The sequence below is a fragment of the Dryobates pubescens genome, chromosome 19 (genome assembly GCF_014839835.1).
Source record: "Dryobates pubescens isolate bDryPub1 chromosome 19, bDryPub1.pri, whole genome shotgun sequence".
Classification (NCBI taxonomy): domain Eukaryota; kingdom Metazoa; phylum Chordata; class Aves; order Piciformes; family Picidae; genus Dryobates; species Dryobates pubescens.
In genome coordinates this window covers 12,045,895-12,325,364 of record NC_071630.1, presented here as the reverse complement: position 1 = coordinate 12,325,364, position 279,470 = coordinate 12,045,895, and the positions used below count along the sequence as shown (strand labels likewise).

The 279,470-nt window shown below is 53.8% G+C and overlaps 6 protein-coding genes and 1 long non-coding RNA gene across 16 annotated transcripts; 4 read left to right on the top strand and 3 right to left on the bottom strand.

Moving 5' to 3' along the window:
• Window positions 1–63,161: 63,161 nt before the first annotated feature.
• Window positions 63,162–136,003, top strand: GSE1 (Gse1 coiled-coil protein). Of its 5 annotated transcripts, none has more exons than XM_054169854.1 (16): window positions 63,162–63,261; window positions 115,712–115,930; window positions 122,168–122,367; window positions 124,012–124,190; window positions 124,937–125,134; window positions 126,029–126,220; window positions 126,339–126,661; window positions 127,082–127,406; window positions 129,124–129,704; window positions 130,313–130,425; window positions 130,844–131,114; window positions 131,249–131,356; window positions 131,499–131,870; window positions 132,710–132,991; window positions 133,371–133,474; window positions 135,781–136,003. In XM_054169854.1, the coding sequence occupies exons 1-16, from the start codon at window positions 63,222–63,224 to the stop codon at window positions 135,913–135,915; spliced, it is 3,642 nt and encodes a 1,213-aa protein (XP_054025829.1). In that variant the 5' UTR covers window positions 63,162–63,221; the 3' UTR covers window positions 135,916–136,003. The 5 variants fall into 5 exon arrangements, with proteins under 5 accessions (XP_054025829.1, XP_054025827.1, XP_054025831.1 ...); XM_054169852.1 differs by having other exon boundaries at window positions 131,234–131,356; XM_054169856.1 differs by lacking the exon at window positions 63,162–63,261 and adding an exon at window positions 97,964–98,118 and having other exon boundaries at window positions 131,234–131,356.
• Window positions 136,004–140,308: 4,305 nt separating this feature from the next.
• On the bottom strand, window positions 140,309–147,110 carry GINS2 (GINS complex subunit 2). 4 transcript variants are annotated; one of them, XM_054170057.1, is made up of 6 exons: window positions 146,741–147,110; window positions 144,359–144,473; window positions 143,101–143,200; window positions 141,829–141,955; window positions 140,816–140,912; window positions 140,309–140,690 (listed from the first exon to the last, which is right to left on the bottom strand). In XM_054170057.1, the coding sequence occupies exons 1-6, from the start codon at window positions 146,891–146,893 to the stop codon at window positions 140,557–140,559; spliced, it is 726 nt and encodes a 241-aa protein (XP_054026032.1). In that variant the 5' UTR covers window positions 146,894–147,110; the 3' UTR covers window positions 140,309–140,556. The 4 variants fall into 4 exon arrangements, with proteins under 4 accessions (XP_054026032.1, XP_054026033.1, XP_054026034.1 ...); XM_054170058.1 differs by lacking the exon at window positions 146,741–147,110 and adding an exon at window positions 145,489–145,597; XM_054170059.1 differs by having other exon boundaries at window positions 140,576–140,912.
• Window positions 147,111–147,431: 321 nt separating this feature from the next.
• On the bottom strand, window positions 147,432–153,906 carry LOC128898146 (uncharacterized). Its single transcript, XR_008462725.1, has 3 exons — window positions 153,495–153,906; window positions 148,789–148,877; window positions 147,432–147,616 (listed from the first exon to the last, which is right to left on the bottom strand). It is a non-coding gene; the product is annotated as an uncharacterized LOC128898146 (long non-coding RNA).
• A 4,531-nt stretch (window positions 153,907–158,437) lies between these two features.
• Window positions 158,438–172,247, bottom strand: EMC8 (ER membrane protein complex subunit 8). Its single transcript, XM_009904530.2, has 5 exons — window positions 171,944–172,247; window positions 165,099–165,175; window positions 161,151–161,220; window positions 160,554–160,648; window positions 158,438–158,913 (listed from the first exon to the last, which is right to left on the bottom strand). The coding sequence occupies exons 1-5, from the start codon at window positions 172,151–172,153 to the stop codon at window positions 158,754–158,756; spliced, it is 612 nt and encodes a 203-aa protein (XP_009902832.2). The 5' UTR covers window positions 172,154–172,247; the 3' UTR covers window positions 158,438–158,753.
• Window positions 172,248–172,329: 82 nt separating this feature from the next.
• Window positions 172,330–177,434, top strand: LOC104303790 (cytochrome c oxidase subunit 4 isoform 1, mitochondrial). Its single transcript, XM_054170210.1, has 5 exons — window positions 172,330–172,442; window positions 173,297–173,376; window positions 173,901–174,068; window positions 176,276–176,407; window positions 177,156–177,434. Exons 2-5 carry the CDS (start codon window positions 173,298–173,300, stop codon window positions 177,290–177,292), a joined length of 516 nt encoding a protein of 171 aa, XP_054026185.1. The 5' UTR covers window positions 172,330–172,442; window position 173,297; the 3' UTR covers window positions 177,293–177,434.
• Window positions 177,435–179,512: 2,078 nt separating this feature from the next.
• LOC104303791 (dual specificity protein phosphatase 22-A) lies at window positions 179,513–194,467 on the top strand. The gene is given in 8 exon segments (XM_054170306.1): window positions 179,513–179,533; window positions 181,011–181,044; window positions 181,854–181,876; window positions 181,878–181,982; window positions 186,153–186,202; window positions 190,385–190,459; window positions 191,228–191,399; window positions 194,051–194,467. Coding segments are annotated over 8 exon segments (687 nt in total). The 3' UTR covers window positions 194,258–194,467.
• A 4,218-nt stretch (window positions 194,468–198,685) lies between these two features.
• On the top strand, window positions 198,686–207,459 carry IRF8 (interferon regulatory factor 8). 3 transcript variants are annotated; one of them, XM_054170115.1, is made up of 9 exons: window positions 198,686–198,861; window positions 200,214–200,388; window positions 201,438–201,621; window positions 203,085–203,173; window positions 203,590–203,701; window positions 204,555–204,602; window positions 205,113–205,499; window positions 205,810–205,925; window positions 206,786–207,459. In XM_054170115.1, exons 2-9 carry the CDS (start codon window positions 200,215–200,217, stop codon window positions 206,957–206,959), a joined length of 1,284 nt encoding a protein of 427 aa, XP_054026090.1. In that variant the 5' UTR covers window positions 198,686–198,861; window position 200,214; the 3' UTR covers window positions 206,960–207,459. The 3 variants fall into 3 exon arrangements, with proteins under 3 accessions (XP_054026090.1, XP_054026091.1, XP_009902775.2); XM_009904473.2 differs by lacking the exon at window positions 198,686–198,861 and having other exon boundaries at window positions 199,820–200,388; XM_054170116.1 differs by lacking the exons at window positions 198,686–198,861; window positions 204,555–204,602 and having other exon boundaries at window positions 199,819–200,388.
• The last annotated feature ends 72,011 nt before the right edge of the window (window positions 207,460–279,470 follow it).

Here is a 279,470-nt window from a genome sequence, read left to right as displayed (position 1 = left end):
GCCTTTGTCTGGTTGGGAGCACGGAACAGACCATTTAGAAGGAATTAGTGGTTACATTGAAAGAGGAAAATAAGGGCTCCTGGGTTAAATGCACTTTAAATGTCTTAATAATTGCAATTGGCCAACTCGTTCCTCCCCGGAGCCAAAAGCCTGTAATATGGGAAGCTTTTCTCCTAATCAAGAGCAGCACTGATACCTTATGTAGGAAGCCACATAGGATGGAGAGAATTATTTCTGGGAGCTCAGCAAGCAGAGCTGCCTGTCTGTCATCCCCTAGCCACCGGCCAGCCCCTCTGAACCTGCTGGTCACCAGTGCAACCTAGATGTGGCTCGGGATGGCTGCATGCCACCTTCATCCCAGGTTATGTGTCCCCGTGAGACCTCAATCGAGCTCTGTGCTCTGAGCAAGGGTGGCTCTTTGCCTCCTGCTGCGAACCCCCGCAAAGACCCCAGGTTGTCCCCCTGCCCGGGAAGCACCGCGGAGCCCCAGCAGCCACCGTGTTGCTGGCTGGGAGCCCGTTGGTGCCATCCAGGTGGCTGGCTGAGCCCTGGCGCAGACACATGCCGGCTCCCTGGCTCCAGCCGCCGCACAGCCACGTCATCCATCAGCGATGACAAGCTCCTTTTGCAAGAAGCCTTTGTTGGCACCCTGTGCTGAGCTAGGGAAGGGGGGGGGGGGGGGGGGGGGGGGCGGGAATGAGTTCTCGCTGGCTTGCAGCAGACCTCCAAGGCGAGAGCATCAGCCCAGCAGCCGGGGGAGGGAGGTTAAAAGGTGCAGCTTGGAGGAGGTTAAAAGCAAAGCAGCTTTTAATTTATAACGTGGCCGAAACAGAAATTGTAGCCAGAAAAGATAAAGATGCTGGAATAGCTGGAATTCTCCAGCCGCTGTGACTCCGAGGGGTAAAGCTGTTGGAATGTGTGTGTGTGTGTGTCTGCGGGTGAGGGGTTTTGCTCTGGGCCCCGCCCCCCGGCCAGGGTCTTCCCCGTGTCCCTTCTGCAAGAGGCAGTCGGGATGGAGGTTGGTGATGTCCCAGGGTGTTTATGTAATCGTGTAGCTGCATTGGAGATGGGACTGGTGGGATGCAAGCCTGCCCTTGACCTAACCCCCACTGCTGCTTTTGGTCCTGTCTGGGACCTGCTGTCACACTGCCCTGAACAAGGGCAGGTTTGGAGGTGCTCACAGGCGAGGGATGGGGGCCAAAGTGCCTCCATATTTGGGCTTGAAGCTTGGTCCAGGGTTTCTGCAGCCAAACTTGAATGAGTGCCCAAGAAGGATGGTCCAGGCTGCTCCTGACCTGGAAAGCAGACAGAACAGGGGCTGCTGGGCACCCACACCAGCAAACTGGGTGGCAAAGAAGGGGTACAGGCCAGAGGGGAGGTCTGCTTCTTGGACAAGGAGTTGTGTAAGGCTGGGGCTGCCCTTTTGCAAAGGCTTTTGCATCTTGGATTTCTCTGATCTGGGTAACCTTCAAGCAAGGCTGGCCTTTAGCACCTGGCCACATCGCTCAGGGCGCAGGTCACCGACCCACAACAAAGATGAGCCTGGTCCCCATCTGCTCCCTTCCCTCTCCCCAGTCCGGTTACAATAGTCCATTCACAAAACCAGCTTCCAGGTTGTGGCAGAAGGGAGGTGGGAAAGAACCATTCAACCCCTGATAAATGGGGGAAAAGCCCTAAAAAGGGGGGGAGGAGGGAGAAGTGGGGTAGGGGGCTTGCATTGCTCTGTCTCTTCCCTGTCACACTTGCAGTGGTGGGGCAAAATGCATCCCAGTTCCATAGATGAAGTGCTTCAGGTGAGGAGGTTTGAGCTGGTGCTGCCTGTACCACCTCCCCATTCTGTGCCATCTGCTCTGGGCTGGGAAAACCAGCTAGAGCCTTTGCAGGGGTTTGGGGACCAAAAAGGGACAGATGCCACCAGCACACAGTGTGTGGATGCTTGGTTGGAGCTGTTCATGTCTCTGCTCTGTGCTGGAGTATCTGTAGGACCTGGTAGCATCAGCAGATATAGGTCAGGAGGAGAAGAGAGGTGTGTTGGAGCTGTGCTAAGTGCAGGACCTGGATGGGTACTTATCTCCCAGCTGCTGGCAGAAGAGGCCCCTGTCTGCTGGAGGCACTCTTATCTGCTCTCCTGGGTGTAAGCTGGGGAGGATGTGCATGCCTGGGCTGGTGGTCCAGGGCTTGAACAGGTCTGAGTCTCCTGCTCCAGCCTCACCAGCTCTGCCTGCACGGATGGATGCTCTGACCCAGTTCTTGGCTCTTTGCTATCGCAGACTCCAGCCAGGCATGAAAACCAGAGCTGAGGCTGCCTTGACAGACACATGGGAGCTTTTGGGGTTTGTTTTCCATGCAGGGCTGAAGCGAGGTCAACCCCACAGCCAGAGGCAGTGCCAGTCCCTCCCCAGCTTGTTCCCTTCCCAGTATGGTACAAAATCATCCAGGGCATCCTGGGTGGTGCTGACCTACCCAGGTTCAATCTGGGTTGTTGCTATTTCAGCTCCCTGATTTCTGCTTTTCATGGTTCATTTCCCTTGCCTTCATCTGGGAGACAGGGCAAGAAGCTTCCTTGATGTTTAGATATTTTTTTTCCCCTTCCATGGTGCTTGTAACAGTGGATTTTACACCTGTGGCTTCTGGATGGGTGTTAAAACAACAGGGTTTATTTGTTGCTGCACCTTCAGACTGCCCAGCATCCCCTCTCTGGGGATGTTGGAGGCAAACCCCACGGTCAGCAGCCTTAATTATTCATGCTGTGGTTTGGGGTTGTTTCTGTGTGTGTGTATGATAATGGGCAGCAGTCCCTGGGATGGCACAACCCTGCTGTTGGGGCAGAGAAGCTGGGATGTGTCCCTTTGTGATGCAGGGTTTGCAGGGGAAAAAAATTACTTTATACTCCAGTGTTTTGCTCCCAGTCTGGCTATGGCAAGCAGCACTGGTGAAATAAGACAGCCCTTTGCTACTGGGAGTACTTGAGGAGCAAAGGTGCTGCTTGGAGCTTTTGGGTCTGGATGATAGCTCCCCAAAAAAAGTACTTTTCTTCCCTAGCTGCTTTGATAGTTCTGGGAGAGACCGCAGTAGGCATTTGGCATCATGGTCAGATCTGAGTGCAGCTCTGCACAGCTTGACCGAGCTTCTGGGCTGGAAAAGACCTTGCTATTACCCAGGGAGAAGGGAGGGAGACAATATCATCCACCAGGGAGAAAAGCTCATATTTTCCAGTGCCCACAGGGAAAAAGAAAAGAAGCTGTATGTATTTCTCCCCCTCCCCATCACACTTAGAGCTTCCAGCATACTCCTGGCTGACGACAAACCTCTTCCCCTGCCTCCCGCTAGATCGAACCCGAGCTCTGCCCAGGCTGTGTTCATCCCAGGCCAGGCTTTAATACAAATAAGAACATTACCAGGAGCAAATGTGTGCCACAACTTCCCTGGTCTGTTCCTGCACCTTTCTTATTTGAGTTGGGGGGGGGGGAAGAAGAAGTAAAACCAGGGCTGAGCCCTCCCTCCTTGCCACTGCCACGTAATTAGTGTTACAGCAAAACCACTAATGTCCTTGCTGGAACAGGAACTCCTCCAGCTGCTGGCCTGGGAAACAAAAGGGATGGCTTTTTTTTTTTCCCTTCCCCCATGGTTTTATTGTTGTGGGAATACCCAGTGTCCCAGCTCACAGCCCTGTCAGACAGATGTTTTTGGCCTGCCTAGGACCCTGCTCCTGAAATCCCATCCCTTTTGCTCCCAGGATTTCCTTAGCCTTCCTTTATTCCCCCAACACCACCACCCAGCCCCCCTCCACCCCCCTTGTGATGGAGGTTTGCCCTTGGCTGGGATGAAGATGCAGATCTTTTCTCTACACCCATCCTCAGTGGCTGCTAGCCTTCCATAGCCTGAATTGGAGCAAACACCAGAGGAAATCTCCACGGATAAACCTGGGAAGCAGTGATGAGGAGGGCTGCTTTCCCTGCTAGAGGCTTGTTTTGCTGCTAAAGGAAAAAAAAGCAGCTGCCTTATTTTTCACCCAGGCTAAGTAACACCTGAGATCTTTGCTGCAGCAAAACCTCTGGCTGCACCAAATCCAGCAGGTCCAAACCTTGGGAGGGTGCCCGTGGCCCAGTGTGTGGGGATTTGTTTCATGCTAAAATTAAAGCCACTCATCTCTGCTCTGTTTTCACCCTGCAGTGGCTTGCAGGCACCGCTGAGCTTTTCCTGGCTTGCCTCATTTTTTTTTTAAGCTCAAGCCTAAGCTTTGAAACAGCAGCTCTGTCCCTCTGCTGGGACAGTGGGTAAAGATAATGCTGGGGAGATGAAAGGGGATTTGCCATTTTTAGTTTTAACTGCTGGAAGTTCTGCTTTCTGGCATGTGGTCAGGGCACTGCAGGGGGAGGGGGCAGTTCCCGTTCTCCCCCTCCTCTCCTCCCCAGGCTCGGCTGTTGGCTTTGGCGTGGCGTAGACATCCTGTGTGCAGAGCTGCCTGAGCAGCAGAGCGGCTTTGCCAGATGGGAAATGTGTTGTTCTGCAGCCTGTGGTAAATAATTTCTAATCTATAATCCGTTCCCCAGCAGGGCTCTGTGGTGCAGGGCGAGGTGATGCTCCGGGCATTCCATCAGGAGCCGCCCGGGGGCTGCTCTGCTGAGCATCGCTCCTGAGTTGCAGCATGCCCTCAGGTTGCAAAAAAACCTGCTCTGGGCTTCCTTTTCCCCCTCATCAAATCCAGTAAGCTCACTGGTTTTCCAGTGGCTGGGCATCAGGATGGCAGCAGGGGGAAAAAAAAATATCTACCTCCAGCTCTGACTGGGTTATGGTTCTGCAGCCTGAGATTTCCTTCTGTCCCTGCTTTTTGTCACAGTACTTGTACCCACAGATGCTTTTGCTGTCCATGTAACTGCCCAAGAGATATTTATTTGTTGGAATTAGTCCTTGACTTTAATCCTGTTGAGCTTCCAGCTTTGCTGCTGTACAGCATTGGGGAGTTCCCCAGGCTCAACTCTCCTGCTGAGCTCTGTTAGGGGCACAAAAGGGAAATAATTTTCTTTCCATGGGCTGGATCCTCCTGCTTGATATTTCCTCCACAGCTCTTCTGGTCTCTCTTCATCCCATAGCCCAAGGGTTTTTCTTCCTTTCCCTCACTGCTCTTGCATTTCTGAGCTTGGCTTCACTGCAGGAAGGAGCACTGGGTAGCAAGGCTGCCTGCTGCAACCCCTCCTCCTCTTCCCCCATCACCTTTGCATCCTTTCTGCTTGTGCCTCTCCCCGCTGGCGTGCAGCGAGCCGAGAGGTTTGCATTGATCTGTCTGCTACCATGCTTGGATCTCCTTCCCAAGGGTTTTCAGCTCGTTTCAGAGCCCAGCAGCATGCAGGAATTGCTTGCTCTATCTTTCATGTGCCTTCCTCTGTGCTGAAACTCATCTGCTGCTAGCTTGCCCGAGGCCCTTCCCCAAAGCCCCCTGAATGTGCTCAGCAGCCCCTTCCAGCCTGCTCTTGAGTGCTTGGCTGGATCAAGCCTCAGTTCCTTCCCTCTGGAGCCATTTGCATCCCTCTCAACATCACTGACCTCCTGAGAGGCTGTGGCACCATCTGCAGCCTCCCACCCCCTGTGTCCCCTTCTATGCCCTGCACTGGCTGCAGCAATCCCTTCGTGCACACATCCTGCCAAGCTCCTGTGCCAGGAGCCGTTAGTGGGAATATCTTGGCTTGGCCAACCTCCCCTAATTTCAAGGTTTGCATCCAACACACCCGTGCTGGCGCCCAGTGCTGTGTCTGGGCTGCTGTGTGGGTGGTGGGGAGCAGGTTCAGAGAGTTTCCCTTTATGAGGCAGGAGGTAAAACGGCTTTCCTGGGGATTTTTTTTCAGCTATAAAGCTGCTATTTCTTTTCCACAGACTCTCCAGTTCTGGCAGAGCCTGGGATATCCTGCTCTGGTGCAGCAGCGAGTGGTGAGGCAGAATGGAGTTCCTCCCACCCAAATACCCTCTTCCAGTCAGTGCTGGTGGCTTGAAGTGCCTAAACTGGGGAGGGGAAGCTTGGACAGCATTTATCCAAGCATTTCCAAGATATGAAGGGCTTGCCTTTGCATCCCAGCCTCTCTCCCTGGATATTCTGTCTCCTCCTCCCTCAACAGGAGTCCTGGTGGGATTCTGGTCATTGCCAGAGTGGTGGCCTGGGGGTCCCCTCTGCCCCATTCGAGGTGAAAGTGGCTGGTGTCCTGGGTTGATATTTATAGGAACTGGCTGTCTCAGCTCTGGTTTGAAAAACCTCACGTAGCACCAGGCTGGATCTGTGTTCTCTGGGACTTTCCCTCCTGCATTTGTCAGTGTCAGCAGGAGTAATTCCATAACTATGCTGGGAGCATGGATGGGGACTTCACCCAGACTTTACGTCAATGTAAACAGCCCTAATTGGTGCTGGAGCCTCATAATTCCAGGATTTCCCCCCCCTGCCTGCATGCATCGAGGAAATCTGCAGTGCCAAGGCAAAGGCTCTTCTCATTCATAAATCCTGGGGCAGGGGGCTGGGGGAGCAGGGGCTGTTTCTTGCTTGGGGATGCTTTTTATTCACACCCCCAACCTCCCCCCCAAATCTGACATCACTTTCTTAAAGCAGCAGTGGAAATGTGAGCGTTTAGTGGTGAGTGCTGGGAAGAGAACACAGCCATTTACTGCTCAAAGACCATGCTGGGCATTGCCCAGTGGCCCCTGGGATGTTTCCTGCCTCCACAGGGAAATCATTTGACGGTGGGTGACTGCATCCCCATCTGGTCCTTGCTGGGAGGCAGAGCAGGCTGCCTGCACCCACCGTGGGGGCTAAGGGGAGAGGTTGGTCCCTAGGAGAGGGCAATGAGCTCTGCTTACTGGTGAGCACTACCCAGGAGCTGCTTGTTTTCGCAGGGGGAGCTTGATCTGTCCTCTACTAGGAGAAAGCTGGGATGGGGGACAGGTTGGTGGTTGTGTCAAGCAGGGTATCACAGAAGTGGGAGCATCTGGCTCCCTTCCATGGCCAAATCTCTCTGCCCTGGTGTGAAGGAGGAAGCCACACAGGTGACCTTCACCAAATCTCTCCGTGCTCTGGTGTGAAGGTGAAGCCACCAATACCATGGTGGTCATCGTATCTCTGTGCTCCAGTGTGAAGGTGAAATCACCCAGGTCAGCACATCTCTCTGATCTGGTGTGAAGCAGAAGGTACCCATGTCATTTTCACCCATGCATGGGCTACAAAGTCAAGTGGAGGCCGTGCCTGAGTGTTTGCCTTGCAGGGTACTTGTTGGCTACAGCTGACGCTGCGTGGGAAGGTGCAGAACTGAGGGTGATGCTGCCAAGCATCTTGCTGAGCATCTTCCAGCATCTTCAAGCCTCCTGAGCACCAAACCAGACAGGCTGGACAGGTCCTGGCATGAGCTCAGGCAGACATCAACTGCCCACTCCTCCTCTGCATCTGGGAGGGCGCAGGGATGCAATTTGCCCGTTATTCCTGTGGGATCCAGCTTTTTTCCATGTGTGGTTTGGTTGGGGTTTTTTGTTTCCAAAGGGCTTGGAGGAGGAACTGTTTGGCTGGGCAGCCTCCCCACTTGTCTTTCCTGGCCTCCACTGTGCAGGATTTGCAGGATTTGCAACCTGGCTGAGCTGGCAGCAGCTGAACAAGGAGCTGAAGCAAGGAGAGGGGCTGGGGGCTGCCAAGCTATGCTTGGTCGGGGTGCTCCCCAGCCCAGGGGTCCCAGGAGCTGGCTGTCAATCACCCACTTGCACTGAGGGTTCTTTCCTTCTGATGAAATTAGGCTCATAAAGGCAGAAAGACCCAAACTTGGCAGCAGCCAGGGCAGGGTTACGCTTGGCTGCAATCGCACCCGGTGGCTGCCACATCCCCCTGACCCACAGCGAAGGTCGGCAGCCTTGGGATGTGGCTTTGGTGTGATGCTGTCTGGCCGCTCTGCTGACCTAGGGGTGGGGGTGAGTGTGGTTGCTGGGGGTCCCATGGATGGCAGCGTGGCTCCTACTTCTCCTTTTGAGGCTGTGAGGCTGGCTTGGTGGGTGGGAGGGGTTGTGGTCCCTTTTCTATGCTGCTGTTTCACTTCTGGTGCCCAGAAATAGATTTGGATCCTTCCCCCTGAAAGAGCTGAAGTGAAATCCAGAGGAAATTGGCCATCATGGCCACATCTGTGTCCCAGTGCTGGGGGCTGCTGGCAAGATTCTCCATCTGCTACAGGACAAGGGGTGAGGGATTTAAGCTGAAAGAGAGAGATTTACACTGAATAGAAGGAAGAAATTTTTTATGCTGAGGGTGGTGAGACACTGGCCCAGGCTGCCCAGAGAGCTGGGAAATGCCCATCCAGGAACCATTCCAGGTCAGGTCATTTAGGGCTCTGAGCAACCCACTCTAGTTGCAGATGTCCCTGCTGACTGCAGTGGGGTTGGACTAGATGAGCTTTAAAGGTCTCTCCCAACCTAAACCATTACCTGATTCTACTATCCCAGGGTCCTGATGCCACAACAGCTGCCCTGCTAGCAGCAGGGGTAGAGGGAGGGATGCTGGAGCAGGGGAACCTCCATGGGGATTTTGGTTTGGATGCATATGCAGCTTTCAGTATCTATCTATTCCCCATCCTTCCTTCACCCTGGGGTGAAGAACTTGCCTGCTCATGCAGCCACTCTGAGTGGGAGCAGATTGCCCCCTCTGGGGTATATCTTTTTGCTTTTGCAGCCTGATCATCCCTGTGCTCACATGCACCAGAGGAACTCTGGGTATTGTGTAGGACTCCAAAGAGTCACCTTTCCCCTTGGGTGCCAGCAGGAGTAATGTTGGCTCTGCCAAGGAGTTCCCAGATGGGACAAGGTGTTAATGCCACAGCAGAAGCTGAAGATATCATCTCACAGAGCAGAAATGGCCCTGGCAGGGCTGCTCTGATAGGGAGAGACCTCACAGCCTGGCAGGCTGCTGCTAAGGGTCCAGGTTGTTTTGTTGAGGATATGCAGGAAGGATGAAGCTTGTGGTCCTTCTGGGATTGAATGGGTGTGATGGGAGATGACTCCAGATGCAGACAGGAGATTCCCTGTTCCCCAGGAGCCAGCCTTGTCTTGATGTGATGGGGCCTGGCTGGGTGCAGTCATGCCTCATGTGAGATGCACTGCTGGCAATGGAGATGTCTTTGCACAGCTGCTGGGCAGCCCTAAATCACTGTCCACGGTCTGGAACACCAGCAACTTGGTCCTGGTGCAGTACTTCTAGGTAAGACCTGCTTGAATGGCAAGTGGGATTTGCTGTGTGCTCCCCAGGGTGGTGACTTCCCAGGAGCCAAGGGTCTGTCTGGCCCACAGCTCCATCAACAGGGTGAAGTGATCCCACTTGCCTCCCAGTGCCTGGGCACCACCATGGATGGCAAAACCATCTCACCAAAGTGGAGGACTTTAGCACCTGCCTGGGCTTTGTGTGGTGGGTGTGGGTGCAGCTGAGATGTTTCTGACCTGCTTTCAGCATCTGGGCTGCTGCTGGGTGGGGTGGAGGGTTGGATTTGGCTGGATCTGGGAGGGTTTGGCCAAGCAGGGGGCTGACGGGTGCGCTCCCGCCCACGCCCTGGGGCTTGCCAGGGTAAATCCAGCATTAAACAGAGCCGGGCTGTTTATTTAAAGCGTGTTTTGGTGCCTCTCAGCTCCGCTGCTGGAGGGGAAAACCCTGGAAAAGGCAACAAGCAGAATCTAGGTGTCCTTGAGCAGGAGCAGAGGGTCCTGCCCCAGCTTGAGCGGCGCCAGGACAGGCTGGGGCTGGTGTCACCCTGCCCTGCAGCCCGTGTGCGCCTCCGTCCCCCCGGCTGACTTTGACACGTTGCAGATGTTGTCTTCCCAGGCTGGTCAGTGGAAGAGGAATGGCTTCGTATACATCGGAAGCGCTGTAAATCACTGCGATGGCTTTCTCAGAAGGGCTTCCAGCCAGGGCTATAAACATATTGCCTTGGGCCAACGTGACATCCGTGGAGCTCCCAGGCCGTCCACCCTGCCGGCGTGCAGCTCAACGGCTCCCTTCCATCCAACTAGCACTCAACAGCTGATAACTTTTTTTACCACCCCCCCCTCCCCCACTTCTCTTCCAAGAGTTGAGCTGTTTCTTCCAACTGAAAAGCTCAGAAGGGCCTCCAGCCATCAGCTTTCAATCCAAGACATGGGGCTTGAGAGCTGGGTAGTTTAGTGGTTACAAAACCCGTGTGTTGGGGTTCAGGTTGCTCCAGGACCCCCATCACGGGCCAGGCTCCTCCAAGCAGGAGCGTGGTCCCTCCCCAGTGAGCAGAGGGTCTGGTAATTGTGGAAAAGGCAATTTATTTCTCTTTGTCAGGATAATTCCTACTTCTTTGTGGGGAAAAAGTGAAAAAACCCCACTTTCTTTCTTTTTTCTTTTAAAGCCATAGTCATCCCCTTCCACTCTTCACTGCGTTTTCCCACCAGCAGGGGTAGGAAATCATGGTTTACATCACCCTTGTGAGAGATGATGGATTTCAAACAGAAGAGCTGGAAGAAGGGGCCTTCTGAGCTCACCTCAGCCCGGGCAAGGAGTCACCTCGTAAAGAGGTTTAGTAAGTAGCTTGGTCCAAAGAATATGGTATAGAGATAATTCCAAGGTGATGAATGCCTTGCTTGTATTGTGCAATACGAAGTCTTCTGCTGGGGAGAAGGTTTTTCCTGCGAGTGCTCCATATTTCAGGGCCACTGCCTCCTTCAGAACCTTTGTGAAAGGGTTGTCGCTCCAGAAAGTTTGCAGAGGATGTGGAAAAGAGCAGATGAGGGATTTTAATTTAAGCTTGTCAATGTTTGGTCACTTACAAACCTGCTGTATTCATCCACAGATTGCAGCAGGGTGGTTGAGGGCCTGGGGGACATAATGGGGCTGAGACCACCATGGGTGCAGGAGGATTTTCCAGTTCCCTTTTCCAAGCATCTCTGAGCCCTGCTGGTGTTTGCTGCAGGGTCTAGCTAGGATCATTTTCTGGTCCCAGTGGATCTTTCTGTATGTGTGGCTGCTTGGCATATGTCCCTGTGAGCAGTGGAGCCACATGCCCTTGGGACACCAGTAAGAGCCATGGCTTTGACCCTAGACAAGTATTTGCTGCCTTTCAAGGACTTTGATGCTCTGTTCCCTGCCTTGCCTTCAGCTTCTCTGTGTGTGGTGACCCTGAGAGGTTTGGGAACCCACCTGTGCTGAACAGTCCAGCTGGTGGGTGTTGCATGCAGCCTGGAATTGTTTTGGTTGGAAGAGACATTTCACTTCATCAAGTCCAACTGTTAACCCAGCACTGCCAGGTCGCTACAAACCATGGTCCCTCAGCACCATTTCTACACAGCGTTGAAACCCATCCATGGGTGGGAACTTCTGCAGTGCCTGTTGCAGGGCTTGACAACCCTCAAGGGGAAGGAATTTCTCTTAATATCCAACCTAAGCCTCCCCTGGCACAACTTAAAGCCTTTTTTTCTTATCCTGTCTCTTGATCCTTGGGGCAAGAGACTGATCCTCACTGACCCCCACCTGGCTCCAGCATCCTTTCTGGGAGTTGTAGAGAGCCAGAAGGTCTCCCCTCAGCCTTCTTTTCTCTGGGCTGAACAGCCCCAGTTGTCTCATCTGCTCCTCACGAGACTTGTTCTCTAGACCCTTCACCAGCTTTGTTGCCTTTCTCTGGACCTGCTCCAGCACCTCAACATCCTTCTTGGAGTGAAAGGCCCAAAGAACCCAGTATTTTAAGCACAACCTCACCAAGCAGCCCCAGCATGCTGCCAGCAGCCTGGACCACCACTGGTGCAGGTGAGCTGCTGGCAGCAGAATCAGCCAGGAGCTGCTTTCCACTCCCCCCCCCCCCCCCCGCCCCCGCCCCTCCTGCTCTCCCTCCCTCTCTCCCTGCAGAGCATTTGGACAAATAAAGTTCGGAAAAAATCCGGGCTGGAGCTGCTGACTCCTTGTGCAAGCGGTTTAAAATAGGCCACGCTGTTCTCGGCCGGCGGCAGCCAGCTGGCCCCGCGGCCTCCCCGCTGGAAAACAACCGGGAACAATAACACGGGAGCCCCGCGCTGCGGCGTGACCCGCGGCCGCCCTGCCTCCCCGCGCCGCCCGAGCGCTGCGCGGCGGCTCCCGCGGGACCGCCACGGAGCTGCTTGATGTGCTGGGGGGATGACCTGGGGACCTTTAATGCTGACCTGGCGGTGCTGGGTTAGCAGTTGGGCTCGATGATCTTAAAGGACTCTCCTAACCAAAGTGATTGCGCGGTCAGTAAGTTTCTCTTTGCTGTGCAGGTGGGATGGCAATGGGAGGGGGAGCAGAGGCACCAGCACTTAGGCGGGGCTGGGACAGGTAAATGAGCATCCCCCACAGTAGCATCACCCCTGCTGGCATCTCCCTCATCTCAGAATCATTTCAGTTGGAAAATACCTTTAAGATCATAATGTCCAACCATTCTCTAACTGTACCAAGTCTGGTGCTAAACCTTGTCCCTCAGCACCACACTTTTGTGGCTTTTTAGCACCTTCTGGGGTGGAGGTTGAATCACCTCCCTGAGCAGCCTGTTCCGGTGTTTGAAAACCTTTTTAATGAAGAACTTTCTTCTAATATCCAAGCTAAACTTTCCCCAGTGCAACTTGAGGCTGTTTCCTCTCATCCTATCACTTGTTCCTTGGAAGAGACCCACCCTCACCTGGCTCCCAGCCTCCTTTCAGGAAGCTGTAAAGAGCCTCCCTTCAGCTTCCTTTTCTCCAGGCTGAACAACCCCAGTTTCCTCAGCTGCTCTTCACAAGACTTGTTCTCCAGACTCTTCACCACCTTCATTGCCCTTTTCTGGACCCACTCCAGCACCAAAATGTCCTTCTTGGGGTGAGGGTCCCAAAGCTGAACGGGAGTATGACCTTACCAGTACTGAGTACAAGGGGATAATCACTTCCCTGGTCCTACTGTCACACTATTGATCCAAGCCAGGATGCCCTTGGCCTTCTTGGCCACCTGAGCATGCACTGGCTCATGTTCAGCTGGCTGCTGACCAACACCTCCAGGTCTTTCTCTGCCAAGCAGCTTTCCAGACACTCTGTCCCAAGCCTGGAGCATTGCAGGGGGGCTGCTGTGACCCAAATGCAAGACCCAGGACTTGATCTTGAACTGTCTGTGCCCGTGTCTCTGTCTCTGATGGAGTCCTGGGCAGCCATCCCACTGTTCCTATTGCATTCCTGTATTTTTAATCCGAAGCAGGGCTGCTGGCCAGGAGCCCAGGGGGAAGCGGGCCCCAGGTGGGCTGGACAGCGAGGTGCCGCGGGGCAGGACCGCATCCCCCCGGGGCTGGCCGGTGCCGTCAGCCCGCGGTGGCTTTTCCGTGCTCGGCGGTCCTTCGGGGACAGGAAGGGCTGCATTGTAAGAAGGGCCTTCCAGGATTTCCTGCGGCAGCCCTCGGAGCAGGATGCGGCCCTGCATCGGCTTGCAGAGGAACCTGCAGCCTGCATGGATGCTGGGGTGGCCTGGGGACCTTTCCAAGCCAGCTCCAGCGCGAGCTGGAGGGTTTGTGGTAATCCCAAGGAGATTCTGCAAAGCATGGGCCAGTTCCCATGGCACAAGAGCTGGTGAAGAGGTTGGGTGCCCCATCCACAGCCCTGTGAGGAGAGGCTGAGGGAGCTGGGGTTGCTTAGCCTGGAGAAGAGGAGGCTCAGGGGACACCTTATTGCTCTCTACAACTACCTGAAGGGAGGCTGTAGCCAGGTGGGGGCTGGTCTCTTTTCTCCCAGGCACCCAGCACCAGAACAAGAGGACACAGCCTCAAGCTGCACCAGGGGAAGTTTAGGCTGGAGGTGAGGAGAAAGTTCTTCACAGAAAGAGTTGTTGGCCGTTGGAATGTGCTGCCCAGGGAGGTGGTGGAGTCACCATCCCCTGGGGGCATTCAAAAGGGGATTGGATGTGGCACTTGGTGCCATGGTTTAGTTAGTCATGAGGTGTTAGGTGACAGGTTGGACTTGATGATCTCTGAGGTGTTTTCCAACCTTGTTGATTTTATGATTCTATGATCTACCCTCACCTGATCTGGCACAACCAACAGGCTTGAGCCAGAAGTTTTGTGCAAACAGGGTCTCCATGCAGGTGGTTTAGCTTGTGTCTGCTCCTCAAGATGATCATCAAGCATCCTTGGCAGTCTTACAGAGCAGTGTGCCAGCAAGAGCTTGGCTGGACACGGAGAATGAAGAGCATGGTCCCTTTGGGGCAGATCCTGAACCACAGGCACTGTGATGCAGTTTGTGAAGATGTGAGTGATGCACAAGGGACCATTGGCATGACCTCAGCCCAAGCCTGTGTGCAAACATGGGGAGCATCCCATCACCATTCCTGGCTTGTTTCCTCATCCCTGGACACCCCTGCTGGCATCTGCTTTGCTTCCCCTTGTTGCTGTGCTTGGATCCTTCCTGATCTTCCTTCCAATGTTGAAAGCAGGAGAGTAAACTCATCGTCCTTGGGGACCCAAAGGCCAGAGCTGTCTGCTGCAGGAGCACCACATCAGCCTAGGGCTGAGGCATCAACCAAAACCCATCTGAGGGGTGCAGCATCCTCCTCTGCTACCAGCCATGCATGATATTGGCACTGCCACTTTTCCTCTTTGCCTGCTCCCTGCTTCCCAGCTGCACCAAGCAGGGCAATTCCTTCTTGCAAGGATTAAACAGTTGTGTGCAACTTGCCTTGAAGAGCTCAGCACCTTGGCTGGGGGGAGAAGGAGGAGGATTTGGCAGCCAGGAGCAGGAGGATTAGCAGAGATTTGTTGGATCTCAAGGAGAGAGGTGCCAAGTTTTATGCTGGAGTTGAAGTCCTGCTGCAGAGGATCCTGAGGGATGCTGCAGGTCCCTATCAGCTCACTGCAGTGCCTGGCACCTGGGGCTTTTTGCATGGAGAAACCACAAGGAGATGCCACAGAAGCAGCTTTTGTCTTGCATGGGTTTGAATAAGCATCATGGGCTCCCTCCTGCTTGTCCATGTTCCTGTATCCCTTATCCCAGGAGATGATGCTCTGTGGGGCAGAGTGAGATAGAGCAAAGTGATGTGCAGGAGACTGAAACCAGCTTGGCTTTGTGCCATGCTGGTGCTGAAATGCCCTTCACCAGCAGGGCAGGGGGTGAGCTGGTACCCCCAGCAGAAGGAGCCTGCAACATCTTGTGTAACAAGGAGTGAGCATCAAAGGGAAATGCCTGAGCCAAGCAATAACCCTCTCTAGCAACAACAAAAAAAAACCCTCTCCCCTTTCATTTCCCTCCCTCCCCTCTTGACCTTGAAGAATGCTGGAAGGTGTCATGTCATCAGCATTTCCCAGCCGCTGGGAGCTGGAAGCGGAGGGCGGCGGGGGGGGGGGGGGGGGGGGGGGGGGGGGGGGAAGGGGGGGCGGGGAGGAGGGGATTATTTTTATTTTTTTTTTTTTTCTTCCTTCAGGGCACCCTGCCAAGAATAACAGCCGACTCCAGCAGGTCGGCACAGGAAGGGAACGGCTGGAACCTGATTTGCAGTCAGACGCTTGGAAAGCCAGAATGCGTTTTATTGAAGAGGTCTCCAAGGAGGCATAAACCTTTTCCCCCCCCCCCCCCCCCCCCGCCCCACCCCCCCCCCCCAAAAAAAAAAAGGGAGGGGAAAAAAAATAGCAAAAGCCAAAAAAAAAAAAGAAAAGCCTTTTTGATGAAGCTGTAAATTTTTTTATATGTACTTAGGGGGGGGAAGCAAAAGAAAAAGCCTTCCAGATAAACTTGCTTTTTAGTTCATGGTATTGATTTATAGCAGGGATGGGATTAGGCAGGAATGGGGAGGGGTTGGGAATGGAGACCCCATCCCTGGTGCCTGCTGATTTGAGGGTGGCAGTGAGCACAGTCCCCTTGGATGAAGGCGCTTTGCCCAGCTGGGATAAGGCTCCGTGTCCTCTGCTGCATCCTTCAGGATGGATGCACTTAGCAGAAGTCATTGCAGATGTGATGCTGAGGGATGTGGTTTAGTGGTGACCTGGCAGTTCTGGGTTAATGGTTGGACTCTATGAACTTAAAGGTCTCTTTGAACCAAAATGATTCCTTGATTCTGTCAGAGAGATGCAGGGGCAGTTCCTCCTGGGAAGGGGATGTGTTTTTCCAGGAGACAACCCTAGCACAGGTCAAGAGGTTCAGTGTCTGTATCATAACCAGTGCTGCTGAGTCCAGCCTTGGCTGGAGGCATGGGAAAGTCTCCAGAGCAGGGAACACTGGGCACTGAGAGTGTCTGCATAGCTGGGGAGGGGAGGGGGGTGAATCCCTGCTGGAAACTCACATTTGGTTGGGATAGTGATTAGCAGGACACAGGGATGCACTTTAACCAGACAGGAGCTGGAGAAGGAGGTCATGCTTTGCCCATGGGGAAACTGCAGGAGGAGGGAGGACTTCATTGAACCGGAGGTACCTGCCAATCTGAAGAGGGGGCTCTGGGGGGTGGTGATGCATCTTGACAGGCATGTGGGGAGAAGGACTTGGTACAAGGAAGGGATGAGCTGGTGGATGTGGGAATTTGGGAATTCTGGGTGCGTGTTCCTGCAGATTAGCCCCTTTGCCTCAGTTTCCCCAGGTGAGATGGCTACATCCTGTGTCCAAAGAGGTGTGTCTGGGATGGTTAATGGGATCCAGTGTCATGCAGGGAAGGTGAGCCCACAGCAGCAGGGATGAGTGCCTGCTTCACTTGCATGGCCAGAACCTTTCCCATGCATCCATGCTTGCCACAGCGCATCCAGACCCTGCATGGGCTGTGCTTGTCACTGCCTGGCCGTGGGTTTCTGCCCCATCATTGCCAACCAAAATCTTCCTAGTGCTGAAGATTCTCTTCTCATCCTTGGGCTGCAGAAGGGACAATTGATTGCTCATCTACTCCAGCTTGTGTTTACCAACCTGCCTTCAAAACAGAAGCAAAACAACTCCTTGTCCATCGCCTGGCCACCCGACGGCACAGGAGAACCTCCCAAACAAGCAACTTCCACCAATTCTTAGAGCGAAGACACCGGCGGCAGCCCTTGATCTCCAGTCCTGGTGGTGAACCTGCTGAGCTCCCAGCCCTTGGTCTCCTAATCTCCCCCTGCAGCTTTGCTAAATCCTGCAAGATGTTCCCAATAATGAGGGCGGGATGGGCTTGGTTTGTTTGCAGAGCTTCATCCTTGGGGACATCTGGTTCCCTTGGCTCGCCTGAGCTTCAGATAAGCAGCAGTTGGCTTTGGGGAAGCAGAGCCCACGAATGTTTGCACCCCGTGAGGCACCGCGGGGTGCCGGCAAGGTTGGGGCGATGATGGGGCTGGGGCGCTGCGGGCTGGGTGCTGTGCTGACAGCTCAGCTCCTCCCAGCTGATCCACGTCCCACCGCCTGGAAGCCCCAGGGAGAAGGGGATGTCCTTGCTGCTGGGATGCGGTGAAGCCGTGCAGCTCTCCAGCTCCCTTTTAATTCCTTTCCCAGCTGCGTTGCCTCATCGCCATGACCAGGCTGTAACCGGAGCGGGTCAGCGTTTTGCTGATGGAGTGTTTTTCCATCGGGAAATACCAATTTCTGTGGGAACATCCCCATTTTGACCAAATTTTTCTTTTCTTTTCTCTTTTCTCTTTGCTTTCTTTCTTCCCCCCCCCCTTTCCCCCCCTTTTTTTTCTCCAGGCCTTTCCAGGAGTTTTGGCTTTCTCCTGACCTCGCCTTTGAGAGGAGCACAAAAAAGGGTGGGTTGTGGAGCACGCAGGGTGCTGGTGTGGGAGTGAAATCAGGGCTAGGGAAAGCTTCCCAAAGAGTCAGACAGAGCATTTTTGAACATTTTGAGGTTTTGATAAGTCAAAAATGGAGCAAACTGTGATATTAACTTCAGGAAGCCTTTCAACCTGGAGTTTGGATAAAACGTGGCCTTTGTTTATCTCTCCCTCTGTATTCCTCCAGCTTACTTTGCCTCTTCCCATGCTGTGCTACTTGGGCACCAAGCAGCGCCGCATCCCCATGGGCTTGACATTCCAGGTACCAGAGGCAATGCCGAGGGTGAATTCTAGCTGGGTAGAAGCTGTAATCTCTGCCCAAATCCCTTAGGCTGTTTTGGAGCTCCATCAGCCACAACAACCAGCCACAGAGCCATCCCCAGCCCCCCGTGGCTGCCCAGCAGGGCAGATGGCATCTTCAACTGGTGAATAATGGGCTGGGAATAGAAAACTGAAATCAGAGACTGCGTCTTCCCATTGCATCTTCAGTGTCATGTGAGAGGCTCCTTCCCTCCCATCCCACTCAGCATCGGTCAGGGCTTGCCTTGAAATAGCTCCTGTCACTCATGGGGCAGGACCTCGACCTGCTGTGCCATGTGCTGGGGAGCTGATGCCACACGTAGGTCCCTGCACAGGAGCTACTGGCCAAGAAGGAGCTGAGTAGGCTCAGAAAACTCTTGGAAAACACTTTGTGCTGCTCACAGAGGAGCTGCCAAGTTGCTGGGATAGGGAGGACACAGGGTGCAGAGTCCCTGCTTGGCACCCAAGGGCACTGTGGTGGCCCAACTGCTGTTCCCAAATTCTTACTGCTGTGCAAACTGTTGCTGTTTGCACTGACAAACCTTTTCTTCCCCCTCCCCCTATTTTTTTTACCACTCCCCCCCCCCCCCCCCCCCCCCCCCCCCCCCTCCTCTCCACCCTTTTTTAATAGCAGCCTCTAACAGCCACACTCATTCTTCTTTGTTGACATGGCCCTTTGGCATCAGCACTTGGCATTTGCAGAGCAGTTCGTTCTGGAAAGGAAAAGAAAGGGGGGGAAAAAAAAAAAAAGGCAAGCAACACTTAAAAAAAAAAAAAAAAAGGGAAAAAAAAGAGAAAAAAAGGCAACCCAGCCCTTGTGCCTTGCAGGGGATGTGGCTCCATGGCTCCCTCCTGCCTTGCAGGGCACGATGCCACAGGGTGAATCAGTGCCTGGCCCTGGTGGGTTGAGCTGGGATGTGTGGGATAAAGTTAACTCTGATGGATGCCCACCAAAGGATTTGAGGCAGGGCGTGAGGGTGCCAGGTCTTCACTGCCATGTTATGTCCATGCCCTCACACAGTCTTGTGGACACTGCTGGGCACCTCCAGGCTGGCCCTAGGGTTCCTAGTTTAGACCAAGCCAGGCACTGAACATGTATCCATGATGGTTTTGTCCTCTGGTTGTTGCAGCAGCAGCAATTTCTCTGCAGCAGCTTCTCTGAAAGTGCTTGGTAGAGCAGAGCAGCTCCAGCTCAGCCTCAGCACATCCATGCAGGGCTGAGGTGGCTGTTGTGGTTCCCTTCTCCCCAGAGTCACCTTCCTCTATCCTGCTTCTTGGGGACCATCTCAGCAGCATCCTCTCCCTCCCAGGTGTGGACCACTCTGAATCCTCCTTCACCACAGTCCCTGTCCTCCAGTCCCCAGCTGCAGTTTTAGCACAGGATGGTTTTCCCCATCCCCTCCGCTCAGCCTGCAGCTCCCTGCCACCTGCACGCAGCTTTTCTTGGGTCATCTCGGTTTATTTCAAGCTCCAAGCTGTGCCAAGGCAGATGTTCCTGCTTGCACCAGCCATGCAAGGCTGGAAGCATCCTTGGTTCACCTGCACAGCCACACAAAGGGCTGGGGGGAATTGTGTAAAAGCAGGAGAAAAGCTGCTGGAGAAGTCCAGCAAAAGGAACAAAAAAAAAAAAAGAAGAAAAAGAAAAAGAAAAAAATCAGTGAAGAAAGTTCCCAAAATCCACAGGAAAGTTGAAGCCTCAGATAAAGGATTTATCCTGACTATGTCCATGACCCAGCCCTCTCTGTTCCACCTGATAAATCAGCACTGAGTGCAGAGAGCAGCCTTTTTTTAGCAAGAAAGAAGCTCGCCATGAAAAATGCAGCTGTTGGGAGCAGAGTTCAAGGTCGCTGAACCCCAGGCCAGTGCCCCGGTGGCCCCAGTGACCATGCCACCAGCTTCTCCCCAGGCAGGTGACACGATGGTGCTCAGGCTGCCTGCTTCATGCCTCAGTTTCCCCGGGTGGGGGATCAGAACTCGTTCCCGTCTGTGGTGGTATTTAGATGTCCAAGTTGGATTTTGGCGCTTTCCCCGCTTGGGTTTGCTCTCCTGTGGGACACAGCCTGGTCAGGCTCCAGCTGTTCCACCTCCCCGGCCACGCATGGCTGGGAATTGCCTCCTTGGAGAAACATTCCCTTTTCAAACAGCAGAGCCCAGGAAGGATTAACTGGAGGGGGTGGCTGGGGGAAGAGTCATGCTGTCTTGAAGGCACCGTGGTGTTTGAAATGCTCTTTAAGGCACTTGATGACTCACAGCAACAGCTGGAAGGAATAAGCAGTTGGTAATTTCCATATTAACCTCCCAGTCCTGGGAATTGGGGGGGGGGGGGGGGGGGGAGATTCGGATGGATGGATCTGCAGCACATGCCTGCTTATGAGGGTGGAGAGGAACCTTGCTGATGTGCTGTGGCATGGGTGCTGCTGAGCATCATCCTGCAGTGCCTGAGGGACTGCTGGGGTGGGGACAGGGATAGACATAGGAGTAGGAATAGGTATGGGGAGGAGGATGAGGACAGGAATAGGGATGGGATGGAGATAAAGATGTGAAGGGGACGAGGATGGAAATGTGGATGGGAACAGAGGTCAGGATGAGGGTAGGGATGTGAATAGGGACAAGGATGGGAACGGCAGCAGGAATGGGGATGAGGATTGGGACGGGAATTGGGACGGGGATGAGGATGGGGACAGGAGTGGAGAAGGAGATGGGGATGGGGAGGAAGATGAGGATGGAGATGGGGACAGGAATAGGAATGGGATAAGGATGGGGACAGGAATGGAGATGAATGTGGGGCAGGGAAGGGAGATGGAAATTGAGAGAGGAATAGGAAAGAGACAGAGATGAGGATGGGAATAGTAATGGAAATGGAGATTAAGGTGAGAATGGGGATGGGAATGGAGACAGGAATGGGGATGGGCATAGGGATGAGGAGGGGAACTGGATTAGGGACAGGAATGGGAATGAGAATGATGAGGGTGGAGATGGACTCAGCACCAGGCAGGCTGCTCACACATCCATCCTAAACCCCTGCCTGATGCAAGCTGGGGGAGCACTGCACTGCAAGGCCACTCAGGGCTGTTTGCACAGCACCTTGCACAACCAGCTCAGAGTCCTGACGCAATGCAGTCACGTAGTGGCTGTCCAAGCCCTGCCTTATGAGGGACATCTGTCCCTGGGGCTTGCCTTTGTGCAAGGGGACAATTCTGCACTGCAAGCCAACAGGGAGGTCAAAGCTGGGTGCAGCAAGGCTGTTTGTCTCCTGAACTTCGACTTGAGAGAGAGAAGCCATCCTGCACCGTGTCTCACACCATCTTCATTGCATCCCACTCTCCCCACAGCGCTGGGCTTGGAGGAAGGGACCTGGCTGCCACCATCCCCAGCTTTTGGGTCGCTTTAAAATGCTGGCTTGGGCAGGCAGCTGCGGTGGAAAATCCTGTGCTGGGCTCGCCTTGATCCCCAGGGGACACGTTTGTCGCCAGGGCATGTGTTTCCAGTTCTGGCCGAGGCTTGACTTGAGAAATTTTCTCTCCCTCCCAGCTCCTCTGTTGCAAGCAGCAACCGCAGGGCTGGGGCGGCACTGGGTGATAAATGAGCTGCTCTGTCCGTCTGCAAGCCAAGGCCCAGGAAGCTGCTCCGAGGAAGGGGCACAGGGGGGAGCCAGGGGGCTCACGGTGTCTCCAGAGGGGTTGGGCAACAGCAGGGAGGGTTGGTGTTTTTTGGGGGGTGGGGGTGTCTGACCCTGCTGAGCTCTGGTCCTTGAATGCAGCCCCTTGTTTTCTGGCCCATCTGCAGAGCAGGCGGGAGAGCATCTGTTGGCTGAGCTCAAAGGGTGGGCTGAGCTGGTGGCCATGTCTCCCCAAAGAGCTCTGGCTGGGCAGCCCCAGACACTGCTCCTGCAAAAAAACCCAGAGGCAAAGGATGGATGGATGGATGGATGGATGGATGGATGGATGGATGGATGGATGGAAGGAAGGAAGGAAGGAAGGATGGATGGATAGATGGATGGATGGACGGATGTGGTGAAGAATTCTCTGATCCAGTGCTGCTGCCTGGGGTCAGGGACCCCATACTCACCTGGATGGCTCCTTCCCATCCAGGAAAAAGGGTGACTCCAAGAGACCACATGCACCTCTAAAGAGCATCTGAGTCATGTCCACTCCAACGCCCTCGGTGCATTGAGCAGCCACCACATCAGGTCTATAAATAAAATACAACAAGGTCCTGATGCCTTCTGGAACCTCCCTGGGGAAAAAAAAAAGAAAAGAAAAAAGCCCAGTAGAGCCAGTTCTGCCAAGGTATCCTGTTCCCTGTTTTGTGTGTCACATCCCACCCACCCTGCCACCCCTCCTACCCCCCCTTTGCTTCTTTATTACTGGAGCCATCTGCATGGAAACTGGATCCGGGTCCCCGAAGAGCCCTCCTGGCCCCTGCCTGCGCTCCAGCTGATGTCACACAATCTGTTTGATCTCATGGCCAGTTGCTGGGGGAGCACCAGACTGTCACCCTGTGATCCAGGTGGGTGATGACATCAATGGGTGGTCAGCTCAAGGAGCGATGCAGTGAGGGTGAGGAGTGGGGATGATGAGGAGCAACGATGACGTCACTTTGCTACATCAGCTGCTTGTCCCAATGTGTGGCTTGGGAATCCAACATGTTCCTCGGTCCCTGTGTCCTACTACAATTCTGACCCTGCCTCATAAGGTTTGGACCAGATGATCCCCAAAGATCGCTTCCAACCCCTCCTTCACAACACCCTCCTTCAGCAGGACAGGCTCCAGGCTTTGCAAGGACAGGACTGGGGATGTTGAGATGACTTGCCATGGACTCAACAGTTCTTCTGGGTGCAGGCATCCAGCCTGTCCCTCGGTCCCTGTGTCCTACAATTCTGACCTTGCCACATAGGGTTTGGACTAGATGATCCCCAAAGGTTGCTTCCACCCCCTCCTGCACATCACCCTCCTTCAGCAGGACAGGCTCCAGGCTTTGCAAGGACAGGGCTGGGGACATTGTGCTGACCCTCCATGAACTCAAACTCACCAGTTCTGCCAGCTGTAGACTTCCTCCTAAAACAACGACCTGAAAAACATCCTTAGGGCTACTCATCGATTGCTTTCTCATGTTGGTTTTGGGTTTTTTATGGTGGAGAGCCGGTGGATCTGCTGACTAGCTGCTGGGGTGGCTCATAAGTCAGGTTTAATTGTGGCTGGCCCTGGGTCCAGTTTGCACTTCCGCGGTGCCTATTGTCCAAGGACAGCAAAGTGCTTTCCAAGCATTAAATCTCCTGGCGAGCTGCAAGGCAGGTAAGGATACACCGGGATTATTGCATGCGTCACTGAAACACGGCCAGCTCTGGCTGGGAACACATCAGCTATTTACCAGCGAGGGGCAAAGCCATGCAGCATTTTAGGGCCGAGCGGGAAATAGAATCTGGTATTGAACTGGAACTTCTTAACGGTGAAATAAATTACTGGGGGCCCGTCGGTGGTCAGGACACTGAGTTAATGGCTGGAAAGGGCAGGGATGCGGCCAGTGCTTTGGGTAAAGGCTTGTGGGATCCGTCCCGCTGGTGTGAATCTGGACACAGGGGACTTTCCGTGGATGCGGGGTGGGGAGGGGGTCATGGGTGGGCTGGGGAAGGTGGTTTGGGTGTGCCAGGGCTGGTGGGGTGGGGAGAGAAACAATGCAGGGGGGCTGTGGTGTGGGGAGGGGGGAACGACACATGGGGAGTAAATCCCCAGGTGGGGAGGGGGCCAAGAGTGGGCCAGAGAAGGGGCTGTAGGTGGGCCAGAAGTGATGGAAAAGGGGAGAGCAATGTGTGGGAGGGTCTGTGGCATGGGGAGGGGGCCACGGGTGGGCCGGGGATGATAGAGGAGAGGGAAGCAATGTGTTGCAGTGGGGTCCATGATGTTGGAATGGAGCCACAGGTGGGCTGGTGGTGATGGAATGGGGGTGTGGGAGGTGGGGGAGAGAAGGAGGGTGAAGGGGGGAACAATCGGAGTGAGGGGGAGTGAAAGCCTACGTGGGGCTGTTGATAAACACCTTCAGTGGGGTCGGTTTGCAAACCCCCCTCCTCCCTCCCAACCCCCCTCCATCCTCATGTGGTCCCGTTGCACCGAGCCAAGGCGGGCCTGCCGGGCTGGGGGGGGGGGAGTCGGCAGCGGCTCATTCCTTCCACCCACCTCCCCCCCCGCTCCGATTCCCCCCTTCGCGGGCAGGTCGCGGCAGGAGTTGGGGGGGGCCGGGGAGGAGTCGGGCTGGGGCCGGCAGCCGCCCTTCCTCCGCCCCAAACTTTCGCAGCCAACTTTTGGATTCCGGTTTGGATTTTGTTGGAGGATATTTATTTTGGGGGGGTTGTTTTTGGTGTTGTTTTGGGGCGCTTTTTTTTTTTTGGGGGGGGGGGAGTGTGTGTGATTTTTTTTTTTCCCTCGTTGCCTTCTCCTCGGGAGGGAGGAGGCGGGCAGCTGGAAGAAGAGGGGAAGGGGAGGAGAGGTTGTGGGGGGGGAAGGTTGAGCGCTCCGCAAACCCAACCCCCCCGAGCCTGCGTGTCCGGCGGAGCCGCGGGATGAGCCGGGGGCGGCGATGAGCGCGGCGGGGCCGGCGGCGGCGGGACTGGGACCGGGAGCAGGAGCGGCGGCAGCGGCGGGGCCGTTCTCCCGCAAACAGCGGCTGATGGCCGCGCTGGCAAGCGGAGAACCGGCGGTAACAACCGGCCCCGGGGCTCCTCAACCTTCAGCGGTACCTTCAGCCCCTCTTTGCTGTTTCATCTGCGGCGGCGGCATCAGCCGAGGCAAAGAGCTAAAGCTTCAAGTTCGACCCCCCCCGCGACCACCGACCCTTTTTCCCTTTTCTCCAGCACCAAGAACCGGCTCCCGGTGCCCGAGCCGTTTCGGCGGAGGGTTGCGCCTTGGTCTGCGCCGTCTGCCGCTGTTTTTTGGGGGAGCAGTGGGACTCCTTCGAGCGCAGCCGCACGCCGGTAGAGAAGCGCATGTACTGGCTTAAACGGCCCCACCAGTGCGAAGCGGCGGCTGCGGCTGGCGGGGGGGGAACCGGCTTGCGGCGCGGGGTCACCGGTTGGGACCCCGCTGCGCCACCGCGCCGCCCAGCCGGTCAGGAGGAGGAGGAGGAAGAGGAGGAGGAAGGGCCAGCAGCCGGTTCTGACCTTTCCGAGCTCTCCGACACCGAGCCCCTCTCGGAAGCCGGGGTGCGGACCCCCTCCTCGGGAGCTGCGGGGAAGCGGGGGCCACTTTGCTGCTCCTCGGAGGAGAGCGAGATTAACATCACCAGCGAGGAGGAGGAAGAAGAGGAGGAGGAAGGCAGCGAGAGGCCCTCTTGGGCATCGGGCACCGTCTGCTACATCTGCGGCAGCCCCTTGGCACCCAGCGCCCAGCACCAAGTCCACGTGCAGAAGCAGGAGAAGACCTCCCCAGCACCTTTCTTCCCGTTCCTCTGGCTTCACAGCCCCCCGCCAGGTGCTCAGCCCCTCTCACCCACAGGCAGCACCCTGGTGTGTCCCTGCTGCTTCGCCTCCCTCATGCAGCAGTGGCAAAGCTTTGAGCTGGCCAACGTGCCCGTCCTGCAGCGTCTCTACGTGGTGCCCCTCAATGCCAGTGCCATGCCTGCCAAAGGCCGACGAGGGATGAAAGAGGATGCAGTGGGCATCCCGTCGGTGCCCGAGGCTTGCTACCTCTGCGGAGAGGAGTGTGGCAAGGAGGCGAGGCCGGTGGCAGCCAAAATCACCAACGGCAACGCGAAGAGCACCATGCATTTCCCTTTCCTCAGCCTCCTGCCTTGCCCGCCCAGTGCCAAGGGGTTGAACAAGCACTGGGAGGTCAGCAGCTGCCGCAAGTGCTTTGGGGTCTTGCAGGACTTGTGGGCCATGTACAGGGCCTGTCACAACGAGGAGCTCATCACCTCTGTGCAGAGCTTCCTAGGGAGGTACCACCAGGTCTTCTCTGCCGGTGACCCCAGCGGCCACCAGGCTATCAAGCCTGGCCCCACCTCCGTCTGCTACATCTGTGGGGCCGAGCTGGGTGCTGGCAAAGAGTTCCAGCTCAACGTCAACCCTCCGGGGCGATTTGGAGAGAAGGAACCCTTTTTCCCCTTCCTCACAGTCTACCCACCCGCCCCACGGGCCAGACCAGCCGATTCAACCGGGCTGGTGGCCACCTGCATCCTCTGCTACCATGACCTGCTCGGACAGTGGCTGCAACACGAAGGCAGGAACTCCCACCACCCCAGCAGCGCCTGGTCCCGGCAGTACAAAGTGGAGACCTTCGTCTGTTTCTTCTGCCGGCAAGAGAAGAAGCGATGCCTTGGATTAAAAGCAGTTCAAGTGGCCAGGCTCCCGGTCTTCCTCTACACCCTCCGCATGGCCAACAGCTTGCTGGTGGATGATGGGAAGCAGCTGACCATCGGTGCTTGTGCTGAGTGTGGTGCTGTGGTCCTGGCTGGCAAGAGCATGACCCCACCAGAGCTGCTGGCAGCGGCACCCCAGGCTCTCCTCCCCAAGGTAAGGTGGTTGACCTGGATCCTGTCCCTCCCCTACTGGCATTTCTCAGCTCTGGCATCGAGGACGAGGTGGAGCGGTGACATAGATGGATGCTTTCCTTTCGGGTCTGGTCTCTGGGGGTGAATGCTAATGGATGGGGTGCCTTTAGCAATGAACTTTTGGAGCTGTCAAGCTGCAAAGGAGCAGATAAAAATCCTTCCAAGAGATGGGGAGAGCCAAGACCTGTCCTGTTCCAGCAGCGTGTGTCTGTGTTGTTGGCTCCTGCTCACTCACAGCCTGTGTGAGGGAGGTGGGGGCCAGCATGGAGGAAATCCTGACCCCATCCTGCTTGCCATCAAGGGTGATCCAAGGTGTCAGAGGGCAGGGAGGGCTGGCTGGCCTGTCCTTCACAGCAGCATCCTCGGGAAGCTCCAAGGAGTGCATGGCCTCCACTGTAGGAAACTTCCCAAGTTCTCTCCTGTTTTATAAGGTGCCTCAACCAAAGGGTTTCCTCTTGGAGAAACCCCACAAGGTGTGGGGGCTGATGTGTGGGCTCAGGGCTGGATGTTCCCAGCGTTTCCTATTCTCGTTATTCTGCATTAAGGGACCCCCAGCAGCATCCCCTTGTGCCCCTGAACCACTGCAGCATTGCTCTGAAGGGTGTCATGAGTGGCATCACCCAGGGGCTGCCAGCGTCCTGGGTTGCTTTTTTGTGCACCTCCCTTTGAGGGTTACTCAGGGCGCTTTGGGGAGCATCACATTGACAGCAGTGCTGAAGAGCAAAGTTTTCCTAGTCCCAAGCTTCTTGTGGGATGGGGAAATAACTGCTTTTATCCCCAAACTTCCAGCTTGCAGGAGCATGCTGGAGAGCTGCTGCTTTCTGTCTCCAAACCAGGCCCCAGGCTGGGCTCTGTAAAATGCCAGCATCGTAAATCCCCACGTTGGTTTTCAAAGCCTTTCGGCTCCATTTGTAGCCAGAACCCTGCGGCTTTCCAAAGTGCTGGCATTTTCCTCAGCAGTGTGAACCAGCCCTTCCAAGACTGCACTCTTTTTCTCCCCAGTCGCTCTCCCTTGGCTGGGGACAGATAGAATTTTCCACTTAGCCAAGCTGGCTCCAGAGTTGGGGGGGGGGATGCTGCTTGGAAAGCCACCAGGCAAGAGTTGCATGTACCAAAAAGGTTGGTATGGAGAGCACCAGGATGGGAACCAGTAATGGGAATCCGGCAGAACTGATGACTTTTAGGTGTTTTTCCCCAAGCTCCATCACCCAAAGTGGATGTCCCTGACACCATTGCAGATCATTTTGTGGATGCAGAGAATTTATTTTCAGGCTCATCCTCATGGGACTCTGCTTCCAGCCAACATGACTTGCTGTATGCAGAGTGTCTGATGTGCTGGAGACTTTCTGGGTGTTGGAAGAAGGCTGCATGAGTTGTGATGCCCATGTGGTTGTGGCCACGCTGCTTCTCTGTCTGACCCCTGGTCTGGTGGCAAGTGCAAAGTGGTGGAACCCTTGCTGGTGGCTGTGGCTTGGGAGTCAGGTGAGCATCACCCCCTGGGTGATGCTCCAGGAGAGCTTAGGTGGGCACAGCTGGTGATGGGGGTGACGTCCACATGTCCCCAGCTGGTGTTTCACACCTCTGTCCTGTCATGGGGACATTATGGACAGCAATTCTGTCCCAGCTCAAGTACAGTGTTGGGTGCTCAGGGGTGCTTCTCGTGGGGTTCTTCAGTGACCTCCCCAGAACATAGCATTTCTCAGGCATGTCAGTCCCCATCCTTGCTGGCCTCAGCCCCAAACTCCAGTTGGGCTCCTGCCTGCAGCCCCGTCTCCAACCCGAGCAGCTCTGAAAAGCTTTTGTGTGGGGTTATGAAAGGCGGAGGGGGAGGCGCAGAAGAGGATGCAGAGGGTGTCCTGGGGAAGGGATGCTATTCAGTTCCTCCCTCTTGTTCCTGGATTTGCTAATGAGCAAATTAAGGGGCTGCTACAACAGGCACGGTGGCAGGAGGCAAGGCTGATCTGTCTGAGGAGGACAGCCATTCCAGGGACTGTTTTGCTTTGCTGGGCTCTGCTGTGTCCTGCTGATGATTCTCTGGCTGTCCAGAAAGTCCTTTTGCCTTTCCCTCCCCATCTACACACCTCCCATCAGGATGAGACCTCAGAGATGTCAAGGCTATTTAAAACAGGGCTTAATGCTTGGGTTGGGTGCTTGGCTAATTTAGCTGTACCCTTGCTCAGCCACACTTGTTGTTAAAGTCACCTCAGATGAGCCTTTCACTCTTGTGGGACGCCCAGGTCCATGTTCAGATGGAACCAGGCAGGAGCAAATAAGCCTGAGGGCTTAAAAACATCTCCCCATTCCTCCTTGCGGCTCTGCAACTTCATTTTTTGAATGCACATGCTCAGGATTGACCCCCTCAACCCTGCACACCAAGCTGGTGCTTTGCAACTGTCCTGCCTCCAAGGTGGCTGACCTTGCTGAATGTTTGAGGCACTGGATAAATGCACCAAGCGCCACCAGACACTCCCCTGTCACCCTCTCATAAGAAAAGAAGGATGGATGAGGTTTTGGAGGTGGTAATGAAGGAACACCTGAGGCTTGTTATGAGGCTGGAGGCTTTGGTATTTTGGGTGGGGTGATGGCTCTGCTGCTGGTTTCGTGGTGATACCCTGTGGAGGTGTGGTGGTACCTGTGATCCTTCCTGTTGCAGGAGGATCTCTTGGAGATAAGTTCTGTCTGGCAGAGGGGCTGCTACAGAAACTCCACTGTTGTTGGCTTGGGTGAAGTGGGTTTGGGTCCTCCTACCAAGAAAAAGTGGCAGTGCTGAGCTTCAGTAAGGGTATTGTGATGGGGGATGTCCTTTGGCTTGTTACTCTTGGTCCCCTCCAAGGTGTGCAGATGTGTGCTGAGACAATGCATCCTCTTTCCAGCTGTGCACCTTGCAAGGACAACCTGTGCAGATCTGTGCATCCATTCATGCAGGGCTTCTGAGTTTGGGGTGGGAAGAGGGGACGGTGCTGCTGCCACCACGTATGATGTGCCATTCTCCTGATCCAGAGAAACTACTTGTGCATCCCACCACCAAGCCTGCACTCCTGGCCGGGAGGAGATGGCTTCCTGGGGTGCTGCAGGACAGGTGGCTTCTGACAGTGGAGCAGGTCTTGAGGCTGATTGCCTTGAGTAGTCCATAAAACACCCAGACTTGGCTGATGTCCAGAGGTGACACTGACCCGTGTCCCTGGCCGTGCTCCCTGAAGCCCCATGCTGAGCCTCCCCACCCTCTCACCAGTACTTTCAGGTCAAAAGCTGCTTGTACTGGACCTGGCTGAGCTTTGTGGGCCCTTCTTTTTTCCAGCACTGAAGAAAGCTTCCCCAGCCTTTCCAACTCTTCCTGTCTTTGCCTTTCACTGTTCTTGCTGCAGTTACTTTATTGCTTTGATATAGTTAATTATTCCCCCCTGCCTCTATGCAACTTTCTGCAAATACCTTCAGGTTTCTGGGAAGCTCTCACATCCCATCAGAACTGGATGCAAAACTTGTGGCCGGTGTCATCCTGCTCCTCAGGAGCACCTGGAGCTTGCTGCTGTGTCTCCAGCTCTGTCCTCAGGCCAGTTTCTGAGCGTTGTCTGGTGTTTCCCGTGTTGGTTTTGGCTCTTGAAAGAGGTTTTTTTGGGAAAACATCAAAGAGTTCTGGTGTTCTCAGCTAAACTTTGTCTCACTGATGCTGAGCAACAGCTGAAACTCCTGGATGCTGTGAAAGTAAACCCAGGAGGTGGAGGTCGATGCTTGACCCTCTTCCTGCATTGCACTGAGCAAAACTCGTGGATATTTGAGTGTACCACAGGATGGGAAGTGAGAAACCCGTGCAGAAGGGTCCCAGGTCGTGGACAGTCAGGCAGGACCTTTGCCTTGTTCGCATCTTTCATTCATTGTGAAGCAAAGCAAGAATCTTCCGGTGCCTGGTTTTGGGTGGCTGCACTTTCTCTGCCAAGCTGATGGGTCCTTTGCACATCCCCTGCCCAGGCTTCATGTGTGGGCTCCAGAGGGGTGGCACAGGCTGCGTAGAGCTTATTCATGTCCCTTAAACCTAAAGGAGGGGCAGAGCTAGTTGTCCTCATCTCCACTTTTTGGCTTCTGGCTCGGGCTGGCTTTGGTGGTTCTGTGCTTGTGCCATTTTTTGCCATCACCAATTCTAGTGGAGCAAAAAGAGGCCAATGTATTTTAAAGCCAGCTTTTGGGGGATAACCCTGTTTTGGTTGCAGGATGTGCCAGTGTGAAGCTGTTTTCAGCCAGGCTCAAGCTGCTTTTCAGCAAAAGCAGCTTCCTCCACAGCCCTTTGCTGCAGCTCACTCCAGCCAGGTCTGGCATTTTTTTGGGTGAGCTCTCAATCCCAGCACGGAGGTGGCAATATAATCATGATATGACTTCATGTCTCGGGGCATGGCCTCCCATGGGATTGTGTTCCCAGCTGGCAAACAAAGAAACAACACGAGGAAAATGTGCTGCTGGCTTTTTCCTGCCGATGAGGTCAGGGCGGGTTTGGTATGTACCCAGCCGGGCTGGAAACCTGCTCCCCTTCATCCCTCCTCATCCTCACCTTTCAGAATTGTGAGCTGGTGACTTGTCCCACTGGGGTCCCCGGCAAGGGGTGCATGTCCTTCAGTGTATTAAGGGGGGGGGGGGGGGGGAATAGCAAAGGGGCCTTTAGCTTGAGCCAGGCTGACCTTGCTGTACCAGCTGTCAAAAATACCAGGGCTCCCGCGCCGCTGCCAGCCACCGTGTCCTCCAGCCCTTGTGCTGACTCCACAGCTCACCAGCTGGCTGCTATATATTTATTTCCAGCACACCACCCTCTCTGCCCCCCCACCTCACCCCATGCCTTCTCTCTGCCTTGCCCAAAAGCAGCAGCAGAGCACTGGCAGCTTGAGCGCTGCCTCTGTTCTGCAGGCACCTGCCAAGAACACTGCCCTGAAACGCGTCCTGCCCACAAATCCCAGCCTGTACCTCCCCAGAATGTCCTCCCCCCGGGGTGAGAAACTGGCTCTGCTCTGGTCCCCTGCAGTGAAAATGCTTTCGCAACTGCTGGAGCATCTTGGAGCAGCCTCCCTGTCTGTGCTTTGGGCGAAGCTGTGGCCAAGCTGGGAGATGGGATGGAGGCATGGCCAGCTCTGGCCCTAACAGCTGGACAGATGTTTTGTCCAGACGCTTGGCCTTTCTCAGCCATCCGGGAAGTGTGGTCACAGAGGGCAGCCCAGGATGCTCTTTGGCTGCTTCCCAGTGAGGAGGAACCTCCCTGCAGTAGCAGCTTGGGTGCTTGATTTGGCTACTATACTGGTAATGGCAGAAGCTGGATCTTCGCTGTCCTGTACCCCCCAAATGCTCCGGTTTGGACATGTGCCAACAACTCTGCTGTCATCCTTGGTGGCTTGAGCTGGGCCCAAGGAGAGATCTTCCATGTCCTGAGGAAGTTTTGAGGACCCATGAGGTTTTGGGAACAGATGGTTTGCCAGGAGCCTGTTTGCACCTTGCTGAGTGCAATGGGTGCCTGCTGTACCCTGGACCTTTTCCCATGTTGGTTTTGGGTGGAGGAGCTCTACGCTCCCCACCAGCATCTTCAGCATGTGTTGCTCAGAGCAGGGTGCTCCTGAGGTTCCCTAGGACGGGCCATCAGCCAAATAGCTCCAGCTGGTCCTTACAGCATCTGGCTGGATGTTGCCCTTCTTCCCTGCAGCAAAAGCTCTGTGCTGCATGCTGGCATCCTAGGGTTGAAGGGATGGCATGGAAATATCACTTTTCTGTATCACAGAGGGGAAGATCATTCCTCTCCCTGGGAACTGCCAGGGCTTGGGGGGGACCTTGCAGGAGAGTGGTGGGGCAGGAGCACCCTGGTGGGGGGGGTAGAGTGGGAATTGGAGAAGGATCCACTGGAGCTTGGCTGAGGGTGGCAGGCTCCCGGCCATGCCGGGCTCTCCTCCACTGTGAGCAGCTGGCAACAGGAGACCTTCCAGCGGCACAATCCTCCCGGGCCCCAGCCCAGGGCTCTGACAGCTCCAGGTCCCCCCATTGCCAAGGCAGCGGTGCCTCAAGCGTGCCTTGGCTCCCTGCAGAGCCAGCATCTCGCCTTGGCAGGTGCCAGCATGGCTTTCGGGGCTGCGCTGCTGCTCTTCACTTGCACCCCTGCTTGCAAAAGGCATTGCTCCCGGCCATCCCAATTCCCTTCCCTGTGCTGTGCAGATGATGCTGGAGCCTCAGTGCCAACCTGGGATGCCACAGGCAGGTTGTGGTTTGCTCCTACTGCTGGGTGAGCAGCTGCTCCAGTGTGGTGCTGGCAGCCTTGCTGGCCTGTTCCTGATGCACAGAAGCCTTGCCATGGCATGACTGGGTAAACAGCCTCCTGCAGCTGGCCTGGCCTTGGTGTGGCTTTTTCCCCCCTGGATCTTTAGAAGCAGAGCAGGGATGAAAGGGACAGCTCCAGGAGGGAGTTTCGGCTGGGCTGGGAGGAGGAATAGGACGTTACCTGAGTGCGCTTTGCAACCTGCCATAAATGAGATGCTGCTTCTCCCTCTTTATTTTCCTTATTTTCCACATTAGGGCAAGTGCTGCCAGCCTTTAGTAGCTCTCAGGAGGCTGAAGTCATCTGTTTACTCATGGAGCTGGTGTGCTTGGGGCAGCAGCTGCCCTGCTGTTCCTCCTGCAACCCGCCGGCCCATGGTGAGGTGGTTGTGCCAAGCATGCCATCACCCGTGCTGGCGGCACATGCAGAAGGGGGCGGGGGTGTGTTGGTGCTGTGTTCTGCAGGGTGTCAGAGCTTCCCTCTAGCTGGAAAACTGCTAGGACACCCCATTTTGGTGCCTGTGTACATGGATGGGCCATTCCCAGTTGCAGCAAGGGCTTGCCAGGGGATTTACTGGGATTTATTCAAGCCCTTGCACACAAACTCAGGAAATCACTGTCTGGCCCCAGTGCTGCCTCTTCCCACTGGCTTCTGGCAGGGCTGGCCATGGCATCACCCATGCCAGTACCCAGGGAGCTGGGTCTTGGGGCTGGATTTGACCAAGAGTGTGAGAGAAGAGTCCTGAGCCCCACTATGAGGGATGTGCAGGGGGCAGGTGGGCTCTCTGGGAGAACCAGTTTCCCCTCACCATGCTCTCTCCCAGCTCCTCCTAAAAAAAAGGCTGAGACCCACCTGGGAGGGTGAAGGTCCTTTGGAGACATGGGTGGTGGCCCTGCAGACAGGAGCATGTCCACTTTTCCCTGGGGTCAGGTAGCTGCCTGCTGTGGCCAGAGGGCAGAAACATGGTGGTGGTTTCGAGACAGGAAGAATGCTGCGACCAGCTCAGCACAGAGCCAGGGCTGTGACCCTCCTTGAGGCTATGTGCTGGCACCTGGTGTGTCCCTGAAGCCTGCCGCTCTTGGGGCTGGGGACTTCCACAGAGGGGGCATCATGCCCCTTTCAGCCCCAGCTGGGGCTGGGTGCCTGTCCCTTCAGGACCTACCACACCCCATGGCACAGCCTGGGCTCCACTGCAGTCCTGTGCAGGGTGGTTTCCCCACTGACCCTCCAAAGTGGTTTTGTTCATCCCTCCTTGGCTTTGCCTCCTTTGGAGCATCAGCCAACGGCTCTGGAGAGCCACCAGCAGCCACCTCTGTCCCCAGGGGAGCCAGACACAAGGACACTGCAGTCGCTGGCAGGGACCTTGGAGCTGGGAACGTTTTGGTGACAGCCAAGGCGTCAGCTTGGCGGTTTGCAGCCCCGGCAGGACGGACAGACGCAGGGAGGGAGGGAGGGAGGGATGGACAGACAGACAGCTGCGTCTGGGGCCATGTGCAGGGTGTGGAGCGAGCAGCAAATTGCCACCATCACCTCCCATCTGCTTCCAGCACGTTTCTGGAAGTGGGCTGAGTTCAGGCGGCCGCGGAGCTTTTCACCGAGCCGTGATCAAGTGCTGGTGATTTCGGTTATTACCCTGGCCAGGAATAAATACATAAATGTATTTATGTGTGTGTGTATGTGTGTATGTGCCTCCCACCCTCCCTCCTTGTCTTCACTGCTAAAACAGCTGCATTTGCTTCGCTCCCTCTCTCCCACCTCGGAGCAAGCAGCATGAGTTTATCCCAAAGTGAAAACATGGCGAGGACAAGGCCCTTCAGTTTTCCTGGGAGGTAACTGTGCCAAGGTCAACCCAGCACAGGGATGGAGCCCAGGCTGGCTGCTGCCCCCCTGGCTTCTGGGTATGGGTGGGCACCCCGGGGCGGGGGGGTTGGTGTGCCCTGTCTGTCCCCAGTGCTGAGGGTTCTCCAAGGAGCTGGGGGGAAGCCACTTCTGCCTGCAGACAGAGTCCAGATGCCCTGGCTGCAGCAGCTCTGGAGGGGAAGATGGATTTGCTCCTGCCGTCTTCTGTTTTCAAGCCAGAACATCTGCACAGTAACTGGGAAATCTGGGCTTTCTCCTGCTTCTCAGCCAGGTCCTGTCAGTCCTTTCCTCTTCCAAAAAGGGGTTTGGTGGGTGGGTTTTTTCCCCCCTTTCATTCTGTAACCTGCTCCCTGCTGTGTACCCTGTTGGGGCTGTACCTGGATTTTACTGGCTTTTGGGGGACCCCCATCTCAGATGGGAGCAGGTTTTCCTGGGGGCTGTCCTCAGGGTGTGTGGCTGGTGGCACAGTGATGCACTAGGGTCACACAAACTGCTAAATCAGTTATTCCAGATGGTTTCCCTTTGCTGATCCCCCTCACTCATCGTGCTCCTGGGCTTGATTCTGCATCCTGAGAGCCTGGGCAGCCTTGCAGCATCCTAAGGAGGCTGGAAAAGACCTCTAAGATCATCAGGCCCAACTCTCTCAACCCAACACGGCTATTCTCACTGAACCATGTCACAAAGTGGATGTGGGACCCAGTGCTTGGTACCCTATAATCCCTTTGCTGCCTGTGGCTCCTTCCCAAGAGTGAAGTATGCAGGGCAGTGGCAGGGTGGAGGCCACCCTGGCCCAAACTCTTCCCCTGCCTCCCCATTATTTTTAGTGGCTTGGCGAGCTCAGCCCTGGGCTGGCCAGGACAGTTCTTGGCTTGGCAGAGCCCCTCATGACTAAGGCTTCTTCGTCAGCCCATCCACTGGCTCAGGCTCCTGACAGGGCTGTGCTTAGGTGCTGGGCACTTCATCCTCTTTGCTGCTGCTTCCACAATGCTGTGCCCTGGGGATGTGTCATTTGCAGCCCTCAAGGAGAAGTAGATTCTGTTGTGTCCATGTCCTTCCTCCCATGCATGGGCAACCTTTGCTCTCAGCAACCCTTCTGCACCTCAGCTGCTGGAATTCTGATGAGCCCTAAACACTTTGCCTCCTTTATTGTACCTCTTTGCCCCTTTGCTGTGTTTCTTCCCCAGCTTGCTGCCCTATTTCTGGCCACACTGGCCCTGTGCCCGCTGCCCTCTGCTCAGAGTGGAAGGAAGGGTTCCAGGGGACAGAGGGCAAAGCCTGGATGATACTGGTGGATGTTTGGCTCTAGCTTGCAGAAAAGACCATCTGATCAGCCGGCATTTGGGGCCATGGATATCACGGGTGCCATCTCCCTTGTGGGTGCAGAGCTGATGGCTGGGTGGCACCCAGGGCAGGCTGGGATCTTGCAGCACCCAAAGAGACATCTGAGAAGGGTGATGCCACCCCTCTTTTGGCACATTGGGGACCCTGAGACAAGTGGTTCTGCCTTCCCTTGGGTTTGCTGCTCTCAGAGGAAGTGGGACCCCTTGGGACAAAGTGATTTTGGGAGGGCTTAGTGGGTAGGATGACTGGGAACTGGACATCCCATGGCACTTGGAAGTGATATGCTCCTACTGTCCCCGTCCTGGGGCCAGCCAAGCTTTGCAGCTGCTCTTCGTGGCCTCTGTGTCGCGGTCACCAGCGCTGGGGCAGGCAGGGTCCTGCTGCCGCCAGCTGCTGCCCTTTGCCTTTTCATCCCCTTGGACCCGTGGGGATGGATGGGGAGGGGATGAGGAATCCCGCCCCCAGCGTGGCCGGCGACGGAGAAGGCTCAGGACCTCTCGGGATCTCTCCCCACCCCAGGCCCGTTTTCCTCCCGTTGAAACCCAGCACAGGGCTCTGTTTGGTGGGCGGCTGTAAAAATAGCACTTGGTTTGAGTTAGGAGGGTGGTGGGGAAGGGCTGGGGGTGGTGGGGGGTGGTGGGGAGGTCCGGTTTCTCCCTTTCCTGGAGGAATTAGGGAGGCCACATGCTGCCAGGAGTGTTTGGCTGGTAGAGGCAAGCGGAGGCTCCGAGGAGGCGAGCAGGCGTCCGCACAGATGGAAATTTGATCACCCACGGCTCAACAGATTGTTTGATTTATTTTAAAATCAAGCAGATGGCTGCAACAGGAGTTTGTTTAAGTTCAGCTCCGAGCTGGGCCAACGGCCAGGATACTCGGGGGGTAGGCGTGCCAAAAAATGTTCAATGACTTTGGTCATCACCCACCTCTCCTCCTCCTCCTCCTCCTCCCTTCTCCCTCACTCAGGCGCACAGCCCCGGCTCCCCCTCTTATCACATCCTTGCCTTCATCTCTTGGCTCTAGCATCTTGCTTTGTCTCTTGCCCTCCACTTCTCCTCAGCTTGCTCTGGAGGGTTTAACTCTATTCCCTCCCACTTTCCCTCCCTCCTTCCCTCCTTCCCTCCCTCTTTCCCTCCCTCCCTCTTTCCCTCCCTCCCTTTTTCCCTCCCTCTCTCCCTCCTTTACTCTCTCCCTCCCTCCCTCTATCCCCTTGCCCCCATCTCTCTTGAGTCTTTGGCTCCCTTGCCCCATGGAGGTGTTGGGGAGGACCCCTAAGGGAGAGAGAGAGAGCAGCTCCTTCTCTGGGCTCCCTCCTCCTCATCTTCTCTGCATTTGACTTGAGGTGCAGTTCTGAGGAGAGTGGAGGGTTAGGTCCTACCTAGAGGGATGCCCTGACCCACGTGGTTGTCTCTGCATGGTGGAGAGGGGGTGGATGGGTCCTGGTGTTCCCCCACCCGAATGGAGATAGGATTCCAGCAGTATGTGATACTGTTGGATAGGGGGGCGTTGAGTGCTTGGCCTGACTCCCTCATCTTGGGGTGTGAGGGGTGACCTGAAGATGGAGAAGAACCCCTGATGCAACATATGTGGTGGCTCTGGACATGTTTCTGATCTTGCTGCCGGCGGGGAAGGGGCTGGAGGAGTCAGTGGGAAGCAGCCTGGGAAGTGCTAAACTTCGTACACTGGATGGGGAAAGCTGTGCTCAGGGCTCTAGAGAGCTCCACACCATCAGGCTGGCTCTGCACAGGGGGTCTGGCCACCCTGTGGTGGCACAGTGTCCCCAGCACATGCAGTCATGTCCCCACAGCCTGCCCAGGCACATCTGGAATGCTGTCTGTGGTGGGAGTGAGGACCTCTCCACATCTCCTGAGGTGAGCAAGTGGGATGTCCTGAGAGCACTGGGCCATCCTGCTTCTGTTCCTTGGTGGCCTTGGGATGTCCTTTTGCCCTGTGCCAGCCCCTTCAGGCTGGGTGCATGGCTGGTGCACCCTCTTGCAGTGGGTTTTCAAGCCAAGGGATTGCCCAACATCCCATTTCTGGGACCAAGGCAGCCAGGTGATGGGATGAAGCTTTTCCCTGGCCCCCAGTCCCTGCTCATATCAGGGTTGTGGGCTGTGGGTCCTACTGAGGAGAGGGACTGGGACTGGAAGGGGTTAAGGCAGGCAAAGGAAAACAAGAGTGCTGCAGGGCCTGGGTGGCTGACAAGCCAAACAACTGTTTTTGACTCACTGTTGCTGCCTTGCCAAGTGCAATTGCTTCCACATTCCCATCCCCTGGCTGGAGGGGCTCGGGGAGATGTTGGCTTTTTGTGGTCGGGGAGGGGAAGGGGGGATGCCGGGGGGGAGGCAGCAGCGGGAAGGGCTGGCTCTGCATGGCTTTTTCTCAGCTCTTCTCTCTTTTATTCCCCTCCCTGTTGAGCTCCAGGAAGGGGCAGGAGGTGATGCTGCCAGAAAAGGAGGATGCTGCTGGGGGGTGATGCTGCTTGGAAGGGGGTGATGTGTGTTGCTGGGGGATGATGCTACCAGGGTCACTTGTGCCAACTTCTGGTGGGACCCTAACTCTCCTGCCAGGCACCAAAGATGGGAGAGGGAATAGGGAGGCTGAAATTGACACCTAGGTCTGGGTTACTCTTCCTTCTCTTGCTTTTTGTCTATGGGAGGGACCCTGAAAGGTGGCTTCTCCCCTACTGAGGTGTGCTGGTGGCTGCCCCTTCTCCTGTGGTACCCATGGATGGAGCCCCACATCCTTGATGTCTCTCTCGCAGCCACATCTAGGGATGGAGAGTGACGCCACTGCTTGAGGAGTCTCATGTGGGGCTGGGCCCCCCACCATGCCTGGCTGAAGCAGTGACAAATCTGCCGGTGGGGGGCTGGTGAAGGGGATGCTGGTGCCGTTGTGTTGCAGACAGCAAGAAATAAGCCCTTGGAACATGGGCTTGGTAGTTACAGCAAAGATTTGAGCTACTCAGGGACACTGCTTTGTGGAGTTAATTATCTTCTGAGGCTGGGTTTTTGATGGTTTTTAGGTTGGGTGGTTGGGGGGGTTTTTTGTTGCTTGGGATTATTTCTTGGCAATCGAGGCGTCGTTTTAAAGCACTGAGCTCTGCTCCCTCTGAACTCCTGGCTGCTAAGTGGTATGTAGGAGATCCTGGTCTTAAAAAGAAACCAAAAAAATCCCACAGCCTCCTAAAAGCCCTGCTGCCTTTGCAGTGCAAATATGGGGTCTGGGACAGCTCAGCAAGATTTTGAGTGCTCCCGAGGCTGTTTCCTTGGGGGAGCTGAAGCAGCGACCTCCCACAGGGGTCCCAGTATGGTGCATCCCTCCCCGGTGTGGTGCTTCCCTGGGAGCACTGGGACAGCTTGGAGCAACTGAAGGGGTGGTGGCAGAGGAGGATGTGAAGATCCCCTGGGGGCAGAATCTTGAGGAATGCTTGGTCTCTGCAGAGATGGAGGCTGTTTAGTGTCCCCGTCTCTGAAGTTCAGCCTGGATTAGGGTGCCTGGAGGGAAATTCCCAGCTTTTGGGAAGGTGTGAGGGTGTGCTGCAAGCCAGCCCTTGGGTGAAGAGGAGATTTATAGGGCATGTTGGCTGGCAGCATTTCTCCTGTTGGGATGCTGCAGGGTTGGGATATTGCTCCAGCATCAGATCCCTCTCATCCACCAGCTATTTCCCTGCTCCTGGGTGCTCTGAGGGTCCAGAAGAGCTGGGGTTGTACTGCAGGGGATGTAGCCCATATGCTGTCACCTGCATGGGATAAACACAGTCCCCTGACAGGAGGGAAAGCAAACACATGCCTGGCTCCTGATCCAGCCCCAGAGCAGCTCCTGTGGGATGCAACACTTCGGAGCAACTCCTCCTGCTCCTGCTGCTGGTACCTGTTTAATCTCAGCCTTGTGTGCTGAAACCCAGGGGAAAGGACACAGCATCAACCTTCAAGTGTTGCTGGCAGCAGTGGAAGTCAGGAGGAAAATCCTTTCCCCTGTTAATGTTGCAGGAAGGATTCACAGAAATATCCTGTGTCTCCTGGGGATGCAGGAGAGCTGGCTCATGCTCCAGTCCCACAGCCGTGATGCCACACCGCTGGGACAGACACATCCTCCATCATCTCTGCACTGGGAGTGCTGCTTGGCCAACCTCTGCCTGAACCCCCATTCCATCCCCACTGTGCCCATCACCTTGGCATCGTGCCACCCAAGGCAAACCCCCAGACTCTTGGCTGGGGCCTTTGCAAGGGAAGCGAAAGACCCTCCCAAGTGCTCCCCAACTGTAAGTGGCAGGGGATGGCCGTGCCCCTCTTGCCAGCTCCTAATCCCGCCACGGGAAGGCAATTAGGAGATGGGATCCCCCTTTTTCCAAGGCAGCAGATGGGGCATGGGGACAGGCCATGGGGCTGGGGAGCAGTGGCAGAGGAGCTGGCTCTGCCTCCTAATGTGTTTGCAAATCCTCACCAGCTGAGGGGATTAAAGCCGGCATCTGGCTCGCTTTATAATATTAAAACAAAGGGAGTTGTAGGCGCCATGATCGGGGGCAGGCGAGGGGGGGCTCGCTGCTCTGCTTGCTGTGCTGGGAAAATCTGCAGGAACACAGCCCCCCCCCAAGAAAAAACAACCTTCCCCCCAAAAAAAAACATCCTCCCAAGAGTTGGGTGTCCCGTTCCCACCCCCCCGCCCCCCCCGAATAAACCTACTTGAGGTGTCCTTGCCCCATCTGGATGCTAATCGCCAAGCTTCACAGCCCATCTTGCAGTGGGGGTGCAGGAGCTTGGCCCCCACCGCGCTGCCCTGGGCTGGAGGGCAACACCAGGGATGTTGGAGGTCTGCAGGAATCGCCCCCACACCCTTTCCAAGAGCTTTTCCCCATGGAACAAACCCAGCTGGGGTGTCCTTGCCCCAAGCCGGGGTGCCGATCTCTACGCCGCCCCACAGCCCACCTTACAACCGGGTGCCGGAGCCTGCCTCCCATCGCAGTGCCCCGGGGTGAAGGGCAGGGCTGGGGGCGCTGGAGGCGGGTGAGGATGCTGGAGACGGGTGGGCTGTGGGGTGGGTTTTTTTCTCGGCAGGGGGTGTTTCTAGCTGCTTTTTTCCACCCCGTTGCGCTGTTCTGGAAGCGGCAAGAATTCAGGAAGCCGGCGTGCGGCGGGTGCCAAGTCGGGCTGTACCGCAGCCAAGCCCCTGCTTGTTTTCTCGTCTTACTGGAGCCAGTAAGTGACCTTATTAGCTTAGGGGGCAGCTGCCTTATTAACACACATCTGGCGGTGAGGAGGCCACATAGGCCCTATATTGTCTCCCTGCCTGCTCCTAACCCGGCGGTACCTTGCTGGGGGGGCTCAGCTCACCCCGCAGCTTCTCCTCCCTCTGCCCCTGCCAGCCCTATTCCCCTTATCCAGAGCATAAGCCCCGTGGGGTTTATACTGGGGGAGGTGGGGGGGAGCAGAGGGGGGGCCAGGGATAAGCAGATGGGGTTAGGGGTCTGTTGAAGATCATAATCTGTGCAAGTTTACAATCTGGGGGGGGGAGGGTGTGGGGTGTGTTTAGAGTTCCCCCCCCCAGCATGGAGGCTGTGCTGCTGGCATTCCCATGGATGCTGTTTTGTCTCCTGCAGCCCTTTCCTCTTTCCTAAAGGGCAGGCTCTGTTTTTTTGGGGTGCAGCTTTGCCCCTCAGGACAAAGAATTACTCGGAGGTGCTGGACCACCCAAGCAGCATCCTCCAGTCCCTGCCAGCAGCTGGGGTGGGCACTGGGATTTCCCTCCAGTGTGTGGCAGGGATCAGCATTGGAGCATCCTGCAGCAAGGAGCCCTTCAGTGTGCTGGCTTTGGGGGTTTTCTAGCAGTTTTGGCCCTTGAAGGGGACAGATTCTTGAGGGGATGTGAGCTGGAAGGTTCCTGCTCTGCCAAGGCAGGGAGCCAGGCACTTTGCCACACACTGAATCACCACAGACTCTGCTCCAGGCTGTCCCAGTGGGTGCACATCCTACCCACAGCCACCCGTCGTGCCCATGTGGGACCTGCCAGCTCCATGCCTGGCACCCACCCTCACGTGGCATCACCCTAGCTATAATTAGGGCCGAGCCAGAGGGGTGCTGGTGCTGCACATCCCGGGGGGGCAAGGGCAAGCTTGGATGAGGAAAGGGGTAAAGCTGGGGTGCTGGGCACCTTGCCCATGCCTGTGCTGCGCAGGGATGCCCTTTGTCCTCCTTGGCATGTGGGGGAACTCGGCAGCTCTTGGCTTCTCCCTCCTGTTTTGGAAATTCAAAACATTTACAGGGCGGCCCACTCGAGCCCTGCCTGCCACGGAGCAAGGCACTTGGCTGACTCCTCTGCTTTCCTTGGCTGCTTTTCCCTTGCCTTCACACTCAGGGGGGGCCTTTTCTCCACCTCCTCCCCCTTTTTTCTTTTTCTTTTTTTTTTTTAACTTACTTTCCTTTTTTTTCCCCCTATCATATAAGCTTGAATAAACAGCACAAACCTGCAGGAAAGGCCATCAAGGGGGACAGGAGGCAGAACCCAGGGTGAAATCAGTGATGCCAGTGCTGGTGCCAGCTGGCCCCTCATGCTGACCTTGCTCTCCGCTGGGAAGGACGGCTGTGCTGGGCAGCCCAGTGCTGCACCAGAGCTAATGAGCTCTGCCTGAGCAGAAGGATTAATTAGCTGCTGGGAGAGGGAGGGCATCCTGCTGCGGTGACTGTGGTGCCGCTGGGTGCAGCGACGGAGCCTGGCACGGCACAGTGCCCAGTGCTGCGGCACCGGGGATGCTTTTGCTGGAGGCTGCTGGGAGGATGCTCCAAAGGGAGCTGTGGTTCTTCCCGGAGCAAACACTGTGGGCCAGATGGGGAGAGGAGATTCCCAAGAGGCAGCACCATGCTGGGAAGCTGTGAGAGCTGCCACTCACCAGGCTCCTGCCGTCTTTTTTTTCCCATTATCCCCCCCCAAAAGAAGCTCTGTGGGGTGTGGGGGGTTTTTGCTGAGTAACTGTTCCTGTGTGGTTGTCCCTTTGGGAATGAGAGCTGAAAGTGAGACTTGGATGTAGCAGGAGCACTTAAATATGTCCTGTGGGGTGCACCTCATGTGCACAAGGTGGCAGCTGGACTGGTGCTGTGCATGGGGCAGAGTCTGGCCGTGTGCTGGAGCTCAGCTCCAATTTTGCAGCTGGACCAAAATCCAAAGGGTTCGAGGATGCTTAGGATCATTGTGCTGGGAACTGTCACCTTCCCATCCCTGGGAGGACAGATGGACCCCAGACCTGGCTGGGGTCTTTGAGCATCCCATTTAGCTATGGGATTTTTTTTGGAGGGGGGTGGGGGGAGGTGGGGGGGTTGGGGAGATGGGCTGTGGGGCTGCTGTATTCTTCATCTTCCCACCAGTCAAAAACGTGCTCCCCTTTCCCAGCCAGACATGAGGTGAGGGGGCACATCAAGGGGGGACATTAAGCAGAGTCGGGGGGGTGGTGGTGTGAGCTGGAGAGACGAGTAGGGACATCGTGTGGAGGCCGGGAAGGTCGTGAGGACACGGAGCTTGAACTTGAATGAGATGGTAATTGCAACGTGCCTAATTACAGGGAAAGAGCAAATCACTCCAGTGCTTCATAAAGTGTCTGACACGGAATAACGAGGATAATTAGCAATCAGACGGGAAGCTGCTACCTCCCTGCTCACCAGAGCCCCTGGGAGCCCAGTTCCCCCTCCTACCCCATGGGTCTCCCTCTGCACAGCACCTGCCCCACTCTAGGGTAGTTGCATCACTTTTGCCCCAACTGGTATGGGACATCTGTCCCCCCACTTAGGGTGTCAGCCCTGCAAAGCCACCCTTGCAGGGACAGAGTGTATCTGATGTCACCCTACCAAGGAGGTCTGGTGGCCCTGCCAGGTGTCTCCACACGTGTGTGTGTGTGTGTGTGTGTGTGTGTGTGTGTGTCCAGCCGTGCTGCTGCGCAGTGCAGGCAATGCATTAATGCTGGCTGACGCTAGAGCGCACCAGAAGCATGTCGTGGCATCCTCCTGGGGACAATGACACCCAACAGGGCCACCTGCTCGGGCCACCTGCCCACACCCTAGGGTGGCCCTGGAGGCACCCACTGCTGCCCAGATGGGGATCCTGTCTGCCCTTGTTGGCCACAGGGGATGTCCTTAGCAGATGTTTGGGCTGCAATGGATGCTGCCTAATTGGATTTGGGAGGGGTGGAAGAGTGCGTCACCCCAAAACCCACCCCTGACCTCCCAGCCTGGACAGCATCAACCTCAAGGGACAGGGAGGGGCTTGAGGAGCATCTCTTTCCCAAGTAGCTGCACTTTGTAATGTGGCTTAGGGAGTGTGTGCCCCTCAGAGGGGCTGTGCTGTGCTGGTGGGGAGCTCATCACAAACCTCCTGTCACCCCAGCCCAGAGTAGGGGGGATAGAGGAGCATCCCCTGGACAGCATTACCCCAGACAGGAGCTGATCTTGCAGCTTACAGCCCCCTTCTCAGTGTCCCTCAGCTGCTTCCTGATGTGAGACCTGTCCATTCCTGCCACCCATGAGTGAAAGGGTGAGGAATCACCTCCATCCTGGGCATGAAGAGACCTCCCAGCCCCAATATGCCCCCAGGTGGGGGGTACCAGGCTGCTCTGGGGGCTTCCCTCCAGCTCCTGCTTTCCCTGGAGATCCTGCAGCCACCTCACTCCTGTCTCCAGCAGCCACACAGTCTGTCCTCCCACAGGGGGACCATTCCTCTGCCCACTTCCCAGCACCTTCATGAAGCCTACAGCAGATCCCAGCATGGTTCTGGGACTGATCCCACCACTGCTGGGGCTGCAGGGAGGGCTGGGCACACCGATGCCACTATGGAGATGGGTGCTGGTGTCTCTGGGTGCTGGGGCAGAGTGGAGGTCACCCTTCCCAACCTCTATCCCCTATGTGCAGGTTTGTTTGCCATCTCTCCTCCTAGATTTTTATTCTCCCCCCTCCCTCTTTAGAGCAGCTGTTCTCTAATAAGCTGTTAATGATGATACAGTAAGTAGAAGCGGAGAGTCCTGCGGGAGCTGCCACGATTTGTGTAATTGGTCTCAGAGGAGACAAAAGTATCTAATATTTACATGCTGGTATTAGTCCCTTGGGAATGCTGTCTGGGATGGCACGGGAGGCAGCTCCCAGCCTCAACCTGCCTGCTCCCAGCTGATGGATCATCACCTCTCTCATGGATGGAGATTGCTGGAGGGGGGTGGGGGGCGGGGGGGCATTTTGTGTGCTATGCTCCCTCTGAGAGCCTAGGGATGGCTGAGCCTCCCCACAGCTCAGCACCCAGCTGGTTTGTGGAAGCAGTGGGGTGTGGCTGAGCTGCTTCCAGTGGGAGCCTTGTACCAGTGCAGGTTGAAGGCAGGAGCCCAGGTCAGGGTTCACAAGCATGGTTTACCAGCCTGACCAAATGGTCCCAGTCTTTTGGGCTCTTGAGCTGACCAGCTGACACCTGGAGTAAGGAGCAAGAGATGGAGCGGCGTTCTTGCACTTTGGCCACCAAGCACCCTTTTCTCTGTGCCAGTGGGTGGGATGGGTCCATCCAAAGTTGTGCTGGAGCTCCTAGATGGGCAGGTTGGAAAGCTGTGCTGGCATCTTGGTCGGCCAGGTGAGCTCTGGGGCTGGGCAGCTGCTGCCTGCAGCTCCTAAGTCCTCAAAGGTAGGGGAAACTGAGGCACAGAGGGGCTGGGAAACATCCTGGCTGCCCTGACCCTGTTGAAGTCTGGCCCCCATCCTGCACTACAGAATGGATGAGGTGTCCACTGGGGTTTCCCCGAGTCTCCCTCACCCCTAAACACAGTGTGCCCCCAAAGCTTTGGGGTTGTCCCCCCTTGTTAGGGTCAGACACTGACCAGGTTTACCTCAGTGCAGCTGCCACTGAGATGAGCCATGTTGGGATGCCAGGAGTGTGCTTTCTCTGGTACACCCCTAAATCTGCCAGTGGCCCCTGAGGGCGAGACACCAGCAGGAAGGGGGTGGCATGGAGGCACCCAGCCATGAGCATTGGGGCAGACTGGGTTTGGGTTGTGTGCATCCTTATTCCTTTCTTGGGGCAGAAGATGGGAGGGTGCCACATCTCCCATTTCAAACTAGGACTCTGGAGGAAGGAGTTGGAGGGCAGCACCGTACCGTGCCCCCAGAACCCTGCAAGATGGTATCCCCTTCCTTTTTCCACACAGATTCCCACTCTCCCATTGCCGTGGCAACCTCCAGCATGGCAACTGGGCACCTTCTGGCTCAAATGTGCCCTCCCCATCCCTGGAGTCCCCTCCTGGGAAGACAAGGCGGGTGCTGGGTCTGGTGTGAGTGGCTGCAGGGGAGAGTTAATTTGCAGTTAATATGTCAGTCTGGGGCATCCCTGTTTGCCCTGGGCTGCCCTGTTGCCTGCAGAATCAAAGGCACACTGTTTTCCAACAGCTTGAAAGGAGAGCAGGCAGGTTTGCTTTGGAGGCTGCCGGCCTCATCCTGCCCACTGGGACCAGGCTGGGCACTGCCAGGAGCTGGCAGCTGCTACTGAGGTTATCTGGGGCCTCCTGGGGTGGGGCAGGGGGGGAAACAGCTATGAGGTGAAGGTCAGTGAGCCCTGTCAAGCTCATGACTTGGATGGATGGATGGATGGATGAATGGATAGATGGATGGATGGATGGATGGAGGTACTCACTTAGAGTTGGTGGATTTGGCATGGCAGGGACAGCATGGGTGACCCCAAGTCCCCTGTCTTGGGTGCCACCTTTTGTCCAAGGCAGAATGGATGGGCATCATGTGTGCAAAGGTGCCCATGGGGTGCAGGGCAGCATCCTGGGGTGCTGAGAGGCTTTCCTGGCTTGGGGGGGGGGGGGGGAGGGGGGAAGGGGAGAGAGTGTTTGTTGCCCCCCATGCCCCTGCTGTGTGTGTGTTTTAGGGGGGGAGGATCTCCCCCGCCTCTTTCCCTCCCTCCTGCCTTATGTGTTAAATCTGCTAAGCAGGGGAATTGCTGCAGCCGCCATCTGTGAGCTGCCAATAATGGGATTAACTCTTTCTCCTGGCTTGGGCTGAGCCTCAGTGTGGTTCTGTGGAACCTGCCCGGGGTACCCCCAACCTCCAGACCTTCCTAGGGAGAGACAGATCACCAGGACATGCTGGTGATGATGTCATGGGGTCACAGGGCTCTCTGAAGGCAGCCCAAATTGGGCCCCCATGCCAATGTGAACCACTGGCATGGACTCAATGCCTGCCTGCCTCAGTTTACCCCTGCCTTCGTTTTCCCTCCTCTGCCTCACCACTCCCCATCCCTGCCTCACTTTCCCCCCTTCTACCTTACTTCCCCCCACCCTGCCTCAGTTTCCCCATCTGCCTCAGTTTCCTCCCCCTCTGCCTCACTTTCCCTCTGTCCTGCCTCAGTTTCCTCCCTGCCTCAGTTTCTCCCACTCCCCCTCAATTCTCCCTCCCCACCAAGCAGAATGGTTTTGGACATTTCAAGGGGCAAGCTGCTTTCGCTGCGTTTGGGGGCACACACATGGCGGGGGGGGGGGATGCTGGTCCCAGTCCTCAAGGCATTGGGAAGCAGGGATGCTGAATGCTCCCTCGCTCGTGGATGCAGATTACCCCCCGCCTCCAAACCAGTAATGCTGGGTGCGCCCTCCCAGGGGCTGCTGGGTGCCCCCGTTCCCCTCCCGGGGACGCTGAGTATCTCCCGCCGGGAATGCTGGGCGGCGCCGCTCCCGGGATACCGGGTGCCACCCCCCTGAGGATGCTGGGTCAGAGGTGGAGCCCCACGGGGGCGAACGACAACACAAGGGCCCCCCCTCCGCACCCCCTAGCCCTGCATCTCCAGGCCTGTTTCCCTTTTCGGGGGGGGTGGGGGCTTTGCCCCCGCTAATCCGCTTAGGCTGCGCCCCGGAGCAGCTGGCGAGGCTGGAGCCGCTCGCTGCCCATCCTCCTCCTCCTCTCCCAACAGGTGCCCCCCCCCCGCCTCCCTCCCTTGCACTGCCGGGGCCATCGTATTCGCCCCCCCGCCCCCTCACCCTCTCCCCTCCTCCGTGCTCCCCGCAGCAGGCAGCCCCCCTCACCCCCCCCCGGGAGCGCTCATTAATTATCTAATCTTCCCTTTATGTTTAATTTACAGCCCCGCGCGGCTCTGGCCATATGCTGCTTTTGTTGTGTCTGGCTCTTTGTTGTGGCAGGCAGCGGGGGCTGGCGAGACCCCCCCCAACCCCAACCTCAACCCCTCATCCACACCCCCCCAACCCCAGCCTTTGATCCCCCCCCCATCCTCCCCAGCACCACCCTCCAGCCACCCCCGCGGCACGGTGGCGAGCCCCGGGGAGGGGGTAAGTGGCTTTTTCTCGGTTATTAATTACCTTGACCCCCCCCTTCAACTCCTCACCGTGCCCCCCCCCCCCCCCCCCGCTTCCTTATCGTGCCCCCCCCCCCCATTTCTGTCGCCGGCAGCTCGAGATTTGATCGTGCGCTGCCGCTCGCTGCTGCCGGGTCCCCGCTCCTGCCCGCACCCCGCGACCCCCACAGGTAGGTGCAGGCAGGGAGCTGCCTGTTTTCCCCCCAAACCCTGCCTTGTAGTGGGGGGCACCAACCCGTGGGGGGGGTCCTTATTGAGGTGGGGGGAAGCAGAGTGGTTTAGGATGATGTAACATTCCCCCCCCCTTTGGACTTGTTGCGTGCCCCCCTCCAATCTACAGGGTTGGGGGGGTGGGGGGGTGTGTCCTGCGCAGGGGGAGCCCTCCCCTCGTGGCACCCCCAACCTTGGGGGGGGGGGGGGGGGGCTGTGTAAGTTGCTGCAAACTTTGCCGAGGCTCTTTCTGTTGGTGGAGATTTTGATCTTTTAAAGGGAAAAAGAAGGAAAATGGGCTTTCAGCAGATTTCCAGGGATGCACGGCAGGGGGGACGGGGGGGGGGGGGGGGGCACCCCAACTGAGTGTAACCCGGGGCTGCAGCACATGGTTTGGGTCTGGCTTGCTGAGGGGTGTCACTAATGCCTGGGAGGGGGGAAAAGACATTTGATCCCCATGGTTGGTACCCCCTGGATGTCCAAGTCTATGTTTGTGGATGTTGGGGGACAAAATGTCATGTCGTCCCCCACTGACCCCCTGGGTGCTCAGCTGGATGTTCTGTGAGGTTGGAGCTGTGTCCCCTGAGGGATGGTAGTGGCTCTGGCAGTGGGCAGTACCAGGCAGCATCTCTGCCTCACCTCCTGCACCCAGGTGCTGTCATGGGCAAGGGATACCCAAACCTGCACCCCAGGGCCTTGGGACAGCGCATGCAGGGGTCTGTGCTCTTGCTGTCGATCTATCCATCTGTCTGTCAGCCCAGGGAGAGGAGGGCAGGGTGGGTGCCAACCCACAGTCCTGCCTTGGTCACAGGAGCCATGTGCCAGGCCAAGAGCTGGGCTGGCCACAGCACACAGGCTCTCCTTGCAGTGACATGTAAGGTCACCGTGACCACCAGGGTGGTGGCTCTGCAGGGTAGCTGGCTCCAGCAGTGGCTTCTGTGAGGTGGTGGTGGAAGCTGGCACCAGATGCAACCAGACTGCTTTCAGGTGAACAAATCTCTTTTCATGCTTACCCAAAGCAGCTGGTTCAGCAAGTGTCCTGCTGGAGGGGTTTCTGGGGCCAGATGAAGGTCCCCTTGTCCAGAGGGGTCTCTAAGGGGCTGCAGTGACCAGGGGACCCTTATGCCCTGGGGTGAGATGTGGCACCAGGGCACAGTGCCAGCTGCTGGCACAGCCTCAGTGAGGGTGATAGCACAGGGGCAGCATCAGCTGACCCATACACGTGTCCTGGCCGCAAGGTGACATCCCTGCTACCGAGGGGGGGGACACACACAAGGTGGGCACTGCTTCACCAGCACTCCGTCATCCCCCCAGTGCCACCAGGGTGGCTGTGCTGTCCCTTTTTGGGGTTGTTTTCCACATGCTGGCTGTGGGGTGCAGAGGAGGGGCCCATGCCACTGCGGTGGCTCGCGGCAGGTGGCTGCTGTTTGGCCAGGGCCTGTCCCCATACAAAGCCCCATTCCCTCCCTCCCTCCTGGCCCCATGCCACGGGGCCGCGTGCCAAGCCAGACGGGTTTGTGCTGCGTGTTGCAAGAAGCACCCAAAATACAGGGCTGGGCTCCCCCCAAGGCTGCCCACCCCATGCCCAGTGTCCCCAGCATGCCTGCCAGCTCCTGGGTGCTGGGGAAACTGAGGCAGCAGGGCAGCAGGGAGCTGAGGCAGCCAGTGCCAGGGCTGGGAGAGTAAACAGGATTCTTGGCATGGGTTGCCATTGCCGCACTCTCTGTCTGCGGGTGGGGGTTGCTCTCTGCTGGGTATTTCGGGCTGGCTCTTGCTGCTGTGTTTCACCCCTGCTCTGCACCCTGGGGACCATGGCTTTGTCCCCACAGGTGACAACCCCCACTCAGTGCTGGTCAAAGGGGTCATTGTTTCCCCTGGGGGTGGCCGTCACTGTGTGTGGCAGGGCTGGCACAAGCAGCGGGTTGGCCTTGGCCCCATGCCCGCTGCCGTGCCCTTTTCCAGAGGCAGCTGCCTGTGGGCACAGCTTGGCAGCTGTCCTGCCTGTGGGCTGAGCCAGGGCAGGACCCAGGTTCCCCTTGCTCCTGCACAAGGTTGCAACACCACTGCTGTCATGAGTTTGCAGTTCTCAGCCCAGTGCTGGCTTTTTTTCCTGGGTCTCTGTCCCTGAAGCCAGGGGTCAGGCTTGGAGGGGACAAGTGGTGAGCCAGTTCTCCCTGTCCTGCTGAAAAGCCTCTCTGGAACGGTCCCCAGTGGCTTCACCCCTGCAGAAACAACGTTTTACCTCTGAAAGCCCCTGGGTTTCCACTCTGGAGCTGGTGTGCGGAAAGGGGCTGTTTTGCCCTCTCTTCCGGGGCATGCTGCAGTTCTTTTGGGGGACCAGAGTATCTTTGGGGACATCATGGCACGTGCTGAGATCCTCTAGTCCGTGCTCTGTCCCCCCCCCCAGCCATTACTGTGCATCCTATCCCTCCCAGTTCACTTCCCACCTAATGGCACGGCTTATTCTTATGGCTTTTTAAGTGCCTAATGGCGCGCGGGGCTAATGGTGCGACTCCCTCTGTTTGTGCCACCCAGATGGACGGATGGATGGATGGGTGGATGGATGGATGGTGTCAGGACTTGGCACTCCCTGAACCTACAGGAATGGGGAGAGTGATGAGAAAGGGCCCAGTCGGTGCCCCGAGGAGCTGGGGGGCTGCGAGCGGGCGTCCGCCTGCCCGCCTCTCCTCCCTTCTCCGAGCAGTAATGTCACCGTAAATGATATTTATCACGAGGTGATAAAAATCTATTTCCAGCGACCTCCTGGAAATGGCCCTCGTAAAACCAGGCAGCAGACGGAGGCAGGAGGCAGACAGCGGGGAGGGGGAGCAGGCAGGGAAATGGCTGTAATCAGCTGCGGAGCAGGGGCCAGCTCTGCTGTTCCCAACCCTGAGAAATCGATGGCGGCTGCAGAGCCTGAGGGCTGCCCGGGCCTGGCTGGGTGGATGCTTGCGCAGCCCGGGGTCTGAGCATCCTGGGATGCAGCATCCAGGCCGTGAAGGAAGGACCAAAGCAATGTGAGCAGGGGGTAGGGGGAGCTTTTGTATGCCGTAGCTGCATCCCATGGTGTTCCCAAAGTAATATCTCATGGATTCTGGGCCAAAGCTGGTGCCAGAGCAGCAGGTTGGAAATGGGATGCTGAGTTAGCTGGCTTGTCCCCACTGCTCCCAGCCGGGCACTGCTGGGTGACACATTGCCCCCCATATACCAGGGGGCTGCTTTTGGTCAGGGCTGCATGAGCTCCTCTCTTCCAGCTTCGTCTCTTCAGTGCTGATAGCTGGGTGCTGATTCAGCCATCTTCCTCCCGACACTAATTACTCAGCCATTCGCAGAGTCCTGGCCATAAATTCTCCGTCAGGAGCAGGCCAGGAGGTGGAAAACCTCCTTGGCTCCTTTCCCTGCTGACCTGACCTGTAATCTGGTGTAATTCATCGTGGTGCTGAGTCGGCAGGCGAGTGCCTCATCCTCCCCCATCCACCTTTGGGATGCACTGTGTCCTGTGTGTCTCCTTCAGCATCCCTCCTTGCATCCCTCCTGCCTCTGTGTGACACTCCCCCTGTCACAAGGGACAGCCTGGGTGACCCTGTGTCCCTGCTGCACCCCAGGTGATGCTTCTGGCCGGGGGGCTTTGCCAAGCTGGGAGGTGTGTGAGGGGAGGCATAGGGCACCTAGACCACCTTTGTGGGCTTGGTGAGGTGGAATTTGCTCCTAAAAATGGGGACAGGGCAAGCCTCCCCCTTCTTGTCTCCTGAGGGAGGAGGGATGTGGAGGAGAGATGGATCCTGGGTCTAATCTCTTGCCCTGATGAAGAGACTAATAATCGCTTAAAGTAATTAACGAGGTGGGGTGATGGCTGGGCCCTTGCTTCGGGGGTGACACAGGGGACAACAGGGAGGGGGCTGGCCAGGGGTGCAGCTCCCCCCCCCCAGCTAGATGTGGGGCGGTGCCAGGAGAAGGGACAACGGGAAGGATGGGAACATCCTACTTCGGCTACCACTCACCCTCAAAATCCCTGCCGAGTGACACGGTGACACTAAGGTGGCTCGGTGACACTGCAGGGCTTTGTGCCCACCTGCCTGGCATGCCCGGGGGGGGTTGGGGGGGGCACACGGTGACAGGGTGGATTGTGAGATGCAGGTATTATCCTGGCATTAAAGTTCTCCCCTTTGCAGATGGTGAGCGTTTAATCTGCGGCTTAACGAAGCCCCGGCCCCGGCGGTAAGTCCGTCTTTAGATGGCAGGCGGGAGCTGAGAACCGCCGCGCTAAGCTGCCGGGCTGGATGAAGAAGGGGGACACGGGGAGGAGAGGGGGGGATTGAGGCTTTAATGCCGTGTAATTTGTCTCAGTGTGCAATGTCACCATTTCAGCTGTTTACTCTGGAGTCTAACGATGAGGTGAAGGCTCTGTGCTGTGCAGTGCCGGGGAAATCCTTGCGGATTTGAGAGGGCAGGTTGGTCCCTGCAGGGTCAGCTCCCCTTTAGGTGCCTGGAGCGGAGCTGCTGCCATGAGCTGGTTGCCTAACCAGGACCACACTGGGGTTTGCCATGTGTGTGACTGCCATGATGTGCCCTGCCTAAAGTGAATGGGGACCCACTTGGCTGCTCCTCCCTGCCTCCCCCCAAGTGTGCCGTGGGGCTTTGCCAGGTGGGAATGTCCCAAAAACATGAGCTGGGTGGGATTTTCCAGAGTGAAAAGCCCCTTGGGGCAACCACCTCTCCATGTGGCAGGTATTTAAGGTGGCAGGGAGGGGACACAGGTATTTAGCGTGGCAAGGATGGAACAGTGACTGCAGACTGCTCAGCAGTTCTGGATTTGGAGGTGGGTGCCAAGATGGGTTGCAGGGTCCTGATGTCCCTGAGATTGGGAAGCATGAGGGATGGAGCTGGGCCACAGAGGTGAGCAGCAGCATGTCCTGCGGGATTTGGGTGGCAGACCCTGCTCCACAGTGAGCTGCATCCCTGTCTCTCATCCTGGGACTTTGTGATCTGGGGGGACACAGGCAGCGGTGGCCTGGAGCTGGAGCTTTGGGAAGGTGGCAGAGGGAGATGGGAACTGCAGGGACCACTGAGGCCAAGGGGTCACTGAGCCAGCCAGAGTAATTTGTCTCAGTGTGGAATGGTGCTATTTCAGCTGTTTACTCTGGAGTCTAATGATGGTGAAGGCTTTGTGCTGCACAGCCTCAGGGAAATCCTTAGATTTGAGAGGCCTGGCTGTTCCCTGCGGGTCCTGTGCCCCTTTCAGTGCCAGGAGCAGAGGTGCTATCAGCAGCCCTGATATCCATGCATGCATGAGGTGCTTGTAACCTCCTCTGCCTCAGTTTCCCTGCCTTGAAAGGAGGATTGAGGGAACCTTTCCCAACCTGTCAGGGACTGGCAGATACAAGCAAACTGTGTCCCCCTGTGGTGGGACTGGAGACGCTCTGGAAATGAACAGGGAATGTCCCATCCTGCCCACCCAGACTGACCTTGGGGTGATGGAGGGGTGAGCATGGGAGGTTCTCCATGTGGAACTGGAGTGACATGGGACCCAGCATCCCCTGGGACCTTGTATATAACCACTAGCCTCAGCTTATCCCACAACCTGGGGAAACTGAGGCACAGGAGGGGATGTGGTGTGACCAGGGATACTGAAGCTCCTCAATCCTACAGTCCCAGAGGAACTCCAGGAAATCTGAGAGCGAGCAGGGAAAGCTGGTAACAAGCAAGGAGATCTGAGAGCAAGCAGGGAAAGCCAGGAGCAAGTAAGGAGATCTGAGAGCAAGGCAGGGAAAGCCGGAAGCGGGGAAAGCAAGGAAGGCCAGAAGTGAGGAAAGCTGGGAGCAAGCAGGGGAAGCCAGGAGCAAGCAAGGAAAGCCAAGAACAAGCAAGGAAAGCTGGGAGTGAGCGAAGAAAGCCAGGAGCTAGCAAAAAAAAAAAGGCCAAGAGCAAGCAAAGCCAGCCAGGAGCAAGCAGGGAAAGCCAGGAGCAAGCGGCTGCGTGGCCCCCCCGCTGCCTCCCCCTCCATCACCTCCCCGTTCGCTGGCGAACAAATGTCTGTTCTTGCAAAAAAAAGAAGTGACAGGGGTCGGCGCAGCGCTTTCCACATGACCTGCCCGGGAACAGAGGACGTCTTTGTTAATCCAGCGAGCTGTCAGTTCAGCCTCTTCACAAAAGGCATAAACCACTTATTGCTGCTCTCACCCCTGACCCCGGATCCGCCTGCGCGCCCTCCATTGTGCCGTCTCGAGGAAGCTGGCAAACAATTTCGGCTCCTGCTCGCTCCCCCTCGCCCCCCGCCGGCATGGGGACCCCCACCATCAGCATCACGCACACCCCTCCCCGCCCCCCCACCCCCGCCTTTCTCCTGCCCTGGTTGCATCTGCGCGCCCGTCGTCACCTCGCCTGGCAGCTGCTGCGAGGGGAATGGGGGCTGCCACAAAGGGCTTGGGGGCCGGTGGCAAGACAACCTCTCTCCCTCCTTTCCTCCCTCCCTTCTTCCCTCCCTCCTTTCTCCCCCCTCTCCTTTCCTCCCTCCCTCCTTTCCTCTCTTCTTCCTTCTCTCCCTCCCTCCCTCCCTCCCTCTATTCCAGTACTGCCAGAGCAGCTGGCCAGAGCCCATGGTTTGTGGTGGAAGGGGAGCTGTGGTGCTGCCCCCCGTTGATCCCCAGTTGATACCCCTTAATGAGAGGGGACAAAAGCTCCTTAGGGCCCCTGGCTGGGACCGGTTGGGACGGCAGCTTTAGCCAAAGCCGCTTATGGCCCCAGCACAAAGCTGTTGAGAAGAACCCCACTTCCCAGGGCTGGCATGGCATGGCATGGCATGGGGTGATGTTCTTGCCCCACCAGCCTTGTGGGGGAGGGCCTGATGGGGTCACACAGGGTGACAATTGAGGGTGAGGGAGCTGAGCGTGTGCTGCTCACCCCGTCCCTCTGCACCCAGCACCCAGACCCACGTCGGGACCCGTGCGTGCTAGAGCAATTAGATGCAGTCACTTTGGGGCTATATATAACCCAAATTGCTGCCTGCAGCTTGTTAGCTGGCTGTCATAGCCGCTGTGGCCGCAGCGGGTGAGGTGGTGTCGCCGGTGGGGTGGGAGTGTGACACTGGAACCCGCTGTTCCCCAGGGATGAGGACACAGGGCGAGGGTGCGGGCGGGGGGTGTGTGAAGCCAGGATGGGCTGGCTGCTGGGAACAGGCTCCTGGGGGCCACCTTGCAGCAGTGAGCAGGGTGGTGCTGCACCCACTTCCGTTCCTCCACCGTGCCGCTGATATGGGTGGTGGCAAACCTGCTTTGCTGGCGCGGCGCAAGGTGGGCTGCAGTGCCATGGAGGTCACAGTCAGGCCTTTCCCCCTGCCCAGCATTCCCCAGGCTGCTGGCACAGCTTGGGTCAGGGTGCTTGGGCGCAGGGAGGCCACCAGCACATTCCACTCTAGTGCTGGCTGGCAGCATTTCCAGCGTTGTCTCCCTGGTGCGGGTGGCATTTCCAGCATCATCTCCCCGTGTGGCATCCAGCCTTGACCGCCGTCTTCGTCCCTACGTGCCCCACTACCAGTCCCCGCCCGGGCTCGCCGGCGTGCCGCGGAAGACACCGGCCCCCGCGGCGGGGCGGAGCGCGGCACCTCGGGCTGGCTGGGGGCAGCTGCGAGATGAGTGCGAACATATTGTGTGGGCTCCTGCAGCAGGCGTCACGGTGTCGCTGCTGGAGAGCAAGCAGGAACCGCAACCCTGCCGTGACAAACGGCTCTGCCACAGCCACAGCCATGCCCACGCGGGCGCCTGGGCCGTGTCATGGCACCCCCAGCTTCACTCACGCACCAGGAGAGACCCCAGAGTGGGGAATCTGGGTGGACAGTGATGCCCATGGCTGCAGAGATGGGCTGCTGCCCAGCACGTGGTGTCACTGCTATGGCACGTCCTGGTGGGCCTATTAATTTTCGGGGGGGGGGGGGGGGGGGGGGGAGGGGCGGGGAGGGCGCTCCTGGGTTTGGCACATCCCCTGTGTGGGAAAGGTTAACAGCACTGTGTTTTTCTGAAGAGTTTTGTTTCTTTCCTTTTTTTTTCCTTTTTTCTTTTCTTCCCCCCCTTTCCCCATTTTAATGAGGGGTTTGCACAGCTATAATTGCAGGTTCCAACTTTCTACTAGCAAACACGGCTGAGAAACTTTAAACATGCCAATGGAGATGGCAGGGATCTGGCCACCACCCCTCCTGAGGGCACCCACCAGGGTGTCAGGGACCCTTGGAGTGCCATGCCACTAGCAGGGAACCCCTGCTGCACCAGGTCTCTGGGCACAGCCTGCTTTGGGGGGAAAATTCCCTGTTTTCAGGCTGCTGGGAGGGTGAGGGAGGATGAGGGTGAAGGCTTCATAGAGGGAAGAGCATCTGAAACCATCTGGGTGAACATATGGTGGTGGTGACAAAGGGGAGATGAGGGTACAGGGAGGATTCGTACTCCCCCCAGCCTTGCAGCCGGTTGCTGGGGTGCACTGCTCCCCCCACACTAATCCTTGGGCTCTCTGCATGCCCTGGGAGGTGCAGGATGCTCACATTCTCCCCACCTCAGCCCTTGCTCACTCATGAGAGCTTGCATGCAGGCTGTGCCAAAACCCATTGCTGGCGCAGCTGTGCCGGTGCTCACTGGGCTCCATGCCTGTTGTGGTGATGCCAGCCAAGAGGTGAAGCACTGCGACCGCATCCACCCCCGGTGCCTTGGCAGGGGTTTTCCAGGGTGCTGGCACCTGGGAAGGGTGGAGGTTGGAGGAGGTTGGGGCTTCAAGGGTGGGATGCTGCTGGGGCAGAGGGGAGGGTGGAGGGGTGTTTGCCATGCCCGTGGCATCCCTGTGGGCGGTATGCCCATGGGTGGCATTGCTGCTGCTGTCTGCCCCAGCGGCAGGCAAGGTGGAATAGGGAAGCTGTATTTTGGGGTGTCCTGGAGGCACAGGAAACATGCTGGTGCAGCTGCCTATGTGCCAGATCCCTCACCAGAGAGCTGCCACAGCCCTTTGCTTTCCTGTTCTGTCACTGAAGCCAGGGCCAAGGGGTGAGCTGGGGGCCACCACAGGTGTTAATCCTGGTGACAGGAACAGAAGGAATGTGCCCTTCCTGGGGCGGAATGGATGCAAGGACACAGTTCCTTGCCCTTGCCACCATCACTTCCCCTGGCTTGAAGCTGCCTGCCCTGGCCACCCAGCTGAGGCAGGCTGGGCACTGCAGTGGGGGGCATGGGTGACATGGGGTCTGGCAGTGCCTCTCCTTGCCTGTCCCTCCAGGCCACCAACTACATTTTGACTCAGGTTGAGCTCTCTGTGTCCTTCATACTAAGGACCTGCTCGGGTTGGTGGTTCAGATGCCACACAGGGGGATTTAGGGGAGTGCCATTCCATGAGGCTCTGGCTGGAGCATTTTCTCCCCTATTTTTTTTACCTGCAGAGCTGCTCTGACACCCCTGCCCATCGTCTCCCCTGTCCTGCAGCCCTTGCCTGCCTGCCAGCTCAATTTTCCCCTTGTTAATAACATCACATAACGATGTCACATTGATGTCATCTTGCTGCAAACCTCCCCCAGACCTGGACCCTGCCCAGGGGCCATGCCCCATGTCCCTGGTCCCCACCAGTCTTTGCTATAAGCTGTCACAGGCTTGTCCTAGAGACCACGTGCAGGATCAGTGTGTTTCTGCAGACTCCCACTCATGTAACAAATGGTTGGGCCTCAGCTCTGGTCTGTTCACTACCCATGGGGACCTGCATCTCCCTGATTCCATGGCTAAGATGAGCATCTCCATGATGGGATGCTGGGGGTACTGCCAGTGCTCCCCTCCAATTTCAACACTTGGTGGCAGGGTACCCTTCCCTCCCAGCTCCTGCCCAAGCACCTCAAGGTGCTGCTTGGCAAATCAGTGGCCAAATCAACCCTCTCGCCTCTTAATTGGGGGTGAGTCTTTGAGGACGTGGTTGGGGAGGAAGGTTTCGCACACCCCCCTCATCTGAGGGGCTGCAGCAATGCTTTTATCTGGGTGGACAGATCCCTCCTAATTGAGCAGATATTCCATGTTCGCAAACAGATGGCTCCTTTGCATCAATTATTCCTTATCTGTGTAACCGGGGATGATTTGCTGACAGATAGCGCGGGGTGAAGTCAAAGCAAGGAGGCGGCCACTGCTCTGCACTGGCTCTGGCTGCTGCCTGGGGGGTCCCAGGGGGCACAGATGGTGATGGGGTGGAGGATGGATCCTGGCTCCCCCTAGGGCATGCAGGACCCATCTCCAGTGCTTTCACATCTTGGCATCATCCTCCAACAGGAAAATAGAGAGGGTGGGGGCTGCCACTGCTGGGGGGCTGGTGAGTGGGTTGAGGTCTGGGGGGCTAAGGAAGGTGCCAGATTTTGGTAACCACTGCCAAAATCTGCCTTATCCCCTGTGACCCCAGCCCAGCTTGCTGCTCCCTCACTGTGTCTTGCCTAATACTGCCGTGACACATGACAGGGGATGATTAATGCTAATTAACAATTAGTTGCTCCGGGTATCAAAGTGCACCCCAGCTCTTTGCCGTGCCCACAGGTAGGGGATTGCTGCCTGCTGCCACTGATGGCCTCACCCCAGGATGAGGAGTGGTGGTACAGCATGTTCCCCTGGGATCCCAGGGAGATGGCCTAGCCATCAGGAATCCCACGCCAAGCTTTCAGGGACGGGGGCAGGTCCCTGGGCTTTTCTCCTGCCCACTGTGAAAGTCACCTTCTGCTAATCACTGGGAAAGAGAAGAGCATCCCGCCGTCGCTGGGGCAGCTGGTGGCACCCTGCCAGTTGGAGCTGGTACGTGGTGGCACTCGAGGACTCGCGGGATGTGCCGAGCGCTCGTGGTTGTGCGGCACTGCCATATGGATTCCATAAATTAAACCTTTCCAGGAAATGAACGGTAAATTTATACGGCTGCTCGCGTGCGGGGCTCATTGAGTCTGAGGGCTTCCCAGCAGACAACCCACCTACCGTCCAGCTCTTGCTCCGTCTCTCCACGTCTGCAGGACTAACCCCCCAGTAAAGCAGGATCAGTGTAGAATCCTCACTGTGTTGTCAGACACTGAAGTCCCCAAACTGGGAGCAGAGTGTCCCCTCTGGCAAGAGGGGAGGATGCCCGCATCTTGCTGTGCTTGGGGCTGGCACATCATCCTGAAGAGTTTCTCAGAGCCAGGGCTGGGTTGTCCATGTGTCTGTCCCAGAATGGTGAGACAGTGCCAGGATGTGTGTGGTGTTGCTGGCTGTGGCTTTATTAAAGATAAATAGAAGCGGTGACAGCCCAAGATGTGTGCCTGGGCGCGCCTGACATGGAAGGTGACAGCTACAATGAACACGGGGCCATGGCAGTGCCTGAGGACGCCGGGGGTCAAGGGGGGTGATTGTCCCCAAACTGAGCGAGACGCAATCTTTGTGGCACGTTTCGCTCACTCGCCCGACATGGAAGGCGATGGGGGCGGGGGGGGTTGTTGATCTCGAGTAAACACTGCCCGGTTGAGTAATCGGGAGCTGCCCAACCGGCCAGCTGCCGCCGGCGGGCGGGCGAGGGGACGCCGCTTTGATTCATGTCCTCTCCCCCCTCCTCTCCAGCCTTTCTTGTCTGGCCACGCTGGGAGCCATCGGCCGGATCCAGCTGTAGCCCCGCGGCGCGGGCTGGCGTGCAGCTCCCCTCGCCGGCCACGTGCACCGGCTGGCAGGAAAACAAAAGCATCCTGTGTCTGTGTGCCCCAGCGTCCCCCCGTGCCCCCCACCCGTGCCACAGTGCTCTGGCATTGCCACGCTCAGCCAAGGAAAAGGCACTGAGTCTCTGTCCTGCTTCTCTTCCAGGCGTCCTCTTCGTCCCTTGAGACAGCTGCCGCCAAACCTGCAGCCAGTGAGTCCCGGCACCGAGCAGCCAGCACCAGGGAGAGCCCAGGGACAGGCGGTGGCACTGCTCAGGACATCAGCCACCGGACAGCTTTGGACGTGGAGAGCACGGAAGCTGGAGCCACAAGTAGGTGATGCCGCGGGATGCCAGGGGGTGTGGGTATGCTGTCCCCAAGGGTTGTCCTCTGCCCTGGCCAACCCATGTGCCACCACGGGAACACTCACACCCAGTGGTTTGAGGTTGGGGCTCCAGGAGGTGACTCTGACAGCACCTCAGTCCCTGCCCGTTGTCCCCAGGGCTGTGACTCAGGCCACAGGTGCTGAGGGAGAGCTGTGGCATTGAGCTGACCATGCTGGGGAGCTGGGGGGGGTGCAAGGCTGGGTTGGGCTGTGGCTCCCGGGACTTGGCGGCCTCGTCTGTCAGGAGCAGCAGCATTTTTTGGGAGAGGTATCACGCGTGCTTCCCGCCTGCCTGCCTCCCTGGCCCAGCTTGTTTGCCAGCCCTTCCCGCCGGGTGCGCCGTGCTGTGCCGTGCTGTGCCACGCCAAGGCTGCTTTGATCTGGCGGCAACCGCCAGTGCCGGTTCTTGGCGTTGGGTTGGGGAGAGACAGGAACCGCAAGGTGCAGCGGGTCAGGGAGTTGGGAAGGGCAGGGAAATGGGGAGGGCAGGAAAATGGGCCAGGCAGGTAAATGGGGCAGGCTGCTTGGCGGGGGATGGGGGGGGGGGGCACATTTGTGACCCTCCCATGTCCTCAAGTAAGGGCACTTCCCAGGGACACAGTGGCTTGTGTTGGCCATCATTCGGCCCCGCAGGGATTTGGCCCTGGTTTGGGACCCCTCTGGGAGGTGGGGGGTGCGTTGGGGTGGGGGGTGGTCACGACACATTTGCAAGCTGCTCACCACCCAGCCGGCAGCGGCACGGAGGCAAGCTGGGAGCCGTGGCCTGGAACGGGCCTGCCAGAGTCAGCTCGGGATTTATTACCCTGCCAGTGGCTGCCGGGCAAAGGTGACAGTGACTAATGGCTTGTTACACGCCTGCCACATCTCATCTGTGCACTGTGGCCGGCTGCCGGCGCTCCCAGCCCTGGTGTGCGGGCAGCCTCTGCCTGCCCTCCATTCCCTGGGGGGGACAAGGGTGAACCCCTCTTGTCCCTATGCAGGGACCTTGGCCAGAGCAGGTGATGGTGACAGCTGGCCGTCTTGGCACGGGAATCCATCCTTGTACTGAGGATGCAGATCTGCTCTGTGTGGCCAGGCAAAGCCAAGCTGGCTTCCCTGAGGGCAGCACCATATTTTGGGGCTTCCCAGGTTGTGCTACATCTCGGGGTGTCCTGGTAAGCCTCGTGTGACTTCCCGGCATATGAAGCAGCGTTGGGGTTGTGAACCCTGGCAGGGTGGCAATGGCAGGGTGGGGGTCACCGGGCGAGGGGAGCGTGCGGGTGGGTGCTGGCAGAGCCACCAACGCAGTCACTAGGAAAATTAAAAAATTAACAGGCATCGGCTCGCTCCAGATTAGTAAAGGCAGGGAGATAAAAGCGTCTCTTTATACCTTGTGAGAATTGCTGATAAGGGCATTTGTTCCTCTGTATTCTGTAAAAAGCATGCAATAAAAATTTAAAATAGAATGGGAAAAGGGAGATGGGGAAGGGGGGGGGTGGGGGTGGTGGAAAAGCACTGGCGCTGCTGGTGAGGGCTGGGGGAGCGGCGGGCAGCACCAGGGAGGAGGACGGAGAAGGAGCAGAGGTGAGGATGAGCTGAGAAGGGGCTTGAGTGGGTGGTGTGGCAGCTTGCTTGGGGACAGCTGGATGTCCCTGCTGTGGCCTGCACTGCCTGTTAAGAGATGCAAGTCCATGGCTGGCAGTGCTGGGATGGAATTCCTCACGGAAACGTTCCTTGTCCTGGGAATGTTGGGGTCCTGCCTGTGGGAGCCTGACGAGTCTGTCGGGCATGCGGAACCGACTGGTGCGGCTTTAATAGCCGGTAGATGATCAGCAGCTTCTGGTTGCCACGATTGGGCTGAGCCCTACCCAGCTCGTTTCACTGGTGGCTCCAAACCTGGGTGAGGGCAGAATCCACAGGGGGACGGTGGGATGGCATGGTGGTGACCAGCCTGGAAGAGACTGTGCTGTCCCACAGGGTGATCATGGTGGTGACCACCATGGTCCCAACCTGGGCAGAAAGAGGACTGCCCTGCAGAGTGATGGTGGGATGGCATGGTGGTGACCATCACTGTCCCAACCTGGGTGGGACAGTGCTGTCCCACAAGGTGAGCATGGTTGTGACCACCGTGGTCCCAACCTGGGAAGGCAATGCTGTCCTCATTTCTACACCCAGTACAGAACACTGGGGGTGCACAGAGGTGGGCCTGTGGTGGCACCAACCCTTATCTCTGGGTGTCCTAAAGTCTGTTTAGGGGTAGCTTTGGGTTGAGAGGTGTCAAAATACCACCCTAACCTGGATGCCTGGCAGAAGCTAGGGAGGGCACAGAGGGACTTTAGGGACCCCCCCCACCTTCGGCGTCGTATTTGCGGGGGGGGAACACGGAGGAACCATAGGTCCTTCCGTCCCCTCCCCCCCAAATGCAGGGCTGGAGACGGAGGACGCCTATCTGCTGGGGTAAGTACCAACCACCCATCACTCGTCGTGTCCCCCCCCTTTCACCGCCCCCATCGGAGCCCTGCCCTGCCCGGCCCGGCCCCCGGTGAGTCACGCTCCAGCCGTGCGGCTCCCGGGGCGGCGGGCGGGCGCCGAGGGAAGCAGGAAGCGGCTTGGAACGGTGCGGTGTGGGGGGGGTGGAAGATACGGCTCGGCTCGGCACGGCTCAGCTCCTCCATGGAGGAGCGCAGCCCACGTTGGACGGTGCGGCCGATGGGTGAGTGTTGCCCCCCCACCCCTCCCCCCGCTAAACGCTGCCCCGGTGCTTCCATTGCTCCCCCCCCCGCCCCCCTTCCCCCGCCGAGGTTTCCCCTGCCTTTGACTAAAGGGTTGAGCTGTGGGACGGAGCTGGTATGGACCCACCATAGATAGCCACCCCCTAGCTCAGCCCCTTGGTGTTTGTTTCTTGGTGGGGTATTATGGTGTGTGTAGGGGAGTTCACTCTGGGGTGGGGGGGACTTAATGGTGTGGAGGGTAGAGGTCACCCTGGACTTGGGGGATTTCTTGGTGTGGGGGACAGAAGTCAGCCTGGATTTGGGGAACACCCCAGAGTTAGGAGACTGTATAGTATGAAGGACAAAAGTTGTCCTGGTGTTGGCAGTCCTTGGAATGTGGGGGATAGAGGTCACTGTGGGGTTGAGAGGCTCCATGGGGTGGGAATATGGAGGTCACCCAGGAGTTGGGAGACATCCTGGTAGTGTAGCGGACAACTCACCCTGGGGTTGAGAGACCCCATGGAGTGGAGGATGGAGGTCATCCTGGAGTGGGGACATCCCATGATACACGGAGCAGAGGTTTCCCTGGCTTTAGGGGGCACCCTAGAGTTGGGAGACTCCATGTTGTGAAGAATAAAAGTTGCTCTGGTGTTGATGGATCCCCTTGATGTGGGGGACAGAGGTGACTATGGGGTTGAGACACCCCATGGGGTGAAATATGGAGGTCACCCTGGAACTGGGAGACCCTATGGTGTGGTTGACACCTCACCCTGGGGTTGAGAGACCCTGTGATGTGGAGGATGGAGGCCATCCTGGAGTTGGGGTATCCCATGTCATATTGTTTCCTGATTTGCCAGAGTTGGGGAACACTATTCTTGGGGAATGGAGGTCACTCTGAGCTTGGGAGACCCTGTTGTGTGGGGCACAGAGGTTGCCCTAGGCTTGAGGGAGCTCATGGTGTGGGAGATGGAGGTCACCTTGGATTTGGGGGATCCCATTGTGCAGGGGACAGATTATCACCTCGGGTATAAGGAAACCCATGGTATGAGGAGCAAAGACCACCCTGGGGTTGAAAGATCTCATAGTGGTGGAGGCCAGAGGTTGCCCTGAGACTGGGGTTCCCTGTGATGTGGGGGGTGGAGGCCACGCTAGAGCTGGGGGACCCGACGGTGTAGTGCATGGAGGTCACCCTGGGCTTGAGAGACACCATCACTTGGGGAATCGAGGTCATCTTTGGCTTGGAGAACTCCCTTGTGTGAGGGGTGGAGGTTGCCCTGGGCTTGGGGGACCCTGTTGTGTGGTGGCTGGGGAACTCCACAACATGAGGCTTGCTCTACAGTTGAAGATATGCCTGGGGAATGTTGAGGGAAGATGGACCTGCTGGATGCTGTGTGCTCAGGGTCTGGTATTGGCTGAGGTGCCAGGTCTCCATCTCCCACATTGCCACAGGGACCTTTGGGTCATTTCCTGTGGTGGAGCCCAGCGTGTGGGCTGGCTGGGCATGGGGGCACACAAGGTTATGTTGGTGGCTCTTCTGGTGGCACCAACCTTGGCATGTCTTCTCACCTTGCTGCCTGTATGTTTCCTGAGCGGAATGCTGTTCAAAGCTGTGCCTCAGTTTACCTACTCCAGAGCAGGCAGCTCTTGTATTATCTGTGTTTCTGGACATGTGGGACCCACCATGTTGCCAGCCAAACCCTGCAGCCTGACACGAGGAGCCTGGGCACCATGTCAGGTGATGCCATGGCCCCAGCATCTTGCCTGGTTTCTCATCTGCCATCGTGTTTATCGCTTGGCTCCATCCTCCCTTTTCCACCCCTGCCTTGCCCTTTGTCTCAAGGCTTGGTGGTTCACCGTGCTGCGCTCATTCCCTAATGTTATGGCGCGTCTGAGTGACTACTTTGCTTGGTGGAATTGGTGCCAGCACTTGGCTACTGGCCCTGAACCCTGGGCAAGTGCCCGCTGCCAGCCCTTGGAGCAGCAGGGTGAGTGCCCAGCTCTCTTCTTCTTCCTCCATCACAGAGCACCTTAGATGAGAGCAGGGTGGCATGATGGGCACCTGGGTGCCGTGTGGGTGCCTACTGGGCCAGGAATGGGACCCACAGGGGGAGTTACTGAAGAGAAAAGGCAGCGGGAAGGCAGAAGCTCTTCCTGTGAGTGCGCGCCTGCGCGTGGGCCCACGGCAGCAGCGGGGCAAGCCGGTGTGGTTCCTGGGTGTGCCCCTGCCAGCAGCGTGCGCCGGGCCGCGGGTGTGCTTTGGTGTGCCAGGCCGCCCTGTTTGTGTGACCCGGTGGGGACGCGTTGGGTGTGACGAGGGTGAGCGGTGGCACGGCATGGCACGACCCAGGCAGGGCTTGGCAAGGGCTGGGGGGGGCCTGTCTTTGCACACGCTTGTGCATGTGTTGCACAACCCAAGGGGGGGTGACTGGGAGCTGCTGGTTTAAGTGGTGAGCGCTGAGTGCACTCCGCCCCTTTTCCCCCAGTGCTGGGTGCACGTTGGGGTGTGTGTGGGCACACGAGCGTGCACGTCCCCGGGTGCTTGTGCCGGCGTGTGCACGCAGGAGCGTGCCCGCCTGGGGTGTTTCTGGGGCCGTGGGGGGGCTGTGTGTGTGTGTGTTGGCCGCAGGGCAGGGAGCATTAGCGCCGAGACAGTGGCTTTGGCGGGGGGCCAGGCTGCTGGAAGGGGGGTTGTGTGGGGGTGCCGCAGGACACAGAACAGTTTATCGCTTCCTGACGTGCCAGTGCCTGGGTTGGGACTGCAGGTTGGGGGGCAGCTCAGGGGGGAGGGATTTTTAATCTCCACTCTTCTGTTCCTTCCTCCAGCCCCGCAGGCATTGCCCCTCACCTTGGTGTCTGGCCATACAGCCTGTGGGAGGTTGAGGTCTGGGCGGGGGGTGTGGGGAGCTGTGCCTAGAGGGGTTTGTGGCCGTGCTCCAGCTGGGTGCAGGGCCACCCCACATCGAAGGGCACGGTGCCATGGGTCACACCTCCATTCCTGCGGCACTGGTGCCAGCCACGGGTGCAAGGTTTGGCGTCACGGTGTGGGGGAACGGCCGTTGCCTGCCTCTGACCTTGGGTCCTGTTGGGGACACCTAGCTCGTGTCTCCAGGTGCTTCACACATCTACAGGGTGGTGGCTGCCCTTGGTGGGGACTGGGTGCACATGGGAGGGCACAGGGCAGCGCCACCAAACCCCGACTCCCATCCAGGAAGGGACAGCTGGGACAGAGCTTGGCAAACCGCGGCCAGCTGGGCAAGCTGCCAGGGGGATTGCCCTTGAAATGGCCCTTGCTGTGCCTCGTGCCACGCTGCCCTAGCTGCTCAGCCACGGGGCCACCCCCCGTCCCCTCCACCATCCCAGCACCCCACTGCCTGCTGGCAGTTGCACCGCGATGGGGAGGAAGCGCGCCCCAGCACTCCCCTGCTGATAACAGTGGCTGCCTTATCACAGGCCCTTCTGCAAGAGCAGGCAGCATGGCCCCCCATAGCCCTTATCTGCCTTGGCCGTTGGCCTCATCTGGGCTTGCAGCCCCCCCTCCCCTCTGACACCCACCCCTGGCACCCGCTGTAGCACCCGCAGGGTCGGCTGCTTGGCAGCGTGCCCCCTCTATCCTTTTTGAAGTTTAAAATCCATTTAAGTCAAGAGGAGGGAAAGTTATTGCCTCTAAAGCCCCTCGCCTTGAGCAGTAAATCCTCTTTGCTGTGTCGATGCTGCCTCTTAGTGCGCGCGCAAGCATGCAGGGCTCGGGGTGAACTCTGGGGGGGGCAGGCTGTGTATGTGTCTGTGTCCCCCAGCACCCTGCAGCACCGTAGGCAGGGCCGGGAGAGTGGGAGCTCTGTGAGCCCTGCTAGAGTATGGTCATCATGGGGTCAGATCCCTTTGAACCCCTCTGGCTTACTGAGCTGGCAGGAGCATCACTGCTGCTTGCTTCATGCTTGCTTGGTGCTTCCTTGCTGCTTGCTTGCTTCTTGTTGCTTGCATGATTTTTGCTTAGTGCTTGCCCCATGCTTGCCACTTGTTTACTGCTTTCTTGCCACTTGCTCACCATTTGCTTGTCACCTCCTTCCTCACACCCATTTGACCAGAAAGGAGGTTCTCCTTATGGTTTCTTTTCCCCCACTGTCCCCCACAGTGGGTGGCATGGCCCCTGCATCCTCACTGCCATGCACCTGGTGGGGTTTGAGGCTGGTTGAGCTCAGGAGCTTGCAGCAGTGCTCTTATTTTGTTTTTATTTGATTTCCCTTCTCTAGAGCTGGTGATACTGAAATATTAATGCTGGCCTCTAATTGCTGTGTCAGAGGAGCGGGGCGGGCAGGAGCAGGGGTGGCTCATCTTGTCTCGGGGAGTGTTTGCTGAGGGGCAGTGTTTGTGCACTCCGCCACATGTGGGTTTTTCTCCTCCCTCGGGATCCACTCGGCCCTCACAGCTCACAGGCCAGGATGTGGAGTGGGGCGATCCATTCACAGTGGGGCACCCCAGGCGAGCAGGGAGCCCCAGGGCCAGGGCAAGGAGGTTCACGGCGAGGGGGTGTCGCGTTTTCCTTTGGCAGCGCGGCGTCAGAGGCTTGCGTGCTGGCTTCCTGTAATAAAGCGACCGCCGGCGCGCTTGTCACCTGCTCTCTGTTGTGCTGCCAAGCTGCAGACATGCCGCTTCTTGCTGCGGGCCCTGGCGCGCTCCCCGCCGCCGCCGCTCCTCCTCCTCCTCCTCCTCCTCCTCCCGCTCGCTCCGGGCGCTCGCCCTGTGCCAGCGCTGCCCTAGCAGGTGTTTCAGGGAGGGTGCGACGGAGCCTGTTGCCGCATGCCCCAGGACGGGTGGGGACCGTTTAACTGTTCCTCACCACAGCCGTGCCCCCCTTTTGCCACCCTCGGCATGGGGCAATGCCGGGGATCGGTGTTTGGGTGCTTGACCTTGTCCCCCGGGACGTGCCAATGGGGTGCTGTGTCCTTCCTGAAGCACCCATGTGCTGTGGCCTTTCTGGTCCCCAAATTTGGGGTGTGGAGCTCTGCCAGGGCTTGGCAGAGCGCCATGGCAGAGCAAGCCCAGCTGCAGGCAGGTGTCACCGGCTGTGCCCGGCTGTGCCATGCTGTGTCATGTGGTTGCACTGGGGTGGGGTCTGTGCAACAGGTGCTATACATGGACTCTGTAAGCTGCGTGGCACTGCTGCTGCCGGCTATGCTGTGCTGTGCAGCCCCCTTGGACACAGAGGGCATGGCTGCTGCCCACTGTGCTATGTCATGCCATACAATGCCCTTGGATACCTGCTGTGCTGTGCCATGCAGCCCCCTTGGTCACACAGGGCACTGCTGCTGCCTGCTGTGCCATGCCATGCAACCCCTGTGGACACATAGGGCGTTGCTGCTGTGTGCCATGCTGTGCCATACAACTCCCTTGGATACCTGCTGTGCCATGCTATACCATGGAGCCCTCTAGGACACAAAGAGTCCTGGTGCCAGCAGCTTCCCAAGGCTTTCCAGCACTGTTGGGTGAATTTTTGCTCCCACTGAGGCTCCAACTGTGCAATGTCCTTCCTCCCACCTGGCACAACCCGGTGGCACTATCCTCATTAACCTGGTGCAGAGTTTGCTGGAGTCCTTGTCCCAGAAGCCCTGTCTGGAGGGATTTTGCAGCCCTGTAACCCACCAGGGAGGCTCCTTGGAAGGGGCTAACTTCAGGTCTTCTCCCCAGGGACATGGGAGATGTGGTTAGGGGGTGAATTGCAGCCCAACATCCCCTGTGAATGTTGGGTCAGTCTCTTCTCCCAAGTAACTAGTGATATGTCAAGAGGAAATGTCCTCAAGTTGCACCATCAGAGGTTTAGGTTGGATATTAGGGAAACTTTCTTTACTGGAACTGTGGTCGGGCATTGGAACAGGCTGCCCAGGGAGGTGGTGGAGTCCCCATTTCTGGGGGGGTGTGTTAAAAAAAAAGCATGTAGACATGGCACTGTGGGACATGGTTTAGTGGGCATGGTGCTGTTGGGTTGCTGGCTGCACTTGGTGATCTTAGAGGCCTTTTCCAACCTTCATGATTCTACATGGAGGAGGCAGGATGGGTTTTGCTCCTTCCCACCCTCATCCTGCCCCGGTCCAGCCCCAGCTCCCAGCCCCAGCTTTGTTTCCACCGTATAACAAGATGATGGGCTTTAGGGTCAAGCTGGGGGTTCATAACTTGTTGGAAGACTTTGCTGAACAATAAAGGTGTCTGGCTTTATATCTGCTCGTATTTTATCCGCGCCGCCGCCTTTCCCTAGCGCCGCCTGGGATTTACGGCTGGGGGATATTTGGACGTGTCGAGGCGAGCTGGGGAAGCCGAGGTTGACCCCCCCCACACACCCCCCCTGAAGCCTATCCCCCACCCCTTTCCAACCCTCCCCATGCCTTTGCATTCAGCGCCTGTGTGCTGAAATATTTACCTTCCAGCTCCTCTGACAGTTCAAGCCGTCTCGTTGAAGCAAAGGTTATTGAACTGCGAATGTTATGACATTACATTTTTGTGTCTGCACTTTCAAGATGCGTGGTGCAGCCTGAATGATAAGTGATCTCAGGGTTAAGGGTTGGCTTGGTTTCTGGCTTTTTTCTTTTTTTTTTTTTTTCTTTCTCTTTCTTTCTTCCTCCTCCCCACCTCAGTGTGGGCTGTTGGCTCTGCTGGGGCTTGATAAGGCTCCTTTTTATTGCCCTGCCTTTGCATTCCTGCAACTGGGCTCTCAGCGCTTGGGGTGGGTGCTGGGGAGGCTTTTAGGAGGTGGGAGAGGGATATTCCCAGTGTAGAAATGTGCCTGCCTCAGTTTCCCCAACCTTTGATTTCCTTAGCCTGTGATTCCAATCACCTGGTTGGAAAAGACCTTAAGATCATCAAGTGCTACCATAACCTAACATCTCCCTCAACACAACTGTTAGACGTGTCCCCAAGCTCCTCATGCAAACCTTTTAAACCCTGAGCTTGTCCCTTGTGCTGTGGAGTGAGCAACGATGGCAGCCATGCTAGCACCTCCTCTTGTTGGGAGATGCTGATGCCAGCCTGGGTACCCCAGTTCTTCCTGCCTCTCAGAATGGTGGGAAATGTGGCATCTTGAGTCCCATCAGGGCCATGCCACAGAGCAGGAGGTGATACATGTTGCTCACTGGTTCTGTGCCCCATCTTGCAGTCCCATTAATGGGATTTTGTGGAGCTGGCAGGGTTCCAGTCTGGGGTGCTGGGGTATGTTGTCCTCCACCCCAGTGCTCTGACCATTTCAGCAGCCAGCCCTGCTTGAGACACAGGATGCTGTGTGGCCCAGGGGACATACGGGGACAAGCGACAGCAGGGTCTGGCCTGTCCCATACACACTAGAGGGCAGCAACAAACTGGATCGGTGGGTTGTGTCTGGTCCCTGGGGGTGTTTGGGATATAACACCCCTCCCAAATTTGCCCTGTCACAGCAGTTTTGCAGCAGTGGAGCTGCTTGGGTTTAAGGGGTGCTAACCAAACTCAGTTGCAAAGTGAGCAGCAGGATAAGAACCCTCAGCCCAGCCCAGCCCATGGTGTGGTGTCATCCAGGAGTAAGTTAATTAAGTCATTCCATAAATTTGGCTGGTGAATCATATCTACTCCCCTACTACCTCCTTCCCTCCCTCTTTCCTTCCCTGGGTTCCCCCTCCCTGCTCTGTCTGGGCTCCCTGCTAGAATCAACATCTCACCCTGGAGATTTCCAAAGGGCTGAGCATCCTGAGCATCCCAGGTCAGGGCTAACAGAAACCAGCTGGGCGGGTGGGCAAAGAGAAAGGGGGGTGGGGGGGAAGGGGACGCTGGGAGAGGGGGAAGAAGAGGAGGGGGAAAGGATAAGGGATGGAAAAAAAAAAAAAAAAAAGAAAAGAGGTCAGGGCCTGGGAAATTAAATGTTCATAAACGCAGGACCCGAGCGCTTAAAAAGTAGGGCAGTGCCATTAAATCTCATTAAAGTTTAATACCTATCAGTGCCACTTCAGGCAGCCCTTGGACATTGCTTTAATTTGATGGGTGTTAAGGGAGAATTATCAAATAATTGTGCTGGCTGGGGACTTGCTTTTATCATGTTACATGGGAAGCTCTCCCGGCTTTGTGCTGCACATCAAAACAGCGATGGAGAGGTATTGTTCTGGGGAGGGGAGCTGCAAAGAGTGGGGGGGGGTCCTGCCGGCCACATCACCCTCGGAGGGATGAGGGACACCGGATCAGGTTGTTACAGGGATTAGCTGCCCCAGCAAGCTGGGTTTTCAGCCCGAATTTAATTTGTCTGCCCTCAGTGAGGGTCTGCTGCTCTGAGCTAGCATCACTGCAGGAGGGTATAAGGACAGTGAGCATCCTGTCATTGTCCCTGTGGATCCTGCCATCATCTCTGTATGTCCTGCCATCCTCTTCGTAGGTCTTGCTGGTGTTCCCATAGGTCCTGCCATCGTCTCCATGGGTCCTTCCATCATTCTTATGGGTCCTGCCATTATCCCTATGGGTCCTGTTGGTGTCCCCATAGTTCCTGCCGTCACCTCCGTGGGTGCTGCTGGTGTCCCCATGGGTCCTGCTTGTGTCCCTGTCATCATTCTCATGGCTTCTATTGGTGTCTCCATTGTGCTTGTCAGCATCCCCAGGAGTCCAACCACATCCCAGCAGGATCGTGCCACCATTCCCGCTCTCACTACCTCATGATGCCGGCACAAAGCTGCAGGTGCTGCTAATTAATAGCAATTTTTGGAGGCTCTCTGGGGGCTGGAGGGAATTGCCTCCAGGTGCTGAGCATTCCTGGGATCACCAGCTCGTTGCGGAGGCGAGCGCACAGACCCACGCGTTTTTAATAGGGTGCACCCAGGGTTATTTTTATTTATTTCTAGTTCCACACTCACCACCAAAGCCCTGGTTGATAAAGAATTAGTGCCAAGTCGTTAGTCCTGGCTTTTATGAGATAAACCCGGGTGCAAGGTGCTGTGGTGTAAACGCCAGGACCAGGGGAGCAGGGGGACGGGGAGTGCCGAGCTGCTGCCATGAATTATTCAGCAGCTCCTGATTTCACATTATTCTCGCTGATACTTTTACAACCTGTCAGTAAATAAAAAAGATTCTACATTATTTATAGAAATGGACCCGAATTGGTTAGGAGAATTTACTGTTGCTATTATTAGGGGCTGCTCGGCACTGCCTTAATGAGAGCAGGGTGACGGCAAATACGCTGCTTCCCACCAGATTGGGGTCCTCAGCTTCCTCCTGGGCTCCTCAAGGGTGGTTGTGTCCCCACAGCCATTCCTGGGTCTTCATCAGCTGGAGTCTGGTCATGCGTCCCCAGCTGCAGGCTGGACATGGAGGGATGAGGATCTCCCTGGCTTTGGGCTGTTTGAACAGGGACTGTATCCTTCCCAAGGGTGTCTCCTTCCTGGAGACATCTTCTTCCTGGGGACATCTTCCTCCTAGGGATGTCTTCCTGCAGATGACACCTTCCCAGAACATCTTCTTACTAGGGTCATGTGCTTTCTCGGGATGACTTCTGTCCAGAGATGTCTCCTTCCTGCAGACATCTTCCCAAAGGCATCTGCATCCTGGGGACATCTTCATGGGAAAATATCTTTCCTAGGGACCACATCGTCCCAGAGACATCTCCTTCTCAGGCACATCTTCCTAGGATACACTTCTTCCTGGGGACATCTCCTTCCCAAAGACATCTGCTTCCAAGGAACACCTCCTTTACAAGGACCACGTCTTCCTGAGGATTTCTCCTTCTCAGGCACACCTCCTTCCTGGAGACCACATCTTCCTAGGGGTGTCTTCTTCCCAGGGTTGTCTCCTTCCTGAGGACATCTTCCCAGATGCCATCCCTGGGGTGGACACAGCTCTGCCAGGGAGGGATAATTCCCAGGCACAGCGCAGTTAGCTTTTCTAACCCTCCATGCATGTGGTCTCCTGGCTCTGCATCACAGCTCAGTGGCCAGGGGGACTCCACTTCCACCCCATCCCCTGCCACCAGCATGTGTCTGTCGCCTGAGCAGGATACATTCTACCCACACTCCTGCCAGCCACCTGAATCCCATCTGAGCATCCAGCATCTCTGATGTGACAGCTGTGGGGAAGTGGAAAACCATTGCATAGGCTTGCAGGGCCCTGGAGGTGGTGGGGAGGGACTCACAGTCACAGAATTGTTTGCATTGAAGAAGACCTTCAAGATCATGGAGTCTAACCATTAACCCAGCATTGCCAGACCACCACCAAAACATGTCCCACAGCACCACATCTACACGACTCTGAAACCCCTCCAGGGATGGGGACTCTACCATTACCCTGGGCAGCCTGTTCCAGGGCTTGACAACTCTTTCGGGGAAGAAATTGTTCCTCATGTCCAATCTAAACTATTCCTGGAGTAACTTGAGTCTGTTTCCTCTTGTCCCATCACATAGGACAAGAGATCTCACCCCTCACCTGGCTCCAGTGTCCTTTCAGGGAGAGGCAGAGAGTGAGAAGGTCTCCCCTCAGCCTCCTTTTCTCCAGACTGACCAACTGTAGTTCTCTCAGCTGCTCCTCACAAGTTCTCTAGACCGTTCTCCTTCTCCTGCAGACCCTTCACCACCTCCATTGCCCTTCTCTGGCCACAATTCACCAACCTCGATGTCCATCTTGGATTGAAGGGCCCAAACCCGAGCCCAGTACTCAAGGCGTGGCCTGACCAGTGCCCAGCACAGCCGCAGGTAAACCAAGACAGGGCAGCAATGAGCCATACGGACACACAAAAATAATGGATGGAAAACCCAAGAGGAAACCCAAGAGCGTAGTGGTTTGTCTGCGGTGTCCTAAGGTGGCTGCTCCCGGGGCTGCCGGTGACAGGTTTATTGGCAGGCAGGCTGGGCTGGAAGGATTGTCGGCTATTTACAGTGCTGGGGCCGTGACTTTGCGAGCAGACAGTTAACATAAATTCACATGATGGATCAGTTATCACTTCATTGAACTGGTGGCGGATCCATTGAAGGCTGTGCAGTAACATACTGTTTCCTGGCTCTGTGCAGCGCTGGGATACATTAAATACACTTTATTTATAGCTTACCATCGCTGCGCTGTGGGCAGGAGAATGCAGCTTTTGCAACTATCATCTAATTTTATGATGAGCATTAAAGCAAGGCCCTATAATTTGCACCTTTTTATTCATTAGGCACTGGTGCAGCCATAAGTCAAGAATGCCCAGGGATTTAGATGCAGATCCAGAAGATAAACTATTGACAAGCCAGATGTATTTTTACATTAGTGTGCCTTTACAATAGTTTATGTGGAGAGTGGAATATAAATTGCATTATTAAATACGAACCACTCCTGGAGCTGCTGCTTCCGTGCGGGATTCGGAGCCGCAGAGCAAGGAGGCTTTGCCTAATGGGTCGAGGTTGGGGGTATGTGCGTGTTGGTTTGGGCTTTATTTCAGTCCTAGACATGCTGATGCAGCGGGGCAGGGGGTCTGTCCTGGGGCTGTCCCTGGGAGGAGGTGGTGGTGACCCTGTGGGATTTCCCCATACGGAGCAAAGCCAGCCCAGCCACATGCCCCTGGTGGAGACCTGCACTTGGCTGCTGCCACCCGGCCAGCAATGGGTTAAATCCTTTTGTTTCTGAGGCAATAGAGTTTATATTATGAGCATGAATAAAAGATGGTTGTGCTAGGGGTAGCTGTCAGGATCTTCGCCGCCTATAAAGGCTTCTACTGTAGCTTGACAGTAAAAGACTGTGTTTGGGGACTGATGTGGTTTCTCAAAGGAGCTAAATAAATAAGGGACGCTTATTTTTACACCAGTAAAGGCTGCTGGAAATTTAAAGCCCTGTTTATCTTGCCGAAAATCGTGGTGTTTATTGTTAGCTCATGTAGGGAGGAATTTGCATGTTCGCTAATAATTAACCCAGCCCAGTGCTTCTCCCTCCTCTACGTGCCGCGGCCCCGCCGCTATCTGGGGGGAGGAGACGCCTGCAAATCAAATGCAAATATTGACCATGCCTGGGCCAGGCACTGCAATGGCTGGGTGCTCCCTGGTACTCTGTCCCTGTGGCTGAGTGCTCTGTGGTACCCTGTCCCAGTTTCTGGGTGCTCCTTGGTAGCCCTATGCTGATGGCCCGGTGTTCCCTGGTGCCCTATCCTGATGGTTGGTACTCCCTGGTGGCCAGTACTTTGGCCGTGTCAGGGCAGATGGAAGCCATCTTCGTGAGCACCCTGTTCTCATTTCCACCCCATCCTCATTGCTACCCCATCTCCATGGCCATCCTGTCCTTATTTCCACCCCACTTCCGCTCTAACCCCATTGACACTCTGTCTCCTTTGCCACCCCATCCTTATCCCCATTGCCACCCCATCTCCCTGGCCACTTCATCCTTCATTCCACCATGTTCCCCCTGTTACTCCATCCCTCTTGCTATCTTGTCTCCATGGCCACCCCATGGCCATCTTGTCCCCATGGCCACCTCATCCTTCTTTCCATCCTGTTGCCCTTCCTACACATCCTTATTGCCATCCTGTCCCCATTGCCGCCCTATCCTTATTTCCATCCCATCCCCATGGCCACCCTGTCCCCATGACCACTGCATCCTTATTTCCATTTTGTTCCCGTCGCTACCCCATCCTCATTGTGACCCTGTCCCCATTGCCATGCCATCCCCACGGTCAACCCTTTGCCACCCTATCCTCATTGCCACCCTATCTTTATTGCCTCCCTATTGCCACCCCATCCCCATTTCTACCCCATGTCCACTGCCACCCCTTTGTGCCCAGCGCTAACAGGCATCCCATGCCGGTTGTTGGTCCCTGCGCCACCAGATGCTGCCGCTCCGTGTCACACCATCATGTCGCTAGCGGAGTGTAACGGGGAGAGCAGTCGGTGCCTTTGTTTCTCCTGCTCTCTGCACAGCTGTCACTTCCAGTGATCAGTGGAAAAATCATCACCCCACCGGATCATACATATGGAACGGTGTCTGTGCGGAATATTTATTGGAACATGTGTTGGGGCTGCACCGGTCACAAGCCCCGGGCTCGGCTCACACCGCGCCAGCCTTGGAAAGATGCTCTTCTCCCCTGGGCAATGTCGCTAGGGAGGCGAGCATATCCCCATGGCAGTGTTGCTGTGGTGGTGTCACCCACCGTGTGCCTACTGTGGGTGAAGGACTTGGGGCTAATTGCTCTTGGTGCCCTCAGGCTGTGTAGCCTCGCGGGGGGACTGGGAAAGCCCTCTCTTTCACAGCCTGTCCTCAGCCTTGTTCCCAAAGGATGCCCCCATGCTGGGGGGCTGGGGCAGTGTTTAGCGCCCCAGCTGGTGAAGCTGCAGGCTCCTTAGAATCAGAGAATTGTGGCATCACAGAGTCAGTTTAGTTTGAAGAGAGCTGTAAGATCATCAAGTCCAACCATTAACCCAGCACTACCAGGTCACCGTTAGACCATGTCCCTTATCCTTCCCTGGGGAGCAGAAGCTCAGGGGCTGTGCCTTGCTGAGATCACCTATGGGGTGGCCTTTGGAGTCTTGAAGTGTAGGAGATGAAGGCGCTGGGGAGTTTTGGCTCCATCAGTGTCTCCAGGAGCTCTCTCCCTCCCGTCTCCAGAGCTGTCAGCTCGGCACCTTTCATGTGTGATGGGTAAACAGCGCGGCGCCCGCCGGGGAAGGCTGGTGGATCCCTGCTGGTGCTAAAGCAGCGTCTGGCAGGGACAGGGAACGTGCCGTCGCCTGCGCGAGGCACGGCGGACGTGACACCCCGGCAAGGCTGCTCCGTGCCTTTCCCAAGGGAGAGGAGAGATCAAGCCTTCCCTGTGCCAGGGTGAAGCCATGCCACGTGGCATCTGCGGCATCCCCACAGGTGTGGGTGCTGGCATGGCACCAAAAACCTGTACCCATGTCCCATCTCATCACACTGGTAGCTACTGGGGATGCAGAGCCCCTTGTACCCCTTCCCTAGGGCAGACAGATGCCACGCAGGCAATGGGGGGTCACCAGGTCCCCCTCAGCACATGGCAGGGGGAAGGTGTTGCTGGCGCCTTTTGGCACCCGCTGCCACATGAGCGCGCTCCTCTGACAGCTTTATCAAGCCTCCAGACTTCCCAATTCCATTGTTCCTGACATCTGTTTCGGTAAGTGATTAATTGCAATTAGTGAACGGTTTGAAAGCCCGTGGAAGAATATTCAGCAGAAAACTCGTCAAGATTAATGAGTGGTGGCAGTTGTCAGAAGGGCTGCTGCCTCGCCGGGATGCAGTGATGGGGAGGTGCGGGAGGCTGGGCGAGCGGGGTGGCCCCCCCCGCCTGCTTCCCTGTGTGTGTTTTGTGTCCCCCCCCTCCTCAAACCGTGCCCCCCTCCCTGCTCCTAGAGAAAACACAGGCTGATTTTTCATCCCAATGCATGAATTACCCACTAATGTGCTATTAATAAAGCACTGTGGAGTTTCACCCAGATTAGGTCCTAAATCATGCAGAATGAATTTTAATCAGTCCCAAAGACACCGGTGATAGCCACTCCCGGCAACCTGCGGGAAACCAGGCTGGATCCAGACGGGATCTGCTGCTGGAGAGCCACCTTTGCTCCCGTGCTGTGTTGTGCCATGCCACGTGTGTGCGGTGGCAGAGCCAAGCTGCCTTTGTGTGGTGTTTTGCAGGGCCTGAGCTCAGCAGGCTGGGTGCAGTCAGCTCTCCAAACGCCACTGTCCGTGCCAGGATTGGCACATAGTGGCATCCTGCTTGAGGTAGCTGTGGTGCCTGAGGTGCCAGAAGGAAGTAGGTATCCTCTGCCCTGTGCCAAAGTTCCCCATGGAGACCCATCTTTGGGCAGGTACTGCTCCTGCAGTGAGTTTGACAGGTCTTTATTATACGCCTTTGCTCTCAGCCTGGTTTTGTCCCCAGCTTGGTTCAAGGATCTACCACAAGTCATTGAGGACTCTTGGTGATGCTGAGCTCATGGAGTGACACACCTGTGGCCCTGTGGGGAGGGAGGGAGGAACATCTGCTCCTCCAAACTGTTTGCCACACCGAGGTCAGGGTGGCTGAACGGCCCCAGGTCCTGTGAGCAGATGGTTCCAGCATGCTCCCCGGCCAGGCTCCACCATACCCCACCCATGAAATTCTCCATTAACAGGCTGTGACCAGAGGGTGCTGGGGGGGAGAGGCATCTTTCACCCTGCTGCCTTTCCTGAGAGTACATGTGGGCTGTGTGCCTATCCCCAAGGACAGCAAGGACAGGTCCCCATTGCCAGGGAGGGGTATCCCCACCATGCTTTACAACAGCCTCACTAATTTGAGGGGCCTACGGAGCAGCTAGGGTTCACTGGTTGGGTGCAGGGGGGCTACCCATTTGGTGGCAGTGGTAGAAGGAGTCTCCATCCCTGTTCCCCATCCGCCCTCCCATCCTGTCCCATCCCTGTGATTTATTGCTCTTTTGGCAGAGGGCAGGGGTCAGCAAGGGGTGGCAGAGGTCAGCAGGGGCTGGCAGGGGTCAGGAGGTCCCGCCGTCGGCTGGCCTTTGTTGGTGTCCAGGACAATGACCCGGCACAGGCTGTTTGCTCGGTGCGGTGGGTAATTACCGTGCCGGGGGAGGCTGGAGGGGTCAGGGGCTGATGATGGAGCTGTGGTGACCCGCCGCCGGCGAAGCCCTTGCATGGTGGCAGCGGCTTGTCCTTCCCCTGGCACCATCTGCTCGGAGGCGGCCGCTCTGAGCGGCAGGGCTGTGGCTTCAGCGCTCAGACGGACGGACAGATGGTGGTGGGTTTGAAGAGGTAGAGTGTGTACTTTGTTCTGGAGAGCTTTGATACAAAAAAAAAAAAGAAGAAAAGAAAAAGAAGGGGAAAAAAAAAAAAAAAATGGAGAAGAGAGGGAGGGGATGTCCTCCTGTGCCCCCCCTGCCTTGTCACCACACCGGGGAGCTGGGGATTGTCACCATGCCAGGGACAGGGCACTTGCAGCATGCCAGGGCTGAAATGCTGAGGAACTGGGATGGCTCGTGTGCAGTCATGGCCTGCCCTGAATGTCCGCTGTGCACTATTCCTGGGGGATGCAGGGTGTCAGGGATGCCCTTATCCCTGGTGTCCTTATCCCCACTGTGTTTCTGACAGGGTCTGACCCCGGCATGCTGCCTGCTGGCATGGCATGGCATGGCACAGCACAGCACGTACCTGCCTGCAAGCGGTGCCAGCTGGGCTCGGGCTGATGCAAGCAGCATTCCTGGGCAAGCCCAGCCGCTTCCCAACTGGCTGGGGCGGCTGGACCGGGGTGGGAGGTGTAGGTGTGGGGTCCCTGCAGCGGTGCTGCGGACGCCGGGTGACGGGTGCAGGCAGGGCGACGCAGCACTCACCGGCTCCCCGGGGCACTCCTGACCTGCTGGACCCGCTCGGGGAGTGGCAGCGTGGGTTGATGGCTTTGGCTGTGATGCAAGAGGTGGAGCTGGCCACCCCCACCGCCCTGCAGACGCCTTTTCCAGCGGCGCCTGCCCTTGGCATCCTGGCTTTGCCTTTCACTGCCACTGCTGCTCAGCGGACCTCTTTTGACGCCCATGCAACGGTGCCTCACCAGCGCCTGGGGCCAAGGTGGGGTGTGCTGGCATCACACCCGAGAACACAAATCAGCTCCAGGCTTTGCCAGAGCGTGCTGGCGTCGTGCTGGCAGCAGAGGTGTTTGCCATCAGCAGGTTGGGTTTGGGGACGCGGTGCATGGGCCAGCATCTTGGCACAGTGATGTGAACTCCCCACCTTGGAGCTCACCAAATGAGGAGTCCCAAAGGAGCCAGGGGTCTCCAGATTTGTGGGTGGAGTTGAGTAGGGTTGGGTTGGGTTGAGCTGAGTTGATTTGGTTTGGGTTGGGTTGATATGAGTTAGGTTGGATTGAGTTGGGATTAGGTTGATCTGTGTTGGTTAGGTTGAGTCGGGTTGGGTTGAGATGGATTCCTTGAATTGGGTTGAGTCGGATTGGTTGGGTCGGTTGGATTGAATTGGATTAGTTGTATTGGGTTGGGTTTCCTGACGGACCCCTGCCCGCTACCCACCCCTGCCTGCAGCCATTGCAATCCTGGCTTTGCCGTCTCTTAATTACCGCCCGCGCCAGGCCTGGCCCTGCGTTACACTTGGTTACGTGATTGCGCTGGGGCCGCTCCTCCCTGCCGGCTGACTCTGGCTGGATAATTAGGTGTGTCCGCTCCCGCGTGCAGACAGACATTTAATACGGCTTTAATCACCTGCTCCGGTGGCTCCCGCCCATTGCCCTGTGCCCGCGCCGCCGCTGCCGCTGCCCAGAAACCGTGGCTGCAGTAATTACAGGCTGCAGATGTCCTGTGCTGACGCCTGCTGCTAACGCCCTCTGCAAACACCCGGTGCAGATGCCCCGTGTCAACACCCCATGCAAATGCCTGGTGCAGGTGCCTAGTGCCAGTGCCTGGACCAAATGTCCCATGCAAATGCCCTGTGCTGATACAGGGTGCAAACACCCTGTGCCAGTGCCTGGTGTAGGTGGCATGATGCAGATGCCCAGTGTAAATTTAGCCCCAGGAAAATAATCCTGTGCATATGCCTGATGCAGATGCCCCATGCCAATGCTTGGTGCAAACACCCAGACTCTGTGACAGTGCATGATACAGGTGCCTGATGCAAACACCCTGTGCAAATGCCTGGTGCAAGTGCCCCATGGAAACACTGGATGAACATCTGTGGTGCACATACCCAGTGCAAATGCCCCATGCCAGTGCTGGTGCTGATGCGTGGTGGAAACACTTCATCCAAATGCCCAATACAAATACCTTGTGGCAATACCTAATGCAGACATCCCATGCAAATGCCCAGTGCTGGTACCTAGTGCAAATACCCTGTGCTGATGCCCAGTGCAAACACTGTGCCAATGCCTGCTGTCAATGCTCAGTGCAAGTGCCCTTTACTGATGACAGGTGCAAACACCCTATGCCATTGCTTGGTGCAAATGCCCAGTGCAGATACCCCCTGCCAGTGCTTGGTGCAGAGGCTTGGTGCAAACACCTCATGCAAAAATGCCATGCCATTGCCTTGTGTAAATGCTTGGTGCAAATACCCTGTGCCAGTGTGTGGTGAACATACCCAGTGCAAATACCCCATGAAAATATCCCATGCAAATGCCCGGTGCCAGTGCTGGGTGAGCATCCCCAGTGCAAATGCCCAGTGCACACACCCCATGAAAATGCCACCTGCAAATGCCCAGTTCCAGTGCCAGGTGAACATGCCTGGTGCAAACACCCAGTATAGACAGCACCCAGGCTGGGACTCAGCCTGTGGAGGGGTACTGAGGCGCTGGCAGGCAGCACTGCCCGTCTCACTGGCCGGCAGAGCCGGAGCAGGCGGCCCGGCGGCCCCTCGCAGGTGTAGGCACAGACTCTGCGGCGTTGGAGCTTCTGTGCGGCGGGCGCGTGCCAGCACACTGCTGTGCCTTGCGAAGGTAGCAGCCATCTGCACTGTGATAAAAAGCCCTGAGGATGATAAATAGACAAGTAGCACTTTTATTGGATTGCCGTTTCGAAGCAGCCACTTTGGGTTTGGCACGACGCTAACGACAGACTTCGCCGCACACTGTGCCCGGTCGCCCCAACCAAGGGGGGAAAGGGAGTGCCCGGTGGCAAACCACCCCTTGACTGGGCACCTCGTCTGCGTGTCGGGGCATACCCAGCTCCCTCTTTCCCCGCTGTTTTTCAGGGATGACATCTCTGGATCCGTGTGACCCAAAGCAGGCTTGAAGCTGAAGTGATTCAGTATGCAGTGGGTGGGAGGGCATCGCCTCTGGCACTGTGCCACAGGGCAGGCCAGCTGGCACGGCACAGGGCTGGCTCATACGGTGATGGTGGTGGTGGCGGCCCAGCTGCCTCACTTGGCCTTGCTGTCACCTGCGCCAAGCAGCTTGTTTGTCAATAATGGAGCAGAGAAAATTGCAGCCGAGATGCCTCTCGGCTCTGCTTTGTGTTGCCTTAATGTGTCCACCCTGGAGGTGCCGGCTCGGATGAGGCTGATGGGAGGGGAGGAAGGGACAGGGGAGCTTGGTGTGGCTCTGGGGGGCTTTGCTGCCTGTTCTGGGGTCAGGTGACAGAGATGGGCTCTGAACCCCATGGTTGGCACCATTGTGCTCCCACAGCTTGGCCATTCCTGGTGCTGGGAACATCAGCCCAGTGGGATTGGCTCGAAAGGGACATGTGTTGTGGGGGGCAGCTTTGAGTTGGATGATACTACTCAGTGCCTGCACAAAACAGCTTTTGGGGTGGCATGGGAAGGATGGTGACCCTGCTCACTGGTTTGGATGGGGAGACATTGGGGTGGCTTTTGTAAGTGAGCATCAGGATAGTTGTGAACATCCCTGTCCCTGTTGGTTGTCTTCCTTCAGTGGCATTTTGTGCCTGGCACAGAGCTTAGTTCAGGGGTGCTTTGGGATGGGGCAGGTTGGGGGCATCAATTCAGTGGTGCTGCAGGACGGGACAGGTTGGGGACACTTATTTCAGAGGTGCAGTGGAATAGGGTAGATCTGGAACACTAGTTATGGGGTGTTACAGGATGGGGCACACCATTTCAGAGGTGCTGTGGGGCAGGGCAGGTTGGGGAGACTCTTTCAGAGGTGTCGGGGAACATGACAGACTGGGGTCATCACTTCAAGGAGCAGTCCCCATGTCATACAGTGACAGGAGGAGACTGCATTGGTGGTGTGGGGACTTGGGGTGTCCCCACATCCTACCAGTCTCCTCCAACCTATGGGGCAGAGGCCACATGCAGCTGCCTGGCTGGGTGTGCACGCCAGGAATTTGGGAGCGCGGTGGGGGGGAGTGGCTGCCTCCCCTGCCCTCTGACCCGCCGGGATGATACAAACCCTCCTCTGTTTCTCCTCAGCCTGCCGGCGGGGTCAGGACAGCAACTGGCGCTGGCTCCCTGGCTGCAATAAAGCAGCTCGTCCGTCACGACACAATGGACCCGGCAGAGGCGGGCATGGCTGGGCTGGCTGCTGGAGTGCGCCTGCCAGCCCACTGTGGCTGTGCTCTGGGGTGCACACAAGTGTCATGATGTTGTAGGGCCTCAGTAGGGGGGCATCCGGGGCTGTGGGTAGGGATGGGGACAAGATCCAGGTGTCCCAGCCGATACCCCATGCCCATGCCAGCCTCTGCTCTGCTGCTGGGAGATATGGCTGTGTGCCATGGCTCCTTGCCATGCCCACTGCCCTCTCTCCTCTTCACCATCCAAAACCACATTAGGAGGCACTGGCATGGGGTGCTCCCAGTCCTTCACAGCTCCTGGAGGGAATTGCTCCCCTCCTTCCTCCTTCTTCCCACCTTCCTCCTGACTTCAGAGTCTTTTTGCCCACATCTGCATCACCTTTGTGACAATTTCTGCCCACATATGTCCAGGATGCCAATGGGGGTGAGGGCAGGGTGCTGCATCCCCCTACCCCAGCACCCACTGGGATGGCTGTGAACCACCCCCAAGCCCCAGCACACTGGCTATAGAGAAATAAAAACGCGTTTCCAATTAGAAGCAGCAGTGCTGGAAACTGGCGGCGAGGCACTTGAACTGTCACTGTGCAGCCTTAATTAGCAGCGACGGGGCAGGGGTCAGCAGCAACTCAGCAGCCTTGACAAGGCTGCTATCAAGTGCAAGGAGGGAGGAGGAGGGAAGGGAGGGAAAAGCAAAAGCTTCCCGAACTCGGGACCAGCCCTGGGCGATGGCGAGGGGGAGGATGAGCGCGCCAGAGCCACACAGGCAGAGTTAAAAGGGAATAAAATGGTCGCTGTCTCCAGCCAGCAGCTCATCGCTGGTGCCACACATCCCGCCCTGGGAGCGTGTAAGCGGTGCCAAGTCCCACTGGTGGCCTGAGCTCTGGGACAGGGAAGGGGACACAGGACCCCTCCCATGATGCTGGAGATGAAGAGCTGGTCTTCTTTGCTGCAGAGCCTCAGTAAGTGATGTGGACTACCAGGCTGGGGGACACCTCCAGTGGGGTCCTCACCATCTTCACTGTTCCCAGTAAAAGGGAAGCTGGTGGGTGGCATGGTTGGGGTGAGGGCCCTGCACCCCTCCCCTGACCCAGCGTGCCGCCCCGTCCCCTCCCTGGCGTCCCCCTGCTTGGGGTCACCGCCCGGCCGTGGCCAGGCTTAACCTCTGCCCTTTCCCTCCCGACCTCCAGCCCTGTTAAAAAGGCTTTAAATGCAAAGTTATTTGATAGCTAATCCTGGCCCTGGGCTGGGGGCAGCCCTGGGCTTTGGTGCTGGGAATGGCCCCGAGCTGGGACCCTCCGGTGTCACCGCCGGCACGGCCGTGGTTTCACTGGGTTGGAGGTTGGGCAGACGTGCTGATTAAAGTCAGGCGGCTGAAAAGAGCTTAAACAAATCCCAAATCCCTCAGCTACCAGATGAGGCTGTTGGAAATTTGCTCCAGAGCCATGGCAAGGAGGGAGATTGATGCCAAAACCCCTGCCCCAAGCTGTGGGCTGTAGCAGGGCTGCTGAACTGGGAGCACTGGAAAACTGCGTGGGTGCTGGGAGTACTTGGGGCGGGATGCTTGGTGGATGTTATGGGGACCAGGTCAGCATTTTGTGGGCCCTTTGTGCCTTCCTGCCCTACACCTCTTTGCTGCTAGGCCATGAGGGACCAGTGTCAAGAAACCTCCAGTTTCACCATCATCTCTATTTTAGCCCACATCTCTCTTCCCAAATGTCAGTTTTGGGGTGCCAAGGAGAGACATACATGGGTGTCTCTGCTGCCAAGCAGTCACCCCTGCCCCAAGCTTCTTGCTTGGGAATAAAAAATCTTGATTTTTACCCTTCCAGGCATTGTGTCATGGAAATGTTGTTGGTGGTTGCTTGCCCCAGGGTCATGCTGCTGTCATGTCACAAGCCCTGGGCTCACAATATCCCCTCAGCTCCCTGGAGGATGTATGCAGCAGGGCTGACTCATGAGTACAGGGGTACAGGACGGTGCCGGGCTTTGGCATCATCCCCAGGGCCAGCAGGTTGGCCATTCCTGTTGTGATGGTGGTAGGGAAACTGAGGCAGGTGCATCTGGGAGGTGCTGGTGTGGTGTGACCTGCAGCATGGGGTGGGATGGACAAAATGGGGCCTGTGGGTAGGTGGCAGCTGGGTGATGATGGCAGGAGGAACAAGGGGGACAGTTCCTGGTGACAGCCATCTGGCCTGGGGCAGGGGTGTTTGGACAGGTTCTGTCCCCTTGGTCCTTATCTATCCCTAAATGACCAACTGGACCAGCTGAACCCCAGCCCAGGGATAGAGGGGGAGAGGTGGGGGCGAAGGTCACAGATGCTGTGGCTGCAAGGAGCCACAGAGGCCCTCAGGCCCATTAGCCTTTAACTGGGGAGGATGGATGGGCTGTGGGAAGGACTGGGGACCTTCTGCTCTCCCCAGCCAACGACCAGGGCGTACCCAATTCTTCTGTGCCAGGCTCTCCCACATATGTGTGCACTCCATCCTCATGCACATGCCATTGTGCAAGCTCCATCATGGTGCACACTCTTAGCACACAATCCATCATCTTGCACGCTCCATCTTTGCATGTGCTCCGGCGTCATGCATGCTGTCTTCACATGTGTTCTGTCATGAGTGCTCCATCACATCTGCTCCATCCTTGTCCATGCTGTGTCTTTATATGTGCTCCATCACGTGTGCTCCACCATCAAGCACACTTTATCTTTGTCCATGCTCTGCCTTCATGTTTGCTGTCATGTGTGCTGCGTGCTGCATCATGTGTGCTCTGTCTCTGTGCACACTCTGTCTTCACGTGTGCTCTGCCATGCATTCTCCATCATGCATGCTCCATCATCATGCACACTCTTCCCTCGCAACCACCTGTGCCCACCAAGAACAACCTGGTGGCAGTATGGGCTCTGTGCAGCGACCCTTGCCCATCATGGGGCCATGGATTGCATCTCCCTGGCCACTGCCTCTCTGGCTCCAGCACATCCCTGGCCAGCAAGGGTTAACGGCAGAGGCGAGGAGGATGCCTTTGAGCCCTGGTGCCAGTTCAGCAATGAATGTTGCCTTTAATATACCATCCTTCAATCCTTATCTCTCCTAATTTATTGGACATAACTGGTCGCGCTGATGGATTCGTGGCTTAGACCTTGGCTTCTAAATTTCAGCATTAATAATCTGCCCCTTCATTCTGCTCTCCAGATGTCTTTCATTTATCTGCTTATTCAGGAGGGGTGCAACCTTGCGTCCTCGGTGCCAGCGCTAACGTGGCCCAGTGACAATAAATTTGGCCTTGTAATAACATGGCCAGATGAATGAATTGACCTCTTGGTGACTGTCACTCTCAGCCTCCCCCCTCGTTAGGTACTGGTGGGAACGAGTGGGACCTGAAGAAGGGACACTGGTGTCAGCCCTCTCCTCCCCACCTCTTGTTTTGCCCCCTCTCTCTTTTTCTCCTTTCTTTTTTTTTTTTCCCTTCTTTTTTCTTTCTTTCTTTTCCAAAGGGGAAACTGGGAAGAAAAGTGTAGGTGAGGGGATTGCTTGGGATTTAATCAGCTTTGGAGCAGAGGGTAAAAACAGCCATCTCCATCCCTGAGGAAAGCTCTTGTCCTAATAAACAGGAGCCCTAATAATCACCTAATAAGGAGGAGACCAAATAATAAGGAGCCTTAACAACAACCCCATAACCATTAGGAGCCCTAATAACAAACCCATAAGGAGCCCTAATAATGCCCCATAACTATGAGGAGCCCTAATAATGACCCCACAGCTGTGAGGAGGACTAATAACAACCCCATAGCCACAAGGAGCCCTAATAACAACCCCATAGCCACGAGGAGGCCTAATAATGACCCCGTAACCACAAAGAACCCTAATCACGACCCTGTAACCAGGACCAGGACCCCTTCAGCAGGCAGGGCTGCATTGCAGCTACCGGGATGAACCTCACTGGCGATGCCGGGGCAGGTTGTACACCTGAGAGCGTGCCGAGGAATGTGTTTGCTTAATTAATTGGCGACGGGAGCGCGCCGGGGGTGTAAATCTTAACGTGGGGCCTTGGCAGCCTGCAGTGCCGCGCACGCAAGACTAGACTTTAAATAAGGGTGCAATTATTGTTTGAATAATTGACGAGCAACGGGCGCGCATCGGCGCTCAGCCTAATGGGCTTTGATCGCTCGCCAAGGGCCGCCCGGCGTGCCGGCATCCCGCTGGAGAAGGATGCTCAGGGTCTGGCAAACGGTGCAGGTGGGTCAGCAGTGGAAATGAGGGTGCTGCTCGCCCCTGGGTGTGGGTGCTGTGGGTTTGGTGGTGGCAGAAATTGGGGTGTTAATCCCTCCTTGGCTGATCCCATGGCGCCGTGGAGGGCCTTTGCCCCTCCGTGGCGCCGTGGGGTCGGCTGGGGAGGAGGAGGAACCCTGCACGTAGCAATTGATTTAAATCATTTTAGAGAGGACCTATGGAAAATAAAAAGCCTTTAATCACATTTGTATCCATTTCCAGGCTCGGTAAATCAATTTGGATTGAGCTGGGTGCCACGGTTACAGCTGATTAGCGTGCGGAGGATGGGGTCAAATTAATGCGAGCTAGGTTCGCTTAATGGGGTCACCGTCGCGAGCTTCTCGCCAGCATCCCTCCTCTGGGCTGGTGGTGGAGAGATTGAACACTTTGGTTCTGGGTTTTTCCAGTGAGGAAGCAGCAGGACTTGGGGCTCTGTGCTGCTCCGTGCCTCAGTTTCCCCTTTCATCAGCCATAAGTGTTGTAGAGCAGTCCTGGAGGGACATTTGGGTTGTACCATCTTCCTCTTGATGCCAGGGGCCTGTGTAGCTCCTCACCAGCATCACCCATGTCCCAGAGCCATTCGTGTGCCCCTCCGCACACAGGAGCCATAAACAGGTCCCTGCATTCCGGTGCCAGTTAATGTGTTTTCAATGGGTTCCAATCAATTAAACGTCGTCCCGGCAAAGGCAAGAGTGCCCTGATAATTGGTGAAAACAAATCACTCATCACAGCCCCAGCAGAGCTGTGGTGGTGGCTGGGAGCCTGGGCTGTGTCCAGATTACAACACCAGGGGATGGGCCCTGCTTTGCCTAGCTGGGATTCACAAGGCTCTGATGTGTGATCCACTGGGAATGCCCCTGGCTCGCATCCTTAGCATCTTCCTCCTCGCACGCAGTAGGGATGAGGATGATGCATCCTCCTCCATCTCCACAGTGATGGAGGAGTATCCCATCACATCCCATCCCATCCCATCGCATCCCACCGCATCCCATCACCTGGGTACTGCCGCCTCCCCCAACCTAGGGTTGTAATTACCGCATGCTGCGCTTTGATTGCTCCACTCCAATTAATTAAACCCGTCGGTGACCCAAATTATGATCCCCCCTCGTCTTGTTGAGTGCTGTATTTTTAACCTTAACTGACTTGGGTTGTGTTTAGATTTCCAATCCGGGCAGAAATGTCACCCGGGGAGAGTGACTGGTGTTGAACTCAACCTTCCAGTGATGAAACCCGGTAATTAGAAACCCTTGTGTCCCAGAGACAGGTCTTGAAAGCTGTCAGAAGCCAAGATCCAGCCATTTGATACAGGACTTAGCATTAGCTGCAGGTAAATAACAACAGGCTCTACCAGAGCTGGGGAACAGGAGCGCTGGGGAATTGGTTGGTTCTTAATTAGGAGAAGCGGTGTGAGGAATGCTTCCCCCTCTAATTGTCTTCGTTATGAACCTGAGTATGTGTTCCCATGCCTGAATCCTCCTACATCCCTTCTCTGCAGTGCCCATGCCACCCGCTGTCCCGGCATCGCCACGCTGTGGGCACCACAGTGGGAAGATGGGGACCTTAAACCAGGGATGGATAGGGATTGATGGTCTCTGGACCAACCAGAGGATAAATCCAGCCTTGCTGCTGCTTTCCAAGGGCTTGTCTGTGTGACATATTCAGCTGGTTCCAATGTCTGGATGGTGAATCAATCACTGGGGCAGTTTCCGTCCCCCCTTTTCGTGCGACGTTTTAATTTGCCAAGCTGCGGGGTTCATCCAACAAGGATCCATCTATATTTGTGTCAAGACCTGGAGTCTTTGTCTTCCTGGTGCAGCATCGTCCTTCCCAACCTGGCACACTCTGCTCTGGGCATGGTCTTAGGGTGTAGATGGGTGCTGCGGGGGGGGTCTCCATCCCTCCTGGGGCTTTCTCCTGTCTTCTTCCCAGGGGGAGGTAGTAACAGGGCATGGGATATCCAGTGTGGAAAACTGAAGCACGGCTGGATGGGAGTTCCATCCTGCTGGGCAGAGCTGTAGCAGCTTCAGGACCCCTATACCCTCCAAACTGAGCCAGGAGGCACCGTGGGGGGGCCCAAGAGAAAGCCAGCCGTGCCGTGGCATCGGTGCCGACCGCCTGGCCCTCGCTGGCCTGCCCCCGCCTGATCCCTCTCCCGCAGACGCTCTCCCTGACACTGGCTGACAAGAGCCATTTCCAAGATGGATTGATTCAATTTAGCACCGATTTTTTTTTGTTTGCTGGGGCCAGTGACGTACGGCTCCCCAGCCAGCGCCGGCTGGCACGTGACAACCCAGCGCCCGCCGTCATTAGAGCGGCTCAGCACCGGCTGCCGCAGCCTGGCTCGCTTCATCAGCCCTGTGCCTGCTGCTGGCGTGGGAGGGGGCCGCATCCTGCCCTGGCACGGCTCCACAAGGCTGCCTGACCCCAGCATTCCCAGCAGGATATGGCCCAGGGAGCACTGGGGTGGGTGGAGTACCCAGGCAGTGGTAGCTAGGGATGCTGGTGGTGGGAAATAGGGATGCTGGTGGGGGCACCCAGGAGCAGTACCCAGGGATGCCGGTGGGTGTACCCAGGGGTAGTAGGCAGAGATGCTGACGGACATGCTGGATGACGCTGGTTGGGGGTACCCTGGGGTGGTATCCAGGGTTGTTGGCAGTGACACTCAGGGAGTCTCTTGGGGGTACTGGAGGACGCTGGTGAAGGTACCCAGGGATTTTGGTGGGCGTATTGGAAGATTCTGGTAGTGCTACCCAGGGACAATGGCAGCAGTACCTAGGGATGCTGGCAGTGGAAAATAGGGATGCTGATGGGGTACAGAAGGATGCTGGTGGGAGTACTGGGATGCTGGTGAAGGTACCTAGGGATGCTGGTGAGGGTACTGAAGGATGCTGGCAGCAGTACCCACGAATACTGGCAGGGGTACTAGAAGATGTTGGTAGTGATACCTAGGGATGGTTGCAGTGGTAGTTAAGAGGTGCTAGTGGGAGTACTAGAGGATGCTGGTGGGAGTACTGGAGGATGCTGGCAGTGGTGCACAGAGATGCTGACAGCAGTACCCAGGGATACTGGTGGTGATACCCAGCAGTGCTGGAGCTGCTGGTGAGGCTGCACGGGGTGGGGGATTTTGTTTTGCTCCTTGGCGTTCTGGGTTTTTCTCCAGGCTTGATGAGTATGTCTGGTTCTCTCTCGCTGTCTGTCTTCTCCTCTCTCCTTCCTTTGGAGGCAAATGGCTGACTGATTGCTTTTCATCTCCCGCTCTGAGGAGCTGTAAGAGCTACTTTATACAAACATCAATTACAGGCACGTAATAAATTAAGGCTCCCTTACACCGAACCCATTAGAGTCCACTCTCATATCAAAGCGCTCCCATCACACACGGATTGGGGTGGAGTGGGGGGGAGGAGGGAGAGGGAGGAAAATGTCTTATTAGCCGGCAGATTGTTAGCAGAACACTGATTTAATTGTATCCCTGCGCCCGAGCGCGGGAGGACGACAGGGAGGAGGGGGGCCGGGGAGGTTCAGAGAGGGGGGCACCCATGGCCTGCCAAAAAAGAAATGCCCGGGGATTGTTCCCTTCCCCGAGGTGCTGGGGGGCAAGCTCCCTCCCAGGCTTGTCCCTGTGCCAGTGCTGGCTGCCAGTACTTATCCTGGTAACAACCAAAGTGGGGGCACGTTTTGGAGATGACCCCCACCCTACCTGGCACGGTGCTGAGTATCAAAGCTCGGGGTTGGGTGCCCACCCTCTTCCTGCACCCAGCCACCTTTGGGGTGCCACCTCTAGACCCTTGGTGGGTGATGTCAAGGGGGTGCCAGGGAGGGGTGGGACATCCCTGCATGCCAGGGACTTGTGCCAAGACCTGCCATGGCACTCTGGGCATCGGGGCTGGGATGCCTCCGTGGATTGGGATGATGCAATGGGGTGTGGAGGCAGTAAGAGGGGCTGAGGGAGGGGGCAATGGGGGGCAGCCCTGAAGCAAACTTCCCTGTAGGACAAAGGCGCCTGCATCCGCCAGCAGCTCCCGCTGCCTCTGCCTGCGAATAAATAGCCTCCAGGCTGTCAGTCTGGCACTACCCCCGGGGCTGGAGGCTCTGGGAGAGGAACGGAGCCGAGGAACAGCAGGCATGGCTGGAGCGCTGCCCGGCTGGGGCTTTGCAGGCGCTGGCATGCCGAGCCGGCTCAGTTCGACTGGGCAAGGCAGGCTCCCAAAACCCACCAACGCTCAGCCACGGCCCATGGCCTCACCATGCATCCCCTGGGATGGGCACGGAGCGAGGATGTGGGGGTTGTGGGGTCTCTGTGCTGTGAGGGTTGGTGGATGGGCATGGGTGAGCTTTGGAGAGCATGGGTGGGGATGGATGGGCATGGATGGGCATGAACTCCTTAGTGCAGGGGTGGCATGTGGATGTGTGTGCACACAGGTGAGCTCATCTGCACTTCTGCGGAGGTGCTGGTGGTGTGCATGCAGCATGCTCTGCAGAGATGACCTCTGTGTGTGCATGCACACATGTGCATCCCCTTCTTCAAAGGGTGTTCTTCTGTTGTGCTCACGTGTGTGATCGTGTGTGCACACACATGCATCCCACTCTGTAGAAGGTGTATGTGGTACACACACATGTGCAAGCATGCACACGTGTAAGCACACACACACACATGAACCCTGCTCTATGGTGTATGCCCTGCTCACATGTGTGCATGCACACACATGCTGCAGAGCTTTATGTTGCTGTGTGAGCACATATACACGTGTCCCACTCCACAGAGGATATATGTTGTGTATGTGTACACACATGCATCCTCCTCTGCAGAGAGAAGGTTGTGCACATGTATGTGCATGCACATGCATGCATCCTGGCTTACAGTGTATGCCCTGCACATGTATGTGCACACACGTGTGCATCCTGCTCTGCAGAGGATATGCGTTGCGCATACACACTTGTCCTCATATACAGAGGATGTATGTTGCACATGCATGTCTGTGCATGCACACATGTGTACCCAGCTCCACAGTCTGTTGTGCACATGTATGTGCATGCACTCAAAAGTACCCAGTTCTGCAGAGGGGCTGTTGAGTACATGTATGTGCATGCACACACATGTACTCAGCTCTGCAGAGGCTGATGAGCACATGTATGTGCATGCACACACAGGTACCCAGCTCTGCAGAGAGTATTTTGAGTACATGTATGTGCATGCATGCACATGTACCCAGCTCTGCAGAGAGTCTGTTGAGCACATGTATGTGCATGCACACACAGGTATCCAGCTCTACAGAGAGTATTTTGAGCACATGTATGTGCATATACACACACAGGTACCCAGCTCTGCAGCAGGTACCTGTTGTGCACACGCGTGTGCACCCCTCCAACACTCTGCAGACACCTCCTGCAGCCCACCCTGAAGCAGCTCCGTCCCAGCTCAGCACGCGTGTGCACGCCTGTTCCCACACACGCCTGTGCCCCATCCTCCCCCTGCTCCACGGGGTGCAGGCTGGGGGTCCTGCTCCCCCGTCGCCTTGCAGGCCAGGTGTTATCTCTGCAGCTCGCCGCTCCCCTCGCTGCCCTCCCGAGCTGACATTTACATATTAATATTTTCCAGGGAGGCGATGCGGTGCGGTGCAAGTGTCTGCATTGTGGTTGCACATAATGTAAAGTGAGATAAAGCGCCCGGCTCCGCTATGAATAACTGCAAATGAAAACCCATGTGGCCATAAAAGCCTTCACATTTGCCCTGTCAGCATGTGGTACATCGGCTAAACAACTGATTTAGCTTCTCTCTCTCTCTCTTTTTTTTTTTTTACCCAAGGTTTATCGCCACTTACAGAGGACATGCTCTTTGTGTACTGCCTGTCGCTTTCTGCTCAGCTTCCTTGTCACTTCCCCTCCGTGTCCTCCCAGCCGGGCCCCGAAACGATGCTCTGCTCCTCTAAACTGCCCTGACAGCCCCTATTAGCTTCTGGCCCGCTACAGCTTGGCGCTGCTGGGGCTATTTATCTCGCCAGCACAGAGGGCTGTGAGCTATTGCCCGCACCCCTTATGGCCCTGCTCCTTCATTTCTGCTAACGGCAAGGATTTGGGATGGGGTCCTGGAGGGGTTTGGTACTGCTGTGCTCATGGAGAGGGTTTGGGATGGGTTCCTGGAGGGGTTTGGTGTTGCACCTGCTCATGGCAAGGGTTTGGGATGGGGTCCTGGTGGGACCCAGTACTGCTTATCCCACATTGCAAAGGGTCCAGATCCATCTTTCAGGCTTTGCTTTTGGCCAAGGTGGCTCCTCATCCCAGAGATGACCCCTCCGTGCTGGGAGGATGCAGCCGAAACCACTCAGGATCACCCCGCATGCCACAGGGAGGAAATTATTCCTGCTCCTACGCTGGTGCCATACCCATGGCGGTGGCCCCGGGCAAGGGTGATGTCCCCTAGGACCGCTGGCTCCTGAAGACGCCAGCTTGGGTGCCAGACCTGAAATACTGGGTGTGGAGCTCAGTGGGGTGGTGATGCTGGGGAGCGGGATGAGCAGCTTCAGGTCATGACAGCGGAAAGGAGGGAATATAGGGGGTCCTCGCTTGGCGCCTGCAGAGCTGCCTGGCCCTTGGCCAAGGGTCCTGGCACCCAGCCGGCCCTTGGCACTGCCAGTAACTGGAGCTGCCTCCTCTCACTGTTATTTCAGCAGGCGGGAGCAGATCGGTTTACTGGGCCAGGCAGATGCCTATCGGTCCCCTCTCATCGCATCATCCCCACACCACTGCCACGGCACTACCACCATTGCCACAGCACCAGTGACGGTGATTGACATCAGTGCCCAAATCTCCTCACCCAGACACAAAGTCCTCTGGGATGCACCCTTTCCTGTTGCCAGCTCATGGTGTCATAGGGACCATGGTGTCACTCAGCATGGCGGGCTTTGCTCTTGGCCACCTCACCCTGTCACCTTGTCCCCTTGAGTCATGCCAGCAGCCAGGGCAGTGTGGCAGGCGCCGGTGAGGTGTTGTCCCGCAGGGCCAGCTGGGGCTGGCACAAGGCTTGCATCACCTCACAGCCTGCCTGGGGTGCTAGTGTCCTCAAGGGCTTGGGGGGGGTTCCCGTCACCCCGCCAGGGGCTTGCGTCAGAGCACTGTGGGGTGTTTCACAAGCACTTTCCTGTCTCAGCCTGCCTCTGGCTGGTGGCTGGGGAGAGGGTTTGTGGGGGGCCGGGGGTGGGAAGCAAGGGGCCATGGGGGGTTGTTTACAGCCACAGAGCTTGTTTCCTTCCACCTGCCTCGGGGGAGGCAGTTAGCAATTTGTTAGTCAAACCAGATGAGCCTTCCTGGAGCGGCTTCCTGCCAGGCTCAGCATTGCCTGCACCACCAACGGGTCACCCTGAGTCCCCTAGTGGGCCCCCTAATGTTCCCCGGCTCTGCCATGCCCCACACCGCAGCCAGCACCATGCCATGCCGTGCTGCAGCCTGCATAGGTGGGATGTGGGGAACCTCAGTGTGATTTCCCACCAGCAGCTTTGAGGCATTGCCAGCTGGTGTGGGCACTCTGGGTGGGAGCACTGCAGCTGTGCTGTTAAAAATGGGGACAGTGCCCTCTCCCCAGATGTCTGTGTGGAGGTTGTGCTGAGATTGGCAGAGCCCAAGATGGCTTGGCAGGATAGTGGGTTTGGAGAAGTGCTCCCTGGGGTGCCTGGGTGATGGCTGGGTGCTGCAGTGCCTGATGTGTCAAGCACCAGGAGTCATGCATCATGAACCAAACAACATGCACTGAGCACCATGCAACGGGCACCAAGCACCATTCATCACATACCATGCACCGAACAGCAAGCACTGAGCATCATGCATCCTGTACCATGTGCCATGCACTGAGCACCATGCAGCATGCACTGAGCCCTGTGCACCATGTGCCGAGCACCACGTGTGTAGTAGTTTTAGTCACTTCAGCACCTTATGCCATGTGCTGAGCACCATGCCCCAAACACCATGTCCCATGTGCCCAGCAGCAAGCACTGTGCACCATGTGCCCTTGCACCAAGTGTCACGGTGTCCTGAACACCGTGCACTATGTGCCATGCCCCGGGCACCATGTGCCAATCCCTGCATCCCAGTGCCGGCATCCAGCACCGTTGCCCGAGGGGTGCAAGCACCACCCCAGCAGAAACGGGGGCCCAGGCAGGGAGAAGGAAGCGCCAAGCCCTCGCCCCCTCGCTAATCGAGTGGCGCCGGGTGATAAATAAGGAAGTTAACACCCAACCCGGGCTGCTAATTAGCTTTTAACCTGTACTAGCAGTTAACTACAAAAGGCAGTCATTTGTTCCGGGGAGCTGGTAGCGTAGAAAGAACGAAACACGGCCAATTTTGTTCAGGATGAATTAAGACTTGCAAATGTAAAATGAGTTCATCTATTTAATTAAGTAGCGGCAATATGGATGTTAAATTAAGTTAATGGCAGGCATGCCAAAACAAGGTTATGAAAAGCTTGTCCTGGCGAGGTGGGTTCCAGATCCGGCCTTCGGATGGGGCGGAACCCATCCACGGGTGAGTTAGTGGCCGTAGGGACGCTCTTCTGACCGCCACAGGGATGGATGGAGAGGGAGAAGGAAGTGGGAGGGGGTTGGGGGGGGGGGGGGGGGGGAAAGGGGAGGCAGGAGGAGAGGAAGAGCGCGTCTCACCCAGCGCCGCAATCTTATCAGGGCTGAACTTTACTCTCCCGCTAAAGATATAGGATACTTTAGGGACATCGGAAAGAAATAATAACCCTCTGATTTGTAGCTCTCGGGCTGTGGCAGCCGAGGGGGAAGGAAGACTTGTCTTGTGCCATTACCATTTTTTGTATGAACTATTCCCCAAAGAAATCAAACCCTTGTACAAGCCCTCCCGCGCGGCAGCCCCTGCTCCGGCGCTGACCCGAGCCGCACGGATTATCACCGCGCATCGCAGCCGGAGACAGGAACATTCATTAAAATTTGAAACACAAATGGAAAATTGCTACTTGAAGCCTCCTTGCCGGAGAGCCAGCCGCTTGATCAGAGACCTCATTAATGTATCTAATGTGTAAGGAACAATTAGACTTTTCAAAGACATCCTTTTCCCAGCCAGGGAATAATAATAAAAAAAAAAAAAAAAGAAGAAGAGAAAGGGGAAAAAAAACATACAAAAAACAACATTAGAAGCAGCTTGAAATCTCCCAATCCCAACCCAAAACCCAGCCTTGAGGGACAGGGGTGCAATACCCCCGGCAGGAGCCTGCGAGCCGCCAGAGAGTCTCGGCTCCATCCCGCCACCCGAAATGCCCGTTTCTCTTTAAGTTAGATGGGGAGGCAAGCGGGCTGATTAAAAAGCCGATTTCTTTTCCCAGCGACCGGCGGGGTTTTGCCATCCTCCCGTAATTAGCCGGTTACGCGGCCGTATGTTTTATTTATGAGCCGAGGGCGGAGGGAAAGGGAAGCGAAGGAACGACCGTGCCCTATATATCTGCAAATAAAACACTTCATTTCCCTCCTGGGGAATGTCACCTCGAGAAACCATCGCTTTCCTGCTCACTGCCCCGTCCAAATCGCAGGCTGGAAATGGCTTTGTGGGTCTGGCTGGCGCTCAGATGGGTTTAAAATATGGATTTATGTCTTTATTCTGCATAGTCAAAGGTCAACAAGAGCAGGAAATCATCGCTGAGCCACTTATTTACGGCAAGAGGCGGCCCGCTCTCACCTATTCTTCCTCGTGCATCTCCACCTATGGATGCTTTGAGGGTGCTGGGTCATGTGGTGGAGCCCACTGATGGCTGGTGGAGAGCAACCATGCCTCAGTTTCCCTCGAGTGGGCTTCTTGAGTGTGGGCATCCTGGTGGGGATGGGATATGTCCCGTTTCTTGAGAACACGCTCATGGGAAGGTTGAGCATCTCCAAGGAGCTTGAGCATCTCTGAGGAGGTCAAATATCCCTGAGGAGGTTGGGCATCCCCAAGGAAGCTGGGCATTCCCAAAGAGATTTTGCACTCTTAAGGAGATTGGGCATTCCAAGGAGTTTGAGTATCCCCAAGGAAGCTGGGCATTCCCTAGGACTGTGGGCATTCCCAAGGAGTTCATGCAACCTCAAGGAGGTTGAGAGTCTCCAAAGAGGCTGGGTGTCCCCAAGCAGGTTGAGCATCCCTAAAGAACTTGGGCATCCCCAAGGAAGCTGGGCATTCCCAAAGAGGTTGAGCACCCCCAAGGAGGTTGAGCATCCCTGAGGAGGTCAAGCACCCCCAAGGAGGTCAAGCGACTCCAAGGAGGTTGGATATCTCTAAGAAGATTAAGTCCCCCTGAGGAGGTTGAGCATCCCCAAAGAAGTTGGGCATCCCTGAGGTGAGGATCCTCTTGTGGCAAAGGATACCCTGGAGCCAAGGGAGCTGGGGGCGCGCTGTGCCCCTCTGCCATCTCCGTGGCTTGCTCGCTTGGCGTGGGCAGGGCCGGCGGCGCACTTGCCCGGCCAGCCCCGCGAGCTGCTCTCTCATGCTTTGCTAATCCCGCCTGGCACCTGCCCCAGCTCCCGGCGGCTTCGCGCGAGCAAGGAACCAATTAATCCTCCCGGCGCTCGGGGAAGTGGGTCAGGCTCGTCAAGCTCTCCCGCTAACGAAGGGCAAGGCGAGGCGTGGCAGAGCCCGGCTGGCTGCTGGGTGGCCAGGCGGGTGTCTCCCGCTGGTGCCCTGCTGCTGTCCCGTCTGCCCTGGGGTGGGTAAGTGGGTAAACTGAGGCAGGGTGACGCTGGTCGCCGGGACGTGCATGCAGAGCGGGGACAGCCTTGGAGGAGGAGGGTGGCGGATAATTCGGTTGGGCCGATGTTGCAAAGGCTCGAGCCGGTTTCCCAAGCTGTGCCTCGGTTTCCCCATCGTGGCAAAGCAACGGGGAGAGGTGGCGGGGGGGAGATGCCCCGGTTTGGGGTGCTGGGTGGTGGATACTGGGGATGTTGGGGCTTTTTTGGCAGGCAGCGTGGGCAGAGTGCCCCTTTGAAGTAGATCCCAACTTCCAGGAGTGAAGCAATTCTCGTTTGCATAATGAACAAAGGGAGCAGGGGGGGATGGGGGGGAGGCAAAACCCTAAAGCCTGAGCTGCCTGCCCTCCCTGCCTGCCCTCCCTGCCAGCCTGCCCTCCCTCCCTGCCTGCCCGCTCCCCCAGCCTCCTGTAATTACAGGTTTATTGCCTGTACAGCTATTGTGTAATGACATGTTTGCAAATTAATTTTTACAGCTCATGCCATGAAGCAGGGATGGGGGGGAGTAAAGGGGGGGTCCCCCAGTGCTTGTGAGTGCATAAAATTCAACCCCTTAGAAAGTATAGGGTGCTGATGGAGGGTCCCAGAGGGAATTGGGTGAAGTGGTGACCCCACAGCCTTGACGGCAAAGGATTGGTGGGGGGATCCTCATTGCACCCACGCTATGTAGGGGAAGGGGAGGCATTAGGGTCGGGGTACCCAGACCTCTGTCACTCACATAATGTTTTGTCTCTCCCATAAGTGACATTTCCTGGTGTGCAGAGAGGGGTTTTGGCTGGAGAGGTGGGGAAGCAGTGACGGAGCAGCAGCACACAGTACCCAGCACTCAAAAAGCACCCCACAGCTGGGAGCTCAGCGGTGCAGGGGAGCAGCCTCAGAGGCAGCAGGACGCAAGTGATGACTCAAGGGACAGGACAGAAATACTCCCAGTGCCAATCTTGACAGATGTAGGTTAGGAAGGAAAAAAAGACATAATAATAATAATAATAATCCCCCAACCTGGAATTTGAAGAGACATTTAAAGTGGGCAGGAGGAAGAAGAGGAGGAGGAGGGTGGAGGTTTTCATCAGCTCTGGCTTTGCCAAATGGGGTCCTGGGGAGCTCAGGTCAAATGGTGCATGTCCCCACACATGTGTGCATGTGTTACACACACGTGTGTGCTTACACACGTGTGTGTATGCAAGTGCATGCATGAGTGCATGCATGTGTGCATGCAAGCATGCACAAGCATGCATTTGCAGCCAGATGCCCCTTTCTCTTTTGCAAGACCCTCCTGCTTTCTTGCAGTGTGCACCATACTTGACCTCCCCTCCATGAGGCCGGATGGGTTTGAGGTGATAGGGGGACCCCCCCTCAGTCGTGCCCCCCCGCAGGGAGGCGCAGGGAATGGCCTGTATCTTTAAGCTGCTCGAAGGGTTGGCCATTATCACACAGGATGTGGCTTCTCTTGCAGGGGTGAGATATCGCACGTCGCCTGGGTGAACTTTGGTGTTAAAAGCAGGGCGGCAGTTTGGGAGGAGAAGGGCCGGAGGAGGGAGAAGGGCTGGAGGAGGACGGGGAAGGGGGGGCTGCGATCAGCACGCGTGGAAGTGCCTGGACGAGCTCCTTAAGCGCGCCCCCCTAAGCAGCGCGCCCATGCGAGCGAGTGCGCGCACGCCGCTTTCCCCCCTCCTTTTCCACCCTGCCTTGGCTGATCGTTTGCTTCAAGCAAATTAAGCCGGGCCCTCGTTACTATGGTGCAGCCAGGATCTCTCCAGCCTCCCTCCCTCTCCCCCTAATAGCATTTATTAGCCCTATTTGCCTGCGAGCATGTCTTCCCGGATCTGCTAATGCAGCAGCAGAGAGAGAATGGGGCAGATCCTATCGGGTGGCTGATTGCAAACCCCCTCCCTGGGGCGAGCAGGGTTGGCTGGCGGGGGGGCAGGGGGGGGGGAGATGGGGGTGCAGAAAGGTGTGGGAGGTCCCCCTCATCTCCCCATGCAGAGGCTGGGGCATGAAGCCTCCCTGCTCCTGCCTTTTGTGAAGCAGCAAAGTTGGGCTATTCATTGGTTTATTTCTGAATTTTCCTCCTTAAGCGACTTGGGGGCTTGCCTTTTCTATTTTTATTATTTTTATTTGGTTTGTGTGTCGTCGTCGTCCCCCCAACTCTGAGCCATCAGCAGCTGTTTGAAAACAGCATCTCAGAAAAGATCTTAACATAAATAAAAAGGGAAGAAAAATTATTCAGTCTGTCGAGGAGGAGAAGGAGGAGGAGGAGGAGGAGGCTTGAGGGCGATGAAGGTTTCTCCTGCCTTCCCATCGCCAGCTGGTGGGGTACCCCGGGGCTCACCTTCCCCAAAACACCAGGGATGGAGGCTGAAGGCCAGGGCAGTGTGTGGCAAGGAGGAGGAGAGGAGGAGGAGGATGCCGGGCGAGCAGCTGCCTGCCGCTCTCCTGCCCGCTCCCCTTCATTAGGGGAGACAAATCTGCTGTCAAGGAGCCAGATTTCCAATTTACCGATAATGATTCTTGCATGAAAATTGATCGAGGGGCAAGTCTGCCGCCTCTCGCCCGCCCGCCTTGGCGCAGCCCCGGGGAGCTTGGGCTTTTCTGCTCGCCTCGGGACGCTCGGACAGACGGACGGACAGACACACCGGCTCGCAACCCCCGCCTGGGTCGCCCACCCCGCGCTACCGGCACCCTTCTCCAGGGGCGTGCTGGGGAACCCCGCCGCTCCGGCTGGCTTAGGGAATGTGTTCCCTGCTACGCTGAGGGTCCCACCGCCTTATCTTCCTCATCTTCCTCCTCCTCCTCGTCCTCGCTGGCTTTTTGTGTGGCTGCGACTGGCAGCTTGGGGCTTAAGCGGCAAGAAACACTCCCCCCGCGGGAAGGCGTCACACCGTGGCAGCCACGCTTCTGCCCTAGCCCCGCCGGTGACAGCCGCCACCGCCACCGTCACCCCTCCGCCGGCGCCCTGGGCTCGCTGCTATTTCAATTTTTATTTTTCCTCCTCCCCCCCCCACGCACTTGATTCCCCCCCCACCGCTCCTCCTCCTCCTCCTCCTTCTCCTCCTCCTCCTTCTCCCCGCTCCACCGTATTTTTTCGCCTCTGGTTTATTTTTCCAACCCCCTCCGTGTGGCTCGGTGCTAATTTTTTGGGGTGTTTTTGTTGGTTTTTGGTTTTCTTTTTTTATTTTTTCTTTTTTTTTTTTCCTTTTTAAAAATAATTTTTTGGTTGTTGGTTTTGTGTTTTGTTGGTTGGTTGTTGTTGGTTGGTTTTTTTTTTTTTCTTGCTTCCTGACACATCCTCTTCACCTTGGGTCTTTTATTTTTAATTTTTTATCTATTTTTTTTTTCCCCCTGGCCGCAATGGAACTGTAACATAAATCATGTTTGGGTTGAAACCACCTCTTTATTACTTACCAGGTAAGCGATGCTACTGCTGACCCCCACTGCGGGGTCTCCCTGCGGGGTCCCCCCCCACCCTGGGGACACCCCTTTGTCTGCCCCAGTCAGCAACAGTCGAGGGGGGGTTGGGGGTGAAGTTACTTTTTCTCAGCACTTAATAGGGCGTTTTGGGGTCCAGCAAGCTTTACGGGGGGGTTGGGGGGGAAGGGGGAGATAGGCAGCCCCAGCACAGCACTGCAAGGCTCTCAGAGGTTTTGGGGTGCTTGGGTTTCCTCTGTTCTGCTGCCACTCCTTCATCCTGGGGGTTGCCCCCCCTCCCTGAGGAGGTGGAGGGGACAGTTCTGGCTGAGGAGGGGTGTGGTGAAATTCTGGGTGCGTTGGTTTGGGGTGGGGGGTTCCCCACTTATAGCCTCACTGCTGCTCAGTCACAGGGACTTAGGGCACCAAAGTTTGCAGTGCCTGACACAACTGGCACACCAGCCCCTGTGGATGCTGGCAAAGGAGGGGGACCCCCCACTCTTGGGGGGTGGCGGGGGATTTTGAGATCATCAGTGGTGACAGGGGCTGGGGTGCAAGCTTCAGGTATGAGCTTGGGGTGCTTGGTCAGGGTGCATATTTGGGGTGCACACTCGGGGTGCTTGTTTAGGATGTGTATGCAGGAGACAAGCTTGGGGTGGGAGCTCAGGATGGGAACTGGAGGTGTTCTTGGGGTGCAGAGTTGGTGCACATTTGGGGTGCACACTTGGGGTGCACACTCGGGAGACTCAGGCTGTGAGCTCAGGGTGCTTGATCGAGGTGTTTGCGGGGTGCACACTCAGGGTGCATGTTTGGAGTGCACGCTTGGGGTGCACACCCAGGAGACTCAGGCTGTGAGCTCAGGGTGCTGCTGTTGGGGTGCACACTTGAAGGTGCATGTTGGAGGTGCACACTCAGGGTGCACGCTCCGGATGCAAGCCTGGGCTTGGGAGCTCAGACTTGGAGCTCTCGGTGCTCTGGGGGGAACCTTCTCGTGATGTGCACTTAGGCTGCGAACTGGGGGCTGGCTCAGGGTGCGCTCCGGGAAGCAAGGGGGCTGGCAACAGGGCCCCACTCCTGGGGGGCCGTGGCCCCCTGTGGCGGTTTCCCCGCGGAAGGTTGTTTGTTTCAGGAAATGGCTTTTGCATGTGGCAGTTGTTACAGGCGGCTCTGCCCGAGCGCGCCTGCGCCGAAGTGCGACCCGGGAAGGGCGGCGAGGGGTTGAACTTGGGGGGCTCCCCGCCTCATTGGGATGGATTGTGGTGTGACATTCCCTCCCCCAGGGTTGTCTCATAGCGGAGACATGGGTGACCTGCTTGCCGGTGGCACCCTGCTCACTCCCAGCACTCTCCTACGCTGTGCCCTGCTCCCTGCCAGCCACAGGGGTCCCGTTCCCTGTCCCCCCCACCATGACACCAGTCCCTTGCCTGCGGCTTGCTGGTTCTCACTGCCTGCCCATCTTCAGTGCTGTCGCCTGCAGCGGGGATATCTCAAAGGCTGCAGGTGCACGGTAGACAGCATAGGGGGGGTGGCTTTTTTTTTTGCCCCTTAAATTCCACTTTTAGCAGGCTCGGGTCGAACAGGGGCTCCTGGCAGCAGCTCCTGTTGCTTTAAACTTCTGGCTTTGCCCGTTAATGCACCAATTCCTGTGCCCTGGAAAACCGTGTACTGGCTGGCTCGTGGCTTTCCAGCCACCTCTCAGGGGAAAGGAAAAAAAAAATAAAAATCAGGAGGAGAAAGGCAAGAGAAAGAGAGGAGCGTGGAAGTGTCAGGCTGTGAGATTTCCAGCAATTAGGGGGAATGATGCTGGAGGCGCTGGCAAGGAGTGAAATCGCCGGCGGCAGCTGCTGCGGCGCTGGGAGATGCTGGTGGGCCAGGTCGGGTTGGGAGCAGATGGAGCTGGGAACCTTCCCCCCACCCCCCCGCCGCCTTGGACTCGCAGAGGTTTGGTGAGCGCTGGGCTGGTGGTGGTGACTCAGCGGCGCGAGTCCTGCTGGGGACTGTCACCGCCTCGGGGACAGCCTGGTCGTGGCCCGTGTCACACACTTCTCAGTGGCTTGTTCTCCCAGTTCAGCTGGCACAGGATCTGGCTGGCTTCTCTGTGTTCCTTGCATTCCTCTGGCCACTGGAGCTCCTGTCACCTTTATCCCTTTGGCCACTGATGCTCTGTGCCTTGCATCTCTGTGGTCACTGACACTTGTGTCTCCTGCATTGCTCTGGTCACCGATGCATTCTGCCCCATGTACCTCTGGTCACTGACATGTCAGCCCCCTGCATCACTCTGGTCATGGCCACCAATGCTCCTGTCCCCTGCATCCCTCTGGTTGTGGGGCTGGGGATGTGCAACAGGGCTGAGGGAACACCAGCCATGGTGGGGACCCAGAATCAAGCATAGTTCAGAATGGGGGCCAAGGAGGGGACCCCATTCTTCACCAGTACATATGGGAACCATGCTGAGACTGGCTTGCCTGGAGGTACGTGGGTGCAGTTGTCACCCTATAGCTTGTGTCAGCATCCCTTGGGGACAAGCAGCATCGTTTGGGGACAGCGGCACCCCTTGGGGACATGGAGCATCCCTGGAGGGCCTGGTTCTCTGCTCCAGCAGATGTGAGGGTGGCACCTGAATGCACACAGCCTTTTGTGGTGTCCCCAGTCGGTATGGGTGTCCCCAAATCACATGGGGGCACTGAAGGGTCCCCTGGGGCACCCCAGTGAGACGGGATGGAGTTCCTGGGTGCCTCGGAGTGGTGGGGTGGGGAGGCTGGTGGCGGGTGCCAGCTCTGGATGCTGCTGACTCAGGATCTTCCCAAATGGTTCCTATTTTTATGCCCGGGCCGGCAGTATTTAGCCCGTGGATCAAAGCAGATGGAAGGAGCTGGGTGATGCCGCGTCAACACCTGCTCAGTGGGTGCCACCGGCGCGGGGGCTGAGTCACTGGCGGCTTTTGGCAGCACCGGGTAGGGACGGTCTCCCCCCAGGCTGGTTTTTGGGGTGCTGGGGGTTGAACCCTGCTCTTGTCAGCCCCCAGCTGGGTGTTGAGGGTGGGGGGATTGCCCTTCCTCATCCTTGCTGGGTGTGGGCAAGGGGTGCTTGAGGGTGATGATTGTAGGGGGGGGGGGTGGGTGATGCTAGGGGAGTCCAGGCTGTGCTGGGGTCTCTGGAAGCCTTCCCGCCTTCCTCCCTTGCCCACCCCACCACCCTCCTCCTCCTTCTCTTGCCAGTCCTAAATTTGATTGCCATGGCAACCATGTCAACCACTTTCCAGCCTCCCCGTGATGGTTTGAGGAGGGAAGGGGAGGGAAGAGGGGAGCTAGGGGAAGGAGGGCAGTAGGCGAGGGCTGCACGCTGGCAGGGGGAGACCAGGGGGACCATCACCCTGTGCTCAGGGTGACGCTTCCCAGATGGTTTTTCCCTGCTGGGTCCCGTCTGGCAAGTGGGGGCTGGTGCCAACCTGGTGTGTGCCAAGGGTCAGGGCTGGGTCTCCAGTGCCAGGCGTGGGACTTGATCACAGACCCCTCAGCTGCAAGCAGGTGGGTGGGTGGGCACTCCCAAAATTCAGTACCTGTCTGCAGCCACCCTGCTCATGCCAGGGCCTCTCTGGGAGCCAGGATGTCAGTAGCCACACAGCTTGGAATAAGGGAAATTATTCTCAGACACCCCCTTTTTTCTCTCTTTTCTTCCCACCCCTCCTCTCCATAATCTCTTTATTCCTGGGCTAAGCCAACGGTTTTAAAGGCAGATTTGCCTGAAGCTATATAGGACAGGGTGCAAAGCCGGGTGGCTAGGCTGGTGGGTGTGTAACACCAGCACTGGCATCACCCCATGGTGGGTGGGCACCCAGTTGCCACCTGGGAATGACAGTGCCAGCGTGGATGCTGCCAGCAGAGAGCAGGCAAGGTGTAATTATCCAAATGGGAGGTCAGCCCACGATGAAAGCAGGGTACAGCTGCCACCTCCTTGCCACCGTGCCCCCCCATCATCACTCCTCCTGGCACTGCCAGACCCTGATTCCACCCTCCCAGCACTGCCAGAGCCCGATGCCTGGTGGTCTCTGGGATGGTGCAGGCATCACTCACCTCCAAACCCATGCTGGAGTTTTCTGGGGGAGAGCAGGTGCTTCCTTTCTCTACGGTGCGTGTGTCCCCCGCCTTTTCCCTTCCCTTGGCACCGGCTGGTGGCACCTGCCAGGGACGCTCCTTCTTGGCACAGCACCGCGGCACGTGCGTGGGCACCGCCGGTGGCAGCCGCGCTCGAGGCGCTGCCAGCAGCCGGGGAGAGGGGAACGGGGCCAGCCGTGCCCTGAGCCTGGCAGTGGGGTACATCTCCCTGCCACCCCCTCCCTCGTCTGATTATTAATTTTTAGCTTTATTTCCCAAACGTTTCGCCTAATTAAACGCAGCCGCCAGCCACCGCCGCGTATTTATGGCACCAAATGTCGACAGGAGAGATGCTCCCCCCCGCCACCACCACCACAACAACCCTCCCACGGGTGCCTTCACCAGCAGCAAAAAGTGGGGACGACACCTCGACCCTCCCCAGGGGACACCCCCAACCCACCCACGCCCCATCCTTCCGAGGAGCTTTGGGGTTAGGGGTTGGTGGGGGGTGTGTGAGGGGGGAAGGAGGCTGCATTTCTGCCTCGCCAAGCTTTCTCCTTCCCTCCCTTCTTTTAATAATAACACTTTAAAGATGTTTGACATCTGTAACAAACAGCTGGCATCCTGTTATGGAAGAATGTCCTTTTATTTCCAAGCAGGTTGAACTGTCATTAATAGTATAATTAGGTGATTATCGGCGTACAGCAGAAAACTGCTTAATTGCACAGCCAGCTTTGCGAGGATCCCCAGCTCCTTTATTGCTGGATTTTGTTTTAGCCGCCTGAATTTTTTCACACTGTGTTGTTGTGTCGGTTGTTGGTTGGGTTTTGGGTGGTTTTTTGGGGTGTTTGGTTTCCTCCCCCCCTCCCTTTTGCCACGTTGATTATGATTTTTTTAAATGTGTGTGGCAGCTGGGGGAGTGTGGCAGCACCAGTGGCACCGGGGAGGTAGGGGTGGGGGGACACACACGCCAGCGCTGGCACTGGTCCCCCCTTCATTTGTTGTGTGTCCCCCCCCCCAACCTCCTCCCAAGTTGCCAGGGGATTTATTTTTAACCTCATATGTGCTGGAGTTGGTGGAAGGGGTTTCAGAGGTGGGGTTTGTGCTGGGTACAGCACCCATGGGTGGGAGCTGACTGGGTGCTGAGGGAATAGAGGAGATGGCTTTGTTAGTGGCATTGTGACGTGGGAGCAGAGCCACAGCAGTGCTTGGCACAGGGCAGGATGGCACCCATTATGCCAATGAACCGCCATACACCTTCACTCATCCCTATGGAATCAGGCCCTCCTCTCTGGGCACCATGCCCCTCTCCATCCCCATGGCATGTGGGGTACACATATGACACTCAGGTGACCGCAGTGGAGTCGCTCCATTCCCATCCCCATCCTCATCCCTTTCCCAATCCCCATCCTTATCCTTGTCTTCATCCTCATCCCTATCCCTGTTCTCATCTCTCTTCTCATCCCCATCCCTGTCCTCATCTACATCCTCATTCCTGTCCTCATCCCTATCCCCATCCTTATCTTCATTCCTATCCCTTTCCCCATCCTTATCTTCATTCCCATGCCCATCCTCATCCCAGTGCCCAGGATGCAGGGTTTTGGGGAGCAGAGCAGCTTTTTTGGTGCCCGCCAGACAATAGGGCTTTGTATGTCCCCCGGTGCCGCCAAACACACTTGTTAGCGCCGCAGCTTTGTGCTGTAAATTTCCATGGAGTAATTACGTCTTAATTTATGATAATCCCGGGCGGGCAGCAGAGGGGGGCAAGCACCAGTCAAGTTTGGAAGTTGCCTGCTGGGGCCCGGGGTCCCCCGTTGCTCCCGTCGACCGTGAACTTCTCCATCTCAGTGTGAAGCCCCAGTGGATGGGGAACAGTGTCCCCAAACAGGCACTGGGGCTGTCCCCACTGGAATGGGGAGTGAGGCCATGCAGGAGTTGGGTATCAGTCCCAGCTTGCAGATCTGGAGTGTCCCTAGCGTGGTGGCAGGTGATGTTTCCCATCCCACCACCCATCCAGGAGCTCAGGACCTGCGTGGGCTTTGGCTACTCCCAGGATGATGCCAGGATGCCGTGTCACAGCTTGGTGCTGGCTTCTGGAAGCAGGAGGGAACCTCTTCCTGCCCTAAAGCCCCCGGCATGGGGCTGGACCCTTCCCCCTTCCCACCGCTGAATGGCTCATCCCGCCTTTGTCTGGAGGGCTTATTACCAGCAAAATAGAGGCTCTTTTCCCTCGGCCTTCCCGCAGGCAAATTAGACTCTTTGGCAATTTTCGAGGATGATGGGGAGGGGAGGAAGGCTGCCATCACCCAGCAGAGGACCCCAGCAATAAGCAGGATGCTGGCACTCGCCAGCGAGTGTGTGGAGTGGGAAGCGAGTTGCTCCCCACAGCCCCTCCAAAGCCATCAAGGAGCTGCTGTGGGAATCCTGTAGGATTTGGGGAGCATTTAATGGAAGGAGGCAGGTTTGGGGGATGTGTGTTGTGTGCCACACGGCTGGGAGGGTGCTGGCACCCGTTCATCCCACCTCCTGTTGCCAATGGATTCTGTGGGCACCTTGTCCCACACGCCGGGGTGGGTTTTGTCCCCCAGAGAGGGGTGAAAATCCAGGGCTGTGCTCCCTACACCTGCAGCCGGGTCCCCGTTGGGAGGCTGTGCGCACCCACTGACATTTGCCAAGCGTAAAAATTCAATTAATTCCAGCAGGCAGATTAAATATAAGTGAATTTTAATAATTTGCTCGAAAGGCTGAGGATTACTGTAGGCGAAAAGGGGAAGATGCTGTGTGCATGGGGGGCACCAACCACCCTGCTTGGCCTCAGCGTGTGGGATCACTGACAGAAATCACCCTAAGTCCCGGTGTGGGAAGAGGGATCTCCTCTCCTTGTCCCCAAACCCCTGGACTTGGGTTTAGGTTGATCTTTTCCAGAGTCATCCCAGTGGTGTTGGCAGTGTGCCGTGTCCATCTCTGGCACGATTTGGCTCCATGGGCATGGCTACTGCTTCCAATCCCCTGTTTCTTGGTGGGGTTTGTGAAAAGGGTGAGGACTATCAAGGTGGTGTTGAGACTGTCCCATGGGAACCTCATGGTAGACCCAGGGCTCCTGGGTGAGGAGCGAGGAGCACACCAAGGTCTGACCAAGACCTCGGTAGCATCTTGCAACTAAAAAGCTGGTGACGAGGGGCACCAATTGCTAGCAGATGGTGCTGGTATTAGGAAAAGGGAAATACATGCAGTAAATTTGCCGTTTGCCAACGTTAATTTCTTATCCCAAGGTAAAACCTTCCCTCTGGCCCGTACCAGGCCATCTGCACAGCGATAAACCACGGTGCTGCGGTGCACACGGGGACCCCCTTCTCCCCCCGCCCTGATCCTTCCCAGCCCCCCGGCTTTGCCATCAGCACAGTGGGATTGATGGAGATTGCCCGTGACCTTTGCTAGGACACGAGGAATTACCATTAATACTTCTGTATTTCCGGAGTTTGCACCGTGCATAAATCTCATATCAAGCCGGGCGGGCAGAGTAATCTGCCAGGCGGTGTTATTAATACCCATTATTAATACCCGTTATTAATACCCGTTATTAATACTCGTCGCCCCCGGAGCCCTTCATTAGCTGCTCATGGATGGGGTGAGGGATGGGGTGACAGATGTGGGCTGCGCTGTGTTACCCGCCTCCAAGCTTTTAGAGGTGTGTCCAGGGTGGGCTCTGGGAAATCCCTGGCACTGGCTGCTATCCATAGTGATGTGGGGGTGGGGGGTGGGGTGTTCCCCTGTGGGACTCACCCCCATGCCAAAGGGCAGCTTTGAGCTGTGGGCCCCTCTTGGCTCTGCGTTGCAGGAGGTATCCCTGTGCTGTGCCCTGGCACCTCCTAACCTTGCCCCATAGCTCAGCTGGGTCGTGGCCCCACAAAGCCCTGCCTGTACCCCCCCTTGCCAACCCTTTGCCCCACCAGGACCTGCCCCATGCAAGATCCAGCCTGCGTGAAACTCTTAATCTCCAATTTTATTCGCTCGGCTCCAGCCGATTTGCATAATCCACATAATCACCCCGGTTTTAATTGCCCACAACTCTGCAGAAAGATCATGTGGTTAAGTGGTAAATCATAATTAGATAAATAATTGGCTTGGCCGCAGCAAGCTGCTTTGTTATACCTGCCATCTGCTGGGCAAGGGCTTCTCGCGCTGGGAACAATGTGCCGCTGACGGCAAAGCCCGCGCTGCCCGCCGTGGGGCTGCACCGAGCTGCTGGCATGGCCACGGGGCTGGGCACGGGGCATGGGCATGGGCAGGCGGCCCGCTGCCAGCCTCTGCAGTGCCGCCCTGCTAGCGCCAAGAGAGTTTTGGTGGAGCCAGGAAAGGCCTGGATCTGGCTCGCGTGTTGCTCAATGGTGCTGTGCAATTTGTGTCAGCACCGTGCAATGCCCAACAGCACTGTGCAGTGCCCAGCAGCACCGTGGAGTGCCCAGTGGCACCATGCAATGCCTGGCAGAACTGTGTGATGCCCAACAGCAACATGCAGTGCCCAATGGCACTGCTCCATGCCCGACAGCAGCGTGGAATGCCAAACGGCACTGTGCAGTGCCAAGGAGCACCAAAAAAATGCCTTGCAGCACCACTCAGCACCAAACAATGCTTGGCAGAGCCAAACAATGCCTGGCAGCACCTTGTGGTGCCTTGCAGTGGTGTGCAGTGCCCAGCAGCACCATGTTAAGCCCTGAAGCACAGTGCAGTGCCCAGGAGCACCATGCAGTGCTCAGCTCTCTCCCACACCATGCCAAGTAGCCCTGTGCAGTGCCCGACTCCTTCCCATATGATGCCCAGCAGCTCCCTGCAATGCCCAGCTCTCTCACACCATGCCGGATAGCCCAGTGTAGTGGCCAGTGCTCTGCCACATGATGCCCAATAGCCCCCACAGTGTCCAGTGGTGCTGTGTGATGCCTGGCATCAACCCGTGCACCCTGCATAGCCATTCAAGTCCCCAGCAGCAGCAGCTCATGCCAAAAGGAGGGGTGGGAACTATATCCCACTCCCCTCAAAGCTGGGGCAGGGCTCGGAAGGGGGCTGGTACCTGGATCTGGGCAGCAACCATCCTACCCTGGGTGGCACAGAGAGGGGCTTGCGGCCCAGCAGCACCCATTGACTGCAGGCATTTGATTTTTGAAGCCCTCAGCTGGCATGAGAGGTGGCGGCTGAGCTTTGGACGGGGCAGAAATGGGGAAGAAAGTTGCTTTGAAGCGAATATTTCACTGACATGATTTCCTGTAGGCTTAGAAAGCACCTGGAGATGGTCAGGCTGGGCATGGGATGGCCAAGATGGGAGGACAATAATCCTGCATCATGCTGGTTCCAGTCCCTCCCCGGCGCTGCGCCTACCAAACGAGCTCTTATTAGTTTGCTTGTTGTCGTTTGCCAGATCAGTGGTCCATGGAGGAGTGATCGATGGAGACCCAGCCGGCAAATAGTGCCGTGTGCTTGGATGCTTCCTGCTGTGCTGGGATCACTGGGGAGCCCCAGATCCCATCCCTGCCCAACAAGGTGCTCCTCACCCCGTGGGCACCCATCTGGACCCCTCCAAGGAACTGGGCAAGGTGAAGGATTCACCAGGGATGGCATCTGGGCTCTGCCCCGAGGATCCCCAAAGTGGACAGAGGTTGTGCCTACATCTCTCCATCCTTGGGGACACTGAGCCTGGCCACCTCCTGGGTGGTGAGGAGTGAGGGCAGGAGCACCGACTCTGATCCATCAATTAATTAATTAATGGATCGTGTTGGATGCACTGTGGTTCAGTGAGATGTCCCTGGGAGAGGAGCTGGTCCCCACTGCATGGCCCCCTGCCTGCCGACTCTCAAGGGGGTGACAGGGTGTGTGGCAAGGGGACACGGGGCACGTGCTGCCCCTGGCTGCCTGCCCTCCCTCCTGCCTGCCGCATTCAGGCAGCGCAAGTGGGGGACTTGACAATGCGAGGCCATTAAGCATGGAAAATCCATGCAAAGCAGCTGTTCCCGCTTGGAGCGTGCAGCTGGATGCGGCTCCCAGGCGCCGAGAGAGGCGGGGAAAAGGGGTGGCGGTGAGCAAGGGGGGTGGGAAAAGAAATATGAGAACCTCATGCCAAGGAGCATCACCCCCAAAATCCCTTGAGGATCAATCCGGAGGGAGCATGGTGGAGCTGAGATCCATCCCAGGGAGGAAGATGAAGGCTGCTGGGCTCTCCCAGCTCTCTCAACCTCCTGCTAGGCTTTGGCAAGGGTGGGGGGGGGGCGGGGGGAGGTGGTTTTTTTTCCGCTCCATTTGCCAGAGGCTTGGAGCTTCCTGCCTGATCGTATTTGGTAATAAATTATTAGTTCCAGTGCTCGGGAGCCCGGGAGCTCAAAATAGCTGCTTTGAAAGCAGGCGGCTGGTGCAGGTTGAGTTCAATGGCAATCTGCTCTGAAGGGCACTTCATGCTCATTAGGGACCTTTCAAGGTGCTGGGGTTGGCGCGAGGTGGAGCTTGAAACCAAGGGGCTAAAGCAGCCTGTGCCACATTTCCCAGCAGCTGGAGGATGAAGAGGGCAACCACAGAAGGATTTTGGGGTGCTGGGAGCCCATCCCTGCCCCAGTTGCTGCCCGTGGCGGCTGCCGGCATGTTTATTTGTCTCCAGTCCCACCAGGCAGCCAGACTGGTTCTGCTCTCGCTGCCGGAGGAGGCTCTTCGCTGCCAAAAAACCCGCCAGCGTCATCGGGAGCAGATGGAGAGGAGATGGCACGTTCCCAGCTCCCAGCTCCCAGCCCTGTGCTGGGCATGCGGGGGGCTGCTTGGGGGCTGGAGGGCAGGGACACCCGCCCACCACCACCCCTGGGAGCCAGGGGTCTCACTCCATCAGGGATGCCAACCCTACGTGTGGCACCATGGGAAGGGGTGCCAGGGCTCAGGGTGTCATGGGGAAGGGTTAAAGGGACATGGTGATGGCACTGCTGTCCCCTCCTCCTTCTCCTCCTCCTCCCCTTCTCTCTTCAGGCAGGCAGCCAGCGGGCACCGGGAATGCCAGACACTCCCTGTGCCGCTGTGCCTGGGCACATGCTGGGCACACGGGGACGGGGTGGCACATCGCCTGGTCCCCAACCTCCCCTGTGGCCTCCCAGGCATCCTGCAGCCCCCGCACCTCCCACCCTGCTGGCCGTGCGGGGTGAAAGCAGCGAACATTGCCCGAGGGCAGGTAGGTGGTGGGTTGCCAGCCCCTCTCCCTGCCCCATCTCGGGGTTTGGTTCCTCACCCCCGTGAGGCAACCTCTGGCGTGACCCCAAGCTGCTGCCGGGCTCCGAACTTGACCTGTTTTTCCACACGGATCTGCCTGCCGGGAGAAGCAGCTGGGGAGGGGCCGGAGGAGGGTGAAAGCTGGAGGGGTGCCGGGGTGGGGGGGTTGGCCCCACCTTGCTGTGGGCTGACACGGCGTTCCCAGACAGCACGGTGTCCCTAGACACCATGGGGATGGTAGCACCTGCAGAGGTGAGTGGTACCGGTGGTGTGCTGGCAAGGATGGACTTGGAGGGGTTCCCCCGAGGCCATGCCAGTGCTCCCCACTGCAGCGTGCCTCAGTTTCTCCAGCTGGCGGCTGTCCCATGGAGCGGCCCAGGGACGGCCGGACAGACGGACGCCAGCTGGATCAGGGCAAGGCCCCAGCCGGGGTGGAGGCGCTGATTTTATCACCCAGTGGGAGCAGCAAAACTGGTTTGGAGCCCAGCTGGGGCAGCGGAACAGCTCGTCTGAGCGAGCCAGCCCTGAGGTGAAGGTGAGCTCCCCAAGAGCTTCCCGGAGAGATGCTGGCTTAGAGCTGCCCCGCCTTCACCCGGCAAATCCTGGTGGGATCATGAGTTTTTCGGGAGGCCACAGAGATCAGCTGAGCATCACACGGGTGATGCTCTGCCGCCAACCCCCACCCGTGCCCGGCCAGCATGCGCCAGCATGTGGATCCCTGCTGGTCGTGTCACCAGCTTTGGAATGAGCTGGGGAGGGCTATGCTGGGGCTGATAGCTGGGTAGAAACTGGGAGGCATGGGGAAGTGCCTAGCAGGGTGTAGGGCTGTGCCACAGTGGTGCAGGGGTATGCCTAAGAGATGCCAGGTAGTGCCTGGAAGATGCAGGGTTGTGCTCGAGGAATGTGGGGCAGAGGCCAGGAGATGTGGGGTTGTGCCTGGGGTGTGTGGGATTGTGCTTGAGAGGTGCATGGTTGTCCCTGGGGGTGCAGAGCTATGCCAGCAAGATGCCAGGCAGTGCCTGGAGGGATGCATGGTTGTCCCCAGAGGATGTGAAGCAGTGTCTGAGGAGTGCAGAGCTGTGCCAAGGGGATGCCAGGCAGTGCCTGAGCAATGCAGGGCTGTACCCAGGGAATGTGGAGCCGGTCCTGGATGTGCAAGACTCATGCCAAGGGGATGCCAGGCACTGTCTGTATGATGCAGTATTCTGCCCTAGCGATGCAGAATTGTGCGCAGGGGATGTGGGGCCATCCCCAAGGGAGTTGAAGCTATGTCCAGGGGTGCAGGGCTGTGACTGGGGATGCAGAGCTATGTCAAGATGTGGGGCAGTGCCCGGATGATTCGAGGCTGTAGTCAGGTGATGCATAGTTATTCCTGGAGGATGTGGGGCTGTGTCCTGGAGATACGGGACAGCAGCTGCGGGGGGGGTGCGGGGCTGTGCTGGGGGTGGGGGGGGTGTGGAACAGCACTCTGCATACTCCAGGCTGTGCCAGGAGTGCGTGGTGCTGTAGGCAGAGCACAGCGCCCTGCTCTCCTGGGAGGCGCTCACACACTTCTCGGGGTGCGCGTGCGGGAGATCCGCAGGCTGATGGAAAGCCCGGGGGGTGCCCAGGCCAGGCTGGCGCGGGCGGGTTGGCCTGCCAGCTGTTCTGGTAATGAATTTACATGAGGCGAGCGTGTCGACAAGGCGGCAGTCAATGGCTGAGAGCACCGGAGTTAATAAATGCTTGTATAATGAGGGCAGAGGGGAGCGCACGCCGCCGTGCCGGCCGCCTCTCCTGGGGCTGGGGGGCAAAGATTAATCAACGCTGAGTGGCACTCATGGCCCCCCCCCCCTCCATCCCAGCTCCCTCGACGCCCGCTGCTCTGCCCAGTCAACCTCTGCCGTGGAATGCTTCAGGCTCTCCAGCGTCGCCGGGACCTGGAGACTGCCTCCAGCTCTACTGGGAGCTGGGGGGCTGCCCCTTGGTCACCCCCCTCCTCATCCGTCTGTCCACCGGGGAGCCGGGGGCTAATTTTAGGCTGGTGTTAATGAAGCGGCTCGTTTGGAAATCTATTTTAAGGGCCCTGACATCAGCAGTTGCTCCAGCCTTGGAGCAGCTGGCTCTGACAGTTGAGGGGGGCACATGGGGTGCAGCACCTGAACCCATGCCCTTAGGGATCACTGTGCCCTATAGCAGCTTTGTGCTTTGGGGTACAGCAATGGGGACTTGGGTGGGCTGTATGGAGTATTTGGTGGTGTAGTGGTGGGACTTAAGGGTGCTGTGGTGTTGGGATTTTGAGTCCTGCGGTGTGGATTTGGGGCTGCAATAGTGAGGATTTGAAGGTGCAATAGTGGGGACTTGATTTGAAGTGTGGGTGGGTACTGGGTTTGCCATATGAGAGGGGTTTGGGGTGGTGGTGATTCGAAGGTGCCACAGTGGTGATTGAAGATGCAGTGATGGAGATTTGGGGGTACAGTGGTGGGGGAACCAGGGAATGCAATAGCAGGGATTTAGGGGTGCAGTGGTGGCAATTAGGAGTGCAGCAGTTGCAGTTTGGGTTTAAGCAGCACTGTGCAAGTCAGGGGGCTTCCCCTCTCTCTGTCATCTCCACCAGGATTCTGAAGTCCCCATGTCCCCCTGAAGCCCCCTTTCCCTTCCCACAGGGCTCCACTGATCCTGCTCATACTGTTACTGGGAGCAGCCTCACCCATGGGATCAGTAGGGTCATTTTTTGAGTGAGAAGTTCTTGCTTGTCCTGCTGGTTGTTCTGGGGTGGATTTGTGGGGTCCCCACTTCTATCTTTGCCTCCCCATCTAACGTGGGCTACTCTTGTTTGCAGGCATGAGCCATGAGCCGAAGTCGCCGTCCCTAGGAATGCTCTCCACTGCCACCCGCACTACTGCCACCGTCAGCCCCCTCACCCCCTCGCCCCTCAACGGCTCCATCGTCCCCAATGGCAGCCCAGCAGCCAGCAGCACTTTGTCCGTCCAGGCAGCACCTTCCTCCAGCTTCGCCGCCGCTCTCCGCAAGCTCGCCAAGCAAGCCGAGGAGCCCAGAGGTAGGGGACAGTGATAGGGACGAGGACTGTGGGGGTTGCTGAGCATTGATGCCTTTCCCCACCTGGGAGCTGGTTGGATGGTGTTTTCTCGCTGGCTCCCAGGCTAATGTCTTTCCCTGCCATCACATCTCGAGGGGGTAGTTTAGAAATTCAATCCAGCTGGAGTAATCCAAATGCCACATCACTCACTGTGCCCCAGGAGAAAGCCTGTGGAGAGCATGCTGGGGAAGGACCTGTCCCTCCTTTCCTCCACACTTCACCAAAATGCCATTTTTTTCCCTGGAGGCTCTTCAAATCTGGTCCTTCTCCAGCCAAATTTTCTGGCTAAACAGCAAATTTGGGCACCCTCAGGATGTTTCCATCCCTCAACACCCTATAATGACCCAGCCACAGCCTCTTCCATTGCACCCCCAGTCTGCTTGGGTGTGTGGTGCAGCTCACTATGGGGGATGAGCTGCTGCCATGGACCAGAGAACCCTGAGGTCCCCACAGCCTCGGGAACCATGTCACATGGGAATCCCTGGGGTTGTCCCACACTGTCAGGGAGAGGCAGCCCATCCCCAGGCTCCAAGGTGTTTCACCAGGAAACTGCTGGCATCATCATATTCCATGAAAATCTATTTTTCCCTGAAATTTCCATAGGTGAGAGCTCCCTATTGGATTGTTGTCTATGACCTGTGCACTTTGATCTCTGTGAAGGATGCTTGACCCTTTGCAAGGTGTCTTTTTGGAAGATTCTATTAGCAAGATCCTTTTTGCCATTCCCTTTTATTGGAAGACCGTTTTGCAGTCACTGTCTGCAAGACCCTCCTTGAAGCCAGCCACAAAATGCCCTGTGACCCAAATTCTTTGGTGTTGGCTGCTCCTGGGGAAGCACATGGGGACACCAGATCCCCATCACACTGAAGAAACCAGGCCTTGGTGGTGCTTCAGCCTCCCTGGCAGCTCCTGGTTCTCCCTGGCTGCCTCCTCCAGAGCCCATCTGCTTCCTCCAAGGCGGTTGATTGGCTTTGGGGGATTATTTTGCCTTTTCTCCCCTCCACACACAACCCACTCATGCCCTTGCTGTGCTGCTCAGCCCATCCAAAGGGATATCAGAAGGGTTTGGCATAGATTTTATGGTGCTGGAAAGAAGCTACTATGTTCCCTTTGTATTTCCCCTTTACAACTGCATAACCCCCCCACTGTCCTCACCCATCTGAGTGCCTGGAATGGCTCATCCCAGCCGTTTGTAATAGGTGTGGGTTTGGATGTGTGTCAGGAGGTGGGGGGTTCTCTCCATGCTGTGGTTTTTAACCCCAGGAAATAAATTGCTTTACCCCCCAGCTCCCTTCCCACAATGGGAGATGTTCCACAGTGGCAGGTGCAGTTGATGGGGTGGTACCAGTGGATCCACCCAGGATCACTGGCTTTTTTACTGGCTTTATGGACCAGCAGCTGTGCCACAGCCACATCCACAGGGATATCCCGCTCACCCCCTCCCCTTCTCCAGCATCCCCAGCTGCAGGGGCTCATCTTGACCAGCTCCATCATAGCAAATCCCCAAGAAGCCACCAAAGCCATCACCTAGCTGGGGACTCCTGCCTCTCATTCTGCCCCTAGGCTATCTGTAGGGTGGGTTTTATTCCCCTCACTCCTTCCTTTCTTCCCTCCAGCTCCCCCCCCTCCCCTTGTCCAGGGTCTCAGCTGTTAATTACATTTGCCTGTCAACCCAGGCTGCTAATCTGCTATCGCCCAGCCGGAAAGCAGGAGGTCAGAAAACAAAGGTGACACCATCACACTGTGCCTCTTGTCATCTCCAATCCAGATTAGTTTCATTGACTAACTCCTGGCTGAATACCACCAGTTAATTATAACGATCACAAACCCTCCCGTTTAAAGCCACACAGCGAGAATTAAGGTTCTGAAGTAAGACTTTAGCTTCATTAATTGCCGGGCTCATTGTGATGGTATTGATTGTTAACGCTATCGCGTGGTGAGTAATGGCTTCCCAGCTCAGAGGGGATTAGGCTGCTAATTGTTGTTGGCCTTGCGCTGACAAGATAGACTTCAGTGGGTGTCAAATCCGTATCCATGGCCTCCTTTGTGGTGGGCAGCCTTTCTCTTCTGCCCCGAGTCTTGCTGCTCTTCAAATGAAAGCGATTCGGAGCGACTCGGTGAGAATTAATAAAGCAGAGCAGCCAGCAGTGGGATGCTCCTCTTGGCCTCTCTGCTCCTCCCAGCATCCTTCCTCCTGCTTCCCCGTGGCATTCCCAGCATCCTGGCTCCGTCCCGGGGTTACCCTGGCACTGAGGGCAAGTGTGGGGCTTTTGGAGTGGGATGGAGAGGAGATGAAGGTTTGCAGGGCAAGGAGGCACCGTGCACGCTGAGGGGAGCCAGCCTGTGTGCTTCCAGGGCAAGGAGGCACCATGCACGCTGAGGGGAGCCAGCCTGTGTGCTTCCAGGGCAAGGAGGCACCTTGCACACACAGGGGAGTCAGCCTGTGTGCTTCCAGGGCAAGGAGGCACCGTGCACGCTGAGGGGAGCCAGCCTGTGTGCTTCCAGGGCAAGGAGGCACCTTGCACACCCAGGGGAGCCAGCCTGTGTGCTTCCAGGGCAAGGAGGCACCTTGCACACACAGGGGAGCCAGCCTGTGTGCTTCCAGGGCAAGGAGGCACCGTGCACGCTGAGGGGAGCCAGCCTGTGTGCTTCCAGGGCAAGGAGGCACCGTGCACGCTGAGGGGAGCCAGCCTGTGTGCTTCCAGGGCAAGGAGGCACCGTGCACGCTGAGGGGAGCCAGCCTGTGTGCTTCCAGGGCAAGGAACCCATTCCAGAGCCAATTTTGCAGTTTAGGCTGGATGTTAGGAAGCAATTCTTCCATTGGAATGGGCTGCCCAGGGAAGTAGTAGGGTCACCATCCCTAGAAGTGTTTAAAATAAGACTGGATGAGGCACTTGGTGCCATGGTTTAATTGATTAGATGGTATTGGGTGATAGGTTGGGCCTGATGATCTTGAAGGTCTTTTCCCACCTGGTTAATTCTGTGATTCTGTGAAACACCTTACACACTGAGGGGAGCCAGCCTGTATGCTTCCAGGGCAAGGAACCCATCCCAGAGCCAGGGGCAAGACCCTCACCAGCCAAGATACCACACAGAGGAGCTCAGCCCCAGTAAAGAGACCCAGCCAGCACCCATGGATGATGTCAGAGGGACCATCAAGCATCTTTCTACCTAACCGGGGGGCCACCAGGCCCCCCGGCCTTTGTTGTCACCACCACCATCACCCAGTGTGCACCATGGGCACTCACCAGTGATGAGAGGAGGATCCCTCAGCCCAGATGGGCTCAGCTAGGGGCATCTGTTTTTCCTGAGGGGGATTATAAAGAGGAGTGGGTGGGGAGGGCCAAGTGGCCACACCTGGTGTGGGAGGAGACTCCAACAGAGCGCAGGTGCTGTGGGGTTTGAGGGGAAAAGGGGGAAAATGGGGCAGGTGAGGGACTTTCAAGGTGTCAGGTAATGATAGGATTAGGGGGGGTGGGAAAAAAATATAAATGGGTAGATTCAGATTCTGTGTTAGGAAGAAATTCTTCACCATGAGGCTGGTGAGACACTGGAACAGGTTGCCCAGGTAGAAGCCTCATCCTTTGGAGTTTTTAAGGCCAGGCTGGCTGTGGCTCTGGGCAACCTGATCTAGTGTGAGGTGGCCCTGCCCGTGGCAGGGCAGTTGGAAATGGATGATCCTTGAGGTCCCTTCCACCTTGCACACACAGGGGAGCCAGCCTGTGTGCTTCCAGGGCAAGGAGGCACCTTGCACACACAGTGGAGTCAGCCTGTGTGCTTCCAGGGCAAGGAGGCACCGTGCACACACAGGGGAGCCAGCCTGTGTGCTTCCAGGGCAAGGAGGCACCTTGCACACACAGGGGAGCCAGCCTGTGTGCTTCCAGGGCAAGGAGGCACCGTGCACACACAGGGGAGCCAGCCTGTGTGCTTCCAGGGCAAGGAGGCACCGTGCACACACAGGGGAGCCAGCCTGTGTGCTTCCAGGGCAAGGAGGCACCTTGCACACACAGTGGAGTCAGCCTGTGTGCTTCCAGGGCAAGGAGGCACCTTGCACACCCAGGGGAGCCAGCCTGTGTGCTTCCAGGGCAAGGAGGCACCTTGCACACACAGGGGAGCCAGCCTGTGTGCTTCCAGGGCAAGGAGGCACCGTGCACACTGAGGGGAGCCAGCCTGTGTGCTTCCAGGGCAAGGAGGCACCGTGCACACACAGGGGAGCCAGCCTGTGTGCTTCCAGGGCAAGGAGGCACCTTGCACACACAGGGGAGCCAGCCTGTGTGCTTCCAGGGCAAGGAGGCACCTTGCACACCCAGGGGAGCCAGCCTGTGTGCTTCCAGGGCAAGGAGGCACCGTGCACACACAGGGGAGCCAGCCTGTGTGTTTCCAGGGCAAGGAGGCACCGTGCACGCTGAGGGGAGCCAGCCTGTGTGCTTCCAGGGCAAGGAGGCACCGTGCATGCTGAGGGGAGCCAGCCTGTGTGCTTCCAGGGCAAGGAGGCACCGTGCACACACAGGGGAGCCAGCCTGTGTGCTTCCGTGGCAAAGAGCCAGGTGGAGGGGAGCTGGCTTGCACGCTTGCAGGGTGTAGCAGTTTGGGCTGGGTGCCCTCTGCTGTGTTCATATGTGGGGTGCTTCCTGTGTCCAGAGGTCCAGCCCAGTGGGTGGACACAGGAAACTAGGTATTTCATACCATAATTCTCTGCACCACTGCAAGATCCAGCGCGGGGTCTGGCACTTACATCCCTCACCGTCACCCGGTAACTGGGGGAGATGTCTCCCGGCCTTGGGCCTGGTTAGGCCCAAGGCCATGGTGGGATGGGCAGTCTCAGATCTGGCCAGCTGAGACTAGCCTAACAGTAGTGGGGTGGGGGGAAGAAGGAGCCCTGGGGGTCTTGGGTGTACCCTCAGGTGAGAATGGGATGTTTCTGTGTCTGCTTTGGGATTTCATCTGGCTCTCTGTACACACTCACTGCTTGCCATTTAAACTTTCCACCACTTTTGCAAGCCGTTTGTCTGAGTCGTTATTTCTGCCTGTGGTGGGGAGGGGGTCTGCCTCAACCATCACACAGGGCAAGGATTTGGCTTACATGCTTGAGGAAGCCAAATGACATGCTTGCAGGGTGAGGAACTGACTTGCACACTCAGGGCAGCCAGCTTGCGTTCTTGAAGGGTGAGGAGACACCTTGCATGCTCAGCAGAGCCAGCTTGCATGTTGGCAGGGCAGGGGGCTGCTGGCATGCTCAGGTGAGCCAGCTTGCATGCTTGAAGGGCAAGGAGACACCTTGCACACTCAGGGGAGCTGGCTTGCACACTCAGGAGACAAAATCCCTCTCGGTGCCAGGCTCAGAGCTGGAGTAAGGAGCATCATCACCTCGTGGCTGGCATCCTGCAGTGACCATGAGCCACTCCTCTGTGGCCAGTAGCTCATCCTTGCCAGCATGTCAAAGACCTTCTCATGGCCCAGGGTTGGTGGGAGCAGATTTTTGAGGGTAGGTGGCCCCCCGTCTGCCCAGCTGGGTTTTGGGAGCAGGCAGTGTGCTGCAGAGCAGGCTTTGTGTGCCCTCCTTGAGGCTGAATTTGCACTTCTCTCCATCTCCGCTTTTCTCACTCTCCACTTTAATTCCCTTTTTATTTTCCTCTTGGATATATCCCCAGCATTCCCTAGTTGAGTATCATGGAGAACACAGATGTATCATGCAAATAAAGCCAAAGCCTTGCCTAAGAGTTATGGGGAGAGACTCCTTGATCCTGGCATCTCCAAGTGCCCTGGGTTGTGCACAGAGACTTTTCCGGGTGAATTAAGGAGTCTGCAGATTGGGTTTGAGATGTGACCTCCTAGGGTGGGCATCACTTTGGGCTCACTTGTGCCAAGGTGAGCAGTACAGGCAGGGCTTGCACCCATGAAGGGATTGTCAATGCCTCTTAGAAGGAAGCAAGAAGGTGTCCATCCCACTATGTGGGGCAAAGCCTTTTAGCACCAAGAGGAATGTCTCATGGGAGTGTTCCTTGGGGCTCTCTGGGATGGGAGGATGGGGTCCAGCTTGGGTGTCTGGCTGGATGCCCACTACCTGGTGTGCATCTCTGTGCCCGTGGTCCCTCAGCAGAGCAGCCCAACAGGGATGGCTTCACCTTGCTGGGGTGGTTTCAGCTGGTTAACAGCTGCCTTCTTCCCCACTTAGTGTAATTTTTCCTGTAATTCCAGGGTCCTCAATAAGCAGCGAGTCGTCTCCTGTCTCCTCACCAGCTACCAACCACAGCTCCCCCGCCAGCACACCCAAACGTGGCCCCATGGGCCCCATCATCGTGCCCCCGGGGGGGCACAGCGTGCCCAGCACACCGCCTGTCGTCACCATTGCCCCCACGAAGACGGTCAACGGGGTCTGGAGGAGCGAGGGCAGACAGGTATGGCTTCCAGGGGGTGGTTTAGGATGGATGTTAGGAAGGAATTTTTTACTGAAAGAGTGGTCAGGCATTGGAACAGGCTGCCCAGGGAGGTGGTGGAGTCACCCTCCCTGGAGATGTTCAAAAGGTGGCACTTGGGAGGGACATGGTTTAGTGGCGTGGTGTTGGTTTGATGGTTGGACTTAATGATCTTAAGAGGTCTTTTCCAGCCTTTATGATTCTGTGTTTTGGGGGAGTTCCTGGCAGTCGTGGTCTGAGGTGCCATGAGCCATGGCACTCCCAAAAAAATCCCGTGGAGCTACACCCCAATTTATCCCTTCTCTTCCCTCCTGTGTCCCCAAGCTTCCATCATCCCCAGGCAGCCATCATCCCTGGGCTGCCATCCGAAGGGGAGCATGAGGAAGAAGAGGAGGGGGGGTTGAAAGCAGCTAATTAAGAAGCATCGTTAGTGGTTCTCCTCTCCTCCACATGCCAGAAGCAGATTCCCTGGGGGATTATGCCACTTGGAAGGACTAATTAAACCACAAAGCGGAGAGGCAATGGGAGGGGGTGAGAAACACCCAGGGTGGGGGGTGGGGGGGAGAAAAAGAAAGGGAGCCACCACCCCTGGGTGCTCAGAGGGGTGCATGGGGTATCTGGGTGCTCCCCGCTCCCATGTCTCCCCCTCCCCTCGTCACCTCCTCCCCTTGCCCCCCCCCAGCAGGAGGGTTAACCGAGTGTGGGTTATTGTCTGGCAGAGGCGCTCGCAGCGTGACACCCCGAGCCGGGGAGGTAATTAGAGCAGAGCCTGGCACCAGCACAATCAGCCGCGGTGCGGGCGGCAGGGGCGGTGGCAGGGCGACAGGGACACCCTTTGTGCTGGCCCTGGTGACCTTGGGACCGTCCCTGACAGCCAAAGACCTACAGCCTGACCCAGAGGGTCTGGGGACCTGGACTGGATGGGGAGGAGGTGCTGCCATCCTCCTCCTCTAGCTGCTTAATGAGAGGATGTGGTGAAAAATACTCAATTTTAAACCCAGTCTTGCCGTGTGGAGGTCACCCCCCTAATTGCTGGCACCCTGCAGGGTCCCTTGTCACCCCAAGGGTCCTTCCTATGCCAGGGGTTCCCTCCCTGGTGAGGAAAGGGTGACCTTTACCCCATTCTAGGGTTGGGGAGATAATGGGAGGTCCCATGTTGGGGTGGGGGTGTTGTTGCTGCAGGGGTGGGGGGATGCTGGGCTGAACCCCAGTTAATGGCTGCTATCAAAGGGCTCCTGGATTTCCACCAGCTCTGTCTGTATCCTCCCTGGGGGGTTTATAGCTCTGGAGAACAAAGCAGCTCATAAATCTCCAGGCAGGTAACGTGTGCTGCCCTCACTGCTGCCCCAGCTTCAGCATCCTGTCTCCCACTGGTCCTTCCCACTGTGGAACCCCCTTGGACCCTCACACCCCTCCAACCACACTTCAGCAGTGAGGCTGCAGGAAGATGCTCCAGCAGATGCATCCCTCCAGTGTACTGGTGCCAGTCAGGGACCCCTAGTCACACTGGGGACTCACTGACCATCTTGGGATGGGGAGACTCTGGGGCCCGATCCCCACATCCCTTGTGGGGTCCCTGTGGTCCTCTAACACCTGGCTCAGCCTTTCTGCCCCTTTGCCTTCCAGCAAGAAGCAGGGTCACGAGGCAGCAGCAGCAGCAGCCGTGAGCGCCTCATCTCGGAGCCCCCCCTCACACAGGAGAAAGCAGGGGGTCCTACTGTCCCCTCCCACCTCCTGGGGACACCCTACTCCTTCGGGTTGCCCCCCAGCTCCGTGGTCCAGGACTCCCGCTTCCCACCTCTCAAGTGAGTCCAGTGGTGATGGATGGCATGGGGTGGGTTCCAGGATGAAGGTCTGGTCCCACCAAGCATCCCAGGGGCTTGATATCTCTCTAGAGGGTTACTGTCTTCTGAGAGGAGGGACATCTGCCCAGGGGGACAGAGTGGGATGTTGGCATGCCCTGTGGGGTTTGGTCCCACCAAACGTAGCAGAGGGGTGATGTCTCCCTAGAGAGGCGACATCTGCCCATGGGGTTGACATCTCCTGAGGGGACTGACATCTCTCCAGGGCAACAGGGTGGGATGCAGATGTCCCCTGTAAGGTCTGATTCCACCAAGCATCCCAGGGGAAGGTGACATCTCTGCAAGGCAAGAGGGTGAGATGCTGGCGTGCCCTGTGAGGTTTGGTCCCACCAAAGATCCCAGGGGAGTGACATCTGCCCGAGGGACTGACATCTCCTCAAAGGAGTGACATCTCCCCAGGGGGACAGCATGGGATGCAGATATCCTCTGCAAGGTCTGATATCACCAAGCTTCCCTGGGAAGTGACAGTATCTCCAGGGAGGTGACATGTCCTCAGGGGAGTGATATCTCCCTAGGAGAACAGGGTGGGATGCAGGCATGCCCTGTGAAGTCTGGTGCCATCAAGCATCCCAGGGGTAGGTGGCATCTCCCTCGGGAGGTGATAGCTCCCCAGGGGATTAACATCTCAGCAGAGTGATGTCTTCCCACGAGGACAGGATGGGATGCTGACTATGTTCCTTCTGCCCTAGCCTGCAGCGGCCAGTCCACCACGTGGTTCCTCCCAGTGCTGTCACCGAGGATTACCTGCGCAGCTTCCGTCCCTACCACACAGCTGAGGACCTCCGCATGTCCTCCCTGCCACCCCTTGGCCTGGATCCGGCCACTGCTGCTGCTTACTACCACCCCAGCTACCTGACACACCACCCCTTCCCACACCCTGCCTTCAGGTGGGCATCACTCAACCTCAGGTCCGAGGGTCCCCAGTGGGTGTGCTGGTGGTCAGAGGATGACCCTTTTGGTTCTGGGGAGGGGGGATCCTTGATCCAGGGAGGATGGCTGGGCTGCACCAGGGGCTCTCCAAGAAGAAGGCAGCCCCCATCCAGCCTGGGATTGCTCCCAGTATCAATCCAGGCTGGGGGAATGAAGGGCTGGAGAACAGCCCTGTGGAGAAGAACTTGTGGGTGCTGGGGGGGTGAAAAGCTGACAGTGTGTGCTCACTGCTCAGAACCAGCCATATCCTGGGCTTATCCCCAGCAGCATGGGCAGCAGGGGCAGAGAGGAGATTCTGCCCCTCTGCTCTGCTCTGCTGAGACCCTATCTGCAGTACTGGGGCCAGCTCTGTAATCCTCAGCACAGGAGAGACACGGACCTGTTGGAGCGTGTCCAGAGGTGGGGAATGATCAGAGGTTTGGAAACCCTCATCTTGTGAGGACAGGCTGATTGATAGAGTGTGGGTTGTTCAGCCTGGAGAGGAGGTGGCTCCAGGGAGACCTTCTGGTGGCATTTCAGTACTTAAAGGGGCCAATAAGAAAGATGGGAACAGACTTCAGCTGGGCCTGATGTGATAGAACAAGGAGGGGATAGTTTAAACTAAAAGAGAGAGATTTAGACTGGATAGAAGGAAGATTTTTTTACCACTGTGTGTGGTGAGAACCTGGCACAGGTTACCCAGAGAGGTGGGAGATTCCCCATCCCTGGAACCATTTGAGGTCAGGTTGTTTGGGGCTCTGAGCAACCTGCTCTAGTTGCAGATATCCCTGCTGACTGCAGTGTGTTGGACTAGATGGCCTTGCAAAGTCCCTTGCAACTCCCAACTATTCCATGATTCCCTGTCTTCCCAGGATGGATGAATCCTACTGCCTGTCGGCACTCCGGTCCCCCTTCTACCCACTGCCAACGCCGGGCTCTCTGCCACCCCTGCACCCCTCGGCCATGCACCTGCACCTCTCGGGGGTACGGTACCCCCCCGAGCTCTCCCACTCCTCCCTCTCCGCCCTGCAGTCTGAGCGCATCTCCAGCCTTGCTGCCGAGAGGTACGGGGAGAGGACGATGGCTGAGGGTAGGGGGACAGATGGACAGAGCACCCCGGGGGATGCTCACGGTGGTTGTTTTGGGGTGATTTGAGGGGTTTTTTTTGGCTTTTCTTTGAAGGCTGCAAATGGACGAGGAGCTGCGGCAGAGGGAGCGGGAGCGGGAACGGGAGCGGGAGAAGGAGCGGGAGCGAGAAGCCGACCGGGAGCGGGAGAAGGAACGTGAACGGGAGCGGGAACGGGAGAAGGAGCTGGAGCGAGAGCGGGAGAAAGAGCGGGAACGGGAGCTGGAGAGGCAGCGTGAGCGTGCCCGGGAGAAAGAGCTGAGCATGGTGAAAGCCATGGAAGGGCCCTTCCTACCTGTGGCCGAGCTGCACGGGCTGCGGGGACACCCGGCTGAGGAGCGGGGCAAGCCGGCGGAGCCACTGGCACCCGGCAGACCAGGTAATGTCCCCACGAGTGACACTACGGGGGCTGCCACCTTTGGCACATCTTGCCACCATCCCTGTTTCCCTCCAGATGGCAAAGCCAGGGGGGTCAGTGGCCCTGGGAGGTGGCTGAGGAGGGAGCTGGGCTCTCCTGGCTGCCAGCTCACTGTGCCAGAAGCCCAGCTGCGCTCGGCAAGGCAGCACGGTGCCTGTGCCATCTGACTTGGTCCATGGCACGCTGGACAGCTGGGCTGGCAGCAAACGGGCAACCCCTCCATGTCAAACTCTGACTGGCCTCACAACTCTGAGTGCCTCCTGCCTGCAGAGACGCTCAGAGTGACCCTGTGCACCCCAAAAAACCCTGGGAGCCAATAATGGCTGCGAGTAGCCCCCCCTGTCTGTGCCCTGACTCTCCATCACCTGCTTTCCAACCCAGAGAAACTCAAGGACTCAGTGCTGCCGACACCAAAGCCCATCCAGCACCCCCTGCACCAGCCACCCGCCTCCCACCACCCTGTGCCCAGCCTCATCCCCAACCACAACGTGTTCCCGCTGCCGGGAAGCAGCGCGGCCACGGCCCTGCTCATCCACCGCACCAACGAGGAGGAGAAGTGGCTGGCCCGGCAGCGCCGGCTGCGCCAGGAGAAGGAAGATCGCCAATCCCAAGTCTCGGAATTTCGGCAACAAGTGTTGGAGCAGCACCTCGACATGGGACGCGCCCCGAGCCAGCCTGAGCCCGAGCATCGTCCTGAGCACCCCAGGTAGGGATTCTGCCAGCCCTGCTCCCCGCTGAACCCCTGCTGCGTTACCCCATTCACATCCGTCCCTGCAGCGCGATTTTCGCCCCCTTCCCTCTGGCTTTGTACCCCCCCATTAGCTAGCTCCAGCCCCACCTCGCCCCCCCAGTTCAATAGCCAGCCGTGCCCCTTGCTCCTTGCACATCCCTGTGAGCAGAATCTGGTGCCAGCAGGTCCCCATCACTCGGTGCCAGCCAGGCCGGCTGTGCTGGCAGTGCCGGGCGGTGCCGGTGCCCGACATCTGCGCGGCGGCAGGCGGCGAGCCCAGGAGGTGGCCCGGGGCCAGCGGCGAGTGGCCAGGTGCTGCCCAGTCACCCGGCACTGCTAATTGCAGCTCCCTGCCGTGCAGCAGACCCAGGCGGTGGGAAGCCCTGTTTTGGGGGGGACATCCACCCCATTTAGGGGTTGGTCTAGGGTGGGGCAGAGAAGCCTGCCTGCATCCCCCGATTGCCAGGGGCTTGCTCACTGCCATTGCTGAGTGTTCAAGCGGTGTGGGCTCATCCAGCGGCTCTGCTGCCAGCTCCCTTTGTTATTTTTGGGTATCCAGGGGATTAGTGCAGCTCATCACGGATAATAAGGAGCAGATCGCTGGGCGGCACAAAGGCGAATGCCCGCTGCAGGCTTTCCTCCCCATCCGCTCCTCCTGCCCTAAATCAGAGAGGAGAGAGCAAGGTCACCCCAAAACACCTGCAGCTGGGGGGATAGCTCATCCCTTTCCTCATCACAATTCTGTCTCCAACCCAATCCCAGTCCCCCCAGTGTGTGCAGTCCTCATCTCCATCCACACCTCCATCCCAGTCCCCATCCCTGTCCCCCTCCCATTTTCATCTCTACCCCAATCCCTACTATCATCTCCATCATTCTCATTCCCATTCCCATCCTCTTTCTTGTCCCCATTCCCATTTTCTGTTTCTGTCCCCATTCCTCATCTCACGCTCTAGCCCAGTCCCCATCCTCATCTCAGTCTCCATCCAGATTCCCATCCTCATCCTTGTCCCCATCATCTCAGTCTCCATCCCACTCTCCATCGCCATCCCCATCTCATTGCCATCCTTGTCCTCATTCCCATCCCCATTGTGGGGCTTCCCAGATCCAGAAGGAACAAAGCAGGACCAGTCCCGGCAGGGTGGGTAACGCTTCTCACCGGTGGTGCCGTGGTGGCAATGGCAGTGCCATGGTGGCGCTGGTGGCGCCGAGTGGGGCTGGCTGCTCCATGCAGGGAGATCCGGGGCGCTGGAGCAGAAAAGCGTTAAATGCACAGCTTGGGCACATGAAATATTTATCCTGCTAACAGGCTGGCTCTGGCCCCGGCTGGAGGAGGAGAAGGAGGAGGAGGAGTGTTGCACCGAGGTGCTGCCCTTGCTGCAGGGAGAGCAGGGCTGGGGCAGGACTGGTGGCTCTCTTGTCCCCACGGTGGGGTTGAGTATGGGGTTCCCTGCCCATCATCTTTGGGATGCAGCCTTGTGCCTGCTCAGTCTTAACTCTGTCTTAACTCTGCCCCCCATCTCTCAGAGTGGTGGCACAGGAGGGGACCAGCGTGGCTGCCCAGCATGCACAAGCCCTTCCAGATGCCTCTAACTGCTTTATTTCTCCCCCCAAATCCACCTGGTGCCAGGGTGCCACTGGCTTTCCAGCGTCCTTGCCAACCCCTCACCTTTCCAATCCTCTCCTCTCCCCACAGGTCAGGATCCAGCCGCCACGAGCCAAGCAGCCGGGAGCCAGGGCAGCACTTTGGTGGGCCACCACCTCTCATCTCCCCCAAGCCCCAGCACCACCCTGTCACTACATCACTCTGGAACCCCGTCTCGCTGATGGAGACTCCCCCAGACCCGCCTCGACGCCTCCCTGAGCCCCACACTCTCCATGGCCATCCAACCCCCTTTGAGCCCAGCCGTCAGGGCATCCCACTGGTGAAGGTGGAGAGGGTCTTCTGCCCCGAGAAACTGGAGGAGGGGCCGAGGAAGAGAGACACTCTGGAGAAATACCCCCCAGGACGAGACCCTGGAGCTACGGAGCATGGGGTCTTCACCCACACCCCCTTCCTAGCCGAGCTGGAGAAATCCACGCAGAGCATCCTGAGCCAACAAAGACCCTCAGCCACCCCTTTCACCGAGGCCACCAAGCCCAGCTCACCCTACCGACCCCCACAGCCCCGTGCCCAGGACCCCATGTACATCTACGATGAGTTCGTGCAGCAGCACCGCAGGCTGGTCAGCAAGCTGGACCTGGAGGAGCGCCGGCGGCGAGAGGCCCGTGAGAAAGGTGAGAGGCTTTGCACTGCTCCAGGGACCCCCCCGAAACCAGTACCAGGAGCTGGTGGTGGTGGGGAGGGCAGCTGCTGGATCTCCCAGGAACGCTGGCAGCCTGCGATGGAAACCCTCCCGCGGTAAATCCTGCACTCTAGACGTGCCCAATTAATAAATGATGAACTGAGGCTAATAAGTGGGGTTTAAATATTAATGGAGCTGTGTGAGCGGGGATGAGGATGGTGGTGAGGAGGAGACGGAGTGTTCGGGGCAGGGGGGGCAGGCAGGTGTTGTTGTCCCCCACCCAGTGGGAATGGAGGCTTCAGCACAGCCTCCCCCCAGACATTCCCTATTAACCCACCTGTTGAGCCCCTGCCACCAGTCCCAAAGCAATGCTGGGCTCCAGTGGGTTACACCTGCTACCCTGCTGAGACCCACACTGAACCCCCTCCACTGCTCACACTCATTCTGTCTCACTGCACCAGCACCCTGCTATGCCACTGTCCCCAGCAGGGTCTCAGCCAGTTCTCAGGAATCCAAATAGACTCCCTGGGGTTTCAGCAGGCTCCCCGTGGGGTCCCCCATGGTTTCCCCAGTCTCACCCCAGCCTCTCCCCATCCCCAGGTTACTATTACGACCTGGACGACTCCTGTGATGACAGTGACGAGGAGGAGGTGCGAGCCCATCTCCGCTGCGTGGCTGAGCAGCCCCCACTGAAGTTGGATACATCCTCTGAGGTACAACTGCTGCTCAATGTCCTCTGTCTCCCGAGGAAGCATCTCTTCCTTGGGTGGCAGTTTCTGGTGCTGCATCACAGCCATTGCCACAAGTTGGGTGCAGAGACATTGGGGATCAGGGATGGGGATGGGTACAGGGACAAGAACATGGATAAGGATGGAGATGGGAACAGAGACAGATGGGGACAGAGGTAAGGATGGTGATAGGGATGAGAATGGGGTTGCAGATAGGAATGGGAATGAGGATAAGGACAAGGATAAGCATGGGTTGGGGGTGAGAGTGGTGATAGAGATGGGGATAGACATGGTGATAAAGATGAGGATGGGGACTGGGATGGGGATGGAGATGAGGATGGGAATGTGGACAAGGGACTATTCTGGGGGTGACCCTTCTCTGCTCTTCATTTTGACACCCTAGAAGCTGGAGTTCCTGCAGCTCTTTGGCCTCACCACGCAGCAGCAGAAGGAGGAATTGCTGAGCCAGAAGCGGCGCAAGCGCCGGCGGATGCTGCGGGAGCGGAGTCCCTCACCACCCACGGTGCAGAACAAGCGCCGCACACCCTCCCCGCGCCTGCCGCTCTCCACCCGCTACAGCCCCGACGAGATGAACAACAGCCCCAACTTCGAGGAGAAGAAGCGCTTCCTCACCATCTTCAACCTCACACACATCAGCGCCGACAAGCGGAAAGGTAACAGCCATGCCCCGTGCATGCCCTGGCTTGCCGGGTCCTCCCCACTCCCTGGTCTTGGGGGTTCTACCTGGGACTGTGAGCTTGCTCTGCTGAGTGGAGGCTACACTAAACCTCAGCTTCCCATGCCACAGACAAGGAGAAGCTGGTGGAGATGCTCCAGGCCATGAAGCAGAAGACCACGCCGGGTGCTGTGGTGGTAAAGAGCTCCCCGCGGGACAGCCCCAGCAGCATCGCAACTGGTAAGAACCCTGAGTCCCTGCGTGGCTCTCAGCTGGTTGGGACCATCCCCCTGCCCGCTGGGATGGGGACAGCTTTGTCTTGATGTTTTGGTGGGGACACAGCCCCTGGTTGCAGCCAACTCTGTTCCTTCTCTGCCCAAAGAGCCACCAGTGCCACCACTCCTGCTGGATCCTGATAAACCTGTGGGAATCACTGTCTCCGTGCCAGAGGCACAGAAAACAGCAGAACCCAGCAGGTTAGACCAACTGAGATCCCAGGAACTACCAAGAGTCAAGGAGTCAACCACCACGCTAGCGGAGAAGCCCCATCTGAATGATGGGCACCCTGGCAAGAAGGCGCTAAGCATCCTCAGCTATGTCAGAGGTCCCCTCCCCAAGGACATCCCAGTGCCACTGTCCCACAGTATGAATGGCAAGAGCAAGCCTTGGGAGCCCTTCATTGCTGAGGAGTTCGCCCACCAGTTCCATGAGTCGGTGCTGCAGTCCACCCAGAAAGCGTTGCAGAAGCACAAAGGTAAAGGAAGGGGTGCGGGGAGCAGGCTAGCTAACACCTAGCTGGTATCCCTGTGGGGTGGGAGACCCCTCCTCATCCCCCACACTGGGGTTTGGCACTGCCAAGGGCATAAAGTTCAGCAGCGGCCTTGTTGCTGGAGAATCCCAGGAGCTCACTGATGAAGATAAAAATAGGGTGCTGGGATAATGCAGCTCCTCCAAACTCATTCAGCTTATAGAGCTCCCTGAAAGGAGCTCAGAGCCACATGGGGATTGGTCTCTTCTCATAAAGGAGCAACCTGTAGGAGAAGAGGAAATGGCCTCAAGTTGCCCCAGGAGAGCTTTAGGTTGGACATGAGGAGCAATTTTTTCTTCTTGAGGGTTGTCAACACTGGACCAGGCTGCTCAGGGGAGTGCTGAAGTCCCCATCCCTGGAGAGGTTTGAAAGCCGTGCGGATGCGGTGCCGAGGGACATGGTTTAGCGGTGACCTGGCAGTGCTGGGTTAATGGTTGGACTTGATCTTAAAGGTCTCTTCCAACTAAAACAGTTTAGTGACTCATTCATTTCAGTAAGTGAGGAAAATAAGGTTACTTCAGTGTGGGGGCGGGTGATGAAAACCTACAGAAGAACACATTCTAGTGGAAGGTGTCCCTCCCCTTAGCAGGGGGTTGGAACTAGATGACCTTCAAGGTCCTTTCCAACCCAAAGCATTCTATGATTTGATACTGTAGCCCCACCACGATGGCCTGGGGGTGTGTGGAAATTCATACTTTGAGAGTAGCAGCTTTCTTGATGCAGCCTCAGGGGGGGACACTGAGGACACGGAAGGTGGGCACGGGCCTGATGTTTGGTGCCCACAGGGGGAACGTCGGCGCTGACGGCAGAGCAGAACCACAAGCTTGATGCCTCCATCCACTACAACATCCCCGAGCTGCAGGCCTCCAGCCGCCTGGCTGGGCCCCCCCACAACGGAACAGCCGAGGGGACACTGCCCCACCGGCCGCTGCCCCCCCTGCCCCGCGACTCAGCCTCCGAGGAAGAGGAGGAGGAGGAGGAAGATGAGGAAGAGGAGGAAGAGTACCCCAGGCCCAAGTGGCAAGGGATCGAGGCAATTTTTGAAGCTTACCAGGAACATATAGAAGGTAGGGGATGGGGAGGGATCAGGGCAGGGAGGGTAAACCCTTGTTTAGTTCCCCAACCAGGCATCTCCAGCTCCCACTGGGGTGGGATGGGGAGGTGCTTGAGGGTTCTCTGGCAATGCAGGAGCAGCACAAAAGCAACAAGTGCTGGTGAAAATTGATGTCTACATGAAAAATTCATGGATTCACAGCTGCAGGGCATGTTCCCAGTGGGACTTACATTGTTCCTGTGGGCAGTGCAGGGGCTGGGGATGCTCTGGGATGCTGGAGGCAATCACTGCTGCTGGGGCTGGCATCCGCTGGTGTTTGGGCATGGTCCTGTGCTGCACGTGAAGCTGGAAGAGCTGGCACTTACCCTTCATCTTCTTCTTTGCTCTTGCAGAACAAAACCTGGAGCGCCAAGTGCTGCAGACCCAGTGCCGGCGGCTGGAGGCCCAGCACTACAGCCTGAGCCTGACGGCAGAGCAGCTTTCGCACAGCATGGCGGTGAGTGGGGACTGGGTACCCAACCTCTGCCAGGCACCCAACCTCCTGGGCGTACGGCCTCACAGCGTGGTGGGGTAGCAAGGGACCTCTGGAGAACATCTAGTCCAATCCCCCCTGCAGGGTCACCCACAGCAGCTTGCCCAGGGTCACAATGTCCAGGCAGGTTTGGAGTCTCTCCAGAGGAGACTCCACAGCCTCCCTTGGACAGCTCCAGCACCTGCACAGCAAAGAAGTTTCTCCTCCTGTGCAGATGAAACTTCCTTATTCCAGTTTGTGCCCATTGCCCCTTGTCTTGTCACTGGGCACCCCTGAGAAGAGTCTGGCCCCATCCTCTTGCTCCCCGCCCTTTAGCTCTTGCTGAGCATTCAGCAGATCCCCTCTCAGGCTGGTTGGACTAGATGACCTTTAAAGGTCCCTTCCAACCCAATGCCTTCTATGATTCAACAATCCTATGACCTTCCCATAGCACAGCCATCCACCTCCAACACCCCATCCATTAGAAAACAACTGTACCCCTCAGTTTTGGGCACCTCAATACAATGAGATATCAAAGTGCTGGAGTAAGTGAAGAGGAGGGCAATGAAGCTGGTGAAGGGCCTGGAGAATAAATCTTAGAAAGAGTGACTGAAGGAGCTGGGGCTGTTCAGTTTGAAAAAGAGGAGGCTGAGGAGAGACCTCAGGGCTCTCTACAACTACCTGAAAGGACGTTATGGAGAGGCTGGTGCTGGTCTCTTCTCACAGGTAATTAGTGATAGAACAAGAGGGAATGGCCTCAAACTGCAGCAGGGTAGGTTTAGACTGGACAGTAGGAAAATGTTTTTCACAGAAGGAGAGGTCAGGCATTGGAATGGGCTGCCCAAGGAGCTAGGCATCTGTTCTGCTCGAGAGAGTCCAACAGAGAGCTACCAGGATGGTTAAGGGACTGGAGTACTGCCTTATGAGGAGAGGCTGAGAGCCCTGGGGCTTTTTAGTCTGGAGAAGACTGAGAGGGAATTTAGTAAATGTTAATAAATACCCAAGCTGGGTGTCAAGAGGGAGGGGACAGGCTCTGCTCAGTTGCACCCTGTGATAGGACAAGGGATAATGGATATAAGCTACAGCACAGGAGGTTCCACCTCAACATGAGGAGGAGCTTCTTCACTGTGAGGGTCACAGAGCACTGGAACAGACTTTCTGGAGGGGTTGTGGAGTCTCCTTTGGAGACTTTCAAGACCCATCTCGATGCATTCCCGTGTAACCCATGCTGGATTCTATGGTCCTGCTCTGGCAGTGGGGTTGGACTTGATGATCTTCAGAGGTCCTTTCCAACCCCTGACATCCTGTGATCCTGTGGTTGAGTCGCCAACCCTGGGTATGTTTAAAGGTTGTTTAGATGTGGTGCTTAGGCATATGGTTTAGGGGTGAACTTCATAGAGGAGGGTCCTCAGTTAGACCTGATGGTCCTGAGGGTCTTTTCCAACCTGAATTTCCCCGCCTGATTCTGTGCGAATTTGGAAAATAGAATAGACCAGGTTGGAAGAGACCTTCAAGATCATCGCATCCGACCCATCAACCAATCCAACCACCTAAACAACTAACCCATGGCACCAAGCACCCCACCAAGTCTCCTCCTGAACACCTCCAATGATGGTGACTCCACCACCTCCCCGGGCAGACATTCCAATGGGCAATCACTCTCTCTGTATAGAACTTCTTCCTAACATACAGCCTAAACCTCCCCTGGCACAGCCTGAGACTGTGTCCTCTTGTTCTGGTACTGGCTGCCTGGGAGAAGAGACCCAACATCTGCCTGGCTACATCCTCCCTTCAGGTAGTTGTTGTTGCAGTTTGAGCTCAACCCAGCACAGTTGTAGAGAGCAATAAGGTCACCCCTGAGTCTCCTCCTCTCCAGGCCAAGCAACCCCAGCTCCCTCAGTCTCTCCTCACAGGGCTGTGTTCCAGACCCCTCACCAACTTCGTTGCCCTTCTCTGGACTCGTTCCAGCAAGTCAACATCCTTCCTAAACTGAGGGGCCCGGAACTGGACACAGTACTGGAGGTGCAGCCTAACCAGTGCAGTGTACAGGGGCAGAATGACCTCCCTGCTCCTGCTGGCCACACTGTTCCTGATGCAGGCCAGGATGCCATTGGCCCTCTTGGCTGCCTGGGCACACTGCAGGCTCCTGTCCAGCCTACCATCACCCAGTAATTCCACCCCACGTGCCCCGCGGGGCACTTAGGAGAGCCCAGCATCCTCCCAAGCTCTGCATCCCTGTTTTTCATCCCCCTGGCTGCTTGCTCTGACAGTGTGTCATCTCCTGCCTGCAGGAGCTGAGGACCCAGAAGCAGAAGATGGTGTCGGAGCGCGAGCGCCTGCAAGCCGAGCTGGATCACCTGCGGAAGTGCCTTGCCTTGCCTGCAATGCAGTGGTCTAGGGGTTATTTCAAGGGGTATCCCAGGTGACGCTCCTTGGGCTAGACCCAACATATAGTCTAGAAATAATAATCTATTTTATTACCTTGAATATTTAAATATTTTTCACTGGGAGGTTTGAAGCTAAAAAAAAAAAGAAAAAAAAAAGAAAAGAAAAAAAAATAAGAAGAAAAAAAAAAAAAGAAAAAAAAGAAGGAAAAAAAAACAATTAAAAAAAAATAAGCAAAAAAAAGAAGGAAAAAAAACAAGGAAAAAAAAAAAGGAAGAAAAAAAAAAAGGAAGGGGAAAAAAAAGGAAGGAAAAAAAAAAGGAAAAAAAAAAAAAGGTTATAAAAGTAAAATGCAAAAAGAAAAACACACACACACACACAAAACCCCACCCCACCCCCAAAACAACCAAACAAAAGGAAAGAAAGAAAGCAACAAACAAAATAAATCCCATGACAATAAAAATAATACAAATGGAGAATGTGCCATGCATGAAGCAAAGGAGCACGGGAGCCCACCTCTGACGGCCAGCAGACCCTCCTCGGTGGGGGGGTGGAGGGTACACAGGGTGGTGTGTGTCCCCCCTCCTCCCCTCTTCACCCACCCACACTTTGTAGAGCTCATTTTTGGTTTTTTTTCGTTGTTGTTTTGTTTTTTAATGACAATTAAATCTCCAACAACAACACTAAAGCCGGAGGAGCCCCCGCGGGGCTGGGTGTGGGATGGGCCGGCCAGCAGCCAACCGAGCCCCCTAACCCCTCCCTCCCCCCGTCCCCACCCCGAGGGAAAAAAAAAACCACAACCCAAACCCCCCCGCTATCCCCAGGAGCCTTCCCACCCCCTGACCCCACCCCGGGGCTTTCCACTGGAAATGCACTTCGCTATAAACCAATAAAAGTCAATAAACTGGTTGAAGGTCCCCCTTTTTTTTTTTTCCCTTTTTGGTTCCTGTTTGGTGGGGAAGGGGCACAGAGATACGGTGGTGGTGGGGGCCCGGCAGGGGTCAGAGCCAGACTCCCCCCCACCCCTGCCTCCTCTGGCTTTTGGTGATTGAGTGGTGGGGGGGGGGGTGTGTGGAAAAAAACCCAACCACAAAGTCCAAACAAAAAAAAAAAGACAAAAACAAAGAAAAAAAGGTGCTTCAGCCTTGTACTGTGTATATATATTAAAGAAAGAAAAAGTTTTGTATGTTTTTATTACTTTAATTATTGTTATAAAAAGCTTGCCTTTTTTTAATGATGTTTCTGCTTTTTTTTTTTTGCCCCCCCCCCCCTCCCCTTTTCTCCCTCCTCCCCTTTTTTATTTTCTTTCTCCCTTTTTTTTCTTTATAATGTGGTTTTTGGTTTTGTTTGTTTCCCCCCACCCCCTTTTTTTTCTTTTTGGCTAAAAGGATTAACTCGCTTTTAAGTGTTCGTACTGCTGCTGGTCAGGCCAGAGAAGATATTGAAGTGTTTTAAAAGAACTTAGAAACCAGGATAAAGCAATCCCCTTTTCCAGCGGGGCAGGCGCTGTCCCACCACCAATCCCTTGGGAGCCCAGAGCTGAGCCCTTCCATTACCCTCTCCCTCGTTTTTAACCCTCTCCCTCATTTTTAACCCTCTCCCTTGTTTTTAACCCTTTTCCTTTGATTTCTGGGTCTTTTGTTGTTGTTTGTTTGTTGTTTCCCCCCCCCCCTGCTCCAACAGGGCAGGTTTGGGTGTTAAAAGTGCTGGGTGGTTTCTCTGCCTTGCAGGGGTTCCATCCCTCAACTTAAAAAGCCACCAAGCAACGCGTGGTGACGGCTTGGGGACGGGTGGGATGTCCTTATCCTCCTGGGGTGGCCTTATCCCCCTCCCCGAAATACCTAGACAATCAGAATTTGGGAAGGAGCTGGGGTTTGCCCGTTGGTACCAGGGGCTTGGTGGCACCACGGGGACAAGCTGGATCAAGCTGTTCCTGCCCAGCCCCTGGCAGTGCCAGGCTGGGAGGGGAGGTTCAGGATCGGCACCCCACGCGGGGCCCTTTTGTTGTTTTAGCCAATTACTGTTTTATCATCACGTGCCCCAACTCCCCCAGGAAGGCTTTTGGGGTTTTTAATTATTATTATTATTATTTTTAAATTATTTATTAATTTCTTTTTTTTAAGTCACCAGGAGACAAGCTCACACCTAGGGGAAAAGGTGACCTCTTGCTTTCTGCTTTAAATTCCCTTGTTGCACTTGCAAAGAAAGCATTAAACCCCGCTTTCCCCCCCCCACCCCCCAATTCCCCACTCCCTGCTCTCCCATTGGCTTCAGCCTTAAAAAAAAAATAGAAGGGAAAAAAAAAAACCCCAACCCAGGAGCTGGTGCTAGATTAAAAAGCAAAATGCCCTTGTGACAGAAATTAGTTTAATCTTTTTTAAATCCCCAATTGCATCGCCAGCCTCTGGCCCAGCCGCTGCCAGCTCCGGGCTTCACAATGAATTTTAACACCACAAAATTCGCTCTTTTCTCTTTTTTTTTTGCTGCTCTGCTCTCTTTTTCCTTCCCTTGTGCTGGAGGTGGTGGTGGGGAGGGAACAGGGTGGGGAGGAGTGGGGGGGGGGGGGGGGGGGGGGGGGGGGGGGGGGGGGGGGGGGGGGGGGGGGGGGGGGGGGGGGGGGGGGGGGGGGGGGGGGGGGGGGGGGGGGGGGGGGGGGGGGGGGGGGGGGGGGGTGGGGGGGGGGGGGGGGGGGGGGGGGGGGGGGGGGGGGGGGGGGGGGGGGGGGGGGGGGGGGGGGGGGGGGGGGGGGGGGGGGGGGTGGGGGGGGGGGGGGGGGGGGGGGGGGGGGGGGGGGGGGGGGGGGGGGGGGGGGGGGGGGGGGGGGGGGGGGGGGGGGGGGGGGGGGGGGGGGGGGGGGGGGGGGGGGGGGGGGGGGGGGGGGGGGGGGGGGGGGGGGGGGGGGGGGGGGGGGGGGGGGGGGGGGGGGGGGGGGGGGGGGGGGGGGGGGGGGGGGGGGGGGGGGGGGGGGGGGGGGGGGGGGGGGGGGGGGTGGGGGGGGGGGGGGGGGGGGGGGGGGGGGGGGGGGGGGGGGGGGGGGGGGGGGGGGGGGGGGGGGGGGGGGGGGGGGGGGGGGGGGGGGGGGGGGGGGGGGGGGGGGGGGGGTGGGGGGGGGGGGGGGGGGGGGGGGGGGGGGGGGGGGGGGGGGGGGGGGGGGGGGGGGGGGGGGGGGGGGGGGGGGGGGGGGGGGGGGGGGGGGGGGGGGGGGGGGGGGGGGGGGGGGGGGGGGGGGGAGGGGAGGGGAGGGGGGGGGGGGGGGGAAGAAGCCAGGGATGGAAAATCATCAATTTATCCCTTCGCTGCAAGGAAGCTGTGGGCAGGAGCCTGGCTGGGATGTAGCCTCTTCATAGAGGCTCCAGTATAGAGAGCTCCCCCCCCGCCCCACCCCCCCCCACAGCTCATAATCACGGTTTTTTGGACCAATTTCTCAGAATTATCCCCCCCTCCCCACCCGGGGGCCGTGGTGAGTGGCTGTACGTGTGTCCCCCCCACCCCCACCCCCCCTCCGGTGCTGAATCACTCGAGCAGCTGCAGCAGAGCCTGGGAGGGCTGCAAGGAGGGAAAGGAAAGCAGAGCCTGAGGGAAGGAGGGGGGTGGGGGGAAGCAGTTTAGATGCTGTGAAAGCAAAACAAAACCCCCCAAAAAGGAGAAATTCCCCCCCCCCCAAAAAAAAACCCACCCCATGTTCTAAGTGTACTTGTTTGAATTAATTGTAATGTAATATATGATTTGTTGACTGTAGTAATTAGGTATTTATGAATATATGGCTGTAATTTCTGAAAACATCCAAAAGAAGAAAAATAATAATAATAACAACAAGAATAATAAACTCTTCCACAATGACGCCAAAAGGGTTTTGTCTCCCGCTTCCAGCGTCCCCCCCCCCGGCTCCTGCCACCCTCCCTGCGTCCCAGCCCTGCCCGTGGTGCCAGGGGAAGGCAGGGCACAGATGGCAGGCAGGGTTCGAGCTGGCATTTCCCCCCCCCCGCCCTTCCACACACACACCCCCCCCGCTCCCTTTGCCCGTAATAAATCCATCTGCCATCGAGGATCCTGCCCTCGCCTGTCGCTGTGCCGCAGGGGAACGGGGCCGGAGCCAAAGGAGAGCTGCGGCTTTTTCCAGGCAGGCTTTAACCCCTGGACGCTCGGCGTGCACAGCGCGGGGACTCTGATGCAATTTTGCTCAGCTGCAATTAGCGGTTTATTATTTATTTTTTTTTTAATACAGTTCCCAATTAAAAAGAAGTCAGATGTATGATACTACAAGACAGCCAGGCTTTGCAGAGGGGAAAAACACCCTCCCCCTCCCCCCCCCCATTTTCTTTTGTCCTTCTCCGCAGAGCAGATGGATCTGCTTCCCAGCTGATCTCCCCAGCAGAGCAGCAGACACCTCTCACTGCCCGCACATCTTTCCCCCCCCCGCCCCCCGCCTTTTTTTTCTCTCCAAGGCTTGGAGAAGCACCGCCCAGGAATTTTATTGCTTTCAAACCAGTGTGTGTGTGGCCTGTGCTGCCCTCAGAAGTTCCCTCTATGAAGTACACCCACGGTTCTCCAGGGCGGAGAGAATCGCTTGACATCATTAACCAGCAGCCTGGCAAGCCATCACCTGCGCCAAGGAGACCCCTGAAGCCCAGGGAGAGGCCCACCTCTGCAAAGAGGGAGTGTGTAGGGGTTCTCCCAAGCCATCAGCAGCTCTGGAGCAATTCCCATCCAGCCAGGAAGCTGCCTGCTCCCTCCTCTGCCTGCCTGCAGTGGCTGCTGAGGAGGAGGTTGTTGCAGACAGCTGAAGGGGCATGAAGCTCTGATGGCTTAAGGAGGTCTGTGGAGGGCAGCCAGATGAAGGTCCAGGAGTGAGGAGCAGAGCCTGCTCCCTCCCACTGCCCTCTCCTGGGAGGTTTGAGGGCTGGCAAGCACCTCAAAAATCCTGGGATTGGGAACTCTCACCAGGCTGAAGATTAGTCCGGAGCTTGTACATATGATCCAAGGCTTGGGTAAGGAACGTCCCTGTCGTGTTGATCTCCATCAGGGTTAAGTTATCCAGCTGAAAGAGAGAGTAACAGTCCTGTTGCAGGGAGGGCGAGGAGCTCAGAAAGCAGCTCTGCAGCCCATGTTTTACCTTTGGTGACAACCCAAGGGACAAGCCCCAGTCAGGAGAAGCACACAAGCAACAAGAGCTCCATGTCCAGCAACAAGCCCTCAGACCCCAAATACTGGCTTCAGTTTTGGGCCCCTCTCTACAAGAGGTGTTGGAATGTGTCCAAAGAAGAGCGGTTAAGCTGGTGAAGGGCTTTGAACAAAAGTCTTATGAGGAATGGCTGAGGGAACTGGGGTCATTTAGTCTTCAGAAGAAGAGGCTGAGAGGGGACCTCATCACTCTCTACAACTACCTCAGAGGTTGGAGCAAGGTGGGGGTCAGTCTGCTCTCACATGCAACAAGTGACAGGATGATAGGAAACTGCCTCAAACTGTGCCAAGGGAGGTTCAGGTTGGACATTAGGAAACATTTCCCCACAGAAAGGGTTTTCAAGCATTGGGACAGGCTGCCCAGGGAGGTGGCGGAGTCCCCGTCCCTGGAGGGATTGGAAAGCTGTGTAGATGTGGTGCTGAGGGAGGGACTGGAAAGCTGTGTAGATGTGGTGCTGAGGGATGTGATTTAGTGGCGGTGGCTTAGCAGCAGTGGTGGGATTGAAAGCTCTGGGTGAGAGGTGGGACTTGATGATCTCAGAGGTCCCTTCCAACCTCAACAGCTCTATGGCTGCACAAAGCAAGCTTTCAGCATATGGCTTTAGCTCTCAACTGATGTACCCACAACCCAGGAAAGGGGAAAAAAAACCAACATGCCCCAACCAGCATTTTTCAGGAGCAACTCTCATCAGTCACAAGCCCACACACAATCACACAGCATCTGGAATCCTCCCAAGCAGAAGAGCTGGCAAAAGCCTCTTCCCCCGCCGCACCTTGGCGTGAGCCTCCTGCTGCCTGACGAAGCTGTCCGCAGACAGCCGCAGCTTGGCGATCCGGGTGTCCCACGTCTCCTTCACCAGCGTGCGGATCTCATCGGCTTTGGGGATGTTGTCTGAGGCACTGAAGAGGAGGGGAGGGAAAGGGAGAGACGGCAAGGATCAGAACAGGCTGCGAGGGACTCGTACGTTATGTCAGCGGTGTAAGTGATGTTGGCAGCTCTTCAGCCCTCTGAGGCATAAGCAGAGCAGTTTGCTACAGACAGGGGGGAAAAGAATAAAACCAACAAAACCCCAACCTGCAGCTCCACATTAAAACCCAGGCTGCTACTTCTGCTGCTGGGATTTCTGGGATGGTTTATTTACCCGGGAATGCTCAGCTCGGATGCAGCATCTGGTTCTCACTAGAAATCCTTCTGCTCTTTAATTGCCCAGCTGGTACGAGGTACGCAGAGGGCCAATAACCCGGCCAAAGTCACAAGCAGCCAGGGAATTGAAAGGGCTCGGCCGCGATTAGAGCCCCGGCTCGGCGCTCTCGTGGCTCTATCAGGGAGTATTAAGTTGAAAGCACCGCAGGAATTGTGCCTCATCCTCCTATTAAGGCGATTCAGAGCTGCCATAAGGACCTCGAGAGATCAGCTCAATTCACGGGGACAGAGCTGTCAGGGTTATTGTAGCGTGAGGGAAGGAGCTGCACGCCAAGAGTGGCATCTCCAGAGGGGGAAAAAAAACCACCACCAAAAACCCAGTGCTTAAATGACCACCCTGCCGTAATCGAGGGCTTAAAAGTCAGGAGAGCCCGCACCGGGCAAAATACCAGCCAGCACATTTCACAAGTGAAATGCCTCACAGCAGGCAGGAGTTCAAGGCTCGGAATATCCCTGGTCTCCTGCTTCTCTAGGCTGAGGGAAGAGCTTTCCTCCTGAAGGAAAGCCAAGGAAGGAGCCTGGAGGGTTTAGGCTGCTGAACAGATTGCAGGCACGGAACGTGCTGCCTTTCCTCAAGGCCTCTCTCCGCTCAGCTGCCGCTCAATAAAGCGGCACAGCCCCAATTATCAGGCCGCAGAAGAAGCAATTCCCCAAGTCACTGAAATGCAAAAGTTACCATGAGAAAACGGCTGCAACGAGATCTTGGCAGGCTGTGAAATCAACCTCCATTAACTCTCACTTTCCCCCCGCCCTCTGGGGCTGCTGCCAACCAAAGCTTGAAAAATTGTCTCCACGAGCATGTGCTGGGGTGGAAAGCGGTGCAAGAACACTTCCTACTTACTAGTTTAACAGCAGCTTGGTGAGTTCCATGTAATAGGGGCTGGGCATCGGAGTGAAGGTGTTCTCTTTGCGTTCCTGATCCCGGATTTCCTCCAGTTTCTCTGCAACACAAGCAGGAATTGATCAAGAAGGTCAATGGGATCCTGGGATGCATCAAGAAGAGTGTGGCCAGGAGGCTGAGGGAGGTTCTTCTACCCTTCTGCTCTGCACTGGTGAGGCCTTATCTGGAGTACTAGGTGCACTTCTAGACTCCCCAGTTCAAGGACAGGGAACTGTTGAGAGGGTACAGCAAAGAGCTATGAAGATGATGAGGGGACCACAACATCTCTCTTAGGAAGAAAGGCTGAGAGACATGGGGATTTTTAGCCTGGAGAAGACTGAGAGGGGATCTTATCAGTGCTGATAGGATGGGTGTCAGGAGGATGGGGACAATGTTTTCTCAGTGGTTCAGGACAAGAGGTGATGGACACAAACTTGAACACAGGAAGTTCCACCCACACATAAGAAGAACTTCTTTGAAGGTGGTTTGAACCTTGGAGCAGGCTGCCCAGACAGGTTGTGGAGTCTCCATCTCTGAAACCATTCCAAACCCACCTGGACACCATTCTGGGCAATCTGTTCTGGGTGAAGCAGTGCTGGCAGAGGGGTTAGACTAAATGATCTCCAGAAGCCCCTTCTAACCCCTACCACACTGTGCTTCTGTGAATGGTCAGGCATCATCAGACCCTCCCCACTCCAGGCAGATTTTAACCCTCATCCAGGAAAACCCAGATTATTATTTTTGTAGGATCAACTCTAACTCCAAAACTGAATCAATGTGTGGGCTGAAAAAGGTTCCTACAATGAAGCACACAAGGATGGTGACAGGGACACCACACCAGAAGGTTGGATCAACACCAGCTTGATCCCTGAGCCTCTCAGGAGACAGTCCCTTCACCCAGAGCATTTGGGTTAATTAGTGTCTGTGCTCTTGAATAAATGCTTGGTGTAGATCTTCCTCTTACTGCAGCTCCATTAGCCTTAACTCTTTCTCTATTTCCCTTGAGACAACAAACAGGAGGTGCCACAATTCTCACTTTTTAGAGAGTGAGACAACCTCCCATTTCTGATACCCCCAAGGAAAATGGTTTCATAGAGTGATTAACAGCTCTCCAAGGTGTCCCTCCTCACAATCATCCCCAGTTCCCAGAGCTGTTTCTGAGCAAGGCTTGTGAGAGATGCAAGTGCTGCTCAGAAAGACCAGTGACCCCCATCCTCACCAACATCCATCCACTCTGGAGGAATCAGCCGACACTTCTGCCTCTGCTTCAGGCTAATGGCCAACCAGACAGGCACTTCCACTGGCAAGCCAGGATTGAAGGGACCCAAATCCCCCTGGAAGGCAAATGGAAGACAAGAGTAAGACAATAATGAGGGGTGGGACACTGCAGAACTTTGTTAATTTGGCCTTAGCCACCCCTACAGTTGATTTTCCAGGGGACTTTGAAAAGCTCAAATCAATAGCATCTGAGTTTCCTCCTCTTGCTTCCCCTAATTCTCACTCTCAAACTCTTTCCCTCTCTCCCTTAAGGAGCAATAACAAACCTTTCCAGTGTATTTTCTATTTCAAAGAGTTTCACAGAAGCTATAGCCAGAAGTGACACCCATCCTGGAAACACAGCCCTCCGGGCTCAGGCCAAGGCACTCTGGGTGACAGCGGAGCACAGCTCGCAGCAGCAGCAGGGAGGAGCCTGGCATCCCACCCCAGCCCTTGGCCAAGGCTCAGGGGCTGCACCGCTCACTGCGAAAGCACCAGTGGGGGGTGACAGCTCTGCCACCTCCCAAACCTCCTGGGAGGCTGCCCTGCCCTGCTCTCAACCCGATTCTCCTCGTCTTTGCCCCTGTCCTCTTATCCCCATCCCCTAATGCCTCCAGCTCCTTCTCCCATGCCACCCATCTCCTCTTCCTGTTCCCCAGTTTCCCAACTCCTTCCCAATCCCATCAGCCCCCGCCCCCCAGTCTCTTCAAATCCTGCCTAGATTCCAGTCTCCCAGACTCTCTTCTTTCCCTAGTCCCCAAGGCTAAGCCCCCCAGGCCCTGTCCTCAATGTCCTCAGGCTGTCCCACAAGCTTCCAGCCCCTGACCCCCAGGGTGTCTCCCTAATCCCCCTCCCGGTCCCTGACCCCCAGGCCTTGTCCCCAGGCCCCACCCAGGCTTTAACCCCTAAACCGTGTCTCCACCCCCCCCGCTAGTTCCTGCCCTCAAACCGTCCCCTCAGCTCTCTCCTCCAAGTCTCCGGACACTGTCCCGCAATCCCGGTCTCCCAGTTCCTGCCCCCAAGCCCTCCCCTGATCATCAGGCGCCGTCCCCAAGGTCCCAGTCCCTGCCCTCCACCCCCGGCCCCGCCGACCCCGATCAGGTGGATCCGGTCGAGACTGAAGTTGGGCACGATCGTCACCATCTCCTTCTCGGCCAGGAACTCGGCCTCGGCCGGCTCCATAGCGGCGGCCGCAACCCGGGGACCCAGACCGGGATGGGGACCGCGACGGCACCGGGCCCCCACGCGGCCCCCTCCCCCCCCACACTATTGGCTGCGCGGCGGCATGGCCCCGCCCACACAGCCCTGTTTCCCGCCACCGCGCGCGTTTTCGCTGTCTCCGCCCTAGGGGCTGGGACTGGCTCAAGGCGGAGCACGCTGATAGGTTTATCAACGGGGATGCTAGTCTGCTATTGGTTATGATGGCGCACCCCTTTCTGATTGGCTGTACCAACTCGCGCCGTGCTCCGGCTGCCACCGTCTCCGGGGGAGGTCTGGGTCGGTCGCAAAAGGACCAATCGCGGAGCCCCACCCGCGAACTCTCGGCCAATCAGAACTCAGCACTTGTTGCCAGGGCTCCATGGGGCCCTCTGCCCCACCTTCACCCTGTGCGCATGCGCTTGGCATCTGCCGTTAGCTGCCCCCTTGCGGCCGGGTGAAGCAGGTCCTGCAGGGGTGACGCCAGAGGACCCCCTTCTGGAGGAGTCTGGGCTCCCTCACCCTGCCTGGGCACCTTCCCTCCTGTGTGTGGACCAGGGGCAACTGGGTGGCAGTCAGTCCAGTTGTTCCTTTGCAGCCAGCTGTGCACAGTCACCTGCCATCACCTAGCCAACCCTTCTCTCCATTCATTAGATTGTCTGCCCATCCATGTAGTCAGCCATGCATCCCTCTATGCAAGCATCCAAGCATCCATCCATCCATCCATCCATGCCCTGCCTTAAAGCAGCCACCAGCCTTCCTCATGCTGTCTGTCCATGCACCACATTGTCCAAACAATCCCTCCATCCTCCCTTCCATCCTGCCCTCATCCATCCATTCCCTGTTTCCACACATGTATTCATACCTCCCTCCACCCACTCATGTCCAGCCCAGCTGAGCAGCTGCAAACCCCCATCCCCACCACTGAGGACAATTTGATGGGGGTGCACCCCAGCTCGTGGGTCACCATGCAAACAGAAAGTCCCTAGATGATGCTAGCTCCCTACAATTTTCCTCCTTCCCAACCACCCTGGGCTCAGCCCTGGGGCACCTATGGGATCAACCCCAAGCTTTGGGTGAGGCTCACTGCAGACATTCTCCTAGGCCCTTTACCCATGCCTTGAGGACACCCTTGACCACCCCTCACCGAGGGCTGCAAGAGAAGGGTCCCATTAACCGAGCAGCCCCTGTGGTGCTGCCGCAGCTCCACCGGGTGCTCTATAAATGGCTCCGCCACGCTGCGACTCCACTGGCGTGTCTTCTGCCATCTGCTGCTGTCATTAAAAAATTCCATTTCCATCTGCTTTCACACTCCCGCCTCTCCCGGTGCCGCCGCTCCCCGGGAAGCATCGCCCCCGGCTCCCTTCCCGGGATGGGGCCGAGGCAGCAGGGCCGTGAGGGTGATTTGCAGGCGACGCTGGCTTCCGTTTTCCAGCGTTGTTTGGAACCAGCTCCTTCAAACCTCAGCTTTTGGCCACCCCACTTTTTTGGTCAAGCACAAGTTCACCTCCAGGGTGGTGGTGATGGTGGGTTTTGGAGGGACAGCCCTCCTTCCCCCCATCACTCTGCTGACACTACACCAGGGGAAGTGATGGGTGCCAAAGTGACCCCCAAGGAGGGTTTATTCACCGTGTGGTGCCGACCCCCTCCCCAGTGCTTTTAGGAAATGAGAGGAAAAAAAAGTCACCAATGTCCAAACCCATTGGAGTGGTGGATGCCCTGCATGTCCCTGGGTGCTGGATCCAGCCAGTTCGCATCCCAGCAGCTGTGGCTCCATCGTGACGCAGGGGGGACAGATCCTGGGGTGGGGGGGCAGAGGGGGGCTGGTCTCCCCCCAGTCCCCATGCTCAGCACTGGCTGCACGGCGGTGGCCCCTCGACCCGCCGAGCCTCACGGGCCAGCATGGTCCCTGTCGGCGTGGGTGGCGTGACGATGATGGCAGGCACAGGCAGGTGCTTGTCACTCTGGGACGTCCCTGAGGTCCTGTCGCTGCTGTTCCCGCTGCTCACACACATCTTCAAGCCTGCAAAATCGGGGAGGGAGGGAAAGCACAAGATGAAGCACGGGGCTGCAGCACCCCCCACCTCCTCGTCCTCCTCCGTGCGCATCTCATCGCCTTGCTCGCCACCAGGGGAACCCACAAATGCTCTCAGCAGCCTCACAGCTCTTCCCCACGCTGGATTTTGGGGTGTCTGAGATATAACACAGCCTCCCCGCCCCCCAGACAACAACCTGCCCACCCTCCCTGGGGGAGTAGATCACTGTAATCTGCCTGGTTTGGGTTTTTTTTCCAACCAGGAGAAAAGCCCCATGTGGCACAGGCAGCAGCCAGGGAGGTTGCAGCTCCTCCAGAATGGGAAAACGCCCGGAGGGCACAGACACTGATATTTTAAATCTCTTTTTAATTAAGGATAAAGCTCGGCCTCACATAAGGGAGCTGGGAAAGAGGTGGGGGATTTCATTTTATTGCAGACTCCAAGCTTGTTGGAAGGGTCTGGGGGTGGAGGGGGGGGGGGGGGGGCATCCTGTGAAGCTCTGCTCTGGATTTAGTGCAGGATGAGGACTCCTTGGCTGCCTATTTCCCTTCTCGGTCATCCCATGTCCCTGAGATGGGCTGGAAGTGGGCTGTGGGATCACCAAACACCCCCAGACCCTACACTCACAGCATCCATGGCATAGGGGAGGGGGGCACAGAGCTCATTTCTGGGTGGTACACCCAAAACTCTGTCTGTCACAGTCAGCATTGCATGTAGGATTTGGGCTTAAGAAAAGCCGGAGAAGCAGCAGGTCTGCATCTTAGAGGGCCCTGGGTTGGGATATTCCTGGAGCAACAAAGGATGGAGGTCAGCTCGGAGGCCAGGAGCTAAGGGCATCCCATCCATGCATCCCTGAGCATCTCACTTTTACAGCAACCTCCACCTTGAGGAATGCCATCAGCCCAAGGATGCTATGGAGCAGAGGATGCAGGAGCAAGAGCAGGATGGTACCTTTCTATCTTCATAGCTCTGGGTAGGAGATGGGGAAAGCAGCTCTGGGGTGATCCATGAGCAACAGGTCACCCATAAGATGTGGTCTAATGCCACCAGGATGCAAAATCACACCAGTCCTGCCCATAGTAGAAATATCTCAAGCTCCTCCATCTAGAACCATCCCCCAGATGCCTTCATGGAGCACCTTCACCCACCCCAAACCTACCTTTCAGGCAGGATAACTTGAGTCCCATGTTTTCATCCTCTTAGCAGGATCCAGTTTTCCAGCCCTGCTGCCAGTCCTCACCTCTGGTGCTGCAAAAGAGAATCAAGAGCTGCAGGAAGCGATGCTGGGAGGAAGAAGAGCTACAAGCACGCACCTATGTGCACAAATGCATCTCTCTATAGGAGGCCAAGGGCCTGGGCACAACAGGAAGCACGGCTGCTTGGTAGCAGAAACCGCTGGTGATGTCACGGGCTTCAGTGACTCAAGTGTCAGGAGGAACTTTTGGGAGGGTGGACAAGGAGCCTGTGGTCAGGTGGAAGGTCACATCCCAGCCTCTCACTCTCAGGACTGATGTTGTAAATGTTTGCAGGTGAGAAGGTGAGGGACAGGAGGAATGAAGTCCTTATTTGTGAAGGCAACCGGTGCTTGTGCAGAAAACCCCAAGCCCCCATGCAGGAACTAGAGGGATGCTGCAGCATTGCACTGGGGCTGCTTCCCCTGGGGCTGAGCTAGAGCAGCTGGTGAGCACACGGTCCTGCTCTGTTTGGGCATCCTTGATACCTCAAAAGCCTTAAGATGGATGATTGCCATTATGGGATGTGGCTTTTTTTAATCAGCTGAAATTTATTCTGGGCAAAAATCTCTTTAGGTGGGAAATTTGCACCCCTCTGGCACACAGCTGCTGGGAAAAGCTTATTGGGATGAGGGCCAGTGAGTCATTTTTGGCTCCTTCAAGCCCTCAGGGCTGCAGCAAACAGCCCTCTCCCCCTGCCCAACCTTCACCATGGCTTTACTTCACCTTTCCAGGAGGCCCTGACACAGGCCAGCAGCAGCCAACAAGAGGAAGCAGGAACTTGCCACCACTGGTTTTAATTCTGCATTTTTTATCAGCTCCCCACAGACACTGAGTCATGGCACCCCCATGGCCAGGTTGCTGTGCCAGGGCTGCAAGTAGACAGTCCCGTCCCCCCCCCCCATATTCCAGAGCCCCCCCAGTTTGCAGCTATCACAGCAGCTTCCTATTATCAAAACACCAGGTTTAAGGTGAGTTCTCTGGGTTTTGGGACCTGCTGGTGGCCCACACCACCAGCCAGTTTATGTCAGGGAGGCACAGCTCCAAGATGCAGGAGAGGTCTCCTCTGGGACCAGACACCTATTGCCAAGCTCTTGCAAGACACAGCAGCCCCCTCCCCATGGCCACTCTTTGCCCTGCATCCTCACCGTGCCCAAACACTAGCACCCCTTGATTGCAGTACCAGGACTGATGCTTGGGCAGAAAAATCCCCCTACCAGTGGCGCTTCAGCACATGCCACCAGAGAGGCACGGTGCTTGGGCATCAACTTTGCTCCTGTGCTGACATCAGGCCAAGGATTATTCACATTCCTGATGAGTTCATGCTCCCAAACTCCCCAGACACTCATTGCAAGCATCACCAGACCTGTGCTGAGAGTGGGGGGATGCTCAGTTGGCACATGGGGCTGGGGGTGCATGGAGGAAGAGGAGCAGGGCAGAAGCTGGCTGTGGTGCTCCAAGGGGCTGACTCTTACCTGGTCCCAGGAGCTGGAGGCATGGTGCCTGCCATGCCATCCCATCCCACCTCCCTGGCTGCTCATGGATGCAGGAGGGGAACTGGGACATAAGGCTGGCTAGGGAGGGGGTTCTGACCCTGACCAGCTGAGCCTTGCGAGGGCAGGAGAAGGTTGCGGTGGAAGGGTTCAGATTGTTGCAAGGTTGGTTTCTAACCTGGTTCATCAGGTTAGCAGAATCCCAGCTCCTCCCAACCATCCAGCCCCATCCAAGCTCAGCAAAGCCCTTGGGTGACAGGGAAACGCTGCTTTACTCTCAGCCTGCTGCACAATCCAGCCTGGTGCTGACACAGAGAGGAGGAGTGACCCTGGCCTGCAGCCAAAGCCTCTGGACCTCTGAGCATCCCTACAAGCAGACAGAGGGGCTACCAAGTGCTTAGAAACCAGTTTGGTGTGAGGGCCCCACACTCAGCTGTGGCAGAACTCATCAGAAACCTTGAGGTCCCAATGTCTAGCCAGCCAGCCTCTGGGAACAGCTTCACCTTCTCCAGATTTCAAAAAGTGGTCTTTCCCCCTCCTTTTTTGGGTCTGGCAGCGTCCCCCCGCCCCCCACCAATCCCCAGCCCAGCAGTAGGAACAGCAACAGGCTGAGGTTTTCTCACCATCCCTAGGATGAGAGCTCCGGGTCTGGTACAACCCCGCTGTGAGGATGGCTGGATGAAGGCTCTGCCTCCAGAGCAGCTGCCTTTGCCAGCGTTAAAAGCAGCCAGAGGCTTTTTCATGTTCACCTCCTCCACAATTAAGAGGCGAGGCCCCAAGACGGCTGCTTTTCAGACAGAGCTGAAGGCAGCGGTTCACAGGCAGGGCGCCGGCGTGCAGGGAACGCCGGCCGCACATTAAACACCCTGTGGCTGCAGGCGGGAACGAAGGGAAAGCTTTGAACTTTCCCTGCAGATCAGAGTGAACTGATCCCAGGAGCCTGGAAGAGGTCTCAAAGCCCCACAAACGAGACAAAGCCCCCCCTGGGACAGGCATAAAAGGGAGCAGGGAGGGGAAATGGGTGGGTTTGCTCCAGTTTCTACTGGCACGGTCCTGCCATGTTTGGTGACAATCACAGGCATGAAAAGATCTGCTTTCCTTCCCTCTCTGGCTTCTCTAATTTAATCAAATCACTGAGTGACTGCAAATCTGCAAGCTCAAGAGCTGGGCAGATGGCACAGGGGAAAGGCTGCAGCCCCATGGCAGCCACAGGTCCTGGGCACAGACGCCAGGGCAGAGATATTTGCAACCCATGGCTCTGGTTTTGCCCCAGGAAAAAGACAAATTAACTGGTTCGGGGTGGGGTGGTTGCCTGTTCAGCTGCAAAGTCAAAGAGCTTAAGGACAAGGTCTGAGCCAGAGCCTGGCAAGCTGGGTTTGTGCGGATCCCATCCCAACCTCAGAGCACACAGCATCCCGTGGGGCCAGGGACCATTCACCAGCAGCCCAGTCCCTGCAGCACAAACCCAGCCTGAGCAGCCAAAATCCCTCCTCCACACCAGCTATTTTGATACCTCCTCTCCAAAATTACCCATTTGCTGCTGTTGCATGAGAATAAATGGCCCCAAAGCCAAGGGGGCTGGAATTAGCCTGGCCCTGGAGCAGCAGTTGTTGCTAAAATGGTGAGCAACTGAAAGCAAGGGCTCGCTGCGGCCCGGAGGTAAACACAAACATCAGCCCTGCTAAAATAACTGTGGTTAGCTCTGTGGGCTGCAGTACGGCTCCAGCTGGTATGGGGACACCTGAGAGGCACAAGCACAGCAGCACACAGCCCTTCCTCTCCTCCTCACGTGCTGCCAAACAAAGACAACCTTGAGCAAGTTCATCAGGGGTGTTTGGGTATGACCTGGAGACCCTCCAGCAAGGAGCCCTGATCGTTACCAACCAGCAGATTAGGCAGATCCAAGTCGTGGGCACAGGAGCAGCCTCCCAGGCCAGACATTCATTTTCAACTCACACAGCCTTGCTTCTGGTCCAGGTCCCTCCCAGGAGTTCCTGCTGGCTGTCACAGGGCCAAAGCTGTGACATGCTGAGCATCAGATTCAGGGCAACTGGCCAAATACCACCAAGAGTCAGCAGAGTAGAGGGAAGAAGGGTCCACAAAGCTTCCTTGGTGGGTCAGTATGGAGCTAGCTGACCTCTCTGGGGTAAAGCTTGCTCCTCCAGTGCAGGCAACCACCCTGGGCAGTCCTCTGATGTGGTCAGTGACTGATTTCCAGTTCTGGCCACAGCCCTTTGGCAGCTGGGCTGCTCCTCTCCTGGGGCTCAATGCTCCTTAACCCACTGGCTCCATCCTCTGATGCAAAGAGGGTGGAGGGGGCTGAAGCACCAAAAAGGAGGTGAGGACAGAGGGCAGCCTTCTAACTTAGCTGGAAGGGGAAGGGCAGACTGAGCTTATGGCTTCCCAGACGCCGGAGGAACCACAGGAAGAGAGATGAGTTTTGCAAACAGCAGCCACAAGAAAAGCTTCGGCTGGAGCGTCTGGTGGAGCAGAGCCCATGGTGGAGCTGCTCTGCCGGCTCCCTTCAAAGGAGCTGCTCCTGCAAACACCAGCTGGGCTTGTTTTAGAAGAGAGGGAAAGAGAGGGAAGGAGGGAGGGAGGGAGGGGAAGCAGCTTTCTGGGTCATGGAGTCCCAGGGTCTGCTAACGCAGGTGACACGTCACCCTGGCTCAGTGTGAACTGAGCATGAAGCTGCCTGCTTCCCACTTCAGCCCTGGTCTCTCCTGGGCCTGTGCAGGGGAAAGGGCTGGTCCTAGCCCCACTCAGAAAATTGCCCCAAAAGGGGGCTGCAGGGCCAATGAATGGGATTTGTTGAAAGAAGGGGGTGCTGGGAGGGGAGAGCCCCTCCCAGAGCCTCAGAGCCATTCAGGGCAGGTCAGTGGTACCCAGAGGGTCTGCGAGGCATGGGGAGGGAGGAGGATGTCACAAAGAAGCAGCTGAAGATGCAGGCTCCAGGGAAACTGGAGCAGCTCCAGCATTCCCCAAGCACAGGCTTTTGGCAGGGCCAGCGGACCGAGACCAACCAACAGGAACCCTGCAGGCTGAAAACACCCCCGAGGAGAATGCACCGGGCCATGGCAGCAGCTCTCAGGAGATGCTGTGGCAGGGGGTAGGAAGCAAAGGGGAAAGCGAGCACGTACCTGAAGCACAACCCCAGAGCGTGCCGGGCTCTCCTGCCAGACCTGCATCCAGAGCAAACCTCCTTCCTGCCGGGCATGGATTCAGCGGGAGGTCGAGGCTGGGCACTGGCTTAGGGACCTGGCCACGGGCGCCGCGCGGCTCGGCTCGCTGAGCTCCAGGTTAATCTCAGCCCAGCTTTCCCTTTTATCCCCTGGTACAACCCCGGGGTGGTGTTTTTTTTCAATTAGGTCCATTCTTTTAAGCTCCCGAGCGCATTTCTAGGAAGGGCTGTGCCGTTTCTCTTGGCCCCTCACGGGCTGATGCTGCGCAGAGCGGGACATGCCTGGCACCGATCCTGCCCGCATCCAGCCAAAGTGCTGCAGCGCTGCCTGGAAGCACTCAAGGAGTTACCCATCACCCCCAGCCCACCTACCGGGTGGTTTTAAGAGCAGAGCTCCCCGTTTGCCTCATCGCAAGCTGCGAAAGCGCCAAGCTGACCACACAGCCACGAAGGAGCGTGGACCACTGGCACCTTTTGCGTGGTACCAAAAGCAAAGCCCCAGCCAGCAACCTGCTTCCGTCCTCTGTGAGTCCGCCTCTGCCACCTTTCGTGGGGCCAGGGCTGAAACGCCAAAAGGAGGATGGGGATGGGAAGGTTGGGTGAAAATGTGGTCTAAAAGTGACAGGGGAAAGGAAAAAAAAAAAAAAAAAGGGAAATAAATCAATAAAGTCCTCAGTGGCTACTTGGGCAGAGTGAAACCGCTGCCTGCTGCAGGAGGGCTGGGTGCAGGGTACTGGGTAAAGCAACTGAGGAGTCTGCGGTGCTGGAGGATGGTTAACTGGAGTGAGGAGGCCTGGGTCGGATGAGAAGGAAGCAGCTTGCTCAGCCCACTCTGCCTGATACTGACCAACTCACTACAGTTCCTACAAGGGTGGGCGACCCAGCGTGGCTCCAGCTTAAAACACAGCTGAAGCCTGGCTCACAAATGCACGCTGAGCACATTTCCCCTCGAGGCCATTTTCCAAGCTGCAGTCAACCGCAAGTCCACCCTGCTAACAGCCTCCTCCATTAGCGCTGGCCTGCTCTTTCCGTATGGGTAATGCCCTCCGCCCCAGCATCTCCAGACGCCTCCCAAAGAGCAGCAGAGTGCAGTGATTAGGCCTCAAGCCAGGGAGGCAAAGAAACCTGGCTTTGATTCCTGCATCTGTCACTGTCACCTCTCCACGGTGTGCAGCTCTGCCGCTTAGGTAAGGAGTTCTTGGGGGCAAGGAGGATGCCTCTCATGGTGTTATTTCTCCACACATCTGTCTGCCCCCAGCTCCAGCTGTGCCAAGGTGAAGTGGCTGCATCCACTTCCTCCTGCCAGCTGAACTGCTCAGCTGCTTCCCACGCCCACATCAGCTCTAATGAGCTGAAGCAGGTTACACCGTGGGGCTTTGCTCCTTTGCAGGCTAACACCGGGTAGGGAACATCCCACGAGCTGCTCAGTCGGCAGATGGGAGGGGGGAAGGGGGGAAAAACTCCAGCAGCAGCCTACTGAAGGATGAAAAAAGCCCCAAAGCACGCAAAACCGCACAGAGCAACGAGCTGAGAGAGAATACAGCCATGTACGTTCCCCAGGAACAGATATCTCACTTGTGTGTCTGATCAAAGACACCCCTTGGCTCTTGCCACCTGTCCACCACCCACTCACAATGCCACATAAGTCAGGGGGAGCAGAGATCATTCCCAAAACGAATCTAGCCCCAACTGGCCACTGATTCTCTGAGCAATTTTAAAGCAGCCTCATTTCTTGGTGGAAGTTAACACCCGTGGGCTCCCCAAACTCTCTACTCCCTTCTGTGTTTCTCAAGATGGGAGTTTCTGACCAAGGAGCACCATCAGTTGGTGGCATATCTGGGTACACACCTGTGGCTTTCTGGCTCTCAGGTCGTTCTGATCCTTAGTTTCACACTGAATGGATGCTTGAAGCAACACATGCTCCAGGCTCTTCCTTCTCCCCCTTGTGACCAAAAGATTAAAGGGCTCAGCCAAGCGGCGTGCATGTCCTCCTGCTCAGGAGCCCAAGCATGTAGCACTGGTATTTTCAGATACTTGTAGTCTGTTTATCACTCTCTTGAAATACCAGGATTGATAGTTGAGAAAAAAAATAATCCCACATGGGAGTAATTTTGCATTTCCAAGTACCTGAGGTCCTGTGGATGAGGTAGAGCTGGGAGTGAAGCATCTGTGCAGGCAAATCTCCTATCTTGGTGAATAGGGAGAATAAAATAGAGTGATTCCAGTGTATCATTAATTTCTAACAAGACAGAAGAGTAGGACACCTGCTCCTGGTGCCATCTTCCCAGGGCTCCAGAAACAGAGACACAGATGCCTTCCCCCAAGATTTCTTCCCCTTGAAGTTTTAAAAGGTGTTACCTCAAATTCCTCCAATGAATCCAACCGACTGGGCAGGAAAGCAGCATTTGCTCCTGCAGGTAAGTCTGGCACATCAGCAGGAAAGGGGAACACAGCCCTTTCTGAGCCCAGCAGCTTCCTCATTCTTTCACAAGAGCCACCGTGGCTGCATGTTGCCTGGCTTTAGGAAATTGCTGCTTTTTTGTCCAGCCTTCAATGCAAACAGGACAGGTGAGATAAGATCTGAGCACCACAGCGTTTGTCCTTTTTGCTTCAAGCCAGTCTGGGCTTCTCTACTGGTGGCACAATGCTCAAATGACCTCATCTAAAAGCAAACAGAAGGTAAAAAGAGGGGAAGACAAAAGCACTAAAAGCTACTCCATGTCTCAAGGGTTAGTCACAGGGAGAGTTTCCATCAGGTTACAGACCTTTTGCTTTGTCTTATAAGGGTGAGAGGGGAGTACTGCAAGATCAGGCTGTTATGAGCATGCATAGGATCAAAGCTGGATTATGACACCTCATTACAAAGAATAAACCCCACATTTCCTGTGGCTGAGGAGACAAACCAGCTTACACAGCAGCCTTGGCTGACAATCTCACACAACTTGCTAAGATAACATCTGCCTCTGGAACAACGGGTTAGATTTCCTGAGGTGTTTGCACAAAGTCAGGCAACAGCCCTTTCTTCCTGCGGTGTGTGCCATTTGCAGAGCCTCCCCTGCACACAGGTTGCCAGAGCACTGCTGTTTCCAGGGATATCTCTTCATGCAGCCATGGCTATGCAGTAAACCGGCCCCTGGAACACGTTTATCTCGCTGCTTGTGAGCTAGATCCATGTTTTCATTCAACAAGTGAAAATGTTTTCCTTTCCTGCAAGCCTGAGTCATGCTTAAGAAAGGCTATTGACTAAATGCCAACATAACAGGGTTGTCTCCCTGGATAACAGGGAGACAAACTGAACCTTTCAGTTCAAACCTTTACCTCCTCCTTAGAGCTGAACCTCAGACCTCTCACCTCCTGGCTCTGTGGAAACTCCACAGCGGGACCCGACTGGAGGCATCCTGGTTCTGCAATGGGATTTTAGCCTCACCCCTTCTCCTGCTACAAGCACGAGTGAAACTTGTGCTTATTTAAATAGAAGCAGAAGTAGACTTAAGAGGTGTTTGACAATCCCATCACCCTCCATGTTGCAAAATAAGATCACTGAGGGAAAAGAAGGAGGAAGTCGGAGAGAGGCAGATCATTTGGATCTTCCTCATAAAAACATTTCAGGGGGGAGGAAGGGAAGGAAGCAGGTTGAAGCAATGTTCAACTGGCGCTTCAGTAACAACAAACATGAGGAGTAAGGCAACAAGACTCACAAAGAGCTGTACTAGTCTGACATAGAGCTTCACTGTCCACTAAGCTTATTGTTTGAAACATTAATTAGAAGGACAGACTGAAGCTGAACTGGACAATATCCAGGCTCCTGGATTTGATGTACGCAGATCGTTTGCTTTCAACTTGGAAGGAAAACATTTTAGACCTACTTAAATGGAGAGTGCCATGAACCAGCTGAAAATAAGATAGGTTTATAAACCCCAAAAGACTGCATGAAATTAATAAGGTATTTGACTCTTTCTTTTGTAGACTCAAACCGTTTTAGACCTGTCATTCAACCTTCCCTTTTCCAAATCATTTGTTTGTAGCTTGGGTTCAGCATTTCCAAGCAGTAACTGGCTCGTATGCCCACAGAGAGCAGGAATTGCCTTTGAGAACAGGGCTCCAGCATATCCTTTGTGTCACATTAAACCACTGCAGGACAGGTGACACATGAGTGTGGTACCTCATCATCATTCCAGTACTGTGCAGAATGACATCTCCAAACTAGACCAAACCAAACTGTTTACCTTATATTTTATGCATTTGACCTTAACATTTCTCAGCTGAGGACAAGATAATTTTTTTCCCAAGGTATTTCCATCAATGGCTAAAAAGTAATCTCTCTGAAGACTAGAAAAAGCTTGGTTAAAACCTTCTAATACAGACAGTAGGGATGAGCAGAAGTAGTTCTGGTTTTAAAGGAACAGCAACGTTCCCTATGACTGGGCAGACATCCACAAGGATAGCTGTGACTAACAGTTTGCCCCTGTACTCAGCACTGGTTAGGCCACACCTTGAGTCCTGTGTCCAGTTCTGGGCTCCTCAATTTAAGATGGATATTGAGACATTTGAATGTGTCCAGGGAAGGGCAATGAGGCTGGGGAGAGGTCTGGAGCACAAGCCCAGTGAGGAGAGGCTGAGGGAGCTGGGGTTGTTTAGCCTGGAGAAGAGGAGGCTCAGGGGTGACCTCATTGCTCTCTACAACTACCGAAGGGAGGTTGTAGACAGGTGGGGATTGGTCTCTTCTCCCAGGCAAGCAGCACCAGAACAAGAGGACACAGTCTCAAGCTGCACCAGGGGAAGTTTAGGCTTGAGGTGAGGAGAAAGTTCTTCACAGAAAGAGTTATTTGCCATTGGAACGTGCTGCCCAGGGAGGTGGTGGAGTCCCCATCCCTGGAAGTGTTCAAGAGGGGACAAGACATGGCACTTAAAGCCATGGTTTAGTTAGTCATGAGGTGGTGGGTGGACTTGATGATCTCTGAGGTCTTTTCCAACCTTATTGATTCTATGATTTGCAGCTCTTCCAAGGAATGCCACCAAAAAAACCAAAAGATGTAATGGCTTAGGGACACATCCCTCCCCAGTGTGACATGTGTGACACGCCACTCCTTTTAATCAGCCAGCTCTCCACACAAGGTACTGAACCACAATTCTATTTACATTCCAAAAGAGCATTTTCCTCTCTTCAGTACAGAGTGAGGATGCCAACCAACCAACCAATCAGTCACTGGGAAGCCTTCTAACACAAGTGGAGGACAGCTTTGTTGATCTCTGGGTTTGTCCAGTCGTTGCGGATATCGTCCAGGTGGTTATCAAAGTCTACGAGGGTCTCGTAGGACTTGCTGTCCAAGAGAGATGCGGCGATGCGCTGCGCCTCCGCCCAGTCTTCACAAAAGTCACTAGGATGTAAAACAGAATGGAAGAGAACAGAAGAGAACAGAACAGAAGAGAACAGAACAGAATAGAATGGAATTAACCAGGTTGGAAGACACCTTTGAGGTCATCGAGTCCAACCCACCATCCAACACCATCTAATCAACTCAACCATGGCACCGAGCACCCCATCCAGTCTCTTCCTAAACACCTACAGTGATGGTGACTCCACCACCTCCCTGGGCAGCCCATTCCAATGGCCAATCTCTCTTTCTATGAAGAACTTCTTCCTAACGTCCAGCCTAAACCTCCCCTGGTGCAGCTTGAGACTGTGTCCTCTTGTTCTAGTGCTGCTTGCCTGGGAGAAGAGACCAACCCCCACCTGGCTCCAACCTCCCTTCAGGTAGTTGTAGACAACCAGCAAGGAACAGAGTCGCATGATGCTTCAGGTTGGAGGCAACTTTCAAGGTCCTCTAGTCTTGACAGTCTGCTGAGGTGACCTCATGGGCCACAGCCACCTCCCCATGCCAGTGTCCCCAGCTATGCCACCCCAGCTGCAGTGTTGCCACACTTGTCCCCACCCCGTGGCCATATCCTTTTGTTCCCCGTGGTCCTGTGCCACCACGGAGGGAGCTGTGTCCCCATGACTGCAGTGTACAAATGAGAGGAGTGCTTTTGTGTGAGCTACCCTGCTACAGGATTTTTTGTGGTGTTGTTTTGGTTTTTTTTTAAGTGACCTTGCAGTAATAGTTTAGAATAGAACAGAATTAAACCAGGTTGGAAAAGACCTTTGAGATCATCGAGTCCAACCTATCATCCAACACTATCTAATCAACTAAAGTTCTGGAGTTCTGGTTGAATTTGTAACCTAATCAGCAAACCTGACTCATAATGAAATAGTAAGCCTACAGCTAGAATGGGAAGCAGAAAGTACTTAGCTTTGCTGTTGAACCAGAATAGATACTAGTTGTTTCAAAGCTGATGCAAGTAGCAAGAAAGTAGGTAGTGCTCTCTGGATTTTATTCTAGTCCAGCCCCCCTGCAGTCAGCAGGGACACTCCCAACTACAGCAAGGTTGCTCAGGGTCCCAAACAACCTGACCTATGATAGTTCCAGGGATGAGGCATCCCCCACTTCTCCAGGAAACCTGGGCCAGGCTCTCACCACCCTCAGTGTCAAACATTTCTCCCTTCTCTCCAGTCTGAATCTCCCTCTTTGAGTTCAAACCATCGCCCCGTGTCCTGTCACAACAGGTCCTGCTGAAAAGTCCACCCCCATCCTTCTGGTTGCCCCCTTTAAGTCTCCCTGGAGCCTTCTCTTCTGTAGGCTGAACACCCTCAACTCTCTCAGCCTGTCCTGAGAGCAGAGGCATTCCAGCTCTCAGATAATTTTTAATAACAATAGTGACCACAAAGAATATCTCCACCACCTTCTCCACTCTGGAACTTAAGCTGCACCCTCTGCAATATGGTCTTGGTGGTCCTACCACCACCTGGATGCAGATATTGGCTGTTGTTTCTCACTATAGCAAAAAACAGCTTCAGAAGCACTGCTAGCTCCAGCCACCACCCTTAATAGTTATTCAGCTACAGTCAAAATCTTGTCCTTGTAACCAGCAAGCTGCTTTTCCTTACTACCCAAGCACACAACCTCAGAAGTTTACTCACATGTGTGGGTCCTTGCACCTCCACTTGTTCTCGTGAAGCTCGTACACATGAATGGCAGGTTCTACACACTCCATCGTGAACCTGGTGTTATCAACCTGGTGTGCAAGAGGAAAACACCACCTCAGTTTCCTCCTTGAGATCCCAAGTAAAGAGATGAAGTAAAACCCAGCCAGTTTTAACAGATAGGGCACCCTGATCTAACTCATCCACTGTTCTAGCTCCAAATAAGCCTGATTTTACATGTTTCCACTGCCACCATTCTTTGTGACTGCAGCAAGGAGGCAAAGCGTTCTTTGTTTCATAAAAGACAAGAGTTCAAGTCAGAGAAGAGGGTCTGAAGTCAAGAACACATTGCCTTCACTCAAGCCTCACAAGCAGAGAAGGCCTCCACATCCTCTGAGATGGCAGAGAGCTAACCACAGTCTGTAGGCTAAGCGCTTCACTGGCTACAGGTCACTTCGTCTCTTCCCCAGAGCATTTGGAAGGAGGAAAATGAGTGACCTCCCTATTAAAGGATGCAGAGAATGACCAGTCCAACACCACACTCGTAACATTCAGAGTACAGAAAGAGGATGGGGTGAAACTGAAGTGATTTACCATTATGAGTGCTGTATCGTTGAAGCCCTCTGCGATTCTGGAGGCCACTTTCTCCGCAACCTGGTTTGGACTGCAGCAGAAAGGAAAAGTAATGGTGTTAAAGCAACCCAGGACACTGGCTGAAAGCAGCAGGGAATACACTAAATTGATGTGAAAATGACATGAAACTGAGCTGAAGAAGTCAGGGGGGCCAAGAAAGCCCCAACTCCTCTCCTCAGCACACGGTCTGGATCTTGCTTGTGCTCAGGCAGTAGGGTTTTGAGTGGCAAAAGGCTTGCTGCAGACTTTGTGGGATCAAAGTTTTGTGGACTCCTACCCTCTCCCACCAGACCAAAGACTGCAGCAACATCCAGCCAGGCAGGCACTTGAAAAAGAAACTGAGTTTGCTTCCCCAGTTTGCATTTGAGCCCACTCACTGCCCAGCTTCTCCACCAACATCAGAACATTATTTTACCACGTTTCAAAGCTGACAATCTCTACCCAGCACCACTTATCTTCAGAAAGGAAACTGGTGTTTAACCCCTCACCCCCCAAACAAGACTGTGATATCCTTTCAGACCTCAGACAGAACAAGCTCTATCTTCTCCTTTAAGAATGTCCCCAGCAGCTTAATTTCCCTTGTAAGGGAAGAACAAACAACATCCCTTATCCCTCTTGGATACATTCAGAGTCAAAGGGGTTACTTAAAACACATACTTGTGACTGCAGGGTGTACAGCAACAGAACAACTGGAACACTTTAAATAGTAACACCTTCAACAACCTGCTCATTTTACTTTAAATGCAAGTATGATGTACTCCCATTAGTCCTGGTACTGGATTTGTCCAACAGACTGAGGGGAAAGCTCAGTTATGGTGAACAAAGTTTGACCCAGTTGGTGGCCAGCCACAAGTGGTATTTCTCAAGGCTCAGTACTGGAGGCAGTTCTCTTTAATATCAAGGATCTGGATGAGGGGATGGAGTGTGCCCTCTGATAACACTAAGTCAGGTGGAAGGGTTGAGCTGCTTGGGGGTAGAAAGGCTCCACAGAGGGATCTGGATAGGCTGGATACATGGGCCAAGGCCAATGAGATGAGGTTCAACAGGGCCAAGTGCAGGGTCTTGCATCTGGGTCACAACCACCCCATCAATGCTCCAGGATGGGGGAAGAGTGGCTGGAAACTGCCAGGCACAAAAGAACCCAGGGTATTAGTTGACAGTGGCTGAAGATGAGTCAGCCTGTGCCCAGAAGGCCAATAGCATCCTGGCTTGGACTAGCAATAGCGTGGCCAGCAGGATCAGGGCAGGGATTGTTCCCCTGTACTGGGCACTGGTGAGGCTGCATCTTGAATATTGGGTCCAGTTTTAGGCCCCTCACTCCAAGAAGGACATTGAGGTGCTGGAGTGGTTCCAGAGAAGGACAAAGCAGCTGGTGAAGGGTCTGGACAACAAGTCTTGTGAGGAGCTGCTCAGGCACCTGGAATTGTTCAGCCTGGAGAAAAAGAGGCTGAGGTGAAGTCTTTTGGGTCTGCACAACTTCCTGAAAGGAGCTTGGAGCCAGGTGGGGGTTGGTCTCTTTCCCCAAGGAACAAGCAATAGAACAAGAGGAAATGGTGTTAAGTTGCATCAGGGGAGGTTTAGGTTGAATGTGAGGAACAATTTCTTCTCCTTGAAGGCTGTCAAGCCCTGGAACAGGCTGCCCAGGGAAGTGGTGGAATTGCCATCTCTGGAAACATTCAAAACCCGAATAGAATAGAACAGAATAGAATTAACCAGGTTGGAAAAGACCTTTGAGATCATCGAGTCCAACCTATCATCCAACACCATCTAATCAACTAAACCATGGCACCAAGCACCCCATCCAGGCTCTTCCTGAACACCTCCAGTGATGGTGATTCCATCACCTCCCTGGGCAGCTCATTCCAATGGCCAATCACTCTTTCTATGAAGAACTTCTTCCTAACATGCAGCCTAAACCTCCCCTGGCACAGCTTGAGACTGTGTCCTCTGTTGGTGGTTGCCTGGGAGACCAACCCCCACCTGGCTACAACCTCCCTTCAGGTAGCTGTAGACAGCAAGAAGGTCTCCTCTGAGCCTCCTCTTCTCCAGGCTAAGCAACCCCAGGTCCCTCAGCCTCTCCTCACAGGGCTGTGCTCCAAACCCCTCCCCAGCTTTGTTGCCCTTCTCTGGACACCTTCCAGCAACTCAACATCTTTCCTAAACTGAGGGGCCCAGAACTGGACACAGGACTCAAGGTGTGGCCTAACCAGTGCTGAGTACAGGGGCAGAATAACCACACTGCTCCTGCTACAGCCCAGGATGCCTTCTTGGCTGCCTGGGCACACTGCTGGCTCATGTTCAACCTACTATCAACTAGTGCCCACAGGTCCCACTCTGCCTGGCCACTCTCCAGCCACTCTGACCCCAGCCTGTAGCACTGCATGGGGTTGTTGTGGCCAATGTGTAGAACCTGTCACTTAGATGTGTTAAATCTCATGCCCTTGGACTCTGCCCATCTGTCCAGCCTGTCAAGGTCCCTCTGCAGAGCTCTCCTACCCTCTAAGATGCAGCAGTGACAGAAATGGTTTAGTAGTGACCTGGCAGTGTTAGGTTAATGGTTGGGACTCAATGACCTTGGAGGTATTTTCCAACCTTAATGATTCTGTGATCTAAAAAATGTATTGTGGCTTCACTGGAAGGCCCTTTTATGGCTTATTAAGTAATTTGAGTCAGATAGCAGGGAAAAAAAAACCAACCTAATCCTGGGGAGAATAAATGAGAAGTGATCTCTCTGCTTGACTGATATCATCTTCCATTTCAAGAGTGCCCCTTTGCCACATAAGAAAATGCTTCAGTACAGCTCAGAGAGAATTAAGTACTTTAGGAAGAATTAGGTCACTTCTGAAATCACAGAATCACTACATTTGGAAAAGACTTCTAAGATCATAGCATCATAGAACAGTTTGGTTTGGAAGGGACCTCCAAAGCTTATCTAGTCTCAAGCCCCTGCAGTGAGCAGGGACATCCTCCATTAGGTCAGGCTGCCCAGCATCCTGTTCAGCCTGACTTGGAGTATCTCCAAGGATGGGGTCTCAACTACCTCCCTGGGCAACCTGTTCCAGTGTTCTGCTACCCTCACAGTAAAGAACTTGCTCCCAATGTCCAACCTGAATGTACTCTAATTTCAAACCATAGTCCCTTGTCCTGTCCCTACAGGCCTTTGTAAGCAGTCCCTTTCCAGCCTTCTTGTAGGCCTCCTTCAGGTACTGGAAGGCTGCTATTATGTCTCCCTGGAGTCTTCTCCTCTCCAGGCTGATCATCAAGTCCACCCATTATGTAACTCTACCAGGGGCTCTACTACACCATATCCTTAGGCACCACATCTAGATGGCTTTTAAAGACCTCCAGGGATAGTGATTCAACCACTTCCCTGGGCAGCCTGTGCCAGTCTTTGACAACCCTTTTGGTACAACCCTTTTCCTAACGTCTAACATAAGCCTCCCTCGGCATCGCTCGCTGCCCCTCCCTCTTGTCCTGGCGGTTGTGAGAGGAGACCAACACCCAGCTCCCCACAAGCTCCTTTCTTTCAGGAGACTTTCCCAAATCCCCTCAGACCCACTGGAGTTGACATGATATGCAAGCAGAGGAGCAAAGGCGCCGGGCGCGTTTTGGCTACATCCCTGACAACTGCAATGAAAGCGGCTGGCAGCCGTTCAAATCCCTGCCTTTTCAGAGGCCCCCACTGCAGAGAAGGAGATTCCGGGAAGATATGGGAGGGGGTAGGGTGGGGGGGATGGGGTGGGGTGTGTTGTTTCTGCACCTGAACAAAGGCCACATCCACCAGCAGCACAAAGACAATGAGAAAGCAGATGACAGTCGTCAAGAGTTAATCGAGGCGCTGATTGTTGCTGGCAGAGTCCAAAGGACGAGGGGAGAGAGCAAACAGAAGGAATTATTGCCCCAACACACCTGGCGTCTTTCACGCGTTCGTTGGCCTGGTAATAGCCAGCTATCACGTAGCTATTCTCTTTGCACCAAGAGTCAATCTGAAAAAGGAATTGGAACAATTGAATCCAGAGGGAAAAAAAAACCCACCAAAACCGCAAACCAAAGCAAAACAACCCCCAAAGAAGCCTCCCTCCCCACCCCATCCCCAAGGACTGGCTGGGGTCAGAGCGGCTGGAGAGCAGCCAGGCAGAAAGGGACCCGGGGATACTGGTTGAGAGTAGGTTGAATATGAGCCAGCAGTGTGCCCAGGTGGCCAAGAAGGCCAATGGCATCCTGGCCTGTATCAGGAACAGTGTGGCCAGCAGGAGCAGGGAGGTCATTCTGCCCTGTACTCAGCACTGGTTAGGCCACACCTTGAGTCCTGTGTCCAGTTCTGGGCCCCTCAGTTTAGGAAGGATGTTGAGTTGCTGGAAGGTGTCCAGAGAAGAGCAACGAAGCTGGGGAGGGGTTTGGAGCACAGCTCTATGAGGAGAGGCTGAGGGAGCTGGGGTTGCTTAGCCTGGAGAAGAGGAGGCTCAGGGGAGACCTTATTGCTGTCTACAACTACCTGAAGGGAGGTTGTAGCCAGGTGGGGGTTGGTCTCTTCTCCCAGGCAACCAGCACCAGAACAAGAGGACATAGTCTCAAGCTGTGCCAGGCTGGATGTTAGGAAGAAGTTCTTCATAGAAAGAGAGATTTGCCATTGGAACGTGCTGCCCAGGGAGGTGTTGGAGTCACCATCACTGGAGGTGTTTAGGAAGAGCCTGGATGAGGTGCTTGGTGCCATGATTTAGTTGATTAGGTAGTATTGGATGATAGGTTAGATCTCAAAGGTCTCTTCCAACCTGGTTAATTCTATTCTAATGCATATAATTTGTATTCTATTCTAACTAAGGAAATCTCCTGTCTGTCCTGCTTGGAGCAGGATGGTGTCTGTGCCAATTGCTTCTTTAGAGCTAAATGCATTGGTAGAGATTTATGTGCACACTCACACACAGAGCTCAGCTAATTTAAGACTGGGTTAATGTTTTCCATCATTCTCCCAACAGCACAAGAGCACGAAGTTCCCTCAGTCAAAGCCTGGCTTAAATCACACAATCACTTGAGTTGGAAGGGCCCTCTAAAGGCCATCCAGTCCAGCTCTGCTGCAGGGAGCAGGGGCATGCTCAACTAGAGCAGATGGCCCAGAGCCCCATCAAGCCTCACCTTGAATATCTCCAGGGATGGGGCCTCATCCACCTCTCTGGGCAACCTGTTCCAGTGCTCAACCACCCTCACTGTAGAGCTTGTTCCTAACATCCAATCTAAATCTACTCTTCACTTGTTTCAAACCATTGCCTCTCGCCCTATCACTGCAGGCCTTTGTAAAGAGTTCCTCTCCAGCCTTCTTGTGAGCCCCTTCAGACACTGGAAGGTGGTGATTAGGCCTCCCTGGAGCCTTCTCTTCTCCAGGCTGAACAACTTCAGCTCCCTCAGCCTGTCCTCATAGCAGAGGTGCTCCAACCCCCTGATCATTTTCATGGCCCTCCTCTGGACCTGCTCCATCAGGAGGACAGGACTAGTAAAGAGCTTCAACACTGCTGCCTAGTAGAAGGCCAAGTCTTATCTATGACCCTCTGTGGCTATTTCTGTGGGAGTTCATTTGACTAACAGACTTCAGCAAATGTTCACCACGTGGATTTTCCTGGGTTGGGCTAGAACAGAACTAATTGTGGTCAGTGATTTGACTTCTCAGCAAAGGCTCTGCTTGGTGACAGCACTTTCTGAAGTTCAGGGCATGTTTGCACAGTGACTGCTTCTAGCAGTGAGAGTGCTGACAGGGAGAGTTACTGCCAAGGGTTGGGCAGCAGAAAGGCTCTTGCTCAGACTTGCTCCTGTGCAGAGCAAGGCTGCTGCGACATCTTGCGTCCCACACTGGGCTGCAGTAAGTCAGAGGTGGCAACTGCAGGCAACAGTGGACAGGATGGGTGACCCTAAACTGACCAACAAGGGATTCCATCCCATGGACAGCATCTTTGGAATACAGCTGAGGGATCACCAGGGTCAAGCCACTTCTTCAATGGCCAGTGTCCCAGTTCCAAAATCCAGCCCCTGAGTCCTGCTCCCATTTGCTGCTGAGTCCAGTTTGGGACCTCGCCAGTGCCTGCCCCCAGCATCAGTGGTGACAGTGATGCCATCACCATCAGGGGCTGGGGTTGATACTGGTTTGCATCTATTTGTATCTATTTCATTGTTCTTATTTCCATTAAAGATGGTTTGGTTTCTTTCCCAACCCATCAGCCTCTCTCCCTTCTTCCCTTCCCATTGCAAAGGGAGAGGGGTTCACAGGCAGCCTCTGTCACTTGTTCAGTGGCCAGCCCAGCCCTAGTCCTTGACATGCAGTGTGACTGTGCTGCCACTTCAAGAAGAGCTGTTTGGTTTTATTTCCAGTGTAGTATTTCTAGCTTAAAGCATAAGCATTTTTAACCTTATCTAGTAAATAAACTCAGATGGAAAGGTAAATGTGGGGCTGAAGGTGTTTGTCCCATTTATTGGCCATTTTTACATCCTGCTCTCTTAGGAAAAGGCTTTTGTGACAGAACTGCTTTTCTTTGAGAGCTCATCTCCAAGGGTAAGCAACCACTGGAGCAGCTTTTCAACCCACATGGGTGGGCTCTCCACTCTTGAAAACCACTCAGTCAAAACCCAAACACTTCTCTGTGTCAGCCACGAGATCAGACCTCGATCAAAGATCCATGGGCATAAATTCTCTCATCTCTGTTACAGTCATGGTCAGCCCAGGTAGCTCCTCCTTATTTAACATCCATATGGAAAATATTTGCTGAGGTTTTTTTTGGGGCATACAATTTGCACAACTTTTGAGTTACACAAGTACCAAAGTTGATGTAGTTTTGTTGTTTTGATGGGTTTTTAAGTGTGGTCTCAGTGCACACACTGCTGTTAGCTCCCAGCTTTATGCTGGATCTGATTTCCTCCTGCTGTGTCTGCCTTGCTTTGAAATTACAGACAAATATGTTTGTCCTTAGAGCTGAGGAGATCAAGTCAGCATAATACAGAGCCCTGAAAGGCAGATGTGGAGGAAGCAGCTCAAATTTGCCTTTGCAGTCCCTGGAGAGCAAGCACTAAAAAAGACAATAAATACCTGAACAGCTACAGCAAAATGGGAGTCCAAAAATATACCTGAGGCTGACCTCTCACATCCTGCACGTCCAACCCATCTCCATTTTAGCAATAATTAGCCTGCATAAACAACCAAACCAAGGAAGCCATGTGAATAATCCCCCCTCTACAAGGGCTGGACATGGATTTACCTGATAAACCCCAAAGCTGTGGAGCCCTGCTCTAAGTGAGGGCCAACTGCTGCTTCAATTACAAAGCCATTTGGAGGGCTTAGGACTCAGGTTTTAATTGATGGTGGCTTGAAAGCTTGGCATTAAAGCCAGAAGGCCAGACACTAACATTAATTTCCTTTTGAAAACACTCAAAACCTTAGTTCTAAATCCATTTCTGTTGCATACTGAAAATGGTTGTATTAAAAAAAAAAAAAGGAGAGGATGATGTTTAAGTTTTCTCTTCCCCAAGTGGGAATTAAACACTGCTGCCATATTAAAAAACAAGGGGGGGGGGGGGGGGGGGAGGAAATTATTTTGGGGGGATAAAAACTGTTTCCACCTGCAGTTTTCAAACCTCTCCAGTGCTGTCACCAAAGGCAGCCTTACCATCAGTCAGCTCCTGGCATTTTGAGTCATGTCCAGCCTCCAAGAGCACAAGCCAACAGGGGCTAAGTGGTGACTCTCTCCCTGAAGAACCAGGAGTGGTTGTTCTTTGATCCACTGTGGCCCCCAAGTTGGGTGACAGGGCATTGGCAGAGGCCTGAGAGGGGACAGGCTGTGACCTGCTGCCATCCTGCTGTCCCAAGCAGTGGGGAGCTGGCAAGGTACATCAGAGGGAAGTGATACTTGGGAGTTTTGAGCTGAGGTGTGGCTGCAAAACCACATCAAATTAGCTGAGAAATGCAAAAAGGTACCAAAAAAAAAAACCCTCCATGTGAAACTTGATTCACTTTTCCTTTAATGACTCTGTTTCAAAAGGGATTTCAAACACACAGGCCAAAGTGTAAACCAAACACACACTTCTGCTCTCTCCTCCAGAGCCACAAACCTTCAGGCACTCCTGTGTGGTTAATAAAAACCTGGTTTGACTGGTTGCTTGTAGCTGGCTGCCAAGGGTCAGGGCTGGACCAGCCACTAAAAAAGTGACTGAGACTCTCCATGCACCCCTTTGCCTTCCTGATGAGAACAGAGAGGAGTAAGGGAGAGAGACTGATGGGTTGGGCAAGAAACTAACCCAGCTGGAATGGAAATAAGAACAATTAAATGAAACAAATAGACACAAACCAATACTAAATTCAGCTCCTGAAGGCAATGACATCACTGTCACCACTGATGCTGGGGGACAGGCACTAGGGAGGTCCCAGATTGGACTCAGAACTAGATGGGAACAGGGTTCAGTGAGAATGCTGATGGGTAGAATTATTGCCATGGGCTAAGCAGCAGAAAGGCTCTGGCTTAGACTTGCTCCTGTGCAGATCAAAGCCACTGCTAAATCCTGAGCCCCACGCTGGGGTGCAGTAAGGCAGAGGTGGCAACAGCAGCGGGGAGCAGACTGGACAGGTGAGCCTGAACTGACCATCAAGAGATACCATCCCATGGACAGCATCTTCAGGATGAAGCTGAGGGACCACCATGTTCAAACCTCTTTTTCAGTGGCTGGTGTCCAAGGAGGACTGTTCATTCTGCCTCTGATCCTGAACTGTGTGTTCCTGAATCCAGTTCCAGAACACAGCTCCTGAATTCAGTTCCCATATGCTGCTGAGTCCAGCCTGAAACTCCTGCCACAGCATCAGTGGTGACAGGGATGCCATTGCCATCAGGGGCTGTGAGTCAATATTGGTTTGTATCTATTTCATTTCATTGTTCTTATTTCCATTACAGCTAGTTTAGTTTCTTTCCCAAGCCATCAACCTCTCTCCCTTATTCTCTTTCTGTTCCCTTTGGAAAGGGAGAGGGGTTCACAGAGAGCCTCTGTCACTTGTTCAGCAGCCACCCCAGCCCCAGCCTTTGACAGGATGTTATCCTGTGCTTCACTACAACTTCCATTTATCCATTTCCTGAGGAAAACCAAGTGACTTGCCATTCAAAAAAGCTAAAACCCAAGCCCTGCCCACACTATACAGCAATTCCAAACTGTATTAGTACCTTTTCCCAGGCAGTAACCCAAGGAAAATCCTGAGCAGAAAATGATTGTACCACCAGCACACATCCCTGTGTCCCTCCTACACTCTCAGACTGATGTAAAAATACTTCAGCCTGACAAAGTTTCCTGTGCTTCATGGGAGCATGGCAAACCTCAACTGGCAGAACTCAGGCCCAGGCCCTGCTCCTGTGCTTCATCATACCCAGGCTTCAGAAAGACCTCAACACTCCAATGTCATATTAACTAGGGAGAAAAAAAAAGGATTTATTTACAAATCAATGTTTTCTGAGGAAAAATGAAATGGAACACTTAGGCCAAGAATGAGAAATTAGGTCATGCTTGCAGATATTGAAAAGGGTTGGAATTGCCCCCTGCTAATATGACAAGTCTGAAAATGGATAGGAAATCTGGAGCTCAAACCACACCCAGATTTCCCTTTAGTAGTGGCTACACCTACAGCAAAGGTCCCCAAACACTTCTTTGCCTCCAGATTTGCTGCAGCCCACCCTGACTTCCTATGACAATAAAAATCTGTGTTCCTTTGACAAAGGAACTCTCTCCAATGCCAGGCACAACAGATATCCAGAGGGTTGAGATTGGGAAACATCATCTCTGTGGTCCTGACATCGTTCTCCTACTCTGTCTGATGACAGGAGAGAAAATGGATTATCCCACGAGGACTTACAGCAGCATGATGAGGTATGAGATATCATAATGGGGAATGCCAGCCTGCCCCTGGCTATCCCCTGGTTAATGAACCAACAGTGAGCTCTCAATATACCAATTGAGATTTCAAACCCAAGCCAGGGTTGCAGTATGAAGAGACATCAATTTCCACCCCCCCATCCCCCCACCCCATTTAGGCTAATGGCTTCCACAAATGGGGAAAGTGCAGCAAAATGAATTAAGAAATATATGTTTATCTGCATCTGTACACTCTCACTTGGAGACAAGCCCTTTTCCAATTAGCTGGTACTGCTTTGAAGTGCCTTAAAGGTAAGCTGGGAAAAGTGTTTTCTGCTGCAGAATAAGGACATTCCCTCTGGGAGTTATTCAGGGATAATGGTACTGACAGAAATAGTTTCCTTGCACTGAAAAAGAAATTAGAGAAAACTACCAGACTCTGTAGTTTTCTGCTGCTTCCTCAGCAGAAAGTGGTACAGCAGATGGACTTAAGAGGGGGGAGGTGTAGTGAGACACTGGCTCAGGTTGCCCAGAGAAGCGGCAGATGCCCCATTCCTGGAACCATTCCAGCTGAAGTGGGATGGGGCTCTGAGCAACCTGCTCTGGTTGCAGGTGTCCCTGCTGACTGCAGGGGGGCTGGACTAGATGAATTTTAAAGGTTCCCTCCAACCAAAATCATTTTGTGATTCTACTCTAGAAACACCCCACTCGCACCACAGACTTAGGTACCGGTAGCACAGTGCTGGGAGAGCCAACCCAGCAGCCCAAGTCCCCTCAGCACCAATCCGTCCTCGCCCCAGCCACCCTCCCTGGGCTCTGCCAGGACCAGGAGACGATTCCCCAACTCCCTGCACGGCATCCCCTCGCTCCCAGGCCTAAGGCCTTACCAGGGTGAGGGCCACCTCCAGCATGGGCGCCAGGGCCAGAGTACCGTGGAAGAGCGGGATACAGTCGACGAAGAGCGAGGGGGGACCGGCCTGGTCGCGGCGCGGGGCCCCCGACGGCCGCTCGGCCACCAGCAGCCCGTTTACGGCGCAGTGCGGGTACTTGGCGCCGTGCAGCACCATTTTGCAGTAGGCCTGCGTGGTCAGCTTCATTCTGCCACGGCAAACAGCCCCGCAACCACGGCGCACCGGCTGCACTCCCGGTCTCGGCCCCGCCGCCCCGCCTCAGGCCGCCAAGCGTCGCTAAACGCCGCCAAGCGCGGCGCCGGCGCTGTCGTAAAAGTCGGCGGGCGGCCTGCCCCTATCCCGTCAGCCCCTGCGGGCAGGGGCCCCTCCTTTGCGGCTCCTCGCTCTCTCGCTTGCCCGCCGTCTCCCGGCGTGCACTGCGCTTCCGGCCAGCGGCTCCTTCCGGTAGCAGCCCGGCGTAGAGGACGGTCGCCAGGTCGTCGGGCCGCGGCGGGTGGCGGGGCAAGGGGGCGGGTGCAGGGGTCGTTCGGTTACCGGTGGCGGTTGAATGTGCCCCTCTCACCACGTCCATCCGCCCCGAGGGATGGCGGGCGGCCAGGACAGCTTGGCTTGGGTGGGGGGGGAACTAGGGGGAAGGGCTGCGGCCTTCTCTTCCCCTTGAAGAGGGGCTGCGGTGCGGTGTCATATCGCCGCTGTCACGCCGCATCGGGTGGGCATGAGGTGTTTAGTGGCGCTGCATGATGGGGTGTATCTCTGCCGTTTGGTCCACTCCCAAGGTCAGGCGTGGGCCGTGGGCTTGGCACTCAGCTCACGGTGGGATCCCGGTGGGGGGGTTAGCTGAGATCAGAGGTCTGTGAGAAACCTGTATCGTGGAGTGGATGTGACAGCAGGACTGTGGGAGAAACCGTTAGCTGGGCGTCTGCCCTGCCCTCAGACGTGTCAGCATTATTTGGAGCTGGAGTGTTTCGCCGTGGATGCGAGATGCATTTAGACTTGCCTGAGGCTCCTGGCTAGGACCCAGTAACGGTTTGTGGCCAAGTGAAAACATTCTGGAAAGCGGACTTGAAAATGAGAATTCATTTGGGCTCATATACAGGAGGCTGTGTTAAAAAGAAAAGGAGGGAGAGGGAGGTTCATCCAAGTTCCTTTACTAGGCAAATGTCCCTGGAAAGCAAGGGGTGGTTTGGTGTGATGTGCCAGCCTTGGGAGAAGGGATTGGAAGCCTCTAGGCTGGTTTTTCTATTTTATAGACAAGTGAATAAATGATGTTACTTCATGTATGTACATTCCATGTCTTCACCTGACACTGACTTGCTTTTGGTCCCACAGGATGTTGGCTTCAAGAGCATTCAGCCTCGTCGGGAAGAGAGCCCTTTCCACCTCCATCTGCCTGAGAGCACATGGACATGGTAGGTGGTAACTGCTTATAGTAAAGATAATAAAAGAAGCACTTCAGAAGAAGAACACAGAAAAGCTGCTATTAAGGGTTTGGGTAAGCTGGCAAGGATGGTGCTATGACTGGTGGCAGGAGATCTGAGCAGGCTGTGCCAGCAGATGGCATTGCCGAGGTGCAGAAGGAGTTGAGGGCCAGGGAGAAATGGGTGGAAAAGGTGTAGAGGGTTTCTGCATGTTTGGTAGGGGAGCTGAGGAGTGTGACAGCTGGAAATGGAGGTGGCTGAGATGTTTATGAAGTGATTCTGGATATTGTGTTTTATGTAGATCCCACTTCTACTTTGTTCTCATGCTTTTGTGTTAGAAAGAACCCACTTGAACAGCTCTCTTTGTTTCCTTTCCCTCCCAGATAAATGCTTCATCTGGAAGACTTTTTTTCCTTCCTGCCATCAGTGTTTTGACTGAGCTGTTGGATTTTTGTGTTGTAACCAGTAAGTGATGTGTGTGCTTGACTGGGTGTCTCTTCTGTTCCCATGTGCAGCTGGTGTTGTCAAAGCAGAGGATTTCAGCCTCCCGGCTTATGTTGACCGTCGTGATCTTCCCCTGCCTGAAGTGGCCTTTGTGAAGGACCTCTCTGCTCAGCAGAAGGCACTGAAAGAGAAGGAAAAGGCATCTTGGACTGCTCTGTCTGTTGATGAGAAAGTTGAATGTAAGTACTGGGGGCTTTAGGTAACCTCATAGCTGGCAACAATACCATCAGAGCTGTTGTGCTTTCATTTGTGACAACTTGGAGTAGAAAACTCACCACAGACAGTGCCTGCTGGGGCAGCTGCTGGACCCTGTTCTTCCAAATGACTCATGAACCTTGAAGGAGCAGTCAGTTAGTTATGATGGAGCTCTTTGTGTGTGTGGAGGTCAGTGGTTTGTGCTCCTGGGATGCTTAGTGCCATTTCCAGAAGTTTAAAACACTTGCTGTGGTGTCTGCTGGGTGCCTGAGGCCAAGTTCAGCAATTCCTTTCAGAAAACAAATGATGATATTTATTTATTGGTCCCTGTCTGCTCTCAGCAGGCCACAATAAAAGTGTTACAACACTCATAGAATAGAACAGAACTGGTTTTGTAGAATCACAGAATTGTTTTGATTGGAACCAAAAGGCCTCTAAATCGTTAGGTCCAACTGTTAGCCCAGAACTGACAGGTCACCACTGAACTGTGTCCCTTAACACCACATCTCTGTGGCTTTTCAATCCCTCCAGGGATGGGGATTCTATCACTGCCCTGGGCAGCCTGGTACAGGGCTTGACAACCCTTTTAGGGAAGAAATTGTTCCTCATGTCCAACCTAAACCTCCCCTGGTACAACTTGAGGCCTTTTACTCTTGTTCTGTTTTTCAGTGGGAGAAGAGATTGACTTCCACCAGGCTCCAGTCTCCTTTCAGGTTGTTGTAGACAGTCAGAAGGTTTCTCCTCAGCCTCCTTTTCTCCAGGCTGAACAACTCCAGTTCCCTTAGTGGCTCCTTGCAGGACTTGTGCTCTAGAGCCTTCACCACCTTTGCTGCCCTTCTCTGGACATGGTCTAGCACCTCAGTGTCCTTGTAGTGAGGGGCCCAAAACTGAACCCAGTACTCAAGGTGTGGCCTCACCAGTTCTGAGTACAGGGGGACAATCCCTGCCCTGATCCTGCTGGAGACACCAGTGCTGGTACAGGCACAATGCTGTTGACCTTGCATCCTCAGCGGTGTAGCCAGCAGGAGAAGAGCAGTGATTGTACTTCTGTATTCAGCAGTTACTAGTCCAGCTGAGTGAAGGGAGCCCTGTGTGCCTGAATGCTGATGACCACTGTCCCTAGGGTTAGCAAATTTCAGGTGATTATAAATGCTAAGCAAGTGTCTGACCTGCAAATGAAACCACACCACCTGCCATCATGGTCTGCAAGGGACGACCTGACCTGCGAACAGTGAGAAGGTGTCATAGACTCGTAACAGCAGCTGCTCAAACATCCATAATCACTCTCCACACCTAGTGCTGCTCCAGACTTCAAGATTTTACAGGCCTTAGTGGTAAAACTGGGAGAAGGCTTTTGAGATCCAGCAGTCCCTTGGAAACTACTCGTGCTTTGAAGCTTTGGGCTCAATAACCACACCGATATGGCAGTTTCAAGCTATGCCTTTAAAAGTTAGCTGCAGATTTTGAGCAGAGAAAGTGGAGAAATACAAACAATTCACAAGAACTGGAAGGAAGGAAAGAGAGCTCTGTCCCTCCTCCTACCAGACATTTTTTAAGAATAGAATTAACCAGGTTGGAAAAGACCTTTGAGATCATCAAGTCCAACCTATCATCCAACACCATTCAATTTGCTAAACCATGGCACTAAGTGCCTCATCCAGTCTCTTCCTAAGCACCTCCAGTGATGGTGACTCCACCACCTCCCTGGGCAGCACATTCCAATGGCCAATCTCTCTATCTGTGAAGAATTTCTTCCTAACATCCAGCCTAAACCTCCCCTGGTGCAGCTTGAGACTGTGTCCTCTTGTTCTGGTACTGCTTGCCTGGGAGAAGAGACCAACCCCCACCTGGCTACAACCTCCCCTCAGGTAGTTGTAGAGAGCAAGAAGGTCTCCCCTGAGCCTCCTCTTCTCCAGGCTAAGCAACCCCAGCTCCCTCAGCCTCTCCTCACAGGGCTGTGCTCCAAACCCCTCCCCAGCTTCATTGCCCTTCTCTGGACACCTTCCAGCAACTCGCCATCTTTCCTAAACTGAGGGGCTCAGAACTGGACACAGGACTCAAGGTGTGGCCTAACCAGTGCTTTGGGCTCTGGAGAGCAGTGTGTTGCCTGCAAGTGACAGGGAAAAGTAAAAGGAAGGATTTGATGGTTTTAACTTGTTGAGTTTTGGGGGGGGGGGGTTCTGTTCTGCAGTGTATCGCATCAAATTTAACGAGACCTACGCGGAGATGAACAAAGGAACAAACGAGTGGAAGACTGTCCTCGGGGGGGTGCTCTTCTTCCTGGGGTTAACTGGCCTCGTCCTCATCTGGCAGAAACATTTCAGTAAGTCAGCTCTTAATTTAAGAGCCAGACCAGCTGGTACCTGATGGAAAATGAGAGAATTGTCCGTGACTAGTTCCATGGGGAGGGGGTCGGAACTGTGCCTCAAATAGCTGTCCTGGGGAACCTCAGGGCAGTTGTTGCTCTTTGTTTGGCTCTGAAAAGTCAATTGTGGAGTTGGAAACTCACAGAGATTGGCAGGTGCATGGTGTGAGTATTTGGGGAGGGGGTTTGTAGAAGGGTGAAGGTGGTGGAGAGGGCTTTGGGAATGGGGAGAGGAGAGGGAGGGGAAAGAGTGGTGATACACTAACAGCCTGAGAGCTGCTTCTCTCTGTGAAGCCTGCTGTCACAAAAGCCTATTGCCACCTTGGCAGTACATGTTTGGGTTTCTGCCATGTTTGGCTGCCTTCCCAGCTAATGATCCAACCTCAAGGGAGCCCTCCAGCTGCCGTGAGGCAGAGCAGGCAGTTCCACGAGCAGCGCTCTGTCTTGAGCCTTCATCCTGTGTGTGGTGAACGGAGGAGAAGGCTGTTTGAAGGCTTGGTATGAGCCTTCAGTGATGGATGAAACAGCTGGAGAATCAATTGGGTCTGGGCTGGATGTTTCTGAAACTGGCTGTAGGAGAGTGGGTTTGAGTAGCTGATGGTGTGTGATCAGCACTGATGGCCTTGGGGGAGTTTGATTAGTGAACCCTCAGCTCCCTGCTTGCTGGCTCTGTACCCTGAGGTGATCGCAGCCCTGTTCATTGCAGTGTATGGCCCAATCCCGCACACCTTCTCCGACGAGTGGCTGTCGGCGCAGACCAAGAGGATGCTGGACATGAGGATTAATCCTGTGGAGGGCATCTCTTCCCAGTGGGATTATGAGAAGAATGAATGGAAGAAATGAAGCAACTCAGTGGAACCTGCTCTGCTTGAAAAATGAAATGATTCCATCACCTGTGTGTGACCTCGTTGCTCATGTACTGGAACAACCTCTCCATCTACATAGATGCTAATAAATGTCTGGTTGACTTGAAGGGTTCCTTTTATTGGTGGTGTGCTTGGTGTGTCATTTGTTGAAGGCAAAGTTTGGGGCACAGCCAGCAGTGCTGCTCTGCAGAGGTTTGAGCTATGTGCAAGCTAATCAGATCCCAGCTCCTGCTGAGGCTCTGTGTCCCACTACCACTCCAAAAATAGCAAGTCAGTGCTCCAGACAGCAGTGAGTCAAACCACACAGGTCAAGGCAGAGATCTGTCTGTCCTCATGAAGGGGATGTGTCCTCAGCAGCACAGGCAGGCTGCAGACCTCACTCCAGTGTCCTGTGCAGATCTGAAAGTGTGGAAAGAGAATTAGATCAAATTCAACCAGGAACAGGTTTCGATGAAACCCTGAGGCATCTTTTGTGCCTTTGGTGATAGTGTTTGGAGGATATCACTGCAGCTGGGGTAAGGAAAAAATGCTGCATTTAGTGCTTTTATGAAGTGCAGGGTCTGGAGAACAGGTCTTGTGAGGAGCAGCTGAGGGAATGGGGTTGTTCAGCCTGGAGAAAAGGAGGCTGAGGGGAGACCTGGCTACCTATAATTCACTGAAAGGAGGCTGGAGCCACATGGGGGTTGGTCCTCTACTCCCAGGGAAAAAGACCCAGAACAAGAGGAAAGAGCCTTGCGTTGCACCAGCAGAGGTTTAGGTGCACGTGAACGATTTCTTTCACTTGATGGCTGTCAAGTCCTGAACAGGCTGCAGAGAGCAATGGTGGAACCCCCATCCCTGGAGGGATTGAAAAGCCATGGAGATGTGCTGAGGGACATGGTCTGGTGGTGACCTGGCAGTGCTGGTGTAACAGTTGAACCTGATGATCTTAAAGGTCGCTTCTAACCCAAGTGATGCCATGATTATGCATGTTCTGGTTATGGCTTAACATCTTCAGAACCTGAGCTACAGAAGCTGGTGCCTTTGCTGTGACACTGCCAGATTTCTCCCTACAGCTAATCTGGTTTGTGTCACCTTGGCTTTCTGCAGGCAAACTTTTGCCTTTGGTTTAAAAAAGCTACCAGGCTAAAACAAGCCTCAGCTTCAGTTTGCTCTTTTCCTCAGTACAGGACTGTCAGGGCTTTAAATCTATGCCTGTGTTTAACAGCCATGGAAGGGCCTCAGCCACTCCTGACAGCTGCTGTGCTGGGGCCTGAGCCAGTCATTCCCTTCCAGTCAGAGAAATCCAGGCAAGGTTTTTAGGGTGAGGTGATCTGGTGGGAATTAAGGGAGATGAGCTCTCCTTCCTGCAAGATCCCTTAGGTAAAATGAGAAGGGTGTTACGAAGGATGATGGGATCACAGGCTGAGGGGGCTTCCACTACACTCTTGGTTTGTTGTTCTTTGCTCTTTGTACAGCTCCTGCCTCTGGCAGGCTGATGGGGCTGAGCTGGGAGGGGAGTGGTAAGCTGCTGGGTGTATCTGCTTTGAAAACTCATGGTTGGAAGCATGTGCTGGAATCACAGAGCTGCTTTACAGCTCTTCTTACCTCCCTGGAGAGAGAAGGAGATGGGCTTATTCTCTATGCTCTATTAGCTGCACACTGCTCCTGGCACGCTCTGGTGTCCAAGGTAAGTGCCTTGCTCTGAATTCCACTCTCCTCCCTTGGACTGGGAGGAGTTAACAAGGTCAAGAGAGAAATCCTGTGGAGTGCAGGGCTTGGACCAGCCTCTAGCAACCTGGGATGAAGCTTGGTGAGCATCACTGGGACAAGAGAGTCATTCCTCCCAGAAATGTCCTTCCCATCACCCTCCCCAAAAGTCCCAGGGAGCCTGGGAGAGAAACCTGAGCCTCACCATGGCCCTGATCCTCATTTCATCTTTCTCTGCCCAGCAGCAGCCACTCTCCTTCATCCCTTTCCCCTGACAGAGACCAGACAGAGAAGCCTGGAGCCGGTAAGTGAGCTGAGTTTGCTGGGACTCTGTATGCTCCCCTGCTGGCACATTTTCCCTCTTTGTCCTGCTCTTGGCAGAGGGATGTGTGGTTGGAGGGGCACCAGATCTCACCATCCTGTCTGGGATTTTTGGGTGTTTATTTGCAGATAGCCTTGGATACTGAGAAGCCACCTTAAGCCTCATCCTGGGGAGAAGAAAAATATCATGGGGACTGGAATGAGCAAGGTACTGGGGGATGGTGGTCAGTATGTCTTCTCTGGGCTGGACCTTTCTCCTGCAGCCCAGGGGGATGCTCATTCCCAAGCCACCACAATGTCCCCAATACAACCATTTGCAGCTCCCTTTTCTCATTTCTCTTTGAAACTTCAAAGAAAGGAATTGAGAGAGGGCAGTGATCCCTGGGTTTATATCTGAGGCAATGAGCTGAGTGCCTGCAGATGTCAGAAAGGTGACAACTGGCTTTAGATACTCACCCCTTGGGATGGTTAAGTCTGTGTCCTCAGGGCTGATGGGGTTCCCTGCAGGGAAATGTCCTTCTCTTGCCACCCTTGGGATATGTCTGTGCCTCGTGAAGGAGGGGGATGTGAGGTTTTGCTGTTGCTCTGTGCTCAGCTGAACTCCAGGGCTGCCAGAGGGGATTGATTTCTGCTCTGTCCTTAAATAACCGCTCGGTATTTGTGTCCTCCAGTTTAAAATTAGACTCTGGGACAACAACAGAGAGATCAGAGCAGAGCAAACTTTCTCTGCATGGCTCTGGTGTGATTCAACACTGAGGTTTCACCCCCTGCAGGTAACACCCCAGTCTTCAAAGTGGCTTTTACAGTCTCCTCAGAGCCACCAAATGCTCTTGGGGAGCCCTTTGGCAGGGACTGGGTCGGTGCAAATGCATTTGTGGTGTAGGATCCAGCTTTGACTCGATGAGACACCACTCTTTTAGTGGTAACAGCTTGTGCTGGGCACAGATGTTTGTTGAATTCAGGTGTTTGCACCCCAGGAGCAGGCTGGGGTTCAGCTGAGTGATAAAGGTGGGCTGGATGTGATTCAGTGCTCATGAAACCCCTTCTAGGGCCTCTCAAACCAGGTGTCTTCTGCCAGATGGGTGCCAGTAAGTCCAAATGATAATCAGCTCTTCCTTTCTGTGCCCCTGGAAAGAGCTCTGTTGGGCTCTTACAGCCCATAAATCCTCTGAGCTGCCTCTTTTTCTCCTTCCTAATCCCGCAGCAGTGAGTTGGAGACTGAATTTGCATATCTGATGGTACTTACTGCAATATTCTGGCCAGAAAAGGCTTATAAATAGCCTGGTGCCTCTGCCCATTGCTCGGCTGCTGGCAGAGGCAACCTTTGAAACTGTTCGCTGGAGGTGGTTGCTATAGAACAGCAAAACAAACCCAAGCTGCAGCGGGGTTGATCTGCCTCCAGGGGGTGGAGAGGTCCCCGTGGAAGCCTTCCCTTAAAGGAAGAGGCTGGGGTGGGCTGAGCTCTTTGGGCAATCCACCTCTCAGCGGTGCCTTTCATCGAGCAGTGGGAGCAAACAGAGCTCTCTTTCATTTATGGGCTTGTTAATTAGATGCCTGCTTTATCAGTGCTCGGGGAGTTTGGGGGCAGAGGCTGGGAGCGCCACACTGCTTGGTGCTCCTGCCGTGTTGGATGCACATTGTGCCTGCCGCTGTCTGAAACCTCTCTGATTTTTGTCCTCTCCCAGGTTGTCAAAGGCCTCTACCTTGGGAATATCCGTGGTGAGTTCTTTCCCTGCTTCACTTCCACATCGTTGTGGAATCCCTGGGCAGCCCCTCTCCTTGAGAGGACCTTCTGCCTCCCCCCAGATGTGCGCCTTAGCATCTTCTGGAGGTCCAAAGCCCCATCCTCAAGTTACCCAGTGTAGCTCTAGCCCAGGAAAAGGACATCCATGGGGACTATCAGCAGCCATGCTCGAGCTCCAACCCCTGGCACGGCTGGAAACCTCCCTTGTGTTTGCTGAGAAAATATTTAGAGCAGGCCAATGCCTGGCTTTCACACTGGGACCTCTGAGCCTGTGAGAAGCTTGGGTTTGACCCAACAGCAAGGACACAACCACCTTTGCCAAGCTAGCAGTTTCATTTCTGTTTTGGGGGTGTTTTCAGGAGGATTTGGCTTTGAGGCAGATGCATCACAGAATCATAGAATTGTTTTGGTTGGAAAAGACCTCCAAGATCAAGTCCAACCATTAATTCAGCACTGCCAGGCTACCTCCAAACCACATCCCTCAGCATCACATCTACACTACTTTCCAGTCCCTTCAGGGATGGGGACTCCACCATTGCCCTGGGCAGCCTGATCCAGGCGTCAAGGGAAAGAATTTTTCCCCATGTCCAACCTAAACCTCCCCTGGTGCAATTTGAGGCTGTTTCCTCTTGTCATGTCACTTGGGAGAAAAGACTGCCATTGCCAAGCATGGTCTCCCTTCCTGCGTTGTGTAGGGTGACATGCAGTGGGAAGGGGTCGTTAGTGGGGTCCAGGGGCTGGCTGGCAGTGAATGTGGGCTGCTGATGAGTGCTTGGCTGAGCAGATCGCCCGGGAGAGCAGGTGGTTCTACATGCTGCTTCTGCTTCCAGACTCTGAGGACCGGGATAACCTGCTCAAGAATGGGGTGACTCACATCCTCTCTGTCCACAACAGTGCCAAGCCAGTGCTGGAGGTGAGTGTCCGAGTAGGGAGGGGCTGGAGGACCCCCTGGAGGAACTGGAGCTGTGAAGATGAAGATAGAACACGCATAGTCTTCTCCTTGTGCGATGCAGAGAGGGGAGAAGCAATGCTGGAGCCTACAGTGCTGGGTCCAGCTTCTGAATCCTCAGTGCAGGAGAGACATGGACCTGTTGGAGCAGGTCCAGAGGGTGCCACAGCAACAGTAAAAGGGCTGGAACCCCTCTGCTATGAGGACAGGCTGAGAGTTGGAGTTCTTCAGCAGCAAGAAGGGTGGTGAGACCCTGACCCAGGTAGCTCAGAGAGGTGGTAAGATTGCCCTGTCCCTGGAACCACCCCAGGTCAGGTTGTTTAGGGCTCTGAGCAACCTGCTCTAGTTGCAGATGTCCCTGCTGACTGCAGGGGGGCTGGACTAGATGACCTTGAAAGGAGCCTTCCAACCCAACCCAGTCTGGGATTCCGTGATGACGCCAGATTTGCCCCAGTTTGCCCCACTTTGCACCACACACCCAAAGGTGCTCAGCTCTGGCTTATGGCAGAGAGGGCAGTGGGGTTTGAGAGGGTCACGACCACCTCCTCGGTTGGTTTTTAGGGTGAAGCAACAGCAGCGCTGCCGGGGCCGGGACCCGGTGGGGTGCCCGGTGCTGCTGCGGGGACAACCACGAGAGGGCGGCGGTGTCCCGCGGATGGTAGTGCCAGGGCCCCATCCAGCCCTGACGGGCACCGGGGTCAGGGCTCAGAGGGTCCCGGAGAAAGCCCCTAGCTCCAGAACAGGATTCCCAGCCCACCCTGGCTCTGCCTGCCCTGTCCTACCCCTGCCTGCAAAGGCATCTGCTGTGGGTGGGGGAAACTGAGGCAGGAGAGAGATGCCAGGTGGAGGGATGGCAGAGGTGCTGGTCAGGACTTTTGGGCACAAATCCTGCCTGTGTGGACTCTTGGGGAGTCTGCAACAGGAAGGACATCCCCAGAATGTGGACAGAACCATGGAATGATGGAATCATTTTGGTTGGAAAAGACCTTTAATATCCTTGGATCCAACAGCCCAGCACTGCCAGGTCACCGCCAAACCATGTCCCTCAGCACCACATCTCCATGGCTTTGAAACCCTTCCAGGGATGGGGATTCCACTATTGCTCTCTGCAGCCCGGTCCAGGCTTTGACAACCTTTTTAGAGAAGAAATTGTTCTTCATGTCCCACCTAAACCTCTGCTGGTGCAACACAAGGCTGTTTCCTCTTGTTCTGCCTCTTTTTCCCTGGGAGAAGAGACCAACCCCCACCTGGCTGCAACCTCCTTTCAGGCACTTGTTGAGAGCCAGAATGTCTCCCCTCAGCCTCCTTTTCTCCAGGCTGAACAACCCCAGCTCCCTCAGCTGCCCCTCTCAAGACTTGTTCTCCAGACCCTTCACCAGCTTCCTTGCCCTTCTTTGGACATGGTCCAGCACCTCAATGCCTCTCTTGGGGTGAGCAGCCCAGGACAATCACTGCCCTAGTCCTGCTGGTGACACTATTGCTGTACCAAGCCAGGTGACTGTTGGCCTTCTTGGCCACCTGGGCATGGACTGGCTCATTTTCAGCTGCTGTTGACAAACACCCCTAGGTCCTTTTCCACCTGGCACTTTCCAGCTGCTCTGCCCTAAGCCTGGAGCATTGCATGGCATTGTTGTGACCCACTTGCAGGACCTGGGACATGGCCTTGTTGAACCTCTTCCTACTGACTTTAGCCCATCCACCCAGCTTGCCCAGATCCCTCTGTAAATCCTCTCTACTCTCTAGCAGATCAATATTCCTGCCTAGATTGCTGTCAACTGCAAATTCTCTGAGGGTGCCTCACTCACCCTCATCCAGATATCAAAGAGGACAGGCCCCAGTACTGAGTCCTGGAGAACCCCAATTGTGACCCCTGCTGTGAACCCCATTCACATAACGTTTGGGGCATCCAGGCAGTTCTTAACCCAGTGAAGAGTAGACCCAGATCATACTGCCAACAGCCACCTGCAGCTTGCACTTCATCCTGGCACTGGGTCCACTCCCAGCTCCCAAATCCCAGGATGCTGCAGGAGGTTGAAGAGAGGTTGAGGGAGCTGGGGTTGCTTAGCCTGGAGAAGAGGAGGCTCAGGGCAGACCTTAATGCTCTCTACAACTACCTGAAGAGAGGTTGTAGCCAGGTGGGGGTTGGTCTCTTCTCCCAGGCAACCAGCACCAGAACAAGAGGACACAGTCTCAAGCTGTGCCAGGGGAAGTTTAGGCTGGATATTAGGAAGAAATTGTTCCCAGAAAGAGAGATTTGCCATTGCAATGTGCTGCCCAGGGGGGTGGTAGAGTCCCCCATCACTGGAAGTGTTTAGTAAGAGACTGGATGGGGCACTTGGTGCCATGGTTTAGTTGATTAGATGGTGTTGGATGATAGGTTGGACTCAATGATCTCAAAGGTCTTTTCCAACCTGGTTAATTCTGTTCTTTTTTTCTACTGAAGTTGATAGATGAAGGGGGGATGCTTGGCCCCCTCATCCTTTGGTTCTGTGATGGTCAGGGAAGCACCAAACCGAGCCTCTTCTCCACTAAGGTGTTGAGTAACATGGAGAAGGAAGGAGGCTGCAGAGAACTGGTGCAGAGAAACGGCTGGCAGCTGGAGAAGGGGCAGCAGCTGGGGCTGGAATGATTTGGGGCACAGCCAGACGGGTAGCAAACCACACAGCGAGCTTACAACACAGAGCAAGCCTCTGGGCTGGTGGAAAGGGGAACAGGAAAGGCATGGGGGGGTTGAGCAATGTGTCAATCACAGCCCTGCCTTGGGAACCACAAACCCCAGCACCGTTCCCATGCGTGGCCCAGATCCCCGAGCTGGGATGGGGGCACCCGGGTCCATGGGGAAGAGGAAGCTGCTGGGAGCCTGGCAGTTAATCCTGGATCAGAGTGTAAGTAAGGGCTTGGGGAGGAGTGAGGTGATTATGGCTGCTCCCCTGGTTGACACGGTGGCTTTGCTGGCGCGCTGCTTCTCCTTGCCACGGGGAGGTCGAGCTGTTAGCAGGCACGACAAGGTGCAGCCAGATTTTGGGAAGCCACAGCCCATCGTGGCTCCTCCCACAAGCCTGCTGGTGTTTGTTTACTGGTCATAGTGCCCTTGCCTGGTGCAAAGTCCCCTTCAACCATCCCCTGCGTGTCAGGGAGCCGTGGTTTGGTTGGGGATGTGGATGAGGAACCTGCTGGCTCTATTTCCTCCTCTGCCCCTGCCTTTCCAGCAGCTTCTCCGGGCGGAGAGCAGCTGGCTGGCACGCCACAGCGAGCTGGCAAGTGCCAATGTGTCTGCAGCACCTTGTCCCCATCCCATGAGAGGCTGCAGGATGGCAAGGAGGGCCTGGGGAGGATGGATGGGATGGAGAGGTGATGCATGGGAAAGCCCATCTGCACTCCTCCACACAACATGGGTCTTTCCAGCATGGGACTATCCCTGTGGCCATCCCACTCTGCCCATTCCCTTCTTAAATAATGGATTTTTCCCAGCCTCCTGGTTTCCCCTGAGCTGGAGTGAAGAAAGGAAGGACCATGGGTTTGGGCTTCATCAGGGACATTTAACAGCAGTGGTGCCACAGGGGAGCTGGTGGAGATGGGGCAGTCCCTGGTGCTGGACTTCAGCTCTGGTTGGCAGGATTTCCACTCATTTCACCGAGGAAAAAACAAACAAACAAACCAAAAACCCAAAGAAAAAAAATAAATGAAGAGGATCTAATTTTAGCTCAGAACAGGGAGGATCAAGGAAGCAATGTTTTAGAGAAAGGAAAGTAACCTGGCCTATGCCAACATGCAGCAGGATGATTTATTGTGTATTAAAAAGGACCAGGAGGAAATAACTCATTGATGAGAGTGACTTCATCAGTGTCTGTTGTCACACATCTTCCTGCCAGGACTTGCTGCTTGGGGCCCCAGGAAAGGGGTGGCTAATTTTGGGGGAGGTTCTGAGCATTGTTCCAAATAGCCTGGCCTCTACACTGGGAATTAAGGGGAAAATAACCCAAGGTGGGATGGATGTGACTCAGCATGGTATTCAGAAGTGGATTGTGGCTTTTACCTCACCAAAGGGTCAGCTGGGGAGAGGGAAAAGAGAGAAATGGGGGATTTTGTGTTTCGTGGAGGTATCTTATCACTGTGACCATCCTTGTCTTGCAGGACATGACCTATCTCTGTATCTCAGCTTCAGATTCATCAAGTCAAAACCTGTAAGTCATTTGCCATCCTTTGGTGTCCCAGCACCTTGTGTTGGCAGTTGTTGGTCAATAAAAACTTAGGTTCTGCAGGATGAAGCTTGAGGCCATTCATGCTGTGAAAACTTCAGGTCTTTGAGAGGCTTGGGAGAAGCTGTGGCTCATTCTCACCTCATAAATGGCATTTGTAGGGCTTAAAAGCTGTGTGTTTGTGCTCAGCAAATTTCCTTTTCCATCAGATTCAGAATTATGCCTCTGGGCAGGGTTGAAAATTGGTCCATTTTTAATTGGTTTAGAAAAGGCCACAAATGGTGTTGGTCTTCCAGATGTTCTCCTTGGAAAGAGAAATAAAACATTTGTTAAAAATCAATGCTATTTTTTTCCCCCCACAAAAAGCTTAGATATTTTTAAGTCCTTTAAGGATGCTCTTGAGATGGTGGTGAGAGGTGCTGCAAGGAAGCCCCAGGCTTCGATGGGATGTGGTGCTGGGGTGTGATGGGTGCAGGCACTGCTGTCACAGGGTGGGTTGGGGGTGCTGGTGCTGGTGGTGGGATTTACAGCACCCTGCTGCTGCTTTGGGTGATGGGACTCCATAAGCCATCCAACCATCCATTGCAACCAGATAAAGGGTGGCTGAGGTAACTCCATGGTGAGCTCTCCAGCCTGCCCTGCCTCCAGGCTACCCTGGCTCATGCAAACAGCCTGAAGAACTTAGGAGTCTCTGATGATATCTTCCAGCTAGATGACCTCAGTGTTGGTAGGTGCAGAGCCTTCTCTGAGCCAGCTCAGACTCCTGGGTTCTGCTTTTGTGCCTTGGTGGTCCCTTGTGCCACTTGGGGAGCATGATGGGGCTCAGGAGCATCCAGGGAAAAGGTGTAGGGAGTAAATCAGGACTCAGCATTGTTCAGCTCCCTTTGACTTTCAGGTGCCCAGGGCAAAACAAGCTTGTCTGCAGCAACAGGGTGCATGAGGAAGAGTGTGGTCAGCAGTTTAAGGGAGGTTCTGTCCTAGTGAGGCCCCATCTGGAGAACTGTGTCCAGTTCTGGGCTTTCCAGTTCAAGAGATACTGGAGAGTGCCCAGTAGAGGCTCTGAAGATGCTGAGGGGCCTGGAGCATCTCTGTGAGAAGGAAAGGATGAGATCCCTGGGGCTGTTTAGCCAGGAGAAGATCAGCCTGAGAGGGGATCTTCTTAATGCTTAGCAAAAGATAAAGGGTGAAGGGCAAGAGGATGGGGCCAGACTCTTCCCAGTGTTTCCCAGTGATAGGGCAAGGGGCAACGGGCACAAACTAGAACCCAGGAAGTTCCATCTGAACACTAAGAGACACTGCTTTGCTGTGATGGTGCTGGAGCCCTGGAGCAGGCTGCTCAGAGAGGTTGTGAAGTCTCCTCCTCTGGAGAGGTTCCAAACATGCCTGGATATTTTGATCCTGGGCAAGCTGCTGCGGGTGACCCTGCTTTAGCAGGGCAGTTGGTCCAGGTGACCTCCAGAGGCCCCTGCCAACCCCAGCATGCTGGGATTTTTCTCACCCATCAGACCCTAGAAAGGATCGGAACTTCCCACGCAGTGGCCGGCCGGAGCCCTGTGGAGGTTTTCCAGCATCCCTGGGAGCAGCCCTGCCCGGGGGCGTGATTGTGCTTGCTCATGCTCCCGCTGAGCGGAAAAAGCAGCTTTACAAGAAAGCCCTGCCTCAGCAAGAGCTCGGGGTTTTTTTTGGCTGCTCTTTTTTTTTTTTTTCCTTTCCCCTCTTCTCTCAGTTCTTTGCACTTGTGGCATTTCTGTCAAAAGGGAAAGGAAAAAAAGAAAAAGAAGGGGTGGTGGTGGTGGTGGTGGAGCAGGGAAGGATAAGGCTGGCTGTCGGAAGGAAGATGTGTTCAGGGAAACCATTTTCTGCTTGTCAGTTTTTGCCTTGGGTTTCACAATCCTCATGAACTACTTGTGCTGCTGGGGAGATGCTTGTGACTCAGGACCTCAGTGGCTCTCAGTGTTACCAGGCTCCATGCCTCTATCCCACGCTTCCCGGCTGGAAAAAATCACGGGGAGACCTTTCCTCTGGTTGGCTGCCTGGGCGGGAAAAAACCCAGCCATGAAGTGTGTGAGGGTGGATGAAGAGGCCAAAATGCTCACCTCACTCCAGGATGGGTTGGGAAGAGCAGTGCTGTGTGGGCTAGAGGCTGGTATGAAGCGTGCCAAGGGACCTAGATGGGAGAGCATTGTGTTCTTGCAAGCAAAGTGTTTCCTTGCTGGTCCCAGCCAAGGGGCTCAAGCGGATGGGGATGTGGAGAGCTTGACCCTGTGTAGGCAACATGTGCAGGCCCTGGGAGATGCTGCCTGCTTTGTGAAGGTGAGGAGGATGAGAAGAAATCCCCAGGGAAAGACTTTAGGGAGGGAAAGCCCCTCCCCTCAAAGTGATGCTCTGTTTGTTATGATGGGTGAGGAGGAGTGTGGCAGTTTAGGCTGCCACAAGGAGGCACATTTGTAGCCTATGAGGAGTGATGGACTGACAACCACCATAGGGAGGTGGTTGAATCCCCATCCTTGGAGGTTTAGAAACAGCAGAGATGTGGTGCTGAGGGACAAGGTTTAGCACCAGAACTGGCAGAGTTAGAGAATGGTTGGACTCAATGATCTTAGAATCATTTCAGTTAGAAAAGAACATTAAGATTCTATCTCCTTCCAGGGCTGAGAGATTCAATGTTCTTAGTATGATCACATCTTCAATGACTCCTCCACTTCTCTTCCTAGGCAGAAGAGTCCTCTGCTATTTCTGAATACATCCTTAATTGGTGCCTTAGAAGGCACCTGAGTTCTGCCATTCCAAGGAATGGTGATGAGCAGCATCCCCTTCCATCCTCATTCTAAGGATGGGCGAAGTCAGGTTTGGGAGGATTCTGCCCTGTTCTGGCAGAGAAGCCAGATGGAAGTGAGCTCTGGATGAGAGGAGTAGCTCTGTAGTAGCTTATGGCTCATGTAGCAGCTCATAGCTGAGCTTCTGAGAAAGAAGGAAGGTTGTTCAGATGCACACCCACCCCATCACGTGAAGGCAGGGGAAGTTGGACACCACTGCTGGGGCAGAGGTGATGCACTGGCTCTTGCACTGGCTTCTGGGCAGCTCTGGATCAGCTGTGCCAAAGGGACTCCTCCTCCTCCCCCCCCAAAAAAAGCTGAAGGCTGTGTGGTCAGGGAGTCCTCCAGAAGCCCAGATTATCCAGCATCAGCTTTTCTGCCTCAGAACTGTCCCAAGGCTTGGCGGGACTGCAAGGACGAGCAGGGATGGGCAATGTCTGTTGCAAACCCAGCTGAGGACATGAATATCTAGCTCAGTGTGGGCTCTTGGAGATGCCTGCTATCTTCAGGAGGGTTCAGTTGCAGCTTTCAGCTTCTTGTGGAGTGATGAGAGGGAGGGATGGGTCTCACCAGAGCCTGCACAACCCTCCCACCATCTATCTTCTCAGCACATATGGAGTTATTTATCCTGGTTTCTAGGTCTCCATTCCTTCAAAGAGATGGGTGCTACTCACAGTGCTGAGCAGCTCTGTGAAAGCCCTGACTCCTTGCCCTGCCTCAGTTTGCTGCAAAACTCACTAGTTTATGATTAGTATGTTCTCTCTGCCGTGCTGGTTATGCTTTGAAGAATGCAAGACAGCCTGTGTTGTTCCTGGCAGTCCTACCTCTTTGACACAGGCACCTTGCTATGCCCTCCCTGGGGTGGGAAGGGGCTGGAGAGGCAGCTGGAGATGAGGAGGGGAAGACAACTGCACCATTTTATGGACTTTGTCCCCACTCCCCCCCCCCCTGCCAGCATCTCTCCCTTTGAGGGAACTGAGTGGTTTGGGCATTGCTTGGGAATTAGGGCTGAGCTGAAGGCTCAGGAGAGCTTCTGAAGTGAGAACGTGGCACAAGTGACACCTTGTCCTGGACGCTGTCCCCATGGGGTCCTCCCTGAGCTGGTTTGGTTGATGTCATCACCCCTTTCCTGATCCCTTGGGAAACAGGAAATCCCTTGGAAGGTCCCTGGGGCTCATGTCCTTCCTGGCAGATGAAGATCAGACCTTCTGCCTTCTCCTGACAGAGGAAGGATCTGTGCTCTCATTCCACACTAGTGGCTCCAGGGTGGTGGGAAGTCTTTAGAGGGGGACACAAGTGTTGCTGGTGTGGCCAGGTGCCCATCCTCACCTCCCTGCCTCTCTCCTTGCAGGCTGCAGCATTTCAAGGAGTGCATCAAGTTCATCCATGAGTGCCGGCTCAATGGGGGAGGCTGCCTCGTCCACTGGTAGGAGCTGCTGTCACCACCCTGTGTCTCTGGTTCCCCTCTGCAATGTGGGGATTGGCTCCAAAAAAGTGTTCTTGACACTGCCAAGATCCACGGGAATGGGTGGTCTGTGCACTGAAAGCTTGGAACATCCAGGGACAGGCAAGAGGAGGGGACAAGGAAAAGCCACCTGCCTGGGGCTCCTGGTGGCGACCCATGGCCGTGTAGCGCCTTATGCCCTGCCAGTCCATGGCTGGTGAATCCCACGAGAACCTGAGTGAGAGGGAGTGTCTGTGGAATCACAGGATCATAGAATTGTTTGGGTTGGAAGAGACCTTTAAGATCATCAGGTCCAACCATTCACCCAGCCCTGCCAGGTCCCCACTAAACCATGTTCCTCAGCACCACATCTCCAAGTTTTTTCAATCTCCCCAGGGATGGAGACTACACCACAGCCTGGGCCAGTGTCTGACAACTCTCCCAGGGAAGAAATTGTTCCTCACATCCTATCTAAACCATTCCAGGCACAACTTAAGTCTGTTTCCTCTTGTCCTATCGCTTGTTCCTTGGAAGAAAAGATTGACCCCTACCTGGCTCTGACCTCCTTTCAGGGAGTTGTAGTGAGCCAAAAGGTCTCCCCTCAGCCTCCTTCTCTCCAGGCTGAACAACCCCAGTTCCCTCAGCCACTCCTCATTAGATGCATCCCATGGGTGTGCCTTGCTGTGTGGTCTCACCAGCCCCCACAGTAGGAACATCTGTCCCTGAGACTGCTCTTTCCCACCGTGCCAGCCTGGCTGGGGTCTCACGCAGCACCACCATCCTGGTGGCTTACCTCATGACGGTGACTGACCTCAGCTGGGAGAGCTGCCTGGCTGCCACCAAGGCTGTGCGCTCCTACATCAGCCCCAACTTTGGCTTCCAGCAGCAGCTGCAGGAGTATGAGGTGACCTTGCTGCAGGAGGTACATCCCATGCAGACATACCCTTAGAGAAGTGTGTGTGGTGGTGGTGTTTGGTAGTGGTGTTTGCATGCTTGCAAGCATGCACAGCTCTTTTGCATGCAGCTCTCTGCAGGGACCAGCTGCTTGCCCGAGGTGGCCTTGTGCAGGCTATTTATTGCCTGGGGATTTTGGGGGTTTGCATGCAAAAAAAAAACCAACCCCAAAACAAACAAAAAGAAAAGAAGAAGGAAAAAAAAGAAGAGCCTGGACATTCTGAGGCTGCTCTTAAAAAAGCTCTTTAAAGCCCCAGCACTTTACTCCATAGCTCAGTTAGGACACAGCAGGAGGGCTGGGTGAGTAGTAGGTGCACCAGAAGCCTCAGGGAGGGCCTTAGGATGGCTCCCAGGAATGCAGTGGGAGCTGGAGGTGAAAAGTGGGAAAGGAAAAGGAGGAAAGCTTTTAGGAGAGGTCTCTGGATGTCTGGGCATGCTTGGATCCAGCTGGGCTTGCTCTGACAGCAAGTCATCACAGAATCATAGAATGGCTTGTGTTGGAAGGTACCTTAAAGATCATCTGTTTCCAATCCTCCTGCCATGGGTAGGGACACCTCCTACTAGACCAGGTTGCTCAATGCCTTGTCCAGCCTGTTCTTAAACACTTTCAGGGATGAGAGCCCACAGATGGGCATTCAGGTAATGGATATGTTGCCCCATGGTGCAGGCATACCACAGCCAGGCTGCCTTCCCCTTCCCAGTGCCATTCCAGATGGGATGGATGCTCCTGGCCCCATGAAAAAGGAGGAGGAGGGCAATGGGTTAGTGGTCAGCACTGGAGGAAATTGGTTGTAACCACTTCTTGCTATGGCTTTAAAGGGAAATGCCTGGCAGCAGCAGATGGGTGCTTCCCTTGGGCTACTGCCAGCTCCTTTCTTCCTTTGCTGGATGGTGGGAGCCAGGCCCAAGGCTGGGCACTGGGTCCTGAACTTCAGTGGATGTCAAGCCTTGGTGGGTGTTGCTGGCCAGGCTGATCTCTCAAGGAGCTTCATCCATTTGGATGGCTTGCATGGGAGGCATGCTTTCCCCAGGAACAGCTGGCATGGATGTTTGCCTCAAGTCCTCTCCCAAATTCTGTCCCAAATCCTTTGGGACTCATTTCTCAGGGATTATTTTCTAGCAAGAAAATCAGACTGGGCTCTCAGGGTGCACTCCAAACAACGGGTGCAGGCAGCAAGCACGCAGCAGCCACGGTGAGTCCCACTGTCTGAAAGTGGGGATTCAGGAAATCCAAACATTCCCAGTGGAAACCCCCTCTGCCAGGGCTGACTTTCCCCTGTTGCAGGAGGGAGGGATGCTGCTGGGGTCACTCTCAGACATTCCCCTCTTGCAGGTCCGTGTGCCTGCAGCAGCCCCAGCACAATGGGGCCAAGCTGCCCATCCCCCTGTCCTGCCTCCTGCTGCCTTGCCATGAGCTTGGTGGCTCCCAGGCATGGGGTGCTGCCATGGCACCCCTGGGAAGCTGGAGTTTTTGCAGGGGTGTCTCACCATCTCCCTCTGGTTTCCACAGCTGCTCTCCACACCTGTTTCAGTGCTCCCCATGCCAAGGCTCTGATGATTGGTCTCTGTCTGGATCCTTAGCACCAGCGAGTGCCCTTTCATCTTTTTTTGTAAGGTGTTTGGTATTGCTGGGTGTGCTCCTACCACTCATCCCAATAAACTCTGCTTGCTGGAGCAGCTGGTTTGCAGTTACTTACAGGCTGCCCATAGAGGAGGTAGCTGCCCTGTTCTTGGAATCATTCCAAATTGGGTTGTTTGGGGCTCGGAGCAACCTGCTCTAGTTGCAGATGTCCCTGCTGACTGCATTGGGGTTGGACTAGGTGACCTTTAAAGGTCCCTTCTAACCCAGACCAGTTTGTGATTCTATAGTCAGGAAGATGGCAAATCCCTGCCCGCTCCCCAGGAGCGCTGGGCAAGTGGTACAGCAGGTCCTGGCCGAGCTGCCCATTCTTGCCCAAGCTGTTTTGTGTTGCAGTCTGGCCCAGCCTGGTCATTTCTCATCCCAGCAGTAATGGGAAGCATTTCTACGGATCATCTCTTGCTTCCCAGACATCTCCAGACCTCAGCCAGCTGCCAGCTGGCCCCTGGCCACCAACACGCTCCTGCCACTGAAGCACCCTTCGCATCTGGCTACAGTGATGGAGGGGGATGAGAGGATCCCCACCCAACCACAAGAAGTTCTGCAAGCTAACCTCCAGCAACATGCAAGATCTGACTTGTGGCAGTGAGTGCAGCCTGTCCCCACACTGCCACAGCGAGGGGAAAGTGCAGGGAAGCTTTTCTGATGGGAACTGGGGCACACAAGGAACAGCAGCAGCTTCTTGGCAATGACAAGTAAATAAAGCTGCCAGTGGTAGCTGCAGCCAGTGTGAGAGGCTGAGCATGCTGCCAGCCCTCTGGGTCCATCTGGAACGGGATGGATGTGTGGGGAGGGCTTGGTCGAGGCAGGCAACTGTCACATCTCTCATGTTGCATGTGAGCTCCTGTGAAACTGTGACCTTTGTGCTTGCTGGCTGTGACTGTGAGGCAGCAGGCATTGCCCTTGCTCAACTCACTGCTTTACACCAAAGCTGGAGGTGTCTCAGCTCCTGGTGACCTCTTTTGGCTTTGTCCTGGCAGTACTGCGCCTGGATCCGCCGTGACTATGGCAGGAACCCATTCAAGGACCAGGAGGAGCTGCAGTGCTTGCTGGCTGGACAGGAGCAGAGGCAGAAGGAGCAGCAGCTGGGGAGCAGAGATTGCTCCTGGCACCACTCCCCAGCTCCTACCTACCCTCTCCCCTACCATGCAGGTGGCACCACCAGCAGCAGATGGATGAACAGATAAGCAGCTGCCTTCTCGCAGGCGGCCGTTGGCCCTGGGGCTTGGAAAGCTCAACCTTCCCTTTGCCAGCTGCCCCTGGGGGTGATGTTTGGGGCAGCAAACAGCCAGTGCCAGCCTCGTCTGGGAGCTCGAGGGTTGGAACAGGGGAATGAGGGCTTGCAGACCCTCCTCTTGGCTTCTAGCTCTGTGTGTATCTCTGGGCAAGATGGTTAATAGATGAGAGTGTCCTGCTCTGTCCTGTTTCTCCATTCTGCAGTGGGTCATGGGCACTTTTCCATCACATAAAGCAGCAGTGAGCCCATCACTCTCTCCAACAGCACAACACCTGAGTGCTCCTCTAGCAGGACATGGGAATGACATGGAAGACCTTGGAAAGCCAAAGCAGTTTAAGATGTGAAGAGGCCACCTTGGCAGTGAAGCTAGAGTCTGATTCAGTCTGCCCCAAGAGGGAGGGATAGGTCTTGAGGTTGTGGGGGTGCTGCCGAGTCCCAATATCACCCTATGGGATGGGGACTTCAGATGCCCTTCATCATGCTTGGACTTTCCTGCTCCAGCCTGTCCTGCATAGAAGTCTGTTTGGTGTTTTTCTTAACCCACCCCCCACCGGGAGGGGGGGGAAATCCAGCAAGGCCTGAGCCTGTCCATCCCTACCACCTCCATCCCTGAAAGCAGAGCAGTTTTGGGTTTCCCCTGCTGTCCTGGTTGCAGAAGCCAATTGCTTGACTGGACTTGGTTGACCCACAGACCAGTTTAACACTGTTCCTCTCCAGCAGCTTTTCTAATACTGAAAGAACACAACCATGTTCCCTTTTTTTTTTTTTTTTTCCATCCCCAAATCATAGAATGCACTGGATTTGAAGAGACCTTTAAAGGTCATCTAGTCCAACTCCCCTGCAGTCAGCAGGGACATCCCCAACTAGATCAGGTTGCTCAGAGCCCCATCAAACTGATCCTCTGTTTCAGAAGTGTGATTTCGCCACCTTCCTTTGCTAGGAGCTCCAGCATCCATCCTACAAGGTAGGTCCCAACCCATCAACGTGGCACTTCAGCATTTAAACCTTCAGCCCTCCCACTCTAACTTGGCTTTTCACCATCAACATCTTTCTTGACTTCTCTCAAACATCCCTCCTGAGAAATACCAAACAATGCACTTTAAGTACTTCCAGGAATTCCCTTCATGAACTCTTTTGGGTACTGGGAGGGTGGCAGTGCTTGGGGTGATTCACCCAGCTCCTAATAAAAAGGAGAGTGATTAAACCCAGGAGGATGGCTGGTCCTGATTTGTGGAATTCCTGGTGGGAATGGAGGGGTGGACTGACCTGATCACTTTGCCTCCAGGTCCTGTTTCCTATGTTGTGGATGAGAAACACCAGAAAAGTTTTAGAGACTCAAAGCTTAGCCAGAATGTATAGGATTCCTTGGGGAAAAAAATAACAGTGGAGTTTTCTCCATGTCTTGGCTGTTTCTGCACAGTTGGTGCCTGCAGCACCCTTTGCCCTGAGCAAATAAAGGGATCAAAGGCTGTAAATACTGTTGGTGGACTGGGCTGGAGGGAAGTGAAGCAAACAGGGTCAATACTGGGATTTAATACCTCCATTATCATTTTAGGAAGCAGAACAATGGAACTTGTGTACAGGAGGGAAAAAAAAAAAAGAGAAGAAAGTTGGTTTCTGGTGTTAATAGGAAGTCATTGGAGATCTGTGATAAGCAGAGATTAGAGGTGCAGTAGGTGTGATAACCTCCGTGGAGTGCTGCCATCCCATCCCCTGCACCAGCACAGGTGGCTATGTCCCTTCCCATCCCTCAAAACGCTCACCCCAGGACTCAAATATTCCCCAAGGAGCCAAAACAACTCTTATCCCTGGAAAAACAAACAAACAAACAAACAAACAAGCAAACAAAATCAAACACACCCCCCCCCCCAACACACTGGATGTGGAGAATCACAAGGAATGTTCTTCATAATCTGCAGCATCACCCATGCCTGGCATCACAACAACCATTGCCCAAATAACACTTCCTGAGCCAAATCCCTCCCAAATTCGAGGCATGTCCCAGGTGAATTCATTCATTTTTCTGCTCTGTTGTACACCAGTGGGACCTGTGGCAGCTTTAGGACTTTGGGTTATGTGAAGACAATGCTTGAAGTAGGTGAAAACTGGTATGATTTCACCTTCTTTCTTCATCAGTAGAGCTCCACATGCTTCACTGCTCAGCTTGCCCACACCACATCAGCTCTCTCGACAGTCCAGTGCCTGCAGCACAAGGGAAAATCTGTTCAAGAGTGAGTGAGCTTCCCAGGGTGTTGCTCTTGCCCAGGGAACTGGTTTGCAAGAAATTCCCATCCCTGCTGCCTGCCCCAGGCTGTGTTTCACTTTTTTCCTTGCCAGTCCCTGGCAGGGCTGTGGAGCTTCTCTCTGTGTTTGGTGACAGAGCACTGGCACAGGCTATCCAGAGAAGTTGTGGAGTCTCCTTCACTGGAGACATTCAAAACCCACTGGGATGTGTTCCTGTGTGACCTGCTCTAGGTGGTTCTACTCTAGCAGGTAAGTTTGACTAGATGATCTTTTGAGATCCCTCCCAACCCCTAACACTCTGTGATTCTGTGTGATTTGGCACCATGAGAGGCTGAAACTCCCCTTTTGAGGGAGTTATTATTTTATCCTCCACCCACTGGGATCTGGTCCCCCAGGGAACTGGGAATTTGTCTTTCCAGCATGTCCATGAGGAGCCAAAATGCAGCTGGAGGTGATAGAAGTAGGATCTCTAGTAATCTCCAGCTCACTGGGCTCCAGAGGGGAGCTCCATTACACGAAGCCTCTTAAAAATAGCTCAGATTTCCATAACTTTTACTGAAGAACCGGTTTTTTTACTGGGGTGGTGCAGAAAGGTAGGAGCAGTGTCACAGAGGGATGATGATGCAAGACCCCATCCTGCAAAGCTTCACTCGTTTCTCCTTAAAAGCCAGAAATAACCCTTCTAACCACATCTGATGGTTTTGGCTCTTCCTGGAATCTCATGAGGGAGATCTGATTGGGATCAGCAGAGTGTTTCAAAACAAGGTCTGTTCCAGCCGATGTTTATGGGATGTGACAGCCGAGGTTGTGCACCTTAGCTTGAGAGGTTTATTCCACCATCTGTGCAGCTCCATACATTTCCTGTTTCTCCACATCACCCACAAGGGAGTCGTCATGGTTTTCTTCCAAGAGATGTGTGTGCAGTCGGGTAAGCCCAGAAACCTCCCATCCCCAAGGCAGGCTGCAGATGGGCTTGTGCCCTCTGCTACGAGCAGTGGCCACAGCTGGGGCTGGCTGGGCTGGGGCTGCTGGCCATGGCCGGGGCACTGATCTCAGCTGGGGGACACCGGGAATGGCCAAGGGCAATGAAGGAGGGACTGATCCAGGATCTAGGGTAGATCCAAGAGAGTACTAGGAACTGTCCTGGGATGGACTGGTCTGGAACTGGAGAGACTGATCTGGGACTGGGGAGGGACCAGTGTAGGACTGGAGGCTGAGAACTGAAGAGGGACTGAGAACGGGGAGACCAACCTGGGACGGGAGAGGCTGGCTGGGGATGGATCTGTCTGGGATATGGGAGACTGATGGGAGTCTAGGGATGGACTGAACTGGGACTGGGGACAGACTAATTTGGCACTGGGAAAGAATCAATACGGGATGAGGGAGGCTGCTTTAGGACTGGGGATGGATTGTTCTCGGCCTAGGAAGATTGGTGTAGGATTAGGCAGCACCAGTCAGGGACTAAGGAGACTGTTTGGGATCTAGGGGTACTGTGAGTGGGTAAGTCCGGGACTGGGCAGACTGGCCCGGGACTGCGGAGGGACCGATCTCGGCGAGGCTGAGCTCAACCCGGAACATGACCCACGGAGGGCGGCCGACAGAGACAACGCAGCGCATCACCGGAACCGAACCACGACTACGGTGGGCCCGGGGGGGGGCGGGCTGGGCAGTTTCCACCCGGCCACTCCCCTTCTCCGCCCACTCCCTGCCCTGGCCCCGCCCCCTCCCCGCAGGCCTCGCCCCCTCCCGGTCAGCTGATTTCTGGGAAACGCACGCCCTTCACAGAAAGCGGCCCCGGCCCCGCGCACCCCGCTCGCCGCCTTCTCATTCGCCAGCCGGAGACAGCGACGTGTCCCCGGTGGGCGGGGCGTGCAGGATCCGCAGAGAGCTATTGGCGGGGCGTCGCGGGGGCGTGGGCGCTGCGGGGCCCGCGGGCGCTGCCGGGCCCGCCCCTCTGGCCGCTTTAAAAGGCAGATCCAGGGGGGGCCGTCCCGGACCTCGGCGCAGAGCGGAGGCGATCTTGGCAGGTGGGTGCAAGATCCTGGGGTGAAGGATCAAGGGGTGCTGGGGATGTAGCATGGATCTAACATGCTACCCGCTGCCTGGGGTCGTGGGAGGTGCTGTCAGCGTTGCTTCTGGTCGGTGGGTGGGTTGGGAGAGCTTGATGGTGGTGGCTGGAAGCTGGAGTTGGTAATGGGCTGTGACGTGGTGCTGACTCTACCGGCAAACTTTTCTGGCTGCTTGTCCCTCCCAGCATGAGGTTGATGCAGGGCTTGCTGCCTGGGGAGGAACTTCTTGGCCATGTTCTGGGTATGCTGGCTCATGATGATTGGAATCAATGATTTTAGAGGTCTTCTCCAACTGAAACAATTCCATGATTCTGTGACTCTGTTTTGCTGGTGGCGTGCCCAGCTTTCTGTGGAAGGGAAACAGAGCTCTGGCCTCTGCCAGTGATGGGAACAAGCTTCTTGGAGAATAGGCTTGTTTAGAGCAGAGCCCCATTTCAGCATGTGTTTCTGAGGCTCTTCATCAGGGCTTAACTTGCCCAGAGAAGTTTTGGATGTCTTCTCCCTGGAAGCGTTCAAGATCAGGTTGGGTGGGACTTTGAGCAAGCTGGTCTTGTTGGTGATGTCCCTGCCCATGGCATGGGGTTGGAACTAGATGATCCTTAAGGTCCCTTCCAAATTAAACCATTTCATGATTCTGTGAACTTAGGTGCAAGGTGTTCAGTGTGGGAACTGGCAGAGAGGCTGTGTGCCCCTGTCCCTCTGAGGATGAGCTGTGGTACATGCTTTGGGGGCATCCAGCTCTAGATGGGCAGGTGGGGTCTAGAGCTGTGCTCTTGGTAGTATTTTGACTCGTGGTGTAGGTTATCACAATCCCTAAAAATGGAGACTGTGCTGCAGATGGGTGGGAAGGTCCATGTGCTCTAACTGTGCAGCAGTAAGTCAATGGAAAGGGGGCAGAACTTGATGGCACTGAGCTGATGGGAGTCCATGGCAAAACAGGGACTGCCAGGTCTCTCAGGTTGTGCTGGGATCATCCTCATCTTCTCCCCGAAACCTTCCCATGGGGCAGAAAATTAAAAAGGAATGAGGCAGCTCCATGAAATTTAGAGGAGAGCTATGGGCCCAAAAGATCTGGAGGGCTAGTCCTGGGGCTGCCAGTCACTTTTGCCAGGCCTCCAACTCCTGAAGTACCTTAGGGATCTTGCCATGGAGGTGACAAGGAACACCAGGAAAGTTGAGCCTGGCATTTTGCTTCCATCTGGGTGGGAGAAGCTTTCTCCTGGATCCTTCATGAAGTTTGCCAAGTGATTTTGGCTAAAAATGACCCAAGAATGGCTTGACTTCACCCTGTTCATTCCACACAATGGCCCTCTGTTTGAGAGGGTAGATTGTGTGGTCTCCATCCCTGTGGTGACTCTGGGTGCTGCCTGGAACCAGCACCTGCATCACAAATAGATCGCTCCCAGTGAGAGGGGTCCTGGCTCCCCTGGGGCAGACCCTGGTGCCAAGACCAGCCGGGGACAGCACTTGGCTCCCATCTCTTGCAGACACTGATGGGTGTCTGCCCTGGCATGACCTACCTCAGTGTCATTTTGGCAGTGGTGGGAGTGTGCTGGAGGAGCTAGCAGGGCTTGGATGTCTTGCTCCGTGCAGGATGTGTGACCGCAGCGGCGGGCGGCGGCTCCGGCAGTGGCTGATCGAGCAGATCGACAGCGAGCTCTACCCTGGGCTCATCTGGGAGAACGAGGAGAAGAGCATGTTCCGCATCCCCTGGAAGCATGCTGGCAAGCAGGACTACAACCAGGAGGTGGATGCTTCTATCTTCAAGGTAAGGCCAGGTTGTTAAAGCCTTTTTTTCCTGATGGCTTCTGGGCTCTCTGGTGCTGTTTATCCCTTGCTGACCATCTCACTTGTGGGAGATGCCCACATTCTCTGTGGGCTTTGCATCTTTCCCCTCTGCAGGAGGTGCTTCACCCAACAATTGGTCTGTTTTGAGGATGTTTGTTCCTTCTTGCCAGATGTTGGTGCAATTCATCACGTTTGAATCCTGGTCTGACGTGAGGAGGAGCTGGATGTGCTCCTCTTGCCCTGCTCTGTGTTGTTTATGAGGCTGCTCTTGAGAAAAGGCTGGATGTGCCAAAAAGACTTTGCAGGAGGGAAGGAATTTTTGGATTTCACTAAGGGGGAATTCCAGTTCTGGGGAGAATTCCATCCTGCAAAGGGTTTGGCTCTTGCCCAGGAATTCCCTTCTCTGTGTGAATGAAGTCATTTTTGGGGGCAATGACAGCTGGTTTGAAGGCAGTGGGTTATGAAGATGAGATTGAATTCAGCCATCTGCAGTCACATAAATACCTATACAAGAAATACCGGTATTTAAAGAATAATGCATGTTTTGCAGCCCCCTTTAGTGCTAAAACATTCTCCCTCTGAAGCACAAATGTCATTCTGATCTCAAGAAGAATCCAGCTTTCATTTATTAGTCAGGAGATGGAAAATGAGGTTTGTCTGGGCTTCTAATTGAGGTGTTACCAGGTGTTAGGAACCCCACTGCTTCAGGAGTGACTCATCCCCAGCATCTCTTGCTCTGTTGGTACAGAGGTGAAACCACACCTTATATCCTTGACTTCTGCCTGGGTTCTGCAGCCTTCCTGGGTGCATTGCTGGGGCAGGTGGTGGTTTTGGCACCTGTCCCCATGTGTGGTGGCCATGAACATGTCTGTAGGAGCCAAATGAATGGCTGAGGGGGTGCACGATGCAGAGAGTTGAGAACAAGGTGCCATGTGCTCTTTGCAGCCCCAGCTCCTTCAGCCCTGGGGTTGAGGGCCTTTGCAGAGCTCACGTGGAGGATGATTGTATCTTTGTGCTGCTTTGATTTAGGCCTGGGCTGTTTTCAAAGGCAAGTTCAAAGAAGGTGACAAAGCAGAGCCGGCTACGTGGAAGACGCGACTGCGCTGCGCTTTGAACAAGAGCCCTGACTTTCAGGAGGTGACAGAAAGGTCCCAGCTGGACATCTCTGAGCCCTACAAGGTCTACAGGATTGTGCCAGAGGAAGAACAGAAATGTGAGTGTCCTAGTTAGGGGACTGACCACTGGTGCAGGCCTGTCTGTGAGTAACCACAGCCCTGTGCTGCTGACCTACATCTGAGCAGAGCTTCCTGGCCAGGCTCTGCTCTTGTGCTGTGACAAGTTGCTTGTCCTGCTTTGCAAACCATGTCCCCTGTGTCACTGTGGTGGCAGGGAGGGGAGAAGGAAGTACAGGCTGTTTTCTACCCCTTTAAACAGCTGCTTAGCAGATGAGGGAGAACTACAGCATGGTGTAAGCTTCTATAAGGATGTTGTAAGGGTGAATCCAGAATCAGTTCTACTTGGGGGCTATCTAAATCCCAACTTGTGTCCTTCCAATACCTTTCTGGGGCAGGGAGCTGCAATAAATTCCCTCCTCTTTTGCCAGCAGTGATTGAGGCAACAGTAAGTTTGCAGAGAGCAGTTGCTGCTGTGATGCCCAGTCATGCTAAGTATATCACTGCTTGTGGTTAGGTTTGTGTGCCTTTTCCTTTTTTTTTAAGTCAGAAAGCTTGCAGAAGAAAGCAAACCTTGCTGTCAAGAAATCTGCCTTTAGCATCTCAGTCTCCTCCAGCTAGATTCACCCAGGGGCTTGCTGCTGCTATTAAAATGGTACTGCAGGTTCCCACCAGCAAGCACTGCTGAGCCTCAGTGTGGCTGGTGAAAAAAGGAGAAGCAGCAGCAGCAACCCCAGTCTCTGGGGTGCTCAGAAAAACAAAACCCTTCCCCTCTGCTCTATCTCTGTCTGCTAGTGGCTGGAGTTGTGATTTGCCTTGCTGCTGGTTGCCATGCACTGGAGCAGTGGGTTGTGAAAAGCAGCTCTGGGTGGAGCTGGAAGAGGCTGTGAGACCTCCTGAGGTGCTGTGGTTCTCAGTTTCATAACTTTCACAGAATCAACAAATGTGTTGGAAGTGACTTCAGGGCATCATCTAATGCAACCACTGCTAAAGTAGGGTCACCCACAGCAGCTTGCCCAAGATCACCATGTCCAGGCAGATTTGAAATGTCTCCAGAGAAGAAGGCTTCTCAACCTCTCTGGGCAGCCTGCTCCAGGGCTCCAGCCCCTTCACAGCAAAGAAGTTTCACTTAGTGTTCAGGTGGAACTTCCTGGGTTGCAATTTGTGCCTGTTTGCCCCTTGTCCTGTCTCTGCTCAGTGGTGCCCAGTGTCTGGCCCCATCCTTTTGCCCCCCACCTTTTAGCTCTGCTGAGCATTGAGCAGATCCCCTCTCAGGCTGCTGTTCTCCAGGCTAAACAGCCCCAGGGCTCTCAGCCTTTCCTCCTCACAGAGATGCTCCAGGCCCCTCAGCATCTTCACAGTTGTCACTGGACTCTCTCCAGCAGTTTGACTGTCTTCAACTGGGGAGCCCATGGGGTGAAGGGTTTTGAAAACTCAGCATTGAGGCAAGTCCTGGCTGGGATATGTGTGTGTGTCCTCACTGCATCCTGGCCTCTCCTTCCAGGCAAAGCTGGCATTGCCAATGGAAGCAGCCTGAACGATGTCACAGAGATGGACTGCAGTTCCTCTGCAATTGATAACCTCATTAAAGAGGTAAGTCCTGAGTGTAGATGGAGTGATGGTGTTGAGCTGCCTTCCTAAAGTTCCACCTCTAAAGCTTTGGAGATCAGTTGGGGTTTGCAGCTGTTTCCTGTGATCCACTGTTGGGATGTGGTGGTGAGGAATGTCTTACTCTCTTGATGTGCATCTGGGTGGGTGAGACCTTTGAGGAATGGAAGTTATTCTGCTGCTCTGTTCCCTTTCTTGGTGGCATCATCTTGGGCTGCTGCTGCTTGGTAGCTCTCTAGGGTGTTATTGCCAATCTTGCTCTTTCTAACCCCAAAACCTCATTGGCATGCTGTTGGCATTACCATTTAGATTGCATCCAAGCACTGAAAGGGCCTCTGCACAAGGCAGTGACTGCCCAAGGTGTCAAATTTGCTCTGATCTCTGTGTCTGTTCTTGCACAGCCTCCCTGTGTAGATGAGTACCTGGGGATCATCAAGAGGAGCCCCTCACCACCCCAGGAGACCTGCAGAAACCCCCCAATACCTGACTGGTGGGTGCAGGAGCCCAGCCCTGGTATGTAGTGTGTGGTGTTTTGATGGGACCAAGGCTTTTATTTGGGACAGGAAAAAAACTTTCTGTACAGCTGTGGATGATGGACCCTGCTTATATTTGGACTTCCTTATTCAAAATGCTTGCAACACTGATTTCTCCCCTCATACTAGGTGTTGGTGAGGTCACACCTTCAGTACTGGGTTCAGTTTTGGGGTCCTCACTACAAGAAAGATACTGAGATGCTGGAATGTGTGCAGAGAAGCTGGTGAAGGGTTTGGGGAACAGGTCTTGTGAGGAGCAGCTGAGGGAGCTGGGGGTGCTCAGCCTTGAGAAAAGGAGGCTGAGGGGAGACTTTCTGGCTCTCTACAACTCCCTGAAAAGTGGCTGGAGCCAGGTTGGGGTTGGTGTCTTCTCCCTAGTAACAAGTGATAGGACAGGAAGAAATGGCCTCAAATTGCACCAGGAAAGGTTTAGGTTGGACCTTAGAAGAAACTTCTTCACTGAAAGGGTTCTCAGACACGAACAGGTTTCCCTGGGAGGTGGTTGAATCTCCATTCCTGGTGGTGTTTAAAAGATGCAGAGATGTGCTGAGGGACATGGTTTAGCACCAGACTTGGTAGAGTTAGGTAGTGGTTGGACTTGTAAAAGTCTTTTCCAACTGAAATGACTGTGACTCTATGAATGATGTGGTTGGTACCAGGCCTCCTAAAGTGTGTATTGCACAGGGTTAAATCCACCTGGGAATATTTTCTGGGATCTTTGTGTAGGAACTGTGAAGCCTGGTGTGCCTAGGAGAGAACTGGGGGCTGGTGGAGAGCATTGGGATTTGGGAGCCGGGCATGTAGGCTCAGCTCTGCTTTCTCTCTGCCCACAGCACTGCCCCTGGTGAATGGATACCCCAGCTATGAGCAGCAGCAATCAGGTAAGGCAGCTTCCCTGCTGTGGCCATCTAAAGGTCCTCTGGGGCTTGGCCTTGTGTGTGTGGTGGCAGAAGGCAGCTCTGACTCTGTTCCTTGCCTTGAGTGAAGCTTTCCTCCTGGGTTTGGGAGGTGCTGCACCATCCTGAGGATCCACAATTTGCCTGCTGAGCAGGGATGCATCCTGCCTGGTGGCCATGGCCCTGGCATGGTGGGCTGCCCTGGGATGCTGGGATCAGCCATGCCTTTGGGTGCAGGGAGATCTGCCCACAGCAAAGAACATAAGGAGCAAAGGCAGGAGGAAGGGGTTCAGCATCAGGAGATGCTGATCTTGCTTGCTTCTAGCAGGTTGAGTGCTGAAGGAGATGTCACCTAGCATGTAGGCGTTCTCACCATCAAGTGAGACTTGCTCTTTGGAAGTCTTGCTGCTGTCACGGAGTTTGGGCACTGCCGTCAGGAGCAGACAGGGTTCGTCTTCTCCTTATGGGTCACACGTGTGTCCATCCCCTCCTTAGGCTACTCCCAGATGGTGCTCAGCTTCTTCTACGGTGGGAGGCTGGTGGGGCACGTCACCACCTCGTACCCCGAGGGCTGCCGGCTCTCCCTCAGCCAGCCCTCCAGCCACGGCGAGAAGCTCTACGCGCCGGACGCCCTGGAGCACGTGCGGTTCCCCTCGGCCGACACCATCCAGAACGACCGCCAGAAGCAGGTCACCAAGAAGCTCTTCGGGCATCTGGAGAGGGGTGTCCTGCTGCACAGCAACAAGCAGGGCATCTTCATCAAGAGGCTGTGCCAGGGCAGGGTCTTCTGGAGTGGGAACACCATGGCCTACAAGGACAAGCCCAACAAATTGGACCGGGATGAGGTGGTGAAGATATTTGACACCAACTTGTTCTTCAGAGGTTTGTAGGAGCATGTTCTTTCTTTTCTTTTACTTGGAGGGAGGGGTTGAAAGGGTAGAGGCCTTGGCATTGAAGCACTTTGGAATCATCACTGTCCATTGTTGATGGAGTGCTCTGGATGAGTAGCTGATGCTACCGGATCTAGGAAGGCATAGCCTGGTGGCTTGTGTCACTTGGCACTTTCCTCCTGGTTAGAGGCACAACAAAACTGGCTTGAGCCCATGGTTTTCCTTCCGTGGTCCCAAAGCTGTGTGGCAAAGGCTGAGAGCTTGCAGGAGGCAGCTTCCAAACTGTTCTCCTCTCCTTGCAGAGCTGCAGCAGTTCTACAACAACCAGGGCCGCTTCCCGGACAGCAGAGTCATGCTGTGCTTTGGAGAGGAGTTCCCAGACACTGTGCCGCTGCGGTGCAAGCTCATCCTAGTCCAGGTATGGAGGGCTGCCCTTTGGAGCTCTGCTGCAAGATTTCCCCTGCTTTGTCTGGACCACTTAGTCCTCTTTTTGTCCCCCTCCATAAGTAGGGCTCTAGCTTCATCCCCCTGAGCTACAGGTGCTTGAATTGGTGGGGTGGCAGATGTGGGATGAGTGACAGCAGTGGGGCTGGGAAACCCTCAGGAGGGTGGAGAAGAGGATGGGATGAGCAGGACAGTCTCTCTGGCTCTGGCCAGAAACTTCTCCCTGGAGAAGCTGAAGCAGTTCTGGGATCTCAAAGCTTTGGGCCAATGCATTAGGGTGTTTGTGGAGCCTGCACCCACTGTGGGATTGCCTGGAGCCAGCAAGGCTGTGGCAGCAGGGACGTAGCATGGACGGCACAGGGAGGATGTTTCAGCTGTGATTGAGCAAGCAGAGACCTAACAAATCTGTGAGGTCCTGGTGCTGTTTTTTACATGTTGGGAAGACTGGTCCCATGTCTCCCTGCACAACTTTCTGACCTGGTCACCTCTTCTAACCTTGGTTATCTGCACCAAAGGATCACTCTGGTTGTTTTGGGACATCCCCCAGCCTGTCGTCCCATTCCTGTAGCTCTGCTGGGAGGGAAGCTCTCATGACTGCTTGTTTTCTCCTTGAGGTGGTTGTGCCAAGGTTGCTTGTGAATTTGGACATGCTGGCCTGACTGAACCAGGCCACTTGGGTCTGTTGGACACAACTGCCTTGTGTCTCTCCCATCCCATGCCCTGCTGTCTGGGCTACTGGGGGTGAATGACAGCAGTGGGGGTGAATGACGGCAGTGGGAGGTGCCTGGAAAGGTTCCTCTTCATACGGATGCTGAGTGACTTCTTTTTGTGTAGGTGGAGCAGCTGTATGTCAGGCAGGTGGTGGAAGAGGCTGGGAAGACCTGCAGCAGCAACCCCATGGTCCCCATAGCTGATGAGACACAGCATGAGCAGGTGTACAGAATCTTCCAGGACATCTGCACCACACAGCGGCCACTCTTCAGAGAAAACCAACAAATTGCCGTCTGAGCCTCCTCCTCCAGCCCTAATGTGGTGGTTTGAGTGGACCTAGACCCAGTTTGGTCCCATTAGTGCCTAAATTCCTTCTTTTGGAAAGTTGGGTTTGGTTCTTTGCTGTTTCCAGGCCAGAGTCTGTATCAACACAGCAGTAGAAATTGCTGTGAGGAAATAGGTTGGATGCTCAGCATCTGGCCTGTGGGCGCTTCACTGATAGGAATGACTCTTGTATCAAGCGGGGTAGTCCTGCTGCTGTTGTATACAGCTCGTGGCAGGAGGGTAGTCCCAGTATTGTTGTCTACAGCTGATGGAAGGGGAAAGAGAGAGGGAAGATCAGGGCTGGCTTGGCTTTGCATTGCCCTTGCTGAAGTCTGGTCAAGCAGAACCCAAACCAAACAAGTCCTGAGGACCTGCCCTTGCAGTCTGCAGCTCAGACCTTGCTGAGAACAGCGACTTGCTAGGAGGTAGCTCCTGGAAAAGCCTTAAAATGCTCAAATGTAGGGAATTCTTTTTAAAAAGAAATCAACTTCCCCCCCCTCTGCCCCCCTAGAGAGTCCTGATGCCAGAAGGTGGGGCCTTCTGAGGAGAACCTCCTCAGATTCCTCTTTATTTTGCCTGTGAGGTTTCTATGTTTATCTGTGCTACCCAAATAAGACTGGAAACCAATGCAGAGAATCACAGAGGGGAAATGGTGAATAACAAGAACTGTAGGATCTTAATTTCCCCCCCCACCCCCCAATCAGAAATAGAAGGTTCTATCAGCCTAGAAGATCTATAATTTTTAAAGCATAGTGTCAATAGGTTGGCTTCACCTTCCCAAGTGCACATCTTGGTGTCTCCCAAGCATGACCAAGGCAGCAGCATCCATGTGTGAATCCGGAGCTACTTGGACATGGGGCTGGTGCCTCGCAGCTGACACAACCCACAACTGCACATCTGTGTCTCTCACTAAGCTGCCTATTTATTATGTCTGAAGGTTTATTAATTCTCTTTTGGGCATTTTTGTGTTTTAATTTTAATCTTCTCCTGATTAAAAGTGCTATATTTTGTATTTCTCTTGCCACGTGGTTTTTGGTTGCAGTGAGTGTGTGTGTGGGGTCATACCTCTGGTGGGCAGAGCCTGGGGATCTCTGACTTGGTTGTAGCCAGGTGAGGGTTGGTCTCTTCTCCCAGGCAAGCAGCACCAGAACAAGAGGACACAGTCTCAAGCTGCACCAGGGGAAGTTTAGGCTTGGAGAAAGTTTTTCCACAGAAAGAGTTATTGGCCATTGGATTGTGCTGCCCAGGGAGGTGGTGGAGTCACTGTCCCTGGAGGTGTTCAAAAAAGGATTGGATGTGGCACTTGAAGCCATGGTTAACTAATCATGAGGTGTTTGGTGATAGGTTGGACTTGGCGATCTCTGAGGTCTTTTCCAACCTTACTGATTCTATGGTTCTATGATCTTCAAGTTGGATGAGGCTCTAAGCACCCTGATCTAGTTGACCTAGCCCTGCTGACTGGGGGTTAAGGGGGGTGGACTAGATGACCTTGAAAGGTCCCTGACAATGCAAACTGTTCTAAGAGTCTCTGTGGTGGGGTCTCTTAAGTCTCTGCTGTCACCTCCCTTCTGCTCCATAACTGCTCAGCTTCATTTCTGGGGCAGGAGAGACACAAGCCAGGCTGCTGTAACCTGATGGAGGGAGGCAAAGGCTTGCCTAAGGTCCCTGATTCAAGGAAGCATGAAGATGGGTTCCTGCCTGTCTGCCACTGCACTGGCCTGGGTGCCATTAGCTCTCTGATTTGGGCTGTGGTACTCCAAGGTTGTGGGATGAATGGTAGTTATGGTCCTGATCTAAGACCTACTGTCATCCCCCTTCCTCCATTGCCTGCTGGGTACATAGAATCGTTTTGAAGAGACCTTGCAGGTAACCAAGTCCAACTGTTAACCCAGCACTGCCAGGTCACTACTAAACCATGCCCCTTAGCACAGCAGAGCTCTTCCCCATTGTGTTCTTCATCCACCTTTCTCATAGGGCACAGTCTAGTGGAGGTGGGTGATGTTTGGGGATAACTAAGGGCAAAAAGAGAGCATCTGCCTTGGTCAGACAAAGTCACTGTTGCAGCAGGGGAGGCTGAGCAACTGCACCCTCACATGACCTCATTTCAAGACTGTGGGCAAACAAGGGGCTCTGAAGGGTTGTGAGGACTATGTCCGATCTGCCACCTTGCCCTCTGTTAAGGACAAGCTCTGCTGTGATCTCTAAGGTCCTTGCCAACCCAAACCTTTCTATGAGTGTGTGATCTGGGTTAGCCCTGCCAAGGAGTGCAGGCAGGGATGCACCAACCTTCTTGTTGTGACCTTGGTGCCCATGGTACTGAGGGATCTATGCACTTGTGAAGGGGATTCCTGGAGACCTAGGCAGCTGGAGGCTGGGTGTCCTTTGGAAATGGTGTCCTTTGGAAATGACAGACCTGAGGACCCTGAGCTTGGGTGGGTTGACTGCAGCTCATCTGTGATGGAGGTTGCTCTGGATAAAGGCTTGCCAGCTAATTTGGAGTGAGCAACTCAGCCTTCCCAAATATGTCTCTCCAAAACAGCTACATATGTTCAGCTCTCATGGGACTTGAAGCTGTCCCTGCTGTGTCCCTCCGAGGTAAGCAGCTGCAGCCTCCGTCCTAAAGAGCTGTAGGTACACAGTGGGCAACACACAGCTTAGAGCACCTAAAAAGTGCTCTGAAATGGGATACTCAGCAGGCACTTTGTGGAGGCCTTGCATGCTATGTATGCTATGAGCACCCCACTATAGCTAAGTTGTTCTTACCTCCACTAAGTTGGCTGGGTGTCATAGTCCTGTCTGCACCCTTGTGTATGTCCCTGGCAGGCATTACTGTGCATGGCTGTGGTGCTTGGGAGTGGAGGTGGCTGCAGACCAAGATTTCTGAAGATGCTCCAGGATCCCAAGTGCAATGAGGTCCCCAACTCCTGCACTCTCTTACGAGATGCTTGGTCGTGGAGATGGGGATTGCACCTTGCAGGTGTGCCATTGGCATTCACATCTAGCCCTTCCTTGCTCCTTTTGAGGGCCATGATGGTGTCCCCTTCAGGGCTGAATCCTCTTCTAGTCTCTGGTGCTCCTTCAGAGCATGAAGGAGACTCACCTGCCTGTGGGTGAGGCGCCTGGTGGGGAGGAGGTGCGGTCTGTGCTGGAACAACACGTGCCCACTTGTGAAACACGTGGTGGGCAGCAGGCTGGGACACCAGAAGCACCACTTGCGGTTTCCCCAGCTGTCCTGGGCCAAGTCCTTCCTCAGAAACCATCATCTTGTGCTCGCCTGGAGCCACCTGCTACGCATTCAGGGCTCTTTCAATTTCCACTCCAAGACCACAGAAGAGCAGTGGGGAGCAGAGGTAGCTTTTGTTGGGCACTTTGGTTTATTTTTAGTGTTACCATCGTGCCTTAGAGCCCAGAGCTTGGTTTGGGACCATGCTGCCCCTTGTTCCATAAAACCAACAGAATAGAATAGAATAGAATAGAATTAACCAGGTTGGAAGAGACCTTTGAGATCATCAAGTCCAACCTATCATCCAACACTATCTAATCAACTAAACCATGGCACCAAGAGCCCCATCCACTCTCTTCCTAAACACCTCCAGTGATGGTGACTCCACCACCTCCCTGGGCAGCACATTCCAATGGCCAATCACTCTTTCTGTGAAGAACTTCTTCCTAACATCCAGCCTAAACCTCCCCTGGTGCAGCTTGAGACTGTGTCCTCTTGTTCTGGTGCTGGCTGCCTGGGAGAAGAGACCAACCCCCTCCTGGCTACAACCTCCCTTCAGGTAGTTGTAGACAGCAATAAGGTCTCCCCTGAGCATCCTCCTCTCCAGGCCAAGCAACCCCAGCTCCCTCAGCCTCTCCTCATAGGGCTTATGCTCCAGAGTAGTTCCTGTCCTGAATGGTTTCTAAGACAAGTGGTGGGAGTGGAGTAGCTTGGAAAGAAACCTCAGGACAGGGTCTTGTGGTAGAGGTAGGATGTAAGAAGGATGATGCTGTGGGATCCCTTTTTTGCTTGGGTCTCAGGTGGGGCTCACAGTAGTGTTGGGTTTGTGCTTAATGCTTGGCCCAGACTGGACCTGTGCATCCTGAAATCCAACCCCAGAGAAGCCTCTGAAGCTAATTGTTGACTCATGGACAAAACCAGCAGATGGAAGCTGGATTTGAGGTAACTGCTCCACACTGCACTAAGGGATGTTCTGGCCCAGACTTGTAGTGGGCTTAGCAAAAGCCCAGAGGAATTTCTGCACATCTCATCCTTCTCCCTCAAACCCCAGCTGGAGAGTGGGTGCTGGTGGTGTCTTGGAGCTCCCTGACCTCAAGGTAGCACCTCCATGCCAGGCACCCACCATCCCTGCACCTTGCCTGACTTCCAGCAGCTCTGGCGAGCGGCTTTGTGCAGCTGCACCAGGTCTTAGTGGTTTTGGGTGACTGAGGACTCAAATACTTTCGTTGGTTTCTGTTCAGTTGGGTTCTCTATGGCTTCACTGAAGTGAAACCTTGGCACCTGGTGTTGGCTCTTCTTCATCAGTATCTCCTCTGTTGGTAAGTCCAAGCATTAGTTCAGTAAGTCAGTCCAAGCACAAGCTTCAACTGAGGGTCCTGGGCCACTGCATATAAGCATCCATGGCACAGGCTGCATGTGCTCCACTGAACAATCCTCCCAGGTGTGGCAGAATCATAGCAGGAATGGGGAGCTCAAAGGCTGTCCTCTCTGAAATGCTTGCTGATCATCCAAATGTGGTTTCCTACACCTTCAGCATGTGTTTCAGTTGGAGCAGTAATACCATCAAACTTCTGCCTGGTGTGGAGGTATTTCCTTGCTTCCTGGGAAAGCCAACCCAGGTACCAGGTTGTGCTGCTCCTCTGAGAGAGCTGCAATCCCTCTAGACCTGGGAAGGTGCTACAGTCCTGCCTTCAGGAGCAGAAGGGAAGAGTGAAGGTTTCACACAGGCAGGAGAGAGGAGCTTGGTTTCCATGGAGGAAGATTCACCTTTGCTTGCAGGAGATAAATGATTCTCCTCAAGTGTGTTTGGTAAGCAACAATGTGCTTACCCAATCCTCCTGTCAGCCAGCAGAGAAGGGTAGACCAGGGCAGACAATGTGAAGGAATTTTCTGTTAACCTCTTCTCTAAGGTCTTCTAACATAAAGGCATCTACTCCATGGTGTACACTAGACCACAGAGGACTTGATAAGCACTGCAGTCTTCACCTGATGTTCTGCTCACTGACTCCAGGTGTTACGTGGCTTCAGGAGCAGAAATCAGTGTCTGTGAGGACAACCAGCTGCCACCCATTCCTTCTACATGGCTGAAACACACTGTGAGGAGTCACCTGGTGACAAATCTCCTGCACAAAGAACAGGCTGGCTGGACTGGGGAGAAGGAAGGTGAGCATTGGTTCACTTAAAACTCCTGAGATTTTGCTCATCTCAGCCTGGAGAAAGAGGATGGAGATGGCTGCAGAGTTTTTCCATCTCTGGAGACCAAACACTCTATGCAGATGACCACAACTGAGTTGCAGGTCCCAGCTCACAGTTGAGCTGCTCAGAAACACAACATAACCCAGCTACAGCTGCTTCCTCCGACCTGCTGCAGCTTGGCATGGGCCCCACCAGCCCCTCCAGGCGTTAGAAAACAAACAGTCACTTTTTATTTCTAGACACCAGGGTTTCCAACTGGTTTCATTGCTCAATGCCCCATTTCAGCACAGCAGCCTGTCCACGACGGGCATCTCTGGGCTCTTCCTGCCAGTGTGTTGTAATATGGGAAGCAGCCTCCTTTGCATGGTCACCAGCAGCAGGACATCTCCCTGCCCTCAGGAATGCAGGAGAGCTGCATGGGGGCCTGTACCTCCCTCTTCAAGGGGTTTGTACTCACTTGGGTAGCCAAGGACACCTCAGTGATGCCTTGTGGAGGAATGGTTGGACTTGATGGTCTGAAAGGTCTCCTCCAACCAAACCAATTCTAGGATTCTGTTCTGTGACAGCCTGCCTGGAGTTGTCTTTGGTGGACCCCAAAGGATTTACACCATTGTGTGACTCCTTAGTGCTCAGACTGGCATTATGTGGTCCTCCCAGTTCAAGCTTGCTTTGGATGGTCATGCTACATGGCTGGTGGGACTTGGTTTATGTATCAAACCACAGCTCTCTTACAGTCACACCTGTTCAGGCTACAGGGAGGGAGGTATGGCCCAAAGGTCAGCTCTGGGCATCTCGGCTCCCTCAGGTCTGGAAGTGAAGAACAGAGAGGAGGTGTTTGGAAGAGCCAAGGGTGAGGAGGCTGAAGTAGGGTCTGAGTCTGGGGAGGCAACCAGGCTGCTGGCTTCCTCAAGCTAGGCTTGGCTGCAGAAAGGTCTCTCAGGGAGGAAAGGAGATCCCAAACTCCAGCAAGTATGACAGCCACTTATTTTTCTGAACATTTTTGACAGATGACCTCTTCTTCCTGCAAATCTTTGCTGTAACACCAGGTCATGCAAGCAGACTCCACCCAAGCCACAACTGCAAAAATAAAGAGAGATGAGAAGAAACAGGGTGATACTGCAAAAAAATACTCAGGGATGAGGAGAAATACAGCAATGCTTGGGTAGTTTTGTCAGATCTTTGGGTTTTTGATGAGACCAAGGCTCTGAAACCGAGGTCCAGGCTGAAACCCCCTCCCTTCTCCAAGTTTGCATGAGCCATGATGTTGTGTCCTGCTCAGAGCCTATTCTTAGTGCATGTGATTTGATTACAGCAACACAAGCACCCTGATGCATTGAAGTGTCTGGAGCCATAAAATAGTCAGATTGTTTTTGACTGTGAGCCATACCCCAGCCAGATACCGGCTAACCTGGACCTCTCTTGCTCTTTGGAAGAGTGAGATGGAAGAACTTTGACTCAGCCCTAAAACACTCATGAAAATGGGCAGAAGCCAAAGGGCATTTCAGGCTGTTTCACAAGGAGGTCTTTGTAATGTGGCAATTCAAAACATGTTCCAAGCTGGAGCAACATTCCTTTTCCTTCTTTCCCCCCAAAGTGTGTGAGAGATGGATGTTCAGAAGAGTTGCTCTGGCTTTTCCTGAGAGTATGATCCACATAGGTTAGGTAAAGCTTCCTTACCTGTGCTGGATGTTTTAGGGGGAACCACAAATGATAATGTGATCTTGAGTCTCGGAGCAAGTAGGTGTGGATTTCAATACCAATGTGCTGTGGTTCCTGCTTCTTCTGATGGGCTTCAAATGGAGTTTTGGCCCAATTAAACTCCTGCATCTCTGCTGCAATGAGCCAAGGACAGAGGTGCTGGAGGGCTTTGCATGGATGAGGGAGCTGCTGCTGTTGTGAATCCTGCACTGCATTCACATGTCTGCTGCCTTCTCCTGCAAGGCTGGGTGTTGTTGAGCTGAACCATGAGCTCACCGGCCATAGAAAAACCCCTGGAGCCTGTGTGTGGTAACTCAAGGCTGAGGGAGAGCAGATGGCAGCGAGTTTCTGTTGCACCGGAGAGCAAAGCTTGTGGATGGGATTTCTCCTGTTTGCCCTCACCCTCTGATGTACAGATGTTTTGCAGGGTTGTTGTATTTGGACAGAGAGAGGGGCGTGGAGCAATTTCTATCACCCAGCTGGAGGCTGAGGTCAGTGATGTCCTGTAAACAGCAGTCGCCAGGCAGTCTCCAACTGATGTGTACTTGGATCTGGCTGCCATCAGGGATTGTGTCTGCCTCTTAGCTTTGTGCTTACAAACTGGAGCTGTAATTCAGTGATGACCTGCTTGCTTAATGAGGCCATAAAGGAAACACACACTTCCTTGAAATCAGATGCTGTAGTGCGCTGGAGCCAGCTCCCCATCCATGGCACACTGCATTGAGTCACCGAACATCAGAGAATCAGAGAATCAATAAGGCTGGAAAAGACCTCAAAGATCATCAAGTCCAACCTGTCACCCAACACCTCCTGACTACTAAACCATGACACCAAGTGCCCCATCCAATCCCCTCTTAAACACCTCCAGGGATGGGGACTCCACCACCTCCCTGGGCAGCCCGTTCCAATGGCTAACAACTCTCTCTGTGAAGAACTTTCTCTTCACCTCATCATCTTTGTCTCTCCATGCCACCAAAGTCACCTCCACTGGTTAACTGAAGGATGCCCTTCTTCAACCCACCATGGTCTCCTCCCATGCCTAGCAACCCCATTCTCTGCCTAACCTTGCACCTTAGAACGAAGTCATGCAAATCCACACTGGAACCTGAAACTTCTCGAGGCTCCTGGAGATGTTCCTACCAAAATCAGTGTTTCCTCATTCCTGCCCCCCCCCCCCCCCCCCCCCCCCCAGCAACAACAGCAGAGCAGGTTCCCATCAACTGGGTGCTGCAGCCCTCGGGGATGGGGTGGGGGGGACTGAGGTATGTGGAAGCAGAGAGTGGTTCAAAACAAGTTATTCCCTCGCCTGGATCTTTCTGTTCTGTATTTCTCTTGAAAAGTAACCACTTCTCCCCAAGATAAATTGGGCTCATGGACATGTTCACAGCACATCTGCAGTTTGGTCTTCCCATAGAGCATGAAAACAGAGAGAATGTTCTCACACCTCTGCCCCAGTAAAAAGAAATACCTCCATCTCTAGTTTGGAGGAGGGTCTGGGCACCTCTCTGATAAAAATCCTGAATATTTAGAATTTACTGGCTTGCTTTGCTGTTTCTACCCTAGTTCCTGCTCTGGGGTTTTTTCTCTGCTCTTAAATGCTCACCTCCTGCCCTTTCCTGGGGTGGCACTGAGAACTGGAGGAGATCTGCTCCACAAAGGAATGGGCAAAGCCTCACAGCTCCGTCTCCTGGGGCAGTGAGTTTTCAGGTGGAGAAGGGAAGGGATGACTTGGCTGAAAGGAAAGACAGTGGAAAATTATTTCCTTGTGGTGTCACCACTAAGGGCAAACAGAACCTGGAGGAAGGAGTTTTGTGGTTGGGAAGGTGGGCTGTGGTGTTCACCACTGAGCAGATTGAAAAGTTGAGGGAAAGTGAGTGATGAGGATGGATGGATAGAAAGATTTGTCATGGATGCAGCAAAGGAAGAGTTGGTGGAAGGAACTCAACAGAGAGGGTTGAACATCTGAACATTTGCCATCCCTAGGCCTGCCAAATATTCACACAGTCCAGATCCTACACTCAACACCAATCAAGAGGTGTCTGGGAGAGGAAGAAGCAAGCAAATGAATCTTTGTGTGCTGAACCCAAAAATCAGTGGCTGAGGGACAGCCTGGACCAAGGGGTGTGGGTCATAGACCCCAGAGCAACTCTTCTTTATGGATGTCTTTAATGTCCCTAACAAAGGAAAGGAAGGGAAAGGATAGGAAACAGCAAGGAAAAGTAAAATGGAAAGGATTATCCCTATCAGACAGGGTATGGCTCCTGAAAAAGGGAGAATCTTCTGGGTTCCTCCTGATGAGCATGAGAGCATCTCTGGTGCATGACACTGCCTTGGTTTCTCTTTCTTGGCTGCAGCAAGTGATGATGCTAAATCTCATTTCATGGGGTTGAGAGGAGGCAGGAGGCCAAGCATGGTGGTGAAAATGAACCTGTTATGCCCAGCCTGTATGGCTCTGCCCTTGGGGTGGATGTGGGAAACTCTCAGTCTTCACAAGGGACTGGAAATTCTGGTATAATTATAGGCTCATCGTGGGTTGTGAGAAACCAAGGGGCTTTACAGGTTACTGTGCTGGGCAATCAAAGTCACGGTGTGCAACTCCCCCAGGAGAAACACCAAGCCCCAGCTAAGCCATGACATGGAGCAAGACAGGATTGGTGGAAGCCCTCTGGGTTTGCCACCAGTCACCCCTTAAAAGCCTCTTTCTCTGGCTCTGGAGCCTTTCTGATGGCTGTGTCCTCTGGTAGTAGTGATGGCTCAGGGGAAACTGGTTGCCCAGGAGGTCAGTGGTTTGGAGCCTTCAGGAAAAAACTGGGAGATGTGCTCCAGGGTGGCTGTGAATGGAGGACCCATCTCCTTTTTTTCACCATCAGCCTTTCTGGATGAAGCTTCTTCTCACCCCATGGATGAGCCATAAATCCAAGAGATGATGTTGCTGGAGGGTTTTGAGCAGCATGCAGGCAGGTGGGCATCTGTCTGGGTTGGTTTGATGGTGCCCATCCTAGCCTGGAGCTCTTCTTGCCTTTCACTGCAGGGGTCTAATGCTGCAGATTGCAGCCATGGACATGAAAGCAGGAGCATGAAAGCAAAATCTTGCCAGAGTTTTGCCTAGTTCAGAAACCATTTCATGTTTCTAGTGAAGTGACAACATCAGCCAGAGCTGCTGGAGGGAAGGAGGTTGTTGTATTCATCACTCGTGGGCTTCCGTGTCTTTTCTGGTCCTCCGGCCTAACTTTGGCTCTTCAGTAGTTTAAACATTTAAGCAGTAGAGTGGAAAAATGAGGACTTCACCTGAATTTTTTATGAAATGGAGATGGTTTCTAGCAGCTTCTTTTTTAAAGTGAGAAAGGATAGAGATGCTAGAAATGATGACTGCAGGGGCTGCTCGCACCAGTTATCACCTGGCACAGCTTGCACCACCATCTCTTCATTCATCTCCAAACCACCAGGAGTCATTTGGAGGGAGCCAATGCATCACTTCCTATTTCTAGGAAGTGTTCAGGAATTAAGCAGTTTTGAGGCTGCTGAAGTCAGGTAGAGCAAAGGCAGATGCATAGATGCCATCACACACATTCCCCACCTTGGGAAATGGGTCTGCAGCCCCCCATGGCTGGCTGTGCAGAGACCACTCCTCCTTCTTTCCCCAGCGTCCTGTCTCCCAGCCCAACACCAGTACTCACAGCACATACCTGTCCTCCCCTGATTTCTGGCCACCAAAACACTCTTGGTGAGGCTTTGCCGCTGTGGTTGGTGTGATGAAGAGGAAGCACCTGCAAGCCCTCTGCTCAGGAAGCTAACAGCATCCTGTGGCCCTGGTGTGCTGCCACTTCCATACAGGGGACCCCAAATGGACTTCCATCTTGCTTGCCCAGCCTTGCATGCCACCCAGAGATCTCTCTACTCCTGTGAGGCTGCCTGGTTTTCAGGTACCTCCAGCAGCAGCTCCCCCTTCACTTGTAGTAGCCATTGGCAATGACAAGGGCAGCTCTGGGACCCCTAAGGGTTCTCTAAACCTCTCCAGGACTGGATAGACAAATTGCTCTTGCTCATTTGGGTTGCTACAATGCATTGGCTGTGCCAAGCTGTTCTGCTGTTGTGATTGTCTTGCTGCAGATCCCTGTTGTCCCTGGGCAGTTAGAGTATCATGGAATCATAGGAAGGTTTGGGTTGCAAGGGATGCTTAAGATCATTGAGTCCAATAGTTAACCCAACACTGCCAGGTGTTGGGTTAACTAAACCATGTCCCTCAGCACCACATCTACACAGCTTTGAAACCTCTCCAAGGATGGGGAATCCACTACTGCCCTGTGCAGCCTGGGCCAGGCGCTGACAACCCTCAAGCGGAAGAAATTGTTCCTCATGTCCAACCCAAACCTCCTCTGGTAAAACCTGATGTCATTTCCTCTTGTCCTATCATTTGTTACTGTGGAAAAGAGACCAACTTCCACCTGGCTCCAACCTTCTTTCTGAGCACTGTAGAGAGCTGGAAAGTTTCCTCTCAGCCTCCTTTTCTCCAGGCTGCATAACCCCAGTTCTCTCATGTGTTCCTCACAAGACTTGTGCTCCAGCTTCATTTTCCTTCTCTGGACACTCCCCAGCACCTCAATGTCCTTCTTGGAGTGAGGAGCCCTAAACTGAATCCAATATTTGAAGTGTGAGCTCATCAGTGCTGAGTACAGGTGGGGACAATTCCTGCCCTGGTCCTACTGGCTACACTAATTTCATCTATTTGAAATCCAGAATAAGAAGTGAAGGCAAATTTCTCCTCTGATTTCTCCTCAGTTCTGCAATTTTCAAGCTCTGCAGTTAACGAAGGAGCTTCTCTTGCATCCACACTTTGCTTATTCCATCCACGCTGTGCCAGCAAGCTGCAGGGCTGAGGAGGAGGTTGTTGTTCTTGCCATATTGAGTACACCAATATGAGGGAGATACTTCCTTTTTTCCTCCTGGTATTATCAATGCCATTGGACTCTTTGTTCTTTTGGTTTCCTCACCATTTTTTGGTGCAGGAGATTGTAGGTTGGGATGCTGCATGCTCCTGCCTCCCCTTTGCACAGTGGTGGTGAGAAAGAGATGGGCATGCACGTCAGCATTCCTAAGGGCAAAAGGGGGTGTTTGAGAGGCATAAGCAGTAAAAAGAGGGAGAAAACCAGGTTAGAGAGGAATCCAGACCTCGGGAGGGTTTGCAAACTGGTTGGAAATCTCACAAGGCCTCGCTGCGTCTCATGAGATTTCTGATACTTCCCACTTCTGGCTGAGCCAGAAATACCACAAGAACAACGCTGTGTCATCATTCTCAGCGCTGGCTTTGCTCTTCCCACACTCCCAGGAGGGATTATCCTTCCAAACATCCTCCAGGCTACAGATTCTCCAGTTCTGACTGCGGCTCCAAGGGTGGCAGCACCAAACGGCGCCCGGCACAGAGAGAGTCTGGCTCTTCCTATTAAGACCCATGAGCTGCAAAGGAAGATATTTTTGGTCAAGAAATCAAATGACTCATTTGTGGATCTGAAGAGCTATTTCAGGACCCAGCGTGCACCTCCCTGCTGCAGCGCCATGCTGCTGCTTGCAGCCGACAGCTCGCTGGCCATCTCAAACCCCCCCATGGGAGGTGGGTGCAGAAGGCAGCATTACACTTCTGGGTCCCCCTGTGGACCCCCTATGTGCAAACCTCCACATCCTAAAGAGAAAACCCCTAGACCTTATCATTACCTGAGATAAGATTGGATGTATGCTACAGATGGATTCAAATACTACAGCACATAAAAAAGGGGAGATTTAGACTAGATAGAAGGAAGGCATTTTTTATACTGAGGGTGGTGAAATGCTGGCCCAGCTCATCCAAAGAGGTGGTAAAAGCCCCATCTCTGGAACCATTCCAGGTCGGGCTGTCTGGGGCTCTGAACAGCCTGCCTCTAGTTGAAGATGTCCTTGCTGAAAGCAGGAGGCTTGGACTAGATGACCTTTAAAGGTCCTTTCCAACCCAAACCATTCCATGATTACAAGCCCTGGAGAGTGCTGGTGGCCAGGGATGTTGTGCAATTCCCCCCCCCCCCCCCCCCCCCAGGCGTTTCAGTTCGGTCCTTACCCTTTCCGCCCTCGGGCCGGGTTTGTTATGCAGAGGAAGCTCGTTCGGAGCCTCGGCAAACAGACAGGAAACCAAGTCTCTTGCTACGCTCACATTGTCTGCACAGGGCTAATTTGGAACAGAAAAAAGACCTCTTTTCTTTCTTTTATTTATAAATCCTGAGCTTTGAAGACAAGCACATACTCTTGTTGGGCTAGGAAGTGCACAGGAGAGGGCAAGGGGAAGAGCAGATGTCGCGGCGTGGAGCGGCTGTACAAAAGCCCAGCTCCAGCGTGCGTGGCGAGGGCAGAGAATCCTCACAGAGTCACAGAACGCTTAGGTTGGAAGGGACCTTAAAGACCATCTAGTCCAACACTCTTACCGTGGGTAGGGAGAGGCTGAAGGAGCTGGGATTGTTTAGCCTGGAGAAGAGGAGGCTCAGGGGAGACCTTATTGCTCTCTACAACTACCTGAAGGGAGGTTGTAGCCAGGTGGGGGTTGGGCTCTTCTCCCAGGCAAACAGCACCAGAACAAGAGGACACAGTCTCAAACTGCACCAGGGGAAGCTCAGGCTCGAGGTGAGGAGAAAGTTCTTCACAGAGAGAGTTGTTAGGCATTGGAATGTGCTGCCCAGGGAGGTGGTGGAGTCCCCATCCCTGGAGGTGTTCAAGAGGGGATTGACATGGCACTTGGTGCCATGGTTTGGTTAGTCATGAGGTCTTGGGTGATAGGCTGGACTTGATGATCTTTGAGGTTTTTTCCAACCTTATTGATTCTATGATTCTATGATCATCCACTAGACCAGGCTGCTCAAAGCTTTGTCCAACCTGTCCTTGAACACTTACAGGGACAAGGCATCATGACAGGCTTGGATGCTGAGGTAATGTCCGTGGGATAATGGCCAGCAAGGATGGTGCAATACCAGGCTGGGTGGCACTAAGTGATCAGTGTTGAGGTGGAGACTCCATCAAAGACCCTCATGGGCATCTCCTGAGTCAATGATGGTGAAGGTGATACTGGGCTGCAACCCACATTTCCAGGTAAGGGATGAAGTCCCAGGTGGCTCCATGTCCCCATGGAGGTTTGGGTGATGAGGAAGCCACATCATTGAGGCTGAGTGCACACCATTTATGTCCATGCTTGAAAGCATTACTACCAGCCTCGGCCATCATCTCTGGAGAAGATGCTCAGGTCTCTGCCAGCAGCAAATACAGGGCAAGGGCTGTCTTGCACCTACTCTGTAGTCTCCCAGCCCTCACAAACTCCTAGAGACCTGGTGAGACCTTGAGAGAAATCAGAGACTCCTTTGATGGTGTCCTTTTTATTTTCTGGGTATTTCCAGTGTAAGGTAGTGTGGTAGGGGCAGGCACATCTTAGTCACTGCAGCACAGTAAAAAGTGAAAACATGAAGTTGAAAGCTACCAAACCTGTGGCAACTTCCTAAATCCCACCCCCCTAAAAAAAAAAAAAAAGGCAAAACTCACCTAAAAAGGCACAAAACAAGTAGAAGTTCCAATGTTGCCTCTTTGGGTTTGTTTTGTGTTGTTGTTGCTGTTGTTTTTGGAGGAACATCAGCCTTTATTCTGAGAAAAGGGAAGCGCTGGGGCCATCAGATCTGTGGGGTTGTGCATCTCCCGTGGGTGCCCCTCAGGAGAGCAAAGATGGTGGGTGAGCCACAGCAGCCTGGCTTGCAGCAGGTTTTGGGCAAGGCAACAGCAATGGGGAGGTTTCTGTGGCAAAGCTGGAAGGTGCAGGAGACACTGAGGTGACACCAAAGAGGAGAAGCCTCCTCTTATCCTGGTTGTCTGCACCATTAGGGCTTTGCATAGATAGGTTTGAGCATGAACTTGCTCCATCAATCATCCTCCTGCATGGCTACATCCCACCAGTGGTCTTGGTTTCAGCTGCACCCAAAAAGACACACTGGCCATAGCGGCTCTTTTCTTTATTTAACCCTCCCTGATCCCAGGATGGAGGAGCCACTTCCACATTTGCCTCCCCCAGCCACTGCCAAAGAGCCCTGGAGCCGGTCTCACTTGCAGATGCTCAAACCACATGCGCCTTCACCCAGCCTGGTCTGTGGCAGATGGACATGGCTAAAAATACCTCAGAGTACCTCCTGGCCACAGGCGTCCTGCAAGGGTCTTGCGGCCAGAGCAGCTGGGGCCGAGAGGGTGGGCTAAAAATAGGGGCGTGGAGCAAGTTTCAGAAGATCCTGAAGCGTAAGGTGAAACTGGGTTTGGGTTAACGGAAGACCTGAGCGTGTCAGAAGGCTTATTTCTGCTCAGGGAGGCTCAGCAGGAGAAACGTGGCAGCTCTTGTGTGTGGAGTCAGGGGGCATTGCCATCACCTCCATACATCACCTGTCATTGTTCCTCGGGGTCACCAGCCAGGCAAGAGGCCACCTTCAAACAATGGAATAGGCTCCTCAGGGAAATGGTTGAGTCATCATCCCTGGAGGTGTTTAAAAAATGCAGAGATGTGCTGAGGGACACAGTTTAGCATCAGACTTAGTAGAGTTAGAAAGTGGTTGGACTCAATGGTCTTAAAGGTTTCTTCCAACTGAAACAATCCTAGGATTCTATGATTCTTGGGGACTAGAGGTGCTAAAGCCATGCCACACCCACAAGCTTTCTTCTGGGGATGCACCCCCCAGGACTTGTCCCCTTCACTTTGTCCAGCATACTGGCACAGGTTACCCCATCCCTGGAAACATGCCAGCTCAAGTTGCACGGGGCTCTGAGCAGCCTGCTCTAGTTGCAGATGCCTCTGCTGGCTGCAGAGGGGTTGGACTAGACGACATTGAAAGGTCCCTTCCAACCCAAACCATACTGTGATTCCATGATTGCCCTGCAGCTGCACGCACCTCTGACAGCATCCATGCAGGCTGACTGAGCCTCATTCTGCCCAAAAGGATGCTCAGCCTCTCCAGCCTATTATAAGGATGGCAGCTGGGGCAGGAGGAAAAACCTCTGACATTTCCAGCCATGAACCACGAGCTAGAGCCATGCCTGAAGGTGTGTGGTCTTGTCTGGGTCTCCCCAACCCACCACCACGCTCAGAGGAGCCCATTGCAACCCCATTCCACCTCAGCCTTGCACAACCTCGCCAGTCCTTCTCCTTCCTTGCGCTGGGTGAAATCAGAGCTGTTATTTCAAAGAGCAGCTTGTGATTTATCGCTGTAATCTCAACCACAAGTTGAGCTGGCAGTAGTTAGGGGAGCCACGAGGAGTAAGAGAAGGGTTAGCTATTAATTTCTGCATCCTCTGTGCTCTTGAGGTTTTTATTTCTTCTACACAAGAAGCAAGGAAATATGGGTTTCTGCTGAGCAAAGAGGAGAAAATGAAAAGGGGGGGAAAAAATTGCCAGAGGTTTGTGCTGAAGTAGCTTGTGTTGGGTCATTTCTTTGCCTGTAGATAAAAAACAAGCAGCCCTCTGAACTTTGGAATCCAGGGTCACTGCAGAAGCTGAAGGTACCAGCCCTTTCTCAGCAAGGGTAACACCCTGGGAAGATCAGGGTTGTGCTGGTGGGTCCATGAGCAGCTGAGCGGGGTTTCTCCTCTCTTCTTCCCCTCTCTCCTTCTCCATAAGTCACTTTTACAGCTGTCAGCAGTTGCTCTGGGGAGCGCAGCTTTGCACCGATGTTAATGAGTCTTTAAATCAAAGGGGCAGCTGAAGGGGTGTGATGGCCAAATCACACCTTTCGTCTGCTTCCAGAAAGGGCTGGGCTGGGAATGCACAACCCAGAGCATCAGAAACCCCCAAACACCAACAGTCTATGCAGCAGCATTTTTCATCTTCATTATTTGCCTTATTTTTTGTTTCTTATTTTGATCTATATCTGTATAAGTTTCTGGACTCCATTTAAAGCTTTCAATGCTTCTTTTTCCTTGTCTTGTTTTGAAAGGACCTGGAGGCTTATTTGATGCTCAACCTCAGTGAGATGCACCTTATCTTGTGTAATTTCAGGCTCTGGGGAGCTAATACACCCCTCACATTTCCCAAATTTCCCAATACCAGAGGCTGGAAGAGCCTTTTGAATGCAGGACTCCGAGCTCCTCATGTGCTCAGAGGGAAGCTGTGTGGTTTTATCCTTGTCTTGCAGAAGAAAAGAAAAGCTATTTTCCAGGCTTGCTTGCAGACAGCAGAGGAGTCAGACAGCATTTTAACCCAGGCTGAGGAAATGACAAAGCATTAACTCCCCTGCAAGGTACTGGAATAGTTTTCATTAAATAGAATCTTTGCAAGAACCCTGCAGTTATTTTCCAAGCCAAGGAAACAAAACAAAAAGGAAAAAGAAAAAGAAAAAGAAAAGTTGTTCTTTCTTGGCCCTTCTGGTTTGCTAATCTACTTTGACATTTATTAGCAATTATTTATTTCCTTCCCTGTTGGCTGTTTATGGTGCAATTCTTCAACCAAACAGGCATTACTCAAGAATAACCTCTGCAAAACAACAACAACAAAAAAGAACAAACCCCAAAGCCAACCAAAAGCCAACCCCAAACCAATTAGGAAATGTGAAGAAGTGTGTTGCAGGGGTGCTTTACACAGATTGTGGCCATTCTCCCCTCATTTTGGGGGGCTCGGAGCTGCAAATGCTCTTTTAAGCAGCAGAGGCCAGCTGGGCTCTGGGAGTGGAGCATCACCTTGAGTACTGTGTCCAGTGCTGGGCCCCTCAATTTAAGAAGGACATTGAGACACTTGAACGTGTCCAGAGAAGGGCAACGAGGCTGGGGAGAGGCCTCAAGCACAAGCCCTATGAGGAGAGGCTGAGGGAGCTGGGGTTGCTTAGCCTGGAGAAGAGGAGGCTCAAGGGAGACCTTATTGCTGTTTACAACTACCTGAAGGGTGGTTGTGGCCAGGTAGGGGTTGGTCTCTTCTCTCAGGCAACCAGCACCAGAACAAGAGGACACAGTCTCAAGCTGTGCCAGGGGAAGTTTAGGCTCGAGGTGAGGAGAAAGTTCTTCACTGAGAGAGTTGTTAGCCCTTGGAATGTGCTGCCCAGGGAGGTGGTGGAGTCACCATCCCTGGAGGTGTTCAAGAGGGGATTGGACGTGGCATTTGGTGCCGTGGTTTAGTCATGAGGTCTGTGGTGACAGGTTGGACTTGATGATGTTTGAGGTCTCTTCCAACCTTGGTGATTCTGTGATTCTGTGATCCCAGCCTTCACCTCACCCTTTCTGCAAAGGACCCAGGAGTTTGCCCCTGCTGTTTGCAGCCTTTGCAAGGAGCAGCAAGCTGAGAAACACTTATTTAGGAAGACCTGCTTTTGCTGTCTCCTGGGTAATAGTTTTTTCCTTCCCTTTGGGTTTTGGTGATGAGGAAGAGCTGCAAGAAAACAGGAGTCTTGTCCCTTAATGGAAACTCTCCACACCGAGGGACTTCCACGAGTTCCCAGAAAGACACAAGGTAATGCAAAACCAAGAAGAAAAAAACAGAGCTCAGCTTTTTGCTGCAGCATCTCAAGAGCATTTCCCTATTCTCCCCCTCTGTGGAGAGAGCTCAGCACCAGCCACCAGCCCTCCAAAATCCCCCCCAGAGCGGCGGCTTTCCTGAGAAAGGGCTTTGCCGCAGCTTCTTGCATGTAAGAAGCCACAGCTGGGGGAAAGAAAAAGCTTTGGGTGGAAATGATGGAGCTTGTAAGAAAATAAAGCCCTTTTCTAGCTATGCTTGCATGCAGTCTTGGGCTGAGCACCCCCATCCTTCCTGGTGGGTGCTGATGGGGAGTTGGGGCAGGGTGTCATTCCAGCTAGGGATGAATTGCATAAATCATCCTGGAAATCATAGCATTACAGAATCATATTAGTTGGAAGTGATCCTTAAGATCATCAAGTCCAACCATTAACCCAACACTGCCAAGTCACTACTAAACCATGTCCCTCAGCACCGCATCTACACAGCTTTGAAACTCCTCCAGGGATGGATATTCCACCACTGCTCTGGGCTGGACCAGGCCTTGACAACCCTCAAGTGGGAGAAACTGTTCATGTTCAACCTAAACCTCCCCTGGCACAACCTGAGGCTGTTTCTTCTTGTCCTACTTGCTACTGGGGAAAAGAGACCAGCATCCACCAGGCTCCAATCTCCTTTCAGGGAGTTGTAGAGAGACAGAAGCCTCCTCTTCTGCAGGCTTAACAACCCCAGTTTCCCAAGCTGCTCCTCAAAAGACCTGAGCTCCAGACCCTTCATCAGCTTTGCTGCCCTTCTTTGAATTTCTCCAGCACTTCAATGCCTCTCTCAGAGTGAGGGATCCCAGCATTCAATGACCAACACCTCCAGGTCCTTTTCTGACAGGCAGTTTTCCAGCCATTCTTCCCCAATCCTGGAGCATTCATGGGGTCATTGTGACCCAACCCCTGGTGCAGGGTGATGGCAGGAAACACACTAGAGCGAGGTGAGAGAACAGTGGGTGCTGCTTGAAGGCGGGGGACAGCCCAATCCTGGTTCTGCTTGGCTGGAGCTCTCACCTACATTAATAACCTCACTGCAGTATTTTGTACTGGTTAGGGAAACTTAATTTTCATTTTCTGACTGGTTTCCTGGCTGGGACTCAGGCGAGGACCGGTTCAGAGGCAGGCAGTGGTGTGGGTGTAGGGTTCTTGAGTGCTAAGTGCTGCTGGGCTGTGATCTGGGTTTGCTTTGCTGTGCTTTTTTGCCTTGGTGTGAGAGTACAGTGGAGGGGAAATACAACCAGAGGACTACCAGGAGGTGGTGGTCCCTGATGTGGAGTTGCAGTTGGGTACAAATCTCAAGGATGGTGGGGGGTTACTGACAGAATGTCCACAGAATTATTGAGTTTGGAAAAGACCTCTAAGAGGATCAAGTACAAAGCTCAAAGCTTTCTGTCCAGAGCAGGTCCCAGCAGAAGCATCCCAGAGCCAAAGGTGGATGCTGCTCTATCCCCTCCACTTACAGTTTTGGTAGACCCATGAAGATCTGAGGCTGACCATCATGCTGCTCACTCAGCAATGTTTATTTCACAGACCACAGACTCCTAAGACAAGACCTTTAAGATCATCAGATCTGACAAGGTTGGAAAAAAACCTCTAAGATCATCAAGTCCAACAGTCAATCCACCACCACCATGCCCACTAACCCACGTCCTGAAGTCGACCATCACCACCACCATCTGTCTCTTGGTCTTGCAATGGGACCCGAAGTGCTGTGCACCGAGGCCATAAATCCACCTACAGCACACCAGTATCAAAGATATAATAACCCCTCTCTAGGTTATGATGAGCTTGTTAAATCATTTGGTCACTAATAAGGAGTAGACATAAGCCCTCCACAGACACCAAAAGCTCCTTGAGACAAGATTAAGCTCACCAATAACAAATCCAACAGAGTTCCATCTATTTATAGGCACCATTAAGGCACTGGGACAATCCACTGGGCATTTCTTTATGTTGGCCATGAATCTTGGCATGCTCTTCCCCAACCAAGCCAGTCCCCCTGCTTATGTTCACTATTTCCTCTGCACTTCAAGGGGCTCAAAACATTTCTCTTTGTGGATTCTTTTAAATTCCACCCCCCTCTCTGGATCATTGAAAGTGTGACTGCTTGTACCAGGGAGCCTGGGAACTGTTTTACTGCCTCAAATCTTTCTCATGTCTTATCAAAATTCAAATATCCTAATCCCAATGTTAGGGAAAAATGAAAAATCAAAGAGAAAAAAACCAAAACCAAACAAACCCAAACCACAACCCAAACCACAACCCAAATATAAAAGAGATTTGTTGAGTGTGAATTTCTTTTAAGAGTTAAAAAAAAGGAGGGGCATTTTAGAGGCTTATTCTTAGTAGGTACCATTAAAGAGCATGGTTTTGCTGTTTGTAATTAAGCAAGCAAACGAATTCCTGAAAGTCTGAGTTTCAAATCCTTCTGGAAAACACACGTGAGGATCATGGGGTAGGGGGAGGGAGGGGGAGGGGGAGGGAATCTCACTAAAAATAACTGCAGCCTGGACAGAGAACAGTGGAAATATTCTTATGCATGAACAGGAAGACTCCACAGCCACCAAGAACCATCACAGTCAGTGTTAATTAGGGCTGATTGACTAAAACCAGAGGCCGACCTGCGCCTGGGTCTGCTGAGGGGCTGCTCAAAGCCTGCTCTGAGTCACTGTGAAAACCACGTGCTAAGTCATTAGAGGGGAAAAAATGATATCTATATTAGCAGGTGGGATTTTCCATGGCCCTGGGTGGTGGAGAAACCCAGTACTAGGCATCAGCCCCCATTAAGGGGGATGGTGTTGCCTGGGAGAGTGATGGTTGATGTTCTCCAGGGTGGGAGTGAGCAAGAGCTCTCATCCCTCCCTGGGATGTGAGGGCAAAAACATGGATGGAGAAGCTACCCATGGAGCTCAAGGTCTCAAAAGGTGGAAACCAGGGAATTTAGAAGCCCTTCTCCTCCACTCCAGTTCCACAGGTCAGACCCAGCCCTACCAGTGGTGCATGGGGGCACATTCAGAGCCCTACCTCAGGGTGCTGCTCCTCTCTCCTGAGAAAAAACACTTCCCTAAACCCACTGCTGCTCTCTCCCCATGGCAAGGGCTGAAGCCCTGCAGAAAACAGGCACATCATGAGTTGTTGGGTGGGGAACTGGAAGAAAGCAGAGACAAAGACTGGAGAAGAAAGGCTCTCACCAGCCCGGGGTGCAGCTCTGCTCAGCTGTTGGGGTTGCTTTCAGCATACTCAGAGGATGTAGACCCTCAAGGGCTCAGTGCAAGCCCCACTCTGGGATCCATTTCCCTGCCCCTTGATCCAAACCCTGAAGATAATGATTTAGGACTATTTCATGCAGGTTTTTTTTTTGCTGTGATAGATTCCTGTGTCCTTAACAACCTTGCTAGTGAGACAGATGCAATCCTGGCTGGGGCTTGCAGTGGCTGCTCTCTTCTTCAGCAATGGAAGCAGAGATGGAGCATGCACTGTGCAAGAGCATCTCCATCACCATTTCCTTTGGCTCATTTTGGGGCTGGAAGATGGAGAGAGCAGCATTCCCCCTTCCCTCCACCATCCTCCCTCTCCCCCCTCCAGTTCTTTTTGCATGGTTGGTGGCTGGTATAGTTCTGTCCTTCCCTGCACACCTTGATCCTCTTCCCCATGTGCTCCAGCCATCAGTGTGATGGCACAGTTGGAGTCTTGCTGTTATTCACCACCCTCCTTCTTCCAGAAGAGCAAACAAGAGCTGTTTGCTCTTTTCACTCACCAGCTGCTCCCTCCATACAGAGTTTGCAGCAGGAATCATGCAGTGAATCAATGCAGTTAATTCAGAAACTAGCCAGCAGTACAAACAATTTAGAACATCTTCTGGAGTGGACTGGTTTGTGCCTGTGTCTGTAGGGCATAGCCTCAGGTCTGTTCACTGTGGTTGGCTTGCATTGCACTGCCCAGTGGATGCTTCTCACTTGGAGGCTTTTGCCTTTGAAAACAAGAGTTTTGTACCTGCTATAAAGCAGCTCTGAGGAGAAGGATCTGGGAGTCCTGGTGGACAACAAATTACCCATGTGCCAGCAATGTGACTTTGTGACCAAGAAGGCCAACTCTCTCCTGTGGTGCAGAGTGTGGCCAGCAGGTCAAGGGATGTTTTCCCCCATATACTATGCCCTAGTGAGGCCACATCTGGAGCACCATGTCCAGTTCTGGGCTCCTCAGTTCAGGAGAGAGAGGGAACTACTGGAGCAAGTCCAGCAGAGACTATGAAAGTGCTGAGGGGCCTGGAACATCTCTGTAAGGAGGAAAGGCTGAGAGACCTGGGGCTGTTTAGCCTGGAGAAGGGCAGATTGAGAGGAGATCTTCTCAATGCTCAGCAAGGCATAAAGGTTGGATGGCAAGAGGATGGGACCAGACTCTTCTCAGTGGCGCCCAGTGACAGGACAAGGAGCAATGGGTACAAACTGGAACCCAGGAGGTTCCATCTGAATATGAGGAGAAACTTCTTTGCTGTGAGGCTGTTGGAGCCCTGGAGCAGGCTGTCCAGAGAGGTTGTGGAGTCTCCTTCTCTGGAGAGATTCCAAACCCACCTGGACATTGTGATCCTTGGGCAACCTGCTGTGGGCGACCCTGCTTTAGCAGTGTGGTTGGACTAGATGATCTCCAGAGGTCCCTTCCAGTTCCCACCATGCTGGGACTCTGGGATTCTGTACTAAAATTCAACCATTTTTATTTTTTTTTGTACTAAAATCCTAGGAACTGGCAGGAGGGGCAAGGAGAACAGGACCCTTCACTACCCACTAGCACCAACAGCCTCAGAGAAAGCATCTGAGCACACATCTGAGCTCAGCAGCTATGAACAGAGCACCACAGGGAACTGCTGCCACAGACCCTTCCCAATGAGCCGCCTAATTGAGTGTTTAATGAGCTGTTTTACAGTGATGCCTCTAAGTGTCCTGGCACTGGGGTTTGAAGCTCTCTGTGCCAGCCTGGCTCTGTGTAAGCTACTGTGAGCAGAGAGAAGGAGATACGGATGCCATTCCTTTTGCCCCCAACGTGGTGTCCCCTGCGGTAGCTACGTGCCCACCCTGCAATCCCTGGGGCCAAGAGTGGACAGCCTTGGCCAAAAGACCATGACCAGGTCTAGGCATGAGCTAAAGCAGGGCTACAGCTTGCTTTCCTGGCCAAGCCCTTGAGAAAACCTGCTCCCATGAATAAATTATGGTTCATTGCATCCAAATGACAGAGAGTTTGGATTGAAGCCATGATGCAGCAGATAAAAGCTGAAGCAGACCCAGCAGCTGGTTGGAAAAGCTTCATCTTTATACATGGCCAGCAGGACTAGGGAAGTGCTTGTCCCCTGTACTGGGTAATGGTGAGGCTGCACTCAAGAAGGACATTGAGGTGCTGCAGCATGTCCAGAGAAGGGCACCAAAGCTGGTTAAGGGTCTAGAGCACAAATCTTCTGAGGAGCAGCTGAGGGTCCTGGGGGTTGTTCAGCCTGGAGAAAAGGAGGCTGAGAGGAAACCTTCTGGCTCTCTACAACTCTCTGAAGGGAGATCGGAGGTGTTGGTCTCTTCTCCCTAGTAACAAGTGATGGGACAAGAGGAAATGGCCTCAAGTTGCACCAGGGGAGGTTTAGGTGGGACACGAGAAACAATTTATTGCCTTTGAGGATTGTGAGGCTGCCCAGGGCAGTGGTGGAATCCCACCCCTGGAGGGGTTTCAAAGCTGTGTAGGTGAGGTGCTGAGGGACATGGTTTAGTGGTGCCCTGGCAGTGCTGGGTTAACTGTTGGACGTGATAATTTTTAAAGTCTTTTCCAACCAAAACAATTCTATGACTCTGTGATTCTCTGGCCCTGCCCTTCATGCCAAGCATGTTCAAGGGATTCCCACTAGAAAGCAGATCCCTTTTTTTTTTTTCCTGCCCAGGCAAAACTTTTGGGCTCCTGGAGCTGGAGTTGCTCCCTAGCACAGCTGCCAAGGTAGCTGGTAGAGGAACAGAGAGTGCTTCATATTTAGGAAGCTAAAGGGAAACTGAGTTCCCTAAAGAGATGAACCAAGTGTGAGAAGACTGGCAGATAGGTAAGAGCACCCAGCTGCTGGAGCCAGAGGACCTCTGTCCCCACTGTCCCTGCTGTCCCTCACTGTGCTGGAAGCCACCCAGGGTTTCCAGCACCCAGTTTTGCTGCGTCCAGGTCACACCAAGCCGCATGATCTGTGGGGTTGGAGAAGCAACAACAACAGGAACAATCTGTGGGAGAGGAACTTAGGATGAGCCCAACTTCTCTAAAAGTATAAAAAGACCCCGGGGGCCACAAAAGGCATCAACTTGCACGTCCTCTCCTGCCGCTGCTGCCTTGCAGCCCTGACGGTTGGAAGCCGGCGCTGTCCCGGCGTTGTGCAACACCCTTTGTGTGCCTTTGGCATCGGCTCTCCCCTGCTGCTCGCCTGCCCTCCCAGAAAAGGAAACACAACCCCACCGAGGCTTGAAGGTCCTTTGCAAGAGTCCAAACGGCTCCGTTCAGTCTCTGTCTTGCTCAGGGGCTTCAGCTGGGTGATGCTCCCATGAAGTCTGAGCCTGCAGAAATGGCCTCAGGCTGCACCCTGTGAGGGTTAGGTTGGATATTAGGGGGAAGAAAAAGCTTGGAGTGTGCTAAGAAGAGTGTGATCAGCAAGGCTGAGATATATTCTTTCTTCCCATCTACTCTGCCCTAGTGAGGCCACAGCTAGGGTATTGCATCCAGTTCTGGGCTCCCCAGTTCAAGACAGACAGGGAGCTACTGGAGGGAGTCTAATGGAAGGTCACAAGAATGATTAATGGAATAAAAGATCTCTCTTAGGAGGAAAGGCTGAGAAACCTGGGGCTGTTTAGCCTGGAGAAGAGAAAGCTGAGAGGAAAGTGATCAATATTTACAAATATTCAAAGGGTGGGTGTCAAGAAGAGGGGGCCAGTCTCTTTTCACTGGTGCCCTGCAGCAGGATGAGGGGCAAATGGACACAACAAATGGATACACAGGAAGTTCCTTCTCAACATGAGGAAAAGCTGTGAGGGTGCTGAAGCCCTGCAACAGGATGCCCAGAGAGGGTGTGGAGTCTCCTATGTAGACTATCAGAACCTGCTTGGAAATGTTCCTGTGCAATCTGCCTGCCCTGGCTAGGGAGCTGGGATTGTTTAGCCTGGAGAGGAGGCTCAGGGGAGACCTTATTGCTCTCTACAACTACCTGAAGAAAGGTTGTAGACAGGTGGGGGTTGGTCTCTTCTCCCAGGCAACCAGCACCAGAACAAGAGGACACAGTCTCAAACTGCACCAGGGGAATTTTAGGCTCGAGGTGAGGAGAAAGTTCTTCACAGAGAGAGTTGTTAGGCATTGGAATGTGCTACCCAGGGAGGTGGTGGAGTCACCATCCCTGGAGGTGTTCAAGAGGGGATTGGACGTGACACTTGAAGCCATGGTTTAGCAGTCATGAGGTCTTGGGTGATAGGTTGGACTTGATGATCTTTGAGGTTTTTTCCAACCTTATTGATTCTTTGATTCTTTGGCACAGGGGTGGGATCCTTTCCTACCCCTACTATTCTGTGATTCTGTGAAAGAGTGGTCAGGCATTGGAATGGGCTGTTCAGGGAAGTGGTGGAAGCACTGTCCATGGAGGTGTTTGAAAAGCATGTAGACATAGCTCTAAACATAGACTAAACATGGTTTAGTGGGCATGCTGGTATTGGGTTGACAGATGAACTTGATGATCTTAGAGGTCTTTTCCAACCTTAATGATGCTATGGTTGTGTGATTCTGTGAAAAAAAACACTAAAAACAACAAACCACCCTGAATCCCATTAAAAAGCATCAGGGAAGGGAATTGTAAAGAATATCTCTGCTTCCTATCCAAGGATGAACACACAGCTGAAAAGAGGAGCTCAGACAGGTTCAACTCAATTGAGTTAATTCAGGCTCAATCAGATTTCAAGCATCTTGCCAGGTCTTCTCTCACTACACCAAAGTACATGACAGTTATGGGATCCCATTCTCATCAAAGTCTTTTTCCCTGGATTTGCTGATGTTTCCACTTGCTGACCCAAGGCAGACTGGGTAGGACATGTCCCTTGTGCACTCCAGCTTTGGCAGCAGCCTTCTAAACACAGCATTTAGACATGGACATCTTAAAGCCTACTTTTGGCTTGAGGAAACACTAGCTCTGTCTGAAGCCTTCCAAAGCAGCAGAAAAAAGACCCACTGAAGACAAAGGCAAAGATTTTCCAGGTGGCCCCTCTCTGGAACAGCCAATATAGCAGTGCATCTTGCACACAAGCTCTGAGCCAGACCTGGTGGCAAACTCTAGTAGCTGGGTTGGATGCTATGACTATCATCAGGTGCATTTACAGATGCTTGTGGGTTTTGTAATGGGTTGCAAGCTAAGAGAAAATATCAGCCCATGTGGAAAAAGTACCCTTTGGCCACTATGGCTGCAAGGCTGTGATGGAAACCAGGCACGGTGTGACGTTTTCTCCTAGCCTAGAGAAAAACATTTCACTGACTGGGGAGAGGGGGAAAAACAGAGGGGAAAATTTGATCTTCAATTCTAGGCCTTTCTGGGTGTTAGGGAATTGGTCTTTAAGGCAAACTGATGAGATCAGTGAGGAGGAAAACTCAGGATATGATGAGGTTTAAAACTGTAGCCCATGGCCACTTGCAAGGCAGAAGTGGCTTATGTGTTTCAACACTTCTTTCAACAAGTCACTTATAAGAACCAGGAGCTGAGATTCCAGGAATTTCCTTTGTTTAACTTATAGGAAAGGAGGAAGAAATAAGCAGAGATGCTGCTTCTGAACTAAAAATACTGTTTAGAGGAGGACATCTGCAGTGCAGCTTCAGATGTCAAGGTCCTCAGTGTTTGGGCTGTTCTCCTTCAGATGTCTCCTCCCAACACTGGGAGAGGTAAGAAGATTGGAAAGCCAACTGAAAAATTGCAGCCACCCCCTTCTTCTCTTAGAAGTACTTGTTCACTTGGAGAGGATGCAATGAAATGGAAAGGAATTCTCATTGTCAACCTGTGGTGCAGAGATGAGGACATCCCTGCTCTGGTCTTTCCAGTTTGCAATCACCCAGGCGATGGATCTGGACCACTTCTAGCTACTGGAGACCTCTTGGAGACCACTTCCAGCTGCTGGAGACCTCTTGGAGACATGGGGAATACTGAGAAATGCCATTCATAAAATTTCTGAGAGAGGATTTGTGAAAGCCAAGAACATTCCACCCTCCTCTCCTCCTACCCCCACCCCCAGCATCAAATAAGTGACCTTTGTCTTGTCTTTTATTTTCACTTTCGAGCTCCTGCCTTCCAGAGGTCAAGCAGCTTAAAAAGCTCAGCAGAATTAAAGAGGCAGGTTTAATCCTCCCAGTGATTTTACCTTGCTGGCCACCACGTCATCTTGCCTTTGCTAGGGTTAATAATTACGCCCAAAAATCAGACTGTTCCCAAATGCCACACAGTCAGACCCCGGAGGACCCAGGAAACTTGTGCTAAAAGGCACAGCCTTTGCAGAAAGACCCTTTTGTGCCTTTCTCTCTCCATTCTGAGAGTCTCTGAAGTTCTTGTTTTTCAAAAAAAGGAAGGATGATTCTGATGTCATGGCAGGACTCCAGGAGCTGGAGATTTAGGGGGAGAAAAATAACAAGTATTGTACAACTCACCATAAGCCCACTTGGGGTCAGACTCTTGTCGGTGCCCAGTGACAGGACAAGGGACAACTGGCACAAACTGGAACCCAGGAGGTTCCATCTGAACAGGTGGAGGAAATTCTTTGCTGTGAGGGTGACAGAGCCCTGGAGCAGGCTGCCCAGACAGGTTGTGGAGTCTCCCTCTGGAGAGATTCCAAACCCACCTGGACATTGTGATCCTTGGGCAACCTGCTGTGGGTGGTCCTGCTTTAGCAAGGGGGTTGGACTGGATGATCTCGAGAGGTCCCTTGCAGCCCCACCATGCTGGGATTGTGGGAGTCTGTGATAAAATGGTAAGAAACCACCTGTGCTTCTTTCCAGTCTTGTTAAACCAGCTCTACCACAAGGTACCACCTTGAATATGATTTGTTTTATGGGACTATATCCACCTGGGACAAGGAGTTGCCAAATCAGGTCATAAACCTCCATCAGTTGCAGCGTGTCACTGTTACTTAAGCCCTGCTTAGTTAACCTCTGATTATTTAACCCCTATAGCAGCAAGTAGCAAGTGTCTTATCAGAGCTCACTTCCACTGTGCACTGATAGCAGCAACCCCTGAACCTGGAAATGAGCCATCATGATGCTGGATTCCCATAAATCTTTTGATCCAAGGTCATCCTTGGATGTGGTTGGTTTTAAGTATCAGTGGGATCTGGTGGGCCAAGGCTCTGAGGGAAGACTCATGTGGGTGTCAGCAGCCTCTGGCATGGCTGAGGTCTTGGCTAACATCAAGACTTCATCAGACTTCTTGCTCCAGTCTTGTGGTGCAGCGGCTGCTTCCCTCCAGATGTTTAAAGGACAAAAGCAGGAGAAAGAGGAGGGGGGGGTGGGGGAGGGAGGGGGATGGGGGGTGGGGAAGCCCGGGGTTCTGAAAGCCCTTTCAGCGCTGCTTTTATGCCTGCTAATGGGCTAGCACATGGTGTTCTTGTCGTGCATGTGAACCTCTTCAGATGGTGGCTTCAGCTGAAGGGGCGGGTGGCGGCAAGCTCCCCGCTCTAATTACCTCTGCCAAGTGAAAGCACTGCCCTTGGAGGGGGGTTTAATTTCCCAGCTATTCCTTTAATTTCCCGTCTCTTCCTTTCGTTTAATGACTCCTCGTGCTTGGAGTACAAGCCACGAAAACAGCTTTTAATCTACCTCCTGCCTCCCTCCAATTATTTAATACCTGGATTTGATTCCTTCTCATTTGTCTTTCTAACTACCCTAATTTTTCCAGTTTCTCTCATCAGCTTTCCTCCTCAACACTTCCCCCCCCCCCCCCTTCCCCTCCCTTCCCCCCAGCTCCTTTATTGTTTTCTGATCGCTGTAATTCTGCAATCTCTTTTGGCACTAAAGCAGAGCTCCCCAGGGGAAAAGGCTCATGAATTTATACAGCGACATTACGCAGGCTTTTTCAGACGAGTCGTGGGGCTGCTTTGGATGCCCAGAAATGCTCCTTCTGTTCCTACCTCTCCTGTCACTGCATCCTGTTAATGCTGCTCAAAACTGAGGAAGGTGAAATTGCACAAGCGGTTTGCTCTGGATTTTTGGTACAAGGAGTCATGAAAGTCTGGGTCAAGAGTTTTGGAGACGAAATGTTTGGTCATCTCCACCTTTCCCCGCCCTCTACGCTCCCTCTGACTCTGTAGGGCTTTTCTTTCTCCATTTGTCAAGACAAGAGTTTCAGCCTGGGAGGAAATTTTCCCCATGGTACTAATTTCTTCTTCTTCTTCTTCTTCTTGCAACTGAAGCACATTTGAGAATTTGCTCCTGAAACTTCCCGTGTTCTAATTTTACATGATGGGGCTGTCAGAAGCAGCACAGGAGAGAAACGAGATCTCCTCCACAGCTTTGGGGTGATTGTGTTGCCTTAGAAGAGGTGATGAAACTCAGAGGTTGTTCCCTTGCCTCATTAATAACGAATTTTCTACCTTGGCTCCAGGGGTTTTATGTGACAAAGACTTGTCTTGGGCCCAACATGACATTCATTAAATCCTCTTATATGCCAGCACCTCTCCTTTTTTATTTCTTCAGCCTAGGATTAAATACCTTAACATGCTCATGTCAGGAGAGGAGTCTTAAATATGATCAGTTGGAGGAAATACATCGGGGTGTTGAGAATAAACATGTTTCCTGGGAGCTTATGTGTCTTCCCAGAGAGAGGATTGGGTGAGATGGGAGCCAAAAGTTGCTCTCAGATTGCTTCAAGCAACCCTTTTTATTCCCCCAGCCACAGCTCCCCCCCCCCAAGTAATTTGTTTCTCTTTCTGTCTGAGAGTGGAATTAAGAGAGTCACAAATTACAACAAGAGATTCTGCTTGTGAAATGTTTGGCATTTACTGAAGGGTAGGAGCATGCAGCTGCATGGTTAAGTGCTGGTGGGTGGTGGAGATGTAATTGCCCACATCAGGATCTGGTGGAGCTGCACAGGTCAGATATCAGGGTTTGGGTCCCTGCTTCTTTCTGGGTTCCTCAATTTAAGAAGGACATGGAGACACTTGAATGTGTCCAGGGAAGGGCAATGAGGCTGGGGAGAGGCCTTGAGCACAAGCCCTATGAGGAGAGGCTGAGGGAGCTGGGGTTGTTTATACTGGAGAAGAGGAGGCTCAGGGGAGACCTCATTGCTCTCTACAACTACCTGAAAGGAGGTTGTAGACAGATCTCTTCTCCCAGGCAACCAGCACCAGAACAAGAGGACACAGTATCAAGCTGCGTCAGGGGAGGTTTAGGCTTGAGGTGGGGAGAAAGTTCTTCACAGAGAGAGTTGTTAGCCATTGGAATGTGCTGCCCAGGGAGGTGGTGGAGCCACCGTCCCTGGCGGTGTTCAAGAGGGGATTGGATGTGGCACTTGAAGCCATGGGTTTAGTTGTTATGAGGTGTTAGTTATTAGGTAATAGGTTGGACTTGATGATCTCTGAGGTCTTTTCGAGCCTGGTTGATTCTATGATTCTTCACCACTGCTTCTGTGAGCTCATCCCACTTGAAAAGATCCAGTAATTACAAATCCTGTCACTGGTGAGAACAAAACTCTGTAAAAGGTCCCCCAGGAGGGATGCTCAAGGTCAGAGTGGGAAAGTAGTTTCATACAATCATAGAATGGCTTGAGTTGGAAAGGACCTTAAAGATCATGTAGTTTCAATGCCCTGCCATGGGCAAAAGACAACTCCTACCAGACCAGGTTGCTCAAAGCCCCATCCAGCCTGGTATTAGATGCTTTCAGGGACGAGGCGCCCACAATTTCTCTGAGCAGCCCTTTCCAGTGTCTCACCAGCCTCACTGTAGAGAACTTCTTCCTAATGTCCAATATAAATCTGCCCTGCTTTAGTTGAAAATGGCCCCTTGTCCTATCACCACATGCCCTCCTAAAAAGTCCCTCTACAGTCCTCTTCAGGTACTGGAAGTCCGTTATAAGGTCTCCTCAGAGTGCTCTCTTCTCTTGGCTGAATAGACAGACCCAACTGCCTCAGCCTGTCCTCATAGGAGAGGTGTTCCAGCCCTCTGATCATCTCTGTGGCCTTCCTCTAGACACCCTCCAACAGATACAGTTTCCTTTATGGCTTACTAGTTGTCTGCTTTACCTCCCTCCTCTTGAGTGCAGGGTGGGATGAGCAAAGACTCATTGGTTGGGAACCAGGATTGGCTCAGAAAAAGCATCTGAAGATAGGAACATCTTCCATTCTGTGAAGGTTTGGCACCTGGTGGTGTGGTTTGACCTCTGTTGTCTGTCAGCCAGGACATCCAGTGTGAATTTGCAAATGAATTTCAGTTCAGGGTTCCATCATGAATCAGTGGATGTTGGCTTGAGTCTCAGGGGCTTTGAGGCTGAGGTCTGTAAGTGTCATCTGCTACTCATGAACAGAAATCACTGTCTATGTGCTCCCATGATTATGGGTGAGAGAAGGAAGACTTTTCCTCAACTGGACTGAGGTCCCATAGCATTTTTCTCCTATGTCAGTTGAATGAGAGCAACATGAGCCCAGCTCAAGGCCAAGCCTTGGAAGTCTTCCCAGAAGCACCACCAGTATCACTCCTGGTGTCCAATAGTGTTTTCCTGGGCCCTGGTTAGGTGATTTTCATTAGTACAGATGGTCAGGATTTCTGACAGCACATCCACTGATGCTCTCCATGCCTCACCATCTCAGATGCCTGCTAGGACTCTGTTTGAGCCCAAAAGCTTTGTTCACCTTCTGCCTGATGGTGTTCCCCCTGCCCTTTTCTGGTCCTGTGGTGTGTTGTGAGGACCAGGTGTGAGGGGTTACGTCCATCCTGAAAGCAGGAAGGGGCGGGGAGGGCTTGTGAGAGCATTGCCCTCCCTGGAGGGGATTGTCCCCCTAGAAAACTGAGTTAGTCTGTTCCACACCCCCTCCCTGTCCAGCAAGCCTATAAAGGCTTCCTTCCAAAAGGAAGACACTGCAGCCATTAGCTCTCTTTTGGCTTCTGCCTTGCCTGGATGAGGACTGATGCTGGCTTCCTGCTTCTCTGCCACATGGTCAGGCCTGGTCCTCCTCCTCCCTGCTAGATCCATGCCTTTCCAAAGGACTCCAAAACACTGGTTTTGTACACATATTTCCCCCATCCATCCTTGTTCCTTACCCTTGTGAACCCTTCCTGCTATTGTTATATATATATAAAAGAAAATTGTGTTAAAGAAAATTAACACAGGACATGATGAGGCTTAAAACTGTAGCCCATGGCCACTTGCAAGGCAGAAGTGGCTTATGTGTTTCAACACTTCTTCCAGCAAGTCACTTTAAAGAACCAGGAGCTGAGATTCCAGGAATTTCCTTTGTTTAAACTTATAGGAAAGGAGGAAGAAATAAGCAGAGATGCTGCTTCTGAACTAAAAATACTGTTTAGAGAAGGACATCTGTATGTCCTTCTATATTATATATTATATATCTATATTTATATATATACATATATTATTTAAAGAAAATTTTTGCCTCTCTACTTCCAAACCAACTCCAAATTATTTCAAGCAAATTATTCTTTGCTCCTTCCCTTTTCTTTATTCCCCCCTCTTGGTCGGGAAAGAGGGGGAGGGAGTGGGGGAGGGATTCTCAGCCTCGGCCCCCATCTGAGCTCTTCAATCCCACTTAAGGCTCAAACCACCACACCAGGTCACGGGACAACCTGTCATGTGGAACCAACCCACGGCATCTTGCTGTGGTCTGTCCTCACCTACTTTTTTCTCCTCGGAGGGGCCTGATTTTGACCATAAAAGGGAAGAATGGAATATCGGGCCAGGAGCCCTGCTCCAATTGGCTGAGCGCAGCTCGGCGATGGTTTCGGGGGGGAAATAACCAGGCCGGAGTCATTGTTTGGGCTGAGAATGAAAACAATGCAGCAAACCCATGTGGTTCACCATTGAAACCAAGGCAGGACTTTCGGTGCCGGTGCCTCCCACCGTTCTTGGTTCCACCTGTGCGAAACTGCAGCAGGGCCTTCACTTCCACGTGGGCACAGTGGCTCAGCCACACAGAGCTCCTGCTTCCCACAAAACATCTCTGCAACCACCACCAGCTGAAGTCAACCAGGGGAACGTCTTCTGGAGGTGAACTGGAAGGATCTGGTGGCCACGTTGGCTGAGAGCAAGACCTGCAACCAGCTCTTGGCAACCTGGTGGCTTTCTGAGTTGGGAGAGCCCAAGAAGCAGCTTCTTGTGGTTAGAATTGAATAGAACAGAACAGAACAGAACAGAACAGAACAGAATAGAATAGAATAGAATAGAATAGAATAGTCCAGGTTGGAAGAGACCTTCGAGATCATCAAGTCCAACCTATCATCCAACACCATCTAATCAACTAAACCATGGCACCAAGCACCCCATCAAGTCTCCTCCTAAACACCCCCAGTGATGGTGACTCCACCACCTCCCTGGGCAGCACATTCCAATGGCCAATCACTCTCTCTATGAAGAATTTCTTCCTAACATCCGGTCTAAACCTCCTCTGGCACAGCTTGAGACTGTGTCCTCTTGTTCTGGTGCTGGGGAGAAGAGACCAGCCCCCACCTGGCTACAACCTCCCTTTAGGTAGTTGTAGAGAGCAAGAAGTTCTCCCCTGAGCCTTCTCTTCTCCAGACTAAGCAACCCCAGCTCCCTCAGCCTCCCCTCACAGGGCTGTGCTCCAAACCCCTCCCCAGCTTCATTGCCCTTCTCTGGACACCTTCCAGCAACTCAACATCTTTCCTAAACTGAAGGGCCCAGAACTGGACACAGGACTCAAGGTGTGGCCCAACCAGTGTGCTGTACAGGGCAGAATGACTTTCCTGCTCCTGCTGGCCACACTGTTCCTGATACAGACCAGGATGCCATTGGCCTTCTTGGCCACCTGTGCACACTGCTGGCTCATGTTCAACCTACTGTCAACTAGTATCCCCAGGTCCCTTTCTGCCTGGCCGCTCTCCAGCCACTCTGACCCCAGGCTGTAGCTCTGCATGGGGTCATTGTGGCCAATGTGCAGAACTCGGCACTTAGATCTGTTAAATCTCATGCCCATTAGACTCTGCCCATCTGTCCAGCCTGCCAAGGTCCCTCTGCAGAGCTCTCCTACCCTCTAACAGATCAACACCTGCCCCCAGCTTGGTTGAGGATCTGTGTATTGATGCCTGAAAATCACAGAATCATAGAATCACAGAATGGTGCAAGCTGGAAGGGACCTCCAAAGGTCTGACCTCCCCATGGTCAGCAGGGACATCTCCAACTAGATCAGGTTGCCCAGGGCCTCATTGAACCTCATCTTGAATATCTCCAGGGAAGAAGCCCCAACCACCTCCCTGGTCAACCTGTTGCAGTGTTCCTCCACTCTCATAGTGAAGAACTTCTTCCTGCAGACCCTTGTAAACAGTCTCTCCCCATCCTTCCTGTAGGCCCTCCTCAGGTACTGGAAGGCTGCTATTAGGTCTCCCCAGAGCTTCCTCTTCTCTAAGCTGAACAACCTCAGCTCCCTCAACCTGTCCTTGTAGCAGAGGTGCTCCAACCCCCTGATCATTTTCGTGGCCCTCCTCTGGACCCCCTCCATCAGGTACATGTCCTTCCTATATAGATGAGCAGAACAAAGTCCTTTCATGCCTCAGTATCTCTTCCACCCAAACTTTGTTAGCCCATTGGCATGGTTAAACCCAGGGCTTCAATCTTCTGAGACACTCACCTGAAATGTACACCCCCAGCACTGAGTTAGAATGTTTAATAAATACAATAAAAAAGGCTGAGAGGGTTTCCTGGAAACTTTGGCAGCCTTGTGTTGGGAGCAGATGTTGGCAGCAAGCAAAGTCCTTGTGAGCTGTAAAGGCATCTTCCTGTTTAATGATTAGCCTGAGAAAGCTGATAGCTAAATTAGGGTGGTTATGCTCAGGAGCACGGAGAGCTGAGGCATCAGCTTCACCCCTTCTGGGAAGGCCACACCTGTGCGAATTCTTTGCTCCTCACCTTCACCCAATGAGAAGAAGATGGTTTTATAATTAATGATGTTCTTGGAGTTGGCCTCTGAATCTTCTGTCTTGCTTTGTGTGCTCAGGGTGGCAGCTGGGCCATCAGAAAAGGGGAGCATCTCTCCTGGAGGGCGAACCGAATCACCAGCAGAATGAGACAGCAGCGTGGCCACCATGCTGGAGGACGTTTGTGTTAATCACCTCCCAGAAGAAGTGACTGTGGCAGCCTCCCTCCTCAAGCTGAAATGGGGTGTTGGTCTTCCCCTCACCAGCCATTCCTGGCAGCATCAGGCTGACTATCAGCTCCTTCAATGAGCCCATCCAAGTCCAGAAGAGATGCACCTTGCAGGTGGCTGCACAGACCTCACAGCCTGCTTTTTTTCCCACCAATTTCTTCAAATTTCATAGAACCATAGATTTGTTTAGGCTGGAAATGACTTTTAAGACCATTGACCTAACACTACAAAGTCTCCTGCTACACCAAGCCACTAAGCACCAATCTCCCCATTCCTCCTTGCACCCACACTTCCCTCCCAATCTCCCTTTTCCCCCACTTTGGATGAGCATCAGCAATGCTGGAGAAGGTCCTTCCCCATCATCCCGCATCTCCTTCTCCATCAGGCCCCCTCCTCTGCTCTTGCCCTAGTCCTAGGTACCTTTTTTTCTCTCATGTTAGTAGTTCTTGATTCTCCTGGCTCCACCACCAGCTATAATTCCTCTCCCTGTTACCACTGCAGCTATTTCTTCATTGGTGACCGCAGCGGTGAGCCCCGGGTACCTATCGCAGCATTGCAAGCCATGGTGTTTGGCCCTGCAAAACCAGAGGGGAACCACAGTGTCTTACCCACTGGCACCAGAGTGATGCTATCCCATCACCTCCTTCCCAGTGGGCAATGGTTTGGGGAGAAGAGGAAGTGGTGGCTGTGCCCATATTTGGGTATAGTACCTGCTTTGGTTGGTCAGTCTCCTTCACAGCCATCAACCCAATGTCTTGGGGGTCTCCAAAACCAGCTGCAAAAGCCAAGGTCTGGCTAAAACACCTTTAGCGAGGCAGGGATTGGAGGTTTTTTATCAGTGTGGTTCAGGGTAACACTGGTGGTAAAGCATCACTGCAGACTGCACTGGGGACCTGGATGGGGCCAACCAAACCAAAGGTCTGTGCAGTGGTTGGCTGCTTGATGCACTTTCATACGTAGTCTTGAGTCATCAGGTTTTGGGGTCTAAACGGTGGTGTTCTGCAATACATGTGGAAAAACGTGCCTCAAGTACAGCTGCAGGACTCTGGGTGTTTCAGCTATACCCTTGTCCTTACAATACCTCCCTGGGCCAGAGCTGTGCTGATATCCCCATTGCTGACAGCAAATGGAGGCCAGGGAATGTGGAAGGCTGCAAAGGAAGCCTGTGGCAGAAGAGCAGTGAATCCACTTCCGGCTCCTACCCTAAGCAGGCTTCAGTCTCTCAGACCACAGGTTTCCTTTCCAGCCCTTCAGTCCTAACCCCAAATCCAGGCTGCAGAGAGCAAGAGGGAATTGCTCAAATGCTTTGGCTGCAGTTCAGAGGAACCCCCTCCAGCACTGACTGGATGCCACCCCCCGCAGTGTGCTGGCAAGCCCCAGCCATGAGCACAGCCCAGATCCGGTGCAAGGGCCAATCCCACTCCTGCTCAAAGCAGCCAGGGAAGAGTAAACCAGAAGAGTTTAAGGATAATTCAGCCCCTTCAAAGGGCTGTATCCCTTATCAAAGTGCCACCCAGCAGGGTGAAGACACTACCACCATGCCAGGCCACACGCTGTGCAGTGCCTGTGGCCAGGAGATAAAGCTGGGCATTGGGAGGGGGGAGGAACCACAACAGGCAAATGAGGACTGAGAAAAAAAGAATAATAAAAAAAGAAAGAGAGAGCTTTAACTCTGTGACAGCTCAGCTGAGCCCCCGTTGCTGCATTTGCTTAGCGGAGGGCTATCTTTACAAGCCCTTGCTACCAGATGTTCCTTCATTTGCATGTGGGGCGAAGGGGAGGATGCTGAGTAGGTCCCGGGGGTGCTGGCTGGGAGCACAACCTGATGGCGATTGCCACCCAGTGGCTGCACACACTGCGCTGCCCTGAAAACCAAGTGCGGCTTCTGCAAACCTGCATCCTCCTGCAGCTGTTGCCTTGTGATGGTGCAGCCTGCAACACGGCGTGCTGTGCTCTGGGTGCTCCTCTTTCATCACCAGGGTGGTTGGACTGTGTATGGGTGACAGAAACCAGCTTTATTTTCAAGTGCAAGCCACTGCAGCTGGTACTCAAGGAAACTCTGCAGCTCTGAAAAGACCTTTCTAATGCACCTTCAGTCCTAACCCCAATCCAGGCTGCTGAGAGCAAGAGGGCATTGCTCAAGTGCCTTGGTCATACCCTTACCAATGCACTACCCTAGGGTGGGAGACCCCATCCTCAAAGCCCTCACCTACAGCACAGCAGGGTCCAGGGAGAAACATGCTCATATCTCTCATATCTTCACATCTCCCAAGATCTTTTCTTCTGCTTTCTACCTAAACAGTACACTCTCTCCCCCCACCCAGCAATCACAGGAGGTTTCATTTGATCTTAAGCAAAATATTCCTTAATTTGAGGGTGACAGATCACTGGAGCAGGCTGCCCAGAGAAGTTGTGGAGTCTGTACCTGCATCAGTGGGGGAGAGGAGGGGGATTGAACTAGATGATCTCTAGAGGTCCCTTCCAATCCTCCACCACTCTGTGTTTCTGTGAATCAATTCCTCTGCTTGAGCTCTCCTAGGGATCACTTCCAGCTACATTTTGTATTTCTGCATTAACATTACCTAGAGAAGGCACAGCCAATAAAGAGAATGAATGCTGCTGCCTACAGCAGAGTTCATTCTATCCCCAGAATGAGCTTTCTTAACCTTATTTCCATGACTTAAACAACAAACAAGCCTCACCTTTATATATCCACCTCCCCTGACATGCTGATCTGACCACAGCACCTTTACACTCAATGGGGTGCACCCTGATGTGGCTGAGAGCAGGGCAAGGGCTTTTGTTGCTTTGATGCTTCAGTGGTTGGAGAAGGTCATGTACCTTGTAGGCTGTGTGACCTGTGTGCTCAGGGTGTACATGTATGCTGAGGGGAGGAGAAAAAGCTGAGTGCATTTGCTCTTCCTTTTCTTTTACAGCTAATGCTGGAGCTGTTAGACCACTAAATCCCCTGAAGTCATTTTAGATGCATGCTGCATCCCTTGGAAGTGATTTGAGTAGGTTGTTCCTAAGCTATAGGTGGCTGAGCCTGGGGAGAGCTGCACCAGAGCTAATGGCTGTGAGCACATTTTCTTTAAGGCTTGCTAGTGAGCATAAATTACCCCATCCCAGAGCTGCAGGGAGATGCGTATTTGCTTCAGAAGCACTTCTGGTGAGCTGAGGCAGTGGCTGGCAGGGATATTGGAAGTGCTGAGAGGCTTCAGCTGCTCTTGTTCTGCCTTTCCTCTCTGCAGATGGAGAGGCTTGGATCAGCAGTACCAAGGCCAGCAGGAGCAGGGCAGGGACCAACCCCTGTACTGGGCATTGGTGAGGCCACATCTCAAATACAGGGTTCAGTTTTGGGCCCCTCACTACAAGAAAGTGTTCCAGCATTAATTGCAGCCTAATCCCAGTGCTGGTTGTTCTAGCACTAGTTGCAGGCTGGCTCTGAAGCTGCTTGGGCACCTGAGGTGGTATTTCATGCACACTGCAGAGATATTTCATGCACGAAGCCCATCTCCTGCAGCAGAACTGATCTCCTCCTGCACAAGGGCATTTGTGGGAACTGCTTGGCCACTGCTAAACTTTCTCTCAGTGCAAAACTTCTTCCCTCTTGCTCCTTCATGTCAGCATTTAGTTCACACTTGGTTCATCTTAAAGAAAAATAATAAAAACAAATAAAAATCAAGTAGCAGCCTCCAAACCATTTCCTCTTTCTGCGAGACGTGCTGCTGAGCCAGGAGACAAACACAGCTTGTGAGGTTTGACAAAACTCTGACCCTGCATCTCCTTGGGGCTGGGTTTAGGGGGGGTGGTGTGTGAAATCAGCCTTTTGGTTATATAATAGCCTGGGGCTTCTATAAATACCGCAGTGCTGGAAACCAAAGTATCGCTCTGGAAAGTGGAAACCCATAGGCGATCGTGGCCATGGGTTTGCATCTGAAGTCCTGGCCTATCCTTTCTCCCTGGGGGCACAGCTCCTGCAGACTCTGGTGCTCCAGGGGCTGAGACATCACTTGGTTCAAGGAGCCAAAAATAATCTTTCTAAAAGAAGACTGGCTATTGTTTTGGCTTGATAAACTCCCCAGGGTGGCTTGGAGCAGGCACAGGGTGGGAACACGCTGCAGGAGGGTCGTCTCATCCCAAATTCAACTGAAATGTCTTAAACTGCCAAGAAACTGCATTTGAGGAAGCCAGCTTTCCTCTTTCACTGAGTTTTGCTCCAAAAACCTCTTCTACATTCATAACTTAGAGCTGGATAGAGACCAATTACCTTTATATGGGAAAGCAGGAGGCAGGGATAGAGCAAGCCCTGCTTTGTGTGACCTGCTTGAATTCCTCCTGGAACAAATCTCCTGCTTTTAGACCCCAGATTATACTGACCCTTTGTTCAGAGAGATAAATCCCTTCACAGCCAGGAGACTTTGAGTCTGAATCCTCCTTTGAGTCTTCTGATCTGTTTCTATTAAGCAGGGCTTGTGAGAGATGGATGCTTGAACACGGTGATTTAGGTGGATGTTGTACTAGAATGCCTTGGGAGGCAGAAAACACAGTTTCTGTGGGAGTTCCTTGCTGAGATTAAACCATATTTTCCCCATTTATTGTCGCTGATTAGCAGCATGATCTTTAGGATGCTAAATATGCACCAAAGTGCTGCCTTTTGTCAACCACTGAGCCTGTGGGAAGGAGCAGCAAGGCGAGAGGAGCTCTGCTGTGCTGTTTGGCTGGAGTGAAGCTTTGGGTGAAGCTCCTGTCTCATCAGATAAATACCTGTCAGGCAAGAAGATCAGGTCTGAAGGACTTCTCTCAGGGCTGTGCTCATTCAGCTATTTCTGAACTTGTCTGGGAGAGTGCCCAGTGGATTTTAGCTTCTGAGTTCTGGAGCGAAACACAGCCACCACAGCACACGGAGCGCATCAGGAGCTGTTTGAATCATAGAAGCATTAAGGTTGGAACAGACCTTTAAGACCATCAGGTCCAACCACCAAGCCAACACCATCGTGCCCACTACACCGTGTCCTGAAGTGCCATGTCTGCATGGGTTTTTACCACCTCTAGGGATGGTGACTCCATCACCTGCCTGGGCAGCCTATCCCAAGGCACTGAGCTTCACAAATGGGCTACCCAAATTAGCAGCACATAGTAAGTAATCATGCTGAGAGGGATTTTGCCTGGATCTCAGCTGGAGGAGATGCTGCCTTGGCAGCTCAGCAGTAAAAAAAGTCACCCTGAGTGCTAAAGAGAAAGCAGAAACTCGTCCTTTTTCCCCTAAATCAGCCTAGAGAAAGCACTGTGGGGTTTCAAAATCAAACCTTTGCTCAAACTTCCTTAAAATTTGAACTTATTTCTCCACTGGGCTCTTTCTTTTCAAGTCTTGGGTTTTATTACAGGCTATTTTGCAAAGCTTAAAAGGAATGCAGAGTTTGGATGTGAAGCTGAATGTTTAAGAAAGGGCTTTTGCTTCATATCTGTGCAACTTCTTGTACTCTACCCAGGGGGCAGCAGGTGGAGGAAGAGGATTCTGCCCTTCACCACTCTGCTGTGACCCTCCCTGCAGTGCTGGGTGCAGATCTGAAGCACAGGAGAGGCATGGACCTCCTGGAGTGGAACCAGAGGAGGCAACAACAATGATGTAAGGGCTGGAAGCCCTCTGCTCTGACGACAGGCTGTGGGACTTGGGATTGTTCATCCTGGAGAAGAGAAGGCTGCAGGGAGACCTTTTTGTAGCCTTTCAGCACTTAAAGGGGCTGATGAGATAGATGGGAACAGATTTTTTAGCAAGGCCTGTTGTGACAGAACAAGGGGTGGTGGTTTAAACCAAAAGAGGGAGATTTAGACTGGATAGAAGGGAGAAATTTTTTACACTGAGGGTGGTGAGACCCTGCCCCAGGTTGCCCAGAGAGATGGGAGATGCCCCATCCCCGGAACCATTCTAGCTCAGGTTGTTTAGGGCTCTGAGCCATCTGCTCTAGTCACAGATGTCCCTGCCGACTGCAGGGCGGGTGGACTAGATGACCTCTAAAGGTCTCTTCCAAACCAAACCAGTCTGTGATACCACGAGACTCCTCTATCTATCTGGTCTATAACCTCATTCAATGCCTCATTATATAACAAGTGGCCCAGCCTAGCAGGTGTTTTTCCAGGCACAACAATTATGCTGGCTTTGGAACATTATTCCTTTGCTCTTGAAAACATCTTTAAAATTGGGGTGTTTGCATTCCATTTCTGGACATAACTACACTGAATGCTGTACATTCATGCCCTGACACAGAATCTTCACATCTATCTCATGAGTATGAATAATATTACTCTAGGATAGGATAGGATAGGATAGGATAGGATAGGATAGGATAGGATAGGATAGGATAGGATAGGATAAGGTAGGATAGAATAGAATAGAATAGAATAGAATAGAATAGAATAGAATAGAATAGAATAGAATAGAAGGGATCACCTAGTCCAAACCCCAAGCTTTTAAAACATTAATGTCCTACCTAAACCCTATCCCAAATGAAATTGTTTTGGAGATGAAGGCAAAAGCCTGAATTCTTCACTTTGCCTGTGCTACCCTATTTAAAAGGCAGGTAGCACACTTCTCAGCTGCTCCATGGTTATTTTTTCCTACAGGAAGTCCTGATGCAGCATGAAGATGCATTTATCAATGCCATTCCTCCATCCCTGCCTGCCCTGCCTTGCTATCATGCAGCTTTATGACTGGGTTGTAATAAATTTAGGAGAGCTGTTATTTTCCATGCTGGTATAAACCACATCTGAGCAATGCTCAGTGTGACCCAGATCTCAAAGCACTTCCCATTGCTGCTTCAAATCCATGTAGGACTGGTTAACAGTGACTCTTCTCCAAGCAATAAGGAATGGAAAGAAACAGTGGTATGAGATGGGACCAAGATGGGACTCAGCTAAATCTGGATTCAACTAAACCCAAATCCCTCCACAGAGGGTCTGCAGCAGCCAGAGGAAGGTCTGTGGGTAAGTGATGCTGGTACACACTGGCCTTTGGGGATGGGAGGGATTAGGGGACCTGAGGGAAATTTGGGGAGGCAAGAGCAGCTGAGCCCAGCCACCCAAATGAGTGCCACACCAAGTTCAGTTCCCCTTAGGTTCTGCACAACTTATACCAAAGCCTCTCTCCTGGTGAGATTCAGATCTGGGCTGATTCGAGGCTGCTGCAAGGAAATTGCCTTGCACAGGGTTAGAAGGATAGACCCCTTCAAAGCAGCTTCGTGTCCAGATGGCCTGGAAAGCTGTGACTGTCCAGGGAGATTCTCATCTGTCTTCTCTTGGAGACTGCTTCCCTCTAGTGAGAGCAAGAGTGAGCCACACTCCAGGCTTCAGCTTTCCTCTGGGCGCTGGGCTGTATGCAGCGAGAGGGCTGCATACATCAAGGGTGCTGTAAATGTCTTGGGTGCTGTGCTGCGAGCATCGAGGGTGCTGTGCTTGTTATGGGTACTGTGCTGCATGCATCTGGGGTGCTGTGCACGTTAAAGGTTACTGTGGTACATGCATCTTGGGTTCTGTGCTTGTCTCAGATGCTGGGCTGCATGCATTGAGAGTGTTGACACACATCTAGGATGCTGTGATACTCACATTGAAGGTGCTGCATACATCCTGGGTGCTGTGCATGTCTCGGATGCTGTGCTGCAAGCACTGAGGGTGCTGTGTGTGTCATAGGTACTGTGGTACACTCATTGAGGGTGCTGTATATGTCTTGAATGCTGTGCTGCATGTGGCTAGGGTGCTGTGATGAACACACCGAGGGTGCTGCATGTGTCAGGAGTGCTGCGCATATCTTGGGTGCTGTGCATCTGTCCCTTGGCTGATGTGCTGCAACTATTGAGGGTGTTGCACCATGTGTTAAGGGTGCTGTGCGTCTCTTTGGTGTTGAGTGTGTTTTGGGTGCTGTGGATATCTCAGGTGTGGCACTGCACACATCACAGGTGCTGTGTTTGTGTCCTGGGTGCATGTCCTGGTTGTGGCAGAGGCCTTGAGTGCTGAATACATCATGAGCACTACATTAACCAGAGCCTCTGAGTTGAACATGTGGCAGCTTCACGCTGTAGGATGCTGCCCAGGGAGCAGCAGTGATGCCTGGGCCAGGAGTGGTACAGACAGTTCCTGCTCTGGCACAGGATCTGCAAGTGCCCAGATGAAGAGGCAGCTGTGAACCAGCAGCCTGAACTGACACCGCATCAGCACTTTGCCTCAAGTGGCTGCCCTGGGTTTAATCTCGTTCTCGAGCCCCCAGGCAGGATTTGTTGTGCTGCTGCAATTTTCCTTTGCCAGCCAGGGTATGATTTCATCAAACCAGCTGTATCATTTCCCCACATCCTCAGGGGCATGCCTGCAGCTCAGATCCTCCGGGCTGCCCTTAGCAGCCAGTGCAGGCAAAATGGAGCTGCACCACCAAAGGCAATTTCTTATCCCAAGAGCTTCTCCCCAACGTGACACCTTGTGGGTAAAGAATCATAGAATCGTTCTGGTTGGGAAAGACTTCTAAAATCGTCGAGTCCAGCCATTAACCCATCACTAAACCATGTTCCCCCAGCACCACAACTACACAGCTTTGAAACCCCTCCAGGGATGGGGGCTCCACCACTTCCTGGGCCATGCCACATTCCTGGTCCTTGCCCTCTCCCTTGCTCCAGCCAGAACCTCTGCTTCTAGCACAGACATAGCTGTTGGCTCCAAAGGATTTGGATACCATCCTAAATCAGGACGTGCAGGAGAAATGCTGTGACCTGCAGGGCTGGAAGACAAGCAGGGCAACAAGCTGCGAGCATCCTCAGCTCGTCTGGGCTGACCTGCGGGCTCTTGACCCTGCTGTGTGGATGGGGCGGGGGGCGGAATATTCATTGCAAGGCTGACGGTTCATGTTTTTTCCAGCCAGAGATGGCTGCTGCAGAGCTCTCGGGAAGGCAGGTTGCTTGCAGAGAGGAGGAAAACAAAATCAGCAATTCTCTTGCAGATAGGTTAATTCTCTTCCCACCCATCCAGCGACCCTCGGGCCCGCATTGTGCTGCAAATCACATAGGCAATGACGGCGGGAGGCAGGAGGGGGAGGTCGGGGCGGGGAGGGGGGAGCTGCAGCAGGCTCAGTGCTGCTGACACGCAGCTGCAAATCTTCCAGCTGGGGAACATATGCAAGCACAAAAAAGCAACATGAGGGGTTTATTTCCAAGCCCTTCTTCTGCCTCAGCAGCTGATGAGAGGAGGGTGTGTGTGTGTGTCTCTAAAGGCAAATGTCGTTTTGGATGCCTGGAGTGAAAGGTTTGTGTTGGGGATGAAGCCTGGCAGCGGGTGGCAGCTGCAAAAGGTCCCCAAGTGATAGAGGAGGGAGAGATCACCCACAGGCAAGAAATCTGGGGAGCAGCAGCAGACGGTGGTGTCTGTTTTGATCACACATAGAGAATGAGCAGGGTTTATCGTGAGGAAGGCAAAAAATAAATGAGCTGAATGTGCTAGAAAAATGGAGCCTGGAGAGAAGTTCATGCCAAGCAGTGATGTTGCAGGGTTGGATGCGTGGAATTTGGCCAGTTAGTGAGAAAATCAATATTGTGGGACAACGCCAGCATGTAGCTTTGCTCTTTTCTGCATTTTGAAGCTTGAAATGTTCTCCCCTTCCCTCCAGATTTGAGCCTATGTCTGCTTTGCTTCTGCACTATGTTGATAAAGGCTGAATATTGATGCTTTGGGGGCTAGCAGTTAAGCAGAAGAGCTCACAGGCGCTGAGGCCAAATTGATTTTCTTTAAGGATACTTGCTTGGAAGTCACCGGCAGAGGCACTTTGGGCTCTACCAGGGCACAGAAGCCAATCCACTTTGATTTCTGGGTGTGCCCCACCAAAAGGATGCATTAATACCAACTACATCCACAACCCGGGGGCAGGTTTCCCCTCCCAGCTCACCTCTCCCCATTCATCTACTCCCGAGACCACCTCCCAGTTCTGAGACAGGATCAACCAGGGCTTTGATTTCAAAGCCTGATGCTTTTTTGGCCCCCCCCCCCCCCCCCCCCCCCCCCCCCCCCCCCCCCCCTTTTTCCCCCCTCCCCTTTTTTCTTCTTTTACTTCACCCTCCTGCTGAATTTCCTCTCTCCTTGAAGATCCATATCTTCATGCTCCCTGCTCTTGGGTTTTTATATAGCACCTATTAGCTACCTATGTGTCGATGAGGGGGAGCACAGATGTGCTGCAGCTTCCAGCTTCCCTTTGGCCTCCCCTACTAAATCCCCCAGGAACTGAGAGGTCTGGAAAGCTGATAGCTACAGTTCCTCTGGGTGCCATATAACAGCAAGGGGCCTGTTTCCACCAAAGGGTCCCTGACATACAACCCAGCCCATACATCAGCTGGAGGACTTTGATTCTGATAGTGATCTGCACAGGGCTTGCCTTCAATTAAGGGTGAGGGATGGAGTTTATGACTCTGGTTTCCCCCAGACGATTACCCATTGCCATCAGAGGGATTCAGCTGTTATCAGGACCTGCAGGAGCCATACAGAGTAATGTGGTCTTCTCCTGGGCTGGTGAAAATGGGGGAAATCAGATCATGTTTCTCCTCGGTAGGAATGTGGTGCAGCAGTGAACTTGGTAGCATTTGGTTGATGGTTAGACTCTGGGGCTCCAGCACCCTCACAGCAAAGAAATTTCTTCTGGTGTTCAGATGGAACTTCCTGGGATCCAGTCTGTTCCTCTTGCCCCTTGCCCTATCATTGGACATCACTGGAAAGAGTCTGGTCCCATCCTCTTGTCTTGTCTTCCACCCTTTAGCTCTTGCTGAGCATTGAGAAGATTCCCTCTCAGGCTGCTTTTACTCCAGGCTCAACAGCCCCAGGCCTTTCCTCCTCACAGAGATACTCCAGTCCCCTCACCACCTTCTTAGCATCTGCTGGACTTTGTTCAGTAGTTCCTTGTCTCTCTTGAACTGGAGAGCCCAGAACTGGACCCAGGACTCCAGATGTGGTTGCACTAGGGCGGTGCAGAGCAGGAGGAGAGTCTCCCTTGACCTGCTGACCACGCCCTTCTTCATGCACCTCAGGAGACCATTGTCCTTGGCCATGAGGGCGCATTGCTGGCTCATGATGAACTTCTTGTCTCCCAGGTTGAGCTGGTATTCACCAGAGCTGCTTTGCTTGCTTCCCACTGCAAACCTATCTTCAAACAAACCCTTGATCGTCTTTGTAGGAGGCTGTCACCCCAACTTCCCATGGTCAAAGCTCCACTGTCACAGCTCAGGGAGCAGCTCCAGGTGGCTGAAGAGCTGCTTAGCTGCGTTGCAGGAGCAGCGCTGCAGCCCTCCTCCAGCCCGTGGTAGCCAGCCACATTCCCAAAGCAGTATCTGCTGTTACTGCATTAATTACAGTCATCTAATGGGAAATGTAAACAGGAAAGCTCTGGGGGGAGATAAGGGGTGCAGGGACGCGGGGCAGGGGCTGACAAGCTCCCTCTTGCGCGGGGAATGGAGTTCAGAGGAAAGTTCACTTGCCAGCGAGCGGCTGGCGGCCGCTCAAAGGCGTTAATTAGGGCAGCCAGATAGCGATCGGGACGCTGGCCCCAGCCGCTTCCCCTTTTGGTGACAATCACATTCCTGGGGTTTGAAGTTCACCCCCGCCAAAGACCCAAGGCCCTCAGTGCATGAAGGGGCTGGTGCACTGCCTTGCCCTCCAAGTTGTTGTTATTGTTTTGCTAATCAGGAGGGGTTTAACCCCACTTGAGCTGAGCAGCCTGGATCTGCTGCCAGCCGGCTGAGGATAAGTGGAGGTGGATGGAATTGGCTCTTCCTAGGGCCTTTCTCAGAGCAAGCCATCAGAGATCACAGAATGGCTTGAGCTGGAAGGGGTTCCAACCTCCCCTGCCATGGGCAGGGACACTTCCTACTAGATCAGGTTGCTCAAAGCCTCATCCGACCTGGTCTTAAACACTTACAAGGATGACCCACAACTTCCCTTGGCAACCTGTTCCAGTGTCTAACCACTCTCACAGTAAAGAACTTCTTAATGTCTAGTCTAAATCTACCCTGCTCTAGTTTAAAACTGTTGCCCTTTGTCCTCTCACCACATGCCCTTATAAAAAAATCCCTCTCCAGCTTTCCCATAGCCCCTTTCAGGTACAGGAAGAAGGATGTGTGGGACAGGCAGGACCAGCCAGCACTCTGGTAGGGCCAGCACTCTTGCCCTGCTTCATCCAGAGAAGAAGCCAGCCCATGGAGCTGTGCTTTTCCTTGCTGCAGTGATGTGTTGGATGTGCCCAGGTGAAGCAGGGTTTCCTGTGTGCCTCATGGGACCCCACAGATGCCTGTGTCCTGCCTGAGGTCTGTTTTATCTTCAGATCTTGCTCTGCTCCTGTGACCTTCACCAACACTTAAGAGCACCTTTGGGTTCTACCTTGTGAGTTTGGATACAGGGGAAAGAGGACACGGGCTTGGGTGGGGAAGGAAACAGGACAGCGGTGAAGAAGCTTCTCCTTTTATTCCACCTTCCCTTTTTGTTGTGTTCTCCTTTAACTCTCATTTTCATGTCCACAGATCAGTTTCTATGGCACTTCCCTCCTTCAAGGCTCCAGCTTCTCCTTCTCCCTGGCTGCTCATGTAAACACTGTGCCCAACAGAGATCTGTGCTGTAGGTGTTTCACTTTTACTATTGGAATGACCACATATATTTAGACTCCAAAATGAATCTATGATTCTATATCCATGACCATCAAGCATCTGAAAAATCCCTTTCTTAGAAGTAATTTTCCCAGCATGACAGAGATATCCATGTCCTAATCCTGCCTGGAAAGCAACCACTGTGTAGAGTGAAACCAGAGCTGGAAGCCCCCAGGAGTCACTTTTCCATGGAGAAAGTGTGAAGGCAGGCAGCCAGCTTACAGTGGGGAGCTCTTGATAGAATAGAATAGAATAGAATAGAATAGAATAGAATAGAATAGAATAGACCAGGTTGGAAGAGACCTTTGAGATCATCAAGTCCAACCTATCATCCAACACCACCTAATCAACTAAACCATGGCACCAAGCACCCCATCCAGTCTCTTCCTAAACACCTCCAGTGACGGTGACTCCACCACCTCCCTGGGCAGCCCATTCCAATGGCCAATCTCTCTTTCTGTGAAGAACTTCTTCCTAACATCCAGCCTGAACCTCCCCTGGCACAGTTTGAGACTGTATCCCTTTGTTCTGGTGCTGGTTGCCTGGGAGAAGAGACCAACCCCCACCTGGCTACAACCTCCCTTCAGGTAGCTGTAGAAAGCAATAAGGTCTGCCCTGAGCCTCCTCTTCTCCAGGCTGAACACCCCCTGATCCCTCAGCCTCTCCTCATAAGGCTTATGCTCCAAATCCTTCCCCAGCTGCAAGAGAGCTGCTGTGCATTGCTGGAGATGTTATATCCTTGTGACCACAGGGGCTGTCAGGGGAAGGTCCCCACCCTGTTCCTCCCTGGGGTGCTGGGACCACCCAGCACTGCTGAGCTCCTGAGCATGCACCTATTGACTCCCCTCTCAGCATCGACCTTTCTTGGTCATTTCAAAACTGGGAAGAGGAGGAGGCAGTCCCCCTTTCCACTGAGACCTTGCTGTTCTTCTGGTTGCTGTTTTTTTTCCCTTTTGGTCAAATCAGAAGGAAAGTTGACTTTTTGATCTGAGCCTTGTTTCTCCAGGATGAGTTTTTTTGCTTCTCTGGCTGCTTTTATCCTGGGTATGTGTGTGTGTGTCTGTGTGTGTGTGTGTGTAGGGGGAAAGGAGGCAGATGAAATTACTGTTTATGTCACCTCCTTTGGCACTAAAGCAGCAAGTGGGGGAATGTTTGAGCTGCCAAAGCCATTTATTTTTATTAAATCCAGTTTTCACAACAAGAAACATTCTCCATCATGCTGCTGCTGCTGGATGCTCCCAGCTTATTGCATACAGCACTGAGAAGGATCTGGCCCTTAGGGAACAGGAATCCAGGACACAAGTCCTTCCAAAACACCTGTGGCTGGAAGCTGATGACCATAAACACAGTAAAACCTGAAGCAGATCTGCAGAAAGGTTTTTTTTTCCACCTTGCATGAAATTCCTCTTCGGTAGGTTTGCATCTTGAGCTGGTGATGGGGATGAGGAGCTGCTGGGGGTGGCAGCCTGGGATGTCATGTTGGTCCCATGTGTGAGGTGACCCAGAGCTCCTGCTTGGGTCTGCATGAGTCAGCCTGGCTGCCCTGTGGCTCTTCTTCCCTGTTCTTGCTCCAGGAATGAAGAAGAAACAGGATAAATCATGGTGTCACTTGGGACTTCAGCCAGGAAATGGAGCCAGCCCAAGAGGGAGTGAAGCCCAGCTTGTCAGCACCCACCCTGGGCATGCTGTGATCCCAGTTTTAGTTGAGTGAAGAGAAACCAAGTGAGCAGGTGACCCCAAGAAGATGAGATCAGCCTAATTATTTCCTTAATTTTCTGTGATGAGCTCAAGGGGAGATGTTCTCAGCATGGACTGATGGGTAGGAGGAAGACAGTGACTGAAGGAACTGAGGTTGGGTCACCCTGGAGAAAAGGAGGCTGAGAGACCTTCTGGCTCTCTACAACTCCCTGAAAGAAGATTAGATCCAGGTTGGGGATGAACTCTTTTCCCAATGAACAAGCAACAGGACTAGAGGAAATGGCCTCAGGTTGTGCTAGGGGAGGTTTAGATTGAACATGAGGAGAAATTTCTTCACCCCAAAGGGTTATCAAGCCCTGACAGGGCTCCTGAGTTCCCATCCCTAGAAGGGTTTCAAAGTGTGTAGGTGTGGTGCTGAGGGACATGGTTTAGTGGTGACCTGGCAGTGCTGGGTAAAGAGTTGGACTTGATGATCTTAGAGATCTTTTCCAGAGTCTGAACTGCTGAACTGCTGGCCAAACCCCAGCACTGATACGTGAGGACACAAAAGATGCTGCAGAGGCAGATGGAAGTTCAGTACCACCACCTCAGCTTGGGTGAAAATCCCCTCTTCTTGCAAGCCTCAGCTTATTTTTATTTATTTATTTATGTTTTCCACAGCCCCTCCACCAGAAGCATCCAGGGGCTGTGCTGTGATCCACACAGGCACGTAGGTGGAGCTGGAATCCCTCCATGTGTGAACTGGCCCCACTACCTGTGTGGGTGGGTGCTTGAAGTGAGGTTTCATTTTGCAGAGGTTGCGTGCCGGGCTGGTGATGGAGACCCTGCCAAGATAAATGTCCTTGCTCCTACAAGGAGAAAAATGTCTTCTTGAGTGGCCAAGCAGAAGGTAGACTTGCTGCAGGGCAGGTCTCACTTTCACAGAAGCGTTCTCTGGGGGAGGAGAGAGTGAAAATGACAGAGCTGGCTTTGTGAGATACTGTGGGGCTGCAAGCACCCCCTCCAAAAATGTGGGGGCTGGGGACAGCCTCCTGGATAGGCTCCAAAATGCAGCTTTGCTGCTGAAAGGAAAGCTGTGCACAGGGATGTGTGTGCGCTCTGGGTGTCTGTGAGCACACCAATGAGGTGTGGTTATGTTTCATTTCTCCAGAACTGGGCAAAACAAACCAGAACTGAGAATGAGCCTTCAAGAATGTGTATTTGTCGATGAGCTTGGATGTTGCCTTGGGGACTGGAGGTTTGATGGGGCTCGGTGAAGATGTAGAAGCTGAAGCTCAGAAATGTCTCTTGCTGCCACAGATGTCTGAGGAGTGCTGCTCCTCGTGCAGGCTCGGATTGTGTTAAGTCTTCCACCTGCACTGCTGAGGGATGTCATACAACTGTTGACGCTGGAAGAGACCTTTGAGATCATCAAGTCCAAGTGCTCACCTGCAGCTCACAATCCCACCACTACTTCTAAGCCACTACCACTGAACCAATCCCTCCAGGGATGGTGACACCACCACCTCCCTGGGCAGCCTGTTCCAATGCTTGATAACCCTTCCTGTTAAGAAATGTTTCCTAATATCCAGCCTGAACCTTCTCTGGCACAACTTGAGGCTGTTTCCTCTTGTCCTGTCACTTGTTGCATGTGAGAAGAATCATAGAATCAATAAGGTTGGAAAAGACCTCAAAGATCATCAAGTCCAACCTGTTACCACAGACTTCATGACTAAACCACGGCACCAAGCGCCGCATCCAATCCCCTCTTGAACACCTCCAGGGAGGGTGACTCCACCACCTCCCTGGGCAGCACATTCTAATGGCTAACAACTCCCTCTGTGTAGAACTTTCTCCTCACCTTAAGCCTAAACTTCCCCTGGTGCAGCTTGAGAATGTGTCCATTGGAATGTGCTGCCCAGGGAGGTGGTGGAGTCACCCTCCCTGGAGGTGTTTAAGAGGGGATTGGATGTGGCACTTGGTGAGGGACCATCCCCAGCTGAAAGGCTGCAAGATTGTGCACACTATGCACAGGATGCAGCCTCCTGTCTCCTTCCCAGCCTTCACATTTCACAGGGTGATGGTCCCACCAGCTTACCATTGCCACCCCATCTCCCCTTCATAATCATATCATCATGGAATCATAGAATGCTTTGTATTGGAAGGGACATTCAAAGGTCACCTTTAAAAGGTCAACCCCTCTGCAGTAGCAGGGACAACTTTTAACTAGATCAGAGCAAATAAATGCAAGCAGAGCCCCTGGTGTGGGTGTAATCAGACCTGCTCAGCAGAGCTGAGGGTTGAAGAGCAACCCTTGATGATTAAAATGGGCAGGAGCATGACCAAGACATGTACGGTCCTGTCTCTGGTTTCCTACCCACCCAGAAGACAAACTGTTTATTTAAGCATGAGCTCTTGGAACTGGAGATTTCTTGTAACTGATATTTAGGATTTTTTCGGGGGTGGGGGTGGGGGGAGTGAGGGGGAGAGCTAAATACACAGAGAAATGTTGGGCAATGGGCTGAGCACGCTCCAGGGGAAATGAGTCATGCTCGGAGCCAAAAGCTCCTTCCATGGGGTCTGCGAATGCCCCTGGCATCTCTTGGAGATCTTCATTACATCCTCCCTTGGTTTGAAAACCAAGCAAGGGCCATGGTTGGAGTGGTTTAGTTCATTTGATCAGAGGAAAGTGTTGGGTTTTTTTTGCTCATACCAAGAGAAATGTAGATATTTATTCCCAGCCATTTCTCTTTGCAGGCAGGTTTGGTTTCTCCTTCCGAGCATGGCTGTGTGTTTTCATTTGGAAAGGGAGGCAAAAGTCCCCCCTGGGACTCTGACAAACAATTTTCCCACCCTGGGCACTGCAGAAATCCTGCACACCTCTTGTCAAAAGAGCTAAATGAAATTATTTTCAGTTGATTTTAAAGATGTTGGTGAGGACCTGCTCCTTTCCCTGCCTTCCATTGAAGCTCACAGTGCTTCTGCCCAGCCTGTTGCTTTGACTTCATCTGGATTTATATCAGTGTCATTGAGAGCATAATGTGGCTCTGAACCCCTTTGAACTCCATTGTCTGGAGGACAAGGGAAGCATGTAAACCCAGCTATTAAAACCCCCTCTCTGCTAGAGCTGGTCAATTTAAAATCCATCTGGAACAATAAAAGGAGCATCAGTGCCAGCACCACGCTCGCTGAGCCTTCACCCCATCGTGCTGCTGCCTCTGCCCTGTTTTCCTTGCTTTCAAGTCCTCTTCTTTATAACCAGAAAAAAGTGATGTGCCTGCCAGTCTGCTCTGAAATGGTCAATTTGTGAATGTTCTTTCTTTCTCTTTCTTTCTTTCTTTCTTTCTTTCTTTCTTTCTTTTTCTTTCTTTCTTTCTTTCTTTCTTTCTTTCTTTCTTTCTTTCTTTCTTTCTTTCTTTCTTTCTTTCTTTCTTTCTTTCTTTCTTTCTTTCTTTCTTTCTTTCTTTCTTTCTTTCTTTCTTTCTTTCTTTCTTTCTCACTCTTTCTCTCTTTCTCTCTTCCTCTCTTTCTTTCTCTCTTTCTCTCTTTCTCTCTTTCTTTCTCTTTCTCTCTTTCTTTCTCTCTTTCTCTCTCTTTCTTTCTTTCTTTCTCTCTCTCTTTCTCTCTCTCTTTTTTCTCTTTCTCTCTCTTTCTCTCTTTCTCTCTCTTTCTCTCTCTCTCTCTCTTTCTCTCTCTCTCTTTCTCTCTCTCTCTTTCTCTTTCTTTCTTTCTCTCTTTCTCCCTCTCTCTCTCTCTCTTCTTTCTTTCTTTCTTTCTTTCTTTCTTTCTTTCTTTCTTTCTTTCTTTCTTTCTTTCTTTCTTTCTTTCTTTCTTTCTTTCTTTCTTTCTTTCTTTCTTTTTTTCTTTCCTTTTTTCTTTCTTTCTTTTTTTCTTTCTTTCTCTCTCTTTCTTTCTCTCTTTCTTTTTCTCTTTCTTTCTTTCTCTCTTTCTCTCTCTTTCTTTCTTTCTTTCTTTCTTTCTTTCTTTCTTTCTTTCTTTCTTTCTTTCTTTCTTTCTTTCTTTCTTTCTTTCTTTCTTTCTTTCTTTCTTTCTTTCTCTCTTCCTTTCTCTCTTCCTTTCTCTCTTTCTCTTTCTTTTCTTTCTTTCTTTTCCCCCTCATTCTGATTGAGGGAGGAAGTTTGCAGGATGTTATCAGCATCCTGTTGCTGTGACCTGCTGAGCAATAGCATGGAAATATGTCTCCCCTTCACCACACCCCAGTGTCAACCTTTTGGCTCCTGTCTGCTGGCCATGTTCTGCAAGATTAATGTGTTTTTCAACAGTGGCCAGGAGCCTAAAGCTAAAAAGGATGGATTGTTGTTTATTCTTGGGTGTCTTTTCCCAGTTTCTCAGTATTTAGTGTTGTAAAATGTTTCTGGTGTTACTGACATCATTTCAGGTAGAGTCCTGCACCTGGGGAGGAATAGCCCCCACCACCAATACAGGTGAGGGGCTGACCTTCTGGAAAGCAGCTCCACAGAGAAGGATGTGGGAGTGCTGGTGAGCAAGCCCACCATGAGACAGCAATTGAACTCATGACCAAGAAGGTTGATGGGATCCTGAGGTGCATTAAGAGGAGTGTGGTCAGCAGGTAAAGGGAGGTCCTTCTCCTCTCCTCTGCTCTGTATTCACCTGCAATACTGTGTCCAGTTCTGGGCCCCCCCACTTTAAGAGAGACAAGGAACTGCTGGAGAGAGTCTGGATGCTATGAAGATGCTGAGGGGATTGGAGCATCTCTGTGAGGAGGAAAGGCTAAGAGACCTGGGGCTGCTTAGTCTGGAGAAGAGAGGCCTGAGAGAGGATTTGCTCAATGCATATAAATATCAAAAGGGTGGAGTCCACGAGGATGGGGCCAGGTTCTTCTCACTGGTGCTCAATGATAGGATGAGGGACAAAGCACAAACTGGAACCTAGAAGGTTCCATGTTAACATGAGGAGAAACTTCTGTGAGGGCATTGGTGCCCTGGAGGAGGCTGCCCAAAGAGGTTGTGGAGTTGTCTTCTCTGGAGAGCTCCCAAACCCACCTGGACATTGTGATCCTGGGCAACCTTCTGTGGGTGACCCTGCTTTAGCAGGAGGGTTGGACTGGGTGATCACCAGAGGTGCCTTCCAACACTCACCATACTGGGATTCTGTGATACTGTAATTCTGTGACCTTGCTGTGGGATATACATCAAACATGGGCAAGGTGTCTCATGTGTCTATGCTTTGAAGAGAGGTGGAGAGGGATTTTGCCTTTCTAATTACATAGTCATTGACTGGAGATGACCACCAACAAAACCATACCATAAACCAACTTCCCCCAACAAAACAATAAGAGAGAATATAATTAGGAGTTATTCTCTTTTCCATGCTGTTCACTTTTATTTTCAGCTTGGACAGTCCCTGTGCCATGTCTTCACCAGCAGTCATGATGTTGGCCATCATCCCCCTAATCCCTGCAGGGCAGCTCTCCTTTGGAAATAGCTTTGCTGCAATCAAATCCTCTTCAGGAAATGCCTTCATTTCACTGAAAAAAACATTGAGAGAAGGATGTGGAAAGGACCCATCTGAGCCTCCTCCTTTCATACTGGCCTTCATGTAATGCTGTAATCACACGGTACCTCTAATATTAGCATAATGTTTCAATCACCCTGCAACAGAGCATTCCACTAGGTCCAAATATACATATTTAGGCATTCTTGTTCTAAGAGGAAAATGAGAAGAAAATGAAGTTCCAACTTTTCAGGCTGTCTCTGGGTGAAAACCAAACTCAGAAACTCCCCTCAGAAAATTCTTTTTTCCCTTTCCACAACCCATATCTCAGCTCATCCCTTTGTGTTGCTGGCCTTGGAGTGGGCTGGACCCACAAGCTCGATTCTCCTCCAAAGGCATCCCATGGGAATGTGCAGCACCTAGGTTTGCACAACCAGAGCTTGGAAAGATGAGAGAAATTCCTTTCACTGGTGCAGCACTGGTGTCCAGGCTTGACAGACTTGTCATCTCACCCAGTCCAGCTTCAGTCCCATAAAAGCCAGGTGACCCTGGTAGAGAGGCAGAGCTTCAAGCAACTGGGTGGATGCCACCACTGAAAATCTAGTTGCTCTGTACCTCCTTGTCTCATGATGCTCCTGGGTCCCCTGGGGCTTCTCCATGTCCATGGTTCCTGCCACAGGTGTCCTCATGTCCACTTCCCTGATCCCAGGCTCCAGATCTGCTCCTCTCTCCCAGCAGTTGTCCAACCATTGAGAAATTGCTCCCCTAGGTTGCTTGGGAATACAAATGAGCATGAAACAGAAAGAATAAATTACAACTCTCACAGGTCCTGCCAGGAGATGGAATAACCAGGGCTGGTTCAAACAGTATTAATTAACATGCTGATTGAGAAGCTGCTGGAGTGGTTACCATGGTTCCTTGATGGGAACCATGCTAGATGTCAGTGTGGCGTGGTGTGCTTAAGGGTGCTTCCTCCACAGGCATTTGTTGTTGTGGAGCAGCCCTGAAAAATCAGGTCCTGCTTTCCTGGCTTCCAGCTAAAGAGATCCTCATGGTAATTCTAAGGAGTGGTGGTCACTAAGCAGAGTGTGCCAGCCAGGCTTCCCTGTGCTGGCTTGGGATTTAGGCTTTCTACTCTCTGTGTGTGCTCAGTGTCAGCTCACAGGACAGAGCTGAGGTCTGGGTGGTAGGTGCATGAATGCATGAAGGCTCTGATATGGATGAGGCCAAGGAGAACAGTTGGAGGCACTCTTGACCCCTGGGGAAACCAGCATCAGCTTTTATCATCCCAAGGATCCTCAGTGATTTACCAGCTGGATGACTTGAGGTTGTGACCTGGTTTATCCAGAACCCTTCCTATTCCCAGCAGAGCAAGCTGGTGTTTGCTGTAGAGACCAAAACCAGCCTCCTGCAGGAATAAACTCGATTTAAGGTGCTGTGCAAGCTGATCCTCTCTTAGGGCCCTTCAGGGAGAGGACACTTCTAACCTTGTCTCATTCCAGCAGCCTATTTTCCATCAGCTTGATGGTAGACACATTGGCTGGTCCTCACTGCCAGCAAGTGGGTTAGTCACAGCTATGCAGCCCTTCGTGGGAGCTGCCAAGTAACAGCAGCTGTCCCTTTGCACCCTGCGCCTGGAGGGCAGTAAATCTGTAGGCAAGCATTAGCCCTTCCTGGAAAGCAGGGAGAAAAGAAAAAGCCAGAGGGTTTTATTATCTTTCTCCTTATTGTCTTTTTTTTTATTGCCTTTTGGAGTCACCCTGGAGAGCAATCTCCATCCCACATCATGGCCCTGCCAGACTTCCTCTGCTGTCGCTGTGACCTAAAAAATCCAGGCCGATGCCTTCCTCTGCTCAAAGCATTAACGAACTCAGCCTTTCATTTAACCTTAACCTCAATGGAGACTCTTTTTTTCTGCAAGGTCTGGGTCTACAGCTGGGCTTTTCCTCCCAAACCATCATCCCTTCTCCTCACAAATAGGGGTGAGAAGCAGCACTTGCATTTGGGACATGAAGAAGTTGCAGGTTCCTTCCCCGTGCAGCTGGTGCCGTGCTGGGAAGTCTCTGAAATCCCAGGGCTGGCTCTGAGGGCGGTCTGCGAGGGGGGAGAGCCTCAGCATCTGGCAGGAGCCCAGAGATGATGCTTCTTGCAGGGAAACTATGTGCTCTGCTAATTCATTAAGCACTTATCTCCCGCTCCTGCTCTTAAGGAACACAGAGTAGGAGCGGAGGAGGTAGGGGGGCAGACCACACGGCCACTTGCAACAGGCACATAGCCTTTAAAGACAAGGTAAAACTGGGACACTTTTGCTGAGGTCAGCAGGAGATTATAGGGACTCCTTGCTGCCCTTATCTCTCCAAAGTATGCAGCCCAGCCTCTGCTTTCCTGGAAAATCAGGAGTTGAATAAAAAAATGTGCATTGAAATACTGGGATAAATGTGCTGATATGTTTCCTTGCAGCAACATGCTTGGCTGCATCCTCAGCTGGAGACAGGTCTCATTTCTCACTCCAAGCCCTGAAGGTACTTGATGCCTTCTCCCAGCACCGCTGTAGTCAGTGGGGTTTGAGTCCAGCTCCATCGTGTGGTTACTGAACTGATGAACATCAGATGGGCTGCTGATAACTTCAGGGTTACCTCTACAGTATAAAGGGAGCTGGAGCAAAAGCCTTAAGATGCGTGCGTGAGGGTACTGGGGTAGCTCAGCCTGGAGATAAGGAGGCTGAGGGAAGAGCTTCTGTCTCTCTACAACTCCCTAAAAGGAGGCTGGGGTGAGGTAAGGGTCTGTTTCTTCTCCCATATAACAAGTGATAGGACAAGAGGAAACGGCTTCACGTTGTGCTCTAGGAGGTTTATGTTGGATATTAGGAAAGATTTCTTCACTTAAAGGGTTGTCAGGCCCTGGAATAGGCTGCTCAGGCAAATGGTGCCATCCCCATCCCTGGAGGGATTTAAAAGTCAGGTAGATGTGGTGCTGAGGGACATGGTTTGGTGGTGACCTCGGGTTAATTTTTGTACTTGATGATCTTAAAGGTCTCTTCCGACCTAAACAATTCTATGATCCATGGCTTGACAAACCTTCTGGGGGAATTTTTCCTCCTGTCCAACCTAAACCTCCCCTGGTTCAGCTAGAGGCTGTTTCTTCTTGTTCTGTTGCTTGTTCCTTGGGAGAAGAGACTGACACCCACCTGGCTCCAATCTCCTTTCAGGGGGCTGTACACAGGTCTCCCCTCAGCCTCCTTTTTCTTTTCCAGGCTGAACAACCCCAGTTCCCTCAGCTGCTCCTCCCAAGACTTCTGCTCTAGACCCCTTCCATGCAGGTTGCAGCCACCGAGGAATTATTTTCCTTGGCTGCCCCTTTCTGCTGGAAAACAGCTGTTCTCTCCCACTGGAACCACTGATGCTGCATCTGCAGCGTGGTCAGACCTTTGTGCTCATCAGCTCCTGGCTCATCACACTGCTCCCTGCTGCAGCTGGGCTGCTCCATGCTCCTTTTACGTCCGACGACATTCCCATCGTGCTTCCAAGGTCACTGTTTTGGCTGACTCACTCAGGAACAAAGAGGGGATTTCCAGAAGCAAAAGCTGCAACGTAAAGGTCTCTCTCTTTTTTTTTTTTTTTTTTTGCTTTGTTTTATTTTTGGTTGGTGTTTTTTTTTTAAAGTTATTTTTTAATTATTTTTCCTTGTGTGTGTGTGTGAACTCTTTGAAAACCTCCTGGCCTGCTTTCTGCACAGCCTGGCAGCACTCGGCTGAGATATTCCAGCTTCCTTCTGCTCCTGCTGGGAAAGGTTAGAGGAGGTCCATGCTCCTCAGGGATGTAGATGATGTTGGCTTGCACCTCAGTAAGGGAAATGGAGGAGACTCAATAGGTGTGGAGTTAAATAGAGCTTAAAAAAAAACCCCTGAGCATATTTTCTGGTATTTTCAGATGGCTCTTGAAGTTGGGGCTTCAAGGGAAATTTCAAGTCCCTGGAGGGATTTAAACACCGTGGAAATGTGGCGCTGATGGACGTGGTTTAGTGGTGACCTGGCAGTCCTGGGTTAATGGCTGGATCTTAAAGGTCTCTTCTGAACAACAATCTACAGAAATATCTACATGCTCTGAGCAGATCCCAGGGCAGGACCCTGGTGTAAATGTGAAGGAATTGTCCATTAAACCTCATCTAGACCAACCTTGACTCATCTCCCTGACAAGCACCCGAAACAGGGTCTCAGGAGCATATCACACTCTCAGGAGTGGCCACATCCCAATTTTGTTTGCCACTGCACAGCTCCCCTCAAAACCTACAAAGTTCTTTGAGTTTGGGGGAAAAAAAGTATAAAAAAGACCAGTTTTTCTTCCCAAACCTGAACCTGAACATTGGAGTTGAACTTGCCTTGCAATTTCCAAAGTACAGTTCACATGCTGACTGCAAAGAACATTTTCTATCATCCAAGGGTCTGAAGCTTGGAACAGAGTAGCTGGAAAGCTGTCCAGCAGAGGAAGACCTGGGGGTGTTGATCAACAGCTGGCTGAAGATGAGCCAGCATGTTCCCAGGTGTCCCAGAAAGCCAACAGTATCCTACCCTGGATCAGCAATAGTGTGACCAGCAGGACGAGGGAAGTGATTGTTCCCCTGTACTTGGCAGTGCTGAGGCCACACCTTGAACACTAGGTTCAGTTTTGGGGGCCTCACTCCAGGAAAGACATTGAGGTGCTGGAAAAAATCCAGAGAAGGGTGATGAAGCTGGTGAAGGGTCTGGAGCACAAGTCTTGTGAGGAGCAGCTGAGGGAAGTGAAGTTGTTCAGTCTGGAGAAAAACAGGCTGAGGGGAGACCTTCTGGCTCTTTACAACAGTATCACAGTATCACAGCTACCTGTATCACACAACTACCTGAAAGGAGGTTGGAGGCAGGTGGGAGTTGGTCTCTTCTCCCTAGTGACAAGCGATAGGACTAGAGGAAATGTTCTCCAGTTGCACCAGGGTGGGTTTAAATTGGACATTAGAAGAAACTGTTTCACTGACAAGGTTGTCAAACACTGGAACAGGCTCCTCAGAGAGGTGCTGGAATCCCCATCCCTGGAGGTGTTTAAAAGCCACAGAGATGTGTTGCTGAGGGACGTAGTAGAGAATGGTTGGGCTTGATCTTAAAGACTTTTTCCAGCCACAACGATTCTGATTGAATCATAGAATCATAGAATCAATAAGGATGGAAAAGACATCAAGGATCATCAAGTCCAACCTGTCACCACAGACCTCATGTCTACTAAACCATGGCACCAAGTGCCACGTCCAATCCCCTCTTGAACACCTCCAGGGATGGTGACTCCACCACCTCCCTGGGCAGCACATTCCAATGGCTAACAACTCTCTCTGTGAAGAACTTTCTCCTCACCTCAAGCCTAAATTTCCCCTGGCACAGCTTGAGACTGTGTCCTTTTGTTCTGTTGCTGGTTGCCTGGGAGAACAGACCAACCTCCACCTGGCTACAACCTCCCTTCAGGTAGTTGTAGACAGCAATAAGGTCTTCCCTGAGCCTCCTCTTCTCTAGGCTAAGCAACCCCAGCTCCCTCAGCCTCTCCTCATAGGGCTTGTGCTTGAGGCTTCTCCCCAGCTTTGTTGCCCTTCTCTGGACACGTTCAAGAGTCTCAATGTCCTTAAACTGAAGGGCCCAGAACTGGACACAGCACTCGAGTGGAGCCAGCACTTGGAAAACTCTCCAGGAGAGGGGGTTTATTCCCTGGGTTATTCCTTGAACCGACCAACGTCCCTTCACTCCTGGAGGGAGCTGACTGAGCATTACAAGGGGACAGGAAAAAGCCCTTCAGCTGTGGCATGCGGTGGTTGCGTGCAGCCGCAGGCAGGAACTGCTTCCTCTGTTCGCAGGCTTTTAGGGAAAGGGGAGCTCAGCGGAGCTGCTAAATTAGAATGGAGTGAAAAAATCTTGCTGTGAACAACAGAATGTTTGAGCTATTTTTTTGTGTCCCCGTCCCCCCCCCCCCCCTTTTTTTTTTAACAAAAACACAAAACCTTGGAGTGATTTACATGGGAAAAAAGAAAAGGGGGTGGGGAGAGGGGGGAGGCGGAAACAATTTTAGAGGCTGTTTTCCAAAATGGATGAATAACAGAAGATACAATGGTTAAAGCAAATGGCCCAAGTTTCCTGCTCTTTAAAGCAGCTGAATAGATAACTGCAAACAAGGGTGCCCTGTTTTTCTCCTGATGGAGCTGGCAGCGAGGGGATTTGTCTGGGTTATTTTGGTTTTGGAGGGACTGATGGTGTAGAGGAGGCAGAAACCAGCTGGGTGCTTGGGCAGGGTAGGGTTTGAGGTGCCATGGCCACTTTGTTGAGCGGAATGGGCAGGAATTCCAGAGGTAGGAAAGAGTGGAGCTGGCCAGAGGAGACGTTTTGACTAATTTCTGGTGAATAATGCTGCAGGCATGAGTCATGAGCAGGGACCTGAAACTTCCTTTTGGACTTTTATTATTTCTGTGGGTAGCTCTTTGATTTCTCCTCTGCCTGAGGCTTGCCTTCCTCCAGAGCCAAGCGCGTTTCCCTTCTGACCCTTGTCCCTCACCAGTCCCACTGCTTCAGGACACAGGTTTGGCTCTGACCAAACACAACTTGGAAACTTCTACTTCTCCTTTCAAAAGTCTTTGATGCTTCCAGAAAATATTCTTATTTTACTTGGAGGGAAAAAAACACAGAACTTGGACAGGATCCCTGCAAAGCTGTTGCCTTCCTTGGCTTAGCCAAGGTCCAGCAACTGCAGCTCTCATCTAAGACCCCACAAAGGATGTCCATGCATTTAATCCCTTCTCAGTGACAGAAGAACCTGGGGAAGCCTCCAAGCCAACCTGTTTGCTATGTCTTCTTGCAGCCATTCTGCTCTGCACACACAAAATCATGAAGAAGGGAGGTTGTAGCCAGGTGGGGGTTGGTCTCTTCTCCCAGGCTACCAGCACCAGAACAAGAGGACACAGTCTCAAGCTGCGCCAGGGGAGGTTTAGGCTGGATGTTAGGAAGAAGTTCTTCATAGAAAGAGTAATTGCCCATTGGAATAGGATGCTCAGGGAGGTGGTGGAGTCACCATCACTGGAGGTGTTTAGGAAGAGACTTGATGGGTGCTTGGTGCCATGGTTTAGCTGGTTAGATAGTGTTGGATGATAGGTTGGAGTCGATGATCTCAAAGGTCTCTTCCAACCTGGTTAATTCTATTCTATTCTATTCTATTCTATTCTATTCTATTCTATTCTATTCTATTCTATTCTATTCTATTCTATTCTATTCTATTCTATTCTATGAAGTGAGGGGATTTTGGAAAGTTAAATGGACAAACTGCAACTTTAGGACAAGGTGACCTTTAAAATTCCCTCCCCACCCAATCTATCTGATTCTACATGATATGATTTTTGAAATATTTTTTTGGTAGCTTTGTTATCAGGGTGTTGTTTGTGCTTTGTTGGTTCAAGGGCCTGATGAAATGTAGGAGTTGATGCTAAGTTCCTACTCTTCTGCATGGAAGGAGATCTCTCCATCTTGTCCAAGCTAGTAAACAGACACTGCTGGAGGACCTCCCCTGGGCTTTGGACCTGGTTTAGAGGTTTCCACCAACAGTTGTTATCACTTATTTCTTCTGAGTGGTTATTTTCTGCTTTCAGAGCAATTTTATGCCAGAAATATGAGGAGCAGCTTGAATGCTGCTGAGACAGAAAATGGCATCCTCTGTGAGATGCACCTCCTCAGGAGCATGTCTGCTGGCCTCCTGCACCACCCAGTGAATCAGACCTTCTCCAGGTTCCTTTAGACTTTGGACACACTTCAGAAAATGAATAATTTCCCTTGTTTCTTTTTCCCATCTCTCCAATATCTCTTCCTCCCCAAAATCCAGGAAGTCCACCATGCAGCTACATTCACTTATAAAAGTGACCTCAGACAGCAAGTTAAGTTGCTAACTGCACTCAAAAACTTATCTTGATTTCACTGCTGGGCCAAGCCACCAGCCCTCTCCTAGAGCATCCTCTTCCTCAAGCTTATGAACTGGACAGAACATGCATTAAACAGGGAATGCAAAGCCACAATTACAAAATCCCTCTCTTGGGCTGTTTCCCATGTTGACCACAACCTGATAAATCATGTCATGTATTTATGGACTCCAAGAGCAAATTGTCATTCAAAATGCCACTTGTAGCCTTCAAGCCCAGATGAGTTACTGCCTATGTGGTACACACCTCTTCCTCAACAGCACATTCAGATGGCAGGACGCTGAGAAGCACTTTCCTCTCCAAGCCTCATTCAAGCCTCAGAGGAAAGAGGATTGGAATCACTTTGGTATTTTTAACCACTTCTTTTCCTGGCAGTGGGGGTAGGGTAGATGTTCTGCTGAGACATCATCCCTGTAGGTCTTCTGGTCTGTAAAGCCCACATGAATCATAGCTTCATGGAATTGTTTAGGCGGGAAAAGACCTTTAAGATCATTGAGTCCAACCATTAACCTAACACTACCAAATCCACTGCTAAACCATGTCCCTCAGCACTGCATCTATATGTCTTTCAAATCCCTCTAGGGATGGGGTCTCTACCACTGCTCTTGCCCTTTCAGCGAAGGAAGTTTTCCTAATGTCTAACATAAATCTTCCCTGGTGCAACTTGAGGCCATTTCTCCTCACCCTGTCACCTGCTACTTAGAAAAAAGGACCAACACCCACCTCACTCCAGCCTTCTTTCAGGAAATTGTAGAGACTGAGGTGGTCTTCCCTGAACCTCCTTTTCTATAGACTGAACCACCCCTGTTCCCTCAGCTGCTCCTCACAGGAAATGAAGGAAAGTCTCTGCAAAGACCCACAGATGTTGCCTGATTGCATGACAATGAGACCTTCTGGGAATTGTATGGTCTCAACTGTGCTTGAATTCCCCACCTCAAGCAGGGATCCAGTCTTGATCATCTCATGGACTTCCCACAGGGCATTCAAGTGTTCAGCAGCAGCAGTAGCAATGCTGAGATGAATGTGAGTCATGAACAAAAGATATGTAGTTGAAGGGAAGAAGGATTGAGTCCTTAGAATCATAGAATCAATAATGTTGGAAAAGACCTCAAAGATCATCAAGTCCAACCTGTCACCCAACACCTCATGACTACTAAACCATGGCACCAAGTGCCACGTCCAGTCCCCTCTTGAACACCTCCAGGCATGGTGACTCCACCACCTCCCTGGGCAGCACATTCCAATGGCTAACAGCTCTCTCTGTGAAGAACTTTCTCCTCACCTCCAGCCTAAATTTCCCCTGGCACAGTTTGAGACTGTGTCCTCTTGTTCTGGTGCTGGTTGTCTGGGAGAAGAGACCAACCCCCACCTGGCTACAACCACCCCTCAGGTAGTTGTAGAGAGCAGTAAGGTCTCCCCTGAGCATTCTCTTCTCCAGGCTAAGCAACCCCAGCTCCCTCAGCCTCTCCTCACAGGGCTTGTACTCCAAACCCTTCCCCAGCTTTGTTGCCCTTCTCTGGACACATTCCAGCAACTCAACATCTTTCCTAAACTGAGGGGCCCAGAACTGGACACAGTTCTCAAGGTGTGGCCTAACCAGTGCTGTGTACTGGTTATGAAGGACTCAGTCCTGATGCTTGCAGCCAAGCTGTGTGGGATCTCACAATTCATGTTACTACCCAACAGCACCATTCATTGCTGCACATGGGCTGTGTTCTGGCCATCAGGATACTCTCTGCCTTTGAAGAGGCTGATCTGATATATTGACAGCTAGTTCTTGAAGAGGTCCTTAGCTTTGAAACAAAATTGGCTATCCTGAGAAACCATGGCCTGCATTATACCCTGAGCTGCTCTGGGTGCAGGATTTGCTCTGGTTAGTAGAAACTCAATGTCTGGGACTCACACAGGATGGGGATGGCAGAAGCCCACCATGAAGTCTAGGCTGGGCTTTGGTATTGTGACTATGGGTACCACAGGCTATTTGAAGATGTGAACTCAGATGCAAACAGCCTCTTCAGATGTGGGTTTATGAGGAGCACTGATGTCTGGGAGGAGGATGAGGGTGAATGTTTCACATTGTACAAGCCCCTGGGGAGGATGTCTATGACATGAGGCTGGTGCTGTGCTCTGCAGTGGTACACTCTGTTCCGACCCATCACTAGTTATGAGAGTCCACTTAATGTCATTTGCAGAGCCCAGTGTGGGTGTGGGGTTGCACATCCAGGGAGCCCTTTGTTCCATGGTCTGCCAAGCAGATGGTGACCAAGTCTGGCCCCAGGCTCAGGATGCCCAGGAGTTGCATGCGTGTCCAAGGACAAAGGCTGGCAGGCGATGAAAGGACTCCTGCCCTGGTTTACTGCACCGGCGTCTCCACACATTACGTCAGTGAGGATGGAGGCTGTTGTCATCAGATGAGATGGGCATGACCCTCTTGATGTGGTGGGGTTACTCTTCTAGTGCTGGACAGGATGAAGGTGAATTTACCTAGGGAGAGTAGTAGAGCTTGGTGGGTGTTGAACGTTCATGGGGTCTTGCGCGAAGCTGTGCGTTATGCACAGCATTATGGTTGCCTGGGGTGAGTTGCTACCGAGAAGGGATGGTGGTCAGACAACCAGGGGGAGTGTGAGAATCTGCTGGGAAGGGGGAAGGAAAGTGAAGAGCTGAAGGCAGCTTGCTGAGGAAGCCCCATCGTAAGCATTTTCCTGCCCTGGGATGACCAACGTACATCCTGAGAAAAGGGCACTTGCATTGTGCAGCCTGCTGCTCTGCCCATCCTGCCACAAACAATGGGGTGGCTCTTAAAAACAACTCCAAAAAGGCATTTTCAGGGTTGTGGGAGAGAAAAACAGGGGGCATTGGGGAGGATGGGTGAGCAAGGGAGGAGATGATGAAGAAGGAGCGGACATGTTCTTTGGCTGTGGGTAAGTAGCTGGAGACGCAGCTAAGGCTCTGAGCATCCCAACTTTGTCAACAGGTTTGCTCCAGGCAGCTGCTGGAGGGAAGATGGGGAGGCATGAAATCAGGGTCATGGGTTGAATGCACCAAACCTCCAAACTGTCTCCCAGGAGCTGTTTAAGGCTTTCCCCCAGGCCTGTAGGATGCTGCTTTGAAGAGTGAAGGTGTGTGTTTGGGATGCTGAAGGTATCTGCTTATTGCTGTGGTTCACAGAGCTTGTGAAACCTGCTTTGGCAGGTATAGAGATGTATGCCAGCAAGGTGATGCCGACTCTAATGTTGTAGGCTGAGGTGGCACCTGTGTCAAGCTTCTCTTAGCTGAATCCCCTCTCATGTCCACTTTTTCTGCTCCTAAAAGTGATTTTTCTTCCCATCACCTCAGCTGGATGCAAATCCTTTTTGGCACATTTCTCTGACAGCAGTTGGGTTTTCCATGAATGGAAGCTTTTCAAAGTAGAAAGCATCTTTGTGAACTTTTGGGAGCCCAGAAAGGTCCTACAAAGTTCACAGGCCGTGCAGTTAAGGTTTGAAGCTGCTCATGGACTCTCTGGGAGCCTACAAGAGATTTTTATCCACCAGAGTGGCTTGGTTGCAAGCTTTCCATCTTTCCAGGCTGGCATTTACTCCAGTTACCAAAGCCACAGCTACCTCTCATGTTACAGAGATATGACCCAGGGGGAGATGAATCTGAATCCAAAAGGTTTTGATTTTTCCCCCAAACCAAACTCTAACCTGTCCAATGGACTTAAACACCACAGATTAAATTTATAACTCTTTTTCTTCCCTCCCTCTCTGTCCCAGCTCAACCTCATCATGTGCAAGATGCCCGTGTAAGGATGGAGCTGGAGATGCTGGCAGGGAAGAAGCTCCCTTTGCCAAGGAGCACCCTGTCCTCTGCATCCCATCATCCATGGGCTCAGCAGAGAGAGCTCATCCTTGGCACTTTGGTGATCCCTAAATCATGCTGGGGCTGACAGGGAAAATTCAAAAGGACACTGTCAAATTTTGCAGTCCTTGCCAGTTAGTCTTTAGAGCTGGTGCCGGAATTCCCAGCTTCTGGCAACTCCCCAGCAGCCTGAAGACTTAATGCCTGCCTTGGCTGATTTTGGTGTGGATTAATTGATCTGGGTTGGGACTTTCCAGGGGGGTCTGGCTGTCATTTGGTGACAGAAATGATATTTTTGTGCTTTGTGTGTGCAGCTTTCAGCTCACTGGATGGATATCCTCCACCTGTGAGCTGTTAGAGAGGACTTTTCTTTTGGGGCTTGTTTTTTCTTTTCCCTTCACAGAATCACAGAATCACCAAGGTTGGAAGAGACCTCAAAGATCATCAAGTCCAACCTGTCACCCAAGACCTCATGACTAAACCATGGCACCAAGTGCCACATCCAATCCCCTCTTGAACATCTCCAGGGATGGGGACTCCACCACCTCCCTGGGCAGCACATTCCAATAGCAAACAGCTCTCTCAGTGAAGAACTTTCTCCTCACCTAAAACTTAAACTTCCCCTGGTGCAGCTTGAGACTGTGTCCTCTTGTTCTGGTGCTGGTTGCCTAGGAGAAGAGACCAACCCCCTCCTGCCTACAACCACCCTTCAGGTAGCTGTAGACAGCAATAAGGTCTCCCGTGAGCTTCCTCTTCTCCAGGCTAAACAACCCCAACTCCCTCAGCCTCTCCTCATAGGGCTGTGCTCGAGGCCTCTCCCCAGCCTCATTGCCCTTCTCTGGACATGTTCAAGTGTCTCAATGTCCTTCTTAAACTGAGGTTCAAAATCAGAGAAGAGACAGCAAAGGATATTATAGATGCATTTCCACAAGAACACATGAAATTCAAAGCAGCTGGTATCTGAAGTGCCTCCTTGTGCCGATTCCTCTGTTAACTGTTGTGGGAAGCAATATGTGTATAATACTTCTCAGCAGGTGATGATGAAACTCTCAGCACCATTTTACTTTGGGTTGGCAGCAGCATGCTTGAGCAAGACCAAGGCTGGAGGGACCAAGGCGATGCCCAGCCATGCCGCTGGTTTGCAAGGCTGAGCTAAAGCAGTGAGGCAGCATTTTCCATAGAGGAACTCCAAGCACTTTACAGGAGGTTAAATGTCAGCTCTGCATTTTACACCCAGGGAAACCGGGTCATGGAGCAGGAGGGGGATGTTGCCCCAGGGTCATCTGGCATCCAAAGGACATTGTTCAGGGCCAGGTCAGTGCTCTGGCTATTAGCTACCTTTGATACAGAAAGGGCACTGAGGATGCCCTGGGGGCTATTTCGTAGAATCATCGAAAGGTTTGGGGTTAGAAGGGAGATTTAAAGATCACCTGGTCCAACCCTCCTGCAGTCAGCAGGGGCATCTGTAAATAGAGCAGGTTGCTCAGAGCCCAAACAACCTGACCTGGAATGCTTCCAGGGATGTGGCATCTCTTATCTCTCTGAACAACCTGGGCCAGTGTCTTGCCACCCTCAGCATAGAAGTTTGTTCCTTCTATGCAGTCTGAATCTCCCTCTTTAAGTTTAAAACTGTGGCATCTCGTCCCCTCACAGCATACTTGTGTAGGGATCTTTCCTCCCTGTCTCAAAGACTTCTGGGAGTCTCTGAGAGCTGCTGGTGGATACTAGTGGCCTCTGGGAAGCATTTCTAGTCCATGCTGCCAACACCATGCTGGCTGCCAGTAGAGACAAATACCCCTCCAAATTCAAGCAAGCTCAAAGCACCCTGCCTTGGAGGTTATTTGAACTACCTGAGGATTGTTTTGATTTTATTTTTGCTTTATATTTCTTTTTTTTTCTAAGCCCTAAACTATGTGGAACTCAGACTAAACAGAAAATCCAGCTAAGACAACATCTCGGTATAATGCTGGGAGTCAGACTCTTGCAGCCTGCTGCTGAAATCCAATTGTGGTTGTAAGGTGATCTCAGAATCCCAAAGATTACAACCATAAGGCACTTTCACAAATACCAGACCATTAGGGAAGGCATCTTGCTTGCTGAGGCCCAAATGGTTTTTTAGGGTCTGTCTGGGGATGAGGTGGCACCGAGCGTTCAGCATCTCAGTGTGCGGTAAACTGGGAGCAATGAGCCCTGGGTGCTGACACAATGTGCTGGAAACGTAAGGCACTGGGTGCTGAAATGGGAATTTCTCTCTTTTAACAACAGAATCGCAGTATGGTGGAGATGGGAAGGGACCTCTGGAGATCATCTAGTCCAACCCTCTTACTGTAGCAGTTTTACCCAGAGCAGGTTGCCTGGGAATGTGTCCAGGTAGGTTTTGAAGGTCCCCAGAAGAAGGAGACTCCAATCTCATCATGGTCTGTCTGGACTGGTGTCACTCCTCAAAATGAAGGAAATCTCTTCCACTCAGAAGCTCTGATTTTTTATGTATCTGTAAAACCAATACTATTGCAGATGGTTATAAATTAGTATAGATTACTACAGATTATGTATTTCTACATAGATTATGTAGCTTAGAATGCTACATAGAATCATAGGATCGTGGATTCATAGACTGGTTTGAGTTGGGAGGAACATTTAAAGGTCACCTAGTCCAACTCCCCTGCAGCCAGCAGGGACATCTGCAACTACAGCAGGTAGCTCAGAGCCCCAGCCAACCTGACCTGGAATGGTTCCAGGGATGGGACATCTCTGGCTCTACCTGAGCAACCTGGGCCTGAGTCTCAGTGGAAACAATTTCTTCCTTCTATCCAGGTTGAACCCATCACCCCTTGTCCTGTCACAACAGGTCCTGCTATAAAGTCTGTCCCCAGCTTTCTTACAGACCCCTTTAAATCCTGAACCACCACAAAGAGGTCTTTCTGGAGCCTTCTTTTGTCCAGGCTGAACAACCCCAACTCTCTCTGCCTGTACTCATACCAGAGGGGTCCCAGCTCTTGGGTCATTGTTATGGCCTCCTCTGGTCCCGCTCCAACAGATCCGTATTTCTCCTGTCCTGAGGAATCTAGACCTGGACCTAGCAAATATGAAGTGCTAACAAAATCCTTTTCACTGCCTAGGACTGAGCATATCCCAAAGTGGATGTGGAAAGACTGGATGTGGAAAAAAGCGGAGTCATTAGCACAGGGCAAGGAAAGTAATCACCTTAAGGATATCCACTAGCCCAAATGCCCCATTGCTGGATGAATTGCACAGCTCCAACTTCAGCTACTAATTCCATCCCACATCTCTGAGAAAAAGGAGCTGACTGAGCATGGTTTCACCTTGTTCTATTTTTGCCCTGTTGATACTGAGTACTAAAGTTCCCTGGGTTTGAAGAGCTGAATTTTAGAAGGGAAGTCCTGGTTTCATTGAAGATAATGGCAATGCTCCCAAGATGCCTTCCCATAGAGTCATTTTGCTCTGAAGTGATGAGCCATCACAACTCAGCATAAAATCTACAGGAGCTGAGCAGCTTCAAAAATGAAGTTCAGGGTGTCCTGAACAAGAAATTCAATACAATCAGAACCTTAAAGCAGAGAGTGTTTTGCCCTCTTCTGATTTTTTAAAATACCTAGTTCCAGCCTGAGGGGTGCAAGCCTGGGAAATGATGGGATCCTGCCTCTGCTTCTCTGAAAGGCAATTCCTCTTCATGTTTTATAACAACAGAATGAGTCAGAGAGATGCTGGCTGTTTGACTTCTTTAGGCTGGTTGTCATGAAGTTCGACAAAGGCAGGTGTAGAGTCCTGCACCTCAGGAAGAATAGCCTCTTGCACCAAGACAGGGGGGAGATTGACCTGCTGGAAAGCAGCTATGCAGAGAAGGACCTGAGAGTGCTGATGGATGACAAGTTCACCATGAGCCAGCAATGTGCCCTCATGGTCAAGAAGGCAAATGGTCTCCTGGGATGCATGGAGAAGAGTGTGGCCAGCTGGTCAAGAGAGATTCTCTTCCCTCTCTAATCTGCCCTACTGAGGACACATCTGCAGTCCTTGGTCCAGTTCTGGACTCCTCAGTTCAAAAGAGACAGGGAACTACTGGAGAGTCCAGAAGAGGCTACAAAGATGCTGATGGGACTGGAGAATCTCTGAGAGGAGGAAAATCTGAGAGACCTGGGGCTGTTTAGCTTGGAGGAGAGCAGCCTGAGAAGGGATCTGACCAATGCATATAAATGCTGGAGGTCATGAGGATATGGCTGGGCTCCTTTTAGTGGCACCCAGTGATAGGGCAATGGGCAATGGGCACAAACTGGAACCCAAGAGGTTCCATCTGAACAGGAGGAGATAATTCTCTGCTGTGAGGCTACTGGAGCCTCAGAGCAGGCTGCTGAGAGAGGCTGTGGGGTCTTCTTCTCTAGAGAGATTCCAGACCCACCAGGACATTGCAATCCCGGGCAAGCTGCTGTGGCTGATCCTGTTTCATCAGGGGTATTAGAGTAGATGATCCTCAGAGGTCCCTTGCAACCTCCAGCATTCTGTGACTGTTTCATGAAGCATTGCAGGATTGCAGGGCAAGGAACTGTTTGGTGCAGCTGAATGCATCACAGCAGCTTAGCCTGGGAATTTAGCTCAGACAGCTGATCCATTTGTTCCACATCATTGTGGGTGAGGAAAGGCAGCTTTTTGCTTCACAAAGCCTGTGTCATCCCTTTCAGCTTCCCCCCCCACCGTGATGAGTGGCTGCAAGCTTCTTCACGTGGCTCTCCTGGCCCTTGGAAAGGAGGAGGGTGCAGAGTCACGCTGAGAATGTGGTTTGAGTTACGATTTGACACGCAGGGCTGCTCCCGACCTGCCCAAGAACAGGCAAAAGGTTTGAATAAGTCATGCTGGGAGACAGGTCCTGGTTTTGT

Bases quoted from the DNA above. Each gene is read 5' to 3' on its own strand.
- GSE1 (XM_054169852.1), top strand. From the start codon at position 63,222: ATGGAGGAGCGCAGCCCACGTTGGACGGTGCGGCCGATGG. The intron at 124,191-124,936 runs GTGAGTCCAGTG...CTTCTGCCCTAG, and splicing joins TCCCGCTTCCCACCTCTCAA to CCTGCAGCGGCCAGTCCACC. The intron at 130,426-130,843 runs GTACAACTGCTG...TTGACACCCTAG, and splicing joins AGTTGGATACATCCTCTGAG to AAGCTGGAGTTCCTGCAGCT.
- GINS2 (XM_054170057.1), bottom strand. From the start codon at position 146,893: ATGGAAATGGAATTTTTTAATGACAGCAGCAGATGGCAGAAGACACGC. The intron at 144,474-146,740 runs GTGAGGGGTGGT...TTTGCCTTCCAG, and splicing joins CCCTTCTCTTGCAGCCCTCG to GGGGATTTGGGTCCCTTCAA. The intron at 140,913-141,828 runs GTGCGGCGGGGG...TCTCTCTTTCAG, and splicing joins AGCAGGAGGCTCACGCCAAG to CTGGATAACTTAACCCTGAT.
- EMC8 (XM_009904530.2), bottom strand. From the start codon at position 172,153: ATGAAGCTGACCACGCAGGCCTACTGCAAAATGGTGCTGCACGGCGCC. The intron at 165,176-171,943 runs GTAAGGCCTTAG...TTCCTTTTTCAG, and splicing joins TGGAGGTGGCCCTCACCCTG to ATTGACTCTTGGTGCAAAGA. The intron at 158,914-160,553 runs GTGAGTAAACTT...TTTACATCCTAG, and splicing joins AGGTGCAAGGACCCACACAT to TGACTTTTGTGAAGACTGGG.
- LOC104303790 (XM_054170210.1), top strand. From the start codon at position 173,298: ATGTTGGCTTCAAGAGCATTCAGCCTCGTCGGGAAGAGAGCCCTTTCC. The intron at 174,069-176,275 runs GTAAGTACTGGG...TCTGTTCTGCAG, and splicing joins TGTTGATGAGAAAGTTGAAT to TGTATCGCATCAAATTTAAC. The intron at 176,408-177,155 runs GTAAGTCAGCTC...TGTTCATTGCAG, and splicing joins CATCTGGCAGAAACATTTCA to TGTATGGCCCAATCCCGCAC.
- IRF8 (XM_054170115.1), top strand. From the start codon at position 200,215: ATGTGTGACCGCAGCGGCGGGCGGCGGCTCCGGCAGTGGCTGATCGAG. The intron at 200,389-201,437 runs GTAAGGCCAGGT...GCTTTGATTTAG, and splicing joins TGGATGCTTCTATCTTCAAG to GCCTGGGCTGTTTTCAAAGG. The intron at 205,500-205,809 runs GTTTGTAGGAGC...CTCTCCTTGCAG, and splicing joins CACCAACTTGTTCTTCAGAG to AGCTGCAGCAGTTCTACAAC.